General features: G+C 38.6%; 3 protein-coding genes across 3 annotated transcripts; 1 reads left to right on the forward strand and 2 right to left on the reverse strand.

Annotated features, from left to right (window-relative positions):
• Nucleotides 1–19,276: 19,276 nt before the first annotated feature.
• Nucleotides 19,277–189,992, reverse strand: LOC146560997 (protocadherin-15-like). The gene is made up of 38 exons (XM_085296662.1): nucleotides 189,816–189,992; nucleotides 167,627–167,745; nucleotides 150,327–150,341; nucleotides 148,506–148,571; nucleotides 124,050–124,210; nucleotides 122,937–123,092; nucleotides 121,981–122,100; nucleotides 121,781–121,891; nucleotides 119,634–119,804; nucleotides 116,884–116,992; nucleotides 116,640–116,752; nucleotides 113,639–113,845; nucleotides 111,567–111,701; nucleotides 103,186–103,335; nucleotides 101,078–101,271; nucleotides 99,313–99,445; nucleotides 99,019–99,098; nucleotides 92,454–92,547; nucleotides 86,620–86,748; nucleotides 81,908–82,213; nucleotides 79,924–80,136; nucleotides 76,860–76,976; nucleotides 73,328–73,468; nucleotides 71,887–71,999; nucleotides 51,396–51,505; nucleotides 50,753–50,893; nucleotides 46,698–46,825; nucleotides 41,447–41,662; nucleotides 38,931–39,019; nucleotides 37,608–37,784; nucleotides 35,185–35,403; nucleotides 34,018–34,026; nucleotides 33,030–33,149; nucleotides 24,785–24,806; nucleotides 24,102–24,140; nucleotides 23,878–23,951; nucleotides 21,906–22,020; nucleotides 19,277–21,719 (listed from the first exon to the last, which is right to left on the reverse strand). The coding sequence occupies exons 2-38, from the start codon at nucleotides 167,715–167,717 to the stop codon at nucleotides 19,842–19,844; spliced, it is 6,462 nt and encodes a 2,153-aa protein (XP_085152788.1). The 5' UTR covers nucleotides 167,718–167,745; nucleotides 189,816–189,992; the 3' UTR covers nucleotides 19,277–19,841.
• On the reverse strand, nucleotides 23,939–32,731 carry LOC146560998 (protocadherin-15-like). Its single transcript, XM_085243154.1, has 3 exons — nucleotides 32,715–32,731; nucleotides 31,820–31,894; nucleotides 23,939–31,061 (listed from the first exon to the last, which is right to left on the reverse strand). The coding sequence occupies exons 1-3, from the start codon at nucleotides 32,729–32,731 to the stop codon at nucleotides 29,540–29,542; spliced, it is 1,614 nt and encodes a 537-aa protein (XP_085099280.1). The 3' UTR covers nucleotides 23,939–29,539.
• Nucleotides 189,993–251,333: 61,341 nt separating the features above from the next.
• On the forward strand, nucleotides 251,334–257,054 carry plek (pleckstrin). The gene is made up of 9 exons (XM_085296663.1): nucleotides 251,334–251,468; nucleotides 253,651–253,806; nucleotides 254,340–254,521; nucleotides 254,813–254,904; nucleotides 255,007–255,191; nucleotides 255,318–255,422; nucleotides 255,690–255,773; nucleotides 256,301–256,370; nucleotides 256,475–257,054. The coding sequence occupies exons 1-9, from the start codon at nucleotides 251,427–251,429 to the stop codon at nucleotides 256,612–256,614; spliced, it is 1,056 nt and encodes a 351-aa protein (XP_085152789.1). The 5' UTR covers nucleotides 251,334–251,426; the 3' UTR covers nucleotides 256,615–257,054.
• Nucleotides 257,055–272,946: the final 15,892 nt, after the last annotated feature.

A 272,946-nucleotide genomic window follows, 5' to 3' on the forward strand; every position in this document is an offset into this window, starting at 1 on the left:
TAGTAAATTTTCATTTTCATTTTCATGCCTTGCCTTGGTGCTTACTAAACCGTTCTTTTGCACATGTTAATGTGTCTTTTGTAGTTGACTGTGACTCCATAAAGGACGGCCAGTTCTCTCTTTTTTTTTTCCCACCACAAATTAGTTTCATGCTGCGTCATGATTTACTGTCTCCGTTATAGTAATCACAACCAGATCTGCGCTCACCGTAGACTTCTGCAAACTGCTGGAAACGTTGACAGCCAGCCAGTCATACCGTTGTCGCCTGAGCCGCCAGTGCTCTGAGCGTGCAAGGAACACTAGACATACTTCAGGGACTGGGCTGATGGTGGACTGTAGTGTTCGAGTGTATCCACCCACTGGATTTTCTTTTGTTGTTGTTTTATTTAGTATACTATGTGGTTAGCAATTATAATACTATCCCCTATAAAATGCAGATACAAAAATAAATTCTGTTGAAGAAAAAAACGGAGAAATACAAGCAGTATGCTAGAACATTCGACTGAATGTTGAGTGCATGTCATAGGAAAAATGCCTTGATTATATCCTTAAAATGCACGACATTTTAAATGCATACGTAGCTCACATACTGGATCAGGAACCAGGAAACCAACAGGAGTCTACATCCAATTACAAAAGAAAAAAGACTTAGTTGTTCTCACAAGGGCTTCTTGCATGTGATAAAGTGTTTATATATGCAGCACGACGACTTCACATACAGTAAACTATTGAAGAAGACAGTGTGTCTCGCTCCTACATCCTGAACTTGGTCTGCTGTGGTTGGATCTTGATGACAACATGATAAGACCAAAAGCATTCCAGCGTTCATCAACTGCTATCTGAACAAAGCCTGTCTCTACTTTAGACAGCATGCATCTCTTTAAAGGGACGTCGAACTTAAATGCAGCGTCTGATGATGGTCGCAGCCTGGAGATACAGATACTAATGTAAGTCTCAGGATAAGAGTGAGCAGCACTAATACTGTCTAGATAAAAGCACTTCACTTGTTTGACATTTTATGAAAAGCACATTCCAATAAAAAAAGAATGGCACATTAAAGTGTCATCGTATTTTCACCAGCAGAAGCTTTGTGTCTTTCATGACAGAAAGATACGGCATGCTGCACCAAGCTTTCACCGCAGCCGCATGTGGAATCACTCCCTCTTCATCTGGTTTTCAGCGAGTCCTAGGGTAAGGTGACTGACTTAACCTGTCAAAAATATTTTCATCTAGTTACTTTCCTGTTTTATCATCGTCCTGCTGGTCATTGAAGTGTCCTGTGTCTTTTTGACAAAACTGACTGAATCTCAGCACACGCTCACATCTCTCCATTCACTGTGTTGCTTCTGTCCGCAATGAGGTCTTCATTAAATGCCAGCGTTCCACACACATAAGCATCACCACTATATTTGACAGATGAGGCGGTGCTCAGGGTCTCAAACTGCAGTCCTTTTCACATATTTTGTTCTTTCCATCATTTCTATTTTCATAAGTTGGTGGCAGAACCCCACCTGTTTCTTTTATGTTTGTTTGTTTTGGGGTTTTTTGCAAACTGCTGTGTGGCCTTTCTGTTTTTTGGGCTTATCACTGGTTTGCAGCTTGTTCTGTATAATCCAAGGTTCTGTTAAGTCTGTTTTTCTTCTTCTTCTTCTTAACAGTGCCAGTTAATTCATTTTGGTTCGGTCATCATATGACTCATTTTCTTCAATCTATAAAGTGGTTTGCCCTTTCCAAGCTGTGTTTTACTATGAACCTCATTATTATCTTGTTCTCTTACATGGTCACCTTTTACCTCATCATAATGACAGCCAGGCACAGTCAAATCTAAACAGAAACTCTCACTACACGGCGAGCCACATGTGACCTCTTTTTGAACAAAATCACTAACCTAGCATATTTTAATTTGCAATTTGACCACTGTGTGTAAAAATGCTAATATGTTTCAGGCAATTCTATCAGTACTGATATTAACTTACTCCTATTAAAGCCTTTCAAACTGAATTTACTGAAGCACATGCCCAAAACAACAAAAAGTTAAGTAAATAAATAAATAAAAAAGTGCAAATATCCATACACTTGCAGTCTGGACTGGACTGCTCAGTGAAGTGAAATTAAGTGGGAAGCAATATCTTGTCTCTGAATGGTTCAGAGAACGCGGATATGAGGCATGTGGTGCACAGCTGTGTTTAGCCTGAAGCAAGTCCAAACTTTCCTAGAAATATATATTACTGCAACAAAGGTGCTCCTCGAGCTCTTCTATCAGGATGTACTCACATTCAGCTGTATAAATTTAGCAAAATCTACACAACAGACGCTTACGATGAATATAGCTACTGCATGATATGTAACATTTAAAAAAAATAAACAACTTTGTCAGAGATTCAAATGCGAGATAAACTAAAACATTTTGTAAACACATTCTATATTTTATAGAAAAATTGCTCCTCCAAGCTTCCATATGTTATGCTTTATTCCCAAACCCACACATCCAAACAATGTCTGGCACGAGCCTCGCACATTACTGGGTCAGACAGTGCGCTTGTCCTTACTTATCTATGCAAGCATGTCATTGGTCACATGTGCATGGCATTAACAAAGACATAAACAAGGCAGGGGTGTACCACAGCCCTATGATTAAGCTGATTTATGAAGATGTCAAAATGCACTCCGCAAAAAATTTGATCCACTTTCCCTAAAAAGCAGAATGGATGAGCATTTAATGTAGCGGCCTTTCTTGGTGACATCAAATTGCAAAATGCTCTGAATTATGGCCGCCACAACATTCTTTAATAAGTAGGAAAGCTTAAATTTGAGAGGAACTCATATTTAAATATACACTTTACAAACAACAAATCACAAAGGCCACTGAGGTTGTAAAACTTTGCGAATCATCATCACCGCTGGAGTTCCCTAACAATGACATCCCAGCTCTGAAAAACAGGCCTGACTACAGCATCTCCGTCTCAGGAGCAATCAGTGAATTCTGAACAGACACTGTACAAAATGCACTGTGGGCAACATTTCTGCAACGTCCTACTGTATCATAAATTACTTGTTAGACCACCATGCTACCAAACCATAAGCAACTCCTAAAGGGATCAAACTTATGTTCAAACTCCTTTAACTGATAAAGAGCTGAAGCCATGAGTGACATTATACTTGTTTCTACCCCACTGTCAGCGATTTCTTGTAAAATTACTTTCTCGAAGACGTCCAGAATAAATTTTTACCTGCCCAACACTTTGAAATCTCACTTTTATTTCCAGAAAAACTACAGCTCAGAAATGTACAGTTTGGTTTCCTATCATTAACCATAATTTCAAGATAATATTTATAATATAAATCCTAATCCTGCACGCCTCTGCTGTTCCTGCCTGTACACTTGGAGAGGGTGATTGGTCAAATTTAGCTGCTGTACTCCACGGGAAAATGGACCATACAGGTTGCAAAACTCTCCCTCTTGAGAGGTCTCTCTCCATTTCTTTTTCTCCCTTGTCCTCCTTTCAGTAAACACCTCTACTTTGAGACGAGTGGCAATTTTCATCTCACTGATTGAAGAGTAAAGCTGCTGCTGGTCCGCCACACAGACTCCTGTCCTGCCCTGCCTTGCTCGCTCTCTCTGTGCTATCAGTCATTTGAAGTACCTCCCCCATAATCTTAATCCTTCAAGTCTCAAGGCCCCTTAGGGACTGAGTCTGAGCCCTCGGTGTCTGGTTTGTTTTCATTTGCTCTTCAGACACTAAGCTGCAAAAGTGACGAAATTTTAACTTCGAAAAAAAAAAAACTCTTTTTTTTCAGTATTGTGGCTTTGTGCATACATTTACATGTGCAAGCTTTTAAGTATGTTAAGACGCACGGACAACAAACAAAACTTCCCTAACTCCCAGCCATTAATGAGTCAACTGCTTATAATAACACAAAAAGCCACTTCATTTCTCCTGCCTTAATCTGCCAGTAGCCTGTCCCATTAATAGCGCTGCTTAATTGTAATGACTGTGTTTGTCTTGGGATGAACGAAGCTCTTGGATGGAAGGGAGGCGGCAGCCCTAGACCACATCAGCAAGGCTGGGCAGTGGTGACGACTAACAGCTCATCAGTATTGGAGACGGAGGCCACCTCATCAAAGACTAAATCAACTAAAGTGTCCCCCCACAGATTAGAACCACGAGCGGCTGAAGCCTCAAAGCAATAGGATAATCTGAACCTCAACTAATAAGAAGAGAAAACACTAAACTAACCACAGATTGTGTCTAGACAGAGCCTTAATCAACTCTGATGACTTATTCTAAGGACTTGCAAACGAGTGTACTGACATCACTGGGTGTAGTTTCATAAGTATATAATGCCGAGAGGCACACATATGTTTGAATGGGGAAAAAACTGTTTATTTGGATCGCAAAGTTAAAAATATTAGACAAGTAGGGAAAAAACACTATCTGACAACAAAAACAAATGTTGACAATAAAAATGAACAGTTTTCAGAAGAAAACGGTTGTTTGTTTGTTTTTACACACGTTCAGCTTTGAGCTCTGCAAGCAGTTAATTTAAAAGACGTGCAGCAGAGATTATATGTTGTTTTAAATCTAGTGGCTATTAAAGGTGTGCCTCAGGACCCTCAAGCTTTTTGATATGGCATGTGTCAGAACTACACAGACCTCAAAGCTGATTCTCAAGTTCTCAACTGAGCCGACTGCGCAGTGATTTTCCATAAATGACATCTGCTTTCAAACAATTACAAATTTCTAGGTCATGTTGGATAATTAATTCTTTTTTTCTTCTTTTATTAAAACAATTTGTACCTCAAAATCAGCAAGGGCCTGCATCAAAGTGGTTACATTTAATAAGTCACAAAAGTATAGAAGATATTAATATTAATTCTTATTATTAAAATATATTATTATTAATATAAGATTGTTATTAACTCATTTGACTTTAATGTGTCACTTAAATAATTAATCTAAGCAAAAGTAAATTGTTAATAGACTGACATATGGTAAGGGTGATAAAAACTGTAATGAAAAAACAAACTAAAAAACTACTCAGCATTTCTCCACCCCTGCACGCTGGAATCCCACAAAATATTAGAAGTTATGTACAAACTTCAGTGAGGCCCGATTATTGAGATTATAATATTATTCCAGTATTTCACATTGAGCTGTTATAATACCATCTATTAGATGTACATATACTGGCCCTTGAGTCATATGTTGTGTGCAATATTTGCAATATTGAAGAAGTGGAATGAAAACCGCTTTCCTTTAAATACTGTACTTGTTTAGATGGACAGGAGAGCACCTGCAAAATAATAATTAGCTCCGAGGATAACTCCAGACTGCAGCATGTGATGATAACACTATGCTTGATGAGAGGCACAAAACAACATGCCTTCTTTGCATTTCTCTCACTGCCTCAGTTGATGTTCCTGCATGATGAAAGCATCCCATAATCCCGCTGGAATGGCAGTGGACAAAACACGGATAAGAGCAGGGAGGAAATTGCAGTACAAACAGCCTGATGAGTGCCAGAGACACGGCCCAATGAGTATGGTCTGGTCTATGTTTGCACAGGACCGAAACATGTAGATTGAAGCTCAAAGCCTCTCTCTCCCCCCTCTCTTTCTCTTTCCCTATGTGTGTGTATGCATTGAGCAACACACTGAGGTTGGTGTACTAACAGAGAGCCAGGGCAACAGGTGATTCAGTAGACACTTCTGCAGAAGTGGATTCCCATGGGATTTGTGGCCAATTTTTTTCCACTCTGCCTGTTTCCTCTCCCAGATCCCAGAGGTGTGATCAGAATGACTTTAGCTAAGATCTGTTGTGGATTATTGACAGGCAAAATCTGACTCACAATAAACATCTCTCCCTTTTTCACATGAATTGAGCAAGGCACAAGGTTTTGGATGATAATCTTTTCTTCCTCTCAGAAAGCATCTAATTGCATTGGCTGGTAAGCCCACACAGAATGGTATGCAGTTATGAATGGTGTGTTTACGCAGGTCGTTTTCATGTGAAGTGTATGTTTGCTCTCATATTGCATATAATTTGCCCAATAACACTCACATCTGCTATTAACTTACCACAGAGTTACTTCAGGCAAAAACACAAGGGCTTGATGCTTTGTGTTGTAGTCTGGACGGCAAAAACAACAACAACAACAGCAACACAGCGCTGCAGTTTTTGTGCCCGAAAATTTCAATTGTAGGTTTAGAATTATAAAATTCAGCTCCCGTGGAACGCAGACATCCAAAACATCATATTAAATAGTTGTTTTCGTTAACTCTATATATAACCAGCCGCGCAGTGGCGACATATGCAGATATTAAAAAGACATCAACATCCAAAATCATTGTTAGAGCAGCATGAAATAGGGGGATAGTGCCATATTCGCATTGTCCCTCCACACACAACCATAGCTAAATCAGTGGCGCCACAGCCACAGAAGCAGGTAGTAATAAGGCTCTGGATGGTGGCCCATAGATGTGTTAGCTGATGTGTTACTCAGAGGGCCCCTATGAAAAGACCCCAGGCGCCTATCCCAGTGCCTGTCTCCACAGCACTAAGCGACCATTAGGCTGGATTTAAAGGGCAAGACATTTAGGCTGCTGTCATCTTGTGTCAGTCCACCACAGGGACCGCGCCGTGGTTAAACGGGCTCGTAAATAAACACCACAGGCATACAGGCAGGGAGCTGAGCTGTGGTGCTGCTGCTGCTAGTAGTGGGGGAGTTGACCGCAGGTTTGGACCAGAACTCTTTTCAACGCCCCTCTCCCCCACCCCCGCCAGCATCTCCATGATTGCCAGACGTAACCTTCAACTTCATAAGTCATCGACTAGACTGACAGCTCCCCACACAGTCGCTTTGTCCCTGTCTTGCTTTCTCTTCTCCATCTTTCTTTCTCCTCTTCTCCCACGCACACATTTTGCATCTGCCTCACACTGTCCCCGGGCTCTGCTCAGAGACAACACCACCACCATGGTGGTGGCGACAGCAGTGATGGAAAAACTGAGGGCTTCTTTCTGAACAGCCCTGGGGTCCCACAACCCCTCCCCATCTCCTCTTCCTCTCCCTCTGTCTCTCCCCTGTCTGTCTTCTTCTGGAGTGAGGACCACACAGATGTTCCAAACCACATCCAAGCAGTCTGGCTGTGATGAGCACATTTGCACACATAGTGTAAGCTAACAATCTGCCAACAGCTAAAATGTGTCTGAATATGTCCTAGCACTAATCTTTGTCTAAGACAACGGCCACTGGAACTAAAATTGAAGCTGCTTACGTAATTCTGGTAGACTTACTGGGAGACACACACTTATAATGGCAAATTATCACATGGAATACAGGATGAGCTGTTGCTTTGGAAACAGGGCGAACAACTTAATACCTCATGGATGCCTGCTGAAGACTCTCAGCAGTAATGTTTTGATCATCAGAAATAAGACCAAGTATAACAATGTTTGCAGAAAGGCTTGTGGCTGAAATCACTCAAGAAATGAGTGTACTGAGCAAGAAAGCCATGGATTAAGAATGTATTACTGTCAGGAACAGCTTAAATGATGCGATTCAGTCAAACTCCACTGAATAAAAAGGAATATAACAAGAGTTACTGAATGCCACGTCCTCTTTGAGTAATCAGCCATCTTTACCAGCCTTGCAGACATCAATGCAAGTATGTCTCAGCCCCTGTCATTTAAGACAGCTACTGTTTTAATGCACCAAAAACTATTCAAACCCCTCAATTACTCTTCATGTGAATACTCGGTGTGTGTGTGTGTGTCTGTGTGTGTGTGTCTGTGTGTGTGCTGATCTGAAGTCTGTGGTTTGGTATGGTTTGGCGGGTGTGGGAAAGTGTGGTTAGAGCTACACTCACACAAATAGCGGTTTTCTGTGTGAGCAGACAGTGAAATTCTCATTTTAAGACAACAACACAGTGTGTACCTCGAGGCTCGCCAGTGGCCAAACCACACGATGTTTAAATCATTTTGGCTTAATTGCTTTTTAACAAGGCTCCCTCCTGCGTTGACATTATACATTAACACTGTGGGTGCTGAAAGCTCGCAGTCTGACAAGTTTAGCCACGTTCAAATACGTCTGATTCACAATAACAAAAGGGAGACTTTTTTTGTGAAAACTCCATTATGTGCCTTTTCCAGAAATACCAACAATAAAAGCAGAAAAAGCCTCCAAACTGCATTAGAATCCACTCCTGTGTCTCAAGATCTATCAAAAACACATTTAAATCGTTACTTTGTGTCCACGAATGATGTCCAAGTGTGGCATAGACATTGATCAGAGGTAGCTGGCATATATAGGATGTGATCTGACCTTGTATCCAGTGATAGAGCAGCGCATGATACATGGTACAAACACAGGACTGCCACTCATAAACCCCTTCATTAGTAGAGCCAGACAGTGTGGAGCATGTATTTTACTACACACCCAACATTTCAGAGAGAATATAACCTTTGGGCGGGATGTCATAGGACCGGACTCACTGAGCTGCACTGTGTGTATGTGTGTGTGTGACCTGTCTGTCAGTTAAACCTTACTTTGGGTTTTGAGTACATTTCCAAAATAACAATGTGCAGCACAGAAATTATAAAGCACTCAAGATGTACAATATATAGTTATGGAAACCAAAAAGCATTCGAGATGACTTCTGAAATGGCATTAAATCAGATGGCACACGCTTTGCGCACACAACGGCCGACCAAGGTATAGAAAAGTCAAAACAAAACGGAGACATCCTAATATCCTTGAATTATTTTGAAAGCACATCCCCAGATAGCTCTGACTGCGGTCATTGGGCACCTATTTTGGAGAGGCACAGTCTTAAATAGCTTCAGGAAATGAGGAGATGATGATGGACTTCTACTCTCTGCCTAAGCGCTGCTCGCTGAAAATAGGAGTGATGTGTTGTTTTCTACATGTCAGAAAGAAGGGAGCAGAAAATGATCAGTATAAAAGAAATGTTTACCAATTAGGTAGGCGCTGGAAGCAAAAAGCCACTGATCCACACAATAATAATATACCATATTTATACAGAGCAAAGCAAAAAAAAACAACTTAATTTTAATACACCAAAATGCAAGGACATTAAAAAACCATCAAAAGATGAGAAAAGATGTGACTTTGTCAAGTTAAACAACAACTTTCATTTCTATTTTGGTCAAATTTGCAGCACTTGTTCACTTAGTGAAATACTATCCCACACAAGATAAATAACCAGTCATGCTGCAGGGCCTCTAACGTCCAGAGACCATAACAGTGAATTGCATTATGTATAATTTCCACCCTATCAGCCACATTGGAAACATTTTTTATCACTTCATTTGCCTTGTCATTTCAAAGGCAGATGTCAAGCCCCAGCTGTGAGTTCCAGGCGCCATCTTGTGGCTATTTGCGTACAACATCTGGGATCACTTGAGGCCAAAAACACGCAATGAATTAAACATTTTCAGAGCACTTAGAGTTATTTAACGTTACAACAAAGAGCCAATCTTTCTTATGGTTTTATATAATATGAGGTTCAATAAAGGCTTAATATTTATGTGCATCGTCACATGACTTCTAAATGCATAGCTTTCATCCAAAATGAATTCTAGTCCATGAGATAATGACTAAGGTGTAAGGAAGTAAAAGGCATCATATTTATAAGTCATTACAATGTCACGTCTTTGTCTTGCTTCCATTTTTAATATAATATTTTACAGTATTTGATTTATTGTGAAAATCAAATATTATGTGTGTATGAGTGTCAACAACAATTAACATTTAATAACGTTGGCATGTATTAAAATTTAATAACTTGCACAATCTAAAAGAAGAGAAATGATGAAAGAAAAAAATACTGGTGAATCCTTGGAAATTTTGCAGCGCTGAACTCTGGCAGATTAACTTCGAGTACATTCAGATAAATTATCAGACACTTACAAGCTTTCCATACCTTTTATCCATCAGACTGATAATAAAGTTATTTATTGATTGTGATCCCTTGTCAGAGACACTTACAGCTCTGACTACTCCTACGACTGCTACTTGTCTGCTTGTATAACCTGCCTCTGTATTTCACGAGTTTACAAACATGATATATTTTGCGCAGTTGCATGACTGATACAATCTATTCATAGGTAGGCACCTGCCAAACTACTCAAAACTGCCTCAGTGGTAATTCCCAAGTCTCAGACATAGAAGTTAATTATTAATTTTGAGTAGTTTTGTAAACTTTGATGGGTCACAGATGGATTCCAAAAGTTATTATCAGCTGAGTTCTTTTAAAATCTCTCCAATCAGTTTTGACTTTACTCCACTCCACAGGAAATATAAACAGTAAGCAGTAATGTGCTGAAATGTGAAGAGGTCAGTGTTATCTTAACAGGCAGATGAGCTGCAAGGCATAACTGAAAAGGTGAGAGCCAATTTGATCAGCAGGAAAATGACCGGCTTCTGTGTTGCCCTGCAGGGAGTTTACAGGATGTTTATGAATTGCGCTTAAGTGCTGTTAATCAAGTTATAGCCGATGGGAAAGCTTTGATGAATTTAGCATTGATCAGGAAAGGCCAGAGCTTCTACAATACCATCACTTGTCAGCTGGAGTAATGAAAGCAAGGAGAGCTGCACCAACATCAGAACTCGATAAGTGTTTCAGCTGTGTAAGCAATATAGAAAAGGGCAGGAGAAAAACACAGCGGAATAACTTCAACTGCTACAAAAGAAGCAAATAGAAATATAGTGAGATGCATTTTCGTTCCTGCTGTGTGCAACTAGTTTAATGTTTCTTTTCAAATAAAAAGGTACACCAACAGGAGCAGCTGCCTCTGAATTCTTGTTGGCATAGGAAATCTAGATGTTAGGTTTTGCATTTTGAATGTACCAAAGTAAACCTGTTAGCAATCAACACCTGCTGCATGCTATATATGTATTCATCGCTAGCACCAAGAGTTATGTACATTACTTTGCAAAAGTCTTGAGCCATTCTTTATTTCTTCATGTTTTGCTTCCAAGGAGCCAGACTTGTAATATTTTAAAGTGGTTTGAGCAACAGTGCTCCAAGGATTTCCAAAGTGTGTCAATGTTTCTCTTTGGACATTGGCTACTTTTTCACTCATTTTTAGTACCTGACCATTTTTAGAGGGATATTTTCTGTTTTTTAAGCTGCTTAACTCTAACCTATGACTCATCGAAGCATAGAAAAACACGAAACTCAAGGGATAAACCAGTGTTATTTATAGACATAACTGATAACTTTGCAAAGCACCAATTTCTTTAGTTGAATGTTTGAAAAATGCCAACAATAACACAGTGTGACAGAAGTTTGGTAGTTTGGTACCAAGGTTATGTGCCAAGGCTTTATACAGAGCTATTGTGTCCTTAAAAAATTGAGGAAACTGGGCAGGAGAAGGACAAAAGAAGAAGCGACAGACCTAGAAAACTATCTACAGCAGATGAAGAGTATCTGAAAGTAATTTCCTTAAAAAATAGAAAAAAATCCAGCAAGACCCAACACAGGATCTGAGAGAGGCATCTGGACCTTCAGATGATGAATCTACTGTTAACTAAAGCCTCATCAAAAATGATCTTAGGGGAGGGATGGCTGTCAAAAAGCCATTCATAAAGAAGGAAAACGGAGAGAAAATGCTGAGGTATGCCAAATTACTGGAACTGGACTGAAAATCAGTAGCAAGAGTGTGGTGTGATGTGAGTGATGAGTCTAGATTTGAAAAAATCTGGTTCAAATCATTCACGCACACTATACTTAAGGACGAGGTCAGCAGAGAGGCATGACAGTGAGTGTTTACAGCCATCTATAAAACACAGTGGAAGCTCTGTCATGTTTTGGTGCTGAATTTCAGCCACTGGTGTTGGGATCTGGTCAAAATTATGTTTTCCAGATGTAACACCATCTGGACAGCATCTGATTGGAAATGGCTTTAATTTTCCAGCATGGCAGTGATGCCAAAAACACACACATACTTGCCTTCACAGAGCCTAGACCCCAGTGGTAAGCAGTTTATGATCATCTTAAAACAAAGGGCAACTGACATTGAACAAAAGAGCTTTGAAGGTTCTTCAAGAAGCCTGAAGAATTATTACTCACTAAATTACTAAAATCTTACCTAAGAGAGTTCAGGCTGTGTTGAAAAATAAAGGTGGTAATACTGAATATTAACTTTTAAGCTTATAAACTTATGAATTTAGATTTTGCCATATAAATCGTATTTTTATGTATGTTTCCACATTAATTGCTAATTTCCATTTTTTCCAGCAAAATATAAAGAAATGAGCGTTAGTTCAAGACTTTTGCACAATACCATATATAAAAAGTGAAGACTGGAAAAAAGTCTAAAATATAATTTTATGTGATATTTTCATTCCTTATCCTCTTAAACCCTTAGATAACACTTTAAAATGACTTTTTAAGCTCCTTTGGAGAGAGCCTGGGATAATTCTTATATAACCAATGATGGTTGTTGGGCTATCTATATTTTAAATGTAATCAATTCAGTCATTATTCTACTATATAAAAATAATTTAGGGCACTATGAATAGCCAAGCATTTGCAAATTATAACTGATGGCAGCACTGGGTGAGCTAGACTCTCCAGGAACACCACGCCATCAAACTTGTTTACCCGAGTAAAAAACGAATTCAAGCTATAAACCAAAACAAACAAAAACAGCAGCAATAACAGCAGTTTCGGTGTTTATCAAAGAAATGACCCTTACACCAGATGGTGTATGCTTGGTATAAACACCATTGCACAGCACCATCTAATGTGACTTCACTGAACCAACATTCAACCAGCCCCAATCTGCCCTGCAGCTTGCAACAGGGACAGATGGGAATAGTTTAGTGCTGCAGGGCAGACATGATCTAGTTTAATGAGTAAAAATGCCAGAGTTCACAGAATAACAAAAATAATGACAACGGATTCTTGGCATATGATGTAATTGCTCCAGTACCTGTGATATGTGGTCACCGCCTCTGCATTTTGTTTCGGGATTACAGAATATGTGGTAACGTGACCCTTTTGTTGTAACATTAGTCATGAAATAAATCATTATATTTTGGCGTCAGGATCTGGAGGAAATGCAGAGTCCCACCCTCCAGGTCTGAGCATGCAATAAGCAATGGTGACGGATAGGTATTATGAGGAGTTTCCTCCTGCCTCCGTTAGGGATTTGCAATAATCTCCTTTAGAATGAGTCACTGGTAGATTACCATATTGCCTGCTGTAGGCCAGGATATCCTATATAGGCTATGCTAATAGGTGAAACAGGAGGTTCACTGGTGGACTTGGAATAGCTACAGTGCTAACCTGTGCCTGGGAAGCACTTTCCTCTGCACTATTAATGTATTAGATACTCCTGCTGTGCACACAGAAAGCCATACCTGCATGCTTATGAAATGGCTGCTGTTAAAAAAAAAGGACAGAAAATCTCTTTATGCATTTATGACAAGCAGTATTTACTGTGACGATCAGGATGATCTTTTTCACACACACTCGGGAGCAAAGATCAGCAAATATACCCATAGAGATTTATACAGCAATTTGAATACCATGTCTTCTCTGTGCACAGACCATGCATTCTTTATGGGGACCATTGTTTCATATTGTACAATTATCAGTGCGTGTTTCACTATACATAGATAGCGTTAGCTAAGTTTGGAAGCTTTTTTGATCATCGGTGTTTTTGAAATTGAAGCCTCGTTATAACTGGTGTGCTGATTCTATTTTTCCAGAGCAGATTGTCTGTGCAGCAAATAAAATGATCCACAACCCCGAGAGCGTCTTAGTTCCTCATGTGGATTATGTTATTATACATTAGTCATATATGTTATAGTCATTGTCATGATTGTGTAAGGGTTTGTTTTTAATTACGCTTATATATCTCAATCATTTGTAAACAAGATTGGCTAGTGAAATATGCACTAAAAATCTAAATCCAATTTATGAATTATAAATATAGAGTTTCTACTCCTATTTTTCCATTTACTATGGATATTTGATTACAGGGTAATTTCAAGTAGAATCTTTTCTGTGAAGTTTCCTCCGCTTCTTTCAGTAAGACTGAATGCTAAAAAAATCTGCAGCTATGTGGCACTACCTACTCTGCAGTGACACTACATTCTCAGCAAGCTAATGCATTTACTACACTTGCTTAAGAGGCGTCAGGAGTGTCTGAAGCTCTTTGCACTGATTAAACTAAAGGCCAGAAACAAGGCCTCAAAAGGGCAATTAGAATAAGCATGCTGCCACAAGCTAGCATACAGACAGAGCATGACCCTGTACATTTGTTTGGCGCATACATAGCACTTCTAGCTTTGCAGACTCCCTGGTGTATGAATAATTACCATGCATAAAACCTTTAAAGATTTATGAATCTCTGTGAAGCACAGCAGTATTTCTGTATCATGATTCACATCCGCAGGTCTATTACAGAATTACTGCTGCAGAAAATGACTTCACATAAACACAGACTTTGGCAGAACCTGTTTTGGAGGATATATAAATACATTTAAATGAACCCTGAGGTTAAGATTATACGATGCAGGTCTATAGAAATACTGCTTACAACTTCTGTGATCCTTTCTGTAACTGAATTTCTACATATCTGGTTTACTGAGAAGGCAGTAACATTTACAGAAATAAACATTTAGGAAATTGTAAATTATAGTAAAATTGTGCATTGTAGTACTGCAACCTTAAGTGTTCACGAAAGGTCACAAGAACATGAATTAAAACAAGACTGAAAGACTACAGGCGTGAAGGTTTAAGTTAAACCTGCCGCAGGTACACTCACCAGATGGTTTATTAACACCTGTTGTGTCAGGAACTGATTGTCTGTCAAAAAGCGATTAAATATGGCCTGTATAGCGCTTTACTAGTCCCTAAGGACCCCAAAGCGCTTTACACAACCAGTCATCCACCCATTCACACACACATTCACACACAGGTGATGGCAAGCTACATTGTAGCCACAGCCACTCTGGGGCGCACTGACAGAGGCGAGGCTGCCGGACACTGGCGCCACCGGGTCCTCTGACCACCACCAGTAGGCAACGGGTGAAGTGTCTCGCCCAAGGACACAACGACTGAGACTGTCCAAGCCAGGGCTCGAACCGACAACCTTCCAATTACAAGGCGAACTCCCAACTCTTGAGCCACAATCGCCACAATAACATTAAGATTCATGATTTATTGGCTTGTAATATGTGAAACATATGCCAAATGTATCCATCATGGATGACATCAAGCCATCTACAGCAGCAAACAATATTCCTGTCACAAGGTAGAAGCTGTTTTATATATCCAATATTTATCCAGTTAAAGAGTATCAGTGACATTAAAAATGTCTTCTTTAAGAGGGATTTTGTCAAGAGGGTAGGAGAAATTGGAATAAATATAACATAACAGTTCTATAGAGGTTTTTAAAGTCTGGTTGGTTATAGTGTTGGTACTGTATTACAGAGTCATAAAGATACTAGCAAAACATGTAATTTATTTTGTAATTTTATATATAACCCCTTTGTAAATCCTGCTGAGTACAGTCTATTTACCAATATCAACAAAGACATTACACATAAAAAAAAACACTAGATGCACATCTGTGATGCGACTCTCCCGGCAACTCAAAGTTTGGGATGATCTCAAAGAGCGTTGCTATATGGTACGTCCTGATCTTTTGATACAAGGAAAGGTGGATCAATGATCAGGCAACATTTTTCCAATATTCTGTTGTCTAGTGAGCTGGTGTGAATTATAGCCTCAGTTTCCTGTTCATGGCTGACAGGAGTGGCACCCAGTGTAGTCCTCCGTTGTTGCAGCCCATCTGCTTCAAGGTTTAATGTATTTTGCATTTGTCTTTTGAGCTGCTCAAGAGAAACTAGCTTGCTACTTATTGAATATTTTCTCATTTTCAGACAATTCTTTTAAACGGTCCCTAGATACGGTTGTGCAAGAAATCAGCAGCAGTTATGGCGGCATGATTACCAGAGTCACAAAGACTCATCCTCTTTTTGCCGTTACTTTACAAAACCTTCCAATTGATTAATCTATCAGCTCACTGATGAGAAACTTCAGTAATGGTAAATGGCCTGCATTTGTATAGCGCTTTTCTAGTCCCTAAGGACCCCAAAGCGCTTCACACTACATTCAGTCATTCACCCATTCACACACACATTCACACACTGGTGATGGCAAGCTACATTGTAGCCACAGCTGCCCTGGGGCGCACTGACAGAGGCGAGGCTGCCGGACACTGGCGCCACCGGGCCCTCTGACCACCACCAGTAATAATCATGGTGGCAAACTAGCATGAATCATTGCTTTCCCCCCCCTTTTTTTTTTTTGCAAATGCTACAAATGTCTGCCATTTTTTCAAACCTTTACACATTTTTGTACTTTAAATAATAAATATAAATGGCAAGTAAATCCCGTTTGAGACTGAATTGCGGGTATGCTCAAGCTTAACCTTCTTTTAAAGAGAATTGTCTATTCTTAATGCTGTAATTTAATCTACTAAGTGAAATGATCAGGGTGAGGAGTGAAGCAAAAAAAGGTTTTGGACATAATCCTGTGACAAACGGAAACGCTTAGTAGAAATGCTTCCATTATTCATTGGGCCAGCTTTAATCCAATTCATTAGGAGAATTTCACAAAAGGTGATCGGTGAAGTCCTCTTATGTCCTTTTTTTTTTCTTTTCTTGTTAAGATGAAATGCATCTGTGCCCCCCTCATATCCAAAGAAAATTAATTTGCATTCTTGTTAGGAATGCTCCTGTTTCATATTAGTACGGTATACACATAGAATAAAATTTTATACAAGAATTGGCAAAAAACAGTGCATAATATTGTACCCAAGAGCAGCACTGTGCACTGAGCTGACAGGAGTGCTGTTCTCCTGTCAGCTGTGAAGGTTCCTGTGAATGTGCATGCAGAGTGGACTAGCAAAGAAACCAGGTGGCTGTTGAGACACAGTAAACACAACATACACGTGAAAATTAAACAACCTCATCTTTATGCTTTTGGGTTGGTCTTGCTTCTATGTATGCATTTTTTTCTTTTTCCCAGTGCAGAGATCAGTTTGGATCCTTAAATACACCGGGCTTGTTGTTGTAGGAACAAGGTTTCCTCCTGACCTATTTATGGAGCATCTTTTCAAGCCGTTTCACTCGCATTCAGCTGCTGCTCTTTCTGAACATGAGCCGATGTAAAGAATTTGACTGACATTCTCATGGTGTGAATGAGTGCAAAACACTTATTGTTAATGCTATTCTGGATGTGGTAGATGTGCAACGCTATGATAAACCAACAATCAAACCAAGGATGTTATTAAGATTTCCATTTACAATTTTCATTTTGCCTTTTTTTCCCCTCTAAGCAGGTTGTGCTGATAGTTGAGAAAGTAGGCTCAGTGCTGTCAGTTTCTTGCAGTTCCAGTCATACTTCCCACAGCTTTTCAGAAATACAGTAGCTATCCACAACCCCATATTTGGTGACCTGTCATTGCTCTCCTTTAAAGTGAAAGCCCACTCGACAGAGAAAGCATCATTCTGAAAGCCCTCTTTCTGCAGATGCTATATTGTTTTGAGATTACTGCAGAGTTCTGCTACTTTCCTCCTCATTATACAATTGAAGGCTGTCTTTATAACCTCAAACAGTATCATAAAGGCATGCAATGATGTAGTTTCATGTTTGAATAAGACCCAGCTGCTATTAACATAATCCTTGTTGCTAAAAAATCTTCATGTTGAGCATAGGGCAACGTGGCAGAAACGATAAATGCCAGAAATTATGCTTCACAAACCAATAAAATAGGCAGAGCTTTATTGTTGAATGTGATACATGTTTTTGGTTTTCCTTCCACTGTCACGACATGATCAGACTGAACCTGCATCATGTAAAGGGACTGAAAATATCACATTCTGTAGGTACAAATGTCCATATAAAAACACTATGATCACACCGTCATATTCCACTGTTGAAATACAGCAATGACAGTCATGTGGCTATTATGTCTTTAATGTCATATGTTAGACTCTTCATATCTGTTAGATAGAAAATAGACAAAAATAATTTCATATATTTTTCATAAATTCTCAAAAACATCACCGAGTGATCACAACATAAAATAATCAGTAACAATTTGAATTATTCGCAAGTACAACCCCATTAGCAAAATAACTTTCTTTTCCCACATCACAAACTACATTACCACCATTTCTTCATATTTCTTTAAAGTACCTTTTTAACAGCATAGTGTAATGGACAATTTGTTTCAGAAAAAAAAGATAAACGGATGCAAAAAAAGGATTCACTCCATAAAATAAGTCCATCTTCTGTGCTGAATAAAATTAAAAGTACACTCAAGCACTCAATCACATATAATTTCATATTTCTTTGAGGCACTCATTGCCTTTCAGCTCAATGTTCCCACCTGTAACGGCCCTGTTGGTGATAAAAACTTGTTACAATAAGCTTTAACATATTAGGACTAAATAAAATGTGACTATAAGGGCAATCACCCATCTGTGATTGAAGCTTATCCAGCTTAGGCACACATTTTTATGACCAAGAAAAAAAACACTTGATAGAGAATGGAAAACAACCAAAAAAGGGGGATCAATTTTTCAGCATGGCCAGTCAGAGTTTTGTCATTGGTATGTGCAGGTTGTTCCAAGGTCCCATCCACAATTCCTCCTCATCTGATAATGTGTGGTCACTGTGGGACTCCAGTGTCTCCCTACTGTTCTTGTGGTTGTCAACTGAAGTCTCTTGCTGCTCAGTGACACACGGGCCACTGCTGTTTCTGTCAATTGTGGCCTTAGCAATATTGGTTTTGGACCCAAAACTTTTAAGCTCTTTAATGGTGGAACCCAGGGAACTACAAGAGGACCGAGTGTTGAGGTTGATGTCCATGTTGGAGGGAACACTCGTACCTCTTTCATTTTCTGCTTCGTTTCCCATGTCCTCAACACTAATAACCGGAGGCGGTTCTTCATGTGTTACGCCCAGCTTTTCTAGTTTTTTAAAATGCTTACCCAGCCGACATGGAGAACCCATCTTTAGGTTGTTTAGATGAGGCGGTCGCCTAGTTCGCACAATAGTGCCATTCTGTGCGAGGTAGATATTCCCGTTTATGTTGCTGTGGCTGTTTGGGAGTCTGTTCCGTTGCGTCTCTGTGCTGCTGTCCTCTGCAGTGGAGCTGGTCTCGTTTTCCCGATCTACAATCAACTTAATCCGCTTCTTTCTCCCAGGCTGAGGAGAAAGTGGAGGGTTATTGTTATTATATTTACTTTTTTAAAGAGGGTGCAGTAAGTGAAAAATCTTTTTTTTAAAAACCCACACACAGAAACAAGTACTGTATAATTAAAAAAAACTGGGAAACAAAGCTGTTTTGAAAAGAATTTGCAGTAACTGTTTAAATCAGAACCTGGCTAAAAACCTGTTTTATCATTTTTTTAAAGTTTCTGTTCTGTGCTAGACTTGCATTTTAGTGAGAAATCTCGTGTTTCCATAGAAAATGACAACCACACAGTAATAATCTGAACATCACAAGAAACACAACCTCCCAAAAAACACACTGAGCAATAAGTTAGTGTTTTGACATGCAAATTTCCACTCTAGAAACACGGCATGAAAACATCAAAGAGAACAGAAAGCCAAAGATGTGAGAAAGAGAGATTCCAATATTGCAGCAGGAAAATCAGGTCCTTTCTTGCTAAGGGGGAATGAGGAAAAAGTGAATGTGAACTCTCTAGAGGCAAGCAATATTTCTTCACTCCCATGCAAGGGTAATTGATTTTATTCACTCTTACTTCACAGTGGACAATATATCTCTCTAGAAGGCAGTTGACTTTCCCTCAGAATCTGAATCAGCATCAGATGTTTCTTCAGTTTCTTCTGAGCTCTTTGATGCACTGCGGGTCCCTGATCCAGAGCCCCTGACTGAGGATCTGTCAGAGGAGATGGCATCCTCGTCCACCTCTGTGATAGGAGACAGTCCTCCATATGTCTCTTCCGAGGTGTCACCAATGCTTCTGATCTCAGAGCGGGCAGGAGGACCAGTGTAGGACGTAGAAGGCCCAGGGTCTCCAGATGCCACACTGGATCTCCTAGATGATCCTGCATCACTGAGTTCGCTGGTGGACTCTTTGCTCTCGTCATCAGCCTCAGAGTCGTCTTCATCCTCCTCTTCACTTTCCTCTGTGATTGTGTCCTCAGATCCACGGCTCACAATAGACTTTTGGGAACTTCGGCTGCCACTAGTTGACTTGGAACCAGCTGAGCTCATGCTGCCCAAAGAACTCACGTCTGAACCAGACATTTTTCTCTGGCTGGACCGAGATAATGAGCCTTCACTTCCTGAACCTGATTCTGGCTCACTGGCTGTCCCTGTCCCCGACTCGGCTTCACTGAGGTCCCCGCTGGACTTCTCTGAGGTTACTGCTGATGATCTAACACTTGAGCCAGATAAAGATGCAGCAGTACCACCACTACCACTGCCACTCTCACTTGTACTTTCACTTCTGCTACCACTGACACTGGAACTCCCACTGACACTCTTTCCAGAAGCACCACTCCCCTTGCTGGCTTCAGTCGCAGAGGATCTCGTGGAAGAACGAACAGAAGAGCCACTTTCTCTAGTGCTGCCTGAAGCTTCCTCAGACTCGTCTTCAGAGTCTTTCTCTGTTTCTGAATCCTTTTCTGTGCTTGTTCCCCCCTCTGTTGCTGAGCCTGTTTGTGATTCTGTTTCTTCCTCAGACTGTGACTCTTTCTCGGTTTCTGACTCTTTCTCGGTTTCTGACTCTTTCTCAGTTTCTGACTCTTTCTCGGTTTCTGACTCTTTCTCGGTTTCTGACTCTTTTTCTGTAGCTGACTCCTTCTCTGAGTCTGACTCCTTCTCTGACTCAGATTCTTTCTCACTGGCAGATTCCTTATCCGTCTCTTCTCCTTCAGACTTGGACTTGCTTTCCTCATCGGAATCTCCTGGCTCTTCATCAGGCTCTTCCTCTGAGTCCACGGTGCTTTCATTGGCATCATCCCGGTCTAAATCAACTTTGAGATAATCTCTGTCAACACTGCTTTTCTCTGAGGTTTCATCGTCAGAGCCCTTCTCTTTACTGCTTCCACTAGCACCTGCTTCTGGCTCACTTTCTGTCACACTAATGGACACTTTAGACTTTCTTTCATCCTCACTAGCTGCTTGTGAGGCTTCCTCATCTAGTTCACTGCCAGTGGCTGAGCCACGACTCACACTACTCTGTGACTTTCTTCGGACCTGCAACTTTGTGCCCAAGTTGATTTTCCTCAAGACTTTCCCAAGCTTGCTACGGGCATCAGACTTGCTGTCTATTGGTCCCATAACTGCTGGTCCATCAGCTAGACTTTCCTGGCTGTCAATACGGCGAGCAGACATCAGTTTGGCATAATCCTTGTCCGTCTTCCCGGCGCCAAACATCTTGAACATCCTGGCTTTTTTCCATGGAGATGTGCCAGAAGCACTGGCATCAGATGGCTGCTCTCCTCCCTTGCTGGCAGCCAGAAGTTTGCTGAGTTTCATGACAGACTTCAGTTTCTTGGCAGCCTTAGAAGGTTCACCCTCCTCTGCTGGCTCAGCTTGTTCAATTTCATCCTCTGGTGGCAAATCCCTAAACGCAACTCTCTTCTGCGGACCTCTACCTCGCATGCCACCACGGCCCCTGCCTCTGCCCCGGCCCTAAGATAATCACATTTCATTTAGCAACCATGAATTTGTGAATATAAAGCCATCGTGCTGCATAGGTTTCACACACATTACTGTTCAGTAATACCTTGAACACACAACTTATTAAAACAAATATTTGAGATAATACTCAAGATAATCAGTGAAAGTCTGAAATTCACATTCAAGCAAGGGTAATACCTCAGGGCCATGTGGACTGTAGTAATACCCATCATCCTCCACAATAACCTCTCCATATTCATCATACATGGGTGATATCAGCCTCCGCCGACTGCCGTACTGAGGAAAGTCGTACCTATAGTTGTTCACAGAAAAGGGATTCGAATTAGTTTAGGCTGATGATTAGTTGAAAACACCAAAGTTGACACACTGCAATATTAAAAAAATAAATCTCAACCAGATTTATTACTTTAATATCAAAGACCCACTGTATCATGTAAGGGACCTGTTATTATTAGTGATAGTAAATATTCTGCATTGCAAAGGAAGATTATCAATCTCCTATGGGAACAGGAATTATAGCAATATCAATATACTCACAAAGAATCAAGCAAGCTAGAAGGTTATTTACCCCATATCAGTGTTTTAAAACCTGCATTGTATTTACAGTACAGTGTGATTTGCCCAGTAGCTAATAAAGGGGCTTAGTTTTGCTGTCTGGAATTCTTTCCATTATTATTTTTCAAGTCCTTTCTCTAAATTGCCCTCAATTATATCAGGCTGATCCCATTAATTACTGCTTTTGGTTGTTGTTAATATAACTGAGAACGTCTTTGGTCAGACAGACAGTAATTGCTGTGGTGATTTACTGCACTTTTTGAAATTACTTTTCAATTTAGTGAGAAAGCAAACAAGAGGGGGAAAGCATGCAGGCTAAAAGGCTAAAAGAGTGTTCCTCCAAAAGAAAGGAAGACAAAACAAATATTTCAGTATATTTGCCTGTGTTTGTCAAAATCCTCTATTGAATTACAAGAATGCAACCACATGTGGAAATGGAGACTGTAACAAGCAATAACTAAAAGCCCATTAAAAGCACGTGAATTTAATTAGCTTGTTTAAAGACCACACACTATGTATGCAGAATGCTAACAAAGAAACACAAGAGAGAAGAAAAAAGTGTTAACGGTCAAATTACATAACATCGTATGGTAGCCGCAAACTTTTAAATATATAAATCAAATTTTGCTTTACTATATAATATGAGGCTGTACGCGTTAATGCGGTTGTTTAATGCCTCACCTAGGATGTGAGTTAATATTTACTTTAAAATACTAAATTAGAGAGGTGGCTACACTTTACGTCTGCTGTAAGGCCCGTGCAGTCTGGTGACTGCAGCATTAAAAGCTTAACCGCTAATAAAGTTTGCCCCTCATCTCAAATAGGAGCAGATCAAAGTCTTCACATAGTGATGGTACACTCACTGGCAGTGGCAGCTTTTACAAAAAAAAAAAGTGACATGTCATTAAAATATAAGTTCAGCTTGTTAGAAATGAAGGTGTGATTCAGACAATAATTAAGCTGGCTGGTGAGAAACTACAGAGGCAATTAGAACACTTGATTTCACTACGCACAGTTTTTTCCCCCTAGTTTGTTAGATTTTCGTTCAGCGATTTAAGGCTGGAAGATATAAAAGCTTCTTCCCGTTTTGATAAAAGTTGCAGCATAATTCCCCACAGCAGCGCAAGTCACCTGCAACAGAGCAGGAGCGTTTAATGAATAACAATTTCTCAGCAGCTGTTACAGCTTTGAGTTCCATGTTTTTCCTTTTTAGACCATATGGGCAAAGTAACCGGGCAGCCAAAACAGCCTTTATCCATTAAGCTATGGGAAGAACATTCAGACTCTCAGGTGCCTGACTGAAGGGAGCATAACTGATCTCATTTTGGCAGGAGTAAAGAGGGCAAATGCTTGGATGGTACTGAAGGGGCAGCTTAAGTTATGTGCATCATTTTATTCTGAGCTTCTTTGAAAATCTCATAATTCTCCAAGGATCTCGGCTCTCAAAGAGAGCTAGAAGGCAAGGTCAGGATGAAGAGGTCCTAATGATGTAACTTAAGAAAAAAAAATTTTCTAAATGAACCAAGGGAGATCAGGTCCATGGATTAAAGTACAACTGATTAGAGATAAAACAGTCAGTCGGCTGCATGCTCACCCCTGGTCATAATTATAGTAGTCCTGTGTGTAGTAGTCCTGGCCTGGGTCGATACCTGACTCCATGGAGAGTTCCTGCGTTTCAGAGGGGCAGAGAGGGAAATTACTCAGCACTCCTCACAATAAGACATCAGAAGATGAGCAGCAGCAGCACAAAGGGCGGGGGGCATGCACAGCAGAATGACCACAATTGCTTTAAATTTAGAAAAGCAGGTGTGTTTCTACCTCAGGTCTCAGAAGAGATGGCCTCAGCAGTTGCTGTTGCTGCCAGAAGTTAGTAGAGAAGAAGGATAAGGTAAAGGAAGGGACAGGCCGCAGAGAAACAAACATGCGACAGACCTCAATCTACTTCAGATTTAAAGCCAGACAAAGCTGGACTCACTGAAACATCTACGGAGAAGGAAGGTGAAAAGATTGATGGAAACAAAGCAAGGAAGGAGAGTGAAAATCCCAGCCAAGCAATGGAGATGAAAGAAACTGCGCTCAATAAAAAGGAAGGAAGAAAGAAAGAAAACATCCCGTGCTTATCTGACACTGACAGTTCAGATGATTTAAAAGATTATTCGAAAGGAAAAAAAGACTTTAATGTCAAACTGACAAAAAGAGTCACACTGTTTGGTTCCTGATTAGTTATTTTTCCACCAGAGGAGAAAAACTCATCCAACTGCTTATCTGCTATTTGACGGGAACATTGGAGAATACAAAAGACTCTCAAAAATCAAACCTAAACTGTAATGTCAGTGTTAGAACTTCTATCACCGCGATCTCATCTTAATCTCATTCACTGTTTTCCATAAAGTGAATCGCAGATAAGAATAATGGGATATAAGCTTCCTCATGCTTCCTCTAGTGTCAAAATGTCTGAGCACAACAATAAGGTGTAAAAACATCACGATGGGAATCCTTACCTGTCGGCCGTACCCTCGCCTCCTGCGTGTCACAGAAAGGAGAAAATAAGATAAATAATGAATATGGACTGATAACAACATTTCAAGTGCTTATAGATAAATTAAATGTTAAGTCTAGTGTGCCTACGTTCTGCTGACCAGAGAAGAAATAACAGCTTTACTTACTCTGCATTTTCAAGTGTTAAATTACAGCGTTGCAGATATTGTTCTGTTTTAAAAAAGGGTGCCTTAGGCTGCAATGTTATCACGCTGGTGTGGGCTGTTTTTTTCTCTCTCCCTCTGTTATCTCATCCAAACAGGAACAATAAAAAAATACAATAAATGCAAATATGGAAAGGGCTGGGAAAATTTGAAAGTCAGTGTTTATAAAGTCATATCTAATGAATCTACCAGCAGATATGAAAAGGACATTGTGATAAAGGGCAGAATTTCTGACTCAAAGAATTTTAATAAAAATCTCTTTGGTTATCACGTCATAATATGCCTACAGAAAGTAATGGATTTCTTTTCTAATGAATTGGGGAAAATCTTAGAAATGTCACTATATTAACCACATGAAAAACAACTCAGAACTCCTCCTGAGGATAAAAGTGCGCCTGCATTGTCTTCAGTACGAGTGAATGAAACGGCAAGTAATGGAGCAGCTCGGCTGAAAGCTCCAGCTTCACGGGCGTACAACTGTAACCTGTCTGGGCCCATAAATGATGATGACTCTCACACACTCAGATATATGGCCAAGCAATGATGTGAGATTCCTCTGGAGAGTTGTAATCTGTTATTATGGGCAAGGATCAGGGGACAGGGCAGAGCCATATGCCACACCTCCCAGGCAGAGTGGACGATGGGACTGGGATCTGATGGATGACCTGTTGGCTTGGCTGCTGGCTACTTCTGTTTCATGCAACATGAAGAAAAATGGCCCAGTGGACAATAGCCATAGGAAGTTTGCACAAGAGAGGAGTTGGCAGAAGATGTGTGATGAAGAAATGTTATAGAAAAAGAGGTAAGAGTGGTGAACTCAAAATTACAGCAAGACTGGAATATTGAACAGCCTTGTATCGTATCTATAACAGGAGGGTGATGTTGGCTCTGTTAATAAGTAGCTTTACTATCTGGCGGTGCAGATATTTACATGGAGACTAAAAATAGAATCTTTATCACCCTGCTGGTACAACAACATGTAGTAAAGCAAAGATAAACATGAAAAGGTTGAAAAATATAAAGATGAGGAGCTTGTTTTACCACATTTTTTAAAATTAGATATGTAACTGGAGTGAGCACCCTTTTATCTTAGCAAACAAACAGAAAAACAAAAAGAAACGGGGAAATATAATCACATTACCACCATCTTTGTGCAGAGATAACAAAGCTATCTATCAAAGCTCACAAATTAGCAGGATGCTATATTACTAGCGATCCATAACTGTCTAGCCAGGACAGGAAATGGCCAATTTTCATCATTCACAGGCACAACTGGTTACTGGCTGGTCAGTCTCATATACGTCTGTTATAAGCCACTCTATTTCATGCGTCACAACATGCAGACAAATACAACTATTTGTGCTGTGAGTGTGCACAAACTTCTACAGAGTGAAGACACCGGGTTTCCCAAAGTAAACCATCGAAGGTTGACCACGGTCATCCTTTGATGGTTTACTTGGTTTTAGTGCACTAAAACATTTGTCACAACGAACCTAATCAGACACCTAAATAGCCTCACACAGCTGAGCATGGACATTTTAAAGAAGCTAACAAAGACAAAGTGGCTACAGCTAAAGCTATTCAGGGCTCACAGCCAGCAGCCTCGGTAAGAGCCTCGGTATTAGTGAAGGATCGAAGAAGTCAATCTCCTCTTAGTTGGTAAATTTCTAAACATAATAGAAAGTCTACTAGGTGTATGAAATTTGTTTTGTTACATAAATCTGTTGTACCTGCTTTTGCCAGTAAGGTAACATATGTCAAATAAAGGTGGGTGTACAGCAACACATTTTCAGTTAAATATTAGTACGTCTAGTAGAAAACCACTTTATTTTCAGTTTTTTAAGAGGGAGAGAAGATCTTACAACCTACTCATGCTTGAGGAAAATTGTGAAGTTGAATCATTTCTTCTTATTATTTTTTTCTTATTGTGAAAATTATATTTTGCATTGAAAAAAGCTGATTTTTGTTTGCAAATGCTGCCAGTTATAGTTCTTAGAAAAAAATCAAAACGGCCAAAATCTAGTATTAATCTGAATCTGCCAAGGATATTGAGGTTGATGCATATCTATTTATCAAATGCTACCTTGTTTGTTTTAGCTGTAACCCTGATATTATAGCTAATTTATTGTGGCTTTCGGGTGTGTTTGTTTCCTTTGGACAGAGCTGTTTCTTTATAACAGGATTTAGTTAAATATCTATTATGTGGACCAGAATAGAAGGATTATTTTCTAATGTAACTCACAGAAAGACAGCTGCAAATCACCAAATGTTTAACTTTTCTTAACAAACAATAAATCTGGTATAAAGCTGCTTACTAATCGGCATTTTTTGTGCACACACCCGCTGTTTTCTATAGGATACTGTATAATGATTGGTTTGTATTTTCTCAGTTGCAGCTTAGATAATTCTACTAAAAACATAGTAATAATAATGGATTGGATTTATATAGCGCTTTTCAAGGCACCCAAAGCGCTTTACAATACCACTATTCATTCACTCTCACATTCATACACTGGTGGAGGCAGCTACAGTTGTAGCCACAGCTGCCCTGGGGCAGACTGACAGAAGCGAGGCTGCCATATCGCGCCATCGGCCTCTCTGGCCAACACCAGTAGGCAAGTAGGGTAAAATGTCTTGCCCAGGGACACAACGACCAGGACAGAGAGCCCAGGGATCGAACCGGCGACCTTCCGGTTACAGATGCGATTCCCAACCCCCTGAGCCACGGTCGCCCAAACATAGCACGTTATGTGTATGTTACTCTTGACTTTGACTGGTTTTTTTTTGCATTCCCAATCAAAACTTTTTCTGAGAATAATTCTCTAGAAATAAACTGTTTAGCTTTCCTTTCTTTATTTTTTTTTGATATTACTGCATTGAACTGTCAGCTGGAATACAAAACAATATTGATAAAACCAACTGTAAAAAAAGAATATAAAGAAGACAATCCATTAAGACGGCTCTTTGGGTTGAAAGAAACAGCGTGTGATCACCTAGCCTCTTTGCAAAAGAGATTACCCCATGCAGTGAACATGGAATACAGAATTAGAGGACCTTCGATCAGCCCATCAGGGGAACATGTGATGAATCAAACATTACATTGCTCTGGAATTGAGGTATGCTAAGACCATTTGCCTTAGGGCATGGAAGGTGAAACAAACACATAAAGGGTATATAGCAGAAAGACAGAGCGGAGAGAAAGTGAGAAACATGAACACAAGAAGAAGAAAAAAAAGAAGAGAACGGGAGCAGAGGCTGCATTGCAATGAGTCTAAAGAAGGTAATAGAATCTCCAGAGGACCAAAAGGAAAGATTAACAAGAAGAGGCCAAGGATTGGAAAGTATCAGAACTAACTGCAGGGAGAGGGGCGGTGTAAGAGACAGAGAAACGCAGGCAGGGAGAAGGTCAGAGGAATAGAAAAGGAAAGGAGAGAGTAACAGTAGTTGACAGTCCCACAGGCAGCAACCCTGGTTAACGATTGATTGCTTCTCTAATTAGCCTTTTCCAGAGTGCAGACGAACATCACAGTGACTACTTTATCATGCTGAGAGGATCTTTGCAGACATGTGAATAGACAGGTCCCCCAGCGGTTGGCTCTCTTAATTCAACATGAGCCTCCTGGGATCAGCCGATGTATATCTTTTTATAGCTTCAACCAACATAAGAGGCTTTCAAATAACCGTAGCTGGTACAGGCATTCACTTGTTTGAATAAAGACACTGTGTACAGCTTGTCATATTATATTATCCCGTATTTTTCGTTTGCTTCAGTATACATATTTTTGATTCTTTATGTACATATTTCACAGAATCCCACATCTCTTAAGGTTAGATTTCATTTTCAGTCACCATGTTATGTACTTAAATACACCTACAAGTAACAACTTTCTGAATATGGGATTACCCTCACTGAAAACTGAGAAGCTTATTCCATAGATTTACATACCTTTGGGAAATTGGTGAAAACAGATATTGAGAAAGAAAAAAAAAGGTCTAATATTATGTTGTTCTTCTTGCCTGATTTGGATTCTGGATGAAGCAATTGCATGCTAAATTTTCATGCTCTTATCTCAGAGAAGAAGTAAAAGAACAAATTCAAAATCCCCAATATGAAGCCAGCCAGTGGTTGAAGAAACAGACCCCAGGGCTGTGGGACTTGAAAAAATGCTATTTAGTATAATTTAATTAAAATAGTTTTGGCTATGAAATGTTAATGTTAAGATTAAGATGGTGCATATGTATAACATGCTGAACCGACTAATCCGTGAACTCAGGGGCATACTTAATGCTATCACAGTCCTCATACCAGTTCACATAATTAAAATATGAAAAAAAAAGCCAAACCCATACTAAATATGCAAGCCTCTTTTTTATACTGCTAAGAAAGGATCTGAGGACATTCCTTGGCTGATGGCTCTAGAATTTGAAAAAAAAAAATGACATGACTAAAGCATACACTAACTGTATACAACATAAAATGCAGAAACAACAGGAAAAAAACAGGCATGGAAATGTAGAAATGAACATAATGAGAATATGGAGACAAAGGAAAAGTCAGAACACAGTGGACTGAGAAGTAACCTGCTCACTGAGCTCAGCAGTGTTTGGACTGTTTGAGTTCAGTTGGCTTGTCTGCTGAATGTCTGCTGCTACGTTCGGTTTACTTGCAGCATTTCCAGCACAATTCATACTTGTTGAGTTGATTTGGACTTCAGAGCTGGAGTTGTTTGCTTTTGGCATGCTCTGCTCCTCACTGGTGTCAGAGCTTTGCAGTTTGTTAGTACACTCTGATTCCTCAGTCACTTGTGGTTTCGTGCTAAACTTGGGCATCTTACAATTTTTGTCTACTTGGCTGTACAGGTTGGCAACAGACCTTTCTATGTCAGCTAGATTCTGGATGTTTTTCAGGATCCCTTTAAGCTCCTTCCTCCCACCGTCAGCTTGTGATGGTGAAAGCGGAGGAGGGTGTTTTCGTTCGGAAACAGGGCGAAGGGAAGACACGGGCGGCAAAGAGGTTGGGATAAACTGAACGACTGGGCGTGGCTGATTGCTAGCAGGTGATAGAGAGGGAGGCAGAGGTGGTGGGGGCGGAAGAGTGATGTGTTTATTGACAGGAGGAGGAGAAGAGGACTGAGAAGTACATTCAGGTTTATGAAGGGAGGAAAGTGGAGGTGGAGGTGGAGGAGGAGGGCTCGAGGGAGGAGGTGTGGGCGGGGAAGTTGGACGTGGCTGCTGCTGCAGTGGAGGAGAAGGCGGTGGATTTTCTGGTGGGTCAGGTATGATCTCCACAGTGATATGGCATGGCTCCTCTGTCAAATATTTGGAGATGCCAGAGCTAAACGTCTTGAGAATAGGCGCAGTTGATTTCTGGCTAGCCAGGGGGAGTGGCTCATCTCCCCGGGTAATGCTAAAGCTGGGGGGCACATCTCTGCCCACAGACATTGGACTGTAGGGGTAATCGATGATGGATAGCAGAGCCTCTGAGGTCAGCTCCAGCATGTCATCACTGTCTCTATCCCTGACAAGGATGGAAGAGAGGGAGCCTGCGGGTGCTCTATTTTGCTTGAGGGTTTGCTCCTGGAAGCCCCGATGCCCAAACTGGCTGGCCTGCTCACGGAATGACAACTTGGTCTCTGTGCTGCCACTCGCGTGAAGTATGTCTGAACTCGCTGGCCTTTGCTCGCCACTCATGCCTGCCTGGAGTATCTGCAGCTCCCATTTGGCTGGGTCTATAAGAGCCTGTCTCCTTGGTACCTCATAACCATGCTGTCCTCCATGAATGCGACCAGGCATTGACCAGACGAACCCTGACCCTGCTGTGTGGGGAGGAGAAAAGGAGAACCGCTTTTCAGATGGGCTCTCCCCACGTGCGTCAGGACTGCAGAGAGGAGTGTTATCATCATAGACAGGGTTGTGGGTGGTGAGTGGGTTGTGGTCAGAGAGGAAGGTCACGTTGCTCTCTGACTTGGGTAAGTTGACACGGAGTGCTCCGTTGCTGCGGGCTGCAATGGCACGACAGGCAAAGGTGCTAAGAATCCTCTGGTGGTCAGCCTCCTCAATGACAGAGTTTTTAGCCCTGCCCCGGCAAAAGATGGAGGTGAAGAAGAAAAAGACTTGAAACAGATAAAGACTGATAGGTTTGAGCTGAATAAAGCAAAGAAACAAAGGGTGAAGCAAAAGCAACTGTGTGAAAATATCTTGACAGACAGTCTCTCGTAGTACTGTGACTCAGAAATTTGTTTTGGGTTTTGGATGATTAAATATCTGCACAGTATAAAGTAACTAAAGCGCATCTGCGTTCTTAAGAAATCAAAATAACAATGATTTGAATAAACTTTGCAAACTTAAAGAAATTACAAATCAAATATTGAAATTGTGAAATTATTACACTGAAATATATGAGCTCAGTAGCCATCATGAACCTATGCAGGATGCATTAGTGCCATCGGTCACAGCACAGAGAGATGTAGAGAGCAGTGAAACTAAGAGCAGCACAGTACAAAAGAACACAACAGTCTAATGGGACGCAAGAGAGGAGACATCTACGGCGATATCTTATGAAATGCACTACCTCTAACCAAACTAAGCCTTCTCTTTTTTCTCACAAGAATGAAGTACGTGCATGAAAACCCACTAGGTCTTTCCACCCTTCATCAAGATCAATTACCAAACAAACTATGCCACTTAAATTCCAGAATTTAAGTATATTAATTATGTGCATATGTTTAAAAAAAACAACTAAGCAGGCAGGGCAACAAGGACATTTTTCTTGCAAAATTTACGCACAATATTGTTCATATTTATTGACCTCTGTCATGTTTTGGCATTACTTACTGCAGTCTGAATCCAGAGAGACAAGGGAATTGAAAATGAATGAGAAGATATAAACACAGACAGATGGTAAGAAGACTAAAGGAGAAATATCAGAGGTGTTAATGGAAAATGAAAACATGGATGAAGCGTCGACACGAGGGTACGGCAGGTTTCTGCATTTTAAACTCAAATACCAGACTGATTAACTTCTGTCTACATTTGACACCATGCTGCGTGCATACAGTATAACTTTGAGAGCTTTTGTTTTTCACAGATGGAAATGTATAATTTTAACAATATGATTGTTTTTAAGAGAAACTCTTCTTCTTCCTGGTGAAAACTGGGAAATAAGCTCCGTGTACACAATTCTTAGCTACAATACAATAATGCCCATAAAAATTCTACTTATGCTACAGAATCAAATGTTTCTGCCTACATTTAAAAACTGCGGTGGGCATATTGTGGACGCTCTTCGTAGCTTAATGTTAGGTTTACATTTTTTTTTTAAATGCAAAAGTGACATTAGAAGCAGTATTCCTTGAACGAGCTGAAAATCAAAATTGCTAAGCCCATTACCTCAGCAGTTTAAATGTAGTCTCATTTAATCTGCAAACATTAACATTTCATCACACATTTAGGGCAGGATTTAATATTAAAGCTGAAATTCGATTGTGCTGATGGCAAAACACTTTGGACCAAAGTTAGGGAAGCACTTAATGTAGGCTACCGCAGGTTACATTTTTAAAGGTAACTCGTGACAATCCTTGAACTTGGACATTATTCTGTATTTGTTTCTATTTCTAGGAAACCATGTGCTTTTTTATTAACCTAAACACACTCTTACCTTAAGAGAGGTTCTTGCTAAAATGCATAGGCACTCAACTAGAAACACATAGATACGCTAAAATCTAGTCACCTGCTGTGCTGCACCATACGGTACAATTTGCAGACATCAAAAGTGGATCATAGTTACAGAGACAACAAGCAGAGAGATCCTTTGATGCAACTATTAATGTGTCTCAAGCAGTGTGGAGACTCCTGAGGTCAACATCCAGAGCAGCCAGTGGCCATTTCAGAAAAGAGGATTGATAGAGGGGTAATATTTTTTCCTGAGCTTGAATAAAACACTCACAGGGAGAAACCTGCGAGGCCAGATGCAGCAGCATTTGATCATGGGGACTAGAAGAAATGCGTGGGATGGGAAAATACTTAGAGGACAAGCTTGACTCACATGCTGCTGTCGCCCAACTCTTCATAGAGGTTAGCAGTGGGAGCAGCTGCCGGAGCTGCTTTCCCTCCCGGTGGTAAAGCCATCTGAATCCTGGCAGTTTTGGCACACTCTGCTTGTCGCCTGCACAAAGTGTTAATGTGGTTAAGAATAAACCAGACACATGACTTATGCATCAAGTCTCTACTATGAATTACCCATGTGTTTTGAGAAGTCATTCTCACCCCAGAAAGAGGAACACGAAGAGATATTCTAGATGCAAAATTCAGTTTTAGCAACATCAAGCTTTTAAACTAAAAAAAACCCTCCAAAACCATTTTGCAGCAATTAGCTGTGGTATTCTTTTTTATTTAATTTATTCACTAATGTTAGTCAAACAATTTTATTAAAATGTATCAAAACAAATAGCCCTTGTCTCACACTGCATTTTAGGCTGATTTGTTTTGTCAATTGCAGAGTAATAATATAATAATCAGCTTCTTTTGGCTTGCAAGGAAACAGTCAATGCTGCTGCAGTTGTGCAAGTAAGATTTGAAAAGCATTTTCATGGTTTTCAGCTATGTGCTAGATCATTCAAGCTTATTTCTTTTGAAATACAGACTAAAAATTATGCAAATGCAGTATACTGTATGTGTAGCAAAAGACATGATGAATGTGCCAACTCAACTGTATCCAGCAGAGTGACAAGTGTAACTATAATTTTTCTTTTGAATCTAATCAAATTTTCCACATTAAGAGAAACTTTTCAGCCAAAAATGCACATTCAGTATGTGACCTAGAAGATGAATCAGCCTTGCTCTGTGCCCTTAATGCTAGAGACACCTCAAAAGGTTGGCATTAGCTGGCAAGCATTCTGTTAATCACATTTTCACAATATTCAACTCGACTTTAAATAACTAATAATAAAGATGAAAGAAAGTAGTGTCACAACCACACAGACACACACATCGAGCAATGAGCAGCCACTTGTAAAACATGAGAAATTACTTACTCTTTGAACCTGATCACAGCGTTTTTGATGCAGAGCAAAGGAGATGAAACAAGAAGAGAGAGAGATGGGGGACAAAAAAAGACATGAAATTACATAACTATAATTACATAATTTGGCACGAGTGCAACCTCACAATTTCGATGCTTTGAGGTATTTATCTAAACGCAAAATAAGTAACATTTTTATACTTCAAATTGCCGTTACGTATTCACAACTACATTCAGGTGCTCGACGTGAATGTGCAAATTGATGTCTTAAATAATATATTCATCATATATTCAAATTTAGACAACAATGAATTATGTTGACAAACACAACTGAGAAAATTAACTTTACCAGAGTAATGTCGCCACCAACAAAGCACCATCTGCTACGACAGTTTGTGTGTTAGGTCTACTGTCACCATCAATAGTTTTCTGCTGTGTGTCTGATCTGTGCATTTGAATAAGTACAACCGCTCTACCCATCTGCCATGAATAAATATTTCTCAAATATTACCGTTTACGGTACACTTGCAGCATACCAACATTTAGATAAGAACCTGGCTTTTGCCAAATGAGAGTTCAATTATCACACCAGTCTGAATGATGCTTCAAAGCAAAAAGTGTCATATTTTTTTGAGGATTGCACTGCGCGCATCTAAGGGAGAGAGGGCACCGTCTGTTGTGTGTGTCGGGCAGAGATGATTAAGTAGCATGAAGACGCACTGTGACGGTCACAATTGGCTGTAGATGTTTGTCACAAATGAGTGTTAATTAATCTGCTTTCACACAGCATGAGCAGGGAGATTAGCCCAGCAGAGTGCGCAGTCAGCATGTCTGATGAGAGCGAGAGATACCGAGGAAGAGAGTTGGAAGTGAGAGAGAGATAGAGAGACGCACACACAAAAAGCTAAAACTAACGCAAGAAGTGCTCTTATTTTATCTTAAATACACTTTTCAGTGATGCTGTTTGCGGTTTCGCTGCTTTGCTCTTACAAGCCACAGGAAACACGATATTAACATTAAGCTACATTCCTACAATAACTATCTGATTCGTCTGTGCAGAGCAAACCTTTCAATAAAACCCAGAGTGACATGCAATATCTCCTAAGACGATGACCTGCTAAATTAAAATTTATTCGCTGACATCCAGTTAAAGCCTAGTGATTATTATAGTAATACTGACTGTTTGTAGGTGACCATGACGATGAGAATGGCAGGGATGCAGCAAAGGATAATGATGATCGCCAGGGCCAGGAGGGCACCCTCTGTGTAGCCGACAGCCTGGGCAGCCTTTTTCACACTGGCTACAATATCTGGGGAGCGAATCTCAAGAATGCGGCCACCTTCACCCAGGTATGGCTGAAACTCCTTATTGATTTCCAGCACGTTCCCATCAAGAAATCTGTATTCCACATACAAAAAAGACACTTACTTTGTAATCAATGTCAAGAGAACATAATAAATGTTTTTTATTAAATATTATTAAAAATGTGTCAAAAGGCAATATATTACAGTTCCTCAACATGAAGCATGATGATGAATCATCTAAATCTGCAGCTGTTTTACTTCTTAACAGGCTTTGTAACAAGTTTATACTCTTTTACACATTATGTTTTGCCACAGCAGTCTCCTGCTTACAGAGGACAGCTCTAATTACTCACTGTAGGTAGTTTACAGCTAAAGGAACCTATTTTCTAAAGAATGTGTAAATAGAGAGAGTAAATACTGAACACAAGACATGAATCATACTGATCATAATAATTAGCATTAAGTGCAAATGAAAAGCAATTATAATACTTACACTTTTCTACAAGTGTCAATTTACACTTGTTTTTCTGCATAAACCAATGGCAGTATATGCGTCAATATTTTCAAAAAAACATACATGCATACAAAGCAATTCATTTAGAGAGGATGCAATGTTACTATGCAAAACAAACCATTCCAAAAGGACAAGCGTACATACATATGTAACCACCATCACTTTTGTTTTTCTGTAAGGTGATGTGGCAATCTGTACTCTAGACTGTGACAAGTGGGAATAGGTGGAATACGACTTAATGCACTGATCCACTTACAATGTTGTATTTCTCCCTCTCCTCCTGTGATCTGGCTATATGACATACAATTACCCCACAACATTGTCAGACATGCGCTGCATGCATAAAAAGCCCATCTCCGCTAATCTAAATTACTTTTTCTGACAGTATCTGTATCTAAGGAAGTAGATCTTATTAAATCAAGGATGTAGCAGACCTCTTTTAAAATTAGCTTGTTAGTCTTAAAAGCTAGAAGTACGAAGATGTCAAATAACTTAGGTAAAAAAATAATAATAATAATAATCTGATTTTATTGGATGTGCCACCTTACGTGAAATGATGTGGTGCTCCTCCTGATAGTGGAGGGCATAAAGGTGTTTGTAGATTAATTTACTACCACGCTGCTTAAAGAAATGCAGAAATGCTTTGCAAAATATAAAATCATACTTTGCAAACAGTGAATACCACTTTTTAAATTAAATATAGTGCCAAAACATCATGTTAAATGTTTAAAACTGTTACTTTTTTTAATGCATGATTATTTCAAATTTAATGCCATAGACAGCCTTTTAAAAGTCGGTGCAGGATCGTGTTTGCCACTGTGTTACATCAATTCTCCTTTTAAGAATTTGTGACCAGAGCAAACCAATTAAGTTTTCCCATTCTTGCTTAATATATTTCTATTGCCCAATAGTCTGGGCGTCCATAGCCACAATTTCCCTTTCAGAATTTAGGGCAGTCTGGATTGCATGAAAGTACTATTTTCAATTATATATTGTGTTTAAATAACTTACAAATTATTGAACTCTGTTTTTGCAGAGGACAGTTCCAGGCTGCTAAGCATAAAGTACACGGATGCAATTTAATCAAGAGTGGAAGCCGGAACTCAGAATGGGCATGCTCTCATATGCTGGTCAAGTTTATTAAGATCTGGTGCTGATCAGTTCAACAGAAGGGATGGGAAACATCAAAACAGTGAGTGAAACACTTTCCTGAGGTGCCAGGAAAGAAGGCCAAGGTCTTCTTTCCTCTGATAGGATGACAAAGTATCTTGTACTTATTTCTACTGTGGTGCTGTGCGCCTCTTTGGTGTTTAAGCACACTCTCTGGCAGACTGTGGGCACTCTCTTCAGCTTTATGTCCGGAAATAAAAGGAATAAAAATGTATTGCTGGCATATCTCCCAGCCCTCAGAACAGTCTTTGAGGTACTGCAATGATGGGTGGATGGACTGATTGAAATATTCCCTGCTCCAGTCTCACTTTGTCCCTCCATGACCTCATTGCTTCTTTTCTCCCTTGTATCTTCCACTTTCCTATGACATATTTCAGTTGCAGTGCACCAGCAGCATAATCAAAGTCTTTTAAAGAAAATAGAGGCAGTGAAGTGGAGATGCTGTAGAGGAGGAAGCTAAAGGGAGTCTGAAAAAGACATATTTGCTGACTCACTGCTTGAACAGAGGGTAAAAAGAGGCAGCAGGGAAAACATGCAGCACAGCGGGGACATTAGGACATCAATTTAAACCAAATGGTGGACTGAACTTCTTGTAACACAATTCACCCACTCACTTGAAAAGCTCCTGACGTGAAATGGCCCTGTTCGTGAGTGGGTCAATGGCGTATACCATCAGGTCCGACTTAGAGTAGTCTTCTAACTCAAAGCCATCACCATGGCGACGTGGCCCGATAGCCTCTACAATCACCTTGGCACCTGGAATCTGGTCCTGGACGTGGCGCTCCAGAATACTGAGATACACACAGATGAAACTTTGTATCCTATACTTTACATTGTATAAATACTATATGTGCAAATACATACACAAACATTTTATACACTTAAAGAAAAAAACTGAGAAAGATGAACTATAGAAGGTAAAATCCAGGTTCAAACAATTTCTAATGCCCAAAAGCAATATGACAGCCACCAAGATTAAGTACTCCAATCTGGCAGTGATTATCCCATTGGGCAGCAGTTTGTCTCTCCACATTGGGCTCTGGCAAAGTAAGGCTCTGATAATCCTTTTCAGGAAGGGAAAAATCCACACCTCAAATTACAGCCAATAAAGGAAAGCCTTGCCGTCTGCCTTTGCCAAGGTGGATAAACAGTTTGAGCACTCAGGTAAAATGGCCCTGGATCATCATCAGCGCTGTGCAAAATCTCAAATGGCATCACTGTAAAGAGCGTAACACAACTAATGTCTCTGTTTTTCAGCCTAAAGAGCTGTGTCACTTCTGTGAGAAAGACACAGTAAGCTCTTAAAAAACAGCTATTAACACCCATTTGCCTTTCAGATTGACTAATTAAGCTAAACACTGTGCCCTAAGAGCGGTAAAAAGATGCTTCATGAATCTCTATCATTAATTAATCTAAACTGGGAGAACCGACTCTAGAGGACAGACTCATCTGTCTAATTGGCCCATCCATGATCTTAATTGATCAGTCAATGTTTACTGTACACAAAAAAGCTGCCCAAAAAAAACCCTACACAGGTTTTTATGAAATATCCATCTTTACTAATGCATATTTGCTTTTATTAATTGTTCAACCAGCTGACTCATATGCATCACTCTAGTCCTTACATTTTTAATGGAAATTAAAGTTCGGCCTTGAGCCTTATGTCGCAATAGACAAAACTCAAGCTGAATTTTCTTTTCTGTGCCAGTTTTAGCTGGGAAATCTTTTAAAGAAAATAATTTCAGATGAGAAAATAATAGGTTGCATAGCTGAGATTAAAAGAAAAAATATTGCAAAGGACATTTGATGAAAGGAATACTTCATCTTACACATGATCTTGCATGAAAAAAAAACTGTGTTAGTAATACATACCGCTTCTTTTCATTAAAATTTGTTTTTTTTAACTTATGTTTAATGAAATGTGAGCTGTGTCCTACCTAATGAGCTCTTCCCTCTTCTCTTCCACTAAAGTGGGTGGGACAGTGGACACAACAACCTGCATGTCCAATGCGTTGACCACAGAAACCTGGGAGAAAGTGTGAGATAGCGGGAAAGACAGAAAAGAAAGATAAAGTTTAAAAATACACCGTGTAAGCCAGTTATTGACACATCCTACCTAATGTTAAATCATTGAAATGCTTCTTTAGGTGGACCCACTAGTCGCCAGCTTGTATCTGTGCCATGCAGCAAACTTAAGAGCACCTAATTCCAGTGCCAGAGTTAAGTGCATAGGCAACAGCCTCTGTGCTCTGAAGCCAAATTTCCCATGTGGCTCCTGTGAAATTAGGTTTCCCCTTGAAAATTAACAAGCACCTTAGTTAAGCACTCACTGGTCTCTCATATACAGCCAATGTCCCACACCCTCCTTCTGTCTCGTTAGAGGCTTGTTAGCTAGACATATTTCACTGCAGTAAAAAATAAGCTTGGCCACAGTCAGGAAAGATAAGCATTGAACTGGGGGCAAAGCTGAGCCCAAACACAGCGGGTGCATGCGTAAATGAGTGGGAAACAGACATGCACTCAGAAAAAGACACAGACATATATTTAGATGAACGCGCACGCAGGGAGAAGTGCATAATGTTTGCAGAGCTAATACTCATGGATAAAAGAAAGACTTTAATTGGATCATCAGCTAGTGGCAGAGGCCACATATCGGGGTGTGTTGTACATCCTGTGAATAATTCAATAGACTGGAACCAAAACATTTAATACTCAACAGAAATAAAAACAAAGCAAAACAAAACAAAAGGCAGGGATCATCATGTAAGATCATAAACCACAAGGTATTATGAAGAGAAGCTTTGCACGAAACAAATCAAACTCGCTCTCACGTATTAACATCATTTCTGAGGTTGTTTCTTAACGCAAGATCTTTTTTTTAGAAACTGTCTCAGGTTATACACATTTATATACTGACATGGACATTAACAACACAGAAGTATAATATTCCAAATAACTCAAATAACAGGTCACACTGATATCAAACCAGAAAAAAAAACACATCTGAAAAGAATTTTTTTTTTAATATCACAAAAGAAACTCTTTTACTGAATATGTTTCTGCATCTTTTTATTTGAAGATGACATTACAGCCTCTTACAGCAACACATATTTACCAGAATTTCTTTTATGTATTCTTCATGGGTTCTCAATTGGGCTGATGTCAGGAGATGATGGAGGCCCACGCAATGATTTTTCTTCCTTTTGTGTGCCTCCCTCGGTGGTTTGGCATTAGGCTCAGTCCGATACTGTATCAAGTTTTTTCGAGTTTTGTGGGACTTGATCCCTCGCTTGTAATACTGATAACTCATTTGACCTCAACTTTCCTTAATATGCTCTTAGCACTACTTGTCAGTGCTCTAAATCCCCCACAAATCTTTTCATGGTTCAGTCATCTTTCTTCACCTTTCAAAAAATATCAATGTTCTCATGCAAAACACAGCACTCGTGCTTTTTTCGTTAGAAAGATTTCCCTTTCTTCAAATACTGCATGACAGATGTGACTCGCTTATTAATCTGATACAACCTCTTTAAGTAGTCTTAATGAAGACCCTCTAATGCAGTGAAGTAATTAACAATGCCGAGATTCATACAGTGATGCAAAAGAGATGAGAAACAGAACAGGCAGATAAATGAAAACCTTATTATGCTAAAATCCTACTTAAATGTCTAATTTGGACCATGATATGAAACAAAGTACACACTCAAGGCATACTCCAGTATTGTACTTTGATATAGTCCCAGGACTTTAGTTTAAAATCTGTGTAGCTCTTATGGGTCTTGCTCCTAAAAATAGAGATCATACTTCCTCTAATGAACCTGCAAATCTCATGCATTTTCAGTTTGGCACATAACCCACTGTGGAAGACAAACTGCAACTTTTTACACTGTGGTTTTTAAACAGATTCAACAAATAAATTCTAAAGTGTTCAATTAACAAGCCTGAGACATGGTAAATATGGTAATAAGCCAATTCGTCCTGATTTTTACAGTTTTTTTTGCTTGTTGTAGTTTAATATTCTACATATGATACACAGACAAAAGTAGTTTTTTTAAAATTGAAATCCTGCCCACAGCCTACATGGATCTTTCTCAAACTGTTAAACATTTGAGCTCACAAAGCCAACATCTAAGATTACAATAATTCTGAAAAGAAAAAACCAAAAAAAAAAACCAAAACAAAGAAATTCCACAACAGTTTGCTAAAGGCAGTGCTGCACTTCCTTGTGACTACTCAATGCACTGGCACAGCCATTCACCTAGGCTTTCCTGTATAAATGAATTGTGGACAGTTGATGCCTTCGCTGCATAAATATGATGCTGTGGAAGCCAAAAAAATCCACAACCAATAAGCCTCTGCCATGCCAGCGGCATGCAAGTCAAAGATTAGCAGGGAATCCTATATTTATCTCTACATCCCTGCATCACATGGAAAGCATCATATGGATACTTACCACCACTTCAGCGCTGTTGCTAAGACCTTTTCCATAGTCATCAGTAGCAATAACCTCGAACTTGAAGTAGGATCTGCGCATGTTCCGAAACATGATGGCCGACTTGACGATACCAGTGTAGGTCTCAATGACAAAACTGTCCTGGCCCTCTGGGGTGGGTGGGATGATGAGGCGGTATGCCATGGCACTGTAATTCCCAGTGTCCTTATCGGTGGCCTGTAATACAAAACACCAAATAATCTCAGAAATATTAAAAGTTTAAGGTCATCAAAAAGAGAATATATTAATCAAGTCTTTCAAAAAAAAAAATGGTGATTGTGCATTCCATGACAGAAACCAACTAGTGAAGGAAAATTTGAAGTTTACTTGTTGGTTGGATTGCAGGTTGGGAGAGGCTGCCAATCTAGGTCTCTAGACCTGTATGAAAGTGGTATTAGGCTAGAGTCACACTAGGGAAAGTTATTGTGACCATGTGAGATCAACTTGCAATCTATGTCTTCAAAGACAGGAAGCAGGTCTGAGACCACTCGCAGTCAAGTTGCCATCTTCGAACAGACTTAAAACAAGGACAGATGGCAATAACACAGAGTCACCCCACTATCAGCTTGCACGTAAGCATCAAGTTGGCACTTGCATGCAATCTGTTTCCGATTAACTGTGATAACTCTCAAATCTGTTCTCTCTTTCAAATCTTTTGCCGTCTACATCAGAAGTGTAGCACTGTACTGGAACCAGGGGAAAACTTGTCACCTGTGAATCGCACAGAATCAATCACAACTCTCTCAGCTACAGATTGGGTCAGATCCAAGTGGAGCAAATTTATAATTTTCCCATTTACAAATAAAACAGGCAGGTAGTTCATTTAATCAATGACCAGCATGCTACCAAGACCAGAGCGAATAGGACACCCTCCAATAATTTAGTTCTATAAGCGCCGATTTAACCTAAAAAGCGGGCTGAGGTGCATTCGTTTTACTGTTATTCCTCAGCTATTCTGCAGCCCTGTGACAAATCAAAACACAAACAGATCTTTTTATTCCCTTTGTTCAGTAAGTTATTAAAATATGTTTGGACAGCATTCATAGATAGCCATTTTACTGCTATTGGTAGAGTCTATTAATAATTCAGTGAACACACCAAAAGAAAAAAGGAAACAAATGGTATAAGAGTGGAGCTCTTCATTTATGTTGATCTACTGGGGGATTTGTTTATAATTTTATTCCAAGCAGGTGTTCTCTAAAGTAGCTGACAAGAGAGAAAAGAAGTGCAGCTGGAGGCTCGTAAGTTATCTCCCCCTCATGTGGTTTGTTTCAAGCTGCCACAGCTTTACCCATTGTTATCCACTGTAAAAGGCTAAAGAGATGGCGAGGGTTGCTGCCAAATCTGAGTATTCTTAACAGTTTTTGAATGATTTCTGTAAAACACCAGCAACTACATTTATGAGCTTTTACATCACATTATTACCTGTAAGCTGACATGTAAAGCTTATTAGAAAAGGCTTGCTTATTCACACATCCAGCAGCTACAGATAAAAAATTACTGTTGATTTGGTGCAGCGCTTCTGGCCAATCCCAGTCGCAACTTTCTTTTTGAAAAAATAAAACAAAAAACAAAACAAAACAAAAAAATGCTCACTGATGGAAATATCTGGCTCTTCAGCTGCTAAGCAATAGGTTACACTACGTTTACCAGCTTGTGGCTAACACTCCGTCTGCCATTTGGTGCTGTATACAGTGATGTTTTTTGCTCAACAGCTGCCTGCTTTGGTCAGAATGATCCTGCGAGAGTAGTTAGATTGAATCAAACCACTAAGCCAGACAGCGAAACAGTGACCTGGAACGCACTATAAAGCTCCATAAAGCAGTGGGGAGCTGCAGAGGCAGGTGGTAATTCATCACTATGAGCAATACCTAACATCAGTTTTGATACATCATATTGATCCTTAAGTCAAAATTCTGAAGTGCATTACATTTTAGTAATGACTGTTTCCTGTTTGAGTGATTTTAGGGGTAACTGTTCTAAAATCAAAACCAAACCAAAAAGATAATTGATGATTCTCACAATCATCCAATGCATAGAGATTTTAATATATGAATCTTGTCAAAGCATTTTATCGAAAAGCAACAACAGAATTCACCCATCAACCTCTGAGGCATATGCTCTGATTGGCGACTGAGCTTACCGGGCAGGGATAGCTCAGTAGGTAGAGTGGCGGCCCCATGATCGGAAGGTCGGGGGTTCGATTCCCCTGAACAGCTATCCTGAGGTACCCCTGAGCAAGGTACCGTCCCTACACACTGCTCCCTGGGCGCCAATGGCTGCCCACTGCTTCACTGAGTGAATGGGTTAAATGCAGAGAGGGATTTTCCCCACGGGGACCAATAAAGTACTCTTTCTTTCTTACAGGCAGGCATCAATTTTCACAGTACTTGTCTTGGGAAAGTGACACTGATAAATAGGAGCAATCTCTTTTTTTCTGCAGCGGTTCGCACAGGAGAGGGTTGGAGCTAAGGGGGGGTGCAAGGTCCCAATGGAAGGACTGCATAAATCAACAGAGTGAGATATCCTCGCTGGACAAAATTTGGCCGAATATATTTTATCTGAGCATCATTTATGCATGCTAAAGGTTTTATGGACACCGGGGAAAAACTGTCACTTAGAGATGTTTGTTTCCAAGCTGCCATGAGACAGCAAAGGGAAAATATATGGACCCTAAAAGCTAGGTCAATATTAAAAACCTGTCATATTACCAAATATGGACTTATAAAGTAGCCTTGAGAGCTTGAGGCATTTCTTTCTTCTTTCCCCCTCATTTGCTTTCAGTCTAGGAGGGAGTGAGTGTCACTTTTTTTGGCAACCTCTGAGTCCTAAATAGTAAATACTATTACTACCACTACTACTATCTACTCTGTAACATTTACATACTCCTAAAATTACACTGCACAAATAAAGCAAACATGTCTGATATTGGAAAATTCATCTACTTACATAAAAATGTCTGCCAGTTAGTTGGTGTAACTCTTTTTTTAGTATTATATTATGTTACTGTTTCTGGAAAGAGTCTATCAGCAGAAGGTCAGTAGTGTCATAAATTTGTTATTACTTTTAAATATTATCCCGAGGGAGAGCAAGCGGCAATGAACTTTCTGAAATAATGTTTCACACCAGCAATATTCCAAAGAATCATGGGCCTCTGGGGGAATCTGTTGTGGTCCAAGAAAGTTTGAGAAACATTTAAACTATATTTCTTTTTCCATTCCTTTCTCGTTTTAGTAGTAGATGAAGATAATCCAATTAAGAAATGGGACTAAAATATAACACTAAGCCATTTTTCAATAAAGAGAAATATCAAATATTAAGGAAAAATGTATGTGAGCCTCTCAGACTGCCAATTATTTTCAAGATGAAGTCAGAACCATGTGTTCAGTCAATGGAATGAGAACCAGGTATCAGTGGGCACCCTCTTGCTTTTATTTAGGCAACAAACCCACACATCTGAGCAAGTGAATAATAAGATGGATGATATTCATGAGGAGGAAAAGAATTGCTAATGTTCACAAGGTTGGAAAAGGTCTCAGGGTCTTTCTTACATTGGCTAATTTTCATGTTTGTCAGCCCACCATCAGGAGAACCCTAAACAACAAAGGTGTGCATGGCAGGGCTACAATGCAAAAACAATGCTCCCTGTCGGTCTGCAGTTTGTACATCATATGGAGAAAGCCAAAAGGCTGTTAGAATAATGTTTTGTGTAGGCATGAAACCAAAATAGAAGTTTTTGGTTTAAATGACACGCGTTGTGTTTGGAGAAAAGAAAATGCTGCATTCCAGCATTTCATGCTATGAAACAGGGTGGCCCTGTTTGGCTGCAAACTGGCTGGGACGACTTCACTGTCACTGGAAAATAAAGAATATGTTAGGCCATGTGGTGGAATGGGTAAAAACTCCATGTCAGGTTGGAGGAGTAACTACCAGAAACATAGCTACAGTTACTAGCGTCCAAGGGGATTTTGACAGTAGCAGATATAGAATATTAGATGACCTTTTACAAGATATAATTAACCACGTGTAATGTTTAATTTTAGGTTTGTTTCAACTCAGTTCTCCAAGTATATTATTAAAGGGCTTGTGTATTGATGTGCTAATGTTTTAGGTCATGTTTATGTTTATGTTTATGTTACATAGTGTCGAGAATTCTAAAGAGTTCACAAACTTGCATGTTGGTGTCAATTACAAGTTAATCAAGAGGCAGAAAAGATGGAGACAAAGCTGTACTGATCATGTGTTTTATGGAAATCCACAGTTTTTGAAATTTGAAAGCTGCAATAATTCCCATCCCTGCCTGAGGTCTCAGTTTGTACTTTACTACCTGCCTACATCTAGCTATTATAGTGTATTTTGCAAGATTTCCTTTTTTCTTTTCACTCCCTCAGTCTTCTATGGGCTTTAGTTTGGTACCTTTTTTACATCAGAAGGAGAGCCCGAAAAAGCTCTTCCTGCAAGGCAATTATCAATATAAAACCCTGGGAGCACAGCAGAGTGCAGACCTTGTCTTTTTCTCGCTATGAAGATTTCTCACTTTTGGTCCAGCACCTGCAAAAAAAAGTCTTTAGATGTGCATAGCTTTTCTGCTTGTACCCACAAGTACAAGTGCACAGACTGTATAACATTCAGGATTATACAGGCTACTGAAAAATAGGTTATGTCTTAAAGGACATAAGTCATTTAAGGGCATTTATGCCTTTTTTATGAGATCACAGATATAATATTACTACTACTACTACTATAACTATTACTACTAGTACTCCTAATGTTGATACATTTTTGCAGGTAATGCATGAAGTAGCTCTTTAAAAACTCTGTGGACAAACACGATCCTAAATGCACAATCATACCCATAATGCAGAGTGTAAAGAGTATTGTACACAATGAAAAAGTGAAATCTTCTTGGTGCAACAGGCTGACATTCAGCGGGATGTCCAGCCATGCATCTGAGAACACACTGAGATTACACTGCTCAGCTTACTCTGATCCCAGCTGTCTGTGGAAAGGCAAGCAGTGGGGGGAGTGAAACTGACAAAGAGATGTTACAAGCAACAGGGGAGGAGACCAAACTGTGTTGCACAGAGCAAAAACTGTCACACCATGGCTGAAGGGTAAGTGTAACAAAAAAGATCAGAGTCTTTACTTTTTATACAAAAGCAGAAAAAACAACAACGACAACAAAAAAAACCCCAGTTAATTGTTTTCTTACCACTATCTTGAGCACTGAGCTGAAGATCTTAGTGTCTTCTGCCACACCGCCTATGTAGAGCTTCCTGGAGAAGACAGGAGGGTGGTCGTTCTCATCCAGAACCTCAATGAACACCTTGGCTGTGTTAGCTGCAATAAATGACACCAGAAGGATTTCAAATCCTGTTTAAGCTTTTATTTGTTAGTTCTTAGTTTCTTTCTTAGTTTATGCAGGGCTCAGCTTGCATACTTAAGTGCACCTACTTTATTCATGCTTCCCCTGACCCGGGTTAGCACCACGCTTACAAAAGTAGAGTCGGGACATGCAAGCTTAGAAAATGTATGTCATCGAAATAAAGTAAACATAGCTCATTTGATTATTGGAACTGGAGTTGTCCAATTTGTCTTCAAAACTGGCATGTCATAATAATTTTTCATGGACATCAGCCGGTCTACAACTTCAAAAGAAGGCCTGAAATAATTTCCCAGAATATTTTGAAAGTTATTTATCACTGAAACCATCACACAGTGTCAACAAAGTTGTTTTTTTCTCGTTCCTTCTCCGTAATCGACACCTCTGGATAGCTCTCACAGATTGTAAATAAAGTCAGGTGGGCAAACAGGTGTGTGTTTTTCCCTTATTTGAGGAACGCATCTTTGACCCCTTTTGTTTTACTTTAAAATTGATGCACCCACCTTTTGCCTGACTGAAAATAGTTTTCTGCGGGTATATTCCCCTTCTTCTTTGGAAAAGCCCTCTTTATTTAGTAGTAATTTCAAGCTGCACTGCAATAACCTTTTGAAGTGGATTTGAATTGCATGCTGAAAAGAGAAACGTGTTCCCTTATTACTGTCTCAGCCCCTTCCAACAAAACTGCGCGAGAAGCTATTTTGGCAAAGCCGACAACTTTGGGCCAGTAATGAGGAGGTTAATTTTGTTTTGATTGCAGCAAATATTCAGCATGGGGAAAAACTGAGTCTGAAGGATGTTGATGACTTCTCTCTCACTGCCCCCATAAGCAGATCAGGAAAACAACTGAGCCATTTTGCATTCTGTTTACCAACCAATAAGCAATAACACTCACACACTGAGCGGAAAATTGCTCTGTTAAATAATAAAAATTGATGATGAAATCTTAACTTCGAAACCATTATTTTTAAATGGGGTCTACCTTGTTGAGAGGTTTATTCTTCCTACAACTTGGTGCATAAAAATGCCATCAATAAAAGCCAGTGGAAGCTTAAGAGGCAAGCATTTTGCACATTATTGGGAATAATAATTTGAAGGGCAGCCAATAATCAAGCTGCAAGAGGGTCCCTGGAGTTACAGGAAACACTGCGAGAGGCAAGGAGGCATAAAATTGCGCATAATACTAAATTTGCTGGTTAAGTGGCCTTTTTGTGAAGCTTCTGAAATATTCATTCTGTCCCTTTAAAAAGAAACACATGTACAGAGTATTTCATCTGCCTAATTTGTCATAGTTACACCAATGCAATGTACAGCATAAATATGAAGAGCGGAAAAAAATCAAGACTGCAATTTAGGTAAAAAAAAAATTGCAGTGTCAAGGACCATTTTTCTCCTAGCGAGATAAAAAAAAAAAAAAAGTAAAGCCATGTGGCATTGGCGCTAAGGATGCACCAGGGGAATTGGACAAACAAAACACAGCACATCAAAATTATAGGGACAAAAGCTGTAGTGTGAGACATCGCGGGAGGACTCGAGGGAACGGGGAAAGAGGTCTGCAGAGTGTCTCTCTCCTCCCGCTCTTTGCAGAAAGTGGCCATCCTCCATCAGCACATAAAAACATAAATATAGTCTCTCCGGCTCACACTCTGGACACTCATAAAGATGCATGAACAAAACAAACCTATTATGAGAAGAGGAGTGCTTCTAAGCCCGTCTAGGTTTGAGTGCATTATTATTTAGAAAACATGAAAGTAAATATTGTCTTAGTCTGGGTTATTATATTGTATGCATGCATGTGTGGATCCTGAACATTTGCATACATATGTAAGGTACTGGACCCTAAGAGGGTCACTGGTCCACTAATTGATAAAAACACGTTAATGAGAAGGAAGATGCTGTGCCTCACGGGGCCCTGATCATTATAACGAGAGAAGTATGACGAGTGAGTGCACTCATTCAAAACGGGGTGCCTGCTTACAGCGTACTTGTTAGAGAAGCTCTCTTCTTTGTGGGTATACAAGTGTTGATTACTTTTAATTATGGTCATAAGTATGTGAGAGACACAGTATGACAAAAAAAAAAGAGCAGCAAACCATCTACTAAACCTTATTTATTGTTAGAACACTACCCATCATTATACAAAACATGAATGTCAGTAAACAGAACCATAAACGAGCCTAATGATATTCCAGCTAGGGCATGGCTATCAAAGAGAGAGCAGTCTCAAGTCTCCGGAGTTATTTCAAACCTCCACTGTGACAGTGGAAGCATCCAGCAATTTATGCATATTTCTCAAACAGGCAATCAAACAATCATGCCCACTTCACACAGCAATGGTATGCTGGAAGTATTTTTAAAGTTTTAACTTTTCTCTCAAGCAACTTCTGTCACTTTTCATGAGTTATGTCAAGAACAATAACATGAATGCCTTAAAGGAGAGACTACCTAAACTCACCATGTACGCAGAATTCCTGGACAGAAAGAAAAGACACTGGGATAGAAAAGGAAGAAACTGTGACAATCGGTTTTTGCCATGCTTCAAGAATCACCCTTGCCAACCAACATATTCTGCAGTTTATTTTTTTTCTAGTACACCGAGGCCTTAAGAATGGGAACACGCACAAATTCCATTAAGTGAGAATTTGCCATGATTAATGTTTTCTCACCCACCCTCGTTATGTGGTGATTTGTCTAAATTAAGAGAAATGGCCTATTTTTTCCATTGCTAGATCTTTTTGAGGAATTTTGACAAAGCATTTTTAACAATTTGTGATATTACCGGACACTGAAGCTTTTATTTCTCATACTTTGAACATTTTTATTAAATCACCATAACTACAAGATGGACATCAAATCTGTTGACACTGTTGAATAGTATTTAGTATTTAAATAGGCATAAAATGGTATTTCTTCAACAATAAGGTGATTTGCAAATAGATATTAGCTGAAAACTTGGCATATCTATGCGTGGTGTGCAGCATGTTTTGAGGAAATATGAGGAAATTAGACAAATGGAGGACAAAAGAAAAAGTGGTCTTCAGAAATGTTCTCAGCAGAAGGGTGGCTGTCAGAAGCCATTCTTAAAGAAGTGAAATGGTGTATGCTAAATTACACAAAACTGGTCTGAAAAATCAGTGGCAACAGGTCTTATGAAGTGATGAATCCAAATTTCACATTTTTTGATCAAATCATCATCAATGTGTACGGAGAAGTTCAGGAGAAAGGTACAACAGTGAGTATCCACAGCCATCTGTAAAATATGGTGGAAGCTGTTTCATGGTTTGGTAATGCATTTCAGCCAGTGGTGTTGGGGATCTTGTCAAAATTATGAAATATAAGTACAGAAAAGCTGCATCTCGCCCTTAATTAAACATTGTGGAATCATCTTGACACAGAAAGGAACAAAAGGCATCCGATTTCCAAGGAAGAGCTTTGAATTTCAATAAAGCTTGCCTAAGAGTTCAGGTTGTTTTGAAGAATAAAGGAAAACCAAATACTGACTTTCAAACTTGTCAGAACTGTACAAACCCTATTTTTACCTTATATACTGCATTTCCATCTATTTTTTGCACACGTTTCAGTTTACTGCTTTCATTTTCCTACCAAAATAAAAAGAGAGATGTTGGCTCAAGTCTTCTACATAGCAATGTAAAGATAAAGGATGAAAGCAAGTGATTATAAACTTTCTAATAATATAACCATAAATGGTCAAAGTGAGGAATTTACAGTAATATCTAAGATAATGGATGAGTTGGTCCCTAAATTGGATAAGCAGGTGTGAAAATGGATGGATGGACCTTGAATACCATAATTTCTGTCCTGAGTTTAAACATAAACAATCCAACAAAACTTCCACTGTGAGTGGCTTACATGCTAACATTTCTTACTTTTAGAAGGCACACGGAGGTTGGACATGACAACCACCATTGAGTCGGCCTGGACCCTGAGGACATAGCTGGTCACGTTTTCATAATCCAGTGGTTTTGCCGTGGAGATGACGCCTGTCCTGTTGTTCACCTGAAAATGACCTGGAAACAAACAAGTGGCGTTTATGAAAAAGAGGAAAAATTGCACACATATAACACAGTAAACAGATTCACTGGTGAGTTCTATAGTTTTTAATTTCTTGCAACCAAATGGTGATATGACCAGAACTATAGGACTTCTTTTTTTACACAATTAACTACAAGAACTCTTGAGGTGCATGTGGACAAGCAACTATTGACTGAGGGTTCCTTCTATATACGTCTTCTATTTTTGGCTGACTGACCTGAGTCAGCCTCACACCTCTGCTCTTCTTTGCCAACAAGTATGAAAAGTGATGCACAGTTCCAAGTACATCAATACTGTCCTCTCTGACTCTACATAGACTTCTAAACAAACATCTAGATGTTTTTCACTGAGAATTTTAAGATCTAAATCTCATTTTCACGTTACATAAACTGTTTGGGTTTTTTTGCACCTAAAGTGGAATTTAGCACTTAGGGTCAAAATGACTGCATTGTATACTGTATAATCTGCAGGCCATACCTCGTTCATTTCCTGCAACAATGGAGTAGAAGATGGTTTGATTGATAGCAGCAGCAAGAATAATCCCTACTGAAGTGCCAATAGGAGCCAGCTCACTAACTGGAGGGAACCTGAGGAGACATCAAACACAATCATAAACCAAACAGTCTGCCAAAACATAGTGGACCTAAATTCAGTATCACACCAAAAGCATAAAAACAGGATATAAAAGCAGCTACACAAAAGGTACAAAAGGTGTGTATTTTGTCCATTTTACAGACTTTCATAACATTGTTGCAAGAGTTATTCCATCCATGATGCGTCCAACAACCCACCTGCCAAATATCTTAAAAACCTAGTGTACCTGATGTGGGGTACTTAAGTCAGATATATTTAAGAACCTTGCATTTTTAAACATAGATTTATTTTGCACTGCTAAGGTAGTGGGAGGGTAAATCTGTGAGTGGATTCTTTTACGCTCGATCGTTTATTCATTAATTCCTCACATTCTTTGATATGTTGTTTCTTGAGCAAGCTTCACCAAAGCCCTTTAACCTTTAACTACAAAGAAACTGGATGGTTATCATGTAATAAGGCTCTTTTTTTTTTTTGGTCGATATGCTACTCTTTTAACAGTTATGCGTGACTATCAGCCACACAAGTGTGTAATCATATCCAGCAGATATGATTGTCACCACTCTCCACAGAAATTACAGCTGCCTTAAATAGCAGGGAACCCTGTCGTAGCAGTGTGACGGTGAGGGATGATTGAAGACGATAATGTCATCACACTGCAACACCCTCTTGTGATACTGTGTGTGCTTTCTCGTTTTTACTCTCATCTCTACATGTATGGTGTGTATGTGTTGCAGTTTTTATTCAAAGTTAGACTATTACTCACAGCAGCGGTAGGAAATCAGTGACAGCGTTTGTGGGAGTAATGCTCACAATAATCTCTGACTGTCATATTCTATTAAACAGAATATGTTCAGTCTGACTGAACAACATGGACTGCCGACTATCCATGTTTATGACATGTAATTAAACACTTTTATTGCTTTACTCTTTGCTGACACACACAAAAAAAACAACAACAACAAAATGCAGCACATTTAAGAATCTGTTATTGTAATTTCATAAAGCAACTCTCCCATTTTAGATGGCAGTTGTGAAATGAGAAAGATTGAATCCATTTATCAACGTGAAGAAGAAGAGCAAGAAAAACTATATTCAAACAGAAACAGAGGAGTGTATTGTCAGAAAAGATGTGCAGGTTTTGAGACGATAAATTACACTAGCCTTACTGCTCAATGAAGTAAAACAGCATGCAGAATCATCTTGGACAGTTTGCAGGTGTAACAGTTCATAGAGCAAGTTTTAGAAGAAAAACAAAGGTTCAAATAATACAGTGTTGAAGGACAAAAAGTTGTTATTTTAAAATGGTCTATTCATACTATTGGCTATAGTTACTGTTTCTGAAGACAACCAATCCTCAAGGACATTTTAGATTAAAAATAAATCTGTAAAATAGGAGCTGTTCTCTTTTACAAAGAATGACACGCTATTCATCCTCGGAGATATTATTGTGGCCTGCACTGGAATGACTGCCTGCATTAATAACACTTTCATCAAAAATACAGCCACGTTACTGACACATCAATAACGTGTTGTTTGGATGATACTAAAAGACTTCTGTTCGGTTTCCCTTCGGGTATGCTATTGTGCTGTCGCTGAATAATTGCTCTGTCTCTGTGGCACCCGGGAGCAGGAATCCACGCCATGCTTCACAGTGATGGGAACCAATTTATTAATGTGGTCTTCACGTAAGTAGATTACCTGGCTCGGGAACAACCGGTTGACAAAAACACAGAGGCAGTGTGAGCACAATGTGAGAACAGTGCTGTGCAAAACAGCCCAAAATGTCAGTCTCATAACTGTGCCATTCATCGGAATCCAGGATCCAACACAATGGCTATCCTCAATTTTAAAGTAACCTTCACTTCACTGCTAGTACACTTACAATCCACTGTCTTGTATTATATACTGTACATATTAATATAGAACGCAGATTAATACCACAAAAATTGAAATATATATTCTTTAAATACAAAACTGTAAAAAAGTCTTGTGCCACCCACCTTTTCTTTACATTTTGCTTCTAAGCAGCCAGACTTTTTCTTTTGTTTTTGTTTTTTTTAAACGTGGTGTTGAAAAATAGATATCCTGGCTTTTATGAAGGAAACTTTTCTTAACAGTCCAGTCCTTTGTACATGACCATCATTTTCCATTTTCAGAGGATTTATGTTTTTGTTAGTTAAGCCAATCAGCACAGACCTATGCATCAATCAAGCACAAGCATGGTTTGAATCCATCATCTGTTTGCTTGCATCTTCTGCTGCATTTGCATTGGTTTTCTTCAAATATTCTGGCTTCCTCCCACAGTCCAAAGACATATTACTTATTGGTATTGTAATTGTAAATGTACCCCCTACTAATTTTCCAGTGATTCAAGATCTAAAGGAGGATTAATTGGTGTTTCTAGGCTAATAAATAAATTAAATAAACTGACAGTGATAAGACAATACCCCAAGGTTGAAATTGTATCTGCACACCCTTTATTGTTTATATATTGTTAAGTAAGTAAGTAAATAAGTTTAGTTAATGGTGTTTGGTCTACAGATCACAAAAATCTAATTAAATGCTAAATCTATATATGCATATGTCTTTATGTTGTCAGTATATGAAACTGATACCCAAGAACTCATATTGTCTTTGCTGTTCATACATACATCCTGCTAAAAATGTGTCCCGTCTGTAAAAGACAACTTGTGTCAGCCTCATATGTATCATTCTTGAGGCCTTAAGCTGGATTTTTTGCTCTTCCTACTGCAGCAACCGCATCCAAAAAATAACACATTTGGGCCTCGGCGTGAAGACCGAGATAAGCTGAGGTGGTGGTAAGCGTGAACCACCTCAGGTGAGCTTTATAGGCAGCAGGCCCTCCAATCTAGGCAAGCAACACAATCACACCAGACCATGGAAAACATTATCTACCCAAAAGCAATGGACCTCATGTGATGACCTTTTCCCTTTGATATTTAAAACCCCTCTGTTGTAATTCCATGCCAGATTCACCAAATTTGAGCAGATCCTCAAATTTGGTGAATCGTAAAAACCTCCTTTACGTTGTCGTTCTTGGTGACTTATTATTAGAAACATGCTGTATCCCAAATTGCTCCACTGGAACCTTTAATGGGAACATTTTATTCCCAAGAGTTAAAATACATGAATAATATTTATAAACCCACAACAGGAAGAAAGAAAAACAAAAATGAAAAATCCTTACCCTTCTAGTTAAATTTTACCTCACTTATTTAAGATGATTTCTTTAGCATACTGGACTCCCAAAGTCATTCTTCACAACTCTGAAGTCATATTTATTTTTCTGTAGTGAAAAAAACGAAGGTTATTTGTAAGAGAAATGTTTCAGCTTTGGCGATCGTGGCTTTGGTAAAACTTTGGAATGGAGCAGGAGAGGATAACATGCGCTGACCTATTCAAAGGTTTTTCTCAGTTGGTCTTTAAGTCTGAGTGGGGTATGAAAGACTGTGCACAGCTTGCAACAAGCTGCATGGTGTGATTGCCAGGAAGAGGCAGAGCTGACATGTTATCACTTCCCTACATAGTGGGTCTGCCTGAGGGTTGTGAGCTGCTGCGAAATGACAAAGAGGGTGTGAAGGCATCTGAAGTGTGCAGATTAGTATAAAGGTACATCCACATGTAGACAGGAAGAATGACAGAAGGGTTTGTAGAAACAATACATAGTGATAGCTAGGCATGATAAGAATTAGAGATTCCAATTCCATTGTCGAAGAAAACCGAGATTATGATTTTTGGTAGTAATGCCCTTCGTGCCAAACTCCGCGATGCCTTTGGTTTTCTTAGTTGTTCTCTCTCTGATACTGTCAGGAATCTGGGTGTCTTATTTGACAGCTCCTTTTCACTTGACAAACAAGTGTCTGCTGTTGTCAGATCTAGTTTTTACCAGCTTCGTCTTATCTCTAAGGCTAGGCGCTATATCCCGCATAAAGACCTCGAAAAGCTCATCCACGCCTTTGTAACGTCGAGGCTAGACTATTGTAATTCACTTTATTGTGGTCTCCACTCTTCCCTTTTACAGAGATTACAGACAGTTCAGAATGCTGCAGCTCGCATTCTAACTAAAAGCAGCAAGTTTGCCCACATTACTCCTGTCCTTGCCGATCTGCACTGGTTGCCTGTCAAATATCGTATTCAATTTAAAATTTTGTTGTTTACTTTTAAAATTACTAACAACACTGCACCCAGCTACCTTAAGGACCTTTTAAACCCTTATGCTCCTGCCAGGGCTTTAAGGTCATCGTCACAGTTACTGCTGGCTCAGCCCAGATCTCGACTTAAGACTAGAGGTGATCGATCGTTTGCTCTTGTCGCACCTGTGCTGTGGAACAATCTCCCGATTGGCATCCGGGCATCTGATTCTATTCATTCTTTTAAATCACAGCTTAAAACATATCTTTTTAAACTTGCCTTCTCCACCTTTTAATTGCTGGTTTGTTTGTTTGTTTGTTTGGTTGCTGTGACCTATTGACCTCTTGTATTAATTCCCTCCTATCTTTCTATTGGTGTCTTTTATTATGGTGGTACAGCTTTTATCTTGCTATTACCCATGTGCTGTAGTCATTCTTATTGGTAGCTTTTATCTATGAACATAACTCGTTATTTTTATTTATCCGTTATCAATGTTTGAACCTTTTATTGTTTTATGTAAAGCACTTTGGTATGCCCAAGGCTTTTAAATGTGCTCTATAAATAAAGATTGTTGTTGTTGTTGTTGTTGTCGATATCACTTATCAATTTGATTCTTCATTGGCTCTGTTTTGAAAGTCACCACCAGCATGCAGCAATAAAGAAATTACATTCATGCAAATATATTGTATGCTGTGGAAACGTTTATGCATGTTTGTTGAGGTATTTCCCCTCTTTGTTGTGATCAGTGTTGGAGTCGTTACTCAAAAAAAGGTCATTATTACACATATTACACACAACACTTAAAAGTAATGTGGTACATTACTTAATTACTCCCGGCAAAAAGTAATTCGTTATAGCCTACTACTCGTTACATTACTTTCACATTGCTCTGTAAAATAACTCTGTAAAACAGTTGAAACACACGCTCTCATAATCACCATTTAACAATAGAAATCTGAGACTACAACACCGCACACAATTCCTAATGAGGATACACATATCTAAGATCTTTGTCTTCGTAGAATACAAAGATGCCCGCACAAAACAAAGATAAAAACCAGCATAAAAAGGCGACTGTGAACAGGTAGAAACGGAAGTTGCAGCCTGGCTGCTGATTGATTGTTATGTGTTGAAGTCGAGGGTCTGGCTGCTGAGGTTGGCATTCACTCCGGGTTCTTGGCTAGCTTAGCGTTAGCTTGGCAGATGCTTGCGAACCAAAGTTGTGTTAGTAGCATGTTGCGTTAGTTTCTGTCCTTGATGCAGTTTTCCACTTTGCCACTTACGTTTCCTTTTACGCAAAAAAATAAAAAATAAAAGTCAATATCCATGCAGTAGACTGTGTTGCTATTTTCCTCCACAAACACTAGAACTGAAATCAGTTTAGGAAGTGGACTACTAGCAACTGGTTTTCTACATGAACTGGTTCTCAATTCCCATTCCTACTGATAGTTTCAAAGAGTCAATTATGCATAATGCAATATCATATAGTGAACAGGGCCAAATTCACTTTTCATTTCTTTCGTATTCAGATGAGCAAAGATGCCATCAAGAGAGAGAGTGGGAGAGCGAGAGAAAGTAAACGAGAGAAAGAAAAATAAAGAGAGGAGGAAGATGCTGGCACATCTACAGGCAGCAGAGAATCCTGGTGTCAACATTAGGGAGGGTGAATGACATGCTGCTGAGAAGCGTGGGCAGCACACAGGTGTCAGCGAGCACTTTGCCCCAGGGCCAATGGAGAAGTGATGCTTACGAGACAAGGCAGAGGCGTATAATCCTTGTCGAGCACCACAGGGGCCTCTGTTACAGTGTCTACTATCCTTCTACCTCGCCTTCCCTTTTCTTTCATGCACTGCATCACAGCCAGAACAAGAGGTGAGGGATGGTGACCTTGCTGAGTCTCTGCTACGGTCCGTGCTCCTTTGGTGGATATGCAGATTTAGTGCCACGGAAGGTCTGGATCAACCTCAAATCCTAGACATGAGTCATTTAACTGTAAAGTGTTCACAAGCAAATTGCATAAACAGTGTGCAAATGTCCATAAATACATACTCGGGAAACTGTTGCAATACATTTCCTACCTGAATGTTGATGTTGGCAGTACGCTTCAGTTTTGGTTCAACAATTATAAATCAGTCTAACTCAATAACTGTTGAGGTGGATTTGTGCTCGAGAGTTTGTTAGTTAGCTCTTGTGTCACCCTGGTGTGAACTTGTTTGTTCCTGCCTGGAAGCAAATTCTACGAATGACAAACATTGACTCATCTGACTTGCACTAAATTATATATAGGGAATGTATTTAAGCTCCTGCTTGAACACAAGTTGGCACAGAGGAAAAACACTCAATGTTCATGCTCTCCATTAAGGCGGCAAATTTAAGGAATTTTGACAGCCCAGGCAAAGTCAGCTCAGTCACAGCATGATTTACACAGTGAGTAGCCTGTTCGGGTGAATCTTATCACGGGATATTAAAATTAATTAGTTGGCAACATAAAAAAAAGAAAAAAAAATGTGGAGGACTTCTATAGTGTTGCATGTATTTATGAGAGCCTTGTTCTAGATATTGGGAACTGTACAGCAGTGTAGTTAGCCAATTTATTTTAAAAATGAACAGTCCTTCAAATTTTCAGAACACCATCCAGGTTCACCCCATAGCTGCACTATAACCATTTTGCTTTTTTAATGTTTATGAATATTTTGCTTGATTAATTTCTGACTTCTCAGAGGTCCAGTCTGTTGGCTCAAATTTGAGTATAAAAGCCTGTATTCAGTTCATTTGCCCAACAAATAACCATATGATTTTAAGTTTTAAACAAGTTTTTGACACTTTTCTAAAATATTCACGTTTTATTGTTTTTATGGAAGGTGATGATAAGAATCAATTTAATAAAAATGAATGTATCAACATATACAGTATAATGTATTCAAGGCCAAAAGTATTCCTCTTTTTTTAAGCATGTCAACATAAAAAGCTAACAACTCTTTCATATAATGTAATATCACTGCACTGAGAGTTTATAGTCTTGTGTGCTATTGACTGAAGGTCAGACTTTAAAGATTACATGCTATGTTTGGCAAGACCAAAGAGGGGTGGAGAAACAAAGTGGGAATAGGCAAGTGAGAAACAGAGATAAAGGTATTATAGGGTCCCTGGACCACTCAAGATATTCGAAAGGTTTTGAAAACTAGTGCCATGATAGCTTAGATATTTCAAAGTTATCTTTTTTGGCAAGACTCAATTCTCTTCCTAGAATACACAATATAATACAACCAATGTGAAGAAAAAAAAAGATCCAAAAAGCCCACAATAAAAGCACAGCATAAGCTGTAATTCTGTCTGTTGAAAGTACACATTAAGTAGCATTAACAAATCAAATAGATACAGAATACATCTACTCCTTAAGAGCCCTCTACACTCAACAAAAATATAAAATTGACATTTCAACTGCTTTACTGCCTTCTGCTGTTACATATACAGAAAATGGAAATCACAAAATATGATGCATGAGTTTGCTTTGAGCAAAGTAGGAGTGCGGAAACTTATATGTGTAAGCGAGAGCCTATTTTCAAGCAATATAGAGCTAGAAACCCCCCCCCAATATATTATTAGATTAACCAGAGAGTCAAAGGCATTATTTCAACCGAGAAACAACACTGTGCAATGATTCAGACATACTGTGGCAGCTCGAATCTGAAGGCAGATAATAGATATTACTATAACCAGATAGCATCAGATAGCATTAGAGACAAATGGAAATACCTTATAGCTAAAAACCTTTAGAAGTTTAAAAAATAGCAGGTGGTAAAGACAGCAGATATTACAGCTATGCTTATGAAAATGGAAGTGCACATTTACATCAAGACTAGAGTGGTGAAATGCAACAGCCTGATCATTTTTAGCACCTGCTGTAAGATCATTGCTGTATCTCATGCTCCTAATCATTCCTTTCTTCTTCTTGCACTATTTATTGTGGCGACCCTTTCATAAATGTGAATTGATTGAGCTAATAAAAGAAAACACTCATTTAAAGTAACATAAAGCAAGTTCTGACTGCTTAGAGGGTGAAGTGTAGATTCCAGAAAGAAAAAAAAACCTTATTGTGTAAGCTGTCTGCTGGAAATGACTGCCTTTGGAGTTGTATAGGCTACTTTACAAGTAAGCAAACAGAAGAACAAAGAACATACTGATTGCCACTTTAAATGTACAATCATGCCATCTTTATATTATGATGGTAAAAGTAGATTGTAACCATCTAATGATGTTGCTGCAATCTGTGTTATTAACAATTAATTTTACAATAACAATCAGTTTTGACAAGAAAACACTTTCTTCATTTTTTTGAGAAAGACGAGGCCAACACAGTTGTAATGTGAGAAAATGTCTGGGTCACGTCCTTCTGCAAATTGCATCTGAATAAAATAAAGTGCCTCTGTTAATGTACAGCACTCTAGTTTAAACTCTTAACAGCTGAAGTGCAATAACCTTTTGCCAAGTATTGTTCAACTTCTATACTGTGGCAACATATTATGTTTTTGTTTTAATTATACATCTTATTTAGCAATCACTATAGTTCAAGCTATTTCACCATTTTTGAGACAATATTGTTACATTACATGTTCATCTAAAAGTGTAATTTGGCACTTTTCAATTTATGGCTCGAGTGCAAATATCTCCCTCGAGGTTGCCAGCACTGCACAGGCAATGTGACATACTTGCAAGCTTTCAAATACAATATTATCATTAATGTAGAGCAGTTCAAAAAGACACATGTTTTTCTTGAAACGATCAAGGCTTCCCCATATTCCTAAGTTTGTGTACAATTGAAAAATCCATTACCCACGCCAGCAAAGTCTCTCTCAGCTGTATACCAAATGTAATGCAGGCAGATATTAACAAGCAATGTTTATGAACGTGTGACTCACAGTTACCACTAGGTTCTTGGAAAAAAGAGAATCTAACAAACAACTAATAAACTTCTTAGAAATCTGACACTCCTGGCATGAAGTGATGCTTAACTATGTGTTTTCAAATTATAGCATCCTGTTCTATAAAATGAGAGAACAATGTTTACAGCTTTTTCTGATCATGCTCCTCCCTGTGCTGTACTACGAGGGACTTATCCACCAGACGAAGAATTTCATTTGTATTCACAGCAGCCTTTTTTTCTTCGTTCCACAAGAAAGAAAAGCGGCTTTAATATGAAAAATATGAAAATACGAAAAACACTGGCAAAGCTGGCAAATTAACATTTACTGTGCAGCCAGACGCTGTTTGCCAGGTTAGCCATGTCAGCCCACAGGACATCACTTCACATATCATCCACCGGGTTATTTCGCATACAAGAGGAGCAAGCAATGTTTGGATGCTGGCGGATGACTGTGTTGTCCAAACTAAGGCCAGCTTTTTGAGGCTTGCAATGTGATACCACAAGGTGCCATGAGGGCACTGCTGCCCTTCTGCATGTTTTACACTCAAATTAGCCACTCTACTACATCAACACCTGGAGGTTTTACTCACAGAAAGAGATTAGTACTACTCTACCTAGCAGAATAGAGAAAAGGCAGCATACAAACTCTGTTGGGCTGGTCAGCACAAACTATAAAGACCCCTTTTTAATGTTGTGTGTGAGGGTCCAGTCACATGTCTGAAGTCGGCACATGAGAAGATAAAAATACTTTGCTTTAATACTGGACACCATGACCTGATGTGGTATTGAAAAGGAGACAGCCAGCTGGGATTTACTTGCCTAAAAAACTGTAAAAACTGAACTGAGTTCGTATTGGTTGGAAGCATTATGGGAATCTTGTGAGCCCAAATTCACTCAAGCAAGAAGGACACAGATGTCTTTTTCAGAAATACTTTATATAGCAATGAAGATATAAAGAAGAACAATGTGAGTTCTTATTTCTTTATACTGAATTAGCATGTCCTAAAATATTGTGATACATGGGGGGAGCTCAAAACTAAAGTCAGATATGATATTAAATATGAATTCTGTTCATATTTGATATGTGAGTCATGGCATAAACTAAGAGACTATTATAGTTCATGTTCTGCCAAACTGCAAAACACTTTCTTCCCCCAAGCCGTCAGACTCCTGAACACTCAGTGACTGGACTGAGACACACACACACACACACACCTTCATACACATCACTGCCTCAAGCACTTATCTACACAATCTCATACACAGACACACATGCATACCTTCATACATCAAGTTACTTTTTGCACAACTCACTGTCATTGTTGCACTTTTCTATTGCACTGTTGTGTCTGTATTGTTCTGTTCTGTCTGGTGTTGCACTTTGTTTTTTGCAATTTTTGCACACTTGCACTTTATGTAGTCCTGTGTTGATTGACTGTTATATGTTATATGTACTGTAGCACCATTTTAGGAACATTGTCTTGCTTCACTGTGTACTGTACCACTTCACGCGATTGAAATGACAATAAAGCCACTTGACTTGATTTATCATTGGGCTGCACATGGCCGACTGAAAACTTCATCTATCAAACGCAAACAACGTTTCTACACATAATTGCTCTATATTGTTATTGAGTCTTATTTGGAAAGTTAGTGTGAGCCTATAATAGTTATCATACTGCTGTCTTTCCCAGCTCTCAGCATGGACCTTTATGTGATATTTGGGATTTGTGTGGTGAATGAGACGTGTCTGTTAGACAGCCAAGTGATGCCTGCCTGTTTAGCAGAGACAAGTGAAAGGTCAGTGTGTTTCTAGTGTTTAGATGTTTAAGGCTCAGGGCACCAGACTCAAACTTGTGGCTAAAAATCAATCATGCCCTTCAGCAGCATGAAAGAGCTCCCCAACTTACAGCTGTGATTCAGGAGGAGGAAGAAAGGATAGCAGAAAAGCATGACAAATAGATGGAAAAAGAGAGGGCTTTTTCCCCTTCTTTAAATGTAGGTTTTCAGAGAGGCATAGTGGCGGTTGTGTGGGTGAGCATGCTGTACGGTTTACAACTAACCCTTTAAATGCTTGGCAATAACGATAGCTGAGTAGGCTGTGAACACCTCTATCACTTGTATAAATGTCTGGCAAAACAACAGTCCCAAGAAGGCTGCCAATAAAAGTGATGTATGCTATGAAAGCCTGTCATCTGACTAATTATTTAAGAATTACAACCTTGTCTGAAATGAAAATGTGATTTGGATTGGTTCTGTCTAAAAATGATAAAAGCAGTTTTCCACCTGATGTCAGGAACAGTTGATGGAGGATATGTAGTTGAGTAGCATCTTCCTGTTTAGTTATCTAAAATGAGCAGTAATAGTTTTGTGGAGTACATCCTTATATAGGCTAACTCAGTGTTTTTTGATTAGTAGCAAATGGCTGTGGAGTCCAGCATGACTGGTATTTCAAACTACAGGGTATCTTGCAAGTTGAGGCATAGTGTAGCCATTTATGAATCAGATTACTGAGAACATTAAATGAGTCACTGTGGTCAGAGGGCATCTATAGGGAATTTATGCAGTGCTGTGGTCTATAAATATAACAAAACTGCAGACTAAAATACTACAGTATTACACGCTATAAACTATTACCACTGACATTCACATTAAGGACCAGAGTAACAACGTCTAATGAAGAAACAGGGAAAAGTTATGTTTCAAAGCTGTACAAAGTTGTTTGTAAAGGACTGTGCTTAAGCCTTGAGCCATAGCTAAATTCTTTATATTTTGCTAGAAAAATGGAAAATAGGTGTAGTGAATTATTGAAATCTGTTCAAACATACATGAGAATACTGTATATAAAAGAAAGACAGGGTTTGAAGAACTAATGAGCTTGAAAGTCAATATTTGGTATGAACACCATCATTGTTCGACACACCCTGAATTCTCTTAGGTGGGCTTTCTTTTTATTTCTTAGATAAGTCTTCAGAAATAGTTCTCCGGGTTTCTTGAAAAACACATTCAAAGCTCTTCTTTGGATGCTGGAGGCGTTTTATTCTGTTCTCTCTCAAGACTGGTTCAATAATCTTGAGGTCCATGGTCTGACGGGAGGCAATCCATGACTGATAGTGTTCCATTATGTGTTTTTCTATCCAGGTATGCTTTTACTACATGGGCAGTGTGTTTCAAATCATTGTCATTGTGAAAAATGAAGCCGTTGCCAATCAGAGGTTTTCCAGATTGTATGATACGGTGGATTCAACGCTAAAGATAGTTTTCTGCATTAAAAATTCCAGCAATTTTGACAAGACCCCCCACATTACTAGGGATGGGTACTGGTATCCGGTGCCATGATGGCACCGGTTCTGACATAAATGGTAGTAACCAGACCAAAAAGCAGCGCACATTTCGGTGCTTTATTTCGGTGCTTTTTTTTCCTGAGATGTGATACGTATCACATGTGATACGTATCACATCTCAGCTAGATTCTAGCCAATCATTTTACGTTTCCGAGGATAGTAGGCGGGCCCAGGTTCTTTTAGAGCAGAGCTACAGATTAAAAATGCCCAAGGCGAAGCGGTCAAAAGTCTGGCTGTACTTCATAGCAAAATACGCAAACTCAGCAGCCTGCAACAAGTGCTTTAACAGTAGCACCCCCAGGCTTCTACCTTTCTACCTTTAAAACCCGGAGAGCAGCCAAATGGCTGGTAGGCTTTTAGCTAAGCTTTAGCTTCAGCCAAGTGGAAGCTAAATTGGCTAGTCATTCATATGTATATTAGGTTGTTACCTGGGAATTCTGGAGGGAGGGGAGTGGGGGTTTGAGTGGATTGAGGAATTTCCCTGCGAATCTTGTTGACTGTGCCGAGGATGGTGGTTTTCCGTCTAAGAAGTTTTTGCGCAAGTGAAAGCGATGTGAAAAAATTGTCCGTGGTAACATTTCTGCCCTTGTCTAGGAATGGTTCCATCAGCCTCATTACTACATTTTCAGAAAGTCTCTCCCCAGTGGGACGATTGGGGTCCTTGCCAAGATATGGGAAGACATTGCAAATGTACTTGGATTTTAGGTCGCAAGCCACCCAAAACTTGATCCCAAACTTGTCAGGTTTACTTGCAATATACTGCAGGAAACAGCACCGAGTCTTTGATGGGAAAAGCTGTTCATCAACGGTCATATGTAGACCAGGGTTGTAGCACGTGATGCAGTTGGTGACAAATGATCCCCACACACTGGAAATTGCAGCGAACTTATCAGTCTTTGCTCGATCACTGTGGGTGGACTTGTCATCAAAGCGTAGGTGTTGCATGATGTCTTGGAAGCGGTTTCGTGCCATAGTTCCAATTATCTGTGGGTTTCCCAGGTTTGCTGACCAGCAGTCATTTAGAGATGGAACCCTGTTAACCCCCCGCAAGATGACAATTGCAATAAATGCCATTAGTTCAGGGAGGTCCATGAACCAATGAACATGCTCCATGCACCACTCAGCAGGCCATTTGTAAATATGTGTACAAATGGTTGGTTTTTTGTACTGTTTTTATCAATAAATCTCAGCAACAAAGGACATACACCCATGTGTGTTGATTTCTCCCTAAGATGGCAAACTGAAACACTCCAAGTTGGTGACTTTTGGAGATTTATTTCCCTGGATGATTGAGAATGCATCAAGATGAAACACAAAAGGAAGTTCACAGCTTTTAGCAGCTCCCCCACCCCCTCAATCACACACCCCCACTCCCCTCCCTCCAGAATTCCCAGGTAACAACCTAATATACATATGAATGACTAGCCAATTTAGCTTCCACTTGGCTGAAGCTAAAGCTTAGCTAAAAGCCTACCAGCCATTTGGCTGCTCTCCGGGTTTTAAAGGTAGAAAAGCCAAATGGCTGCTCTCCGGGAGTTTAAGTTAAGCTGATACTGGAGGTAACACCTCGAATCTGATGAAACACTTGGCGACGCATAGCGTTTTTTTAAAAGCCGAGAAATGCGCCGTATTTGATAGCTTGCTGCGAGACCTCACACCGAGCACATGTACTGCGGGTGTGGTGCCTGTTATCGGACCTGGAGTTAGCAACATCCCCCAAAAACCCGAAGAGTAGAGTCCTGGCCCGTAGCCCTGCCAGAAATGATGACGGATGATGATGGCAGCAGCAGCCGTTCTTCTCTGCGTGAGTAGCTTAATGTTGTTCGTGTGTAATTTACGTTGAGTAGGTTAACCGCGTTATTACATTAATGCATGTAAGGTGAACTAGCAAACACCATCATAGCTACATGCAGCTGTCTTCTTGTTTGATGGCAGATACTCCCTTCACCCTGGCCAAAAAGGCTAAAATGACCAAAGAAAAAGTGGAAAACAGTTAAACATGAGAGGTTTTAGGACACAGTTTGCGTTTTTTCCATTGTTTAAGCACTGCTTCCATCCAAGAGTGATACCATATATGCCCTATAGCTGCAGAAAAGGCTAACATTGATATCTTTTTACAAAAAAAACAGCTGAACATTAGAGGTTTTTGGACCAATTTTGTGTTCTCCATTCTTTAAGCACCGGTTTGAGCACCGTTTAAGCACCGGCACCGTTTCAAAAGTATCAGTTTGGTACTGGTATCGGATAAAACCTAAACGATACCCATCCCTACACATTACTGGCATAAATTCAGCCCCAGGTAACAACAGAGCTTCCACTATGTTTTACAGACAGCTGTAGACATTCACTGTTGTATCTCTCTCCTGAACTCCTGTGTGTATGCTGATGACACTGAACTAGAAATTACAAATTTAGATTCATCACTGCATAAGAACTGCTGCCTCTGACTATCTCTCTAAGGGCTTATGTTATTTGGCACCCTGTTTTGTTTCCTTGACAGTAGATGGATCAACCGAAGGACCAGTCTCAGGTGTCTCAGGTCCAGTAGTACAGTAACAATCAATGTTTCCCTTTATTTCTTAAAGACACGGCGTTCATCTGCTGTTGTTAGTTCCTTTTAGGCCTAATGCTGCTTCTTGTCCTCTACAACGCACAGCATGCTGAGATATGCCAAGTTGTCAGCTAACAGCTCTTTGACAGTCACCTAGTATAGGTACTTGGTATTTGGGAAATACCTAGTATAGCATTTTATGCCAGTTTGACAGGCATAAAGAACTATTTAATTCCTGCCAAACTAGGTAGTCTTTGCCATTTTCACGGGTTCAACTAGAGAAATAGGAGCATATTGTGTGGTTTTGTGACAAGCTGCTGGTGACAATGTGCCTAAAATTTCTTTTCCTACATTCCCTGGGTCAGCCCTTAACTTTGGTGCCTTTAGTCAGCTTGAATGATTCACAGGTCAGTGTTTAGTAGCTTAAATAACAAAAATTCCCTGAAAATATTCAGGTACTGGACTGAAACTTTTTGAAAATCAACTATAAAAGGAAAAGTACAACAACAGTAACTTTATATAAGGTTGAGTGTTTAAAAGTGTTTTTACGTTCATTTACATTATGCAAATAAAGGATATGCACACATGTAAATTTAGCATACTGCCACTTTGTGTAATGGTTTAATTACTTGAGGTGGGAATGTGGGTGCAAGCACAAGCAGTGACACTATGTTGTTTATTGTGATAATGTTGACACTCTTCATTGTGCTAGCATTAAAAATAAGAGCATTGCTTGATGATGTGCTGTAGTGCTCTCACCAAGATTACTAAACTATTTATTGACAGGTATTGCATAACGGCCACATGATATTCTTTCCATTTAGTAAAAAAGGCCAACTATTGCAATCTCCTGGAAAGTGTGCAGGTAGAATGAAATGTATATCATTTATGATAGTTATTTTTCTGAAACAACACAAAGTAGAAGGAAAATACTCTGTATAAAACTGAATATTTGCTAGAAAAACACAATTATTTCCAGAGACATGTGCTTAAAATAACACCTGGAAACAAATAGCATTACATGTTTAGTAATGCAACATATATGCAATGAGCATTTAGTTATAATGAGCACATAACTTACACCAAAGTGACAGCTGACATTTACAGAAATACATCCCTTTGCTGAGGAGAAAATGAAGAACTATAAAATGAGGAGAGACGCAAAGGGAAGAGAAAGTGAGAAAGAAACGGACAGAGATATAAGCTGAGAAGAAAAATTCGGGGGATGTGCGAGCTCGGCAAGGTAGGGGGGAGGGAGGAGGATGAAGTGGAGGAGAGCAAAATGACATACTCAGAAGCAGTGAGGCAAAAGTCTCATGTGATCTAGAGTAGATTTAGAAGGTGAAGTGCCGTGGGGGAGATAAGCAGCACGGGAAACTGCTCAGATCACAGGTTTGTAACATAGGGCCAGAGATGTAGCCTCAGTACAAGAAGGAGGATTCACATAGTGGGTCCATGTTAGATAGCAGCTTAGCCCTCCTCTCTAGTCACACACACAGAGAGAGAAAAAATATATTCAGTAAATATTCAGTTGCTTCCCATATGCCCAGTGCTAAAGACTTCCCTAAAGGGTTGTGTGCGTGAGTTCCATTTAAAGGAGCCATTCACTCTGATTTAATGATAGAGCTCCAGAAAAATCTTTATCACCCAAAAAACCTGAGCAAAATCATTGTCTGCTCATTCACATTGATATAATTAATCTCTTCACAATCTTTCACATAAAAACACACTGGAAAGCCTTAAATGAATAGAGAATTAGTTCAAGCATATAATATATTTAAACAGTGTCAAATACTCATCCTGTTGCCTTGAAAAACTAAAGCATAGTAATTACATCATTCCAGTTGCTGAATCAACATGTCAGCAAGGAACTGATGTCTGACAGTTCAGAAGGCAAAAAGAAGAGAAAATCTGCTGTGTGTGATTGAGAAGAGAAAGTGAGGATGAGAAGGGAAAAAGATAAAGTTTAATATACAATCTCAGTTCCAATAACTTTGAGATTCTGTGTAGAATGTCAAAATCTTATAAAAACCATATTTTAAAAATAGCCATTTGACACGTTTTACTATTTTATGAAAAATATTGACTCATTTTTAAATTGATGGCAAGCAATATGTCTCAAAAAGGAGCAAAAAAAAAGCCTGAAAAAGTCAGTTGTACTAATGAAAACAGGTGGAGGAACATTTTTGAACCAAACAGGTTAATTAGCACAAGATCAGTAACATGACTGGGTAGAAAAAGAACATCCTAAAGAGGCAGAGTTTCTCTAATATGAAGATGGACAGAGGTTCATCATCTGCAAAGAACTTCATACACAAATTGTGGAGAATAATGTTTCTCAACATGACATTGTGAAAACTAGAATATCTCATCATCTACAGGGCATAATATGATCATTTAAAATGAAAACAAATCATTGAAAACGTACAATTTTGTCACAGAAATCACTGCATGGGATCAGGAAAACTTCCACAAATTCTTATTTGTGAACTCCATTTATCATGCTATTCCCAGTTACAGGTTAAAGCTCTCTCATGAAAAGAAGAAGCCATGTGTAAACATGGTCCAGAAACATCATCCTCTCTGGGCCAAAGCTCATTTAAATGGGAATGAGGCAAAATGGAAACTGGTCTCTGGTCAAACGAATCACAACTTTTTTTTTTTTTTTTTAAAACACTGATGCCGAAGGAACCATGTGGCTTGTTATTAGCTCTCAGATCAAAAGCCCACAACTCTATGTGGGTGGACCAGTGCTTATGGAATTGGCAGCTTGCACATCTGGAAAGGCATGATCAGTGCTGAAAGGTACACACAAGTTATAGAGCAGCACATGTTCCCACTCAGCATCCAGCAAGACCTTCGGGGATAGTCTTACATATTTCAATAAGAAAACACTAAACTGCGTACTGCGTCGAGAAAATGGCTTCATAGTAGATATAGGTTTAAGTAAATATTGAGATAATGCTTTTATCTACATTTCAGACAGACAAAAACAACAAGATGTTTATCTAAACTCTTCTGAAAAGCAAGTGGTAACATGCCGCTAAAGCAGCAACTACGGCATAAGCCATTTATTTTATCCAGCATTGACTGGGAGCTTCTCATTTCCCTCTGACAGATGGAGGAGACCAACCATAAAGCAGTAGAAAAAAATCATTAAGTCAGCCAAAGCCCTGCAGAGTTGTTTTAATTGTGTGCTTTGGTGCTGTAGGCATAGCTCACCTGATTGCTGCTATAACTAACTGCCTTCACAGAGACAGACGAGATCTTCAGTGGACATCTAGAAAGTGATTTGTGTTCAGAAGGTTCCTTGGGGGGGGAGGACAATGTGGAGAGACAGAGTGACTGGGAATGAGGAGACAGATCATTGCGAGTGAGCAGATTGGATACTCTTCACTGGAGAGAACCTTGTCCAGCAGGAGAGGCTCAAGCACCTGGCTAATGCTTTCACGGCTCATAATTTACAGCAGGCCTTCCACTGCGTTTGGTTAGCATTGTTAATGTGAAACCCTACAGAGGTCTATGCCTGTGGTCTCAACCTTCTGAGTGTGCTTCAGACATACCACTTATTCAAAGCATTAATCAATAGCCTTTTAACAGCTATGTTGCTGTGCCTGTGTATCAATCATTGAATAAAGCTGAGCAACGGAGGAACGTGAGCACACACACAAAGTGCTGGATTATAAACCATCAGGGAATTATTTATTTGGTGTGCACACACTGAACCATATGAGGAATGCACATATACACACACTCTACCAGGTACAAATTACCAAAGGTGAGATAGGCTGAAAGACAAAGCCAGGCACAAACAATGAAATAAAACCTAAAGTGCTGCGTTGACAGGTTGGTGAGGACTTACTTTTCCCTGTCTTATGCATAAAGGCCTACCGAACTCTGTTGCAGAAGACAGTCTTGCCAACACTCCCTAGTCTAACTGACATAGAAGCTAGTAAATCAATCCACTTAAAACAAGCTTTACTTTAAGCTCCTAATGACCGCAATGTGCCACGTAACTATGCCATCAGACCTTAACGCTTCACAGTCTGAATGCTGCAGAACTTGACCTACAGCGGCAAAAAAATAAATAAATAAAAAAAAACAAAAAAAACAACCGTTAACACTAGTTTGCCCTCATCAAAGAATACTTTTCTCAGCAGTGTCAGCTGGCAGGTTAATAATCCATGTTTATTTTGAATTATAGTTTAATTCTAATTACATTTATATAATTCAATTATGTATGACTTCTTGGCCTCCTTCTGAGTCAGAGTATTATCAGCCCACCCAACCTTGTAGATGAGCATGTCTATAGAGGGTATATTGTATGCGAATCCACTAGTCATCTTAGGCCACTGTAGATTATGTCTTCTCATCTTGCATCTTCCTCTGCAAGTTTAACAGTCTAAGTGGTTGATCTTGTCAAAAGAGACTCTTAATAAACTCAGAGGAAAGCCCTGTTTCTCCCACAGACAGACACAAATGTGATTTACAGCAGCGATGATATGCAGCATCTGCCCTGCAGCTCTAATATATATTGATACATAAAACTCAGTGATCAGTCAAGCACAGAGAAGAGCATCATGGAGCTGGGAGATGCCGTATTAGAAATGATACCTCTTTGCAGAATATTCATGACATGAGAACAATAACGCAAACGGATCTCCTTAGCTTTTATATCCCCGGGAGAGCGCTTAGATCAGCGGGCCAAATGCTCCTGGTGCGACCTAGATCTCGGCTCAAGACCAGAGGTGACCAGGCATTCACCGCTGTCGCACCCTACCTCTGGAATAACCTCCCTCTAGCTATTCGGGCGTCTGATTCAATTCAATCTTTTAAATCTCGATTAAAAACGTATTTGTTTAGCCTTGCTTTCCCCGCCTCCTAGAGCCCGCATTTTTGGTGTACTGTAAGTTATCTTTTTCGCTTTATTAATATTTATAATGTTTTAACTTTCAGCCTTTCGGGTTGTGCCTACTATGCCTGGTGTATTATTGGTTAGTTATGTGACCCGCCTGTTAGTATATTTTATTTGTATTTGTATTTATTATTGCTCTAACTCGTTCTGTGAAGCACTTTGGCATACCTGTGGTTTTTTAAATGTGCTATATAAATAAAATTGTCATGTATTGTAAAGCCATCATTAACACAGTTATAAATGTTCATGAAATTGTGACCTCAAACCCTTTGTGCATATCACCAACTGCTTAAATATTGATCAGAATATTGGGGAAGATGAATGTGATGTGACCACAGACACAAATGTGTCTTCAGGTGTTCTTGTCCACTTTCTCCAGCGTTTTACACCTATTGCCCCTGTCTGGCACTACAGCCTAAACTGCTCTTTGGTGTGTGAAGTTACAGGTTGGAGGCAGCTACATCAACAGCCGTGTCAAGGAGACTTACGTGTACTCTTCCTGGGTGAAGATTGGGATGCGAGAAGGCTGAAGGACTGTGATCTCCACCAAAGTGCTGTTAGACATCACTGGCTCCCCATTGTCATAGGCTATCACAAAGAGCTGCAGTGGAGCAAGAGAAAACATGTGAACAAAAGACACATGCAAATGCAAGCACTAAATTAATACATTTTTTTAGCCTCAACGTCTGCTCTCTGCACAAATAATTCCTTTTTTGGGGATTGCCAGTCATTTTTGCAAACATGTTCGGCATCCTAATAAAGACACAACGGCAAATCTGCTGTGGCGAGCAGGCTGCAAAGCTCCCAGAGAGTGAGAATGAACGTATTGATCTACATTCATAGACTGTGGAGAAAGGAGCTCGGGGAAGGGGGGGAAGGGAGGGTGGGGCTGAAAGAGAATGAACATAAAAATGTTGTTTCTTTTAAAAAAAAAAAAAAGAAAAAAAAAGAGTGTAAGTAAAAGAAAAAAAAGACAGATTAGGGCACAATATGCTGCAGCGCATGCTCAAGTGTTCACACCCACAAGCCTATGTAAAGTCACTGGAAATTGTTAAAAATAGCTCTATGTAAAATGCCTGGGAGGGGATTTGTTTTATCTAGAAAACTCTATATTATTTGTCACAGAGACAAGTTAGTTAAAATCAAAACGTTATTTGATTTTAAAGTATCATTTTAAAAAAAGACTACACACATTTCTAACCCACTAAAATTTAGTGGAACTTGTATCACTTTAAAACAAGTCAGACAGACAAAAGACAGCACTATGACTATGATGATTTTATCATTATACCATTATAATCAATTGTCAGTTCCACTGCTGCAATCACGTCATGATTACATGTTATATCACGTCATTACTAACTCGACGTGTCAAATTATTGTGAATTTTTTAAGCCAATAAATATCTTTTTAAATAGATTTTATGGCTTTTTTATCAGCCAAATAAAGTGCTACTTTATTGAGTAGAGTATTAAAGCAGAATTATGTCAGTCATGAATTACAATCACTGGCTATTTCCCCAGTTATATACTGTCCTGTAATAATCAGGCTTTCAGCACCGCCACTGTATCTTATATCATATTTCTCACAATCACTCAGCTGATAATCATAACTAAACACCGTTTACTGCCACTAGCACACCGGTTGTCTTATGTGCTATAAACTACTCAACCACAACATTTAAGGCACTGACAGGTAAGGTAAATAGCAGTGGTCATCCTGTTAAAATGAAACCTTGGGTCCAGGCATTCATACAGATGTCACAATAACACATACCACCCACCCAAACATAATTCAGCTTTAACTCCTTTAAAAGCTTAAACAGCACATCTTTTTTTCTGCCTCATCTCTGCAACCATTAAGTGACACTGACACTTTAAGCAAAGGGACCTCATCACCACCTCTGCTGACATAATGGCTGTCACTCACGTTAAAGGTGACACTGGGCTCTTCATTGAGGTTGACCTTAGTGATAATTCTTCCCGTTTCTGCTTCCACATCAAAAATACTCCCACTGTATGGCGATCTGTTCAGATCCACTCTGTAGCGAACCAAACTGGCCGGAGTACCCTGGAGGAAGGAGAAAGAAGAGCACGAACAATATCAATGCAATAACAATCCACTTATCTGGACCCCACATTTTACATATTCAAATGAAAAGAAAGATGATGAAAACAGAGTACTTCAGGGTAATCTGATACAAAATGCAGTCAGGTCATAAAGGACTAGTAAAAGTACTTGCTTAGCAACACGACTCATAAATGTTATATTTTGTTATTTTATTATGCAACAGAACTGCAGTGGCTTATGTTTAAAAAAAATTGCTATAATAGTTCTAATATAATAGTTCTTGTCAATTTTAAGAACTGAGAGCTTTTCCTCATAATTTGGTTCTCATCAGATACTCCTAAATAAAATCATTGTTATTCATTGGCTCAAATCTAGTAATCTAATTGGAAATAATATTAAGAAAAATTCATAAATTCATCTTTTTAGTCTCCAAGGTAACACACTTTGCATTCATTAATGCCAGCCTGGACTTTAATATGAACCTCTGATTAACATTAACCACGGTTGCTGATTACTAATCATCTCTATAGCTTATCTTATTCTAGTTCCCTCCCTGTGGACCTAAAACTGAGTCTGATTTTTAATAATCTTCTTGAAGCTTTCCTTCTTTGGCTGAACAGCTTTTGCTCCTCGAGGACTGGGTAAAACCTGGAACTAGAGAGAGGTAAAGCTTGTAGTAGCAGTGTATCTCTTGGGAGGCTTACTAACAAAAATGTGTCTCCTAGAGGTTACAAAACCATCTGAGTGAATTCACTAAGGGGATAAAACAAAATCCAATCTCTAAAAGCTCTTCAGATTGTTTTCTGACATTTAATTGAAAAGATGTCAGACCAGGACCACCAATTACGGAAAAAAATATCCCCCACTAACTTCAGTAGTAAGACCTCTGCAGTGATGGCAGCAGCTTTGCTCTGGTATTGCCAATATCTGTTTTTTGTGCCCATAATTTCTCATTTGAAGTGTCTAAGTTAATATCAAGACCATATTGTTATAAATAAACAGAAATAAAAAAAAATAAGACCATAATGCTAAATAAAGAAATAAATAGGAATAAAAATAAAAACCCAGACAGCAAAACTATTCACTGGAAAAGAGTGCTTTTCTTTATATCCTCATATTCCTCGAGAAACTAGAAATTAAAAGCAATTGGTGCTCCACATAACTCAGGAGAGATGTACAAAAATATGTAAGCTGTTGAGTGTTGTTACAGGAATATTTGTCCTTGTCTGCCGTGTCCACAGAAACGTTCAGCTGCACAACCACTTGGTCTTGTATGACATTCTACACATGGGATATGAATTTTTTATAGACACCGCCTGAGTGAACTCACTGTCGTTAACATTGCAAACAGGCGCCCAAAATGTCATGCATGACAAGCAATGCTCAAATGCAGTAAGAGAGGGGGGGGGGAAAACAAAGATCACCCTCACTGTTTAACAAGTGAAGAAAATGCAATTAAAAATAAGATGTGTGGGTGTTTATTTCTAATTCTCTTCAACATAAAAATAGCAAATTCATTAAAACTGATCAATCTCAGAAGCCCTGAGAGGCACTGAACAATGCTTCAGAGACAGCCAACACAAAAGCAAGCCTTGATCCGAGAGTGTAATAAAGTCAACACGTCAATACGACTTATTTTGTTGGTTTTGGGAAATTACAAATGACTCATTTGACTTGTAAGTGACTAGAAGGTTACTGAGGAAATGGGAATCGCTAAAAGAAGAAAACTGCCTCTGCCGTGATCAACCCAATCACAGAAGAAAAAAAACAACAGACTCAAAAATAACAGACTGTTTAAATCTTCCCCTGAAGAATAAAAGGTTTATACTGGAACATTTGTCTCCATGGTGATCTCCTCTCTCGTTCAGGGTGATATTAACATTGACGTTATGGGGTTGAGTGGTGTGCAGAAAATGCAGTTACTTTTTAAAACCCATTAGTATCACTTCTGCTAAGGTGCAGGTGGACAGGTATTATGCTAGCTTTACAACAAAGTACAAAATGTCCTCTACAAAAATAATTAAAAAAAGAAAACCTCATTCAGGAGAAATGCATTAAAACCTTCACAAAACACACTCATTACTTACATGTGTCAGATTGACATGACAATTCTGTTTCTTTATTATGCTGGCAGGGTTTTGCTAGCCTGCTTAACAGAGAGGGACATTTGTTGGCATGTTTAGAAATCACTAGACTCTTTCCACCTAACAGGTGTGTCCATGACAGAAACTGGGTTAGTCAGCCCTTGTTAGTAAACCAACACTTCTTTCTGTTAAAATATTTTCCCATGTCACTCCATGACTTTGTGGGAAGATATGGATGATTTCCAAACTGTGTTTTAGTGCTGCTAGATCTTTGTCAGTTAAAATAGTGACCATGAAAGAAAAAAACAAGACTTCATTTTACAAATGATGATACACAGGGTTTGGATTTTAGGAGTTCACTATCAACTATCTGATGGACAGGTGTACCTCCTGAGAGACAGAAACCCAGGATGTGGGAGTGTTTTCTCTGGGAGGAAAGGTAAGATGTGCAATCTGTGACATTCTTGAGATGCTCAACCACCTACAGCTGGCACTGACAGGAATCAGTATCTCTGTGCTTACATGCTGCAGAGAGAATGCAAGATTCTTCAGACCTGGTGAGATCCGACCAGCGGCTGTGCTATTAATAAGAAGCATCAAGTTTGCTTTCCAAAAAACATCCAGAGCTGGACACGACTAGCACATGGCGAGGAGGTCGCTAGGAAATTCAGATTTCTATTTTTGACTCTGAAAGTTTTTAAAGATAAATCAATAATCAAATTTGATCACTGAAGTAATTTGATAATGTTGCTTTAAATATAAAAATCACACATAAAAGCCAAGAGGAATAAACCAGTGCAGTCGAGAACACTGCTGGGTGACCAAGTCCAATAAAATATGAAGATTTTCTCAGCTAAATAATACTAAGACAAGAATTCATAAAAACTGTACTATCTACACATTTCCAGTCTCCCCCGGTTGTCACAATTTCTTTTCTGCATGGAGTAATGTTCCTTGGATTTCAGACTATATTAAGACAGCTCCCAACAGATCCTGCTCAGATAGTGAGGCAAAGAAGTTTGAGGAAATCTGACACTCTGAGGCGAGTGAATGACTCATACAAATGGAGATGCACACCTTGCAGTTAGAGTTGGTTTGGAATAAACTTTCACACAGCACTGCAATTCTAATAAGAGCACTGAGGTCCTGAAAACATCTTTTAAATGCATCATGTGAAATGACATTCTGACAGACACATGTAGGTCTGAAATCATCAATCAAAGCCCCCCACCCCCCTTTCATCTCTTTCTCCACTGTTGCATATCTTAATCATAACATGTGCACAGCATTTTTCAAACAGTACTCACTGGTGGGTCTTGGTCCTCAGCATAAACTGTGGTAATGACTGTTCCTTTCTCTGCATTGGGTGCCACCATGCCTTTATACAGGTCTTGCTTAAAAATGGGGGAGAAATTATTCATGTCCTGAAATGAAACACAGATCAGTTAATATCTTAGTGCCATTGTTTACCTAAACATTGCAGTTCATATGTTCATATGTCCACTCTTGAGGGAAACCTCATAGAAGTGGTGCATACGTATAAATATCTTGGCTTTTTAATTGATGATTCTCTGACCTTTAAACCTCACATAGACAATCTTGTGAAAAAACTCAAACTAAAATTGGGATTTTTCTTTCGAAACAAATTTTGCTTTTCTTTTGAGACAAAAAAGCGTCTTGTAAATGCTACATTTTTATCTGTTTTAGATTATGGTGATCTGCTGTACATGAATGCTTCCGCCCAGTGTCTTCATAAGATTGACTCAGTTTATCATGCCTCCTTACGGTTTATTACAAACTGTAGGGCCTTGACCCATTGTTGTGATCTGTACGCTCGAGTGGGATGGCCTTCGTTGTCCTCCAGGAGGTTTGCTCACTGGTGCATCTTTATTTATAAGGCCCTGCTTGGACAAATGCCCACCTACATTTGCGATCTGCTCACACGGAGAAGTACTGTTTCTTACAGCCTGCGTTCAAGCGATCTTTTATTGCTCAATGTTCCATTTGCCAGAACTGAACTGGGAAAGAGGGCTTTTACTTATGCTGCCCCTTTCACATGGAACATGATGCAAAAAGACTGGAAGATAGCAGATCTTATTTCATTAAATGCTTTTAAGTCCAGATTGAGAGAGCCAGAGAAAAATGTTTTTAAAATGTAATTGTTATTTATAATATGTATGTAACTTTGTAATTTCAACGTGTTGTCGCCTCTTGGCCAGGACTCCCTTGCAAAAGAGGTTTTTAATCTCAATGGGACTTTTCCTGGTTAAATAAAGGTTAATAATAAAAAAGCACATCAGGTATCAGTAAAAAAAAACAAAAAACGTATTTTTACTTCATGTATTAATAGAGTAAGGCAGAAGGGAATAGAAAGGGTCAAATGAATTCAGCAATATTCTATCACCACTATGTTTTCTAATGCTGTTTGCATGGTGAATTAATAATATGTTTGGAAGCAGTTTGGAAGGCAAAAGAAACTAACTCTAACTAATTAATGAAATAGCCACTACCTTTGTTAGATAACATTACAGGACCTGCTAACAGTGGATAGGTACAAAACATTTACTGTCACTAGCAAATGATGAGAATAACAGATGATGGCAAAATTTAGTTTAATAACAATAATATTTAATCAGATCATTATGTAAATGTGTATGTGTATGCTGAGCTTTCAGGCTAGTATCTGTGTTCCAACATTTAGAAATTTTAAAAAAAGAAAACTGTTTTATCAGCATTCAGTTATTAATTGCTCCCTAGAACACGTGAGAGTGTCATCATAACAGCACAGCTTTAATCACCTTCTCCTAGTTAACAATGCACAGCAAAGCTCTACTATGTTTGAGTCTGCAAAGAAAGAAAATCTTGTCAACTATGCAAACCTTGCTTTGCTGTGTGAAAATGAAAAACTCAGTAAGCCATTCACATTTCTCTCAGGAATAGCTTAACTCTATTATAACTACTGGAGCCTGATGTTTCCTTCTCCTGAATTTTCTCTTTACTTTCCTCTGTTTTGGCTGAGCCATGGGCAACAGTATGTGTTCTATAAGCTCAGTGGTGGAGAGCAGTCTCCCTTTGATCTATACACAGGTTTAGTGTTTCCTAGCAGAAAATCTATGATACAGCCCTTGCTTTGAACAACAAAGTCTGATCCTTGTGCTGCAAGTGTTCACAAGGAAGCCGTGTCTGCACATATGTATGTGCTACATGTACGTGTAGAGTACATGCGACACTTTTGCCACACACACGCATACAAACACGTGCATTTATGAAGTTAAAAACAAAAGGAAAAACTTTGGGAGACTCAAAACAGCAGCACAAGGAAAGCAGTTAATCCATCACAGCAAAGTATATGATAAAGGAGGCAATAACAAAACAATACAAGGGAAAAAATCAAACATAGATGACTTCAAATAACTCTCCGGGTGTGTTACACGGGGAAGGAAGTAAAATCAGTGGAATCAACTCTATCTCCATCCCTAGTTCCCTGGAAGCCTGTATGAATCCATTAGACTCATTCTAACTCATATCCGCCATTTGAAATAGCAGTCGCTGCTTTGATATCAGTAGCTGTGCAATGTTTATCCTATCAAACACCATTCCTGGGTGACAGCAAAAAGAATGCAACAAAGCTTTTCCTTATCAGAGGACAAAGTCACTCTACAGGTTGGCAGACCATGTGGTGAGCCTGCTGGATAGGCACTTGCTTTCATTCTGTGGAATATCAAAAGCTTAACTCTACAGACTTGGAGACAGTCACTGTGGGTGGACCGAATTCATACACAGAGATAAATGTGAACACATTTTGAAGAATACCTCAGAGTTAAAACGCACGACCATTAACACACGCATACACACATGAACAGTATCACAATACAAGGTGTCTAATCCTTTCGTTGGGATTCAGCTGTTAATCTCTTGAAAGGCTGGGAAGGGAACACAAGCTCCTGAAAAACCTGACATAATTGCTGTCACAAAGTTAATGAGTCATTCAAGTCAGGGATAGCACTGTGTGCCAGACAGAAACACATATCCATCAATTCTTTTTTTTCCCCTTCCGGTGATGCTGAGAGGACGAGCAGGTCAGGAGGCCAAAACGTGGTTTACAAAGGGAATACAGTCGCGTTTGCAATAAATGGCATTAAATTGAATTTAACATCACAAAGCAGTGCAGGTACAATACTGTAATGTGTCTCTATTCTCCAATCCCCTTTTGAATTGTGGCTTATGCAAGCTATTACTAATGTAAAACTATGCTAACAATTCACTACATATTCACTGCCAGTGCTGCACATCCGGAGGGACAGTGCGGGAAGATGAAAGGAGAATAACACACAGGAGGGTTTAGTAGACAAGTTATCTGGAGGCTCCTACCATGATGTGGACTGTGACAGTAGCTTGCCCAGGAGGCATGACCCCTCCTTGGTTTACAGCTTCTACCTGGAATGTGTAAGAAGCCAGGGAATCGAAGTCCAGGGTCTGCAGTACAGCTAACACCCCTGTTACAGGGTTCAGGGAAAACAGCTGCCTGGCTGATTCAGTCTTGATCCGATAAGTGACATTGGAGAAGAGATCTAAGTCTACCGCCTAGGAGGAGAAGGAGGAAAGGAAAGCATTAACACTGGAGAAAGTAAGGTGATGAAAGAGGAGAGAGGACGAGCCTAACATTATAATTTCAAAATCAGAACCTTTCATATAAGCTGGTAAGCATAGGCCATAGACAACGAATGGTGATGCCCCTTTTTTTTTTACAGTGTAGGAGCTACTTGGATCAGTCATTAATCAGACACTGATTAAATTAAATCACTATGGAGAACTCATTGCATTAAATCACAAATTGCAAAGTAGAGCGATGGCTGCTTCAATAGGAGATATATTAGATGCAGCATAATGCAGGACATGTTTTTGGGGGATTCATTAGCCACTTACGCAGTATTTCACTCATAAGCAAAAAGAAGACTTAAGAGTTATTACATTTGTTAAGTAAGAGTAAACACAAAGCGCAGCTGAGGCGAACGGAAATCTTTGAGTATTAAGACCATGAATGTTTGTGACCTTGTTTCTCCTGTGCTTCCTGTTTTTCACAAAAGCAACAAAATGCCAACGCTGAGAGGAAGAGAAGAGTTGACATAAGGACACATTTTGCATTTAATGTTAAGGAAAAACTTTACACTTTATATTTATTATTTCTAGCATAACCTTATGATATTTAGTCAACTAAAACTAATACAATTCAGATGCCATATATTATGACTAAAACTAAATCAAAATTTGCCGTGAAATGAACTCTTGTTACTCTCATAGCATTGCTAACACCCTCAGAGCTGACAGAATTGAGAGTCCCAAGTGTGGTCTGCACTTAAACATGCTCATCTGCACGAAAACACTAACACACACACACACACACACACACACACACTAAAGTAAGTTTAACTGTGGAAATACAACATTTAAGATTATTGCTAAAGGGCCAATGTCTTGAAAATCTGAAAAACAAAAATTCCTTTATGAACACCTTCAAAGTTGATAGGTTGCATCCTCAGGGGAAGACAGACATATGCACTGAGGAACCCACATACATAGCTATCTGATACAATATAGTTTATCTTAGTCACTTTTTCTTTCTTTTTGTGTGAGATTAAAAAAAAAACTAAGACAGACTCTGTTCTGTTCTATCTCACCTGTGCTATTTAGGTATTTTGCCAACCACCCTGGTGCGCTCAGAGTTAATGTGTCGTCTAGGAGATTAATGGTGTCACAGTGCCACTGTCACTCACACCCTTCGACCTCGGCCCCCACCTGCCCTTCTTCTCCCCCTCCCCCTCAAGCTTTATCCCCGTCTGGGAGATGTCACTCACAATATCCCAGCAATTACTCGCCCCTCTGCTCGCGTTTGCTCCTCGTGCACCGGGTTTTTCGACACTACACTTCGGCGCAAACAAATGCACTGCTGTTTGACAGGGTTGAAGCGATGCCAAAGACAGATTACACCAATTGAAAAAAAAAAAAAGAAAACGTTTTTCTCAATTTCTTTCACAACAAACAATAAACATTCTATTAACATTGGTTGTGAAGGATCAAAAAACAATTCTCTTCTGAAGCCAACGATTTGAGGATGTTTTCAGTTTTATTCTAAAAAAAAAAAAGCGCAGAGAGCTGTCACCGCACTGCATAAAAGATTATGTATGTTGCTGGCTGCATAATTGCCTCTGTCTGGAAGCATTTGACATTTTAAACTGCTAAATTGCGAGCTCTTGAAGTTAAAAGATTCCAAAAGCCTTTTTAACACAAACACCTGTACCATACATCAGGGGAAAGGAGACATTTAGTGAAAATCGCTTGGACATCAAGTTCTTACACTTAGCTGCAGGACTACAGTTCCCACAGGGCTGTTCTCAGGCACATTCACCACATAAGTCTGCTGGGAGAACACCGGGCTGTTGTCATCGATATCCGTGACCTGGACTGAGACAGTGAAAGAGGTCCGTCGCGGGTCTACTGCCTCATCCGAGGCTTCAACCACCAAGTCATACTGACTTCTTGACTCCCGATCAAGTGGCACTCGTGTGTAGATGCTTCCATTAGCGCTTATTGTAAACAAGTCGGGATGATTCACGATCCGGTAGCGCACCTGGCCATTAGCGCCTGCATCTGGATCTGTGGCCTGGGAAAAAAATAAAATGATCAGAGGGCTCAGTTATGGGAAGATTAATGCTTATCTTTGTTTATTCAGTGCAGAAATGCAGAGAATCATAATATCTAGGCGGCTCGCCCACATAAATTGAAGTCTTTTCTTTGACCTCGCATGGGTTATTTGATCTCTGACACTTGCAGCCTTTGTTCTTGCTGATTTCAAACAATTAACATTAAACGCCGCAAAACCCAAAGCGAGTTACCACATTTTAATGGTGGAAGCAGTTAATATTATGCTAAATGAGCCATCAATGAAATGCAATCAATACACTTCTTTTCATTCCTGAAGCTGCTTTAGAAAAACCTGTGGGAAACAACGAGAAACCATTTACATATATCAATACTCCAAGAGAGAAATATTCATCAAATACATCATGTAAAGAGCTGATTATATAACTGAGATGCAGAGGTTTTCCTTTAAAAAAAAAAAAAATTATTATTATTACAATAATTATCAGAGAACTAAAGACCCAAAGGAATGCTACTGTGATGCCATTATGATCATGCAGGGTTCAAATAAATACCACAGAGCCAATCATGGGTCATTACATATGCCCGTGTCTATAAAAGCAGCGGCTATATTTAAAAAACAAGAACAAAAACCCAACTAAGTAAAGTATCTGAAATATTTACAGTCTGTGGAAATTGAGGGAGGAAACAGCTTTTTTCAGGGAACTGCAGAGTTGCATATGTATATTTAAAGTTACAGATGACAAAACATTACATTAAATTAGCATTTGGGATATTAATGGCTATGTATCTGTTTTCAAGACCCACTCCAACCTCAGCATTACATTATATGATCCAGATGATGAGTTTTCTTCACACTGAAGCAGTTTCTGTGGGGACACATTTGGACAGCATTTCTTAGTAATCTAACTTGCGAGTTTTAAATTGTGAGCTCGTGGGCAGGCTCTATATAGTGACTCTGAGAGCAATAGATGATCCTGCAGGTACAGGTGGCTTCAGCACAAAAACAGCTTGAGTAGGTGGGTTTTAAAGAACAGACCCACGCAGACCTCTAATATAGTACAAGGGAAATGAGTCTACTTTGTGCTCTGCTGGTGTGGGTCTAGTAGATTTATTTATTTTTTGTTTTTGTTCTGGATCATTAATGTTGAAACCTAAAATTCATTCTGAATTGCCCCCTTCTATTGCACTTATTTTTTTCTGTTCTCTGTCCTCTACAGTATTTTTAAAAATAAATTCAAGCACTGATGTCTTCATCTCAACAAAATCTTAAGGGGTGTTTTTGAGGAGAGTAAAGAGCTGCGTAGCATCTCTTTCAGATGTCTCGAACAATCAGACTCACTTTATCAAGGAATCTGTGTGGTAAAAAATCTTCAACAGCTTGTCCAATTAGCAACAATTTCTCATGATGCCTCCATGATGTGTGCGACACAAGCGCTAATCTATCTGTCCTCCAGTCATTTGCGTGCTCAGATTATGACTCCCTGCTAAGAGCAAATAGAATGGGCTTATATGGTTAGGATTTGTAAGTCACAGAACAAACGGCTCTATTAGCATAACCGGCAAAGCTGTCAGTTGTGATAACCTGGTAAATCATCTGCAGTCTATATGAGTGTGTACAAAATAAGAACAGGTGGGAACCAGCTCCAATTACTCTAACGATAATCCAAAATGCTTTAAGGCTAGCAATAAGATACTTAACAGCATTATGCATTTCCACTGCAATCATCTCCACTGTTGGCAATTGCCTAAAGCTTTGTGGCTGGCTGGATTGTAACTTTCTTCCTACAGGTGAATTCAAAGTAGTACAGGAAAACCGAACCAATTTTATTGGTGGAAATCAGATTTGAATGTGAAATACTTCAGTTGAAACAAATAAGCCTTATGCCAGCAGTCAGCATCCCACCCTTCCCTCCTCTATCACTTAGCACATTATGTGACAGTAAGCTGTGGGTTACTGATTTGATAGGAGAGCATTTGTTCCGCAAGACAGTTATAGACATGCACACAGTACAAGGCTTCTACAAAATCTCCACATCACAAGATGTTTTCTAGGTTTTCTGAAAGAAAGCTGCAAGTTACTAAACATTGGTTGGTGTGTCAGGATAGATGATGAAACATAGAGAAATGTTTAAGCGATGTATGTTAAGTGACAATGCCCTGGATGGTAAGATTTGTTTTGCCCTTCTTTTCCATTTTCTTTGCCAAGATGTCATGTGTCATCGCAGTGTATGAACTCAATGCAGCAGAGGTATCGAACTGCCAGAAGCTAAATTCATTTTCATCTAAGATAAACTCTATTATTAAACACCAAGCCACCTATTATTTTTGTTCAATTTCTTTTGACCTCACACAGTTAAACAATGTTCTCCTGCATATTTCTATCTAATGTATTCATGCTTGCTGCTGTACATTACTGATGATTCCAAGTGGCTAAAAAGGTTAATATCAAATGTGATGAAGGTATCTATTATTGCACCTCTTGTCAACTGGAATGCAAATGGCACATGTCATTTTGCTGAAATGTGGTGATTTATATTTTAAGCTAAAAGCCCACAGTTATCATTATATACGCATTTGCACTTTTCCTGCAATAACAAATACTACTTTAGACACGACTCCTAATGTAATACAAAAAAGAGAAGAAAATTAACAATTGCGCTATCTGCGTTACAGACAGAGTTTATTTAGGCCCCTCATCCTGAAGGGCATGTTCGCTCAAATAATGTTCAGTGAGCAAGATCTCCAAAAATGCAAATACATGCTCCTTCCACAGAAAATAAGTAAAATGTCACTCCTCCGTGACGGGATTAAACCAAGGAGATAAACGAGAAAAAGCAAAGGGATTTCCTACACACAGGCTTAAGGTGGACATAGAAATAATACTTTAGGACTAACATTTTAGCCAATATTTAGACAACTATCTTAGGACTAAATTATAAATATCTGGAAGCTTTAATCCTTAAGCAGACATTTCTCAATCAGAGAACTATCAGTTGTCAATCCAGAAATGTATTTATGTAGTTTGCCATTAACAAACTGGAGCAGCACTATATCATCTGTTCTATATCATCTAGCAGTGCAAGCCTGCAGAATTTAAAAGTGGTATTGGATTTCGAAGAATGTTGAAAAATGATTTAAGAATTGTATTTCAGCATACACTTGTTTAAAAATTTCACCTAAATTCCAAGTCTATGTTTTTATTTTTGGACTGCTATAGCAAAAAGATTTTTTATTTATTTGTTTTTCATACAAGACCTTGATGGAGCCCCTCAATTTGTCAACTATATGGACCATTTTAAGTCACTTCCTCTTTCCTTTTATTCAGGCTTCTTGTAATTGGTTGCCAGTTGTTAAAAAATAGATTTTCAGGACTTTGTAATATAAGATACTACACTATTGTGAGTAAGTACGTATAAAAGAACAGCAGGTCTCCTTTAATGATGAATCTTACTGACTTTTCAGGATTTTGCCTGATGGAGTGTAACATATGAGAAATGTGACCAAATATCACCAAAATGACTAACATTAAAAACATCACATTATATAAGAATGACTATTCTTTTTTTCCCTGCAATTTCTGCAGCTTTAACAGTGTTGCACTCAACAAAATGCCCCAATACGCTCTCGATCAGTTGCTATGGGCTAGTACAAGGGAAATCTGTGGTGTCTCTGCGTGCATGCGCATGGAGAGCAGGATTTTGTAGCGCTAAGTACTTTAATGTACTTTTCTTTTCAGTCACAAAGGCGCAGCCTCAACTCAAACTGGCATGCAGCCAGCTGAGGAAAAGTCAGTGTGGTGGACTAAGCTTTAATCTAGCTGCTGGCTGCATTTGTGAGGAAATACTTGGGAGTAAGACTGAAGGGAGCTCTACTGCATCCAGACACCAAACTTCGTTCATATGTCCTTTTGTCGCATTTCACACGTCATAAACTCCAAACATTTAGCAGCAGCCCATTTCCACACGCACTAAAAATGTGAAGGGTTGCTTGATATGAAATGTGAATATCCTGACAAATGACAAATGTCACTGATCTGGTTATGCCTATTTACCTTTGGAGGCAAGATTCTTTTTTTGTATGAGCAATTACAAAAAAACTGATATAACAAATTTTATGTACGTGGAGATTTTCTAAAGTGGTTGCTGGGTAAATCTGTAAACCTTTTTCTATCCATATGAGGCCATTGTTTAGAAACTGTTTAGAAATTGTCCATCTAGTTCAAATTTAGTCAAAAAACAAAACATGTAGAAGGCAGTGACTGAGAAAACCTCGGAATCTTTCATCTGTCAAGCAGACGTGTTAACCAGTGTCTTGTATCAGTGTTCCTTTAAAATATGAGGACATGCAACAATGAACAGAACACATCAGATTTACAAGGCAAGAACAGAGGGACATTACACTTACCCTTACTCGTCCTACAAACAAGTTGGCCTCTTCTTCTCGCACAGAAAAATTTGAAGGTATGGTGAGGTCAAACTTTGGGTCATTATCATTGACATCAGTAACAACTATGTTCACAGTAGTTGTGGTTGTCTAAAGGAAAAACAGTCAAACAGAGAGCACAATAAAACTAATGTTATTCACTTCACAGTGAGTGTTCCCTTTTCATAAACAAAGATGACAAGCACAACTAAAAAGGCATCAAATGTGATATAATGTAATTTGAGTAAATACACTTTGACATGAATAATTCATAGGGTGACTGTTAAAAGCTGTGTCATGCTCAAGTAGACATTTTAAAAAGGATTAGGATTATAATCAGACAACTTTTTTGGAGACCTGACAATTAAAAATAATAATTATAGTTGGAAATACTTTCAAAATACATTTTGTTGGAGATAAATGGAACCATTTAGCATTTATGAGTGAATCCATGAGCTCTCATTTAGATAAAAATGAAATACTTTGTACAATTCTAACAAGCTTATAATTATTTATGTATGTGTTTGGAATCAGCCACCTTTATTTTTCAGCATAGCCTGAAATCCCTTAACCAAGCTGTCTTGTCACTTTAAAAAAACAAAAACAAAAACAAAACAAAAACAGTATCCAGGAATAGTTCTCCAAGCTTCTTAAAGGACATTCAAAGCTCTTCTTTAAATGTTGGCTAACTAAATACTGATTTTACCCAAAGATTTCAAATTTGGATGAATTACTCCATAGGAACTCTTATCATTGATTTTCAGTCCAGCTCTTATTACCTCAGCCTTTTCTTCTTTATTCCCCTTCCTGAAGGATGGCTCCTTGCTACCCAGACAATTTCTGACTAAAAATTTCAGCTAAAAACGATGTGAACAAAGAGCCTAAAGACACCATTTAAAATTCTCAGTTTTATGCTTGAAAGAGTCATAGGTCAGTGGGAAGTTGCCCAAAAAAACAAAACAAAAAGACAAACATTCCTCTGAAAATGACCAGGTAAGAAAAAGTTTGAATGACCTTTAGAAAGCCTGGAAAATTAATTTACCATTTAAAAAAAAAAAAAAATACAAGAAAGCCTGGTCCTTGGAAGCCAAATGTCAAGAAATGAGAGGTGGCTCAAGACTTTTGCACAGTACTGTATGTTTCAGAAGCAGCTAAAATAAAATGACTTTCAACCAAGTCCAGCAAAAACACTAATTCACTCGAAAATTATTCCTAGTGTAGGGAAAATGTTAAAAGCCAACCATAAAAAATGATTCTGCATAAAAAGCACAATCATTTGGAACAACTACTGTAAATGCTAAAGTGTTTCAAAATATCAACTTTTGGTCAAACTATTATAATGCTTTGTAGCTGTGACAAAGAAACTCACATGCACCAAGTAAATGTGTTGGAATTAAAAAAAATTCTATTATATAAATGCCTTTAAACACTTTGGGTGCATACTGCATGTGCATACTGATAACGGGATTCTCAGTAATATTCAGTAACGTAAAGGCAGTCATACATGCCAGCTTTCCATACTGTAAGTGATGAGGGACCATAATTAAACTCAGTACACCATTGTGTACAAATGTACATAAGCAACTTGTCTGTATACAACACATAGAGAACTTCTTCATTCCTTCTTGGGAAAGATGCCCTGTTAGTAGTTATTAAGAGAAAATTGTACAAGGTTGGGGGCTAAAAGCATGAAACTAGATCCATCACATCATTCTTCCTCACTCATTTACAAGGCCAGTGTGGGCCACTGTGCTGCTGTTAACCTTCAAACAATGACACAGCACACACACCTTTAGCACTTCTATAAATCAACATAGAAAATTGGCTGGATATGCACAATCTATAATCTCTCAGTGCCCTGGGAGGAGCATGTATGCAAATAATGGTGTAAATGGTCTCCTTTGGGGGGAAGAAGGATAGGAAGGCTGTGGGAGGAGTTGGGCCTTGCAAAAGAAAAACTTCCTGGGAGACAGCTGTTTGGAGCTGCCCCGACAGATGAGACATTCAGCGGCACATTTCACAAAGAAAATGACCTACTTAATGTCACCTTCATCTCACCGTCCTTTGGGAAAACCTCCACCATTGTTGTTTCTTTGTACTACCTTCTGAGACATACATAATCGGCCTTTTCATGGAATTTCACACTGCAACTTATCACGAAAACCTGCCTCTGTTGCTATATCACTACTGAAAGTAGGAAGTTAAAGGAGGCAGTGTTGTGATAGGCTGTGCGTAGTTTTCATTTCGCAAAAGACCTGAAGCCAATTAGTGTCTTCATCCTGGCGTGGGTGTCCTTATCAAAGCCAAAACCCCCTACCACCATGGACACGAGTATGATTAATGAGCAGCTATTATAGATGGAGCTCTGTGATGCCTTGTGTTATGTCCTCACAGTCTAAAAGATCCAGAGGTGGGTGATGTTCCTTTTTTTGTTTTTTTAAATGACCATCCAAGCCAAAAGCCATGTTGCAGGGACTGATATGATAAGCTTGTTAGGAGTCATGTACTCTTTCCTTTTTTTTCCCTTCCCAGCATACCATTTTTTGGGACACATGTCTGTCTGGCAGTGTTTGATCTAAGCCTGTCCAGTCGAGATCACTTTTAAATTTACCACAAAGATGGGCACAATTTTTTTCATCCACGAGTACAAGAAAGAGTTAATACCGTGAAGGAAAATGCATGCGTGCATGTGTGTGTCCAGATTTGACTGCACTCAAAGGGAAGTAGCACCAGGGGGAAGTTGGCTTGCTAGCTCCTTGTGGCAGGTTTCCATGGATACCAAAGTTCTGGACTAATTACACATCCAAATCCCTGGTGTCCCCATCCTTTTCTCTATCGCTCTCCATCTCTTTTCTGTCCCCCTCCTCCTGTGCTTATTTTGATCCTTTCCTGTATCTAGCTGTCTAGGCAGCACTCTCTTGCACTGAATGACTTCCTCGCCTCTATTCTCCTACAAACCTTTACCCCGTCTTCCTCAATCAACTTTTCTTCCTGTTGTGACAACATTTCTTCCAAGTTGTGACATTTAGCCCACACAAGTCAGCCAACAATTTACTGTGTTTTCCCCCACACACATAAACACACACAATTTATAGGTGAAGGGTGTTGGCTTGTACAAACTGTCCATCAGTAGGTAGGACAAAGAGCATCAGCTTGTGTTTACCTCATTCTGAGAGGTGAAATCTCATCTTACATGCTCTTTATTTATTTGCTCTTTCCTCTCTGACCCCACCACTGTCCATCTGCCCCTCCCTCTCTAACTGCTGCATGATGTTCTCCCTTTGCACTGCTCTCACAATTACTGGGAAATACTACAAATTCTTTGTCATGTATTACTCCACAACACCAACACATTATATTTGCCAGCAGATACAAATTAGCTGTAGATCTCAGTTGTCATGAGTGTGCAGGTGAGAGGGGGTGGAAATCAACATCACCCTATTGACAGCTCATCAGCTAATGTTCACGGACTATCAGACACAGCATCTTAAAAAGGAAACCACATTTCACCTCTGCCTGGAACAGATACAGCTGCAAAAAAGAAAAAAAAGTGCCAAGTGAGCTGAAGTGTAATTAAATTAAGACAGTTTATGTGATTATCTGCTCTTCGTGGAAGACACAGAAGCCAGCATTCAATTTTTGTCATAATGCCTGAAGTTTTTCCAGCCAAAATGACAAAAAACAGCTCTGTGAATATAAGGACTCAACTACCTGTGATACCTCTAAATGGAAGACACTTTTTAAAAGATGCACTCGGTGCTGAGAAAACTATACAATGGTGAGATCATTGATGTTATCCAAGCTATGGTTTGGACATGTGGAAATTAGGAAGTTTACTATATGGGGGTGGTTATAATTAAAACTTTGCATAACGGGACATGTAGCAATTCCAAGCGTTTGGATGCATTTTAGAAGCTCAAAGTATGTCAGTTTCACAGTTATGTGGCAGTACTCATTTAAATATCCATCTGTCCAAGATTTTTTTTTTGTGCTTTTCTGTCATTCTATATTAACAGACTGAGTATTACATAAGTCATGATGCTTTTATTACCACACAACTCACGTATTTAACACAAATACAGTAACTGTACAATATATGCAGAGCAATCTAAAAGGTAAAAGTAGCTGTAGGTAAAATTGATTTGATCCATTTGCTCTACAAAGAGCTATGCTCGAAATGGCATTGTGTAAGCTGCATATTAGTAACAGGCAATAACAATATGCTGGTTAAGGTACTTCTGTCTTAGCATTTGGTATTTGCCATTTGTCAGTTAAAAACTATCATTTTATTCCAGGTGAATTATTTCAGGCTTTTTAAAACACTTTTTGGCCAAAAATGTACTGCCTGGCCAACAAAGTCTTACCTATTTGCTTCAATTTAACCAAGCAAATAGGTATATGAGTCATTAATTACTACAGTGGCTGGCAACAGGTTACTTACTGTAACCCCAGTTGATGCACTGAATAGCTTTTCATTTCTTAAACAACTGATCTGTGTTCTCTGATCACGGAAAAGATGTCACTCTATTTCATGAGGGTCAAACTATCGGCCTGCTTCAAGGAAAGGAAATAACTAAAAACACTGCTGATATTGCTAGAAGGATTATGATGAACCATCATCATTCAAGGAAGAAATGTGTTTGGGGGAAAAAGAAGAACTCACAAATATATATAAAAGAGCATTTCCACACACAATATGATGAGAACTCAACAGGTTCAGACTGAACAGCAGTGTAGCCTTAAGAGAAGCACTTATCAAAAAGGGTAATCAGGGAAAAAAGCCTTCAATTTTCTAGGGAGCATAAAGATTGGACTCTGTAGCAATGGAAAAAGTCAGGTTGTCTGATGAGTCTAGATTTATCCTGTTTTAGAGTGATGGGTGCATCAGGATAGGATGACAGGTGGATAAAGTATTGCACCCATCATGCTTAGTGTCTACTATACAAGCCTGTGGGATGGTGTTCTGATCTGGGGTTGCTTCAGCTGGTCAGGTTTAGGTTTAACAACATTATGTGCCCAGAAAATGAGGTCAGCTGACTACCTGAACATTCCACCATGAGCAGGTTTTTTCCATCAATGGATTTTTTCTTGATGATGTCAGGAATCATCAGGCTCAAACTGTAAATGAGTGGCTATCTTCGCACATGGATTGGCTATCACAGAGTCCAGAACTTAATCCCACTGAGAATCCTTGTTATATGCTAGAGAAGACTTTACTCAGCAACTCTCCCAGCATCAATACAAACAAATTGGCACAACAAAGTTCTGGACAGAACTATATGTTGTGACACTGCATACGTGTACACAAACAATGCCAATGGAAATTTGTGCTGTAAGTTAAGCTAAAGGCAGACCAACAAAATATTAGTGAGAGTGTTTTTTTGGCCGGTGACACTCACTCTAATTTGAATGAAGGGGAATGAGTAATAGACAGACCTGGAATCGATTTCAGATGAACACAAGTGGGGAAAAATAATCACACAGACAACTGCTACCAGAGAAGTTATTAATGAAATTCACTGTAAAAAAAATAAGTGAAAAGCTCAAGCCGAGAAGCCAAATTCAAACAATTCTAACTTCACTGCATGGGCTAAAATGACAGTCTGTCACAAAAATCACAGCATGATACTCTCAGAGCTCAAACACACAAGTGGATTTTACCAGAATAAGTAGCATGTGGAGTCATGAAGCCAAATGCACAAATTAATAAGCTTGTTTGAGAATATTTTGCTTGTGATTAATGTTTTCAAAAGGTTTGAAGACCATCAACCCTGAGGAATCAGGTCATCAGTTTAGATAGTTTAGATGTCCGTTACCCCTCCAGGGTGACCATCTGAGGCTGTGACAATCAGACGGTACTGGTCAGTTGTCTCTCTGTCCAGAGGCTTGTCCAGAAGTAGAAGGCCAATCCTGTGGAGAGGGGTCAGAGAAAAAACTTGTATTACTTTTATAAAGGAGGACACTTTGATTGTAATTATTCCTTTACTTTCTTTTTGTGTCAGGTCATTAATTTAGGGAAATATGTTGGATATATCACTTAACAACATGATGTATGTCTGCATTTCATTATTTGCATTCATTTCAGAAAAATTAGGAAAAAAGAATGTTGGCAATGATCAAAAAGAATGAGTCTGGGATGAAGAGCAGGTGTGAGCTTAAATGCTCCCACTCTGTCTTTCTCTCTGTAGCCAGTCTCTTGCTCCCAAAGCACACGGACAGGCAAAGATTCATGTTCCCCTTCTAATGACTGCAGCAGACACCGAGACCCTCCTGCTCGTTCACATGGTATAATTTGGCACTCTGGCATTCCAAACACAAAGTGTGGATGCATTCCCATGCAGAGCACTGAATTATCTTTGTTTGCACACAGGCACACAAGACATGAGTAAGTGCAGCCATACAAAAACACACAGCATGCACAAAACAATTCCAGTGACACACTCAGGAGAGGTTCTGCCAGAACTGCAAAAAGGAAGGAAAGAGGAATGCATCTGAACGCACTATTAGATTAATGCCCGTTGCAATTCCCTGCTGTCCCCATGGTCCTTCACATTTCTAATTTAAAGCTCCTGTGGCCAAGCAGTCCAAGCAGAACCTGGCCGCTACTTTTCTACTGCCTCTGCAGCCCATAACTGTGAAACTATAGACCCTCATTTAACAATCTGACAGGCAAGTACTGACACCTCCATCAACACTGTCTATTTTTCTAAGTACTTGCCCCAAGGTTATAGTGAACACACTGCTTTGAATCCACCACACCTGATGATCGGTGGTTCAAAAGGCCAAACGCAGTTTTCTAAAACCACCATAAAAATGCAGAACAGCTTCCTTTGCTGGCTGCTGTGCTCATGTTTATTTATACATAAGCTGGAGAGGAGTAAATAGCATTCTATTCTGAATGAAAGCACAAGAAACCATGATGTGTGACAGTGAAGATATACATTGATAACTGTCATTATTATAGTGATAATGATGATGATCTTGATGGTTATTAAGACAAAGATTAAAATGATTAATTCTGCTAGTCTGGGGGTTTTTAATTTTCCTCACAGCAGCTAAAGTATTGAACTACACTTGAGCGGCTGGGTCTGAGGGGTTCACTGATCATGTGCGATAGAGCCCTCCCTCCTCTCCCCAGCCAACACAAATGAAACAATGCTGTCAGATCTATGGGACACTGTTAACAGCATCATCTAGAGTGTCAGCGCTGCACTTTAGCAGCTATCTAAATAATAACACTAACATCTTTCATTTTGCTCTTATCATGACTCTTTATGGTAAACTGTACTTGATGTATAGTGTCTATCTGGCTAGGCAAGGAGCGGAAAGGCATAGCAGAGATTATCATCTAAGCCAAGATGAAGTTCATTCATGCCACAAGGAGAAAGTTAAGCTACAGCTGCTGCATTGTTATGTTTGTTGTTTGCACAGTGCTGTGCAAAAGTCTTGAGCCACCCCTCATTTCTTTACATTTTGCTTCAAGAAGCCAGACTCAAGTGGCCTTAGTTCTCTTTCAACCTATTTTCAGTCCAGTTCTTGTACCTGACCATTTTCAGAGAAATGTTTTCACCTAACACTGACCTTTGAATCATTCAAGTGTTCAAAAAGGCATCAAGTCGAAGGAAGATGAAGCTGTGTTGTTTCTACACAGACAGCTGAGCAAAGAACCAATTTTAAATCGTATCTTTAGGCACCTTGTTAGAAGTAAACTGTCACAAAAAACACAATAACGGTTCTCATGTCTTTAGTTGAATCTATAAAAATATCAATGACAACTCAGTTTGACAGGCATAAAAAAGTATTTTTACACCACAAATCATATCTCAGCATGGTGTTCTTAAACAGTTTGAGGAAACTGGACAAAAGAAGTGACAGACTTGCAAGACTATGTAAAGTACACTGAAAGTCATGTGTTTGACACAGGCATGACACAGACCTGACAGATGGATTTTGTACATCAATTGAAGCGAGCTCATTGGAAAGGTGGCTGTCAGGAAGCTATTACAGTGGGGCAAAAAAGTATTTAGTCAGCCACCGATTGTGCAAGTTCCCCCACTTAAAATGATGACAGAGGTCAGTAATTTGCACCAGAGGTACACTTCAACTGTGAGAGACAGAATGTGAAAAAAAAAATCCATGAATCCACATGGTAGGATTTATAAAGAATTTATTCGTAAATTAGGGTGGAAAATAAGTATTTGGTCACCTCAAACAAGGAAAATCTCTGGCTCTCACAGACCTGTAACGTCTTCTGTAAGAAGCTTTTCTGTCCCCCACTCGTTACCTGTATGAATGGCACCTGTTTGAACTCATCATCTGTATAAAAGACACCTGTCCACAGCCTCAAACAGTCAGACTCCAAACTCCGCCATGGCCAAGACCAAAGAGCTTTCGAAGGACACCAGGAAAAGTATTGTAGACCTGCACCAGACTGGGAAGAGTGAATCTACAATAGGCAAGCAGCTTGGTGTGAAAAAATCAACTGTGGGAGCAATCATCAGAAAATGGAAGACATACAAGACCACTGATAATCTCCCTCGATCTGGGGCTCCACGCAAGATCTCATCCCGTGGGGTCAAAATGATCATGAGAACGGTGAGCAAAGATCCCAGAACCACACGGGGGGACCTGGTGCATGACCTGCAGAGAGCTGGGACCAAAGTAACAAAGGTCACCATCAGTAACACACTACAACGGCAGGGAATCAAATCCCGCAGTGCCAGACGTGTTCCGCTGCTGAAGCCAGTGCATGTCCAGGCCCGTCTGAAGTTTGCCAGAGAGCACATGGATGATACAGCAGAGGATTGGGAGAATGTCATGTGGTCAGATGAAACCAAAGTAGAACTTTTTGGTATAAACTCAACTCGTCGTGTTTGGAGGAAGAAGAATACTGAGTTGCATCCCAAGAACACCATACCTACTGTGAAGCATGGGGGTGGAAACATCATGCTATGGGGCTGTTTTTCTGCCAAGGGGACAGGACGACTGATCCGTGTTAAGGACAGAATGAATGGGGCCATGTATCGTGAGATTTTGAGCCAAAACCTCCTTCCATCAGTGAGAACTTTGAAGATGAAACGAGGCTGGGTCTTCCAACATGACAATGATCCAAAACATACCGCCCGGACAACAAAGGAGTGGCTCCGTAAGAAGCATTTGAAAGTCCTGGAGTGGCCTAGCCAGTCTCCAGACCTCAACCCCATAGAAAATCTGTGGCGGGAGTTGAAAGTCCGTGTTGCTCGGCGACAGCCCCAAAACATCACTGCTCTCGAGAAGATCTGCATGGAGGAATGGGCCAAAATACCAGCTACTGTGTGTGCAAACCTGGTAAAGACCTATAGTAAATGTTTGACCTCTGTTATTGCCAACAAAGGTTATGTTACAAAGTATTGAGTTGTATTTTTGTTATTGACCAAATACTTATTTTCCACCCTGATTTACGAATAAATTCTTTACAAATCCTACCATGTGGATTCATGGATTTTTTTTTTTCACATTCTGTCTCTCACAGTTGAAGTGTACCTCTGGTGCAAATTACTGACCTCTGTCATCATTTTAAGTGGGGGAACTTGCACAATCGGTGGCTGACTAAATACTTTTTTGCCCCACTGGATTAAGAAAGGGTGACAGGAGAAAAGACTGAGGAAAGCCAAATTAAACAAGTACTGGACTGAAAATCAGTAGCAAAGGGTCTTATTAAGCGATGAATCCAAATTTAAATTTTTTGGTTTATATGTACAGAAGTTGTCAGGAAAGTTGTACAACAGTGAGTGCTTGCAGCTATCTGTAAAACATGGCGGAGGCTCAGTTATGGTTTAGGGCTACATTTCAGGTAGTGATGTTGGGGATCTTGCTAAAATCAATAGAATGATGAACACAGAAAAATACCTTATAGCTAACACAAACCCTGGAACACTGTCAGGCATGGACTGGCATCTCCAGAGCCCGGACCTCAATGTTATTGAAGCAGCGCAGCATCATTTTGATAGAATTTTTGCCTAAGTTGAGCTGAGGACAGTTCAGGCTTTGTTTAGGAGTAAAGATTGGTCATGCCAATATTAACTGAACAAGCTAGTTAGGATTTGATAAAACTGTATGTTTTTTAAATAAATTACTGCTAAAACTTTCCAATTTTTCCGACAAACTATGATGAATGAGAGGTGGCTCAAAACTTGCACAATGTTGTATTTAAAACTGAGTCTGATTACCATATTGTGCCCAATGTTAGTTTCACTGGACAGTAAAAAAAGAAAAAGAAAAAAAGAGTAATTTCACTTGAACCCCTTTTAATTTTGGTTTCAATTTCACTTTGAAGCAACACACTGAGCTGCCAACTAGAACACACTGCAAGTATCAAAGCTGGCATAGCCTCCAGGTTAGGTTTTTATGACTCTGAGAAACTACAAAAAGAGAACTGACTTCAAAGACGATGCTGTAATCAAACAAAAGTAGGCAGGGTCAGAGTACTCAAAGTAGCATCAAGATCTGCAGACTGAAAACCCACGATAAAATTTATATGACGAATATTGTTGTAGCTAATTAAATACTGATATTTGAGTTTTTGTGCATGTTATTTGACAGCGATATACTGGCCCAAATGTAAGACAATCTCAAACACTGATGCTTAAAGGATTTATGATCAAAGCAATATGCACCGAGACAGAAATTTTACATTTGAAATCAACTCGTCCGTTCTTTCTAGTGGAAAATCTAGACATAACAGTAAGTGAATATGAAGCATTTCCACCTCCTTTAGGGGTCTCTGCCCCATTTATAAGAAAGTTCTTACTGGAGGGCTCATTATTCATACAAGCTGGATTGAGCCAGCCTCCTATGTAGCCTGTTATCTGAACATGCAGCAATGCAAAAATCTCTTCACTGAATCAAATCTGAGTTCTGAGGGTTGAAAAATTAGAGTGTGCAATACGCTCTGTACTGTAAATTGCACACTCGTCAGTTGTACTAATAATTTTTTTGATTCATCATGTGCTATATCAGCACTTGCTTGCATTTATTATACTGATAGCCTGGTGAAAGCCTGTGATGTGACTGTAACATTTTTAACACACAAAGAATGAGCTAAATGAAGATGTGTCTATTTATTTTAGCATGATTTCTGTCATATCTGGTTTAGGAGATTACAGTGCCAGTGGCAAAAATAGCGATCCCCTGCTATTTTGATTGTGTCACCATGTTTTTGCTTACCGTGACTAAACCACACAGCAAACGACTCTCTATAAAAACATACAATTTTAACACCGTGGAGCAAATTAAGAGTGGAGAAAAGGTGGCAATACAGTACTGCAACACACCTTGTCCTTACCTAGCTGGGAGGTTGAAAACGCAGACAAAATAAGCTTTAATCAATTAGTGAGACACATGTCTGGCAAGGCCCTGCATTTTCAGTCTCCCCATGTCTCGTCACTCCATATTTCTTGTTCGTTTATAGATGAGAAAAGCACTCAGCGCCCACAATATTTTATGCTTTTTGCTTGCTCCGTAGAAGTAGGTGAGTGAGTTTTTTGTATGCTAATGTTGAGATCTCTCCAAAACATGTTTGCTGTTTTATGATAATTTATTAGGAAACTGATTCTTGTGGACTGCGGCCTGATGGCTGAGCCATTGCCACCACACCAGCTCGCTGCTCCTTCAGTCAGATGAGCTAAAAACCTTTTCTAATTATTTTAGCCGACCTTGCTCTGCAAATTATGGAAGAAATATGCTGGCAAGGTGAGAACATGTGATCGCAGCCTTTGTGGGGTTCAAAATGTCCAAAAACAACACTCTGAAGCTAGCAGTGACGTGTTTTCCAATTCAAAATCTTCTAAACTAAAGATTGCATTCCTCAGTACAAATGCTAAACCAAGCAAGGTCTAAAGTATATAAGCAGAGTCTCTGGTTGAGAAATAGTCACCTCACTGAGCCTCAACTGGTAGCTTGAGCCAAACTGTGCTTCAGGCTGTCCTATTAGCACTTAATTTGTTTGCAGTTTTCTTCTGTATGGAATTGCCTTCATATCTTAAAATAACAAAACTCCAACAAACTCTTTGAAAAAAGTTCTCTCTCTATGAGAACATTTGACAGTATAATTAAAACCAATGAATGCCAAGTGAGCTTCTATATTCCTCCATCACAAGTGCACATCTGTCACTTCACTTTATCTTCCCATCCAAGTCATTTGCTGTGTCCATTGTTATTGTGAAAGCCGTCTTCAACGGTTGTCATACTATTTACAGTATGTATAGCCTTTGCACTCACAAAGCAATTAAAGCCTTCCATTAAGTTGCCATTTTTCTTGCAGATCACTGAGTAAATATATCCTCTAATATCAGCCTTATTGCTAAAAATCAAAAAGTCTGACACAATCCCATCTGGACTTACGTTTCAGTGAGGTTAAAGACCTTCTGGGAATCCCCGCTCAAAATGCGATACCTGATCGGATCGTTCTCTCTGTCTATGGCCTAGAGGGGAAAAAAGACAACAGGAGTCTGAAGGCCATATGCTGAAGGGTGCAAAACAGGACAGCTGAGCTAAAAGGATACTGCACTGGAGTGAAAACAAGCATAGTGCAGGATGTGAAATGTCAGTTAAAAAAAAAAAATCTGTTGTCTAAAGTACAACATATACTGACACAGCAAAAGTCACAACGATGCCTTGTGTGAATTTGTGACTCACCTGCAGATTGAGCAGAATAGCTCCTATCCTCATAGCTTCACTGACTTCTAGGCTGTATGTCAGGAGAGGAAAGCGTGGTGGACTCTGATTGTTGGGTGGCAAAACCTCGATGTTGACTGTTGTGATGGAGCTCCTGGCAGAAATACAGACACCAACTGACTTTCAGCATTAGTTTCTACTTGACCAACTGTTGAGCTGTAATGACCTCTTGCCCATAGGGCAGTCAAATAGGTTAAATAAACACTGTATTTACTTTTTCTAAATACTTTGATTTAATTCTTAAAATGGATTAAACTTTTTTTTAGTATACTCATTACTCATCAATGACAAAGCAAAACAAAACATTTTTTTTATTAATGTAATAAAATAAATACAATTTAATTTTATACTTGGTTGAAATACTTTTTTCCAAACTTGCTAGGAATTTCTCACATTATTATTGGCAAAACTGCTCAAACTCAACTAGGTTGGATCAGTTTTATTTTATTTTATTTTTTACTGTATTAGATTTAGATCCAGACTCTGGCTGCCTATACTGTGTTGACTTGATGGCCTTAGGGGATGAAATTGAGGCCCAATTATTCCTTGACCTGTGGTGGCTGTATCTAGGAAAACTGTTGGTGGTTCCAAACTTTTTCCATTTGATATTGACAGAGAATACCATGGCCCTGGGCAATTTCAATTTTTCATGTATCCTTCCTACATTTGTTCCTATACACAATCTTGTCTCAGGTTTACAGTCATATCTCTGTATTGGTTTTGTCTCTCACATCAGGTGTCAGACTATATATAGATATGTGAATGTCTTCTTTTAATTACAGCAAATACAGTCAATTCAAACTCAAGACATAGTCAATCATCAGTTAACAAATTAGCTAAAGAAAGAGTTGAAAGCAACTCAAACACAATGTAATGACACATCAAAGTTCACTTGTATTGAGCCTTTACTGCAGAAATGTAGAAAAGGAGTTTTGGTTGCACTGGTTTTTCTTTGTGGTTGACAATCTTATAATGAAAAGTGCATTAAGTCTCAAGATCAAGGCTCTAATGATTGCTTAAGTTCGTCCGCCTTCTTAGTTTTCATAGAAACAAAAGTGTAACTGATTTTAATTGTTTTTTTGTTTTTTTCCAACATGTCTTGTTGAACTGGTACTTAACTTTTACTTACTTTTACTAAGTAAAAGCCTAACTGTACTGAACATGAAGTCCTACGAGGAGTAATTTTGTCACCATGTTAACCAGTTGGTGAAATATCTCTATGACAACCTTTCTTTGACTTAATGAAATCAAAACAGAAACACATTACAGCCTCTTTCACAACATTGTGCAAATTGAGTGGCGCACTGAAACACTGAAATTCTTTCCCTTTGACAGCTCCAAGCACACATTTTAAAAAAAAGAAAAAAAAAGAAAAGGAAAAACTAAAAAGATAGTTTAACCACAATGAAGAAAAAGGATACATTCACTCAAAGTAGCTAGGCCAAATAATTATTTTTTCCATATTTCAGCCCCCAAAAAACTTTCTGGGTCATTTCAAGCAATGTTGTGAATTACAATGAGTTCATATTCAATTAGATAACACTGGCAAATCTATTCATCCAGATGGCTTCGGCTCTATGAAACTGCTTTTCATTCTGAAAGGAGAAACAAATCTGCCTTCTTTAAAAAAAACTAAGAAAAAGAAAAAAAAAAGGTACAGAACATTAATCACAATAGCAAAACTGCTTCCATCAATGTAGAACTCTTCAATGTTCAAATAAATCACCTTCTCTGGGTCTCTGGTGCATTGTCTGAGGCCCTGACAGTGAGTGTGTAAGATCGCCCGACAGTTAAAGTGACACCAGGTGCCACGGTGATGCGTCCAGTGCGATTACTGATGATGAAATCTCCTTGGGCGCCAGCCAGTATCTCATAGGTCACCAAACCATTCAGCCCTTCATCTGCATCCGATGCTGTCAGCTGAGAGAAATTAGGGAGATAAAAAAAAAAAGCTACACATTATACACACAGTGCCTTTACATTTTCCTCTTTTTCCCTTTGCTTTACACCTCCCAGAAATATGTTTACTAAACCAGTCAAGCAGAAACTATTTCTCAGTGGGTGGGGATTGTGGGTTAGGACCTGTTTAGCAAATAAGTTGCAGAGGTATTCCCAAATATAAATATTTGCTGGACAATATCATCTGCATTATGCTTATTTTATTTTATTTTATTAACCTTTATCTATACAAGTAGTCCCACTGAGGCTAAATGTCTCACAAGAGACACCCGTTTCAGATGTTAAATGTTAAAATTACAACAATAAAAGAGAAATTGTCTATTGTTTACAGTACAGCCATATCAAAAAACAGTGATGATTTCACAAAATGATTTGTATGTGTTAAAGTCTGTGAAATGACAAATGCATAGAAAAGGGTCTGCATTTAAGTGAAATCAAATCTAAAGGATTTTGGTTTGTTTAACTTAATGATGAGCAAAGTTGCAAACTACTTTCACTACATTCAGCCTTTCGTATAAAATATGGGGGGCTGTTGACAGACAGCTGACAAACATAGTTCTTTTGGCAAGTGTGATGGAAAAAATGATACGTAAATATATCATTTATTTCATGCTCCCATATCAAACAAATTAAGGAACCACCCTTTCCTTCAAGGAAAATTATTTAGGACATCCCGCTGCTTGTAAATACGAGCCCTCATAGTGTAGTTGGCTTCATATCTTTAGGGCCTTGAAACTTTAATCCAAGTTACCATGACCTCCTTTTCCATGCTCCTGTCGTTGGAGTAAGAGCTGTAGCATCAAATAAGCAGCAGAATCCTCAGGGGGCTTCAGCTCTCATAAATGGCTTATAAAAATCGGTTAAGCGGTCATACCAGGCACTCTGTGACCCCTGGCCTCATTTCAGGGAGGGTGAAACGGCTGTTTTTTAAAACCGATTAAACTTGACCTTTTCAATGTCTGACTTTTTTTTTTCTCTTTTGAGGAGAGGCCTTGCTGAGAGGACAGATCAGCTAAAAGATGAAAGAATCATGCTCCGACTATCAAATGAGACAATACAATGATAGAACTCTTACTCCTCTGTTGTAGCAAAATGAAGTTATGGTTCATGTTTTGAACAAGTCCTCTCCTATGGCATAAGTTTGAGCAAGCTGTAATTATGACCTCTAGTTAGCTTTTGAAGTTAAGCGACCTTCAGCGTCCTTTTAAATAAGCGCATGTAAATTATGAGCTGGTGTTGTCACCTTCACTGGAATCACAGTAATTTCCACAGGCTAACTAAATATTGCCTGAGCACTTTCTAACCAAGCTGTGTTTGTTCCTACCCAGAATGAAACAATGAATGAAAAATGTCCCTTTCAGTAATGCCTACACGAGTCTGCTCACCGTTTATCGTTTTCATGCACAGATGTTAGATTTGGTTAACTTAAGCATACACGCATAACAGAAAAGAGGGAAGTATATCATGACCTTTAAAACCACTACACTAATGAAATCAAAAACGAACAATGTTCCTAATCCATAAAGATAATCAAAATGGACTAAACAAACAAGGAGAAAATTGTGTTTTATAAGCAAAATACGTAAGCAGGGGGGTTAATTCACGGTCATCACGAGTGCCTTCCACTACGAATGAACCAAGCTTGTGCACTGAAGATATAGATAAAAGCATTGTCTGTGACTTGTCTGACAGGACTACAGATGAGATGAAGGGCACTATTCCAGCACAATGCACTGGATTGTTGTGGTTATTTGTTTTGAGCATGAAAGAACGTGCGTGAGAGGGATTCTGTGTGATGAGGAAAAAGATGGAGACGTAGCGCGGCGTGCTGGTGCAAGAGGAAAGAAGCAAAAGAATGATTGTTGGATTGATTACCTGTAGCACCGTCTCCCCCGGCTGCATGTTGGTGAAGACTTCAACACTGTAGGAGACCTCTCCAAATGTGGGGGTATTGTCATTGGCATCAATGACCAGGATGTTGACAGTTACTGGCCTGCTCTGCTGGACGCCATCTGACGCCACCATCTATAAACACAAGAAAGAGAAATACCTAATAAAGCGTACACAAGTGAAGTCCATTTTCCTCAGATAAATCATAGATAATTGATTATTTTATTCAACCTTAGGCTTTCACTATTTGATAAGCCTAAGTGACAAATAACGTTTTTACGACCTCAACACCAGTGCTTACAGTTTTCCTTTGTATACATTCATTTTTCTTTCCCTTGACATTAGAAAAGTGCTTAGAGAAGAAAAGGGAGTGCTCGTCTGAAGCTGCCTAAAGGACAGATTGCAAACTGAACAAACCACATGTTTATTTGTCCCTGGCAGCTCTGATCTCCAGTACTTGGCGAGGTAGAAAGAAAATGGACTGAGCAGAGCAACAAGTGCAGTGTAGGAGAGGGTAGATCTAAACAACAACTGTTGCAGCAGCAAGAAATACATGTTTTGACGCTTTGCACTAAGCGTCAAAATTGAAATGACAAATCCTGCTGGTTATACTGTATATCAGGAGATTGCTTTTAGTAGCAGCTAAACACTCACAGTGAAGGTGTTGAACAGAAACAAATGATAACATATAGAAACGTGCTTTTCCATCCTATCAAACTGTGTTTCTGTTCTTGAGCCAGAACTGAGATGCCAAGAAGTTTTAGGGAGACAAGAAGGAAAGCAGATTTGGATTTACTGAGACAATCCATACTTATACATACTTATATAAATGTGTAAGTACTGACTTATGTAAACCATGTCATGCCTGACTAATATGTTTACTATGAGAAGTGGATTAAACTGATTCCAACTGAGGGGACCCATTTCCGAATGCAGAGGCCAGTAAAATAGACAAAAAAAACCTTAATGGGTTGATTGAAAAAAAACCAAAAAAACCAAAAAAACCCAAATTTAAATATATAAAAATAAGAATCCAAAAAGAAGAATGAGGACTAAGGTATAAAAATGAAGGGCAAATAACAACAAGAAAGACATGAATATATATTCGGTGTTGATTGTAAATGAAACACAGATGGGTTCCCAATAAAACTCATTGGAAATCTAACCTTCAAAGCAAACAAAGCAAACAAAAAGAAATAGCTTAAAAATTAATCAAATCTATCACAAAAGCTAAACATGAATAGAGCTTGCTTATTGCAAGAGAAACGAACTAGATAAACACACATTCATATAATACTTTACAAAAATATGCACAAAAAGGTTTTTTTCCCTAAAATCTTGGATACTATCTATACCCTACATCTAGAGTACAGTTTAATATAAATTAGAGTAATAAATTTGTTAAATAAATTATCCCTGAGAAATACAAACACACACACATTAGTCAAAGAAGTGAATCAATATGTTTTTCAAGGTTAGGTAGAACGTTTTATAGATTCTGATAAACTCACATCCCCAAAAAAGTTTTAAAAGTGAAAAATGTAAAGCCTGTTGTGAGATCAGCCTGAGACATATCTACAAAGCTGAAAACCAAATACTCAAATACTACATAAATATTTAGCATTATCAATTTCAAACACGATAGAGGCAGACTCTATCAGATACTCTATGTTCAGATATTAAGGAGGAGGATCCTGATGGTAAGCAACAGTCCATTTGTTTCATCTTGGTTTCTCTTCCCAGGTCCCTGTTGGGGGCAGGGACTGGAACTGGATAATGAGAGGTCTGGAGTCATGTGTTCTTGGCTTGCACTATCCTCATTGCTGCTCAGAGACCGCACTGGTGGCACTCTCCTTGTCCACATAATTTTGATAGCTATTCGCCCACTTCTAAGAAGGCGGAAGATCTGAGAGGCACGGTAATGCTGGAAGAACACTGTGTTCCTGCCTGCGGTCTCTTAGGTGGTGCCAGGAGATACCAGCCATACGGTTCCTGTTGACTTGCTTCACAGAGCTTTGGCCTAATTTTTCAAACCCCCCCAAAATTAAGAATACCAATATCCCACTATGAACCTTTCACTAAAGTCCACAGGGATAGAAAACAGGGCTGTCCTGTGGTGCTCCTACTAGTCCATGACTACGTTTTCATCCCATGCCTTAGTCTGATCCAGAGGACTGGGTATAACCAACATTTCAAGGTATGTAGATGAATATCTACTGTATAGCTCTGTCAATAATTAAGCTTTATGGCATGTCAGAAAGTAAATCAAATTTTTTTCAAGAATATTTCCCTAAAGTAATGGTTTTTTTTAGTCTTATATAAGAGTGAGTTCCTTATTTGTGTTATCAGGCACAAAATTATGTTGTACTATGAGGGAAGACAGGAGCAAGGTTAATATAGCAAAATCTTTCTTCTGAACCTACAGTAAGAACAAAGCATTGAACAAAAGCAGTGTCTCGTGTGAGCTCTGGCTCATAATGTCTTTTGCACAACTAACATTAGGCAACAATTTGTCCACCACGGAGGACAATCCCAGGGTAGGTTGCTGTCAAAACAGCATTTATCTCACTGGTTGTGTGATGCAATCACACAGGCCTAGAGGCCACAGCCGTCCTTCATACTTCACATCTGCCTTATTCTCACCAACAACTCCTCAGACAAATGGGTGGTGCAAATATCTGCACAGTAGAATATTGGGCATCTTTGTGCATGGAGTTCTATCAGTGCACTACATCTGAGTCCTTCTGACTCCGTTTTAAGCATAATACACTGTGTTGACAAATCTGGCACCTTTCTGCATGTGTGAAGAGCTGTTCCTCTAATCTAATCTAATCATGGATTAGTCAGGTACATGGTGTGTAAAGTACTGCTGTCCTGCTGTAGCAGGTGTGTTGTCTAAATTTCATTCAGTTTTTTTTCCACATCACAGGCCTGACTTATCCAAATGACAGCTTATACAGGGGTTAGCTAAGATGAAACAAGACTTATTAAGAGGTCTAAACCCAGATTCTGCTGTGGCAGATCGCCAAACCAAGAAGGTGCTGGATGCATTTTTTGACCCCAGACAGCCAGAAGAAGGGACATTATGGTACCTCTTATTAGAAATTCAATTCAATTCAAAGACACATTCCTGCCATACTGAATGTCTGAACTCATTAACAATTTAACAATTACAACACCACATAGAACAATAGTAGACAAAACTCTTAGCACCCTGTCACCTAAACTAAAATGTGTGTAACATGCATACCGTCCAGGTGGCAATAACAACTCCTCACGCATTCAAAAGCCACAATCTAACATGTTAATGTAACAGCTCAGACATGTTGCCACGTGATAAACCTTTGGATCAACAAAGACTAGACAAAGAAAAGTTAAAAAGACTTTTCCTTGGAGCACAAACCTCGCTTTCATTCTAAAGACTGAATTAAATCTTACTTCAAGTAAAAAAAAAGTTGCCAACAAAAAAAAAAAAAGGGGTTGACTTTTAGTGATTTTCTTTCATGGACCTTCCTATCAGTGTTATACAGACACAGGTGGACACTTCTATTCACCCCCCTCCTCTATTTCAGTCTTCTTATTTTCCCACTGTTTGTGTTCCTTGGATATATTCATTGTACCTCGATCAGCTCTTAAATACAAACTTGTAATATTTACACATATATATTTAATTTTTTTAATCTATTTTTTATAAGGCACCCAGGCACAATAGTGACAACATCACAGTAGTGGTTAACAGTGTATCTGTATAGTTAATTTTATTTATATAGTGCCAAATCACAACAAAGGTCGCCTCAATGCACTTTAAACTTATAATAGTCTTAATTTCATGATATGAATACTTCATGTACTACTCTACTATATCAGTGAGCAGATAAAAAACAGCTTTTCAGGAGCTTAAGTGAATTATATCTTTGGACATTCAGTGTACTGAATAGTGTACTGAGAGGAGACTTGTATTAACTTCATTTGTGAAACATAGAGCTTTAATTAACTACGCCACTGAAATGCATGCTGGGTAATGCTAGCTAGCCAAGCAGATCTAATGCTACCCGAGTAAAGACTGATAGAGGATGGAGAAAAAAAGACACAAAGATGGTCCAGAATATTTTGCTGCCAAAAGATGAGCTGTGTTTTCTAACCACAGAATCATTTGTGCCACAAACTTTAGAAAAATAAGTCCAAATGGAGTTCGTTATAAAGTTGCACTACAAAGCTCTGCTGTGGAAACATTAACACCAGTGAACCATATACTAAGTCTACAGCAGAAAAACTGGCATTGAGCAAAACTGAAAAGCATAACAAGCAGCCTGTTACGTACTGATCTTACATTAAAGTTTGTATTTTATGTAGTCCTGACAGAAAAACAAATATAAGCCATTATAAATCTAAAATGAAATAACCACTTATGGAAATTATTACTATTAGTAATAATACTACAATTCATAAAGTGAACAAGAAAAAATATAAACAAAAGAAAACAAACCAAAAAAAACAAAAAACTAACAAACCCCAAAACCCAGCATGATACAAAGTTTTATTCATACCATCCAGCATCACATCATAATATCTAAATTTAGCTCTAACAAGCCACTAGCATCGAATGCTTCCCTGAACCTCATCTATGTGGTAGTCGACATGGCAAGTCATGGCTCAAGTAGCTAGAGCCTCGAAGACTGGTTGGGCTGTCGACTTACCCCGTGGGTGTAGTGAACATGCTTGCCTTCTACTGACTCACACAGCCCTAGACTTAACGTGTGCTGCAGGTGTAACGAGTAAAAAGACAAACTGTGGTGCACACACGCTGCCAGTAGCCAGTGGCACATCCTACCTTTTTAATATAGCAAAGCAGTAGAAAAGGTGTGTCCATTAGAGTTACAGCAGCATCACTGTATCACTGTGCTACAGAATTGATTTTATTTGATATAGTTTATTATTATATTATTTAGAGTTTGGACAATTCGTACAAGCTTAATGTCTTGTCATTTTTCTCGTAATTCTTTTTAGGTAGTCTAATTCTCCAGACTTCTTCAAGGATATCCTAAAGTTCTTCTTTGGTGCTGACTGCCTTTTGTTTTATTTTCAGTTTCAATAATGTCGAGGTCCAAGCTCTGGAGAGGCCAAGCCATGATTGACGATGTTCCACTGTGTGTTTTTCTATCCAGGTATTCTTTTACTGCATTGGCAATGTGTTTGGGATCATTGTCATGCTGAAAAATGAAGCTGTTGCCAGTCAGATGCTTTTGGTATTGCACGATGGATGAAAATCCAACAATACTTTTCTGCATTCATAATTCCATCAATTTTGAAAAACTCCCAATGCCACTGAATGAAATGCAGCTCACAACTGTGACAGAGTCTCCCCTGTCTTTTATAGATAGCTGCAGACACTCTCTGCTGACATTCTCCATATATTTTGACAACAATGAACAAAAAATTTGAAATTTGGATTTGTCACTCCATAAGACTAGTGGCCTCTGATTTTCAGTCAACTTTGTGTGTTCTCCTCTGTTTTCTGTCTTTAAGAATGCCTTCTTGACAGCCACCCTTCCACTAAGACCATTTCTGATGAGGCTTCGGCAAACAGTAGATGGACCAATTGAAGGGCCAGAAGTATCACTCAGGTCACGTGTCAGGTCTTTGCTGAATTTGTTCCTATTTTTCAAAGACATGACTTTGAGATACTACTCATCTGCTGTGGATAGTTTTTATGCCTGCCACTTCTCTTATCCTCCACTCGTCCAGTGCTCTTAAATTTTTAAGGGCACACTGCACACCATGCTGAGTTTCTGACTAATGGTCCTTCAGGAACTTGTTCATTCAAAAATGGTGTCACCTTTACTCTATTTCATAGATTCAAGAGAAGAAATGGGAACTTGAAGCGTTTTTGTGAGATGCTGCTAGTAACAAAGTGGTTAAACATGTAATTTAAAATACATTTTTATTAAGTTGTCTGTTATATGTAGATCTTTTTAAAAGAAAAGTATCTCTTTAAGTATTTTATTGTTGTTTTTAAATTACTGAGTGATTTATTGTCAAAATGGTCTAAAAATGGTCAGGTATAAGGACTTGGACTGAAAGAGACTGAAAAGCAGCCAATGTTAAAATAAAAACTTTCAAAAGACCCTCAGAAACCCTGGAGAACTACTGCTCAAGACCACTAAAAATACCAGCACCTGCCTGTGCAGTAGATGAACCTATGGTATAAATGTGATAATCCTAGGAGATTTTCAGAAACCCTGACCTCTGACCTTGAGGTGGAGATCAATGGGACTCAAACTTGTCTGAGATTTCAGTGGCAGCACCTATGGTATGAGTTTGAAAATTCCAGGTGATTTCTTGAGTTATCCCATCATAAGATTTTCAGAAAACTTGGCCACTGTCCTTGAGGTCAGAGATCACTGAGATTTGAATTACCGCATTAACAAACTTGGGTGTCTACGCCTGCTGGCCAGCCTTTGATGGCTGAGGGATAAAAAGCACAAGAAAGTCTGGCTCCTTAGAAGCAAAACATAATGAAAAGATTGGTGGTTCAAGACATTTGCACGGTACTGAATATTGTAATAACAGTACAACATAGCGCCCCGATAATCAGTGACATACATTATAATGTAATAAAAAAACATTAATTAAAAAATCAAACAGAAAATGAATAAATGAAGCTCACTAAAAAATATATCTCTAGAATTTATTCAAAACCTTTATAGCATTTAATATGCAACTTGTCTGTTCAAGTGAAGCGACATGAAGAGGATGTTACCAAAAGATAGCAGAACAACTGCTTCTAATGATCCGAGAAGGGAATTTCTCTCTTTTACATGTGATACTGAATAAAGACCTTTCTACAAAGCTGTGCCAAACATGGCTATCTAAAAAACGCAACACAATCAACCCACAACTGACAGCTTCTCAGCTTCTCTGTAAAGTGTTGTCAGAATGGATCTTGAGCTCAAAAGCATTCTTAGCACTTACCAGCTTTTAAGCTTCTCATATATCCAAACCAGAGAGAAACCAAAGAGGATAAATAAAGCTGAGCACACACAGCACAAAAGGGTCAACAACGCACACACATAATAAATAAAACATTCCTTCATATACCGCTGGTGCTGATGTCCAAAGCACTTTCACCAACTCAACCAAATCCAGCACTACACCAAAATCAACGGCACACAAAAGCATCCGAGTTCAAACTTCTGCGGTCCCCGGGGAAACATTTCCAGCAAGCTTGCTGTAGTATCACTGCTGGTTTGCTAATACCCCTGGATAAACAAGTTGCTACCTCTCTAAGCCAAAACACTTAAAATTGGTGAACCAGACTGCTAATGTGAAATTAATAACAATGAAAACATCAGATAAAACATAGCTGTGGAGCTCAGTGAGACTGAACCATTTCATATGATATACAAATTACAGGGTTCCAATAAATTTGAATGACTTGTATTGTGAGTCAAAGTCAAAAAGAAGAAAAGAAGAAACAAGAAAGCCAACATGGACAGTGCAAACAATATTTTGATTATGATCTGAGAGCCAGAAGTATTTTGTCTTGTTTTTACAGATTTAGGAAGTGGTGTGCAAGAAGGCCAAGAAAGACAAGAAAATAATTCAAACGCAAGTAACTTAAGGAGCTTATTCGTATACCATATACCTGACTACATTCAAGAGTAATAGAGAAATCTATAGCAAATAAAGAAGAACAAAGGTAATAGAGAAATAGCAAGAAGAGTACAGTTCTAGTACAATTCAACTTTTGGTGAAATACTAATAGTTAATGGGCAGATCATTACTTAATAACAGGATAATTCTACATGTATAGTTAATAACACTAAGCACACAAAAGATTAAAGATAATATACGAATGAATCATCAGTTTAACATTTCATGGCTATTTTCAAGTTTCAGAGTACAACTCTCTGTTAGAGTTTTCTGTATTTGCAGGATGTTTTTCTTGCTTCATGGATGATGTTAACCAATAAGCTACTTGATTTTGTTTCTGATTTATCTGGGATTTGCCACCCCTACAATGTTTCTCACATTACAGTTTCTGTGTATAGTATTAAAATCTATGCATTGTTACATAACATTAAAATAAACATGCACCACAAATCTTACTGAGCATACAAAACCGATATGCCTCTGGTCCACTGTTGGATGGAAATGTATAAGTGGACAAACTGCCTCACTTCACTGCTATGGGTCCACTAATAAAGGTCATATTGCTCTGGAAGTGTCAGGTCAGCTTTGTATCTCCAAGTGCCTCTTGGTACATGGCTAATCTTGAACTTCTATTTAAATACACAAAATGGAAGATGTGGGTCACAGTACTCGAGTGCAGTTGTGCAGATAGCTACACTGAGTTGTGGGCCTACCGTGAAAGTATAGACCATCTGCGTCTCCCGGTCCACAGGTTTGAGGAGCCTCAGGTAGCGGATTATCCCAGTTGGGGTCAGGCTGAAGATCATGGTGTAGTCATCCAGGGTAATCGTCACCATGGGGTCTTTTGTCTTCCGAAAGAAAGATATACAAAAAAAGAAACATGTTGCCATGGTGACATGACTGTTTCATAATTTATTTTTCGAAGGCCGCAGCTGTGGAGCTGAGAAACCTATCAAATGGTACATTTTGATCTGCCAAAGAGTTGGAAAAAGTAATCTGTTGGCAGGTCACCCATCTTTCTAGAGAAAATAGAGAAGAAGGCAATGAGCCCTAAACCAATGTCTTTTTAACATTAATGAAACACTCAAAGAACCCCACATCTTTATGAATGTGACTGTATCATGAAAGCAATAGAAAGGCGTCTTTACTAATTACTACACCTGTTCCTTTAGGGGGAAAAATTAAGCAGGCAGGATATGGGGTTTTCAGCTTTTGGTTTAAGGTTTCCAGATGAAAACAAAAAGCTTGAGAAACATTTTGAAAAAGAGTCATTTTGATAACGATCACTGCTGTGTTAATACAACTGTGGTCCACTGCTGCAAGTCGGCTTCGATTCACATCCATCAATGAGTCCTCTTAAGAGAGTTTGGTAAACATCGGGACTGGGTGGCTTATTGATTTTGTTATCTCTGTTTCCACTTTGATGTGTTAATCTTCTGCAAAGACTTGCTATGTATTGAAAGATGAACTAAAGGTAGTAATCATTTGTTTTAGCTGCGTGTCACTGTGCGAGTCTAACAGTGCAGTGAGTGAGTTAGAGTTCTCCACTGAGGTGGATGCACACATGCACGCACACTTTGTAAGCTGTCAAAGAAATGGTTAACACCCCACACGGAAGAATCAATTTGTAAAGTTTTGATTTTAGAAATGCAGAAACAGCAATCTGCACATTACAAAAGACACTCCAATCAAAGCAAAACACTCCAAACACACACTCCAATTCCAGTACAAAAGTCAGTACACAGCTTGATTGATGTACAACACACCAATCATTACAGGAGACCCGATTACCATTTAATTGATCATTTGTGCAATTCTGCAGTAAAAAGAGGAGGAATTCTGCAGGAAATAGAGTTTTTTTTTTCCAAATACAAAGCAGGATTATGAAGTTGGTAATTAGACGCTGAGAATGTCTCCAGCAGTGATCAGTGCTCTGAATGTATTCTTACTTTTCACACCATGATGCATGCATTAAAAGTAGGTATGTCCCAAATCAGTTTTGGTAAAAGGGAAACAGCAGTACTGATCTGTATCGGCTACATGAAGTGAAGTTTAAATGAATGAGATTCGCATTGACATTGTGCCAGATCAGGTAAAGCGAGTGGGCAAAATAAATACAACTAAAAGGAATGCATTTAACCTTTTGTTTGAAGTGGAAATCAAGCAAGGAAATGTCTCGTTCCAAAGACTTATACATGTATTTTTAAATCTTTGGCCATCATATCACATTAGAAAGAAACCAGCTGAAGCCATGTTGCAAGTTTAAAGCAAAACTATTAAGCCAAATCTCTGAATTCAATTTCCTTTACTAATAACAGAGGCCCAGCACAGGCCCACTTTAAGTTATTAAGTGTACACACTGCAGCTGCATAATGCAGGAAAACATGAATATTGGATTAAACTCAGCATCAAAAGCTAGTCAATCTTTAAAATGATTTGCATCAAAGATTAGAGCACAAAACTGGATCAGGACATCCCTTTATAACATTGTGTGGGTTTGAGTGCGTGTGTGAGTTTGTGCGTGCCACAGCATTTAAAATCAGCCCTTTTACCTACAGGTGTAACACCGGGAGCCAGCTGTAACAACAAAACAAATATAGCGGGACAATGACTCATGCACATGTTATTTTCTGTGAGTACGCGATACAAGCACATGAATAAATGTGGCTCTGTCCTCAATATTTAATCAATGCACTACAAGTACTTTGTGCTTGCATGGATGGGCATCTTTAAAGAGTAAGCGACAGCAAGCTTAGGCTGATAAAGCCTCTCTTTCTCTCTGTACCTCCTCAATGTCATTATCCAAAGCGACGATTCCCAGGGGGGCGGTAAGGTTGGCACTGGCTGAGATAGTCGTACCAACTGGGGAGGACTCACTCACATAGCCCTGATAGGTAGCAAACTGGAAATACGGTGCCTGGTTGTTCTGATCCAAGATTTCAACGATGACTTTAGCATATGCTGGGAGGGGATGACCATTATCCTGTTCAGCCTTGGGAGAGGGAAAAGAAAGAACAAGGGTGAAAGTCACTCTGTGGAAAATACCATATCAACAAGACTACTCTGCTGGAAAGTTATGCTGTTCCAACTCTCATGCAGGCACAGAAATAGAAAGGCATAATTTCTCTGAGTGTCATTTCAATTTTAAAAAAGCTATATTGACTAAATTTAATCAGGGGTCCATTTAGGATTAGAACTTAGTAATTACCGGGGCATTTAACAGAAATACCATCCTTTGTAGGAGAGGGACTGCAATTAGTGGCACTCCTTTGCTGTCAAATCAGTGACCAGTGATAGAAGGAGGCTCTTGGGAATATTACGAGCTGATTCAATGCCAAAATTAACCACTTCACTATTAAAAAGGCTCACACCAAATCTGTCTGCATTGCTGAAGGTGAAAAATCCCTGTTTTTCTGTAAAGGTTCTCTGTCTTCTGAATCAACCACAGAGCAGTCTGATATAATAAAATCCCCATGTACAGCTCATCTATTCAGCATGTCAATATCCTCAACCAAAAACAGACATGCAGCACTCAGCTATGGAACAGAGCTTAGAGAAATGTTCTGTTACAAGACCACTGAAAGAGTGAAAATTACATTGCTCAATCAGGTATCAGTCCATTTGTGAAAAAAAAACAAGTTTCTTGAAAAATCTAGCTCCCATTACATAAAATCAATATGTCCTCTTAAGCTATTAAAATGTTTACAAACTAAATCTGGAAAGATAAATCCAGAGCTGTAAAATCTCCAAGAAATGCACAAGTGAAACATGAACCTGCATCCAAAATCAGTTTGCATTTGTGCCATGTACAGAGAAACACACAGCAAACTAGAGGAATCCATAACAATCACAACAATGTAAACAATCCTTCCACTTCATTTTGCTGCACGGCTGGTGGGTGACATGGCCACTTTAGTAACATAGTACATTTCCATAAATCAGTATGTTGTCTCAGCCATTCAAACTGCACAAAACCTAATGAAGCTGAACTTACACTAGAGTCGAATCTGACACTGCCATGTCCCAGTAAGAGGAAACTTAATGAATGCGGTCTGGTCAGGCTGTCACTACAATCTTTCGCCTCCTAAGTACATATGTCACTTTTGCCACCCACACTGGGATGCTTCAGAAACATTAAGGCTTTGAAAATACAGAAGGAGTGGGGGACTAAGGGAACATCAGTTCAGGCCATGACCTGGAACTAATTCAGCACATTAGCTCAATTTCACTGGGCTTGTGTTGTAGAGTGCCAATTATAAGAAATGTAAGCGCTTGTACTGCAAAATTGTAAACAGCAGGTTCCCCATGACTTCATGTTTACTGCCTTATGTGTATAGCTTACTATGGGGAAAAGAAAAAAAACCCACTTGTAGCATATTCAGTTGAGCTTCCCTCCAGCTGAGATTCATACCTGTTATTATTTCAATCACAATCTCATGTCAGATTCTCTTCCCCAAACATCTTCTACTTATCCCCTTATCAAAGTGATAATAAGAACACCAGCACTATACTGACCCAGAGATCCAATCTGCTCACACAAACGCCTGAGGGAAAAAACAAAAATGCTGTCATTGACAGCCATAACATACACTTCACATACAGTGTTCCCTCATGATTTAGAGTGCCATTTCTTCATTCTCTTACTTTCACCAAGCCGTCACGTCTGCCTTTGACATTTGGCTTAATCTCACCGCAGTCACCTTAGTAGATGTACCTAAGTCAACATCAGTGATGACTTTTAAAACATAAAGCACATGTTGTCTAAAATAGGCTCCTGATTATTTAACTGTTACCTTACCTAAAGCATTAACTATGCAGAACCTTCAAGGCACAAAAGTCTAATTCTTACTCACCTGCTCCTTTGAATCCTAGAATAATCATTCCTTGCCCTGTACATGAATCAGGTAGATGAGGCTCCATCTACCATCTTCCAGACACGTCTCTCTCTCTCTATCTCTCTTGGTCTTTTCCTCCTTCTCCTCTGAACCGTCTCCTTTCCTCAAGCTATGCACAATCATCCCAAAGACATGCAGAAAGCTTCTCATATGATCAGCCTCCCTTCTTCTTGTGGAAATCTTCCTCTCATCTCTTTGCTCCCCAGCTATCCCAGTAAATAGCACGTTACACACTGCTCAGAGGTGTCTAGAGGTTAGTGATGGGTAGATGGAAAGTTCATCTGCACTGCTGCACCAGCAGCACATAGGCAATTCCTGACTATGCTCTAAATTAAGATTCATGAAGGCACAGCAGCCTGTCCTGCTAAGTCCATAAATCATAACAGATTTTTCACCCCCAGCTCCTAAGGAGCTAAAGATAAGGTTAATGGCCTTCAGGACAGAGGTTATCTGGGTAGAACAGGTAAGGGTGCACGCTAAAGTTTTTAAGAGATGAGTCAAACTTAATCTCGCAAAAGCCCATTAAAAATAGAAGAGAATTGAAATCTTGAATAAAGTAGTGTTGTTTGCCTAATGTGAAGGAAGGAGAGAAATCAATATTTTACCTTTAGCTGATGAAACAGACAATGAGGCTCTATCACGGTAAATGTTTTAACAATCCTTGTAGGACTGCGCATGTCTAATAGTTGACACTAATTTACTGCAAATTTTTGCAAATGCAATTTGTCGTAATTACTAACATTACACTGCACTGTTACATAAATGTAGTGAACAGGCTTTGTATTGAGGTTAAGTTTAATGAGATTTCTCAAGAACTGTGTCTGTGTAGGGCAGATTGAAACAATTCAACTTTCGAGGAATGAATAAGTCAAATATACTTTTATACTTTACCTTGATGACTAATGTAAACTTTTGATACAAGTCCCGGCTGATTGGCTGCAGGACGCGCATTTCTGCAGTGGTTTTGTTCAAAGAGAAATATGCTGCATATGTGTTTGGTTCACCTGCAATATAAAATAAGAACATTTATGGTAGAATCAACCCCAGAAGAAATATTAAAAAGGAAAATCATGGCATCAGCTCAGCCAAAGACATTAAAAGTGTAAAAATCAATGAAAATACGTGATGAACCTACCAACTAGGATGTAGTAGAGAATGTTTGGTCTGGCACTTGGGGGCTGTATATTTCTGTCCATGTCCACAGCACGGATCGGAGGGGTAACATTCAGTGGGTTCAGTTTGCTCTGCAACAAGGGGTGGCTGAGTCAACAATACAGCAACATAATCAAAATGCAGATTGATTAATTTCCTCTAGATCTCACTGTTGCATGGATCACCTAAAATAACTCTGACTGCATTTTTATGCAGAGCAAAAAAAACCCCGGAAACTGTTCTGCAATAGAAAATTCCTCTTTAAAAAAAAAGATCTGCCCCAGAAAGTTTTCTGTGTGCTCTATATCAATATTTTGGTTGCTGTATAATCTTATGTGATGTTTTGCACAGTCCTCGCAACTCTGCTCTTCCACATAAAAACAGCATTCTCCAGAGAAGCTACTCTACGCTTTCAGCCCAGCCCATTAAAGTGCTTTCTGCCTTAAAGTAGAGCCGCTGTGATTAGACGTCGCCTCAGTTCCACCTGCTTATACACTATAGCACTTATTAATATTAACTGATAGGAGAACTGCTGTTATTGTGCAGTGCTGTGCCTTGCTGGCTTTTCTTTTGCGCCTCTAGTGAATAACACTAGAAATGTAGAAAGCTACAGCCATGTGTTCCTTCCCCACATTTTGATAGTATCAACTCTTCTTCTCACCTTTAGAAAAAAATATATAACCTGCTGGCTATATACTTCAGTAAGCTTGTTGGTAAGCACCATAACATAATGATAAGAATAAGGAAAACAATGAACCGAAGCTTATAGATTTCTTATTTCCATGCATGTAAATGTACCTGATAGTGTTGGACATAAAAGATAATCTGCTAGTGGTGCTTTAGGATAATTTCCCCCGCTTATGCACACTCATACATCATCAGCACTAACTACCTTGGCTTTACCTTTATGCATTTGCATCAACATATGGTTAAGTGGGAATATGTTTAGCACATCACATTTAAGAATACCTTTCCTCATGCAAAACGCCTCCATATGGCTGACACAGTATGTGCGTGTATGCTAAGGGGCCACTGCTAAACTTCCTTAGTGTAGATAGGCACATGGCTAACAGCTCATTGGAAGAAGAATCCCTCCCTGAGGGGGTATATTTATATCCATCAGCTCTGGAGTAATCCTTACACCCCTCCCCAACCAACCCTCTCGCTTTTACAATGTCTGGAGGTGCGCTAAATCAAATCCCCCTAGCTCTGCACAATGATGATTAGCTATAATACCCTCCCTCAGCAGTCATTATCCAGGGGACTCCAGAGCCCACATTATATCCCCCCAGGGCAGAAAATAAATACAAATCAACTTAATAATGTCTGTCTAGCTATTGTGATTAATTACAATACACTCATCAATTATGAGAAGACAATTCTCCCAGTGGACAGACATGTTAGTGTTACACTGCAAAATTCCCCCCAAAAAATAAAAAAAAGAAAGAGAAAAAAACCCCCAAACAATCAGAGACCAAATCAGAAGTCGTATAAGCATGTATATCGACAGTAAAGGGTAAGGAGGTATGGTGAACCCATGCTGTGTTCACAGGAGGAAAAACAAACAAACTGCTAAACAGATGATGAAAAGCTTTGGTTTGTGTAGCTGGTGCTGCCGTGTCTTGCATAACAGTCTGAAAACCTTTTATCATAAATAATAAATTACAAACTATCAATGGAAGGTCTGGACAAACAACTGTGACTCACTATGCCACCCTAAATAAAAACCGCAACTTTAGGGTTTTGTTTTTTTTTAAATACCCATCTATATATATCCCACTGTGTCTTTATTGCAGGATTTTGTGTTATTTAGTGTCACACTCTGGCTCCATTCAATATAATTTGATTCCATTTATCTCTCATGTTCGGAACATGTCACCACAGTACACTTAAGCCATACTTGATGAAACCGTTTCCTCACAACTGCCTGAGCTGAGCTAAATGAATCCGATAATTCCTCACAATGCAGCTGGTCCAACTATAAGTGTGTTGGTTAGGAAAATTATACTTAAAATAACAAGAAAAACATTAACCATATACAGGAATAAGAGTAGGCTACTGGAAAGCAGATTCACATTCATGGCCATATAAATGGGGGGATATTTAAGCTAACCACAACACAAAAAGGTCCAAAATAAAAGGAGCGCTTCTACCTTCCTCTGAGGTAACCGCAGCTTGATTCACTTTTGTTCATTCTAATGACTATTACATGCATGGAGATACACAGCAAATATAAAATATGTTTTATAAATAAACAACTAATCGTGTATAGACTAACATAAATTCTGTTGGTGCACTAGTTGCTCTCGCCACCTCGGATCTATATGAATTTCCCTCTCTTTTTCCCCTCAATGGTTTTTAGATGTGATCCCAAGTCATCTCATGCTTCAGTTTAATTTGTGAGTACAATGGAAAACAAAATGCAGTAATAAACTGCAAATTGTACTCTGTCTTCAGGTGAGGAGGCAAAGACAAGGTATAATGAGGCAATTAGGGTATTTAAAAGGCGTGACATAGATTAACATATAACAAGAATGTGAACATATGGCACAAATGTCTCACAAATCTGAATAGCATGTATACTGTGCATATGCACACATACAGAATGACAGGTAAAAATCCAGCCTCCATGCATGAAAACATAAACATGCATATATTAGCAGGAGGAAATCTGTTAAAATGACCTTGTGGAATAGCAGTGTGTTCACACTTGCCTGTCTGCCTGGGTCTTACCGGTTCAGTGAATTCAGGGATAGCAGCATGGTAGGTGAGGGGGTTGCAGTCACGAGTGTTGTTCACTAAAACACAAGGCAGGAACATGGGACCCAGGTCGTCTCCATCCTCGACATCCACAGTCAAAGTTGCGGTAGCTGTTAGTCGGTTAGGGGGGAATGGAGCGCGGTCCTGGAAGACAAGCAAATGGCTACAGATTGAGCAACTTTCTGAAGCAGTCGAAAAATCCAAAACTACTTCATGATTTGGTCTCATGTGTCTATACTGAAATCTCCTGAAATATACCTGAACACCCTGACAAGCTTTAGTCATGCATTTACGCAAATTCTTTAGGACCGAGTCTTTACAACTTGAATCGAGACATACATCATCTCCAGCTATGTTTTAAAATGATAGCCTCACTGCTGTTTGGCAACGGCAGAAAGCATTTCAGCTTCCACCTTCATATTTCTTCCACTTTCTACAACTGTGGCAATTTTTAAAGGGCTGATATCTCACTGTACAAGAAAAAGCTTCATCACTTCGGGGTGTCTCATGAGTATCCAACCATATACTAAAGGTGGTGTGTGTCATTTTTTTTCTCCAAACATCTGCACAACTTTAAATAACCATCTTTAAATCACTCAGGGAACACTGGCAGGATGAATTGGGCACTGAAATTACAGAAAGTATGGAAGACTGTCGTACTTCTTTGCATATTTCAATACAACTCAACTCACAAGTTTCATAGATGGCTTTTCTCATACCTAAACCCTCTGAGTGAAATATCAATTAACACTATCTCGCCGTTTATAAAGTTAGATGCCTGACCTGCTTAATGTTTTGTTTCATAGCAACTTTACAGACTTTAAATGAGACTGAAGAGCACTTATCAACATTCATTAAGAATCTTTTCTTACACAAAAATACAGCTCTGTACAATAAAACACCGACAGCGGCGCAGCTACTCTTAAAGATTCCCCCGTAGTATTGTTGCTTCCTTGAGTGGTATCCAGAGAAGTGAGCAGCACAGCACTTCAAAGATTTACGTTCTCAGTATAATTGAACTCTTGACACAAGCAGTGCAGAGTTCTAGTAAATACCATGTCTTCTTCCTTTTCTTTACCCTGACATCCTTTTGCAAGAGAAAATGAAATCCCCCTGGAGGACCTCTCGCCAGTTCAAAGAGTTGAGTCTTTTGCTCTTTCATGCAGGAAATGTAGAGAATAGAGGACGAGTTGAGTGTTAAATGATTATCTGTCCTGCAACACTTCACCTCACAGTATAGGGTGTTATATTTGACCGCTGCTTGTTAGGGAAAGCGGCTCTGTAATGGGTAATTAGGAAAAGATACTATGATATGAATCATGGTACATGTTGCCAGGGGAGAGGTTCGATATTTTAAGATCTGGATGTTGGCCGAGAAGGCTTTGAATCATTCAGCTTGGGTGTTTCTTTGATTGATGTGATTGGCTACCACCTGTGCTGGAACACTTGAATCAACACAAATCAGCTCGTGCCTACGCTGCCACCTGAAAAGTTAAACTTTTCATAACACTTCACCAGTAACTAGTAAGTAACTCAACTAAATCAAAGCAACAGCCCATCATTATGAGACTAGCAACACACAGCATCAAACATTCAGAGTGAATGGCGAGGAAGCTTCAGTGCAAGTCATACTGAATTAAGAATTATCCCCCCCCCCCCCCCCCCCCTTCACTTGTCCAAAAATCCATAATTAAATAAATTATAAATCAAACCTGTTCTGGTATACCAACTATGTCGAAGGCAGCTTAAAGCAAAACAAAATAAAACAAAAAAAAGCTGCAATGAAACCCTGGAGGGTTCATTTTTCTCAACACTGCATCACAATCAACCTGAATATACTCTATTAAATACAAAATGTGCGTACACTGACTTCATCAAAGCAGCAAGCTACTGGCTTCATATTTAGTTTGATCTAATTCAAATAAAATATCACAACATTTAGAGAAATGGTTTTAGTGACAACAATAGTTCTTTAACCTCAAGTGCACTGTGGAGGCAGACACACTCAAAAGCATCTATAAATCATGGCCTATTTATACGTGATGACCCCATTCGTCAATCTGAACTCATGCAACTCAACTCAGTATTGGCTGTTTGTGTATGCAGATGCGTTTGCTTACATTGGCTTGGACCAAAACCAGGTACCGTGTTCTGTCCTCGTAGTTTAGTCTCTCTGCCAAAATAATGTTTCCTGAAAGGCTGTTGCTGACTGCTACTGTTCTGTTAGATGCCTGAAAGAGAAAGCCATGGACTGTGATTAATAAAGAAATCTGCATTTGTGTAGAAGATGCTTATTATGATGTGCGATCTGTCCATATACCGGGTCTCCGGGGTTGTAAATGATGCTGTATTCTATATGTCCATTAGGTCCATCATCAATGTCTATAGCACCATTATTTCCCGAGAAGCCAGTGAAAATTGTTGTTCCAGGTGGTGTGAGCTAGACAAAAATATGCAAGGGAAAAAGAAAAGTCAACAGCTCTAACAGCCCCCTGTGAGTACAACGTCAACTTACAGCAGAAAGAACATTCATATGGCTATTACTGCTGCCGCTCCATCCCATTAATATCCCCAAAAAATGGGGAAAAAAGGGAAAATGTTGGAGTCAGCAGCAGTCTGAAAGCTTACGTGCACTGCTGACAGAATAACAAAAAGTATGTATGAGAACCACTGCTGTTCCCAAGAGCCCTTAGCAAAGTCCACAGAACCAGGCAGTGGGCAGGAGATCTTGTTCAGGGAAGTTGACAGCAATGTAGACTGACTCACTGTACTGTTAGGGCAGTTGCACGTGGCTATGATAACACACTGTGACAGGAATTTTGAACATGCAGAGCACACAAAGGGTGAACAGCAAAGAACAGAAGTTGTGGTTGCTTAGAACTCAGCGGGGAGCTCTCATTTAATCTCAAAAACATATGACTAGAAAGTCTGAAGATTTGATGCATTATCTTGAATCACTGCAGGTGTTGCAGGTGTATTTGAATAGATGTATGCGAGTTGCAGATGGTGTAAATATCAAAGCCTAAACATAAATACTAAATATAGGCAATGAATAATACGCTGTTAACAACAAACAATTAACTAACAGCCATTTGAGTCGTACCATTATTTTAAATGTCTGACAAATTGTCTCAGATGTAAAGGAAAGAGGCATTAGATTTAAAAATCTGCCCCACTCTGCCTCACAGTTATCAAACATTTCTGGCAAACAGCAACGCATGACAGTACACTGTGTTTAAGATTCGTGCATAGGGGCACAGGGAATTGCTCCCTTACCTCGTTTACTGCGACATAGTAGCGTGGCTGCTGAAAGCGAGGGGCGTTGTCATTCCTGTCCCTCACAACAATCCGTACCTCATGCAAGATGATAGTACCAACCAGCTGATTTGTGCACTGCACCTGAACCACGATGGTACTGATGGAGTTGGGGGGCTGAAAAACAAATAACAAGAAAGAAAAAAAATGCTATATAACACTGTGGAAATTGTAGAGTTCTAATTCCCATGTTTCTTATATAATGGAGTCATAATAACCTACAGCGTATTGTATCTGACAGTTTGTAAAGAGCAATAGGCATACTTAATAACAACAGTGGAAAGCGACACAGTTCCAGTATGAAATCTGCTTGTTAGCTATCATGCTTGCATAGCATTGGTAAAACCTAATGAGGGCGATTGTTTGTTAGGCTACCAGGGGCAGCCCAATATTTATTTGTGAATATGCAGTGTAAGAAAACTATTATAAAGGATGAAAGTGCAAATACACTATACTGAAAGGCAGCATCTCATCATACTGCCATTACTACGTTCATCTCAGTTTAGCAGCAAGGGTCAACTTTCCACATAGTGTAATTTGGCTAACTAGCTCCCTCCATCACTTCTCTTCTTTTCAGCTGCAGAGCTTTGTCCCACACATGTACTTCCATTATTATTTATTCTATATGCATTCATGGCATATTCCTGTTAATAGCTCCACATTCACCTCCTCCTCTTTAGTCCGTATGATCTGAACACATGCTTTAAAACACCTTTTCACTATGACAGCAATACTATGCACCCTGCATCATGGATCCTTTACTGCACCATTTACACAGGTGTGTATGTACTTAGGACCTGTAATGTGTTGCACAGACACATGGACATTTTTGTTTTTTTGTCATTGAATCACTTTAAGGCTAAGAGTGAATTACCATGGCCTATTGACACAAATTACAAGCAACTCTGTTGCTACACCATATCTTGTGTTATTCTAAATCCATCTATCCATACATCTGTTTCCCAGCTGCATATTTGTTGGAATGGCTAAGGGTTTATTTTCTTACTGTATTAATGATTTGGCATAACTAAGGCAAGAGGAAGCTGAGAAATAAACCCTCAGTACTGTACTCACATCTCTGTCCAGAACACGCCCAGTGCTGTTGAGGTAGAGTCTCTGCCGTGCTGGTTCCAATATCACCCAGTAGTCAAAATTATCCAACAACGTCAGTGAGATGGTTCTGCCTGGGTCTTGGGCACGGCCATTTATCTGCATGTTTTCCACCAAAACTGTACCTATAAATGAAGAGCAGTCATAAATAAATCAATGACTAAGACGTAAAAGGATTTTAATAATATTTTATTATACTATGCGGTAAACTGGTTTGTCAAAAAAATGCAATTAAATTGCTTTTTAAAGGACTCATTCTACATACTGGTCAAATATTTTGCTTTAAAAATATTTAAAAGCAAATAGGCTGGAACGTGAAGTCATAAAACTTTAAATGGCCATCATTAGGCAACCAGCAACCAACATTAACAGCAGCAGTCTGTACAAATTTTGTTTTTATTATGGGTGATGTGCTTAATATTGGGTATCCTTTCTCAAATAACTTTGCAAAGAAAAACATAAAATGACTTTTAAGTTTCACTCTTATATGAACATTCAAAGTCTGCCTTAGATAACTGAAAATACTGCCTCAGATCTCTGTGGACTATTCCACATATTATGTAGGCAAATCTCTAAAATTGATAATTATCATCCCTGGGAGCACAGTCACCTTCTGGTTTATATTTTACGGCTTTTAATCAGCAAGTAATTAAACTTTGCTACAGCCTCTGGGACAAATCCTGTAAAGCCAGTTAAATCTGAGGATTGGTCGACTCCTAAGTGGCCAAATTAGATTTTTGAAAAAAAAAAAATACTGGAAGCTTAATAATGCAGGAACTAGCAGCCAACCCTACGTCCTACTGCCCCAGCACCTCCTAGATGCTCAAGCCCTGAGCAGTTTTATTTAGAGCAACATGTACACAACACAGCTTTATTGAAAACACCAAATATGGAAAAATGGCACTTTACTGACGGAAATTGGGTAAACTTTTTTTTTTTTTTTTTTTAAGAAAATGTCATTGCACTGGCCATGACAGTTACACCGGTTATGTTCATTTCTTTTTGGGTTCTTGAGAGATACACACATATTGTGACATAGTGAGAGTATTCTTTGTGGCAGCCATCACAAACAACCAGAACCAAACACGAGTCACTGCTTTACCTGAAAAAGCTTTGAAATGAGATCCTGCTACGACTTTTACTAGTTTTAGCCACAAAAATATTAACACCCAGAAGATCTGTCCATGTTGTAACAACATTTGGGATTCAAAAAAGTCGATTTTTTTTTATTTACTTTTCTAAACCAACACATTTGATGTATCATATCTTTAAAACATTACAACAATAGGCACTCAGTGGCACTCTCCTTGTTATGGCTAGCTGTCTAAACTAAACCTGCCATTGCCTTTATCTGCTTTATGGCTGCTATTGTGACATAATTTTGGAGAAATTTATTTTTTACGCATTGTGATTAAAAATATTAAATGACTGACATGAATTGTATTTAAGACAATCAGTTTGTCTTTATACATATACAATACAAGATTAATTGTTTATAAGTAGAGTACTGTGCAAACGTTTGTTTTTTCCTTATGTTTGCACATTTCAATAAATCCCTGCACCTATTTCACATGTTGTATTGTCCCTAGCAAAACACAAAGAAATGAGTTGTTGGCTCAAGATTTTAGCACAGTACCGCAGCTCAGCTAATGACCAAACATACCTTACATCTGACAGTGTGTTCATGCATTATCATTTACTGACATTTCAACCACTACCTTAATTCCAACCCTTTTCCATTCAGTACATTTTACATGTACCTAACATCATGGATCACGTAATCCAGTGATTTTCAAATGTGACAAAGTGTGAAAAAGTGACTAAAGTTTAGAGCTAACAAACTTACAAGTATACATAGAAATTCTGCAGAGACTAAAAGCCCTTGACATGCCTTGCTAATCTACCAGCTGTAAAACGTAAGAGGGTGGTGGTATTTTAATGGGCTTTTTAATTGGTGCCCCCAACATCTTGTACTTTATCATTTCATAAAACCGGTTTAGTCATTTAGTCATTAGTCACTCAGACTCGAAGATCCTCAAGAAGGAGCACAGATGGAGTTACGATGGAAGCTTTTGCATTATAATTACAATACCCGCTGCTGCATTTTCATGCTCATATTAATGACTGCGATCCTCGTCTGTAGTAGTCAAGGTTTGATGCATCCGTGTGTTGTGATCACAAGGACCAAAAATTATGTGTCTCCGTTAGGCCAAACTCAGCCTGAAAAATGGTTCTTCTAAGAATTTAATTTAAAAGTCAAAAGAGCCCCCTGTTGCTGGTTCATTAATCTAAAACACAGCTTTTCATAATATCTGCCTCAGTAACTTGAGTGGTGAGCAACATTTTTTTTTGAAACTCTCGGGTTGTAAATTACGCAGCTGATAATATTACAAAGGAGGCCACAGAGAGTCTTCTTTCTTTCTCAAGTTAATTGAACTTCAGTTTTTCTGCTGTGACAGCCAAAACTCCTAGTTTTTTGAGCACACCCTCCCTCAATCTCTGTCACGCAGCAAAAAGTTGTCCTCCTCATCAATCGAGAAGATGCCAGAGTCTGTCAGACCTGTGCAGACCTAGCCATGTGTTATATACGGTATGTACTAAATAAATAAAACAAGTCTCTTTAGTAGCCTGTGACTCAGTCAGTGTCATCTCTGGGCAGAAGCGCCTCTGATCTGGGCTTCACAGCAGACCAACTCCACAGAGACAACACAGAGAGCTCACTTTTATCCCAAATATCAATAATGCTGGCATCCATAGATGATGGCAGCAAATAAGTGTGGAGGCCCATTTCTGATAGGTTTCCAAGCTTGGTATGAAAAAAAAAGTCAGTTTCATTGGTAGTTTCACTCATTGGTATTAGCATGGAGTCCAGTCCTTTGAGTTGAGGCCACAATTTTCATTTTTAAAATGAGTTCATGGTGCCACAAGAAACCACATAAAAATATTAACAAGTTGCTAAACAGGAAGTTAGCTCACTGCAAATGTTGCCAGAGACTAGAACTTGCCAAGTACTTTTTTTATTTAAAAAAAAAACGTGGTTAGCACAAAGACCTCCAGTAAGAAAAGATTTTTTTCCCCATTTTAATAGGAGTAGACAGTAAGCACACGCATAGAAATGGTGGCATACTGTTGAAGAAAGGAGTTTGAGTGGAAATAGCTGCAGTCATTATGCACAGCTCTCTTCTGAAATTAGCGGGATAAAACACTAACAACAAATTCACATAAAAAGTCAGCTAGTATAAAAGCTAAACCAGATCAGGTGTTTGAAGGTTTGCATTAGAAACTCTGAACAGTCCCAGAAATGTTTTGTGACCAAACATTGCTAAATTGTATGTATGAAAATGCCTATTTATCTATGTAGTTACTGGCTTTTTACAACACTAAAACGCAATACTGCAACATCTCTGGAAAGAAGTATATCCATTTCATTTGCATATATTTTAATATTTGATATGCAGTTACATGTATTTTCTCCTTTGTGTGGGAGGCAAGGTTTTACTTTCCTCAACCATGACTTTGGTCAGACCTGTCTCCAGGAAATGCATTGCTACTGCAGTTTAAGCCCAAGCAATATCAATACCATCATAATAAACTAAAATAACAAAAAAGTGCTAATTTCTGACCTAGTTTGCTACTTGGCATCTGATAAACAAGACACAAACAAGTAGCTATCCTGCCTTTTTTTTTTTTTTTTTTTTACAAAAAAAAAAGACAAAAAAAAAAAAAAGACAAAAAAGGAAATTTAAGGGGAAAGAAAATCCCCCCAGTACAAACCTTGGGAGTCTGAATGCATAATTATATCGTTAATCCATCTTTGTTTGCATAATTAACAAATAAAAAAAATACATATGATATTCATTTTAAATTTTTCATTTTTGGGGATTAAAATGAGGTAAGAAATCTATACTGACATAACTTCATCAGTTACTTATTAATTGAATTGATTTTGGTATCTTACTGATTGCTTTTAAAACAAAACACGGCCTTAATATATGCCTGCTTCCTGGGTGAGGTCCAGAGAGGCTCCAATTTTGGATGTTACAGAACAGTCTAAAGACTAAATGAGGCACGTGCCTCCATATTTCACATTCAATTCAATTATTAATATGAGACTTTTGGTGCTCTCTATTCCACAGAGCAATGCAACCTCTGAAACTCCTTAATGTTTATGAACTCCTTTAATTGTGTTGTATGTATGTACGCATGTTTATGTACTAAATATAGTAATAGCTGCAGTATTCTGTTACATTGTTCTCTATCAAATAATCTGTGTACTAAAAATGGTCAAGCACCATTAGGGAAGCATGTCTGACAAGATTTCTTGTTCTGTGCACTTGCCATTGTTTATGAATACATGACAATTTAAAGAAGAAAAAAATAATACAAACTTATATAAACAGACAAAGGTTTCATTTTGTCAAATATATTCACCCTTTTGCAGGATGGTTTACCTGCATGTTAAATGTAAAATAAAAACTAAAAGCTATCTATTTACAGTACATCTATTTACAAAAAGTCTGATTTTACACTTAAAATCTGCTAAGCTTTAAAATAAGGCATTTCTTTTAGAAAACCCACACTGTTTGACTTTCTTTAAAACTTCCTAATCTCTAAAATATCAAGGTAACTTCTCTGCCACGTCTCGCTGTTATGCCCACATACTGACTCCTGATCTCACTCAGGCACAGACTCATTAACACATACAGCACAGACATGATCACCACCTGTCAAGAGACCTACTGTGCAGCATACATTGCCAAAATTAAAACAGTGTATGTGTATTGCAGCCATCACTGATTGAGGAGGGATATAACATCACTACTAACTTAGCACTCCACAATTACTCATGATAGACTCTGACATGAAAAACATCTGTCGTTATGCATTTTGGTAGAAAACTGGGGTCAAAGTAGCAGCAGCTGTTTGCTTCAGTAAACAGTGATTCTAAGTGTTCTGTGAAACAATCTCATCCTCTGGGGAAATGTCAAGTGTTTTTTTTCTTTTCTTCCATTTTTTTGTTTTTTTCCCCCTATTGTGTGCAATAGGTCACATGGAGTCCTGGGCATATTTTTTAAAGTTACAAAATTGGTCTTCCTTGCCAATATCACCACTTGTCATCTGTGTGTACAAATGTGAAATACATACACAATATCCCTTTCTGTTACTGAGTTATGATCTTGAATGATGGTCAGAAATATAGTTTTGCATAATATTGCGATTTACATTGTACAACCTCATCCAATTGCAAAATTTGCAATTGTAAAAAGGCTTTCAGTGGACCAACTGGTTAAACTGGTTTGACTGAATTGTGGTTTATGCCCAATAAAATCCTACACTAAATGGACCTTGTACTGGTTTACCACAAGGTTGCTTCAGTTTGAATGCTTACTGACAGTCAATACCAGTGCAAGCCGCTCACTACTGGCTCACAGTGACAGCACTAACATGCTGATGTTAAAATTGCTCTTATCAATCAGTCAATCAATTTATTTATAAGCACATTTAAAAACAACAGGTTGAAAAAAATGCTGTACATAGTAAAAATGCAAAAGGTAAAAAGTAGAACAAATACACACAAAGAACAAAACAAAAACTCGAGTTTTCAGACGGGTTTTAAAGATGTCAAGTGTTGGAGAGATCCTAATTTGAAGAGGCAGACTGTTGCAAAGTTTGGGCACAGCAATCAGAAGCCCTGGGGCCTGTTCTTCGTACCGCGCTAAGTGAGTTAGCTGGATGAGATTGTTGACGATTTCGCGTGATCCTGGATCGTTCGGTTCCCCGAAGCCCATCCGGGACTTGCTGTCATAGCAACAGAGCCGTAAGCGTAAACCTGCTGGGGAGCAGGTTTACTTTATGTAAACAGGATTAGATCGCGGCCACGCAGGTATGTCCGCGTCATTCATACGAAAGCAACAGCGATATTCCACCACTGTTTCACCATAAATAAATAACATCAATGTAACTAAAGATAATGCAGCACTTGATCCTTTTATTGATTTCACACAGATACATACAGGTCATTCCCTAAAAAAGGGAAATGTACTATTAACATTCTATTACATGTATGTGATTATTACAGATGTAATTCATATTTCAGAGTAGTAATTGTAAATTACTTCGTGTAATCAAGATGAGAGACCACGGCTATAAAAGCGAAGGTGGATTTGGGAAGTCTGTCGCAGTCATATCCTGTCCGTTTACGCGAGCAACCCATTGCGGAAGGTGCAAGATTGATAAGGAGAGTCCTCAGAATTCAGCGTATATTGCGGGACAGACAGGATCCTTTAGCTCAGCGCGACAGTGTGCTCATAGAGAGATATCGATTTTCCCGTGAGGGTATTATTCACTTAACCAACTTGTTGACGAGGGGGTGCAGGACCACCACCTGTCTTTTTTTTTGCTCTGCCCTTTTCTTGGTTGCTGTTATGAACAAACAAACAGAGTATTCCAGGGTCTCTTTCCAAGAGACGACAAGCAATATAAGTGATAAATATTACCATTCTGTAGAATATTCTTATATTTCACTTTTACTTGTTCCCATGTTCTAGTGGGTCCTGTTGTGGCTCTAATGTGAAAGGGGATATAATATAACATATTATAATATAATATAATGTAATATAATATTGGATAATATGGTGTGATATGATAAATCTACCCTACCGCCTACTGGTGTTGGCCAGAGGGGCCGATGGCGCGATATGGCAGCCTCGCTTCTGTCAGTCTGCCCCAGGGCAGCTGTGGCTACAACCGTAGCTGCCTCCACCAGTGTGTGAATGTGAGAGTGAATGAATAGTGGCATTGTAAAGCGCTTTGGGTGCCTTGAAAAGCGCTATATAAATCCACTCCATTATTATTGTTATTATTGAATTACTTACGAGTTTGATTTGTCAGCAACTTTCTGCCAGCCCTCTCTCCTTGCTTTTGCAGCCTTTGCAGTGTTCCCTTGCGTTTTAATTAAACTCTGAAACTCCTGAAATCCCTCACTCAAGAGTTCTTGCTCTGCTGCCGAAAAATACCGAGCGCGCTCCTTCGACATTTTCGCCGACCAATCAAAGGGTTGCCGATCAATGTTTCTACTATCGATGCGTAGCCCCTGTTGGGCCACCCAGTGATCTCACATTACTTCATCCAGCTATACTAATCGTCAACAACAGGTGTGTTCGGGGAACCGGAATAGCGAGCTCAGAGTTAGCGCGATGATTTGGTCTTGGATGTTTCATTTGATCTTGGATGTAGTAAGCGACGTACGAAGCACAGGGCCCTGGTCTCCACTGTGTTTTAGCCAGCTTCTAGGGACAATCAGAACAATTTATCAGCTGACCGGAGCAATCTATTTGGAGTATTTTTAGTTAAAAGAGAGGTATGATGGAGCTAATCCATTTAGAGGCTTAAAACAAGCAATAAAATCTTAAAATCAATTCTATAACATACTGGAAGCCAGTGTAAACAAGCGAAGACAGGGGAAATGTGGTCGTGTTTACGTGTGCCTGTCAAGAGTCGGGCTTCAGCATTCTGAAGAAGCTGAAGACGAGAGAACAGAGCCTGGCTGATACCAAAATAAAGACTATTACAGTAGTCAAGCCTGAATGAAATGAATGCATTAATCACTTTGTTGAAGTCAGCAGATGACAAAATGTTCTTAGTTTTTGCAAGGGCCCTAAATTGGAAGAAGCTGGCTTTTACAACAGAATTCATGTGTTTCTCAAAAAAACTGCTATCAAAGAACACTCCCAGATTTTTTGCGACGGGAGTTCTGGAATTTTCCAGAGGGCCAAGGTCACCCTTAAGAGAAAAACAAGGGTCGGAAGGTCCAAATAATACAATCTCAGTTTTTTGATCATTTACATTCAAAGAATTGAATGCAAACCATGATTTAATGTCATCGAGGAAGTCTAGCAAAACTTTTAGAGAGCCTGTAGAATTCGTTTTAAGAGGAAAGTCGATTTGAAAATCATCTGCATAACAGTGAAATGAGATGGGAGCATGTAAAGGAAAAAAGGTACAGGGCCAAGGATAGATCCTTGAGGGACCCCACACGTAAGGGAGTTGGATGTGGATGTGCCACCTATCCTGACAGAAAAGCATCTGTCAGTTAAATAAGATCTAAACTATTCAAGTGCAACCATTCAAGTTCTTATGACATGACAGTTTACTATGTTAACATATTAGTTAGCACTAGATAACTGAGGACCTACAGTACAGGACAATCTCAATTTCTGACATAATAATGGTGACAGACTGGATGAAAAGTCAGGACAGAGACCACAGTACTTTAATATTTCACCATTATAGAGGCACTACACAAAAAGTCAAGGGGCCACTGAATCTGGACGTTATGTGTACAAAACTTCAGGTAATTAATCCAGTGGTTCAGATCAAAGTGGCCAGTCAACCAACTGACAAAGACACATACCTGGACCTTAACAGAGCAACGTCATTAGCAGACTATGACTAGCCATTCAAATATTTACAAAAAATACTTTCATATTTTCAGAGCAACTTCAAATATTTTCAGAGGATAACCAAATGACCTTCACCAAGTTGCAGAGTACAGCCCAGTTTATTCTCCTGAATGATGTAAGATAGAAATGATGCAGTAACATCATTCAGTTTGCAAGTTTGAAGTAGAAACTATAATGTTTTGCACAGGTTGAGAACTAGAAACTGGGATGAGTACCGTAAATGTCGGGCTATAAGCCGCTACTTTTTGCACAAGCTTTGAACCCTGCGGCTTTTAGTCAGGTGCGGGTTTTCTATGGAATTACCGTGATTTTTGTCATATCGTAAGACGATTTGTTTTGTGTGTTGTACGGCACTACGTTGCCTGGCGGAAGGATCGGGGTTCAAGAGTGGTATGTTAGTCACATGTCCGTCCGCCAGGCAACGTAGTGCCGTACGAAGTAGCGCGAAAAACAAACTTCAAAGTAGCGGTACGCGTTCAGCGGGAGTCGTGGATGATGAGCGGCGATAAACTTGCAAGTTATGCCCAAAAAGCAAGTTATGCCCAACTCCACCGGTGGATTCTGACAGCGTGGAAAAGTGTGAAAACATCCACGATCACCAACGGATTTTGAAGGGCTGGACTGCTGCATGATGGAGAGGAGGACACCGCCACGGCCCTTCTGAGGGTGTTCGACTCTGACACTGACAATGAGGATTTCTTTGGTTTTGAAAGTGACAACGAAGGAGAGAAGAAGAGTGGATGACGAAGCCATCCTGAGCCTGTTTGTATCCGACACTGGAGAAGAGGACTTTGGTGGTTTTAGTGCGCAGGAAGAAGAGAAAGATGGTGGTGAATGACTGACTTTTCTTCTTGTTAAAGCTGTGTCACTGCACCTGAGCCTAAAAGGTAGTCCGAATCTATTTTTCTGGTGTGCTGTAGGCTACTGTTATGTACTACATGTGCAAATATGTACCCATAACTTGTTTTTCAAAATATTAATAAAAGTGATGTCTCCAAACAGCCATCTCTTTCCTGACAATTCCCTTTGTGCATATTCTCTTACATATGATAAGTCAACATTGAAACACCTGCGGCTTTTGGTCAGGTGCGGCTAATGTATGTACAAAACAGGATTTTCCCCTGATTTTAGCTTGTGCGGCTAATATTTAGGTGCGCTTTGTAGTCCGGGAAATACGGTAATTCCTGATTGCAGTAATCAGGCCAAAATACTTGTTCAATCAAATATAATAAATGAATCCATAAACACACACACACACACACACACACACACACACACACTTGTTTGACTGCATCAAGCACTGAAATTTACTGTGTGCCTACATCCCCTGATAACACTGCAGTGTAAAATATGGCTTGTGCACTGGTTACAGAATACACCTCACCGCTGCATGCTGGCTTGTTTGCAAATAATGGTCATAGAAAAAAGGTCGGGAAAACTGAATCTTTTGGGCCAGCTGCCAAATATGGCTACTGAATCCCATGCTGCACAGATTTGTCACTCTACTTTTTTGCAGTGATGCATTGCTACTTGTTAAAGACTCTTGGTTTTATTAAAACAAGTATTCCCAGCATCTTACAATTTGTTGGCACCACAATATTTTCTGTTTCCAGAACTTTCTGGGCTGCAAGAGAAGCGTGTTCACTTTCTATTAATTCCACTGTATTGAAATGAGCTGCAATTAAGTGCACTGACAGTTTAGCCCTTAATGAACAAAGCGGGTGAGTTTAGGAGTTAGACAGCTTCTATACTTTCAGTCTTATAACTTTCCTGTTTGATTAAGCTTATAGTTAAGGGTTGGGTCAGGTGATGTTGAATTACCCTTCATTTATGTTGCTGTAGGTTCAGGCTGCTGTCGGACTTCCTGTGATCCAGTGAGCATTTCTTTCCCACGCGCATTTTGCACTGCTGTTGCACTGATATGCTCCATTGCATGGCATTAACTTTTGTTTTCTCTCCCATATTCTGTGTTCTGTTCTCGCCTCTTTATGCTCTTCTACTTTCTTCTTGCTTGCTTGCCATCATCACCAGACCTTTAAGTAACAGGATTTCATTTGACTGTAACATTGAAGGGCTTTAACCAGTAATAATAAAATAAAATAATAAAAAATAACACTTCACTGTGATAAACTGCTAAAATAATTATTTGAACATAATAGTTTTTTTTTCTTTTCCTTTCATACATAAAATCAAACAGTATTACCCTAATGAATGACAGTAACTGACAGTTGCTAAATATTTCAATTAAAATAACATAAGTGTGAGTACAAATATAACTTGTCAATTTGTTTTAATAATCTTATGTCAAGTGCTGCAATTAGATATATAAATGAATAAATAAGCTGACTTTTGACAGCGCTGAGTATGCTACAGTCAGTCTCAACTGTTATAAAATTAGAAAAATACAACTGTTACAACAGCAGCAGCAGATGCCACAATGTAATTAAATTATAGTAATGAACTGACAAATGTGTGCATTCCTAATTAATTTAGAGTCTCACCCATATCTGCCAAATTGTTCAGATGATTTCCCTTGGTGTAATATTGCTATTCATTTTGAAACAAATGGGTCCAGCAAGAATTTTGACAGTACAATTTGCATAAATTCATGAATGTAAATGTTCTTTCTTGGAAATCATGGATATCACGTCTTCCAGAAAAGCTACTAAAGGGCCATTGATTTGATGAACTCACAGTTCAACCTAACAGGGGGTGCATTAGGGCACACAGCATTGGCATTGCAGAACCATGATGCCATATATAATAAGGTTAACAAGATCACATAAATATGCTGGATGATTGTTCCTCATCCATGTGGCTTGTATCCTGAGCTACTTACAATTACTTTCTTACAATGCATAGCAGGGGAGTCAACACTTACATCTGCTCCCTCAAAGCCCTATAAACAGGTCAGAGCCTGTAAACAAGAAACCTGTTGCCAGGAACTGCTGAGCAATGTCCATTTGCTTCCTTGGGTAATCAGGATTGGAATGTGAGACCAAGCTCTTTTCAAAAGAGAGTGGACGGCCTTGATATTTGACTCAGGCCCAATCAATGCTGAAATATCAGACAGCCTGGAATATATCTATGCTGCTATGGCGATCTATCAATGACATAAAGTCCAACATTTGAGTCAAAGGTGGGATGCTTAAGATGACATCCTCGTTGTTAAGAATGGAAAGTTTCATATGACTCTTTATGACTAATACAATACTTAAGATCAAAAGTGAAACACACAATGTTGCAGAGGTTTTAATTGTTTTCATTTTAAAGTTCAAAGTGTGCATTAAACTTATGATGTGAATGTGTGACTCACTTATTTATATATTATCTTAATCAGTTATGCATACTGTAGTGGGCTCAGTTAGTATCTCTACATTTGAAAAGCAGCCTCTCTGAAGCTCACCGTTCAAGAACCAAGCTTTTTATCTGCAATGACATTCTGATTTACGGCCCGGAGCCGCTTCATTGATCATGAATGGAGGACTGACTTGATGCATTCCTTGAAATATGTCATATTATTGGAACTGCCATCACTTTAAAGCAATTCTATATCTAACTGTACATTGGCATGACATGAGAGATGGGGCAAGTGGATCTCTCAATTTTTTAAGCTTTGGGAAAGATTGATGCATATTCACCAACACAGCCAAAACTGTTATAGGACAGAAAAACAAGTTTTTTGATGCTGACAGCTACGTTTAACCCAGACACTGTTTCCTGTTCTCGTTAAATGACATCCAAACATATTTTTGAAATAACAGTCCTTAAAATTCCCGATTAACGTTCTAAGATAAACACACTAACAAAAGTGCTTCGTTACAACTATGCCCATTTATTCAACAGCTGAAGTGAAACATTTTAAAAAACACATTTTCTAAACCTAACAATGTGGTTTGGGTGTCAACAAACAATCACCCTAATACTCTGCAGTTTTATCACAGCTATTGCGAATTTGATTATTGCAAGGCCTTAATAAACAAGCCAATTAAAATGCTTTACAGAAAATAAAAACATTAGCAGTTTTATCCAATAAAACAAGTTTCTACACATTGTATTAGAAATACAAGAACCCTTTAGGCCAACTAAGAAAATGTTTAAAGATAAAATTTGGCTATTAGTCGCATGAAAGAAAACAATACATATGCAATCATTAATACAGCTTTAAGTATTCAGTTATATATATAAAAAACATGAGTTTGTTGTGTGCATGTTACCACAGTCATAATGTCTATACAACAATAATTTTAATAATAATGCATATCAACACAAGCCAATAATAATCATCATGTCTTCCAGTCAACCGGTTTCTCTCATCTTTTCTGATTTGCAACAAATAAAATGCAGAAAAGATGAAAAGAAAAGTCGACATCTTGTCGATAACAATGAGCAAGTTAATATTGCAAAACTTTGTCTATTTTTGACTCTACAGTCTCAACAGTTAAGTAGGTGAGACAGCTTTCTTTATTTTGGAGCAAATAACTTCTCAAGAACTCATAAAAACTTGATTTTTACCCTAACCCTAACCCGACTATAGGCACTCAATAATCCATATAATGATATTCTTAGATGCAGTGCTTTCTGTGTGAATTCAATTTTATGGCAAGTTATCCAACATAACAGAAGATGATGAAAGATACAAAAAAGATATACACAATGAAAATATATATATATATATATATTTACTAATAAACAAAAGTGAAAGGTTTGACCTTTTAGAAATGTGGGTTTTGTGGTACTGGCTTCTACAAAATTCAATCCATCCAGTGTTTGTTCAGATTTTTCTGAATCTCAGACTGGCTAAAGCATCGTTGTCATCCCTTGAACAAAAAGTTAGAAATCGATTCTCTTTAGGAATTAGAGCTGGCAGTGGTGTGATTTAGTAGAATAAAACCTAAGAGGTGTTTTTTTGTCAATCTGCCACCACAATGACCCAGCCAGCCTCCAGGTGGTGAAACAAGAGATGTTACTGGATGTGAGGAGTCTGACTAGGGTAGCCAGTTTAAGCGCACTGGATTGAGCAAGTGAGTCAAAGGCTAGCAGAGGGGCCTGGGTTCAAATCTGCCCTCAGGCCATTAAGTGCATGCCTTCTTCCTGGTCTTTCTCTTAGCTACCCTGTCGTCCTTCCATTGTCAAAAAGTAAATAAATCAATAATAAATAAAAGCTAAAAAAAAAAAGTCTGAATAATTAGAAAAGGCAAATTGCATAAAATGCTTTATCCAACAAGTAGGATTCTGGTCATCTTATATAAAAAAAAACAAAACAGATTAGCCTAAGTGGTCATCTTTCTATTGTTGCACAACACTGCACACTCTGCTTTTCAGATTGTATTGCTTGCTCCAAACATGAAACATGAATGGCCAATCATTTTAATGTCTGTTCAAACTGATGTGAGGATTAAACTAATCCTTGATCTCATTATATGTGTTTGAAAATGAATGACGAATCCTCTATATCTAATCAAAAGATGAATGTGAATTACCAGCTGACAAACACAAATATATCCAATAATACAGGCAGCACATATTTATGCTAAAGAGCATACTTAACTAAGTTTAAGGAGAAACAACCTATGCTAGTTCCCACACATATCTATAATATGTGTGGGATATAATGATATAATTCCACCAAAACCTTTGGATATTACTGTATATACAATGAATAACTAAAACCATGATTCCTTTTTGCTGATAATAAGCAAAACCATTCAAAAGAGTCAAGGCTGCTATTAACAGGGCTGAAGAACAATGCACCCACAGATACTTTCATTTGCTCCAAAAGCTCCCAAATCTTGTATTGCTCCAAGGACAAGCACTATGTTAATGCAGTGTTAAGTCATGAAGACGAAGAATTACAACGATATTTTTATTCTGACAATAACAAACGGTAAAGACAAACCAGTATGTAAACCAGCTCCCAGTTAAATCCTGGAGCCCAAGAGAAAAGCACAAACGGGCTGATGGTGTGCATGGACAATCGGTGCAGAGCCAACAGCAGGGACTAGTGAGTGCAGACTTTACCGATCATAATTTCTCAGGGGTACTGTTCCCATTGTTCCCAAATGACACATTCTGCTGACCCTGACTGTGTGATATTGGGTTTTTTTGTGCTGTATTGAGATGTGACAAAACAACAACAACAAACAAAAACAAAAAAAACATTATCATAACGCAACATCATTGGCCAGTTAGCTAAATATGTTATAGCTAAGACAATTCAAACGAATCAGCCACAAGCTATAAAAACACCCATGAATAAAAGCACACATTACAGATGAACTAGCAGGAGCTGACAGCACCCAGAGAGGAACAGAGAAATACCCAAATACAAGTGCTACACAGTTCAGGTTGGTCAGGAGTCACTGGAACATGGTTGGTTATAGCAGCTGAAGCTTTAGTTGAAACTTAAAACACATGTGTTCCAGTAACTGTTTCAGCAAAATATCATTTATATAATAACGAAATATTCCATGTATGTGGAATCAACCTGACATGTTTTCTGCATTTCCTTTCTGCAAATGATGCCATTAACAATGCTGGGTAACATTGTTAACGCTGCAGCTTTAAAAAAAAAAAAAAAAAACACACACACAAAAAAAACCCACTTCTATTCTCCCGTGAGTTCTACATCTAAAAAGATAAAAGTAGGTTGAAAAGCTTATTTATATATGTAAACCGCCTGGACAGAATGTCTAAACAATTTTCACACTTATTTGTTGACCAGGTTTTTCTGTGGCGCTGCTTATGTAGAGGCCAAACTTTTATAGATTTAAGTTTCCAGGCTGCCTGTGTGCACAATACAGTGTGGAAAATAATCATTCTGCTCTATAGTCTCTTCATGTATAGGCTACTACTGTGGGATTCCCTTAGAGAGATGTGAATAATAAAAAAACCCCACATATTCCATGATGACACTATTAATCTAAGGTGACAATCCCATCATATTCTTGGGAAAACCAGCTGAATAATGTAGTGAGGGATGTATGCTAACATCAGCCAGCCTCGGGACTGATAAAACAGACTTTTTTTTTTCTGCTGCCTTAAAAAAAAAATGTAGTGAGAGAAAACAAAATTGTTTGGGTGAGTTAAGTATGGAACGTTTAATTAACATGTTGTGATTTTCCCTGATCGTGCATAAAGTAAACACATTATCTTAGATTAGGCAATTTGACTCAGGGATTATTTGCATCTCAGAGGCTGAGCATTTTTCATTGATATTTAAAACCCCAAAGAATTCAAGTATTTTCATGCAAATAATAACACAGTGCAGCACACAAAAAAATGAATGGCCTGCTTCTATGGTGTAATGAGGATAAGCACAAAGCGATTTACAACAAGAACAGATGTAATTATGCTGACCGTTTATCTCAACAATATACTGTAATTGGTGTCTTTATTTGCACATCAAACACTAAAACATGTACTCCACTTCTGAACAAAAAAATAAAAAATAGAATTATCACACACACTAGTCTAATTAGATGCAAGTAGACAGTGAGGTACAGGCTGTTGCAGGCCACTGTCAATCTGATTAACAAAGACTTTCGGTGCCTGGAAAGCAGAGAGTTTATAATAAATTGAACCAAATTAAAAACAGCTTGTTAGGCACAAAATATACAGAAATATATAAATGTATTACTGAGGTATTCATTGTGTCCTGCATGGAGTGTGTAAGTGAGGCTCACTGAATGCCCTCCCCTCCCCTCCTGTTTTGCTCTCTAATCCACAAGGAACAGGTGTTGTGCACTAATCCGGGCCTTTTAGCTACGCTCTAATTATATGTTGATGACCTAGCAATCATGACAACTGGCCGTGATCATAGAACTGAGACCAATCTTTGTTTGTGTCTGTGTATGTGCACACGTCTAACACAGAACGGGGAACATAGCCTTTATATTGAATCCTTAATCAAACATCTACAGAAAATCATTTTCAAAAATACATAAATGTTCACAGACTATAACGTTACTACAACAAGCTATATGCACTCATTTCACTAATGCCCACATGCATGTGAACAGAAGCCAGCAGGACTCCTTTTGTTTGAGCAACAGATGTACAGATGTACAAAAATAAATTGGCCACTTAGGTGTCTCGGCCTTAGTTTGTCCAGATGTTTCCTCTTCTGTACCACCACCATGTTTGATTGACATGTTTGCTGTGACGTAAGGTTTACATCAGATATAACAGAGCTCAAAAAAATTCCGCTTTTGTCTCTTTAGTCCACAGAATATTTTCACAAAGGTTTTTTTGATCATCAAGATATTTTCTGGCAAATTTGAGATGAGTCCTCGAGACTCCCTTGATGAGTCGTCTTGTACTGTTGCTGTATTTTTCCTAGGAAGTTCACTGTGATTCACTGGACTCCCAAAGCCTGAGAATTGGACTTTCCAGACTGACTGACGTCAATAACTTTGCTTCTCACATGTACTTGAGTTGCTTTAGATCGTGGCATGATATATCCTTTGTTGAAATCTTTTATCTTTTACTGTTTCTCTGCACAGGTAGGTTTGGATAGCTTTGTCATCATTTAAAAACTGCATTTTCTATTTACTCAGTCACCTTTGTGTAATATTAAAATGTATTTGTATAAGACAAATATACAAAAGAGAAGACAGAAATCAGGAGGAAAATGCTTTTTTCTGCACCCTTGAATCTGGTGAATTTCAAAACTAAGAAAAGGTTAAATTCTTATCAGTCTTTTAGGTTTGAACTTCTCTGTTCTGAAATGTACTGCTAAGCCAGATGGTTTGCAGTCTTTAGCTATGTGTTCTACGGTAGGTTCTACTAGACTCAGGTAATATACTGTAAAATCTGTCAATAATCTCTCATCGCTTTGTGCCTGTTTTTCGTAGGTATAGAATGGATTTCACAGCAGTAGTATGGTAGTGCATATATTCCTTTATAATGAAAAAAGGTGGAATAACAAGTATTTGACTACATAAATGAGCCTTTATGCCCAACTAAGTGTGCGTGGAATATAAAATAAAACTGAAGTTGTTAAAGTCAGGAGAAAACTGATTTAATAAAAGCATGCTCTGCACAACAACAATCATAATGCTATTATGAAAAGCACATTATAATCTTATTTGTTTGCTTTTTTCATCGTATTTGTGAATTTAATGACAGCCCCTGCCAAAATATAGCACCATTCTGCATCTGAATAGCAGTAGTTTGATATATCTTCTTGTCACTTAAGTGATGAAACCATAAGTAACTCTTTTTTGTTTTCCATTTATTTCCACGTTGAAATGCAAGCATAACAATTATATTTCCAGAGTACTGATCTCAAAGGCAGCTCCAGCATTGCAAGGACAGTTTCAGTTCAGGGCAATAGTGGAACGCAGGATCTCATCTTTCTCTTGGGATCAATAAGTTTTCAACACACTTGGAGCAAGACTTACAAATTATACCTGTGCTATTTGTACAGGGTGGTACTGAAAGTCCCACACATCAATTTGCTCCCTTCCAGACAGCTACTATTGTTTGAGTCCAGTCACATTCAGGACTAAAAGGTGTTTGAAGATTCGTCTTAGTGAAGCAAAAGAAAGTGTTACATGCCTGGGGGTGTTTCACCAGACACCTACCCCACTGTTGGGCAAACCTTGGACGAATGTTACTGCCTTCCAGGTGCAATTAATTGAATAAAATTACATTTTTTTTCAGCTACAACCAAATGTGGCTCAATTTTAATTGAAAAAACTGATCCCTAATCTGAAGTACACGTTTAATTCCCAGCCAGTGCAAGCATCTTTAGTCACTGTGTCATAAAAAGAAAAAGAAAAGAAATAAGTCGACATAAAGAAAGGGAAAGCCTTGAAACAGACCAACTATGCAACATGTTGATATAAAGGAATGAAGCAACTTGAGAGGATGATTGAACTAATGACAACCCTGGTGGAGACACACAGTCTGAGGGATTGAGTTCACTTTAAGGAGAGAAATTAATGAGTCCTTGGTGGCTGAGAAAAACACACACGTACGCTGGATCTCATTAATTGTTTAAACATAACACATTTAACACTTACTAAAAAATGCCTACAAGCCCTTTGAATACCAGATAACCAGAATACTCCTGGTATTTTACACACGTGGAAACCCTTCACCACTCAGCACTCACTGAAGTAGTCATCACGGATGAGCTGAGAGACCTTTAAAAAGACATTCAGCAATGACACATATTGTGTTTGCCATTTGTTCAGCTCTCTCAAATCTTTTAATTCCATGTCAAGGTTACGCTGTGCTAGTTATCGTGGGTCTTAAAACCCAACACACCAATGAAGCAGCGAGGGGAAGGACTTGACAACAAACCAGAGAAAACAGCTGAAGTGCTCCACAAGTTTTAAGTGACTCACTCATCTTCATACAGACTCTAGTGCTGTATTCACTCAATGTGATGCAAGTTCAGAGACAAGCGTGAAGAAGCGGAGGAAGGAACATTTTATGAATTGTCTTATTAAAATAACATGAACCTCATGAAACTAAAGAAAGTTAGTTATTCAGTTTGCATGGCATTATATATTATATTGTTAACAGTTTGTTAATAAGACGGCCTTGTCATAACAATAAGTGTAAGTCAAGGTATATCTCAGTGGCTACAAATTTAAGCTAGACCTCTCCCCAGGATTTGCAATACACTCACCACAATGCAAGCCCCTTGGCCCTCTGGGTCAGAACATAATATTTTTTTCTTTTAAATATAATTAGAGTAGAAATAAAGAGGTTAAAAAAAGTGTATCTATAACAACAAAAAGTGAAAGAAAACCAGGCAATTTTTTAGACTTAATAACATCTACATGTAGTTGATCAGCTAATATTAGTACTCTTTGTATTGAATAATTACAGTAGGTTAGCTCATTCAGCAACATATACAGACAAAATTAACCATAACTTGGTGTTTTCCCAGCAACATATGGTGTCTATCCCAATATACTAGGAAGTAAACGCCCCAGTCTCTCTCTCTCTCTCTTAACAGTATGGCAGCACAGAAGTAATAGTGCCAGATGCACCTGTGGAATTTCTCTGTCATTTAGTGTATCCTAACCCTCATCCTGTCAACTGGCTAATTCAGTTTGTTCCCAATTATGTCACCGTTTTAAATTTTGCCTTCATTGGTCCTATGCGGGCGGCACGGTGGTTAGCACTGTTGCCGCACAGCAAGAAGGTCCTGAGTTCAATTCCACCATCAGGCCGGGGTCTTTCTGTGTGGAGTTTGCATGTTCTCCCCGTGTCTGCGTGGGTTCCCTCCGGGTACTCCGGCTTCCTCCCACCGTCCAAAGACATGCAGTTTGTGGGGATAGGTTAATTGGATAATCCAAATTGCCACTAGGTGTGAATGTGCCAGTGAATGTGAGTGTGAATGGTTGTCTGTCCCTGTGTTTTAGCCCTGCGACAGACTGGCGACCTGTCCAGGGTGCACCCCGCCTCTCGCCCTATGACAGCTGGGATTGGCTCCAGCACCCCCCGCGACCCTGAAAAGGATAAACGGTAGTGAATGGATGGATGGTCCTATGCAAAAAATATTTTGGCGTCCCACGGGACGAAAAAACCAAAAATAAAAGGAAATATATATATGCAATTACTGTTTACCAAAACCTTTTGGGTCAAACATTAAATTATACAGTATCAATGAAAATAAGATAACAGTATCAATGACACTTCATTCATTCATGTTGAAGGGAAAAGCCTCTGTTATCATCTACATGGGCAAATTCCCAGACTGGAACATTAGAGACATCGCTGTTTTTACCTGAAAGAGTGGAGACATTTCCAGATTGTGCCACACATGAAACGGGAACTAGAGTTCCTACACCTCAAGCCCCAATCCAAGCAGCAATAACCCTCCTGGGAGTGAGGAAAACACTATCTGTTGATGTGACTGCCCAATGATCGGCCGGAAAATCTACTCCAAAAAGATGTTACCTTTGGTCCCGAAAACAAAGGTGGGAGGTAGAAACTGTTTGCTTCTCCTGTCACATTACAACATGCCGTGAGCATAGCACGTATAGTGCATATAGTGTGTCTGTAGCTTTTTGTTGCTTTTTGTTGTTTCAGGTAAAGGCAAGTCACATTGTCAGGCACAAGTCAGACTCATTCTTATTGGGTGCCAGTCTCCACCAGGGCTGCCCTTTGTCAAAGATTCTAGTCATAATATTTATGGACAGAATTTTTAGGTGCCGCCTAAAAATGTGACGATGTCAAATTTGAGGATCTCAGAATCTCATCTCTGCTTTTTGCAGCTTGTACTGGGATGGTGTCTGGAATAAGAATTAGCAACTCCAAGGTTGAGGCCATGGTTCTCAGCCAGGTCAGGTCGGGAACAAGTTGCTGCCCCAGGTGAAGGAGTATGTTGGGGTGCTGTTCATGAGTGAGGGAAGAATGGAGGTTAAAGACATATTGGAGCAGCGTCTGCTGTAATATGGACACTGTACGCTGTCTGTTGTGGTGAATACACAGCTGGACGTGAAAGTGAAGGTGTCTAGTTACAGGTCTAGCTTTGTACCTACTCTCTCCTATGACCACGAGCTGTGGGCAGTGACCAGAATAATAAGACTGAAGATACAAGCGGCAGAAATAAACTTCCTCCAAAATGTATTGGGCTCTCCTTCAGACAGCGTGAGGAGCATGGTCGTTCAGGAGTTCTGGGCATGTCCTGGAGGAGGCCCCAGGGATGACCCAGCACATGCTGGAGAGATTATATCTCTGCACTGGTTGATTTTGTGCTCATTTTAGCTATCTTAGAATGGGGTGAAATTCAATTCAATGAATTGAAGCACCAAATCACAACAACAGTTGCTTCAAGGCAGTTTATATTGCAAGGTAAAGAACCTGCGATATTACAGACGATTGCTGATTTCATCATAAAAATATGTTTAACTTGAAATTACTGAAAAATTAAGCGATGCCAAAAATCAAACACCAGTAAATAAGCTTTTAAGTAATAGCGTGGAGCATAGTTTATATATATAGGTATAGATTTTCTTTTGACAAAATATGCAAATTAACAATAACTTGCAATAAAAAATAAATAAAAATCTTTACATGACAACCAAATAAGTAACAACTTGAAGTATCTGTGGAGGATTTTTACTTTGATTGTGTTAGTGCCTGTCAGCACTGATCAAAATGCAACTACTTATCACAGTTCAGACTGGATCTACCTTAGCAGCACACTGCATTTCATTTTGCTAGATTGACTTCCCTTTATGAAAGCCCTTCAGTAACACTCATTTATGATTTCCTAAACTACGTAAACTGCTCGATAAACAGGGGGGTTAACGGGATATTCACACGCTTCAGGCAACAGTTGATACAAATCGCGAATTTACAGAGCCAAGTTCAGAGAGAGCATACTTATTTATGGATACTCCGATTCCTCGCTGCTGTTGCAGGAAGCTCTCTCTCTACTCGATTCTTTTCTCTCTCCACATATGCAGCTGCCCCTAAACAATGAGATAGAAATCTCTCCAATCTGATTAAATGCTTTTGGATTAAGCTCATGGGCTGAATAAGCAAAGGAGCCTATAGAAAACAAGCTTTGTCTTCCCAATTGTGATCGACTCATGGAGTGAGTGAGACTTTATGTGTCGCGCCTGGCACCTGTCAGTGGATCTGCAGAAGCAACAGCTCAGATAAATTAAACATGTTATGCTTCATTTGAGCAACTGTGCTGCTATCCGCTCCTGATTTCTCTCCTTTTTCTAAAATAAGAACCTCCAAGAACAAAAAGGAAAGAAAAAAAAAAAAAAAGCAAACCAAAATGAAAAAGGACAAGAAAATGTACTTCTTTCACAACGTCCATACCAAGTACTATCCTCTTAGCTGAGTCAAATATAAATCTTCACAGACAATCAATAAATGAACAACTCCTGATACAGCGCTTTGACAGTTGCAAATGTTATTATGTTTCTGAGCAGCACACCTCCTCCACGGGGAACCGTATACTTTTTTTGGCTCTTCTGCCTCAGATCAAATTTGTTCTTCTGAGAAGGCAGGGGGAAGAGGATTATATATTTATTTGTTTGTCTATCTTTTCTGACCCTGACCAAACAAAGCCAGACAGAAGAGTGATTATGTTGTTTGCTTTCCCATTCACACACATGAATGAATGTAAAGGCAAATGCTCCGAAGAGATGGGATCTTATTATGTGCCATTTGTATGGTTTCTGTGTGACAGAAGAGAAGAAATGAAACACATTTAGATGGATAATTGCTTTGGTCAATAACGGCAGGTTTCCTGTTTTACATTCCATTATGGTGAGGATGGGCTCTGCCTGTTTCATCACAGAGAGATAAATAAAAGGATGGTGGAGCCAGAAGAGACCCATATCCCAGGTAAATGAGAGCTTTATGAGGAAGATTAGTGCAAATCCCTCACACAGTGCATAGGCACATGTGGGGCGAGAGAGGCTTTCGGATACAGGCTTGGCTACCTCCATCTCACAAATTCCCCCAGCAATCGATCAAAGCCCCAAATCACAGCTGCATACACACACACACACACACACACACACACACACACACACACAGGAAGGAGTAGGTGAGACACTATGACGGCCTGAATTGTTTTTTTATTGCACTGATGAATAGGTGACCTGATCTGACACAGAGACAGTCATTTGTACTCTCGGGATACAAATATTCACATAATGTGCATGCATTTATGAACATATGATTCCTCTCTGTAAGATACACAGGCAACAAAAAACAAACAAAAACAAAAACAGTGCCCAGAGTGCATACAGTGTACTCTGTAAGTGGAGCATCTGTGAAATTGTATTTTGACTGTATAAATAAGCTCTGGATGCCATCTGTACTGAGAGCTGCTCATTAAACTCTGTTAACCTGCAGTACTAATATCTGCAGGGAGAGATGAGTGAGACAAAGACACACCTGCTCCATTTAGGGAAAAGCATTTCTCATTCCCTCAGTGAACATATAGCACCTCCCAAGTAACAGTTATCACATGCAGGCACATATTTACATGTAAAGACATACTCATCATGAGCAAAATCCAGACGGCAAACACTCACAAAAAATAGAGACTGCTATAACGTAGAAACAGTTAACGGAGAGGCCAGAGAGAAGATGAAGGGAGAAAAGAAGGGGAGGAGCTGAACAGTTTCACCTGACCCACTCAAACGCTGCATGTCTGATCTATGGTTCAGTGATTTGTGTACTGCTGAAGCACAGCTATACAAAATACAACCTGTGCAGGGAGCAGACAACTCATTAATGGAGCCCCACATCACGTCTGTATGCCAAACACCATCTGTATTCATTCAGATGCACACACACAGGCATATTTCTGATTCACCCTGGGAGAACAGTAGCAAAGTACACATCGAAAACGCAGGGAACCGATCTTTAATTTAAAGCACAATAAAAATTATGACATCTTAGACATAACATCTCTTATAACCAACTATCAGTATCAAGTGCCTTCAACTGTGGCTGTAGCTCATGTGGTAGAGCAGGCCACCTACTAACTGGAAAGTTGGCAGTTCGATCCCAGTCTGCTCCAGTCTACGTGCCAAATGTCCTTGGGAAAGCTACTAACCCTGCGTATGAATGCGTGTGTGAATTTTAGATAGGAAGTGCTTGGGTCAATGTACAAGTTGTGTAAAGCACTGCTCAGCAGCAGTGCTCAGATTAAGTAGAAAAGCACTATATAAGAACCATTTACCATAAACTACAAGTCCACACTAGATGAAAAATTATATTATAATAAAAGCACTTTGGCATAGAAAATAGTGCTTGAGTGTATGACTGGCTGAATGAGGCTTATTTAGCTTGCGCTATATAAGTACCAATCTATGTATTCATGACAAAAAACACTCTGTACCAAATCCCAACAGTGCAATACACAACGTTTAAGTGCAGTAGCAATTACCATACATTGGAATACATTGTGACGTGGGAATACAGACAGAAACATAGGCGTGAAACTGGCACGTACCATTTGGGCTCTCCTCGTCAACAGTGACTATGGTTGCAGGGGGACCAGGCCGGGACAGCTTACACTCTGCGTATGCAAGAAAAAAAAATTAAAAACTATGTCTGCATATGATATTCATTTAATTCTGGTTACATCACCAGAATGACACAATGATAAAGAACAATAGTGAACACCTAAAGCAGAGATAGCAGTCTTACCAAACTGGGAATATAATCATTTCATATATACACTGCTCAAAAGAACAAACAAACAAAAAAAACATTCAAGGAACACTTAATCAGTTTAATTTACTTCATCATCACCAGTGTGTGAATGTGTGTATGAATGGGTGGATGACTGGATGTGTAAAGCGCTTTGGGGTCCTTAGGGACTAGTAAAGCGCTATACAAATACAGGCCATTTACCATCATCAACTCAATCAGTTAACTTAATCAGTTAAGTAGCAGAGGGGGTTGTTAATCAGTTTCAGCAGCTTTAGTGTTAATGGCATTAACAACAGGTGCACTAGAGGGGCAACAATGAGACAAACCCCAAAATGGGAATGGTTTTAAAGGGGGAGGCATTTTCCCCTCCTCATCTTTTAACTGTATTTTAACTAATTTTCAATTTGGCTAGGGTCAGTGTCACTACTGTTAGCATGAGGCAATACCTGGACCCTATAGAGGTTGCACAGGTAGTCCAACTCCAACAAGAGATTCTAAGAGACAGGAGAGGTGGACAGGCCCTAGAAGGTCCTTAACCCTTCTGCATGACCAGTATCTGCTCCTTTGCAGAGGATGAGCACTACAAAATTAGCACTCCAGCAGGCCACTGGTATGAATCTCTCTGAGGGCCTCACATCCTCTAGTGAGCGCTGTGCTCGAACCCTGCAGTTCTATATAGAATAGGGGGACATGTTTAAGTTAATCCAATTAAATTTTGACAGAACACCATTTTTTTCACTTTGATTTTCGAGGTCTCTTTGAATTTAGCCCTGTGAGGTTGATCAGTTTCATGACAGCACACATTACCCAGTGCATATCAGTACAGATATCCAGCATGATTTGTTTTGCCTACTGTAATTTGATGTGTTTTCAAAGTGTTCCTTTAACTTTTTTTGAGCAGTGTATTATATTTTCAAATAATGTCTAAAGATTTAGATTTCATGAAGAAAAATAAATGCTGAAATTACAGTGGTATCATCACTCCTAGTGACAGCAATACATTTACATGTACAGTAGTCACAGTAGTAATCATAAATAAAGTGCTCATATATGGTATGTCACAGAATTATGCTAAAATTGCAAATTAATTGATAAAAAAAAAACCCTGACACTGTTCATATTTCGCAGCTGTAAGGAAATGAATGTCAACATTTTCTCTCAGTGTCACACAGATGCTGTCATGCTGATGTATCATTTTACAACAGGTGGCATCAATGACTGCTGCCACAGAACCATCAGCAGCAATGGACTGTGCGATAGTGACACCAGACAAGCAGGGTGGTGAAAGCATGTGGCAACATCATAAGCAGAGCACTGACGAGAATGGCTTCACAGATGGAGGTCACAGCAGCTAGATGGTACGAGCACATGGGACACAGGTAATGGCAGCTTGACAGACAACAGCAGATGGGGCAGCAGGAGAGGTGGAGACAGGAGAAAGGAAAACGTCTAGCCAAGATGAATAGGTGCTGCAAGGCAACGCTCTCCACAGCCAATGTAAGGAAAGTTCAGGATTAAATGTCATTCATAGAAGAGGTAGAGAGAAATGGCAAAAAGGGAGAATATGGGAATGTTAAAATACAAAAGGAAAACAGACAACAGATGATTGCCCTCTTACCCTCATAGTGCCAGTCTGAAGGAGTCAGAGGTTAGAAATAGAAGAAATAGAAAAAAATATCATCATAAAATAGGAAGAGATATTAGAAAACAGGGCTGAAGAGAGGCAGTTTAATGGAATATAAACTCAAGAGACCTCTCAAAATTGTGGGTATTAGCAAACCCCACACAGTTTTTGGAGAAATGGCCAGTCGATCTATTCTTTCTGCCAGCAGCTGACTGTTTTGAGAAATGTTGTATGCAGGAAAAATGAAATTAAGTTAAAGTATAAATTCTGTGCTTGTGAAAGAGAAAAAGAAGGTCAGCAGAAGCCTTTTACTAGTTACTCAAAACATCTTTCTATCCTTCTTTTAAATGGCCTCCATCTTGTTATTCATTGAATCTGAAGCAGCTTGCTTTCAGGTGGTGTCGTCTGACATTACATGTAATCAGAGATGGAAATAATGACACCACATCAACAGTCAGCACTCTAATGTTTCACACCCACCTTCTGCTTGACTTCAGTTGTGCAACTATGCACCTGTTGCCAGGATAGTTTTCTTATTAAATATGCATACCCATGAGCCTTTACTAATGTCGTATTTGAAAGTGCACATTAATCAGTGATAAAAACCTGAATGTGATGTTGTTGCATTTTTAAACTGTAGATACACACAATAATTAGCAATTAAATAGCAATGAAAACCTGAGGCTAGAAGAGGGGATATTTTATGCAAATAACCGCATTTTCAGTTTCTTGTGCTCTCTAATCTAAATTTTATTAACGTTTTATCTGGGGCTAGAATTTGCATCCATGTAAAACATCTTTGCTTTGGTCCTTTACTGTCAAAGTGAAGATCTATTGTCAGTAAGAGACACTATGTTAAAAGGCATAGACTACATTTTCTAATCTAAAATTCTTCACAGTTATTAAACCATCCCGATGTTGCACAGCTAATTCACGAGATGTACTGACGAGTAAATTTTAAAGTTCCATGAGTTTATAGCAATTAGGAAACCTGCACCTTTCGGCTGAAAAAATAGGATTTCCTTTAATAGCGACAAAATGAACAGAGCAACTGGGTCACACCACGCAATCTGAGACATAAACAACAAGCAACATCAAAATCAGTATGCAAATCTGCTCTGAGAGAATATACTCTGTGTGAAGTAGAAGTAGAAGAGTGTGACCGCGTGCATGCGTGTGTATGCATGTGTATGCATGTGTGTGCAAGCGTGCATAATAAAAGTTACTTGCACTCATTTTGAGAAGCTCTTTAAGGGATCATAGGCAGTCTGTTTTGTTAGTTTTGCATATGTGTGTTCGAGCAGTGTTTAGCCGGGTGCACGGCCGTGTGAGCGCGCGCATGTGTAGCTTTAAGTGGTAGTTGCGGCAGTGGGAGAGAAAAGATGTGAAGAGTCTGGTTTGAAGACAAAAGGCAGAACCAAGCAGAGATAAAGAATAGCACCTCCATTTGCAGTGATAACTTTCCTATGTTGCGATCAAAGCACAACCGTAATGCTGCACTCAAATGGATACGAATACAAACACACACAAACCCAAAGCAGCAAAGTGTGCTCACTGTCGTGTTCACTACAAAATGGAAATGATCCCAACTTCTTGCCACATTTACACCTTTTAGCAGCGGGTGATATTTTCTAATGACGCTTTACGTCAGGCTTTCCTCCCATCGAAAAATCCTCCCAGCAGAATGAAAGAATATAAAAGACATTTTCTGGCCAATTCACTTTACTGTGGCTCTTTGGATTTGTAAAAGAATATGCTAAAAGGCATCACCAAAAATCCCCAGTCTGTGCTTTCCTGCGGCATTCAAAATAATAATGCAGGGTAAAATGGGCAGACCATAACAAACACAAATATAGAAAATAAGTAAACACCATCAGAAAACTACTTATCCATTCATCTAACAATCTGACCTGCCCCCATCCTAAAAGTAGAATAGAAAAGATTTTTGTGTGTGTGTGTGTGTGTGTGTGTGTGTTTGTGTGTGCAGAAGGAAGTCTGTTTTACACTGCAAGGAAAGGGCAAGTTTTTATGCAATGCTATGGGGGAAAAAAACAATAGGATTGTATACAGGAGCGAAATGACGCTACACATATGTGACGTGTACAGCTATAGGGAAGAAAACAGATAAGGATCAAAGTGTAAATATTCTGCGAGCAGTGAATGTTGTCTTATGAAGACCATTCAAGCAATAAAAATAGGAAACAATTCAAAAGCAAAACAGAGCAGAAAAGTTGGAGCAAACGATACAGTTGATTGCAAAGCTGAAAAAGAGCGATAGGCAGCAGCATGAGATCTGATATCTGAAGTCAGTTAACGCTCTTAGGCAGTCTTTGTGTATTTTTAACCAGATTTAATAATAGAAAGCCTATGCACACACATTGAAAAGAGCTGTAGGCAACGGCCAATACAAATCGAAAGTGAATGAGGAAGTCAGTGATGTAGTGTCATACGTCAGTAGATGAAAGGACTGTTTTTTTTTTTTTAGCTCCACTTCTGTTTATCAGCTTCACTTCTCTATGTACAGGTAAAGTAAAGAAAGTGGGATATTTGAGTCACACCATCAGGAATAGTTGTGAGAAAATTTCAAGAGAATGTCCAGTAACGATGTCATGCTGTATGCACAACCACACATGCTGGCATGGAAATTTCATGTGTAAAGATTGTGTGAAAACAGCATACTCCACTTCATTCACTTGATTTGTAAAGAAAGACTGAAAAGTGCTTTAAGCAGCACTGAATAATGCAATCAGAATCAGCTTAAGCTCCCGAGATGGACAAAGTGCAGACATATTTGTTCCCACCTCTCTTGCTGTGTTGAAAAATTTTATGTACAAAAGGCATAATGGCCTACGCTGAAGCTACGCCAAGAGACACAAAGTATTCATTTTGTTTCTAAAGTTAATTCACAGATTTACTGATATGATGATTTACATCTATTTTGAATATAATAAGTATTCACTGGCAATTCAGCAGACCAACAGTCAAAAACAGGATTAGGTAGGTTTGGCTGGTTGACATACCGATGTAGTACTGCAAATGTTTATTTCGATGAAAGAACTGTACATTTTAATTTGTGTTATTGCTCTCATCATCATTTTTTATTAACAGGTAACAGTAAGAGGTTATATCAGTAAATCTAACAAGAAAAAAAATCATGACTCAAAAATCTGCTTTCCAAATGAAATGATTATTGGGTGGCTATGGAGTTTTAAGATTCATAAAGATGAGACAAATGCAGCAAACAGCATTCAATCACTGAAGGAAACTGGGGCACTGTACACTTCAGAAGTGTAATCCACAGACAATCAAAATCTTCTAATTTTGACCTTGGGGTAATTTGCTCTCACCTAAAGAGATCTTCTCACTAATCAACCTAACAATGTTGACTCAAAGCCGTAAAACGTCAATTACGAAATGATTACTGCTCGTCTTAAAGAAAGTCAGTTGGAAAAAAATGATTGCAAGCAAGCCTCAATCAACTTGCAAAATGCTTGAAATTGAACAAAAAAGTCCTTTCCCAGCTAGAAGATAACATTTAACAAAGGAGCAGAGAGTTGAGAATTCTTCAGACAATGTAAATGAAAACATTAAGTGCTTTGAGCCTGACATTTTTGTATTTTAAAACCAGGACCACCAGCACTTTAAATCACCTAGATTTTAATGCCATCCTGCAACAGCAGCAGTGAGAGCAAAGAAGTCATTTTTTAAATAACTATTTTTTGTAAGCTTTGACAGAAATCAATGTTCAACATTAGGTTTTAGAGATTTTAGTTTTACAATTGTTTTATATTGTTTTGATTACATATCATAAAGGTCACAGCAACACTACTACTGTAAAAGAAGAATGTTATGGAAAAGTTAAAAGTGGATGTAATTTTTGGACAGGGCACCAATTTGTCAAGGGACAACCATCCGTGTTTAAATCCACACCTATAGTTAATTTAGAATCACCACTAAGATTGGTGGTAGACCGGGGGAGAACCGCATAGTCATGGGGAAAACATGCAGACTCTAACCAGAAAGGCCTCTGACTGGATTTGAACTCAGGACCTTCTTGCTGTGAGGCGACAGCGCTCACCACTGCACCACCCTGCTAATTTTTTTTGTTAAGTAGAAGAGTTCAAGTTTGTCTTCTCATCCACATCTGCCTCCTCTACACTGGACTTGCAGCCTCTCTCTCATTGAGTGTCCACACTGGCCCGCCCCAGTTTGCAGCCACATTTCACTCTTTATTTGCTTGGATTAGTACACTACACTGGGCTCTCCACTCAGTTCAGCTATGGTTCCTCCGCTAGCAACCTGCCTGGTTCTCCACTCGACCTGTCACACACTCTGCCCTGCTCTTCACTGTCACAACATCCCATCAGCGACCCCTTCAGCCCTGCAGTAATTATTTAAATCTAACTACAATCCCCGATATATTCACTTATCAGCTCTGGCTTATGCAGTCTTTAAACCAAGATGTGTGTAAACAATATCTGTTACTAGGCAACCAGGTATGCTGCAAATGCTGAGCATAGTATTTTATACAGATTTCAATAAGGGTCATAAAAGACTCCAAAAAGACAGTTACAGATATAAGTGGTAACCCCCCCACTACCCAAAATTCACTATATGATAAATAAAGCCATGCTATGAAAAGTCATGAAATATGAGATTATAGGTTTTATCTGAACAAACACCATCCGCTTAACTTTTCAGGATTTTTAAATAGTCATAATGGTTAAATAAATCAAAGTTAAAATTCGTGATGGCACACTGGATTATTTAGGGCTTGTTAAGGGAATGTCTGCACTCCTCGTACTACAAGTAGATAATACTAGACATAGTATATACGTAGTATGTTTTTCTCCTGTACACATTTCTTTCAATGTTATTTTAATAATCAGACGGTCTTCTGACAATCTTTTAAGCAATTCAAGCCTTTTTAAGGCAGCTTACTACATTGCTGGAGCACCATATCTATAATGATATGAATTTTGCTCACTGACATATAGTTTCAGAAGGCATTTTTTACCTGCCACCCCTCCAACAGCCTGTGCTTTCCCGTGGCTTCATCTCCAAATGCAGCTTTTTAGCAACCAATAAATCAAACTGCTGCTCCAAGGGAGTGGATATCTCAGAAAACAGACTTTAAAGGACAACTAACCTAACAAGCATGTGGTCCAGGAGGGCCGTGCTGTCTCAATCAATACCGTAGACATTTGTAACAAACATACAAAGGATAAGAAGTATCTTATTTAAATAACTAAGAAATGCAAATGGTTTCACAAACTGGAGTGAACTGTATTTGCCCTCTCTAGATGTTGGCACTCATTAAAAACTGTCAAAATAAGCATGGGATCAAAAAAAGGGACGGGGGGAGGGGGGGGGTGAATGAGAAAGGGCAAAAGCAAAAGAGAGGAAAGTTGGAACTCATCTCTCATCCTGTAGATGGATGGCAAACAGCCAACTCAACACAAAGCTTCTCTTATCATAAAATGACTTGTACCATATGTCCGTACATAATCATGAACGCTTCCCCACTTTCATATAAATATCAGGCTCTGTGTGATAAGAAAATGTCTAACACAGCCTATGGAAAGTTATTCTAACAGGAAAATCTTGATGACATAATTTCTTGTATTTTCCTTTTTTTTTTTCCCCCCTCATCTTTCAGACACAACACCAGTAGGCTCTCTGAGGGAGGAATGTCGGCTGATCTCCGGTTTGACCAAAATCCATTTAGAAAAACTTCAAGGTTGGAGGTTAGAGTCATGACTAATCCCTGGGGTGGCAGAGAGCCCAGGGCAGGGATGAGTAGAGACAGAGCAAACATGGACACGGTTTTAATTTCCCAGTTGGATTGGCGGAGTTTATTTTGCACAGATCCATGTCCAGTGGGGAATTCTGAAACAGGTCCAGTTGGGCTTCGAAAAAGATGGTCAGAGGGCAGAGGGTAGCTATCCAGTTCCTTACATGTCTGCCAGGAAATGGCTGCATATGCAGATGAGAATTCTGTGTTATATCTTAAAGGGTTAAGGACAGTTGTCCACAAAGGCTCGCTATCAAAGCCTAAATTGGCTCTTGATGCTAAACGGTAATCTATAAGATCAATTAATATTTTACGATCAATGCCTTGATTCGAATTGTGTGCTGTTATATTTGTTAATAGTCAAATAGTCAAAAAGCCCTGAGTTTAGAACCAACATTTAGCTTTAAAAACACACATCAGTTGTAACAAGATAAAGCTTTACACCACTGCACAATGCACTGTTTTCAGGTAGATATGCTTCATTTTACATACAGAAAATTCTGACTTGCCATCTGCTCTTCAGTGCAGTTTTTAATGAGCAAACACCATCAGTGGGAAACTGATTTCAGATGTATTCACTAATGCTCTTAGCATGGTTGTCTTGCTTTTTCACGCATATATACTCCAGTTCAACAAGTCTTTACAGAGAAGCTCAACATATTTTTCATGCTGTTTTTATTATAACTACGTGGTGTCATTTAGAGCAACTGCAGACTTTTATTTCCTGAAGCTTCTTTTTTCTAATCATGCATTATGCAAACGAATGGGGTGTGGTTATAGTTCGGGCAGTGTCTCTGTGCGAATTTGGCACAGCAGTGCATCCCAGATTGCATTTCACACCAACCAACAGCAGCGGCAGAAAGTAAAACTAACAGTTCTAAAGATTTATTTCCCAGACATTTATTTATGTGTTTACTCATGTAATTAATATTTATTCATGTATTTAAGGATTACAAAACAACAGTTGAGAATCTGTGAATCCAGGGAATCCTGTGTGCTCCATATACATTTATCCATTCACTATCCGGTTGTTCAGTGATGACGCAACGAATCCTACTTCCGGGCCTAAAGTAGTCTGCGTTTAATATGGCGTTTGTGTTGTTGACATGCTTAATGTTATGTATTTTCTTCTATTTGATCTCAAAAAGCTCCTAAAACAGTCAGTGATCACTGTTGACCTCCCTCGGCTTTTATTACCGCTAACAGTGTTGGGAAGGTTACTTTTAAAATGTATTCCATTACAGAATACAGAATACATGCCCCAAAATGTATTCTGTAACCTATTCCGTTACGTTACTCAATGACAGTAACGTATTCTGAATACTTTGGATTACTTAATATATTGTGGCGAGTTCAGACAAGGAGGAGACAGAGGTATCGTTTGGTCTTGCTTCCCGTGAGCTAGCCAGGGAGCACAGCCGTTTATTACATTTGCAGAAGAACACACTGCCACTAGCTAACTGCTCAGCGTGGCAACCACAACACACATAGGGCGCCCTCTGACCCCGGAAGGACACACCGTCGCAACGAGAGGGCGTCACCCGTCACCATGGCAACATACACAAAACATAACTGTACAAGCAGAACCCCGAACAGCCCTGACCCGCTACAATATTATCATGCTTTTTACAACAACGTGAATGTACTATTGCTGTGTGATTTATTACTATTACTGAAGGTCCGCGACTCCGAACTGTAGTAAAGGGACCTCTGACTAATGCTGGGCTCACACTGTGCGATTTTTGGCCCATTTTGAGCCGATTTTGAGTCGTGCGATCGTTTTGGCGATCGGCCCGATTTTGGCCTTCATCGTGCGTCGTGCATCGTATAGTATACGTGGGGTAACGAGAAGCGATTGACACCTCACGACCAGCTCCCGATCATCAATCGCTTGGTCGTGAGGGTGTCACCGCAGTTTGCCACACTGCGCACGCGCAAACACAAATGTCAGCGAAAAAGACGGCGTAGCACGGCAGTGCAGCGTGTGATCTGGACACAAGCGATGGAGGCACAACCTGTAGAACCATCCGAGCCCTTTCGATGTGGCCTCACAAAATTATCACGACCACAACAACCGTGAAAATAGTTGGATCGACACTGCTGCTCAATCACAGCTGCCTGACCAATGTTTTTCATTAGCAATTTAGCAAAGTTGATGGTGGTGGTGTGTCTGTGTGAGTGAAAGACGGAGAGGGAGAGCGAGCGACAGAATTTCTGTTATAACCTTCATTTTTATGGACGCACAGTGTGAGCACTCAGGTCGCATCAGAGCATCAGGCCGTATAGTGTGAGACCCTGCATCGTGACCTATGAACTTCTAACCCCTGCGAGTCAATCGTACAGTTTGAGCAGGAGCTGAATCGCGCGACTGAAAAAAATCGCACAGTGTAAGCCCAGCATAATACGGCGGGGTCCCTGTCGGCTGGTAGCCGAAAAATAGCTCTACTTTGTTGTGTGGGTCAACTTTTCTTGCGACAGACAGAGAGAGGCGTTGAAAGGTTGCTCCAACGGAACTTGTTGTTTTCGGAGGAAAACACGAACACAGTGTACAGTCGAGTCTTAATAGCTTACTTACAACTGGGCTCGTCAGGCACTCTTCTTATGGAACGCCAGGACTGCCATAATGAATTAATTAAATACACCATTAAATAATTAATTAAATGTGGCAATAATTAATTAAAATTGGAATTAATTAATTAAATAAATAGTTATGACACATGTAATTAATTAATTATTGACACATTTAATTAATTATTTATGTATTTCACATTTTAATTAATTATTGACACATTTAATTAATTAATTATTGACACATTTAATTAATTATTTATGTATTTCACATTTTAATTAATTATTGACACATTTCATTAATTATTGACACATTTAATTAATTATTTAATGATATATTTATTTATTTCATTTTGGCAGTCCTGACGCCTGGCTCTCGTCATGAAATAATTTTATCTGTCAGCCTCACCCATCAAACTCAGGGGGCGGGGTTAACGCTGCCCATGCAGCTTCTCTAACATTTGATTGGTTGCCGTGCAAAGTAAGTCAAAACAGGTCGATCCTAGAAAATCGATTGCTTGTGTAGACTTGGGGCAGCCAGTTATCCCAGAATGCAGATCAAATCACAAGCAGCAATGGTGGTGGTGTAGTTTTAAAATACCCCGTTTTTCTGTCACCAGCTACACTTTTAACAGTGTTTTAGCCGCGAATGTCGCGACGTATGTCTGGTCAGGTTGTCAACATAGAACATGTTTGCAAAAGTGCTCAGATGTTTTCAGAGATTTCACTAGCTCTGCTAACAGTTAGCATGCAGAGTGCACCGAGGGGGTTACGTTAACCGGTTTGTTTACATATTCCACTCTCCGTGTTCCACATGTTGCATTCGCAGATTCTCATTTTCACCGAACGATCGTCTCTTCCCGCCTGGTCTTGTGTCTCTGTGCTTCTGTAACATAAAGAACGAGCTGACATTTTTCTCACGAAACCAGCGATCAGCTCAGCAGACCCTCAGTTTACCTGCATGCATCCTCCTCCTCATCTGTCAGCTGTTTAACACCTGCTGCTAATTCAAGAAACACGCCTAGTTACCTGGTGATAGTCACAGTTTAACTGGGCAGCCGGTGCTCGATATAACGCAATGTCAGCGCATTTTTCTGCACAAGATAAGTAAATATAGTGTTTTCCCCGAGCGCAGAGCTGCTGGAGCTCGTTTCCTTACAGAGCACTTTATAGGCGAACAGCTTTATCAGCGGCTGATGTCCAATCACCGGCACACAGCTTTGAAACCTCAGCTGAGTTTTAGCTCTCAGTGGTTAAACGCTGGACTTCATTCACTCAGGTTCTGTCTGTCGGGTCACGTTTACTTCGCTGTTTTATTTACAACTGAGCAAATCGGTTTGGCTGAGGTTAAAGTTACGTTTCATAACTGCATAGTTTCACAGACGTTTAATGGTTCACTGGCACATGTGTTAGACTGAACTATCATCTAAATATCATCTGTTTTTTAATAGTTATTCAACTGTATTCTAAGCACCAGCTGTCTGTTAGAATGTGATTTTTTTTCTCTCTCTGTTGGCAGAGGTATAAAAATGCGCAGGAAAATCTGACGTGCATGGCGAACTTCACCGACGATATTTAGGGAGGAATAAACACACATCAAACATAAATGAACCATTTGTCTGTCTCCATAATTGAGAGAATTTTCTCTTCTTATGTCAACACTCTCTCTCTTTTTTTTTGCTTTTTTTTTTGCTTTTTCGGTCATGTTATGTTTACCTGTCAAAGGCTTGTTACAAACTATGAAACACATTGTGCAGACTTCTGGATGTTAGAAGAAAACTAATACTGCTCATGAATGAGACTAAAGGCAGGAAGGTGTCCTTTAAAACTAAACATGTTAATAGGACCTCCCTGTTTATATCATAGTTTATGATATAGCACGTGTATTTCAGTAATAGCCTGCTGAGGCCACTATACGTGCTGGCCTCATATCAAATGTGAAGGCAGACTGAGTCTATGTTTGACGTTTTTTATATCTAATCTTCCTTTTCAAACATTTAAACAGCAGCGAGTCTGCAGCTGAGGGAATACAAATTCAAATTGTCGGAACAGGTTTGCTCGTTTCTTGGATTCATTTGGTGATTTATTAAATGTATAACTGTTATTCTAATCTGCTGCTGAGTCTCTTACACTTTTCTTTATGCTGTATATTTTCACGTCTCTGGAATAGTTGGCAGTTAGTCAGCTGGGAAACTTTGTGTTAACTCATGGAGCTGAGGATATCGTGGATATGCTGACCTCGCTGCGTGGTGTACAGAGCGAGGTCAGCATGATTAATATTCACAATAAAAATATTAGCCGAACATCATGAAGTCTGTATGTGTTTCATAGTGTCGAACAACCTTTGTACAGTTAAAGCCAGCAGTTACTACATGACGGAAACACCAACGTTATCTCTTTTATGTGTTTATACACAGGTCACGCTGATTACTGAACAAAAACCCAAAGATCAGATGTTAAACAGATTTATTTGCTCTCTTAAACATGTTTTTAATGTTAGTTATAATTCAGAATTGGCGACTGAAACACGTAGGACACATAAGAACATCAGGAAATAAAACATCGATAAATATAACCTCAGTAAAAGAAGTCAGCGGGGGTTACTACAGCTGTGTACCGGGGCCTGCGCTTTGTCGGTGGGATTGCTTGCGAGGCGAGCGGGTCTATCCCACGCTTTGCCGTGAGACTGGGCAGACATCTCCGAAATCATCGAAACACTTTTGCAAAGAGGCTGTATCTTGACAAACCGACCAGACACATGAAGATTAAACCACTACATTCTCGGCTAAAAAAATATTAAAACGGTATTTGGTAACACACAAACAGGGTTTTTCAAAGCTCAGTTCTGTTAGCTTCCACATGCCGGTTGTTGTGTGCTAGAAACAATGGCCACCAGGCCAAAGCAATGGTTTTGACTCGATCAGCGTTAACCCCGCCCCCTGAGTTTGATGGGTGAGGCTGACAGATAAAATTATTTCATGATGAGAGCCAGGCGTCAGGACTGCCAAAATGAAATAAATAAATATATCATTAAATAATTAATTAAATGTGTCAATAATTAATGAAATGTGTCAATAATTAATTAAAATGTGAAATACATAAATAATTAATTAAATGTGTCAATAATTAATTAATTAAATGTGTCAATAATTAATTAAAATGTGAAATACATAAATAATTAATTAAATGTGTCAATAATTAATTAATTACATGTGTCATAACTATTTAATTAATTAATTAATTCCAATTTTAATTAATTATTGCCACATTTAATTAATTATTTAATGGTGTATTTAATTAATTCATTATGGCAGTCCTGGCATTCCATATCTTCTTGGCTGCAGTGGTTATTATTATATTTACATGCTTCCAGCTCCCGTTTTTGCTCGATGACTGCTCGTACCTTTCCACTCCCCTTTTTCTCCCTCCTAGCGCTCACAGACACATAACGTGTATGGCAGTCCATTCTCCCAGCAGCACGGACTACACTGAACATGATGCTACATTCTTTAGAGCTATGCTTGTAGCATTCTGCCTGTTAGCTTAGCACAACAACAACAACAACAACGAAAAGGCGCTCTCTCACCCAGGAAACACACAGTCGCAGAGAGAGAGAGCGTCGCCCTGTAACCATGGCAACCGTAACGCTGCCGCCTGGAACAAAAGAAGTTAGCTGTCAAACAAAACCCAAACAGTCCTGACCCGCGACAAAATGAAACAGGAAAGTACCCCAGTGTATTCCATTTATTTCAACAAAGTAACTGTATTCTGAATACCACCTTTTTAAACGGTAACTGTAACGGAATACAGTTACTCATATTTTGTATTCTAAATACGTAACGGCGGTACATGTATTCCGTTACTCCCCAACACTGACCGCTAATCATTTATTTAAGCTCAGTTTTTAAAACCTTAGGATGTAGCTACAGCCCAGCCTATGCAGCAGTATATGAATGACTAACCTCGTATTATGGATGGATTATCTCAGTTGTTCTCCTGGCTGAAGTTTGGTCCTTTTACAGCATCCTGCCATGCGATTACATTTGTTCCTGACCACCGAGAACACTCACGTTAACTTTTATCGAGTGGAAAAAAAAGTTAGCTTTTTTATATTATGCTAACATAGCTGTGTCGCTAGCGGTCACGTAGCACATCATTATATACCAGCTAGCCAAACTTCAGTAACCCTACAAACGTCACTGCTGTTTAGTTTTCTGTCTTCATTTATGTTGGAAGTGATAACAGAGCTGTACGTTTTAATTTGTTTCCAAAACCCCGCAGTCAGGACATGCTATATTGTATTTAGATAGAAGCTAGCGAGCTAACTCCCTGCTAACTTCTAACTCCGTTAAATGTCATAAATTCCGTTTTCATGGATGCCTGGATGTTAAACTCAATTGTTACACCTGGTAGAGCAGAACGCTGATCATTTTATTAAAGATGAAAGACTTTAGACAGTTTTTCAACTCTCAGTAATGCCATAGTGATCGTTTGATATATGGACCTGCAGCGGAGTTTAGGTCCAGACACGGCTAGTGACATCAGACTGAACAATCGGATTGTCATACATGAGAGGGGGGGAAGGGGACACATACACACACGCACACACAGCTAAGTTTATAGTATGTTGAGACAGACTGTGCTATTTGCATTGTTCCCATTCTGGTTCAATCATTGTCAATCTCAATTTCAGTCTCTTTTTTTCCTTAAAAATCATTAGTGGTGTGTCTCTGTGGGTCTCTCTGTTTAATTAATTTGATGTTCTAACTTTAAACGATCACATGTGGAAAGATGTGGTAAAAAAAAAAATTGACTGTAGTAGTTATTGTAAATGTGAAGATGAAACTCAGAAACTGAAATGAATTCCTGCAGCATCATCAAATTCATTAGTGGCTTACAATGTAAGAGAGAAGGGGATTACTTTACTGATGTGTAATCCCTTTCAGAGACTTCCTCCCCTACTCTTCTTTAGTTTCTCCCCCACCCCCTTGCTGCCCCTCTGTGTCTGTGTGAGGTTAACCACACAGACAGCACGGTAAAGGTTGCAATCACGCTCCCAGTGAACAGTTCACCAGACACACGTGTTCACATACTGAGCTTTAGGATGAGCCTGTCCTGGGCAGCGCAGGAGCCATCTTAACAAGAGGGCCCCCACTCCCCCCCAATCACGCTTCTTGTCCTACCCGGAGCCTGATTACAACCTACTGGCAAGCAGATTATAACCCCTCCCCCCCGTTCAGTCCAACGCTTCCCCATTCCACAATCCTCTGCCGCAGCCAGTCACAGTCTGCACATCTGGGTCCTAATCAGACAATTCCAAAAATAGACAAACAATTGTGGGTCAAAATGGATGTGCAGATGGGAAGAGAAGGAAAGAGAGGCTAACAGGCATAAAGATGCAAACTGTAGGAGTGAAGAATGTAGGCTGATGTCACATAGCACATATTAAGTAGTCCAAACTTCACCACACATATTCTGACATGGTACTCAACATCTGGATTTAGTGACAGAGGGATTTGTTTGTATGACTGGACAGTCTGGCCACTGTGGTAGGACTAAAGTTTGACCTTTCATTATCATTAACCTGCTGCAAGGGAACAATTGACATACATGAGGAGCACTGCATGGTTTACCTGCATATAAATAGTGAAGAGATTTTCTGCCAGGAGAAAACATTGAACCAAAAGCACGGCAAAGTGAGAGCCTGATGCTGCAAGGTAAGGAGGAGAACATGAAGGGATGGTACATGGGAGAGAGGATTATTAATTAAAAATGAAAACAGCAAATCTGTTAAGGACAGGAATTAAGGGACAGAATACAGAGGGAAAAAACAAAACAGAAATTCAGTTCTCCATTAACTGAAACTAAAAGGCAATTACAGATTTGGCAGAGTTTGAAATTATTAGCACAACAGTTATTTTTTTCCACAGAGAATGAGCTATAAGTTAATTAGAGGAAAATGACACAATAACAAATAAGTTAATGTTTTTTGTTGTTGAATAAACTGTATACTTTAACAGGTCCCTGCATGAATGCATTCATTAAATCAATTAATTCATTAGAGAAGAAAAGCATTTTTTTAAAGCCAGACTTATTTTCTCTCACAAAGTCCTCATTCATATTACTTAAAAGACTAAGTATTATAATATCTCTTTGCTTGAAAGCCAGTGTGGCATCCACAGGAAGTGCACACATCTCCTTACAGCTTGATGCCATTAAAAAAAAAAAAGCTCTGGTTGCTGTTTTCATTTGATAGAGAACAAACACACTGACAGAGTCAAATACCAAGGGCGCCTTGAGGTGGGCAGAGTAAGAAGATTTATGAGTGAGAAGATGAGAGATGTGCTGTTGAGGGAGGTGGAAATCCCTGCTCAAATCAAGAGCATCCCTGGATGACAGTGAGTGGCAAAGGGAGGAAACAACAGCACCCACGTTTACCCTTACCCTTCAAAACCACAACAGTTCGTAAACATTCAGTCTCACCGGCTGTTTCAACTATGACACAGTGGATAATTCAGTTCACAGACTATGGTCTAATCAGAGATCGTTTTTGAGCCTCATAATTATTTCTGTCTGCTGCCACTCAAATTACAGGCTGCAACCACATCGATAATCAGCATAAAAAGTCTGACATGGTCAGTCTTCATATTCAGCGCAGATCATTGTAATGTGTCAGGTTTATGCTTGCTGTAGCTTGCTTCTAAGCCCTTCTAGCCCTGAAAGTTGGACAAACATTGCAAAATTTTGCTGCTTTAACACACATTACATATTTCCATCGACTTTCCTGTATGGCCCTAACCTGCAGCTTTCCAGCTCACACCGTATGGGGTCGATCAACATGTGGAGCTCAGACAGAATGCAAGCACAAATCCTCTGTGAGGGCTGTGTCCTCAGTATTGATGCAAACAGAGTAAGGTATCATTACTCTGTGCAAATCCGGAGCTGCAATTGAAGGCCTGGCTTTAATGATTAATTAAACAATCATGACTGTCCTGCACTTGTCTCAGTGGACATGTTTTAACTTATGAGTAAACAATTTAGAGCTTTACTATAGAACATTACTGACAACTGTTTTTATTGTATAATATTGTTTTCTAATTGATAATATGTTAGCACCAACTTAACTATTTAAGTAGCAGCTATGGACAATAAGTTTGTAGGTGGACATCAAAGACCGTGTTGAATCATACAGAGATTCCACTGGTTACTGGAAGTAGTGGCATATCCCTTCTTTACCTTAACACACCTGGAGTTCATAGACAAAACTTTTAAGCACACAAGGTCTGACACAATGAGATGTGATGGGTATATGGGTTGATTTCTCTGAAACTCACAAATGCACAGCCTAACGTTTAGAACCAGAGCATTAAATCCTGAGAAATTCTAATAACCAGAAAGGGCAAACTATTTTAGCATTAATATATACACTCAGCAGTTGCTTTGTTAGTTAGACCTGTTCATATATATATATATATATCAGGAAGTGGCATACACAAAACTTAACCACAGTAAAATTAAGAGTTATGCCACAAATATGTTCAATTTTATATAGAAATCAGAATTTACATTGTCTTTCGATATGCCAGAATGTGCAGTTTGAGAAACAAAAGATCACTCTGCACAGCGAAGGGTTCCTGCTGCAGAGCTCTGTGTTTATAGAAGAAAGAGTAAGGGGTGGGCAACTTTGCAGGGAGGTTCTAAGCTGCCCAACTAAAACAGTACTGGTATTTTCTGTGCTATTTTTCATTGGCTGAACATTTAATTTTATTGCTTTACTACTTTACTGGGTTGGCATGACGAAAAAATTTGGCTGGGCTAAGCAGTGTATTTCTTTAAAATAACTCCACCAATAACTAACCTCACTGCAGCACACTGTAATGTTTGAATACTGGGAGGGATAAAAGAGCATCATAGAGCAAATGTCCTCAAGCAAACATGTTTCCTGAAGCATAGTTTAATTTACCTCAAGGTCACTGAACCTAAAGCACTATTTGTACCGTATGTTCACCAACACTGTATGAGATGTTTATAAATCAATACGGTTTAAATCAATAGTATGTTTGTGTACAATAGCCAATATAATAAAAGAAATTATCCACAAAACCATATCCCACAAGGATATTCCCCAGCTGTTATGCTTTGGGTCAACAGTTTCATCACTACACATACCAACACCGATCTATTAAATGCGGTTGAAGCCTCAGTGTGAACTCATCCAACAAGGAAACCACAAGGTTCACCTTCAAAGGTTCAGCGAGTCATAAAGGATGTCATCTCTCTTCTCTTCTGTGCTAAAAAGATATCACATAAATCCAAGAAAATCTGAATTCAAATATACTCTTATATGAAATGCTTTTATATTAATAAAAATTTCTTGTCAAGAAAGCCTGGGAAGCAGGTACAGGATGAAACGAAGAAGGAAACGGAGTTGGGGAAAAAGGGAATTTGCTTCAAGTACAGCACCTTAAAGTTGACCTGAATTGCAATATTGCAACACAGTCGGGATTTGAAGCATGTCTGTATGTGCTGCTTCCTTTAACCGTTATGTTTAAAGACATGCCGATTTTATACAGCTGGAAATCACTTTTGACTAGCACCTGCTACAAACTCAGTGAGTAGAAACTACAAAAACCACCTTTCTAATAAACCTGAGCATTTAACTACAAGGCAAAAAATGTTAGCATGATCAGTGAACTTAATGAGCATCCTCTTTCTAAATAATAACCTTTGAAAACAATTAACGCCTCAGGTTACCACATACTTTATAATAATTAGCGTGATGTAGCTGTGGAAATTTTTTTCTAACAATGCAGGTCTGTTGTAGCAAAAAAACCCAAAACATTGCCTTTCACACATTACAAGTGTCCACTGACGAGTCAGCTACAGTTAACTGAAAAGGAGGAGTGATGGCCTTAGTGCTGGCTGCTCATACCTTCTGTGTTCTGGCCCCAGCTGTGGGTTAGCAAAGAGAGGATTGCCATTCCTGTCCCCAGCCATCTGACGAGCCACCACCCCCGTCGCATCTTCCGTCAAGCCTTATTGCTTGCCCACCTGCACAAAACAAATCACCAGAAATAGTTTTTCATTCATTTGGTCAGTCAGTCTCTAAGTTACTTAAATGCACAGCTGAGACCGACCCATAGCCTAACATACATATGTATATCAATATATGTACAAACACAGGGCACTCCTTTCCCAAGCAGTTGATCTTGTTACCCAATACAGCATCCACGTAAAACATTACTGAAGTAGAGGCAAACTGCTATGACTAACATAAGAATTTCAAGGAAAACTAAATACAAACATGCTTTTAATGTACTTAGAATACTGTGTCACTATAAGAGTGGTGTTTTAAAAGCTTGCCTCATTTCATCTTCAGCTTTTACAACTTTCATTTAATGGAATTTATTCCCTCTCCTATCGCTTTAAGCTGACCTTCTTCCTTCATTCTACTTCATGGAGCAAACCACCAACCTTTTAAAGCACCTTACTCTACAGAGAGTGAATACTTTTTACACATGAAGAAGAAAAAGAAAATCATGTAGCATCTAATAGCCTAACACTGCACACTGGATGAAAAAGAAGCCCCCGTGTTGTATCACAAATATTACAAACTGCAGTACAGACAACATGAGCTCAATATATTATGATGGTGCGTGGACTACTGGGGGATTTAAAGTAAATACACATATTCTGGATCTAGTGGAAATTACAAGCAAAGCAGTGCCTACAGATTATATGTTGAGCCTTGTTGTGCCACTCGCGCACCGTACCACAGCAAACAGCATTCACTCCGAGCTAAAGCAAGGTAAAGTGTCAGTATGAGGAATAGAAGGGTTCTATCTGTCTGTGCTATTTGATGTCACACCTCACTCACAAGGCTTATTCTCATTGCAGCTGATAAGCTGTGAAATCAGCTTTCATAGCATATGCTAAGGGGACAAGAGGGGGGTCACAAGCATCAACACTCTCATATCAAAGCACGCTTGACAAAGTCAAACCTCTAACTCACACTATCAGCACCTCTTTATTTGTAATGTTGATTTCCCTTTATTTTCACTCATTTTTGTCTTTCACTCACATTGGGAAGCACACCTTTACCTCTCACTTTCACACGAACCTGTGCAGACACGTATCTAAACACATTTTAAACAAACGCACCTGAACAATAGTTGTCTCCCACGAACACTCTCTGGACAGCCGGAGACTACTGTGGTCTCGTCTCTAATGGTGCAACAACAGGGGTGATTTCACACTGGTTTCCTATTCACTCACTGCTTTCTCATCTCTCTTGCTCCCAGTGGTGCTCCCTTTTGAAGCAGATTTGATTTCCCACATTCGTACATCTTTCTTTCTTAAGAGGGCTGAGTAAGATTGCTTTGATCCCTTTCACATGAGAAAACCCAGACCTGCACAACCAGCCACCCTGAGGAGAGAAGTCATTTCTTTCGCAGCTTCTTCTTGGTTGACATGGGAACACAGTATCTAATTTACATATGCTAACAAGGATTCTCCAACTTTAATGAACAGGGAACCTGGAGAGATGCTGACCAAGTGGCGTAAAATGCCTCCAATACTCTGTTTACGCAGCAGTACTTTCATAGTGGTCCACAAGTGACATCATCAAAGTCAAGTCAAAGTCAAAGTCACCTTTATTGTCAATTCTGCCACATGTACAGGACATACAGAGAATAGAAACTACGTTACTCTCAATCCCTAGATAAAATAGCAAATGAAATGATCATCAAGAGATTTCAAGGTTTTCAGCAACAACGCAACAAAAAAAAGCTCAAACAGAAACAGTTTATTTCCACTCTGCTCCACCTTGATGCATATCATGTCCCAGTAATTCAATCACAACTACCCCCGCAAGTTGCTGTAGAAATTTTTTAGATGTTTATACAGCATCTCTGCCATCTTCTCTCTTTGATGAAAAGTGATTAAACTTTTGGGGGAGGACAATAATGAGAAGATTACAATAGCGTGGGCAGAGTTGAATGAAGCAATCAGAGTTATGGATTACATAGATAGTGAAGATGTAGTTCTCTACTCCTCAGTGCAGGGGCTTTGCACTTCCTGAAAGGAAGAAAATGTGCTCGTCTCTGTTTTCTCCTCTGTTTGTGTTACTTTGATCGCCTCTCATCCAGAATAGAGTTGTTCCACCTCTTCCTGTTCATGTGCTTTGGTGCAGATCAGCTGCCAGAGATGTCAGTACTGAACAAGTCCTAAACACAACCCAGCATTGCTTCATCAAACTACAACAAATATAAACCAGTTTCAAAGTTACCCTTTATAGCAAAATGTTTAAAAACATTATATTAGAAAAATGGAAGTGTTCAATCAGGTTTTACTACTGAGACAGTCTGTATTAGAATCCCAGATGACATTTAAATTTTTTTTAAGTGGTTCAGGTAATGTTTTGGTTTCTGCTGGTGACCTTATCTCCCCTTACTGTGTAATAAAGTGCGGGTGCTTTTTTTTTTTTTTTTTGCTCTGTAAAGTTGGCTCCATGCATTTTTGGGGAGAATTAAACAAGATTGTTTACCTATTTAAGCATTTTCTTCTTTAAACCATCATGGTAGATTTGAAATACAACAATCAAGATTCATTAATGATTCAATAATGATGATGATGCAGACCATCATCATCATCATTAACCCAGAGACAGAAAAAAACTTTAGTACTGGCCAAATTGTCTGGTACCTTCTTGAAATGCACTGCCTAGCACAGAAATGCTAGAATGCTAGGAAGACCATTACTTTTGAGTCTCTAAAAATAAAAATAATGAATCAAAGTGTCTGTAGTTTTAATTTCCATTTTATATCATTCTAAACTGTCCAAACCTTTGTTCTGCATGAGCTGTTAAATTAAAGCAAAAGTCTGCCCTTAAATCACATCTTGACTGATTGACTGTAACGCCACCACAATGGATTTTAAAAGGCAAAATTACAAAACAAAAGAAGAAATTCAAACCTTTATAGACTCACTGTAGATTATTGTTGTTAATATGTATTTCTCTTTGTAGATACAAAAGGAAAGATAACACTTCTGTTCAATTTATTCTACATAAGCACATTTTGTAACAAACAAAATGATTTGATTATAGGTTGGTCACCAGTGGCAAAAAACAAATCATTGCCAATTTATATTCATTGTCTACTGTTTGCAGCAGAAAATACAAAAAAAAAAAAAAATTGTTCTTCCCTTTCACAATATACTGTCATGGAAAAAACATTTTGCTTCTGTCAAGAACAATTTTACAGTGCCATTGCAGTCTCTATAGCCTTTCCTATTATTATTTTTCAGTCTGACTAGGAAAGATGTGTGAAAGCTACACAAAAGCGAAAATTATAAGGAGAGGCTCCTCAGTCTGGTGTTACTGAGGTGCATAATCACAATGGAGAAAGCTATATGAAAAGTAGATTACCATAACTTAGAGTTCTGGCCCTATGCCCATTATCTTCCTAAAAGCTGTGCTTTTACCCGCATGATAAATGAACAAAGTGACAGCACAATTAAAGTTGTCCTCAAGCATAGTGTAATGGACTGGGTTACAACTTCTGTTGGAGGGATGCTACACTGGTGTCAGAAGTGAAAGTGAAGCTTTCGCCTCCAGAGTTATCTGTGCTCGTGCCGCCCTGACTCACGGCATCGGCTGTGGACGCTGGAGATTTTTGCGGGACTGTGCGGAATGCTTCCAATGGATTACTCCAAGATCAAGGGAGAACCTACAGCGGACACTCACGGACACGGCTACTCCGCCGGGGAACGGAGGTTCACGGAGCACAGAGAGCGGGTGAGCCAAATATGGCGACAGAAGCCAGCTTTGCATCCTCTCACCATTCGGGTGGCCGACAGAGCTCTTTGGGGACTCCTACAGCGACTGGGGGGGGGGGTGTGGAGAGAGACATGTCGATGTATAGAGGCACTTTCCACGCTTCCATGAAGACCCCCAGGTATGATGGCATGGCTGACTGGGAAGCTTTTCATGCACAATTTGAACTGTTTGCCAGGGCCGGTGGGTGGTCTGCTGAAGAGAAATCCCTGCAGCTACCTATGTGCCTTACTGGCGATGCCGTGTCTAGCTTGCTGCTTTTGAGCCCAGAGGGAGGGGGGATTATGATGCTTTGGTTTGGGCTCTGAAGAGGCGGTTCGGTTCTTGCTCTGCTCCAAGCCTGCTGCGCTCCGAACTGTGCAGCCGGGGGAGTCCATTAGGGACCTAGCTAATGACATTGAGGGGCTGGTCCACCGCACCTATGCCCCCCACCATCCAGGGCGAATTAGCTTGTGACCACTTCCTCCAGGCCCTGCTTCTGGATGAGCTGCGGATCCAGACATTGTTAGCTCATCCTAAATCCCTTCAGGAGTCCCTGGAGCTGGCTACAGAGAGAGAGTTACTGTGTGATGGGGCTGGCCCTTGAATAAGGTGACAAAGAAGGACCCATATCCTCTACCGCGTATAGATAAGACCCTTGACCCTGTGGCGGGATCCTCATGGTTCTCCTCCCTAGACCTACACAGCGGGTACTGGCAGATACCCCTCGCACCAAATGCCAGACCAAAGACTGCATTTATTACCAGCGGAGGCTTATGGCAATTTAAAGTTCTTCCTTTCAGTCTCTGCAATGCCCCTGCCACATTTGAGAGACTCATGGATAAGGTGCTCACTGGAATTCCCCACGGAGAATGCGTGGTGTACCTGGACAACATCTTGGTCCATGGTGCTTCTTTCCACGCTGCCCTTGGGGCCCTCAGACAGGTCCTGGAGAGGGTATTGGCAGCAGGACTAAAACTCAACCCAAAGAAATGCTGCTTAATGCGACGTGAGGTCACGTTCCTGGGCCACCGACTGGGGGGCGGGGGGGGGGGCGGCACCATGGATGATAAGATCCAAGCTGTGAAGGACTGGCCCACCCCAAAATCTGTGCACAAGTTAAAGAGCTTCCTGGGCTTGGCATCGTACCACAGACGGTTTGTAAGGGGTTTTTCCTGCATAGCCGCGCCACTGTTCCACCTGTTCCATAAGAGTGTGACCTTCAAGTGGACAGCAGGCTGCCAGGGATCTTTCACCTCATTGCAGAAAGCCCTACCGGGGGCCCCAGTGCTCTCTTCACCTGACCCCCCTCTGCCCTTTGTCCTTGACACAGATGCCAGCAGTGTCGGATCTGGTGCAGTGCTTGCCCAGGTGACACCCGGCGGGGAGAAAGTGGTGGCATACCATAGTCAGGCCTTCAACAAAGCTGAACGCCAGTATTGTGTCACAAGGTGGGAGCTGCTCGCAGTGGTATGTGCCATACGCCACTTTAAGTACTACCTCGGGGGTCTCCACTTTATTGTCAGAACTGACCATGCTGCCTTGCAGTGGCTCGTGTCTTTTAAGGAGCCAGAGGAGCAGCTAGCACGCTGGATTGAGGAGCTGCAGGCTTATGATTTTGAGGTTGTACACAGACCTGGGGCCCAGCACAGAAATGCAGATGCGCTTTCCCGCAGACCCTGTGCCCAAGATGGATGCCACTACTGTGAGAGGAAGGAAGCTCAGGAGGATCAATTGGTGCCCGATGTAAAGTGTGCTGTGACGGGGGTAGAGGAACGGCCATCCAGTCAGAGGCTGGTTGCTGTGGATGTAACAGAGTGGAGACATAAACAGGAAGAGGATGCTGACATCAAACCAGTGCCTGGGTGGATTGAGGATCAGCGACAGTTTCCGGCAGGGTACCCTATTTAGAGGGTGGGGATGGACATCCTGGGTGTTTGAGTCCCGTGTGTTTGCGGCCATGTGCGAGAAACTAGGCTCCCATAAGACCCGTACAACACCCCTCCACCCACAGAGTGATGGACTCGTTGAGAGATTTCACCATACACTGGCAGAGCAACTAGCGCTAGTGACGGCTAAACATTAACGTGACTGGGACACTCATGTTCCCCTGGTCCTCATGGCATATCGTTTGGCGGTCCAAGACTCCACTTCGTGCTCCCCTGCCCTCTTGATGTTGGCCAGGGAGATCCGGACTCCAGCGGAGATGATGATGGGCCAACCCCCTGATGCTGATGGGGATCAACCGGGTCCTGACTATGCGAGGAAGCTCCAGGATTACATGGAGTCTGCTCATGACTTTGCTAGGAGGAAACTGATAAGTGCGGGGGTGCGGCAGAAGAGGAACTATGACGTCCATTCCAGAGGCCGACATTTTGACATCGGGGAACTAGTCTGGGTGTAAAACCCCCAGAGGAAAAAGGGCAGATGCCCTAAGCTGGACAGTGACTGGGTTGGACCCTGTAAGGTTCTGGAACGCTTGGGGGAAGTGGTGTATAGGGTACTACTGCCCACAAGGTGATGGAGGGTCGCCCTGCACCGGGACAGACTGGCCCCCTATCGCGGCCACTTCACTGGGACAACAGGGTGGGCCACGGACAGACCTGGACTCCACCCCTACAGACTCTTCCACCACTATTGTGACAGATGACAGAGAGTCTGTAAAATTGAACGGACTAAAACATTTTTTCTGCACAGACCTTTGTGATCTGCAAGTATAGTGCCATGTTTTATAGTCCTTCTCTGTTTCTTTGAACTGCTTTGCTTGTTTTTGCATAAAAAACAACTCACTTTTAAAATAATGCTCAAATTGTCAAAGAATGTGCATCTGAAATGGTGACAAGTCAAATACTGTAGTAATGACACTTCATTGTTGATTTCCAGCTGCTAAGTGGAAGTGTTGATGCTGTTCCCCTTTGATTGCTGCCAGAGGAAGATTTTTAGAGTGAAAAGAATGTAAGACTAGTGTCTGATAAATATGTAACAGAACAGTCAACCACTGCAGCAGAACAAAACAGACTAGAGGCAAAAAAAAAAAGCCAAGATTCACTGATAAAATGTGACTGATACGACACTCAGAAATTACTCTTACATAAGCTGGATGACAAATTAAAGGAAAAGGAAAAAAGAACTTGCCCCTTATATCGTTTGGGTCCACTTGTCTCCTTAGAGGGAAAGCTCACTGCAAATCAATGTAACAAAATCCCCAGACTGCACCTTAAACACCTCCTTCTCATATCCAATTACAGTACAAAGCTACAGCATTCATTAAGTGACCACATGAGAAATCACGCTCTTAAAATTATGCAAACATCTAAGTCATAAAACCTGGGGCATGCTGCCAGCATGCTTTTTTAGAACAGACATCATTTTAATAAACAGTGCCAGACAAACTGGAGCACAGGAAGTTTTTCTTTCAGTCGTGTTTCATGTTAAACAGCCATGTTTACAACCTTAATGCATCCCAATTAGCAGTAGCAGATTGTCCTGACACATTCAAACTGATTCAGCTGATTATTTCTATTTAAATTCTGTGAAATATGTTTATATTATATGTTGTTTGCTGCTGTTTATATATTGGAAAATCAATAAATAAAACGGAGCATACAGTTCATAGTGTTGGTAGATAAATGCACCTAAAGAGAAAATAAATATTAAAGGTGTCTACAATGCCTCACTGCTTGGCTTTCAATCGGTTTTCAGAACAGTTGCAGTTACAAAGAAGTGGACTTAAAAATAAAAAAGCTTCAACTTATGTCAGACTTTTGTAACTAGAGACTGCAAACTGATCTCAACTTGCCAACTATCTGAAAATCAAGCTCAAGGGTCACAGTAATGTGATACCCACTCCTCGATTCTAGCGTGCAACTCAAAGCGTCTAAAGTCTAGAGTCTAAAAGAAGCTGACGCCACTTCAAGCAAGGTCCCAGATAAACACAGGCGTGCATGCACTCTCAGAAAGTCCACAAAAAAAAAAAAAAGAAGGAAGAAGAAAAATAACTAACTGTAGCTGCTGGTAGTGATGCATGTACCAAAAAGCTAACCATGATATGGTTGTCATGGCAACCTGACATGATTATGCTCTAAGCACTAATAAACAAAAACAAAACTTTTTCCAGCATCCCTCAGTAGTAAAATATACTATTTTATATATTTACACACATATATACATATATACACACATATATACACATACATATACACACACACACACGCACACACACGCACGCACACACACACACACACACACACACACACGCACACACACACACACACACACACACACACACACACACACACACACACACATCTAGACTTTAGACACTTTGAGTTGCACACTGGAATATATATATAATATAGCAAACTCTCTGGAATACGTATATCAAATCCATAGATTAATATAAGGTTAGTTTAAGAAGCACTTCCTGTTTTGTGGCTTCAAAACCTGAACCACGTGGCTATCACATTTTATAAGCTTTTCAGAATCCTAAATCCATATCCTGACTTTTGTGGTCCTTGAGCTAAAGATCACCAGTGGCATTTTTGGTGAAGAATGTGGAAAAAAATAAAGATTTATTTAAGGTGAGTCCCTTGTGTGCATAAATGCACATCCAAGATATAAAATTTGGATTAAAGAATCAGGGGGCTGTTCTCAGCCACTGTGAGGGAAAAAAAAAAGTTGTTTTATTCTGTAATTCTAGGTGATGCCATAGATTCGTGTGGCAAGAAGAGAAAGAAAATGAATTAGTCTAAAAAAGTGCCTCTGCAGCTTCATTGCTTGGCTCCCAAATTTAACAAATGTTAGTTTGTGTGATTAGGCGTGCTAGACCAGTTCGAAGCTATTCATTACCTAAAAGATGAAATCAGAGGCAGCAAGGGAGCTCCAGTGTTCTAACGATGGAAGTGATTAGCCTTGGCTAACAGACTCATCTGCACATGGCTCGCACCCAAGTAGAAATACACCAGGCTAAACATCGAGACAAGCAGCCCGTATTAAAACCACATCTTTCTCATGTATCTGTAAATTGTAATTCTATAATTCCAGCTCCTACAAACTGCAATACATTAACCAGTTACATTGTATTTGATCACTGAGACAAACATATTATAATCCACTGCACTGCCAGGCCAGATACTCCCATCCCATTTTTTCCCCCCAAATTGATTAAACAGGAGAATAGGTATGTACTAATCAATCATTTTAAAATAAATAGAACAGACTAAAGGAAGTACAGTTTACCTGACAAGGTTAAATAATGTATGAATAGAGTATTTATTAGTCATTTGACACATTTTTCAGTGACTAAATCAAATTTTAAAGAATATTAAAAAATTCCACATTTTCATTTGCTGAGAGTGGCTTAGGTTAGCAGTGCAAACACCAGAACCCTTTTTTGATTGTGGGTTGTCGTCCGGTACTAAATTCTCATTACTTTGTTGAGCAGGGTTTTTTCCAACTTATTTTGTCAAAGAATGATATTTTCATTTTCTAGATCAAATCTGCAAAACTGCACCACTCTTTCGAGTTCACAAAATCAGGGGGCGAAAAGGGGGTGGCTGCATAACTAAGAACTTACACATAAATAAAATATGAAAAATTTACTTGGCCAACTAACATTTCTGTTGACAAAAAAAAGAAGAAAAAAAAAGCTGAAAAATGTGTTGGTTTCACATCTCACCAGAATTTCAATATCATTACAAAAATATTTGTGTGTTATGAAAAATATTTGTTTAAATATTGACTTGCCATGAATAATGTGCATAACCGAATCATATCATACAAATTCAGCTGAGTCAGTGTTGGTTCAACCAATGACAAGAATACAAAGGAAAATGTTTCAGGTCCATTTGAATGCTTTTTATTTCTGTTCTTAGTCACAGTAAAATGAAAAAATAGCCTTTTATGCCTTGCTAGGTTTTCAGTTTTCTGTACTATAATCATGGCCATTTAAGTATATATATATATATATATATATATATATATATATATATATACATATATATATATATATACATATATATATATATATATATTAAAAAAAATCATTTCTCATACATTTTCCAACTGTATTTCAGTTTTACTTTCTACAAAAGGCAGCTCTTTGTCAATCTTATGGCATAAAAGTAGAGCCAGAAAAGGAAAGAAAATCACTTCAAGGACCCTATTCAAACAGTCATTTTAAGCTTCTGATTGATCACTCACTGCGCTACAACATACCCCCATCCTTTATTACGAGACTTTAGAATGTCCTCAAAGGCATGAGATGTCATGTGACCATGGAGCCACAGACTGTAATACCATCATAATCAGATATTACGTAGGTAACACATTTATGGTTGTCACTTCCAGAACTAATAACCCATCCTTGCTGCATTTCATTAATATCCAGCTACGCACTAAAGAGCAAGTAAAACATGACTTAACACGAATCGGACAAGTTTGTTTATGCATTCTAGAGATAAAATGGAATCCCTCTTGCATGCAGCTGTAGCCTATTTATACAAGCTCCTGTTCTTTGGTCTGGATTAATAGGTACCACACAGGGTTGTAGCAGGTAAAAGGTTCCATAGCACTCAATTAGATACACCTAATCAAGCTTAATAAATTGTGTACAACTCGAACTGTGTGTAAACAGCCGATGCAGCTCTTATATTTAGATGGCTGCACAATTTCTGGGACAGTGACTAAGTGAAATTATTTATAACTACCATAAGCTTTTGTGCAGTAAAATCCTTGTTAAAGTAATCAGCATTCATATTATCAGCATCTATAGCATTTACATGAGACATTTTCTTAACAAGCTGGTAGTAGTAAACCTCTACTGCATTGCTCTAAAATGTAATATACCATCTTGTCTTTAGTCACTAACACTGCAGGTGCTTCCCTCTGCAGGATGATGTAACTGCTATTATCAGATGAGTGTTTCCTAAGTGACTGTTCATCGTATGTATGTGGCTGTGCGAGAGAGTAGCGCTTACTGCGAGTAGTGATCTCAGTGTGCACTTGACACAGAAATGAAAAGCTGTTATGCAGTAAATTTTCATTCAGGTTCCCTAATTATGCAACTTTTTTCCCCCATCCCACCTGTGTCAGAGGTGCGTTTTATCAATTTCCCTGTGAAGAAGCCTGCTGGTTCAGATGCATAAAGGCTGAGTTGTTTAGCATGGGTAGTTTGGCTGGGAAGACTGACCCTAATGGGAAAATGTATAAACACCATTATGTGCTTTTGTGCTGCTGCTAGCATCAAATGAAAGATTTGATGTGGGCCTCAAGTGCTCTCATAATTATTGTGATGGGCTGGGATGGTTTAAACAACCCTATGCACCTGTTTATGCAGAGTACTTTCAGAGATAAAAATATACTTGAGCAAAGTAAGTTGAACGAAAGAAATCAGGGCTGCTTGTAGTAATGATTTAAAACTCACAAGCTGAAAAACATAGCATGTCTACATCCATTTTTAGTAATCATCAGCACCACTAACAAATCTCTTCTATATAATAATATATTAAATGTAAAAGTTTTGTTTTATAATAGTAGAAAAAAAATAACATTTGTTTCTAGGTTTTATAATATAGAAAAAATAAACTAATTTGTCAAGTTTAATCAAAGATCACAGTTAGAAAATGATTAAAAAAAGAAAGCATATAAATCATATAAAATGATTAAATATAGCAAAAAAAATACCCTGAGGAGAAATTTAATTTGATTAACCAAAAGTACTTTGGAAAATTTGTTTAAACTGTTAAAAAAATGTATGGCCAAAATCAATATTCTGTGACATTTATTCAGGATAACGTTGGTTTGTGAGCACTGAGGAAAAGAGAACTTTGATAAATGCTTTCACTAAAGCAACAATGAAAATCCATCAAAATTCAGAGATTATAATTTATGAGCTGCAGAAAGAAATGTTTAGATTTTCTTGTTTACTGGCTGGCTGTATTGTACAAACTAATGACAATTAATATCCACCGAGGACAAATTCTTCCTGTTTCACTAAAACTGGATCAATATTCTGGGAGGAGTAGCAATACTTCTGAAAATGGAAGAGAGTTTTCAACACGAACAATACAATCTTGACCAAGTTGAGCACAATTTCGATAAAGATCCTTTAGGTGATCGGGGTGTTCCTCTATGAGGAACGCATGTCCCACTTGTGGGGGGGACGCACAGATGACTGATAAGCTCACTGATCAATCATCCATATGAGTCAGGCAGGACAAAGGGTGTTTGACAACAGTACAGTAATCAAAATAAAAAAGAAAGTCTTTTTAAAATTTATGCAGTTTGTTTTGCATATGTTTGTCATTGCACCAGGACTGTGTTATGCAAATGTTATTGCACAAGGAAACAAGGCAAACCAAAACTAGGAGGTAGATTCAGAAAGAAGCTATAATCATCCATTATTCTTTATTGTCATACAAACTATTACACATTCTAAAGCATACAAGGATAACATATAATTAGTAGTAATGAGTTCTTGATGTTTATGCCTTAATCTGTAATTTAGTGTCAGGAGAAAGTGATGGCAGCAAGATGGCTGTGTCTGTGGTGTGCTTGTTTGTGTGTGCATGTGCATGTGTGTTTGTAGTAGTCATAGAAGTACCGTGCACAAGTCTAGGCACGTTTATATTCTTCCTCATTGTGCACATTAAAGTAATCTGAAATGTTCATATACAGCATAATTCCACATAACATGATGTCTGATGTTTTGGTTTTGTTTGTTTTTTAACAATACTACTGAATATTGAATAGGAATTTCAAAAAGTAGAACAAAATGCAAAGCAATAAGTATGAATTCAGCTGCATTTAATGTCAGAGCCTGGTGGTCCACACTAAAACCAATTTTCTCTAATTCAGTGCGAGCGAGCCACAGACCTCAGAGGTTCTAATCCTTTTTAGTTTAGTCATCTCATGACCACGTTTTAAATCTCTAAACCCTCTCTGAGGTCAGTCCATGCGGGTGCTGCTGACCGCACTGCATCTGTTTAGCATCAACAATGTCCTATCCATGTCACATGAAACTACTTAGCCACATGACTTGAACACATGCAGCTAATGTATGATAAAAGAGGGCTTTTTGATTTTGGTAATTATTTCACCTCAGTGGGCGACTTTTAACCCTGCAAATCGCACAATGACTTTTATTGTCACAGGGTTTGTCTCAGAGCTTTTACACATAAAGGAATGACTAATCCTTAGATAGCAAAAAAAGAGAAAGTCTAAATAATTAAATTAACAAAGGAGAGGTAAGTGAAAATCCATAAGCTTAAGCATTAAACTGGTAACAAGAGAATTTTGCTAGAGAAGTCCTTGTATTTCAGTGAAATACATCCCCAGACATGATTTGGCGAAAAGCCAGTGTAAGTGGAATGACCAAGAGGACAGAGGGTGAGGCCCACTCTCAGTAGGGGCCCTCCACTGAGTTCCTGTTTGGCTGTACCAACAGCTGTCTTATCCTGAAGATGAAGGATGAGGTTTCATTAACAAGTGCGTTTTTTTTTACTCTAATTAAATTTTAAAGCCTAGCAAAAGTGGCTATAAAATAAATGTATTTAAATTAAAAATATAACATGTGATATATAACAGATAAACATACGTTTTGATGGTCATTATACATGCAGTGTTACTGCTGTTATTTTTAACTTCAAAGTACATCGCCCTGAGCAGCATGGACAACAATAGTTGCGTGAAATGTAAGTAGTCTTAAATTCTTTGTTATGAAGAAATCAGTCAAAACCTTACTAAACAACAGTGAGGTAATGTTTTTTTAATTCATGCTTACTGCAGTCCAGCAAATTTCTGTGTCAATGTCTGTGCTATTGTAGGCTGTATTATGTTTGAAAACCCCCTTGTATAGTTTTGCACTGTTGTGTATTTTATGCTTTTGTTATTCCTATGCAAGAAAGACATGGTACTGCGACAGTGCACCTGCTAGTTGCTGTCTACGTGGTGATGTTAAAGCATTCACTAATAAATGCAGAGCGCTGCATGCTTTCCTCAACGCTGAAACATTTGAACGCAACTGACAACCGGTTTTATTTTATGTTCTTCAAAACAAAACAAAAACAAAACAAGTCTGTCTGACAAAGGGACTTCACTGTATGGGTCTCTTGGTTGCATCAGCAGTAACCAAGTAACCTACTTATATGCTGCGCTGTGAGATAAATTTGGGTTCTTTATTAACTTGAGTGCCTGGTATTTTTACCATTTTCTAAACTTAATACTTATTTTCACTTTTAATTTTAGAAGCTATGTTTTAATAAATATCAATTATCTGATATTATGGAAAGCTTCAATAGTTGCGGGAGAGGTCAAATACTTAGTTTACAAAACCACTAACTACTTATATAATTGCTTAGAACTTGTTTTTTCTGTCTAACTATACCAACATCTGAACATTACTGCTTTTGCAAATGTATGAAAAAAAAAAAATCTTAATTTTTATCATTTTAACAATTTACATATTTAAAGTGTCTGTTGGATATAATGCCTGTAGGCATACATTCAACATGATTCCTCTGGTATTTTGGTTCACATTGGCAGGATTGTATCCTGCTGTTGCTTTAGATTTGTCATCTGCACATCCATGTTGTGGATCTCCATTCCACCACATCCCAAAGGATTGAGATTTGGTGACTGTGGAGGCCATATAATGAACTCAATGTCATGTTCAAGAAATCAGCTTGAGATGATCTGAACTTTGTGACATGGCACATTAACCTGCTGGAAGCAGCCATCAGAAGATATCTTCCTTTCTGATGGCAATGTACCTAACACAGTGCCTAAAGTGTACCAAGAAAATATGTCCCAAACCACTGCACCGGGAAAACTGTTGATATAAGTCAAGATGAATCCTTGTTTCCATGTTATTTACACCAGGTTCTGACCCCACCATCCAAATTATGCAGCAGAAAATGTGATTCATCACACCAAGTATCATTTTTTTCAATACTGTATTGTCCAACCTGTTGAGCCTATGTAAATTATAGCCTCAGGTTCCTCTTCTAAGCTCACAGATGTGGCACCTATAACTGATGTGCTCCAAGGTTGACATGTTGCGTGCACAGAGATGCTCTTCTGCATACTTTGGTTGCAACGAGCAGTTGCTTGAATTACTGTTGTCGTCTTATCACCTCAAAGTCTGGATATTCTGCTCTGCTCTCTGACTTCAATGCATACTCTCTCACAAAACTGCCACTCAGTGGAACTGCTATCTAAATTGGGACCTCCTTGTAAACCCTAGAGATGGTTGTGAATAAAAATCCCAGTAGATCAACGGTTTCTGAAAACTCAGCCCATCACGCACCATGTCCAAATTCACTTAAATCACCTTTCTTCCACATTCTGATTATAAAACTAAAGCAGCCATGCTGCCATGTCATTGGTTGGTTGTTCGTTAACAAGGAGTTTAACAGCTGCACCTAGCAAAATAGCTGTGTGCATTTTCAAAACATCATCATTTATATTTGCGAGGTGACTTCGGAGTTCTAATGTCTAAATTCTTTTTTTTTAAGATGTTTCATTGTAAAAAAAACAAAAACCTACATTTCCTCTCCTAAAAGGCTGCTTAAGTGACAAGTCAGCCAACGCACAAAGAAATCCACTCACCTCTGTCACTTCCTCTGACTGCTTCCAATGCTTCAAAGGATTCTGTAATGGCCGCTTTAAAATACAGAGTGCACTCACTTGTACTGAAATAGGTCTTTCATGTGCCAACACAGCTCTGTGGGTAACATTCATGTGACTAAAGGTACTCTTAGGAATTATCAGGATTTCTATAAAGATCTGTCTTAAACTTTAGCCAAATCTTCACCGAGGTTACAAGCAGGAACAAAGAATCTGCTTAAACTAACTGCACATCAATCATTGTATTGTTCTTGCCTAAAGAAAATACACATTTCAAAAATCACCATGTAGGCTGTAGAGAGTAAGCTAACGGACCAGCAAACCTAGAGTCCAATCAGTTGAACAAAATGTGGTGATGTGGTTTGATGCACTCTGCCTTAGAAAGTTAAAATATTATGTTTGTTATCCTCAAGAGGAATCTGCTGACCCAAGCCTTGCATAAAATATAGATGTCAGCACAATTATGAATGTATTGATTTGCATAAAGCAGGATAAGATTACAAGGTAGTCCTAATCTTAAAATGCTAAGCCGACTCCAAAAACATGACACAGACGATAAGTAGGCTAAAATGAGTCAACAAATGAGTAACAGCTATACAAATCCTGTGAGACATTTATGTGTTTATTTTGTGCAAATTATGCAACATACTTACACAGAACGAAAAGCTAACGAACTAATGATACCAATACTGAATTGAAGGGAATACAACTTTGATATGAAACACAGCATGGTGTAAAAATGGCATTTTGTGACAACAGACACTGAGCTGATCAGCGTCCCACCTGCCGATATTACAAAAACTTCAAAAACAGAACTAAATGAACTTATGGACAAAAGAATTATTGAAGAATGAAGGCCCTAATGGGACAGATAGTCTAAGTAATACATTGATTTTTGAAATGTAAATGCCAACAGGTAAGCCTACTATTTTTAGATTTTTAGACTTAACTACTTTATACTTAAATGCAGTCAAACTAGTGGCTTCTTTTTGTGTAATTAATTATGCTCCAGGATATTGAGCAAAGACTCAATAAATTAAGTTGATTAATAAGATAATAAGTTAGCTCTAGCAGTCTCTGTCAGGACTGTGTGAGTCCAAAGTGTGAAAACAGCTAAAAATAATGACTTAATTATGGAAGGCTATTAATTCAGCTTTTTTCCCCCCTTATTAAAGTATCACCAACAGTTGCCTGACCTATGAAAAGTGGGCCTGGTAAGAAAAAAAAAAATTGCATATGCCTTGCAAAACAATGGTGACAAACTCACAGCAGTGGAGTGCCATTAGTTTGTCACCATTTTAGCTTTAGACTCAGAGAATGTAACAGGTACATTGATGATGTATGACCTGGTGCTTTCCCACATTAATAACTAATAAGTAAACGATAAGTGAATCCATAAAAATCAGAACTATGAACAATAGCGCTTGCAGCTAAAATGATTTCTTTGGATTATTGATGGATACTGTTAGAATTTTAGAGTTAATAATGCTGTACCTTTGAAAATATTTATCCTCCATAACTGGGAAACTGGATGAAGTTGAACTCTAGGACGAACTGTAACCCTTAATTACCACCATAATAAGCTAGATAGCAACATTTAACTATTAAATAAAAAATGAATTCAAAAGAATTTTTCACCATTTCAAATTTATGTATCAAAATAATCATTTAATGAACAAATATACAAATATTGCATGCTAGCATGTATTTAATGGTATGTTGAGAAAGAAAAGTCAACAAGAACTACAGAAATATTGAGAGCTAGAGCAATACATCTGTGATGTGATGCAGATGCAGATCTTTTCCTAGCTCACTGACAATTTTCCTTTTGGGGGAGAGCACTTGTTAATTTGTAATGTAATGTTGTACTACCTTTGTTAAAGCTGTCACTCTGTAGAGTGGACAGAGAATTGACATGTTGTACTGATGGACAAAATGTAGATAGATCATGCTCCAAGATCAATATACCAATATTTAAGTAATTCTCTAATGTAAATGGCCAGCATTTATATAGCGCTTTTCTAGTCCATAGGACCCCAAAGCGCTTTACGCTACATTCAGTCATTCACCCATTCACACATGTAAAGAAGAACAAGTGAACTGGCATATAGAACTTGGGGCAAATGTGTAGTTAAATGTATTGGGGATGGTTGTCGCAGTGCTAAAACAGTAAAATGAGGAAAGGCAGATGATATGGAACTTTGATGAGAGAAAAAATATATATCAGCACTCAGGAATTTCATGATTTTATTAAAATATATCCTGTCAAATTACATTGCTACCTCTTGGTGCAGAAATCAGATTACCTGCCAATCACCTGTACTGCACCTGTGTCTTTTGCTCATTTCCATGCTCACTCCAGCGTGTCATACTTCTTCAATGCTAATGGTTTCCATCCACACTCTCTACTCATTTCATTACACCGCAGGTGGTGAAGATGAAATGAAGAGTTTACTACCTCTGATACCTGACACTGAGCTGATGATCTGATAATGGTAGTCTGGCTGTGCCATGCCCACCGTTCCTCACATGGAAATGGAGAAGTTGACAGTAAATCATAACAAAAGCATACAACCCACATTATTTCTTCTTAATCTGCAAAATAACACTGGAAGGCGAAAACACCAGCACAAAGATGAAAAGGAAGAGGAAGGCATGCTACAGTTGCTCCTGTTTCCTCTTCCTCTCCCTCTGCACTCGGACTCAAATCATTTCAGGCATCACTACCCACAGGTCTCTTATCAAATAATATTGAAATGGTTGCCCCGAGGTGTCCATTGTGCATATGAATAAAGTCATATTTGTTGAATGATAAGTAAGTTTATGACAGTAATGCACTGTGGGGAAGATATTCTTTATCCTATGATGAAATCCCATTTTAATAACTCGTGGTGTATTTTCACTTTGTGAAATCTGAGACACAAAAAAAGAGGTTCAGATGTTTTAAAGTGTCACGATTATATCTAGCTACACTTGAATGTGTTCTAACAAATACTCTTTTATAAAAATGGATCACATGACTGCTATATGTAAAAGCTCATATGAAGCCCCATGATCACCTATGTTGCAGTCTCACTGAGCTCAGTAGAGGGCTTTATCACCCCTACAGCTCATTCACTGTTTTGTTTTTCCCCCTTTGGCATACAATTTTACAGTTTCGGTAGATTCTCAAATATGTCATCAGTGTTGCTTCAAACGGCGGTATGCAGCTAATGTTCATGTCAGTTTGACGTGCAGCCCGTAACTTTTTTGCTCACACATTTCCCACAAGACTTTATGAGGTGGTAATATGTCAGTGTTGCGGCTTGATATGTGGAGAGCAATTAATTAAACTTTTAAACAGTTTGAGTCTTTGTAGTTATTAAAATCATTTGTACAAACAGACAGATATGAGTCAATGTCACAGCTTTGGTCCTGCTGCTGGAAATACCCACTTGAGCATGGCATGCCTGGTCATATATATATGTGTGTGTGTGTGTGTGTGTGTGTGATTTATCATCCCCCTAACAGGTTTGAACTTCTCTTTTCAGTAACATTTGCAGAAAATGACTTACATAGCTGCCTTCTGTCAAATAAAGCACATAAGCCTAGGTTTTTGTGACCTATTTTCCAAGATTTACTTCTTCAATAAGAACAAATGGCTATGAGGACCGCAGGCATTAAGACAGTGTTGGCAATGCTCGTCATTAAAAAAAAGACTAAAATTTAAAGTGGTAACAGCATCAACATATAACTAGCATTATATTACATTACACAATTTACAATAAGAAAACACATTAACCCTAAAATTACAGCCGTGACTAAAGGCCCAATATTGTTTCATATGTTAATTTCTCAAGAGCTGCAAAACTGGTGCAGTCTTATTAGTTTCAGCACCGAACACACATTTTTTTTTCTGATGCAACCAACAAGATTAGATCATTAGTCAGTCATGGGAGTATGGCAGCGCTTGTTAATTACTGTTTTATCACACACATACACATACCAATCTGCCTGGTGTGAGCATAATTATAAAAAGGTGAAGTCTAATTGAATTCAAAAAGCTCATACAAAGTGATCTGAGCACAAAGTGCCTTAAGCTGTGTAACTGTGGAATGCTGAGTATTATAATTTAATATTGAATGAGAATGATGAGACAAAGTAAAATGGAAAGCCACCCAGCTGTCTTAAAATTCTTCATTCTTGGAAAAAACAAAGAAGCTACACCAAGTTAAGAGTGACCATGCAGTGGCGGTCTCATTTCGACTGCCACCTGTATGCACTATACCCTACGGGTTCCCCTCATTCTTCATCCTTTGTTATGAACAAGACACTTCATTACTTCTAAGGATAATTCACCACTGCCTAATTTTTCCCCTCTGGTTCACTTCAGTTACCAGAGTATTTTATAACCTCTTTACTTCTTCCTATTAATACTTAAAGAGAAGCTGCCCGGAGCTACCTGTCCTTTATCCTAACAATAAAAATGGTATATACAGTCCTGAAGTCCAAACCAGAGTAAAAGAACTCATTTCTAGCAGTATCCACCAAAGCTTCAGTGCAGAACGAGCTTAATATGTAATTTGTCCATTGAAACTACACGCAGGTTTAATGAAAACCTCGAATACAGTTCAGGGGCTTTATGGGAATTCTACAGCATCTCGTCTTAGTGGCCATTCTGAAAATTGCTGAAATCTAGACAAACTTACAGCTGTTACAGGTACTGCTCCCAACTTTTATACTGCCTGAAACAAATAATGCTTTATGTCGTCTTCTGAAAAAAGGTTTAAAAATTAGAGAAAACTAATCAGCAGTGATGTTGATAATATCAAAGACACTGATAAATGAGACTGTTTCATCAGTTCACTGACTTAAATGGAATATATGATGCAACACATCTTACATATACCACAGAAACAGTTTTACAATACATGAAATATGCAATAAATGCACAACGATATCTATGAAATTACACATTTTTCCTACTCTATGATTGGTTAAGTATACAAAACCGTGTCTAGGGTGCTGGATCTTTCCATTTGCTTTTATACTACTTTCTTTATGGAGCATAACTTGCCTCTCAGGCACCTGATAAACTAATATTTTATAGATCTCCGTCATCCAATCATATATTGTTTGTTAGACATCTTATTGAAAAACAACAGAACAATTGACTTCTGCTGAAAGAAGAGATACAGAGCAAATCAAAAACACATGACCACAAGTTTGCAAGCTCACATAAAGACACTGCATGTCAAAAATGCAGGGCCAGATGTTTCATTATGCATCTGCAGTCCATTGCCTGCCTCAATTTAAACTACCAGTGGATTACAAATAAAACAACAATGCAAAGGCTAGTCTGTGGCATGCACATTTAAAGCAATGAGTACTATAGTTTAAAGCAAACATCTTAACTCAAAGGCCACTTGCTAGCCTTTTCTGGACATTTTAAAAGATTTAATAATAAGACAGTAAACTGTATTGGACAGCACTGCGTCTTCACAGGGAACTTGACTTGTCATAGCAAGAACAGCTCAGGTGTTACTAATAGCAGCAATGAAGTTCACTCCATTTAAGCATCAAAGTAAGCCAAGCCACTGAAGTCACTAAAGGGAGTACAGCTGTCATTTATGTTATCAGTGACAGCTGTTTGTTTGCTGCTGTGAGAGAGGAAGAAGTCCATTTCTAGTCTGAGCAACAAAAATCAACATGAATATAGTTTTAGCACCGAATGTGTTCAAGAATGATCAAAATCAGGGTCTTAAATAATAATTTAATTCAAACTGGCTGAGCAGGCTGTGATGATGCTTTGTGAGAATGGAGTGATTAGGTCTCACAAGTAACTGGACTACAGCCTACAGCCATTTACAATAACATGGACTTGCACTGCTTTATACTTCTACTGTCGTTCATGCATTTTGAAAATTAGCCCTTAAAATGAATAAGTTCTGATAAAAACTGGGATTTTCAAAAAAAGGTTTCTACACTCTTGCATGAGTAGATGCTGGGATCAAGTCAGTGTCTTGTTACATTTCTGTAAAAGACTCGTGTGAGTCACTGAATAGACTGAATGAGTGAATCACGTTTTGAAGCATTATCTCCTGCAGCGCGATAGGCTCCCTCTCACACACTCAGGGGGAAGTTACTGTATGAATATTCATGTAGAATACCGTTATTGATATGCATATGAGGCGAGATTAAAAAAGAAAGAACGGGGGGGAAGTCAGCTAATAGAAAACTGCAGCTGTCCAATTGAGAAACTCCGCGCAATTTAAGTGATTACGGTAATCATACTCATCAACAACTGGATCACTGAAATATTTTTAAAAACACAGCCGCAGTCAGCCAAACTACAGGTCATACCTAACCACAGGCATTAGCTAATGATATATTAGTGAGAGATGCTGCTTTCAGTCAGTGTTTGAAAACTTCACCCTCCGGAGATTAGCGGTACACATCAATGGGCAGTTAAGGTAAACGACTGCGCCTTTCTAATCGATTACTCGCGTCACGTTGGGGAACATCTATAATACAGTTTTAAAAAGAAAGAAATACTAGCAGTGACATAAACACGCTCCTATTTCATGGTAAAAGAAGACCAATGCGCAGTGAAGACACTGTTCTACGCGTGGGGTGCTCCGAGGCAGTGTGGAAATTTAAAATCACAATGACAGTCATCCAAAACATAAAGAGGACGGCTTACCATGTTTCGGCTTAAGAAGTACTCAACAAAAATCCTTCCAGTGCCCGGAAAGGAGCCACCAATGCCGGCTGTCAGTGCAGCTACAGCCTCCCCCTCGCGCGGGCACATCAGCACTGCTGCCCCGATCTCTTTAACCAGTCACAGCAAGGCACAGCAACACTCCACCCGGACCCTAGCCTGGCTCCACCGCGAGATAACTGCCCCCTTTCTGTCTCTCTCTAGTCATGACGTGTGAACCAGGTAATCTTATTACAAGAGGTCATGAAAGGTGAGACCGGCTAAAGCACAGTTGCCCCTCCTCCCACCATATTTACTGGATATGCACCTGGCCAGCTTGGGTCAGTACTCTCTGAAAAAGACTCATCTTCAACAGGATGATAAAGGATGATGCGGAAAAACCTAACTAATTAACAAGCAACAGCAACAAAAAAAAGTCCCCTTATCTTCTCATTAAGGTCAAACTAATCCATAACTTATTACATTGTGAAATGCACAGCCATTCTCTCACATAGCTAACCTGCACTTTCTGAAGGTCAACAAAAGCCATTTACTGTCAGCTGTCGATTATTTCTGAGCGAAATCTATTATTCTGCTCTGTCTGCACCAATTGGTGCTGAGAAATGACACCACTGACTGGAGGCAGTCAGCTATGATTCACCTGTCACTTTGCAACAGTCGCTGGACTTTTCTTCCCTACAGCTTAACCAACAACAAAAAGCCTTCCATCAATATACTCTAATTAGCTACTGTGCCGAATAAGTCACAACTAAAGGTTGCACAGATATTCAATAAAACAGTTTCTACACAAGAGACACTGCTGTGGAGGGGGCGGGGGTCTTGTTCGCAAAGATAATGTCAACAGCGATGAAATTTTAGACAATTCTTCTAAAAATGTGAAATTATCTTTCTCAGACAGCAGATGTAATTTGGTGAGAACAGCTTGTCTCCATTTAGCAGGCGCAGAGAGGCACAATAGAGTCATAACAAAGTCAAATTACATGACAGAAACGAGTATCACAACCATCTAATTAATGAAAATTAAATTTAATACTTTTTAGTCCATGCATGATCACAGTCAAGACAGATGCTCTAAACATTTGAACAGACTGATGAAAATAGTGGACCCTCTAACCTCACAGTCCCATCCATGAGAGAAATAAAAAAAAAAAAGATCAAACCTACACCTGGACACCTGCATCATGTTATCCACTAAAAAAGTGTTGCCACAGTTTTGAAACATCACCAGTATTGTCAGTGAAATTATGTCAAAAATAGGGCTTTAAGAGCTTCCACATTATGAGTTTTACAGAACAGAAAGCATATCCATGCTTGACCTGTGAGAACAGAAAAAAAACTCTCAGCAAACAGGCTCATTTACTAGTATTTTGAAATTGAAACAACTTTAAACTGCATCCTTAATAAATAAATGGAATCAGATGTTCTTCAACCTTTCACAATCACAAGCCTCATTATAATGTTTCTCCTGTAATTTTGTGTGAAACTCATAAGTACCAACCACCTTTTCAAAAGAATGCAGCTTCAGTTCTGCGTTTCATGTTTTCTGATTTTAATCTAAAAGACCCATTTTTAAATGGCACATCAGACCCATTATTAGGATTTAAGATGTGATAAGATTATTACACATGTAGTCAGCTTTTGAAATTCAAAACTGAGTTTAAAAAGCTCTAACTGGCATGTTTCCGTATCAGCATGAAGAGATAATTTGAGTTAAGTCATGACTACCAGCACTCGGCAAATGGACTAAAGTTATGTAGCGCTTTTCTACTCAATTTGGGCACTAAGCGCTTTCTTACTACATGCCTGCATCAGGGGCAACTCAGGGTTCAGCAGCTTGCCCAAGGACACTTTGATATATAGACTAAGAGTAGGGCCAAGGATCTAAACCACAGACCTTCCTATTAGCAGAGGACCTACTTTAGCTCTTGAGCCACAGCCACCTAAAGAAAAGCTTTGAGCAAAAGCTCTCTTATAATCAGGGCCTGCCACAATAACTCCCCTTCTCATCTTTTCTCTGTTGCACCAAAGAAAACAAGGGGGCAGAGTTCAGGCAGGACTGTAGACACTCCTCAGAGAAGCATGATTAAGGGATATTCTGCTCTTGGGAAACGCTCTCGTCTCAACACCCCAGTGAAGTTTTCTTAGTGAGAAATCCCCAAACTGACATCATACATATCCAGGTTTGTGTTTCTATGTGTGTTGTATGTATCATAAATGTGTATGCTTAAGTGGTTATAGTACGTCAGATAATGAGTAAATATCATGCTAACAATGTTTTTATATCTATCTATGAAGGGGCTTGAGTTGGACAAGTAATGCATAATTCATATAATAGTTCCAAAGGTTTCACCATTTGAAACTAATTATGCAGTCCCCCCCCCCCAAAAAAAAGTAAATATATAAATAAATAAATAACCAACCAGGAGCAGTTGAGTTGACTTTGAGGTGTCATGTATTCTTCTGGGAATGCTCAGAGTTGTATCAATGTTTGTGGCTTTTGCCTGTATAGCCGGGGAAGCCTGAGGGTTCCTTTATGAATGGTGCACACTGCTTATTTGTATTCAGTTGAAGTTTCAATCACTAAGCAGGCAAGCCTTCTACAGGGTAATTCCTTTTAGTGATGTTGCATTAATACAACACCTTTAGTCATTTCTTTCAAGCTGAAGAAACTGATTTTGCCAAGCAGATATAGACTGCATAAAATGACAGACAGCGGCGCTTTAATTATTCTCAATGAATGCCTTCTTTTCTCACATAGAGGAGATGCAAGAAAATACTCACTCATTCTTTTTTCCCCTTGTTTTGGGTTGAAGGTGCATTGTTTCCATACTGAATTTTGCCAACATATTAAAATGGATGTTTCCAAACTTGGATAGTTGGTGGGCAAACAATTACCCAAACACCATCTGCAGGATTATTCAGCGCTATCAATTTTGATATTCAAACAGCCATTCGGTTAACATGGAAACATGGAAAGTGCAAGAACTGATGCTTCCTTCGTACTGAGGAGTCAGCTGGTGGGGTGTGTACTTCTTTTCAAGTTATTGAATCACTTGCACAATAAATCATTTAGATAGCAGGCTCAGAGAGTGTGGTCATACTCAAATAAGCAGAAAATGAACACTATTCCTTGGAAGCCCTCTCTCAAAAATCTGTTTGATATTGCCTTACCTATTTAAGTCGTGCTCTTATAGCGTTTTCTGAATAATCTTGTTAAAGAAGCAGCTCCAGTAATGCTATGCACCTTGTAAAAGACAAGAGCATGAAGATATGTGCAGTAGAACAATCCAAGTTTCATCTCGAGTTTTTTTTTTTTTTTTTTTTGTAAACTTGGGACAAATTGAGCAATTCTTCTTGGTAAAGCATCATTTCCCTGGTCTGTGCGTATGCACTCAGCTGTTCAGTCCCTAAATCCTCTCTGCCTGTGAGCTCCCTTTAGGCAATCCCGTGGGAGTTTTTACATGTGCATAGATGTGCACGTGCATCTACAATTCCAGACAGAAACTCCCAAGTGTAAAACAACCGAGGAGCTCAAAATCTTAGTTCTGCATTTTAACAGCAAGTTCACATAAGCAGTGTACATGTTGTTGATTTTAGAGGCTGATGTTACCACTACAATGAGATTGCCAATAAATGAATATTTTCACTTCTTCTTATTTGTAGTGCCTGTACTGCACCAAGTTCCACAGGTGAAAAAGATGAGAAGCCTGTGGTGATGTGTGAAACCATGCGTGAAGAAAGTCTAGGGTATGATAGGGATGGCTCGCTTTTTGAGCACAGGACGGAACACTGACAAATTCTGTCTCTTCCTCTCTCAGTACATTTTCTGGAGCTATGTGAACTGGACTTCATAATGCAGTTCCCAAAAGAGCATCGACCTGCATTTACTAAGCCGCCACCCACACAACTTCAGACACTTTTTTTTTTCCTTGAAACTTTTTAAGTTTTGGGACTTTTCTCTGCACAAGGCCTTCAACCGTGAGTGAGAAGAGTCCTATGCTAGCAATTATTTAGGGGGAAAAAAATAGCACAGTTGAATTTTGAATTAGTGTGCAAGGTTGTTAGCTACACTGTAGTGCCACTGTAGTTGAATCATTGTGGAAATTGTTGGCGCTGTCCATGGTGCTGAAAGAAAGCCTTTAACTATAAGTGTAAAGGAACAAAGCACTTCCACTGTTGAGCTTTCTGCAAACACCTTCATGAGCACATGAATTCGATTGTGAATAGTTTATTATTATGACATAAACTTTTACAGTTAAGGAAGAATTACAGTACAGTTGCAGAATCCATTTAGCAAGTTCTTACTTATACTTGCCAGTCAGCTGAAAGGATCGTGGGTAGTTAGTACAATAGCAGAAATTGCTACAAGATGGAGATACAAACAAACAAACAAACAAACAAACAAACAAACAAAACAAAAAAAAAACAGACAAAGGCACATACTGGCAAACTCACATAATTCAGCTTTGGGCACTTGTTACTATTACTTCTACTCTGGCTTATTTGGACTGCAGGGTTTACACTAGCTGCCACCCAGCCCTCTATAAAAACTGAAATTGGCTGTGTGCAAATGGAAACGCTGAAGGGTGTCTGAGTCAAATAAGTGTCGAGGGACATTCATAGTTTGGCACTGACAGCTTGTGTGATATTGAGAGGTCAGAGCAACTGAGACAGCAGACAAGAAAGAGGGAGGGAGCCACAGGGAGATTGAGAGGTCAGAGAAAGCCAACAGGACATTCTCATTCTCTCTCTCTCTCTCTCTCTCTCCCCGTGTGTGTGTGTGTGTGTGTGTGTGTGTGTGTGTGTGTGTGTGTATATAAAATAAAGAGGTGGGTCAAAAAGCAAGTGAACAAGAAATATATAAAAAAAAAAAGAAAGAAAGAAAGAAACATTATGAGCAAGTGAAAGCAGAAGAGCATGAATATAAATAATACTGCCAAATCTAATACACAAATAATGAAGTGAGGCCAATACTGACACCTCAACTATCTGAAAAAAATGTAATTGCTGTTTCTTTTGTTCTTATTAAGTATATCATTCAGATGTGATTTTAATCAAATTATAAGAGTGGGGGTCGAGCTCAGAGCAAGACAACTAACTCATCAGTGCGGCACAGAATATCCACAGGCTTAACTCTGCACAGGGGGTGGATTTAAAAATAACTGTCACTACTTTGTTCAAAATACCACAGTGGGGCATCTGCTTGCTCTTCACTAAGGTGGGAAATATGCTAAGTCTAAGAATGTAAATTCAAGCTCAAAGTCTGATAAAATTAAACATTTATATGAATTTCCAATAAGTAAATACACTAAAACATATCCACAGTTAGAGGTTCTGAACATACCTGGAATCAGGTAACATTTTGTTGCCTTTTTTCTGAAACGGCTCAGAAATACTTCTTTCCATTGCAAGAAATAATTGTTGGTGTAAAAAAGGCTTTTAGCTGCCTACACTGGATGACACTAAGGAAAACAAAGTCAACCTGTCGAATGCAGCAGTTTGCTTATATAAGGCCGTATGTCTTAGAATGTAAACTTGCATTAATTCATATTTTGCTAGCTTGGGAAGACATGATATGAAGACAGCACTGAAACATCAAATGTTATACAAAATAATATTTCCATTACAAAAATCTGCATTTTAGATACACCCAGCAGGTTCAGTGTAATATTGACATTTATTAATTTTAGTTGATCTTCACCTCCACCTACTCAAGCAGGAAATCAGCTGTCGCTTACCTGCTGTATGCTTAAAAATGTGGTGTCCCATTAAAATTTTAAAAAGAAAAAACAAACAACTATGCTACAGTATGAACACTCAGAGAAGCCTTTTTAGAATAGCAGAGTTGGTCTCTTCACATAAGAACAATTCTGCTAGGAGTGTATTAACTGGTTGCACCTGCAATGAAAACAATTGCAAAGTTATTTATGTAGTACTTGTAATTCTTTCTTTTAGTTGCCCTGCAGCTGTGTGGGAGCAGATACTAGTAAAATATGTCTCAGATGGGTGGAAAAGCTATAGGGGTTTGATAATTGGATCACATGGGGACTATAGCACCACAACCCAATCTGTTACCAGCAATCCCAAAAGCTTTAGAAACCAACAGAGGCATGTAATGAAAATGTTCGCCCTTACTGATTTTTTTCTTCTGTTTGTTTCGTCTCGTCTTTAGAGTAAATCTTGGCAACCAAGGGGAAAAGAACTTTGACAGCTACCAGAGTTTATTACTGTTATGACCAGAGGCAATCATACCTCTAGAGAGTCCATTAGCACCTAAATGAACAGTTGATCTCTTCAAGAGACTGGCATACGCTTTCAACTTTTAAACTGGACAGAATCATATCTAGTGTTTATTATCCATCAAAACTTAACAAGTTTGGAAACTTGGATCAATTAAGTGCCAAAGTAAGCAGTTTCTGTGGACACTAATTGGTGTCAGAGCTCATCTTTTAGATGTCACGGTGTTCTTTTATCACTCCGTGAAATCAATACACGATTCAGGATGTTTTGAAGGAATATAGATAAAGGGGAGAGTAGAAACCATTATAAAAATGATTAAACAATAAATTCATTTTAAAATTCAGATTTACTGCTTTGTAAAATTACACCTTTGTTAAGCAGGATGACTGACAGATGAAAACTTTTTTCTTTTCTCCCCCCCCCATTTTAAACACACAGTGTGCATGTACTGAGCTCTATTGTAAATGCAGAAAAGACTTAATATTTTGTTCCTCACTCATGTGCACAGCTTATTTTCCATTTCTTCACCTCTATGAAATTGGGAGTCTTGTTCTGCCTTTATCTCAGTTTTGTGGATTTCGATTCCTTGTGTCTGGCACTACAGATAAGATGCCTGAGATAAGGGACGTAGATGCTATCGAGAGGTAAGACTAAGATGGGGAGATGGGGCCAAGATAAAGAAGTTTGAGCCAATACAGAGAGGACGGAAGAGACAACAACAGCTCTAAAACTTTCCCTGAACAAGGCTCCTAACCTCTGCCCAGTAGGCAGAGAGCTAATTATAAATTGGATTTCTTGTATGAAATTGAATGTCTAGCAAACAGTTTCTGGCAAAAACCAGATTCAATTAAAAATTGAATCTTTTTTAAAAATCTAGACTTTATTCCAATCATCCACCAACATAGAAGCAAGATAACCCTTTTATTTCCACCTGCAAACACACCAACCATGGTGTGTTTGCAGCAGTCGCATTTTGATGCCCGCTTTTGCCATGAGTGTGGATGTCCAGTACATGTCTGTACAAGATAGGTAATACATAATTTATAAGATACACATAAATGCTTCTGACACTTGAAATCAGATATGGGTGACGCGGCAAGGACCCAAACTGAAGGCACAACAGAATAGTTTCAGACCAAGAGCAAACTATTTCTTCATTCATTTCTTGGGCTTCACTGAAATGAACATTACTTGAAAATTATATTGAGTAAAAGAAAATTATAAATGCATATCCATTAAATCTTTGTGATCTTGTTTTGTTAAGATTCCAGACAATATGGATTGACAAAACCTAAAAACCGAGTTGGAGATAACACGTATCACCACAGTGGCTGTCAGCTTTCTCTGTCAGTCTAGGCTTTCTGCTTCAAGCTCTGAGCGTGCTCACATAAAAAAAAACAAAGAAAAAAAAACAGTGTATAACACTGTATAACAGTGAAACACCATACTGTTGCAAATAAGATAAAAGATTAATGCTGCAGAAAATCCATTTTGGGATTTATCACATAGACTGATAAAAATAACATTTTAATTCAAGCTATTTTATTGATGAGTGTGCTCTCAGTGGTGCTGTTTATTACTCAGGTCCAGCTGCACATTGGAGCTCCGAAACTTTGAACTCAATCTATTTAGACATCAAATGTCTCGTAGCCCAAGAAAAGAGGCATGGACATCACTTTATTTTATTAGCAGATCAAATTGAATTTAATCTTATTGATTGAACAGGTATTCTTGGTGTGTGCTCTGGATTCTAGTAGCTCAAATTTCAACAGTGGAAAAAGAGACTTAGCAGCAGTACACCACACACTGATACATTCCCGTTACAATGTGACACTTCATTAAGTGGTTTTAGCAAGGTATAGCTTACCAAGTTGTACATATAAAATGCATTCCCCCAGAAGAGAATGTATGTTACGCTTAAAACATGCTGTAAATAAAAAAAATCAGTGAAACGTGATGCTGCCAGACGATTTTAAAACAAAACTCAGAACATAAACTACTCTCGACCACGTTATGTGTTCAACATTAAGTCATTGGGATGATTTAGCTGGGTAAAAAGACAGTTCTTTCATTTCACAGAAAACTCTGACTTTAAGCTCAACATAGCCCATTAAATAAATAATATCACTTTACTGCATGAATCAGGTCACTGACTAAACAGTTAGATTCTTTAAGACAATAATAATAATAACAATAATAATAATAATAATAATAATGTCAATACTCAAGAATGACAAAAGCCTAATAATAGACAAATATATTGGCCAATATGGCTAGGCGATATGAGTGTCACATTGGGTAACACAGTAGCTCAAGTTTTTGTTAACATTTTTCTGTAGTCATTTTGTAGCTTATCTCATTAGCACTCCTAATGTATTAGTGTGCAGCAGTGCAAACATTAGCACATGTGCTGCTGCCGGCTGCTCCTCCTACTTTGTATGGGTCAACCTACCCTGACATGACTCTAAACCTATTGACTGTTTTGGCTCAGCTATTTTCATTGTCAATGGCCTTAGGGTTGTCTGTAAAAAAAAAAGGTGGCAAGAGCTCTCTCGACTTTATGTTGGCCATGTTTGCCAATTTTTCTCAATATTACTGTGAAGGAAAGTTTTTGCATGCTGAATATTTTTCATCATTTTATGAGCAGATAAGGACTGAGCATATAACACCACCACATTTGGTATATAACTTGGCATTTATGGTAAATCTGTTCCCCATGAACTAGTTACTGTTTAAAAATAAAAAAAAAATAAAAAAATAATTCACTTAAATATTCATCCAATATTTGGGAAATTAAGTTGTACCATATTAACGTGTATATAAATAGCATATTGGTGATTTATTTACCATTGACATATTATTCATGATCATATTCTACAACTACTGGACCATAAACTAGGCATTTTTAAGATGCATTTTTCATTCTAGTACTAAATAAACAACGAAAAACTAAACTATAATAAAATGTTATTTATATCTTTCTAACACTGAAAATGTTTTCATTTTAATGTGAGGTGCTGCTCATAAATAATTAAAATGCTTTGCAGTTGTAGAACGATATCTTTGCAGTTTATGGAGCCATGTGCTTTTTAGGACCAAGACAAATGAAGACCTAGTATGCTACTAATATGCATACATCATACATAAGCAACTACAGTGACTTGCAAAAGTATTTGGCCCCCTTGAACACATTTTGTCACATTGCAGCCAAAAACATGAATCAATTTTATTGGAATTAAATAGTGGTAAATACTTGACTATCTCCACTATATCTATATATATATAATATATCTCCAATATAATATATTATACAATACTTGACTATCTCCACTCATATTTCATACAGTGGCCTTTGTCATGGATGCGTGCACCATGGTGGTTTAAATGTACAGTAAGATAAAATGTTCACACACAATGACCATGAACTAAGAAATAGAATAAAATAACTGCAATCACTCAGTGACCTTCACTTCTAAATAAGAAAATGATAATTTCATTGCAAATTGGTTCAAAACTGCTGTGTGCCATGCACCCACGCACCACTTGGGTTGTATGTTTTCTGAACTTGTTAAAAATTAACTCTCCGGTAAAAGTGTAAGTCAATCTGGCAAGTGTTACAATGTGCTAATACACATACACACACAGCGAGAAAAGGCTAGGTTGTCAGATGGCACAGCCTCCCTCAATCCCCATTTGTGCTCTGCATGGTGGAACCAAAATTAAATTGACGAGTGAAACAACAGTCATAAACACGCTGCAGTTTTTAACATCCCACTAAGGGATCCAAGGCAGAGGAAACTATTTACTGATGGATGTTGTTTAAGAGAGATGAATTCGGGGTTTGAGGATTGAGATTATATTAGTGTTACAGTAAAGCTGGAGAGGAGCACTAAATTGGATTGTCTCAAAGGCACACTTTTTTCCCTCTCCTCTATTTAGATGGAAATCCCATGAAGCAAGAGGGACTGTTTTGACAGACAACAATAGCAAATATGATTAATCATAAAATGAAATGAATGAAGGCAGTGGCTTTGGCTCAGCTGTGGCCTTACAACACATAGCACCTTTACTGGCTTTTCTCATTTAGGGCAAGCTTTTAAATGTGCAAGTTTCCGAAATGGTGCAAAAAGTCATCCAGACACCATAAGATCCTGAGGTCTCTGGCTTTACCTGTCCAAGCATGCTACTTGGAGCATAACCACCTAAACCTATATGGTGGTACATGCTCCACTTCCTGCACCACTGCCTCTTTATTTATCCCATCTTGCTTCTCCTTCTTACTTGTTCTTCAGTTCACACACACACACACACACACACACACACACACACACACACACACACACACACACACACACACACACACACACACACACACACACACACACACACACACACACACACACACACACACACAACCTGCTACTCTGTAAGAAGATTGCAAATTTGTGTGCAAAATTGATGTGTGTGTGTTTGTGTGCAGAAGTTACTGGGCCTGTTACCTTCTGAAGTGCTGGAAAACTAAATTCAACACTAGAATTGTCCTATTTACACAACAAAGACATGGCAGAAACTGAGAGAGGAGGAGACCGTTAAAAACAGAAAGTGAGCTACACAGAGAGAAATTCAATTTCTCAACACGTGGGTTGTAATTTGCATTTGGTAAAAAAGGCGCATACATCTGGTACCTGTGAAAGACTTTCAGGTGACAGTGAAGGAACTTGCATCAATTACAGTAGTAGAGAGTTTTTCACAACACAAATATCAACTGAATTTTGTTATGTGGTTTGAAAGTTCATTTTATAACATATTTAATGACAACAATCTCTGTTTTTCATATGCTCAACTAGATTTGTACTTTATATAGCTGATGTTATTAAGCAGATAAACTAATATGAATATTCACAATGATCTAAAATCAGTTTTATCTGACTGTTAGGATATCCCTCTTGCCCAGTTAAGATACAAATATTAATTATCAAGCTGTACAGCTGTTTCTTTCATTTACAAACTAACTGATTTTTAATGAAAAATCTACTATCAGGACAGTAACAGTAATGAACCACACTCTTTAACCTATCACATGTCTGACAAATTCTTAATCCTGAAGCTAAACACACAGGTAGAGCTTCATTTTTTATATTTTTGCCGCTGAATATAACAGTTTGTTTTGATGAAGCCACTGACATAGTTGATTCCGACTTATATAGAAAATGTGGTTTAGGTGATTTTTTTTAAAAAACAATGTCTTTTTATTAAGAGTTTTTCCTTTATACATATAAAGAAAAAGAGAAGAAAGGGATTACAGATTATCTGTACATTTGGGGTAATTCGCCCATAATGTGAAATATAAAAGAAAAGAAAGTGAAATAAAGAAAAAGAAGGAAATATAAATATAAGTATAATATGATAACAGAATGATAACACCTGTCTTTTAGAGGCCAGTAGAAGCACCTTATTCCCACTGATGCCAAACAGGGCAAGAAGGGTGTTAGGGGCCAGCATCACACTGAGAATCCTGGACAGGGTATGGAAAACCTCTGTCCAGAACTGAACGAGACTGGGACGAGACCAGTACATGTTCGGTTTCAGTAAGGCTTCAGCAGTTTTGCATCTGTCACAATAGGATAGATACAAGATAATCTGGATTTTGAGAAATGGGCTCTATGCATCACTTTGACCTGAATTAAGCAGTAGCGGGCACATAATGACGTTGAGCTGACATGTTTGAGTATGGAGGCCCATGTTTTGTCAGAGATTGTCATGTCTAAGTCTTCTTCCCACAGTGCCTTGAGTTTGGATGAAGAGGTATGTTTCAAGTATAACATTTTATTGTAAAGCAGGGAGATCAGCCCTCTATTGTTTGGACTGAGTTGTAGGATAGTTTCTAATATTGTAGGCTTTGGTGGAGGGCTTGAGCCTGCAGTCTGGGAACAAATAAAGTGCCTGGCTTGTAAGTATCTGAAAAAGTGTGATGGTGGCAGACTGTATTTGTTAGCAAGTTGTTTAAATGATGCTAGTTTGCTGGCTATGAATAGGTCCTTAAAGCAAGTTATTCCACTTCTGTGCCACTCCACAAATCCACCATCCTGGATAGAAGGTTTAAAGAGATGGTTAGATGCATCACTCTCTAAAATTAAAGCTATGCAAAACTTATATTAGTAAGCTGAGGGAATGTATCACTCTCGCCGTCTCTCTGTTCCTCTGTCTTTCTCCCAAGGCTTGAGATGGCTCCTCTACCATCTGTTACCCAAAGCACAGTTAGAATCATGTGTTAGTACATCATGTAGCTAACTGTTTCTCTGTAAGTGTCACATACATATCTGTTCCCAGGATAATGTTAGAAGAAGTGTTTAAATAAAACTCGCTGGATTGCCCCGGCGAGCACTCAGCAAGAAGTTCACTGTGTATGCTATTGTTTCCTTGCAAGTAAATAAATGCATGTGTCTCACTTCATAAGATAATTTTTCTAACATTTCCTTTAGTAGTTGACTTCTTTTCAAACATTAGAGAGAAGATAGAACTTCATAATCCATAAAATTGTTATGGTCCAGGCAACTCAGTCGGGGCATTGGACACAAATTATCTAGGGAATGGTCAACACTGACAGAGAGCCTCTTAAATATTTACCAAGTGCACCCTAGACAAGCAGCTTTATGATGGCAGGAGATTTGCTTGAGACAGAGAGCATCAGCAAATGTCAGGGTGAATCATCTTAGGGACATAAATAAAATATGGCAAAGCAATGCTTTAAAAACCTCAGTGGTCCATCCTGTCGGATTCAGTCTGTCTCTGAGATGACCCACTCTAGGTCAGCAGACCAAAATCACAGTGTAACCGATTAGCTAAGTAGAACATAGAAAGTAGAGCCCAATAATCCAATAATTTTTAGGTTTTTACAGAATTTTAGGGATTAAAAACAAGCAAACAAGCAAACAAAAACAATGTTCTGCTGACACCAAGTCACTCCGTAATTTGTATTTCATGTTAGAATTACATAAAAAGTGCAGATTACAGGGTAACTGTTTATTGTATTTCCAGCAATGGATTTCACAAGCTAGTTAGCAACTTACTGTGGAGATACTACTGGTCTTTGGACTACTTGTCTGTTTAGCTGTGGCATATGTTTTGCAGACAGTAAGACCAATGGAGTTTGTGGCCTGACTGAACAAGCTGAGAAATAATTCCTAAAATATAATTTCTACATTAATTTTGGAGAATGTGTACAGCGACACATCTGCAAAATAGCCTGTGGCAGCCTAATTTGAGCCAGTAATAACAGTAGTACATGCCACAAAACACGGCAACATAAATGCAACATAAAGTAAAAAAAACAAACAAAAAAAACACAACCCTGAAAACTTCAGTCTTAGAGAGAAATACCTGATGATTGTTTCTTTGATCACACCACATCTCGTCAAATTCAGAGCTATAAACCAAAAGCAAGAAATACTGTGCAGTATTATAAATCACAAGTAGGCAAATGCTGAATAAACAGCGGTAGCACCTACTTCAGTGTAATACAATCTTCCTATGACAATCTGTGTGAATTCAGTGATGCATACAGTAACATGCTTGCAAACACCTGAGGTTGTCATGTGCAAATACAGAGAACAGCCTTGTACCATACTAGGCTATGTTTTGGGTGCTTCTTGGGTGATTTTTCTTTTATGTGATTGAAATCTAATTTTCTGAACCAAAGCTGAACCCATTTCGACAAAACACACTGTGACAGAAACTTCATGCTGTTGTGTAAATGTAAAGGTCAATGAAACGTGCTAAAATTGCATTTTACAGCACTGTGCCTCATGAGATTGAAATTTGAAAAAAGTTAAATTTTAAATAACTGAGCCATGCACCCTCATAGCTTTTTATATCAGTACGCTTATGTCTGAAATGTAGAGAAACAGACATAAAGATTACTATTTCTTTGTAGATTTTAGTGACCACATTCGATTGACCATGATGTGTAAGTAAAATGGAATGCAGTTAATTTTGTTTGTAATTTCATTAAAGTTTCTCCAGCCTAGTTTTGAGGGAGGAAAAGCAACAAAATAAGCAGTTACTCAAAGCACCAGCAAAACACACTACAACTTTAAAGCACCCACAGCTTTCGTTCTTTGTGTATATCTTAATTTTCACAATAACTTTAAATTTGCCTAGCTATGGAGCTGTGGTTAGGCTAATGTAAAGGCATTACCAATAGGAAACAATATGATAAGGGTTAAATTACTCAAGAAAAAGTTCACATTGAAGGTTTCTGATGGGCAGACCACAAATCATAAGCCAGAAGGGAGATGCTGAAAACAGACCAAACGTCACTAGAGACCATCTTAGATGATCCATCCACAACACATTGTTGCTACTCACCAAGTACTCCCCATAGACCGATTAATCTTTTCTGAGCACATGAGTGGTGGTAATAATGATTAGTCGAATAAGCTGAGAATGACTAATTACTGTGTGGGTGCTTGTTTATATTATATAAAATAAGCATTCAAAAAAAGCATTAGAGCACTAAAGCCTCAACTAACACTTTAGAAACTTGTACATGGAGAAAGTGTTCATATATCACTGAAACTGAGTCCAAGGTAGAAAAGGTGATGGCACACAGTACCATAATTACACCCCTTTACACATCCTCTACAGTGAAAAACAACAAATAGCAAAGTTTTACAGTTTAGAGTAAAATGTCAATCACATATATTTAATCTCTGTAATATCTGCAATTTGTATATATTAGAGCTATTTCTTATAGGTCCTCTTATAGGTCTGTTACTATCCTTATAGTCTTGAAGCAACTGTAACCACATAATTTCTTCAGGGATTATTAACCTCCTAGGACCTGGCGTCCACATATGTGGACATCACATTTTGGGTTGTCTAGACCAAAATACTAATTTTCTAAATTTGCTCTTACAAGGGATTGATATCCACTTACAGGGGCATTATACTGCCACTGTTCTATTGAAATTTTAAACAAATATCCTCATATGTGCATCCCATTTTTCTCAGAAACAAAAATCAGGTAAAAAAAAAAAAAAATAAATCTGGTACTTCTTTGTTTTTACACTCATCAGGTCCCAAAAAGCCCAAATATCAAAGGGAAATAAAAAATGCATGCCATGGAGGAGTTCGGGTCTTAGGAGGTTAAAGTATTCTGATTCTGATTGATAAAGCAGATTTGAGTAAATGCTTAATGCTTTTATATTCATCAAAAATATATCTACATGGACAAGAAAAAGGGCATTATACTGTTTAAAAACAAAACAAAACAAAAAACAAAAACAACCAGATCAGTTTGATCAGTTTATTATCAGAAGTAATAAAACAAGAAACAGCAGCAGGAACAGTTATTAGATGTAGAGCTGCAGGGAATAAGTTCCACACCTTCAACTTCTCAGCAAGGTAACCAACTCCTTTCCCTGTGCCCTGCCATTGGCAGGCCCATGCAGAGTGCAGCATAAAATCAGATCATGGTTACTCACAGAATGATAGAAAAAGCCAATTATAGCCAGCCCCCAGAATTCTGTGATTTGTAGTAGAAAGCCACAGTTGCTGTTACCGTCACTGATTACAGGTGCGGCCAAATCAATCAAGAGACTGTCACTGGAACCCCGAATACACCGAGAAGAAATCTGATTTAAGAGCCAACCCTACAGTAATAATTTGTGCTGGTTATAATGATGTTTCGAGAGCTGATCATTGGATACACTTCAGCACTTTCCTTCAGACTGAACCATGTCCAGAACTACTGGGTGGACTTGCAAAAAATTTGGTTTTTGGTACATTCATTGTTTCAGTAGCATACATTTTTATAAAATTCTTGCAATCCCATGATTTGTCGTCTCATACAGTACCACCAGAATGTCAAAGTAATATATGTGACACATTTGTGGATAATATGGAAGAAACAACCACCAATAACTGTGTCTTTAAGATTCTCATATGCCTCTAATGTTTATCAGACAACAACTAACAGAGGTATGTTAAAAAACAAACAAACAAACAAACAAACAAACAAACAAACACCTCAAGTCAATGACTAGTCACTTAAGCATCTGGTTGCATAACTAACTAAAGGTAGCATTAGATTTTGCAACCCATTACTTGATAGTTTAGCTAATGCGCTTGAGTGTAAATCTCTTGTAAGCTGCTTTGCAACCCACCTCAAACAATTCAATTTCATGCTATTCATTATGTTTATGATTTAATTAACATCACACCCAATGTCAGTCAGTTTGCTCTTTTCTGTGAGTTCTTCCTGCTGCTGCCCTTGCCTTTTTGCTTTTCATGTATGTGCATGGAAGCGCAAAGATGTGGGTCCCAGAGAGCCATAGCAGTCCTATTTTGACTAAAGCTGTTCTGACAGAAGTACATTTCTGACTGACATGTCATGCAAGACCAGTGTCATCCCAAATCAATACTCGGATACATGCTGGATAACACCTGTGCTTGACAGAGTAGAAGACATTATTCCCCATATCTGACTGACGTGTTATATTGCACCAGCAGACAACAGGTTTAGTGAAATTTAGATGTTCTTCATTCTGACTAATATTACTTATCACATGCCATGACAAGAACGACAGAAAATTATTACCTAATAAAATAATAATAAATTCTCAAGTCAATGCCTTTGAGCCGTTGTCAGTGACCTGTACTGTGACACCACTCTCCCTTACTTAGTTGTGCTTCCAAATGGAATAAAATGAACAGCAAAAAGCTTTAAAAAACTGGTCAGCATGGAAAGACCTTAACACTTCACCTCAGAGTAGTCAAACAGATTAAATAGCTGTTAGATGAAAATACAGGATACACTAAGAATCAAACAATGCACTTGCTACAACTGTCATGGTTGTCAAATCAACTGCAGATATTCTTTAGAGGCAAAGGAAAAGAAAATGTAATACAGGCATTATACATGTGAACTAAAACAATATTACTATAATGAAATACAGGACGATATAAATTGATATAATTATAAGTTCCCTGTGTACAATGTGTCACATTTTTCGGAAGAAATTTCTTCCACTGGATAGTTTTTTATATATTATATATTAAATTATAGCTCTCCTCCTGAGAAAAGACAAAATTAAAAGCATAAAGGGCCTCAAAAGAACATAATTCAGAGATGGCATAGTGTCTATGAAAAAATGAAACAGACAGACAGAAAGGAAGAAATTGGAAAGGAAAGAGGATGTATCAGATTGCAGAGTGAGGTGCGAACAGCATAATGTGAGTAACTGTGAGATATTGCTTCAAGAAACATGTGGGAGTGGATAAACACATGTCCCAGATGCCTCAGCAGCCAATGGTATATGCCCCAGTCATGGAACGCTTCCCAGAGCACTAATTTTGCTTCATTTCCCGTTCCATCCTTTGGTAATGAATAGCATTTATCACTGCAAGGATGTGTCTGTGGCTGCATACAAGAAAAAGAGGCAGAAGGGGTAAGACGGAGACAATGGAAGGACAAGTAATTTTCCTCATGCTCAACGGTGACAAGCTGGACTAATTAAATCTTTTATCTCAATCATTATAATCAATAAGGTCCTGACATGCAAATCTTTTGGTCTCCATAATTACACCCTTAAAGTCTCTTATACATTGTGTCAAGAAATGTCAAGGTTCAACATTCAGAGCAACAGAGGCAGAAAGAAACAGTCTCTGGAAATGAGTGCTCATCAACTATGCTGTGCGGATGTAGTCTGAGTTTCGGCTAGGGGGATCAATGCTCTGTGCAGCCATTGTCACCGCATGCTGACTATACTTCTGATGCTGCCTCCTCCCTTCTCATCCACATGTGGTCCAGAGGACAAGATTCAGCTGTGGTGCACTGTGCCAAGCAGTTTCAGCCTGGACTTCTCTATGAGCTTAACAGGGAGTGCAGCCCTCTCATTGTTTAGCACTTCAAAGGAAACGAGAAAAAAGAAAAAGAAAAAGAGGGAAGCAAAAGGAGGAGAGAGACAAAAGGGGAGTGAGAGAGAGAGCGAGAGGAACTGACAAACGCAGTGTGAGAAAGTGTAAAAAAAGAGGGATACAGAGTAGAAAGTGGCTGCAAAAAATATGTAATAAACATGAACCTAGCAGACACATGAGGTAATATACCGTGAGTCCAATTGAAAAAGAAAGACACTGTCCTATGGTCAAACAGTTCAGATTCATAAGGTCCCAAATATATTATATTCACTATTCACTACATATGATATTTTGGTTTTAACCATCTTGCGGATAAACTTTCAAAATCAAAGTACAGCACATTTCTTCAAATGTTTTACAGCTTTGACAGTGATATATTCAGCATGTGAGCCATACTTTTGCTTTTAGCAAGAGCCTACAAGTCTTCATTCCTAAAAAACAAAAGGAATGGTTTAACAGTACTTCCCAAAAACAAAGCAAAATTAACATACCTCTCATGTGGTTAAGTTTGAGAGATTTGCGACATAAAAAGAAACAGTGCCATGGTTGGAACTGGTGTTTTACAGGGTTTCGAGTTTGCATGTCTCTTGGTATCTGAGTTTTTTCTTGCTACTCTAGTTTTCTTCCCTCTGTCCAAAGACATCCATGTTAATTGGTGATTCTAAATCGGCCACAGGCGGCTGTGTAATAGACTGGCCAGGGTGTTCAAACCAGTTGCTTAACATCAGCTTTATCTGTCAATCCTGTCACTCTACTTGGATGAATTTAAGAAAACTACTGTGAGAAAATTGTTAGCATTGGGATTTTTATTTAAATTGTTTTTCCTTGTTTCTTGGAAAGCCATAGGAGAAAACAGACACCCCTTAAGCATAGAAAACTAGAGATTTGCAGAGCAAGAAAAAACAAAAAAAACAAAACAACCGCCCCCCCCGTCAAAAAAAAAAAGCAGCCGTTTTGCTGGGATAAAAAGAGGACATGCAGAAGCACAAAAGCCACTCCGAAAAGACAGCCATCCCGTACATCTGTGCCAGCAGGACTACCACTCCGATGTGCGATTTTACAGTTACAAGAGGAACCATAATGGAGCGCCGATCCAATGGTCCCACAGGATCTCTGCTAGTAGGGGTGAGTAGACAGCGTAGTCTACTGCCTGAAATCAAAGTAGTAAAATAAGGAAAGTGTCTTTAGTCTTTTTAGAGTTTTTGTTAGTCACCTGTTCTCACTGCAAATAAAATACTTGAGGTGATGAGTGCACCTTACCAAGAAATGGAAAAAACACATTAGTCATCGTAAACCAACAACTTGTCATTTTTAGATTTTCATTTTTCAGATTGTCGAGATTACTGATAATGAGACATATTTTTGTAAGTGTTGAAGAAAGCTGGTTACAGTATTTCCCTCACAATCTGCCAATTTAAACTGTCTCTGTGTAACCTCTAACACACATTATAGTGTAGATCTATACGACATGACTATTTACTTTTTTTTTTACGATTTATATAAAAGTCTCTATTTAGTGTTTTAGAAAGGACCACTTCATGTTGGCAAGTGAACAAATACAACGTTAAATCACCAGCCTACTTTTCAGGTTAAAAAACATTAAATTAAAAACTGCAGAAAGCTCTTTCCTTGTTAATAATGAAGCGGTAGGACTTCAGTTCACCCCTTTTGCTCCATCACATACTTGATTATGTGTCTCAGTCAGTCTGGCTGTTAGGGGGAGAGAGTGTCCGTTAATAGAAGAATAGAATAGAAAGCCTTTATTGTCACTATACAGTTGTACAATGAGATACAGAATCCATGTAATATAAAGACACAGCATTCAATTCCAATGTGAAGCTGTTTTCTCTCTCACTCTGCAGTACAGTGAGGTCCATAAACATTTGAAAGCTACTATTTTTATAGTTCTGACTCTGTACACCATCGCTGTGGATTTATAATCAAATAATGTGCAACTGACGTGCAGACTTTCAGCTTTAACTCAAGAGTCCTGCATGCACCGTTTAAAATTCCAGCATTTATATACATAATCCCCAATTTTCAAACGCTGCAAACTAACTGAAAAAACAAAACAATTTTACATAAGTTGTTAAAAGGTGTAAATTAATCTTTATTCAATAATCTCTGAAATATATTAATGAGCCAAAATTAGTTAGAAAGCATTTTGTGACAGTTCCCTTCATTAAATATTTAAAATGTTGCCAGGTTTTCTGTGCAACTGAGAACTAATGAGCAAGATTTCAGTGGCAGTCAGGGAGTTCCTGCACTAAATGAATGGTACTATAGGAATAGACTTTATCGCAGTGAAAAGTAAAGAAAAAAAACCCCCCATCAAACCAAAGTAATATGACACCTAGCCTCATGAGATCATTCATTAGCACAGTAAGCCCTGGGTGCTGATGCAGCTACCTTTATGTTATGATTTCATTCAGCATGTGACATTCAGTCTGACAGCCCTGGACCTGTGGTGGTGGCCATCAAGCTTGGATATTGCTTATTATTAACACGTGTCATAGCTGATGTGCTTTAATGGACAGTAAAAGCCATTGAGACACTCTCTAGTGAGAAAAGGAGTCAGAGTCAAACTGCCACTTGGAAAAAAAAAAGTTTGGAAAGCCTCAGTAAGTCAGAGGCAAGTCAGAGTGATAAAAAGAGACAGATCTTTCCATTTAGTCCTGGAAATTACAGGAGATGCCATTAAACTCAACAGACTAAGTAAAAAACACTAATGCAATCTATTGAGGTTTATCTTATCTTTCTCAACACAGCGATGATCAATGATGGCTGTTTTCCAGAGTCCAGAGCACATGTAGTTGAACGTCTAAAGCACTTGCTACCTTCAAGATTACATCAAACTGTTCAGCGAGTGTCCACAAAGGTTGAAGGAAACAAATTTCCCCATCTAGCAGCATGTCACATCTTTCAATTCCTATAGAAAAAAAAAAAGAAAAAAACTACAGTGAACCCCCACCTATTTTAATTTCTTTTTCACTAAAAGAAATTGTGAGGTGTGCACACAAACTAAGTAGACACTTGAGGAAAGCAGTGTTTTTTCAGAGACGATTAGCCCTTTTACTTCAAGTCTCTCTGCATACAGTGTGTGAGGAGAAACAGAGTAAACCAAGGTCCTGATCTATAAATGATGTGTATGCAAACAAACCAATGAAATAATATGCAGGGAGAATACTTGGACCTCATGCATAGTTCAGAGAGCACGTACACACATTTTTGAGAGCCAAATAAGGTGAAATGGAGATCAAGGACAGAATAAGGTGAGTCAGAATTTCATCAATCTTGTTGTATTAACATAATATGGGAGTTTTTTCCTGTTTATATAAGAAGAACTACCAATATTAATATGCACCCTTTACCTTTCACAAATGCCATTGAAAATAATTTACTGTGCCCAAAATGTTAACCGGTCTCTTAGTAGCAGTGACATTGTAATTATGGGTGCAATAAAGAGCTATAGCCAAGCAAAATGGGCTGTTACTCTTTTGTAAACAGATGTGCTTTTTTGTCTCTTCCTTGTAAGTTTAGAGAAGAAATACTTGGGCTTCAGAGTGATTAATTTTTCAGAACTGAGAAAACCAAATAGATGTTTCCTTTTTTTATTCACTTCTACAGTGAGTGTCTCAGTTTCACAGTTGGTAAAACTGCAGTTTATTTTGTTGTTTTCTTATGCTGAACTAGAAACAGCAATTTTCCATGTAAACACCAAGTTACAAGACTGTCTGTCCACAGTCAGTGATATGTTTCTGTAATTCTGCCCCCTTACACCACACTAAATTTTAAACAATCAAGATGTGATTGAAGTGTAGACTTCAAGTCAATGACCGCCCGATCCCATGGACATCACCATATGCCACGTTTCCTCACTTGAGATGGTCTATCAGGCCTTTACTTCAGCCATGTTTAGCATCTTCTTGTTTGAGGGTCCCTCTGGATCCATTTTGTCTTTAGTAACTAAAAAGCATTATCTACTGGGCTTAGATTAGGTGGCTATTTTTGTATCCAATTTCTTTGCATTGAGAAACTCTTGGGTTGCCTTTATTCATTTGCACTGTGAACTTCTGTTCGATCAGTTTTGCAGCTGAAGCTGAGCACAGAGTATAGCCCTGTATGCTTCAGAGTTCATCTAATAGCACTCATATCATCGATAAACACTAGTGACAGTTCCACAGGCAGCAGCTCATGCCTGCACCATGTTTGACAACTCATGATCCGAATGCTTTTGATCAGGAGCCAATTCCCTACGTCTCCATACTTTTCTCTTAGCATCAAGCGGTACAAGCGTCACCTCTTGATATGGTTTGCACCTTGTTGTGACCCCTCTGTTTTTCCATTCATGAAGATGACTCTTGATTGCAGGCTTTGACAATAATACTCTTACCTCAAAAGTGTTCTTGACCAGATGTTACGAAAGGCTTTTTCTCATCCAAGGAACAAATACTGTCATCATCCACTTTAACTTTGTTGAGCGGTCTTTCAGGTCTCTTATAGTTGCTGAGCAAGCAAGCATTGTTTCGAGCAGATACAATCATCTTCACCATATAAGAGCCAGAACATAACAATTCTTTCCAAAGTATTTACAGAGTTATTTCCATGGCCTTGTTTCTAAGGGAGAAGATTTTCTTCCAGTTTGCTTCCCGGCTTGAAAAAAAGTTGTAAAATCTTTTATCCATCTCTGATTGTTTCCCCCCCTTTTACTCAGAGCAAACGAACCTTAACATGGCAGTAAATAATTGTACCATCAGAATGAGCTGTGGTTTTGAAACAATTAGCTATTATGTCCTTAAAATTTCAATGAGATCACCTGGTGACGATATTACCATGACAGCTACAATAGTTACTATAAGCATCACCTTAGATTGGGTATAATTGAATTATTCGAGTGCACTGTCTCTTTCACGAAGAGATGAATGGTCATTTGAATTTCACATGGGCCCATTTAAAATGTGTAATAAGGATCTTTGAATAACCAGAACACCAAGATTATCACTTACTGGACAGTGATTATATTAGCAGCAATTATCGTTGACCTGAATTTGCAGGAAATGAAAGACCATGGCTGTGCCAAAAAAGCCTAATACTCTATTTCAAAGTAGTCCGAGAAGACTTTACTCAGTGGGTTCTTGCCAAAACTTGACCTCAGACTGACCGGCTACCAAAATAAACACAGACATCAATTAGGTGTGCATGTAGAATTGGTATAACTTCAGGTCAGCGTTTGCTGAGTACTTCATTCTGTAAAACTCACAAGATTTTCCTGAAAATGTCTTAGATGGAGCTTTTTCTCTCTTTTTCATTTTTCTTTTCTTAAAAAACAAAAAGGGGAAAAAGAAAGAAAAACAGGAATGCTGGTCATTGATTGTTGAGGTACTGGTGGCCTTTTCAAAGGTAGTCCAGATTTTCTCCAGGTTCTGCAAATTAAAATCGATTACAAGAAAACCATAAACATAAATAGACCACAGCAATTTTTCTTGTTTTGTGTTCTACTGTATGAACTTAAGGTCACACAGGAAAACATCTATAAGGCAGGGTGACATGTCCAATTTAGTCGTATAACCTATCATGCTCAGCAGTAAGGTAAGAAACAAAGGCTGCTAAATGGGAACACATTTGAGGGCACACAGGCACAGAATAGACTGTGTCGGATACAAATAATTTATATTGTATATTTAATGGACTTGCAGCCTTACAGCAACCCCAAAGAAGGCTGACAGGAGCAGAGAATGTGATTGAAAGTGTTTGTGTTGTCTCTGGCATGATCTATGACTGTCTTTTTTAATTTTAGTATTGTGTCATGCTCTATTTATTAATGTAGAAAAAAAAAAACGAGATGAGGGCTTCAATTAAAATTGGACATCAGCAGTACTCTATATTTTACAGCCAATTTGCTTAGATCACAAGGTGTATGGCTACTCTACAATCCCGCTGAGTGCCAATAATAAAATAAATAAATAAAAATCTGGCCCTCATTTCACTTTCAGAAATCCTTCAGTGAGTCCTCCAGCAGTGAGAAAATCATTACGCTGAGCTTTACAAGTGCAAAGTGGTGCTTTCTTAAATGTCGCTCTCACATGTTGCTTTTTTGTGTGTTCATTGTCTTCCCTCAGAGGAGGCCAAGCACGGAAGTGTTCTTATTTTATTTGTGACATTATTAAGTAAAATAGTTTTTTTTATTAATACTGAAAATAATTTTCAAAGCCAAGTGGAATACATTTGTGAGCTTTCTTTCTCAACAACTGTGGGATTAGCTGATAGAGACTGCATCAGACTGGTTTGATGCAAACCATGCAATTTCCACCAGCATGTGTGGTGCTTGTATTGCGCTTGTGTGATAAAGTCTGTATGCAATCACTTGAGGTTTCAGCTGCATGCTGGCAGGTTGACAGTCTCAGAGCACGAGGACCGTACCAGCTCCAGAAACTATTTTGCCACCCCATCCATCAGCATGGACCTTTTCTGGCAATTTCCTTCTAAATATACACCACAAAACCAGCAGTCATCAATAATGCTCTATGTCAGAAACATTCACTACCAGATCCAGACATGGAATTGTTCAATGGCATTTTATTAGACTGTACCTTTGGGTCAGTTTAGTTTGATTTAACGTAATAAGGATAAGGTAGCAAAGTTCAGCTCTAACAGGAGTGAAATTCTTAACTTTAGGGAGGGCAACATTGTCAAGCAACGACGAGTGAGAAAGAGAGTAATTGGTCGTGAAATTGTCATCACACCGGCAGACATTCTGAGACTGCTCAGAAAGTGATAACCTTCACGATGGGATGCAAGGTTATGGATCCATTTGCTCCCCATGGCCTCCCCGCTGAATAAATGCACTGTCAAACTTGAGGAAATATTTGTAAAGGGGCCCCTGTTGGGGGTGTTATGAGAATAGTGCCAGCCAGGTTTTGAATGCAAATGACAATTATAGTGTATAAACAGCTCTCAAGCATTGGCTTTTGCCAAAGTTGTTTGAATTCATAAGCAAGGCGCATGGACCAATGGTTTAGACAGGAGCACATTCTGGCCATAGGTTGGAGTCTTCTCTAATGAATTTCTTCCTCAAAGTAAAACATAATTATTTTTAATTTAGTTCTATACAGTAATTTATGTATACCAGCCCAAACAACATCATCATCTGCAGCTGGCTTGGAAAAGTCCCTACATCCCCTCTTACACTGAGTCATAAATGCCATGTAACTTTTAATAGTTACAGAAGTTTAATTTCTCTGAAAGTTATTTTGTAACAGTTGGTCTCAAAAAAAAAAAAGTAGCAGGAAGAGATGTTTTTACTGGATGACCACAGGAATTAAACACATCCTGTGATGTTCAATGGAGCATTTAATAATTATTAGTCTTCGGTTGAGTGCTCCTCTGGCTAGCAAGAAGTATGAGTGTGGGAGGCATTATCCATGATGAAGAAGAGTTTTGACAATATCCTTCTCTCTAGTACTGCATGCAGATTGTCCAGATCCACCTCCAGGACTGACTCAGACAGCCTTCTGAATATGTTTGAGGTGTCATCAAGCCCCCAGTCTTTTTGTCCCAGCACAGGGGAGGGAAAAAAAGAGAAATAGCACTGGCCACCACAGATTCATAATACATGTAAAATAATGCCACACACACTGGACCAGAATCCTTTCAGGAAAGAACAGATTCCAGACCTTAATGTAGAGAGCTGCACAGTTTCCGATCCAGTTTGCTTTCTCTCACCAACTGAACTTCTAAGTTTCCAACATTGTAACAGCAGTGGGAATCCTGGATCTCCTTTTATTTCCTGGTGGTGGGCCTGCACATGACACAAAACCACCCTATACTACTGTCCTTGTGTTGCACTTGAAATCTGAAGTGTACAAGGACAGGATGGTCCATTTTGGTGGGAATCATTACGATATTATAACCTTTGAGTTATTTGCCAGGAAGTATTGGTCGAGATTTCCCCACCTTTGCATCCTTATCTCATTTCTGTCCATAGATTTTAAATCCCATCAAGCACTGTTGTTTCAACATAAAACAAACTACAACTAGCTGAATGAAAAATAAATAAATAAATAAATAAAAATGAAAGGATTCAGCAGATCATCATATTTTGCAAGACCCTCACAAAAACCCTTGAAATATTAGCACTCAGTGTGAAACTCATACCTAATCATCTACATCAGAATTTCCTACAAAGGTGAGATCTGAAACTTCTTTCAACTTGTTGAAATGAATTCATGTACTGGGGCTGCTTTATGCGACATCCTGCTAAAAAGCCTTCATATGCAAAGCATCTCTGAAGAAATGCTGGAGCTGCTATGAGGGGCAGATACAGAGGACCAGCCATACAATTACGTGACAAGATGTCAAAACATGTAATGTGATTAAACTCCTGAGAGATTTAACCGAAACCAGTCCCCACAGAGAACAAATGTTGATTTGCTATAGCTTATTTTATATGTGCAGACCTGAGACCTTTTGTACGAAAAAAATCTGTTTTCTAACTTGCAGTATATTTTCTTGCATGATTAAATTATAATTTGATCTAATGAAATTAATCTCAAGTACTTTAATTCCCTCTCTTCCTCACTCCCTCAGTATAAGTACACTATAACATTTCCCAGTTTATCTGTTTTCAGTCTTAGCACAAGCGCTACAAGTTTAGGTAATTGTGACTGAAACACAGCTTCTGTTTAACAAGATTCTCTCTTAATATTGGTATTCAACGGCATCAAAAAATATGTATTCATCTTAGTCACTTGAATGTGGGTGCATAATTTTTTTTAATACATATACATACACACATACATACGTACAGTGTCACCTCTAAGCAAAATAATGTGGTCCTTGAAAAAGCTTGTGTGTCATTTGTTGTAAACTTTTATCAACGCAGGAGTTCAGATTACAGCAGGGTACCCATTTTATGCAAATAAGATCCTACTTTTCATTTTTGTGTATGTGCCTTTTGTGGAGTGACAGAAACTGACTGTTTTGCCAGCTGTATTTCCAATCCCCAATGGCAGGAAAAGTGTTTATCCTCATAAACAGAAAAAAAAAATCACTTATTTCACTGAACCAAAAAGTCATTTTCCCTACTGAATGTACTACCACTCACTGGTGAGGTAATGTGCCTTGACCATAAGCATTTACACGCTGCTGTCAACCAAGAGTGTCATATCCCACATGGAGTAAAAAACACAGAATTCCTCATCTTGTCGAGTGTGAGACAAGATACATAAGCACTGACGTCAAAGGCATGTGAGAGGAGTCTTTATGCAAAAAGGTTAAGGATTTCTGCTAAGCAGAACAACGTGCAGGACAAAAAAAGGGGACTTTTTTCAATTTAATTGAGGCTCTCACATTAACTTCAAAGTGACAGAGAAGTAATTCCCACTCTTTGCTGGTGTTCATTTTCCCAAGCTAAAACCTTATCCTCTTCATTAAAGGCCCATCCTTCCTCATTCCCTTAAGCCTGTCATGTTCAAACAGTGTTCTCAGCTCCTTGCTAGGCTGGATTAATGAAATATTTGATCTAAAATGTCAAAATAAGAAGAAAGCAGCATGGACTAGGGACCACAGCAGTTATCACTAAGAGAGAAAAATATAATGAGGTACAGTATTTTTTTAGTCTTCCTTTGCCTTGTACAGTGCAGCTTAAAAGTTCAAACAGATTGTGCCAAGAGGAAACCTTGCAGCATGCCTTGGAATGACAATTACAGGTTGAAAACAAATCTTCCCCTTAGGTTGACATAGCCTGGTATTCTCAGATCGTTCTCTCTTCATTTTTATTGCATTCTTAAATGTTAAGATTACAATTCTGCAATATTAACTATGATTAGCAGTTATGGGGAAAACCCAAATGTAAGATAATTAGTGTGCAGTAAGGAGAGGTCCAGACTATGGCTAAAGAGACACTCGGTAAATCAAACAGCATAATATTCATTACCATTGTTATGCAGCTGCATACACGGCTATATGTTTCTCCAGTTGGAAAAAAATTAATTAAAAAAATAATACCACCACTCTACAGTACCACCTAGTGAGTTCAACCACATTTAGGAGTCTTTTAATGGTCTATACAGATCATCTTCTTTCTTAGTATCATACTGGTCTCCTTCTGGTACATCTAAGACTTTGTTTTGCACATTCATCTGTGATTTTTTTTTTAGGATCTGTGGTTTATTTTAGGTATGATTAATATTTATTTCTGTGATTATTTATACGTCTGTGCATACAGGTATACATATATGGGTTGCCTGTTTATTTAAATCTGTCCCCCAATCTTTTTTGAGTGTATTCTTATTATATAAATGTGAAGCTCTTTGAATCTCAAAGTGTGATATTGGCTATACCAATAAAAACTGAATTAAACTCAACTTAAATGAGGCTACACAGCTGGACCCCACCTGTCAGAAAATTGCAGTCCATCGACTAAGATGGTCACATCATTGCAAGTAAGTCAGAAAATTCTGTAAACAGCAGCAAGGCTGCTATATGCTCCCTCTGCTCCATTTTCTGTTGCAAATCCCACAACAACACTAGACTAGTTCCTCTCTTGGGAATAAGTATCTAATTTCTTTTTCAGCAGAAGTTTCTATATACAGTATCATGCCCTTTTCAAGGTGGTGATGGTCAATTTGTTACCAGAAATCTCAAAATTCCCACAGACATGAGTCTTTTGCTTGTGGGAATAAGTAACTAATTTTATGTTTCTATTCAGGAGTTGTCTTTGTGCACAGTATGTTAGCCTTTTCAAGTTGAAAGGCCTGTACTGGACCCTCATTATTCAGTAGCTTGACACGAACTTTAACATTTGAGTCTACAGGCTTTGCAACAAGCATCTACTGTTACAGAAAGAGGTTAATTCGATGAAGGTGCCTCTAATTGACTGGCTTGATTACGCATGACTCCCTCACTTCCCTTAAAACACTCCACAAAGAAAAGCTCAAGGAATCTTAGAGACGAATTGAAAAGGTTCAGTTTAACTTCGACTTCTAGACTCCTTAATCTTCAGTGACTCTAGTAACTACTTTAAGCTATAACATCCGTAAATCAGGGCGAGGGTGGGGCACTAGCCACACCCCCTAAAATTTGCTGCTACCCCCGCCTGGCAAGACTGTCCTATGGTTTCTAATAAACATGAGCACAAGAGAGAGGAAGTCACCCTACAATTAGTTGAAACACTAACTTGTTATTTACTCCTGCTTAAAACAGATTATTTTGGATTTCAAAATTTTATTTGGTTTTCATATGGACCCATTTTCCACTTTAATTGCAGGAAATTAACTAGGCATATAATTCTCTCTCTCTCTCGCCGGGCACATTTTTCAAGTAATAATAATAATAATAATAATAATAATAATAATGGATTGCATTTATACAGCGCTTTTCGGGACCCCTCAAAAGCGCTTTACAATGCCACTATTCATTCACTCTCACATTCACACACTGGTGGAGGCAAGCTACAGTTGTAGCCACAGCTGCCCTGGGGCAGACTGACAGAGGCGAGGCCGCCATATCGCACCATCGGCCCCTCTGGCCATCACCAGTAGGCGGTAGGTGAAGTGTCTTGCCCAAGGACACAACAACCAAAACTGTCCGAGCCAGGGATCGAACCGGCAACCTTCCGATTACAAGACGAACACACAACTCTTGAGCCACGATCGCCCCGTAATCTATATATTTGACAACAAGATAAAACTGAAAATTCTGTTTTTTGTGTCCCACCACAATATTTTTAGAGGCCCCCAAATGGCCACCCCTATGAGAAAATTCTGGAGGGTCCACTGTTGACAAGCATAGAGAAGTTGTGTGGTTTATACTGGCTAAAAAAATAAGATAACCACAAGTTTTGGCTATTCCTAGTCTAGAACACTTTACTACCAAGAGACATTAATTGATTAATTAACAAGCTGTGCTGAGCCTGAAGACAGATTTTCAGTGTCATTAAAAATACTGTGGCACTGTTTTTACCCGATTCATTATTACAATAAATTATTCTCAACACCAAACCTCATCCAGAGCAAGTTCTGTAGAGTTTCAGTTTAAAAATCGTCTGGAAGCAGCACATTTTCACTAATTCTTTTCCAAACAACATTCAATCAGTGCAATAAAGATTTTCCACTGAAGAAGTGCAGAGTGTTTTATAAAATACTACCAAATGCTATCAAAAGAAGCTATGCAGGTGGTTATGAAGAAGTGTTTTTATGCTTGATGTTTTTATGCTTGATTCCAATATACTGAAAATAAAACTGAGTTTTTTGGCACAACTTGACCTACGTCCAAAGGTGCACGGAGGAAAAATAATGGTCTAAAGAAGACAAAGCTCCAGCAAAATGTATCGTATAAGGAACAGATTTATAACTTGACTAATGTGTTTCAACCTGTAGCCGTCATCAAAGTCATAGAGAAATGGATTGCAGACAGGATTGTAAACACCATAAATACCCGAGTAGAAAAAAATGAATCCTAATGAGAAAATTTAAAACAACCAATCATACAGGTCCAGTACATCTGTTCACCAATCCACTCAAGTGTGTGATTACACAGAAAAAACTAAGTAAATAAAATAAACAATAAAAATTACATCCAGTATATTTATCCACGAATGGAGCACCAGCAAGGATGTGCTGGACATATGGTCATGTGATATAAGGCTAGCTGGTTTTTCTTTCTGCAATATAGTTCTTGGTGATCCTGCTGAAGGCTATAGCCCCATTGGTCAAGTTTAGCTGTATGTTAGCATTAAAAGACAAGTTTCCCATTCTTTTTTAAAATACTGTTGGAACAGCAGCTAATAGAAGACAGATTTGAAAGCTGATCAGTATATTTGCCGACTATTCACCACCAAAATTAATTTTCACTTTGGTGCTGCCAAAAACCTGATGTGATCTTCACATGTCCATCATTAGACAACGGGGGCAGAGACACCTCACCTGAATGCACTGATGAGTCAACCGATCATGCCTTGGGATTGTACAGATGGGAAAGCAACTGATTAAAAAAATAAAAACAAAAATACAGCACTGCAACCTTATGAGTCTCTGATCATGACATCAGAGCAAATCAGAAGAAAGTCATCAGTTAAGTTTATCAAAATTACAACACCTTTAAGGAGTGCTTATTGCAGGGCAAATATATATTTTTTAGTCCCACATTGGTTTCAATCAAGTCAAACTACTTCATTTTGACCCAATTAGCTGTAGACATCAAAACAATGACATCCCCTTTTATGATGAGTGGGTTTAGTTTTAGATGTTTTAGATCTTAGATATAAAGACATTAGTTGTCTTAATAGTAGTATTAACTTAGAATTTGTGTTTAAAAATAAAATTCTTAATTTTTTGATGTCCAAGTTCTGAATTGTTTTTTTTTGTTACATACTAAAAAAACAAAAACAAACAAAACAACTTTTAAAGGCTTATTTAGCTGAAACTTGAGAGAAAAGCGACGCGCTAACAAGCCCTTTTCTGCATGCAGCTAACAGCTGGATATTGTTTTCATGCAGAGAAATAGACTGAGGCCCTCTAGCAAGATTATCTTTTGAGACAGCTTAAGACAATATTTGCATACAGCACCAGAGCAATGAAAGTAAACTTTTATTTTTTGTCAAGAAAGGTCTGACAGCTAGTACTCTCATCTGAATATGTGGCATTGTTACTGTATGAATATTTGTACTTCAATTTAAGTTGTCAATCACACAAACCAACAACACAAAAAAAAAAACAAAAAAGAAAAAAAAACATTGTTTTGGTAATCAAATTGTGACACAAGTTTGACTTTTACACCTTTATCCCCAGCTTAACGATATGTGCCTCGTAAACATTTCTGTTATACAAAATGTTCCTTTTATGATACATCTTTTCATTTTAAACACATTTGGTAACTTAGAATAATTTTGAGGAAATCTACAAAAGAAAATACACATTAATGCGCATCACCACATCTGTATGTGACATGTAAATGTGATATGTAAAGGTATTGCTGGAGGTGACAGAGTTGAAGATGTTAAGACTTTCTCTGGGTGTGACTAGGAGGGACAGGATTAGAAATGATTATGTCAGAAGGACAGCTCAGATTGAATAGCTTGGACACATTCAGAGAGGTGAGGCTGAGATGGTTTGAACATATGCAGCGGAGGAAGAGTGGATACCTTGGACAAAAGATACTGACGATGGAGTTGCCAGGCAGGAGGAAAAGAGGAAGACAATTGAGAGGGATCGGGGATGTAGTGAAGGACGAAACGCTAGGTATAGGGTGAGATGGAGAGAGATGATCTACCGTGGCCACCCCTAAAGTAGGCAGCCAAAAGAAGGAGGATAACATCTACTGTATGTCTGTCATGTATACAGTCAAAGCTGGTTCTTGGTCAATGCAACTTTTCCTCCCCACTCAAGCATCATTTTTTTGGGTGGGTTTCCTTTCATTCCTCTTACTTTATCCAACTCCCTCCTTCTCTCCCGCTCCTTTTACACAAATTCAAAGCACACATAAAAGGAGGGAGGTGGAAATACATCATTTACTGCTCCGCCTTCATTGATGGCATACAACATCAAGTGTTCAGAGCTCCAGCGGAAGAGACCTTAACATTACCTGTAAATGCTGAAGCTTTAGTTCTTGCGTTGTTCATGTTTTCTCTTTTAGTACTTTGTCTGACTTTATTTGTGTGAGGATTTATACTTAAGGGCTATGAATTTAATTTGACCGCCACATAATTCCCTCACAGGGGTATTGTATTACAGCTTCGGACTTTTATAAACTTTGCTATTGAGTAACTCTGCATTGCAATGCACATTAATGTACTAAAATCAACTGATTGAACTATTTTCACCTCTTTGTCGGCTAGTAAGGGACCTGCTCAATCTACCACTGTGGAAGACTGTACGCCCCACATATGTAACTTGAGAATTACTTTAAACTACTGTATGCATTTTGTTTTCACATTAACAACCACTTCAATATTTATTCCAGATTCAATATTTAATGTGTGTTCCAGCTCATTGTTTTACAGTCATAGATCAGAGACCTCAAGGAGTTATTTTTATAATGCTGAATGAGTAAACACTGAGTGTGCACAGCATAGCATGCTTGAACTAACCTTTCAATAAAAAAGAAAAAAGTTAACAAAAAAGTGCCCATATATATACACACATATATATATATATATATATATATATATATATATATACATATATATATACATATATATATATACATACATATATATACACACACACATATACACACATATATATATATATATACATATATATATATATATATATATATATATATATATATATATATATATATATATATATATATATATATATATATATATTCACAAACTAATTCTAAGCTAAAGCTACACTGTCTGTTTCTTTCCTTTAATTGCTATATATCCTATAACTTTCGAAATCAACTGATGTTGATACAAAACGTCTAAGATTTCAGTACACACAAATATTCTCTGAGTAGTTTTGACTTTTGTGAATCTTACTAAATGTGTCTTCAAAACAGAAAACCACTCACTCACTTGGAAAGAAGAAAAATATCAGACCATTTCATTCTTGTCCACAGAAACACTGAATGGATTCTCACTGCTTTTAGAAGACAGTATGAGTGTCTTCTGGTTAAAAAAAAATGCTCCTAATGGCACTGCTCTGTTCGTTTCACTCGTGTTTTTGCTATATAAATAAAGCAGACATCTCAGGTCAGAAGCCACTAATCTATCACCAATCTGCCTCATGATCTTTGACTTTCACCAACAATATGTGCACTTAAGCACATTTAAACAACATTTAAAGGTTGCTGCTTTGCCATCATTCTCCTTGAGGAATTTACTTGGGTCCAGCATTACTTTTTCACAAGCTATTCAAGAACTTTAGAAGAATCAATGGTCTTTTTTGCTCTGCTGTGAGCTTAACTGAATGCTTTGTATGCAGACAAGGTTTTCATAATTGTCTCATCTGGGGCGACCTTATAAACAATCAAATTAAAAGACGAGGCTATAATCAGATATAACTGATGTTGACAACTCAGAATAAAATATAAATAGATGCTTGCCTCAACAGCAAAGAGGATTTTCCTCTGTGCCCAGCAGTGCTCCAGTTTACAGAGTGGCATTACTCCTTTTTCCTGCAAGATGCTACTGAATGCAAACAAAGCACTGAATTTTAAGCCAGTCAAATAGTACAGTGCACATTTTTGCGTCGTTGCTTTTGAATAAGTTACCGATGTCTATCTCTGAAATAAATGTAGATTTGGTCTTCAGAATATACCGCAGTTTACATGCAACTATTTTAAATCCTAAACATATAAATAATCAATAATAATGTAATGTAAGAGTAATTTTTCATTTCAACACATAGATAAAACATCACTGACTGACAATTATTCAACTGGACTGAGAATAAGAATAAATTTAAATTAAGCAGCTGAGCTTATGTGGAGAGGTTGGTGATGTTTAACACGATCTGCTGCTTAAATGCAATAAGTATATGGGTATTTTTAGCAAATTTTTCATGTAGACTGGTGAGAAAATTTTAAATTGAAGTATATTAGTCTCTAATTTATACCATGTCAATTACCATAATCTGTGATTAAACCTTCATTCGATGGAATTACATGCATTTACAGACCTGAAATAGACATTCAAGAAAAGATATCTATGCATCTGTGTCTTCAAAAAGGCATAAAATACTTAACTGGCTTTAACATGTTGTCTTGTGTGTGTGTGTGTGTGTGTGTGTGTGTGTGTGTGTGTGTGTGTGTGTGTGTGTGTGTGTGTGTGTGTGTTGGACATTTCCAGTCTAGATGTTTCAAATTGTGTATATTCTGAAAGAAAGATCAGGCATAAAATTCTGACCACTGACAGATGAAGTTAATGACACTTTTTATCTCCTCAGTGTGACACCTGTTAGTGGGTGGGATATATTTAGGGAGCAAAGGAGTATTTTGTTGCTGTGTTAGAATGAGTAAATAGGTAAGCACAAGGATTTGTGAGAGTCTGACAAGAGCCAATTTGTGATGGCTGGATGACTGGGTGAGAGATCTCCAAAACTGCAGCTCTTGTGGGGTGTTCCTGGTTTGCAGTGATATCTGTCAAAGTAGTCCAAGGAAGGAACACTGGTGAACCAGTGACAGGATCATGAGTGGTCACTGATACATGAGGGGAGTAAAGGCTGTTAGTGCTGGTTCTGATAAAATGGTGTAGGAATACAGAGTGCGTCACAGTTTTATGAGTATTAGACTCTATAGTGTCAGATCAGTGAGGTTGCCCATGCTGACCCCTGCCCACTGCTGAAAGTGCCAACAACGGGCATGTGAGCATCAAAACTATACAACAGAGCAATGGAAAAAGGTGGCCTGGTCTGATGAATCATGTATTCTATTACATCACGTGGATGTCTGGGTGTGCATAGTGCTTACCTGGGGAACACCCAGCACCAGGATGGAAAGAAGGCAAGAAGAGGCAGTGATGCTTTGGACAACCTTCTGCTGGGAAACCTTGGGTCCTACCTTCCATGTGGTTGTTACTTTGAGAAGTACTACCTATCCAAGCACTGTTGAAGACCACGTACAGCAGTGGTGCCCAACTCCAGTCCTCAAGGGCCGGTGTCCTGCAGGTTTTAGATATCACCCTCTGTCAATACACCTAAATCAAATGATTAGCTCATTACAAGGCCTCTGGAGAACTTCAAGACGTGGTGAGGAGGTAATTTAGCCATTTAAATCAGCTGTGTTGGATCAAGGACATCTAAAACCTGCAAGACACCGACCCTTGAGGCCTGGAGCAGGACACCCCTGATGTACAGCCTTTTTATTGATGGCTGCGGCCTCTTTTAGCTGGATAATGTTCCCTGCCAAAGCAAAAATGGCTCAGGAATTGCTTGAGGGGTACAACAATGAGTTTTGGTTGTTGACTTGGCCTTCAAATTCCCCAGACCTCAATCCAATTGAGTATCTGAGGGATGTGCTGGACAAACAAGTCCGCCTGATGCAGGCCCCACCTCCCAACTTACAGGACTTAAAGCATCTGTTACTAACACCTTGGTGCTAGATACCACACCTTCAAAGGTTTAAGGAAGTGCATGCCTCGATGAGTCAGGGCTGAGTTAGCAGCAAAAGGGGGACCAACACAATATTAGGCAGGTGGTCATGATCGGTGTATTTATACTTGATCTGAACCGATGCTTCTCCTAGAATAGTTTGTTTACATTACCAATTACAATTGCCAACAGAACCAATGGAAGCAGGTAGAGTTGTTTTATTGGCTTTTCACCAAAAGTCATGTAACCCTGGCAACAAACCACACAAAGACGGATACAGAAACAAGCAGCCAAGACCCAAGTATGTTCCTCATTAGGACATGCTAGAGAGTGCACATTTGCCATAACGACTGCACTTTACAGTATGATGTTAAAGTACAGTCATTTTCTATTTATGGATGTTGCCACTTTGCACCTAAATGGGCAGGTCTTTAAAAAGAAGTAAAAAAATTGACCAAAGTGAGTATTTTTATCATGTCAATTACATTAGCTGTTTTTCTACTGTGATTTGAACCATTGCGACCGACAACATTATGTGTTTACATAGTATAGAATAGATTAAAATAGCTCTTTTGTTTTTTTGTTTTTTTTTTGAAATTCATTGAACTGAATCTCTTCCCATAGTACAGAGAGAAGAATAGGTGATGTCAAGGGTGGGCGTGGTCAATATAACAATCTTTCCTATGGAATCAGCTATTGTGAATATCAATGAGAGAGGGAGTCACACTGATAATATGCTGTTCTGCCCTCACCACCTGTTGCAGGTCATTTCTTAGGCCTGGGCACCATGTACAGTTAGTTAACCATTCAGGAGGTAAATAAAGGGGGGGGGGGGGGGGTGTTACTTTAAATTTACAACGGGCCCACCAGCAGGCCCATTTTACAAGCACTCTTTAAATGACTGTAATTCTGTTACTGTTCCTCTTTTTTAAGTTACAGAACTAGTTATTCCAGATGGAGTAGATGATGGGCCTAAGGAAGCTCCCCTGTGGTGTGCCAGTGTTCAAGATGAGAATAGAATGATGGGTGATCTCCCATCCTGGGATCTGTTACTCAGGAGGTAAAGTATCCATATGCACAGTGAACTGCCCTTAGTGTAGGGGGTTAACAGTGCATTCACCTCACAACAAACGGTCCCTGATTTGTGACTGGGATGAATCGTAAAGTCAACTTTATACAGAGTGTCACAAGCTAGTGCGCAATCCCTGCTGGTCCCAAACTCAGAGAAACAAGCAGGTTGCATTTCATGAAAAAGTTGTAATTGTAAATGCAAAATTTGATGTTACTGACACTAGAATGTATTTCTAGAACCTGTTTCTACTGTAACTGGGAACACTAAACAAAGATAAATACTATTACTGAAGTGTGATATGAAAACATAGTGACAATATTATCTGTCTACACCTACAAATGCTGAAACAAATGTTTAGTCAAACTATTGTGATTGTACGGTAATCTGCTTCCTTCCTGTCTATTTGCCTTTTCACAAAAACATTTATTTTGAGCTGAGGTAAATATTGATTTATGCTAATAGAATTTCAGTCAGCAAGCATACGGACACTTGCAAACACCCTCACAAAAATCAAGAAAATAATTTGCATATCTGCCTCTGTCAAACGTCCCCCCTCAAAACTCAGGCTGACAGGGTTTTCATGAGAGAAATGAAAATATATATATTTCTTCTATTTATATGTTTCTTCCAAGGGTAAATGCTGAAGAGAAATGTTGCTTAAAGATAACCTAAGGTTAATAAGTTAAACCAATAGTGGAATATGCTAATTAGACTGGCATCAAGTGAATAGGAAAGTAATCCATCTTTCATCCTGTCAGGCTGGGACATCAACAGCATTATAAACATTCAGTTTTAGCTTCTCAAAGTTGCCATTAAAGTTTTGTACTGGTGGTACAATTGCCAATTCAATAAGGAGAGGAGACCATTATTCAGATTCCTTATTACTCACAGACACAACTGATGAGGGTTTCTTATGGAGGAAAAGTTCCACATGGCTTACACTCAAACAATCAGACTGGGGAGCTAATCAGCACAACTCTTATTCCTCTGTTGATCAGTATACTTCTCAAAGGCACTGAGGTCATTATTTTTGAAGGGACGGACTTCATTTCAACACCAATATATTCTCAGTGATTCCAATCAAAAGTTTGGTATTCCTAAACATACCGGTACTTATCTGACCTTCCATCCATCCTCATGAGGCCAGTTCCTGGAAGTAGTTACTGTACTCTATACATTCACAGATTTTACAAGGTGAAAGCACTAGAGCTTAGAAATCAAAATGCCCCTCAGCACTGGGTTAGATTTTACTATACATAATCTGACTGCACTCGCAACTGCTATGAGGTCTGTCTGTTAAACATTTTTAAAAAGAGATACAACACATTTACAATTAACCAACCTGCTACCAAACAAACTGTTCTTATCTGAGAGACAGAAATCCATGAACAGAACAGGTCTCTGTGTTCCCCGTGTTTGAGATAAGAGGACTGAAAGAACATGAGATGGAAAATAACTGAATAGATGTGCAGGGAGTTTTTCATATTCATATCGAATATGAGGTTATTAATTTGGAAACTATTGGTGCTGCAACATGGAGATAACTTATATGCAATCATCTTCTCCCTTCATGCTCCAATGGGGTTCTGGACACGGCTTTCCACTCCAGCTGCTGGCCACAACAGTTAGTCAAACCCTACAACGACCTAATGCAGCTATGAAATTGTCTCTATGAATTTTCATCACTTTAAGATTTAGATAATGAAAAGTTATATTCTAAATGTGTAGATCACAGTCCCCCTGGTCCTATTCAAAATGAACAGAAAAATCTCTTCCAGATTTGACCAGTGTAAACTTTTATAGATATGCAGATATAAGTCCTATACATTCAGGCCACTGAGTCTCACAGCATAAACATAAATATATTTATTGTGAGTATGCATGTAGATAAATTAACATTTCAGCAACAAATCTGAAAGATGCAATAGTTAAACCAAAAGGGGAAAAAAATCAAAAGGGGAATCTGTGCTGTGCTCAGAGTGGAGTCCTCCTACTGCAGCAACTCGTAAGCTATTGCACCTCTGTGTGTCAACTTCCATGGCAGTCTTCAAAAATTACCCTTATTTGTTCATCTCCTCAGATAAATTTCTTTGTTACTCCCCTGTGGTTGTTTGTTTGTACTCATCCCCCACATCATTTCTACCTGACACTGACTACCGGCAGGCATTACTTGCTGCTTTGTTGAGCTCTGTTACTTCTTTATTTCCCAAAGCCGTGGATGACTTGTCTCTCTCTCACCAGCCTGGACAGAAAGCTGCAGAGCATTGCAATTTCATGCACCCATAACAGATATGACCCATGTGTGTCCATGTATGATCCACATGCACATAGTATTGTTGTATCTGATGAGAAGTTGTATCATTTCAAAGCTGACACGCAGTTCTCTTGTTCAAGATTTTTATTTTATATTTTGGGCCTGCTAAGACAGAATTAAAGGAAATGAAAGACTTTTGGATCTATCAAATTACATCTGTTAACTATTAAATTCCTGCGTAATACAAGTAATACTATACAAGATAAACTGTCAATCAAAAAAAATAGTCTAAGCTATTTTTCTGATTTCCATGCAACTCTCGTGCAGTGGATAGAAATACATAGACTGTTTGCCTTTACTGTGAGATCACACCTTTAACGTTCAATAAATGGACATTTAGTGTCTTTTTCAAACCAGCTTTCAACCCTCTTCCATACACCTCAATCATCAGATGCTATCCCACTGAGCGAGCCATGACAATGGGCTGCCTATGGAGCAGGGCATGGGCAGAATATCAATAGCATCTGGCTGGCCTGAGCCACGCTACTCTTCATCTCTCATTTCCCAAATGTGCGCCTCTGGAAAGAACAGGCCAAACCCCAGACTAATGAAGATATCCTGCAGCAGTATTTTTTTAAAGTGTTCCCTACACACTTCTAGGGCATTACTATCTATACCTGTAGATACTAGAAGCTGGAATACACAGGGAGGAGAAGATAATCATTTTCTTGACATTCAAAGTAAGGAGGATTATGTACACACACTACCAATACATTTTTATCTCACCGAATCATTCCTTCCAGAGGAATATCCCTAAATCACCAACAAGCCTTCGCACAATCAAATAAAGAAATGTATCAGACTTGGGCATTAAGTTTTTGCAAATGGTACTCTGACTAAATACAGAAATAGTCCCAGTCATACTACAGAACCCTATACACTGCCCCTAAGAACACACTTTGCTGCATCCATTTTATTAAGTTATAGAGTAAACTAATTACAATATTTAAGCTCTCATACGACGGTATCTATTGACTCTATGCAGCTCAAGAAGTGCCCGTCTGATGATACAGAGGTTTTCAGCTCTACAAGCCAGACTCATGACATGCACGTTTTCTTGTTTTATGGTGATCCCAAGACCAAACACACCTCCTTTTAGCTCCTGGGAGGAAAAATGTCACGATCCAACTCGCACGTGTTACGTGTACCGTACATTAGTGGTACTCGGAAGAAATAACCCCGCAATCTTTGATGTTCCTTTCAGAGTAGGTAGAGGCATCTTTAGTAATGATACCAAGAATGTACTAATGCAGACTAAAATGCGAATCCCTTAACTATTGATCCTCTCCTCGGGTGCACGTTCTGCAAATTACATTTAGCCTTATGCTTTGAGCTTTGGATATACAGAGCGTTTGAGTAATCTGACGTGATAAGCTTGTAAAATGCCGTGCCTGGTGCCTGGGTAAAGCTGTGCAACATACAATATGAGTAATAATCCTTCACCATTAATTTAATTGTTTTCGACAAAAAATATTCAAAACGAATCTGATTGCGTCTACACGTAACAAGCTATAACGGAGGATCAGACAAAAACTGTATGTGTGGAGACTGATTTTTTTACATCTTGTACAACTTCACATACTGAATCCAAACAGCCTGAAGAAAACTCAAAAGTGACCAAAATTGATCCCCTTACCTCACGGGCGCAGCCGCTGTATTCCAAGTGCACCAAAGGTCATTGCGCAAATTTTCAGAGGACAAGATGCAGGAGTGGTGAGAAGTAGGTTACACTGCACAATACCTAATCCGGTTGTTAGTGTCCTTCAGACGTGGTCAACCCACTAATCTTCAAAAAAGCGAAGGGGGTCGGAGGGTTCCGGGTGCAGACGCTCCGCTTATAATCTTGCCACTTATGCGTGTGGCTCACTTTCTCTTGCGCCGATGTCAGTTAAAGTTGTCCGTATTTCTTTCACGAACACAGATGCACATGAACAAAAGCTGCGAACGTTTCCCTGTGCAAAAGAAGAAAGGGTCAACGAGGTCTTCAGCGAAGCCTGTTTACCATTCCTGACAGGTGGCAAGTCCTGCCACCCCCTGAAAAGATCCACACATCACCTAACGGAATGTGGAGACGGCTGAAGCCATAAAGCGAATATCCGGGCAGATTACCCGATGAGTTGTGTTGGTTTTTACCCATTTCCTCGTTTCTTGCGCTCTGGCGCCACCCAAAGTTGGAGTCCAAGTGTCCAGGATTCCCAAATGTGCTGCCCTTTAACAAATTTAGGCCACGCAATTGGAGCTGAAAAGATGAAGATTTTGAGACACAGTACCAGTGATGATGTTTTTTGTTTTATTCGGTGCAGGTTTTGACATTTGGATTCATTCTAACATCAGGTATCAAATCAGAGCATCTGCATATCGGTAACATTAAATTAATCGAAAACTTCCTTCATCCCTACTAAACGTCCTCACTATAGTTAAAGCTGTGCACCCCAGGATGCTTCTGTCACAACTAGTTTTCCCAGCTGGATATCCCGCACTGCAGGGCTGCTGCTTTTTCTTCCGTTTGCTCTCACTTTACTGCCTCACCGTTTGCGCCGGTTCCCAATTAACCCAATTAGCTTCCGAGATAAAAGGCAATACTTCCCTTTGTTTTTAAGGCCAGCTCTCAATTTCTGATTTCCATTTCCTCTTTGTTTTCTTCATTTATTTTTCATGGTTATGTCTGAAATTTTTACCTCCTGATAAACAAAACATCCAACACTTTGCTTTCTTTTCACTTGTGGCATCTGAATCTTAAATTCAAACCTAATCCCAATCAGACACAATTTAAAAGCTAAAAAATTCCTTATTTATTTCGTTGTAAATTGTACATAAAGCCGAACTGGAATTATTCTAGTCTCCTACAGAAATCGACTTCTGTCTTGGGATCTCAGAAATCCCAGCTACAAAACGTGCTGGCAGTTTTTATGCAAAGCTGAATCTACAAATTTCAAAGCAGTCTATTTGTTTTCACTCTCTCCTTAACTATTATTATTTTTCTCTCACAGGTCATAATATCAATGCTTCTGGGTCATTTCTATTTATCACCTTCATTAAAATATGCAAAAATATGTGGAATGGAGAGCCTACTTCAAAATGATAATAGTAGCTTTTAATAGTGCCACTGAAAGGAAGAGTATAGCTATTATTTATACTTATTTAAGACACCTAAAAAATGTTGTATTACAGCCAGAGTCAACAAAGCATGAGTTCAGTATCCTTAACACTGACCTTTTATTGTCTCTGGGCTTATATAAAAGGGATTAAATGAGACTTCACAGACTTGTGTAAATGTGCTTTTTAAAATTTTTCATTTTATGTTTGAAAAAGAAGGAATAAGAAGAGATATTTTTTAGCATGCACTGCCCCTAAGTCTTGACAATCTGCATAGTATGTCTCTATCTGGCAGGGCTGGATAGATAGATCAGTTGCAATTTGTTCCTGTCTTTTCCGTAAATCTCATAAGCAGAGTGAAAACACCCTCAGTATCAAGTGTATTAGATGTAAGTGCTGAATCTGCATGCGAGATTGCATAGTATAACAATGCCTACATGCCCAAGACTTTTCTCAGCTTATCTTACACTGATCCCATATAAGCCCTGATCTGGAAATCTGCATGCAGATTTCATCAGCATTTATAGTGTTTTCTTCACACAACTCTTGAATATCCTGCAAAGATAAAGAAGATTAGGCCTAAATAGAGAAGGAAAGCTGAGGTCAAAATTCACCTGCAAAAACGGGAGAAAATAAATACGACAAGCAGAAAAAACAACTCCTCCGTAAAAGACTATTTAAATTCAAAGTTAGCAAAACTACCACTGGTGTCTGCTATCAAAATTAGTAAGTGATATATTGTTGGCTAGTTAGTATTAGTCCAACCATAAACAGACCCAAAGCCAATCAAACAATTATACAAAAAAGTAAAGTGAATATCAACAGATCCATGAAAACCAGAAAGCAATGCAAAGGAAAAAAGGAACAAAGCAACACAAAAGCACTTGAAATACACTTGAAATTCATTCAGGGGCATAGAGGGTCTGGGGGGCAAGAGGTAAACTACAACTTGAACATGATGCCAGCAATGTTCCCTCTAAGTGTTAGGCTGCGCGCGTGCGCAATTGTGCACTGCTGGCACGGTCTCTGCGCACAGAAAATCTGCGTTGCGCACAAAAAAAATCTAACCTGAATTGAAATTAAAATTAAAACTTCAACAATTCTGTTTTGCAGTGTTAGTCAGTAAGTGACTGGCTGCTCCCATATGGGATTAGAACGATGCCAGCTTATCCCATAGTCCAGTCAATCACCGGTGTTTTAGCTAGCAAAGCGGCGTGGCTGATGTGGAGTGAAGCCACTTTAATGACAACGTGTAGAACCGTTGGAGATGTGAGCAGGACAGACGGAACAATTGATGGAAAAAGTGTGGACTTTATACCAGTTTTTAAATTGTGTTGATATGCCACGTTATGATAAAAATATATGCAATGTGTGATTTTCTTCCTGAATACTATCGTTGTTTATATTTACTGCAGGAAGAAACGGTAAAAACGGCGTTTTATAAGGAAAACGCTCGAAAGCACTCTCCGCGTGTGAGCAAAACCAAAACCAAAACACCCCCACCCTTTCCGATATGAAAAAAATGGTCGATATGGAAAAATGTACCATATCGACCAATCCAAAAAAATGATATGGCAACATGGTATTTAGTTGTTAAGAAACGGGAGTTTTAGGAGTGACGGCGGTGTTTTGAGATGTGAGAGATTTGCAACGTTTAGGGCAAATTTTGTGTAGTTAGTGTGTAGTGTAGTCAATAGTTTAGTTGTGTGTGTCAGAACAATGAGGTGACTGCTGAATGTTACAGGTGTTACAGGAGTGATACATCTCCTGTTGTCAGGCCTGCAGGTATCAGGCTGTTGTTCTCCTTTATCTCATAGTGGACAGAATTTATTTTTTGGAGTGGCACAAATAATTTGTGCGGCATCAAGTTTGATGAAGAACAGCTGATTGTTCAGTTAATATTTTTGAAATGTTTGTTAAAAAAAATGCCATGGCAGCATTTTTAGGTAAACAGCTGCAAAAAACTTTGTTTTCAAAACTCAGTAACTTTTTTTTAAGAAGTAACTATATAATTAATTGCCCAACACTGGTCATTATAAACTATATTTTGCAGACAGAGTTACAGGACTCTCTTCCAGACCACAGACTCATACTCATAATACAAATCAGAGCTTTATAATAAATAAATGAATAAAAAGTTTTGTTTTCAAAACTGGAGTTGGAGAGGTCATGAACAAGATTTTTTTTTAAATTTTCACTTACAATTTTCATTGTAAGTGGGCTAAAGCAGTTAATTAAAAGTTGTCTAACATAAATGTAAATGCTGTAATTTTCTTATTTTAATAAACCATGTAACTTGGATGGATTCGATGCTGGCGTGACTACAGTGCACACGTCTGTTGTTGCTCACAGTGGTCCAAGGGACCGCTCAGGGAGTTTGTGTGTTCGCTCAGACACATGAAAAATTAGAGGGAACATTGGCTGCCAGTTTATCATAGAGCCAACACATAGGTACGGAAACCATTCATGCTTCCATTCACAGTCAATTTTAAAATCCCCAATTAATCTGATTCCATGCATCTTTTTAGAATGTGGGAGAAGTAGCTGCACAGCTAAAGAAAACACATGCAGACATGGCATGAAAGGTCCCAGATGGGATTTGAACCCAGGCCCCTTAGCGTGAACACTTAAAATGACCAAAAGAAACAGAAAATGAATGGAAAACATGCTTTGAACAACAAGAACAGCACCCATGATTGCTTTTTACTGGGCTTTTCTTGTGTTACTGATCACTAAAATGCTTTTAAAAATAACTACAAAGACCACCAACAGTTTTACATAATACCAAATCCAACAAATGCTTGCAATGTTTTGTCTTGTATTGTGTTTGCATAAGTGTTGGTGTGCAAATCTCTGTATCTAGATTATTTAGAGTTGTAAATAGTGATCCACAAACCTGGGCTATAAATTTGAGTTTGAACATATTTTTACTCAAAGCTAAACAACCATGAAAGCAAAGAATTTGTTTAATGTCAATTTAACTTCTGCTTATCATTACCCATAAAAGTTTTCTTCACCCTATTATGGTTTTATGTTACAACTATTAGTTACAATGCATGTAATTATTATACAGCCCATAAACAGCAACTCTGTTAATAAATGTCTCACTGTGTGATTTAAAGCACAAGTGTGAAAAGGATAGTGCTAAAGAGAACTTCTCTTATAACAGTTATTTTTAGTACACTAGATCTTTATTATAAGTTTATTTTTTAAATAGATTGATTTTAATTTCTGGCCTTTTTTTTTTAAACAAACAAACTATTTGTAGTTTTTTGTTAAAAAATCATATGACATACTTATATTTGTTACTATGTTTCTGAAAAGACTGAAAAGACTGAACAGAGAAATTGCTTTCAATTATTTCCAGTGACTTCTCAGGTTTCAGTCTAAATTGTAAACAAGTCTATGAAATTGATTCATAACTCTATCCAATTGGGTTTATGATCTCAATCTCCAATTTTAAGTCATATTCATTAAATCCTGATATTCATTTTATAGATTAATGTCCCATTTAGAGTACAATAGAATTTGTGACTAAGTAACTGCTCACAGTACTTGAGGGCTGTAAAATTTCAACTGAAACGTATAATCAATTGAAAAAAGTTTATTTTCTTGAAATGCAAGACTTACAGGCTCTAACTGCCTGAGTCCCTAGGTTGGGCTCACAGTGAAAGTAAAAGTCACCTGGGAGATCTTCAGCTCCCACCTCCAGCAGAACTTCAACAACATTCACACAAAGGCTGGGGACACTGAGTCCAAATAAAGCTGCTCTTCACTTCTGTTGTTGTGGTTGTTGCATGGAGCTGTTATAATGGTAACCCCCAAAACAGATGGTAGACACCAGAGGTGAAGGGAGCCATCAAGCTGAAGATAGAGTTTTCTCAAGCTTGGCCCAGCTTGTGGGATTTCTGCAAAGGAAACAGAGTCTGAGGGCGACTTGCCCATTACCAGGGCAGTGTTTAAAAAAGTGCTGCCTGTGTCAAAGCCCCTGGGGTGGGTGAGATTTAGCCTGAGATTCTCGATGTTGTTTTCCTGGCTGAGAAGCATCTGCAACATGGCTGAAGGTCCAGAGCCTGGATTAGCAGACTGGGGTGGTGGTCCCACCTCTTTTTAGGATTTTTTTGTTGTTGTTTTATTGTCATTTTTGCCTTTATTAGATAGTGTAAAAGTGAAGGTAGACAGGAAATAGGGGAGAAAGAGAGGGAGAAGACACGCAGCAAAGAGCTGCAGATCAGACTGAAACCTGGGCTGCTGTATTCTAACCATGTGGAAGATGGTCACCCACTGAGTTAAAGTAGTGCCTGGTGGTAGGGGATAGTGAATATGAGGGAGGGGTGGGTACTTATGTAAAACCAAATGAGCATGGTTCTCATTTCTTGTAACGAGATATACATTTTATAGACACAGTTTTGTAGGCTACACCAGAAAATGTATGAATGGAAGGATAGCTGGCTGAACAGATAGATGGGTGGATGGATGAATTAATGGCTTTGAGTATTTATAATTAGCATACTATTTTGCTATTTGTAACAAGAACCACAAACATAATTTGTCAGTGGAATAGGCGATCGTGGGGCGATCGTGGCTCAAGAGTTGGCAGTTCGTCTTGTAATTGGAAGGTTGCCGGTTCGAGCCCCGGCTCAATGTAGCTTGCCATCACTAGTGTGTGAATGGGTGGATGAATGAATGTAGTATAAAGCGCTTTGGGGTCCATAGGGACTAAGTAAAGTGCTATACAAATACAGGCCAAAACGCAAGAATTCCTGTACAAAATAAAAGAAGCATTGTAGCACTGACATAGAGTCAAATAATGAAGTAATGTGACATGTCAGGTGTTTTCCCTCCATGATTCCTTGCATACCAAAAGATTGTCTCTCAAAATAGCACAAGGGGGAAGCTGTGGAATCCTTCAGCAAAGGCTCTATACTGACTGTGTGACTAAAACTGTTTAATCAATGAGGTGCTTCATGTTATACTACAGCCGCAAGATTTGTGATGTGCAGGTGGGAATGTTATTGGGGATTAAAAAACATATTTGACTCTGAGACAGGAATTAAAGCAGCTTATGCTTCTCTACACAAACTAAATGACTGAGCTCAACAGCAGTATTGAACATAATTAATCACCACGTAGATGCTGGAGAAACCTTATTATGCAATACAAGCTACTTCTCGTGAAAATGGTCCTTGAGGTGTCCTTTATTGATTTTTAGGTAGGCTGGAATCATTTGTCCATAAACACCAAGCTTAATCATAATAACTCAATCTGTCAGGTTCAATCAGTAGTCTGGCCATGACTGCGAAGAGATGTTTAATCTAATTAAAATCCATTTGTGTAGTCTGACAGATCCATTAGCCAACGGATTTAAATAATCTGGTATCGTTGTTAAAGCACAAACAATAACAGATATTTCAGGGAGAATTAGTGCTAAATGGCTCAACATGGAGCCAATCCACAAATCTCACAGTAAGCTCCCCAATGAATAAAACATGTGGATTATATCACAGTGATGTTGAGATTTTGTATGTAACAAGTCACTGTCCTTACTTGTCATGCAAATAAAGATGTCAGACTGTGGTCTCTTTTTTGCCATGCAGTAGCATTTCTTGACCTCTTAAATGATTCATAACACAGTGTTATACAGATATCTGACACTGTATCAAGACTAAGCTTCGCCTCATCTTTGATTTAGTAAATAAGCCAGGTTCTCTCTGTCTTTGCTGAAATACTGTACAGTTACATATGATAATTATTTTAAATCCAGTTTTACTAAAAAAAAAAAAAAAACTATAATTTTAAATGCTGTGCAAATTGTAAGTACAACACATGCTATCAGTCTGTCTGCCTGCCTGCCTGTAAAAATATAGAATCATATGATTTAGTACTTTCAATGGACAGTTATTAGTATTAATTTGTTCATGTTTTATGTGATGTGTGTATAGTGAGAAAAAGTTGAGCTACTGCAAAATTATATGTAATGGTATCATAGACACCTGCAGTGACTTAAGTGGGTCATGTGTCAAAGTAATATCTTCATGAATGACAGGACACAAAATGTTCTAGTAAAACAAGACAGTTTTAGAAGTCATAGAAGTCAGTCCGTTTTTGATTAGGGTGGTGCAACTTCCCCCAGAATCTGGAGCTTTTAAAAATTAATTTATTATATCATTGACCCTTTAGAGTCAGGGTCATCAAAATCCGTAAAAAATGATAGAAAAAAAGTTCCTTTATTTAAAAACATCAGTGGATGTTGGATTCTCTAAATTAGCAAGCAAAGATTTTTAATGGCCAATATAAAGATTACATATGATATATCAAGATATATAAAATATATATTTATGTATACATTTAATAATGTTTTAATTAAACTACATGTGTGTTTGTGTGTAACATGTGTGAGTGCATGTGTGATACTTATAGTATACACTGGCTGTGGCTCAGGTGGCAGAGCTGGTCAGCCGCTAATCAGAAGGTCGGTGGTTTGATCCCAGGCTGCCTCCTGGCTGCATGCCAAATGTCCTTGGGCAAGATACTAACCCCATGTTTGCCTACTGGTGGTGGTCAGAGGGCCTGGTGGCGCCAGTGTCCGGCAGCCTCGCCTCTGTCAGTGCGCCCCAGGGCAGCTGTGGCTACAATGTAGCTTGCCATCAACAGTGTGTGAATGGGTGAATGACTGAATGTAGTATAAAGCGCTTTGGGGTCCTTAGGGACTGAGTAAAGCGCTATACAAATGCAGGCCATTTACCATTACCATTTACACTGTTTTAGCTAATATTATTGCAATCATTTATTATTACTGGGCAATTATATATAATTGCACTAGTAAAATACACTTAGGTTGTGAGAGATGCACAAGTGTGAGGATAAAATAAGTATTCATAGTGTATCAATGCATTTTCCCATGTAGAGGAGGTGTAATAATGGTCCTAATCCATATTCAGAAGTCCTAAGTATTGCATGAGGTCTTTATTTGATGAACCAGTTCAGCGTTACATAATGAAAGGTGAACTCATCTTTGATTCCACTGCTCTTGTATTCATCTTGTAGCATTTCTGAATTATGCAGCACAAGACATAAGATGTGTCAAAAACATGTAATCCATAATTAAAGACTTTTCAATTATTAATGTAATGCAAATTATGAATAACAGTCAATACATTTATCATTGCTGAATGAAACTCCATGAAAGCAAGAGTTTTCCAAAGGAAATATAGATTTACATGGAGTAGAAATGTGAAATTTATGCGCTTTTTCTTTTTAAATGGCATGCTGGAGATATGAATCATTTAAACCACATGAGAAAACTGACAAGGAACATCAATATGAAGTAAGCATTTCTCACTATTATATGAGATTATCTGTGAAATCTCTATAGAGGCAAAAATACAGATGCTGGGGGAAGGAGAGGCTGGATAAAACCAGTGGCATTTGATTCCTAATGGTATGTCATATTAAAATTGACTGTGTTTACTAAAAAAGTGTTTCCCCTTAGACCGTGCACATGAGCTGGAATAAAATAAAACCAGAGGCTCAGTGTAATATTTAAGGCTCAGTTTTTGTTTGTTTGTTTTGTCGTCTTCTTTTTAAAATTTTGAGCACTTCAGAAGTTTGACAAGCATGTAACTTACCTTTGAACACAACATGCTTGCAGGCTTTGGGAAAATACAATAATTTACCTTATGTTCAGTTTACCTTATGTTCAAGAATTGCACAAAGTGATCTATGACGCTCACATGTTTAAACAGTAATCATGAAGTTACCATCTGTAGCTTTGTTGTTTAACAAATAGACTAGAAACAAGGGAATAAGCTTGTCTTGGGGTTAAAGTAACCAGTTGTTCTCACTGACTAGCCTGTCATACCCTGCGTGTTTAATATGAGCAAACGAAAGGTTTCTAAAAAAAGAAATTACATTTTGCTAGGGGTCATATATGGGACAATTTTATGCGACTTTTGTATTTAAGTGTTGTTATAAGATCATCTGCAACTTTTTGCAAAAGTTCCATTCATATCTAGTACAGTCTCTATAGAGGATGTGCTTTCCCAGAATATTCATCTGTGCTAGAACAAATCATGCAACTCCAATTATAAGTACCCAATCAGGTAGCACTTGCAAAAACATTCAGAAAAAGCTGACAAATTACAAGCTCGCCAATTTGTTCAGGCCATATAATCAAAAATGCAAACGTTATGGCCTTATGGGCTTTATCAGGGGATTGAGACAAAATAGAGGTATATCATTATACATCTTCATACAGCAGCAACTTTTTTGCTGTTTTCGTCATTTGCTTTGGTTTTGGTTTTGTTTTGAGCCGATCGATTCTTGTTTTATAAAGAACTTGAATCACAGCCTGAGGGAGGATGTAAACCTTGGAGTTCGGCATACATTGCCCATCTTTCACATATCCCTGTAGTAACCAGGTGACTAATGCACCAGACTGACTGTGGCATAGCTCCACATGAGCTGAAAGATAAACAGCGTCACTATTTCACTCGATTAGAAAGACGTTTTTTTCATGAAATACCCAGCAGTACTCCTTAATGAGTCTTAATGATTAGCTTTTTGGTGATAAACTTAAAATGTTTATTTACCACTTGCTAAAGGCTACTCAGAATGGACCATTGAGTTTTGCATCTTAACCTTCTGGCTGTTTTATGTCAGCATCCATCCCTGATATCCCCACAGTCTACCACAAAGAAACCAAGACTAAGAGCCAAAAAAGAAGATACATGTGAAAGACAAAACTTACCCAAAATGAACCGTTAGAAAGACTGCTCTGCCTTGTGGCTCCTGAATCGAACAGCCAAATCACATGCAGAAGGACAGCAGACAGACAAAGGATTGTCACATAATCCAATGCCTGAATTTAGCCAAGGCTTTAATCATCATCATATGCAATTACAACCAGCCTTTTTTATCAGATCGTCCTGGTTCTGTTTTTATTAAAGGTAAAATATAACAGCGACACTTCTCTAACCACATAAGATAAAGAAAACCAGACTGAATTAATTTATTATGCCTTCATATTTTCCTAAAAATCATCTCTAATGCTTTCCATCTCAATTACATTTCTATTCTTGTAATCATCTTTGCATGCTTCAGTTCCCAATTAGGTCTGATGTCATTAACCTGGAGACTTGGGTGCCAAAGTTCCAGCACACCCCAGAAAACCCAGTGCATGTGTGTGTTTTGTGTGTCCTATTATCTCCAGAGAGATTTGATTTATATCCTCCCTCAGTCTGTTGTTCGGTATCTTTTGCTCCCTGCTACCCTCTGTCCCCCAGAGCAGGAGCAACCCAGCCCTTCCCATCAAAGCACATTATATCCATGCCAGTGCTCACACAGCCACATATAAGCCTTTTTAATTAGAACTAGACAATTCACAGGAGTAGAAGGGTCATAAGGCATTTTGCAGATTTCAGAGTTATTGTCTGTAGAGAACATGGATATGGCCACTATGGTCTAGCTTTCAAGTAGCATTGTTATGTATCACAATGTGGAAGGAGAAAATAAAATACTAGCATGTTGTCCAAGTTGTCAAAGTGCCTCACTGGGTGCAAAGACAGACTGATCTGTTTTTGTGTCTCAAACAAATAGAGCTCGAGGCCTGGGGCAAATTATTACACAGCTGGAACAATAGTTCATCTCAGCTTTAAAGAGAGAAAAAAAAAGACAATTTAACATTTGTACACTAACGATGCTGGCCAAATGGCACAGCTTGCAGCCATGAGTATAAATGTCAGCATTTAGGAGCTAAAGGGGCATAACCAGGCAATATCTTCCACAGGTGTCATCAAACCACTAGATGTCAAATAGAATTTATGTAAAAGCTGAAGAAATAAAAGAAAGCTTTGGGGCAGTAAGACAGACAGACATATGGATAGACCCCATCAGTGCTCTGGTCCAGCGATGAGAAGAAATCACCTCAGTGGCTCCAGGCTGTTACTCAAATCAATACCTTTTAAAAGGTTTAGACAAGGCATATGAAAGCACTCGATATCTTCCAGCTGCTGCATTTTGTGTTGCTACAGTGTTGCTGATACATTAGTTATTGGTCCAATGTAGTCATATGTGCAGATTTTGAAAGGCATAACCAGGTGTGTGAAGAAACTCTTCAAGCTATACCAATGTCTATAATCCAAAATAATGAGTAGAAATAGCCATAAAAAATCAGCCGTCTGGCAACTGATATTTACTATATAGGGCAAACATACAATTAAAAACATCACATAGCATAACTTTCTTTTAGAACTAACTTCTTGAAGGAAGTTGTCGGCAGCAGCATAGAAAAATGAGACAAAAATATGAGCACCAATAAATTTGTTTCTTTCTTTAAGAAGACAAAGTTGGTGGCAGTTATGATGTAAATGCAGTAAAATTCCCTGTGGCGCTCACAGCTTCATCACTCTTTTCTGATCCTCAATGAAACTGTTTTTCCATCAGTTTCCTCTTCATTTAATTGGCAGATGGAGGAACCTCCTATGCCTTCTGAACTTGCCTGTAGGTTTATTAGTCCCACTGCAGTAGGCCATCTTCTCCAGCAGCTCATTCATTTCACTTTGCTGTCAATTTAAACTGTGATCTTAATGTCTTTGCCCTTTATTTTATATTTGATACCATAACAGATGAGGGAATAAAGAGGTAATTATAGAATATACGTTAGAGATCGGAGACGCTCACATCTGTTTCCTGAGATTGTGGAAGTTTAGTCTTAACATGTGCCAGCTTAATGGAGTTTGTATGATAAAATGACATTATGCTTGTAATTGTGTACATTTTTGAATAATGCTGTCATTAAATCGTAGGAATCTTGCAAGGTCACATTCATTTTAGATCAGTGATTCCTAAAGTGTGGGCAGGGGCCCCATGGTGGGGCACAAAAAATTTGAAAGAAAGAGGAGAAGAAAGTTTGAAATTACTTTCAATTATGTACAGTTACATAATTATATAAATGTATTTATTTATATATAGCGTGAATTAAACTGGGAATAGGAGGTGGTTACTTTTTGATATTACTCATCACTCTGACTTAAATTTACTGCTTTGTATTAAAGCTTGTGTCCCAGTGGCAGGTAGATCATACATTGACCTTAACCCTTTGCACTGGGTAACACAAGCCATTTATAGCAAACAGCCTGTGACGTTTATGTTTTTGAATAAAATAAAAAAAAATTCCAGGAACTAAATCACTTTCTCTTGTATTTTGATTACACTTAAAATTGGGTGGGTTTTGTGGGATTTTTTTTTTTTTTTTATGTGGGCTGCAGCTCTCGTGTCTTTGGGAATGTTCTAGATAATAACAGTGTTTATTTACACATTTGCTTTACAATGAAAAGATTGTTTGTTCAAGTACACTCAGAGACACAAATCCTCTTTGGGGTTGCATCAGGAATTGCATCTGAACAAAAAAAAAAACAACCCCACTTCTGAACACTGTCCTGTTAAAATATGATAAAATTAGATTAAAATGAAACAGATGAGAGTAATACATTTGTGAATCTTTAATTTGATTTCTTATATCATCATGCTAATTTTCTTATATGTTGCTCAGAAGGTACAACAGATATTGTGTGTAGCATATCTGAAATTGTATTCTTACCATGCTTAAAAAAAGCCACTTTCAGCTGCTCCCTTAGTCACAAGAGGTCGCCACAGTGTCTAATGCTGCATAGTTGATTTGCCAGATGCTGACATTTGTTAATAAAAGTCCAACATTACAAAGGGAAAGGAGATGTTTAGAGAAGGTTTGGTGGAAAGGACAGTTGCAAAAGCAGAACAAAACAAAAACTAAATCACAACTCCATACGAAAATCTAAAATAGTCACGTTGTTATTAAATGTTGCTTGTTTGCTTAAAATGACCACGTATCAATAAGATGGGCTTCCAATATGCAAAAGATCTCTTTAAAAAAATGCACAGCGAAAAAAAAAAAGCATATTGAAGACCAGTTAGAGAGGCCTTATTACATTTCTCAGCATGATAGGAGTAGATAGTTTTCTGCTGCAAAAAATTCATCTGATTCATCTGGTATCATAAGATCCGAGTTTCAAACGAGGAATTGGCTCAGTGGAATGTGTGGCGGCAGACAAATGTTCTAACACCCAGAGGGAAGGCCACTGCCATCTATTAGCAACAGTCTCAGCCTAAAAGGTTGATTTCCATTTGTGTGCGAGCCATGAAAACATTTATGAGGCAGCAGACTCTTGTTTATTTGAGAAATGAAGAAAAACATTTCAGACTGTTTCTCATAAACAAGCTGAAAATACCACGTGTGAACAAACGGAGCAAAGCTTATGTTCTGTGGCATAAAGAGGTTTTATACACAGCGCCTGACAAAATTTAATAAAGCCTCAGAAACTGCTTTGTGGACATATCTATTGTCAAACATCAAGGTTAAATTCCAACCAAATGAAAAAGGTATGCTTTTCAAGTGCCTTAATGTTAGATTCCATTATCTGTCATAATGCGCTTATTGTAACATTCAGACCCTTTCCCCCGATTGATAATGACCTCTTCTCATGGCTTCTCATGGCGGTGTAAAAAGACAAATAAAAGCTCCCCTGAGAGCCTACTTCAGCTTTTTATGGTGCCTCTTCTCTGCTTCTCAAAGGGCTAAAGGCTGTGTGCCTGTGTTTGTGTTCCTGCTGTCCATACGGCACAAAATGATAAACAACATTGCAGAAGGTCATGTTAGGAAATGTGGGAGCACAACGGGAATAGAAGGAGGTAGAGAGAGATTGAGTGTGCCATGGAAAAGCCATCAAGTGTCACCTCACCCCCCCACATCCCTACTAGCCCCCCCCCCCCCATTTTCAGCTCAGTGCACTCTTTAGCAGAATTATTGATGGTGCTTGTGAGGTACAGAGGACTGGAATGAAGATGCCTCAATCCCAGGGCTGCAAAACAAGAGCTATGGCAAAGGGCGGGGCAGAGCAAAGAACAACACATGCAGTATTTATTGCTGTGTTCAATATGAGGAGGGACAGGGTGAAAAATGGAGCGACATACATCTCACCCTATACCGCTCTGACTGTATTAGCAGCGATGGATGAAGTAAATGTGGCAATTACATGCCATAAATACGCTGAATTCCAAGGAGAACATAGTCAATGCATCATGAAATTCCCCAGAGCAAAAGCAGAGTCATAATGCACATACTGAAAATGAAAGTATAATTTTGCATTATGGGTACTTTGATGTTATTGCAGATAATAGTTGATCCATTTATTTTATTACTAAAAGCTCACTGTTTAATCATTGTAGCTTGTGCATGCGGAGCTAATTTCAAAATGCAAAAAGCATTAATTATGTGCTCACATATTTTTTTGTTTGTAAATTCTGAATTTGCTGAGTTGCCACAGCTGTCAGATACTGTAGGCTGATAGTTGATGCTGAATTGTACGGGGACCAAGTGAAAACTATGCAAAATGACAAGCACCTTAAAAATAACCTATAACTATAAGCAGTTTTGTCAGTTAGCTATACAAAGTGTTATAAGAAGTACAAGCTTTCACTTTAATTTGTGGAAGTGTAACTTTAAAAAAAAAAGTGTGTGAGAAATGTAGTGAAAAAACCAACCCACCCACCTAAACCCAAACTGACTCACTGGAAAGCTGTATTGCATTTTCAATTTTCCTGTATTACACAGAAACTTGCAGCACCTTATCATGCGTGGTCACATCACATTATGTGTGTGAGCCTTCTTGGCAGTGTAGGTGTTTAACAATGGATGACCACAAGTAGTTTCAGGTATGAACAGTGGGTGTGTGATTTGAAGTGAGTGGGGGTGGTACTGTTTCCTTGATTTCATCATACTTACAGTGCCTTACATGTCTCCTCCAGACTCTTAGTGCTGACAGATGTTTTGTCTCCTTACCCCCGAGACATACAGTGCATCATCAAATCAAATCAAATCAAATCACTTTTATTGTCACATCACATGTGCAGGTACATTGGTACAGCACATGCGAGTGAAATTCTTGTGTGCGAGCTTCACAAGCAACAGAGTTGTGCAAAATACAATAACATAAACAGGCAAAATATACGAATGGCTAAATCTGAAACTAATAAATATATGTACAATATATAATAGTATATGCAAAAAAAAAAAAAAAATTCTGGATGTGTATACTAAATGTTTTTCTACGTGTGTGTGTGTGTGTGTGTACACATATTTTACAAATTAAATAGAGTCAATAAATAAAATATATAAAAATATAAAAATATACATAATACAGTTTTTTTTTTTATGTGGCACTTTTATATCTCATAGAAGAAGAAGCAAGGTTACATCTCTTTGTTTGCTTTGAAAAAATTAATATTCCACACTGTAACCCCTTTTCAATCACCAACACAGAGAGATGGCTCTCATGTTGATGGTTAATGATACACACTGCTCCAGGATTTATTAATAAAACTTATAAATACCATCCCCCTTGATCTTTATTCATAGCATGGGCAAGAGGAAAGCATGACTCAAGCCAGACAGACAACAGTATGGCTGGTGTCCTTTTTGATAAATGCCACGGTCATCGGGAACGTTCCTGTGATCCGTGTTTATAGGAATGAGATCATCATAGCCTCACAAGAAAAGAAGAAGAAGAAAGAAACTGGATGATTAAAGAAAGGCAGTTGCATTTTAATCTCTTAAACATCACTGGGGAGATTTCTGGACATGTGAAAGCTTGTAACAGTTGAGCTAGTAAATTAATTAGTTATTTAGCCATCTTTAGCATGACTTTCTCAGGATCATTCACACTTTTGAGCTAAATCAAGTGAGTGTTCCTGGATTCATGTGTTGCGTTTAGTTTTAAATGTAGTTATTATGCCCTCTAGAGGTGCATTAAAAACATCACAAAAAAACAAAAGAAAACGAAATTAAATTAAAAGGTTTGAACAAAAGGAGGAGGTGTTTGCTTAGGCAAAGCTATGATGTCACATTATCTCAAAACAACATCACTCATTTTACAATTCACTTTAGATATACCGTTGAGCTCAATCAAGGTTGCAGAACAGAAAATCAACATGACTAAATTTATATTTTAGTTCTCAAGAAATAATATTAAAACTCTAACTAAAATAAATTAAAAGAAGAAAAGTGTGAAAGTAAAAACTACTTGCAATCTTGCGTTACACTCAATGTGACTAAGTCTGGTGAAACAGACAGCTGAATCATCATGTTGAAACCTGAAACAACAGATAAGCAGACTTCCTTTCATGCCAACAAATGACAGCTGGTTGTGAAACGTTGTGGCAGGCACGTTCTTGATAACAAGTTGATGAACAAGGTGGGACTGTAAATTCTTTTTAATGGTTAATGAAAAGATCATATTTAATGTTTCTCAGAACTGCAATTTGTAATTATAAAATATTTTATCATCTGTCTCAGGAGGTAGAGTGGGTCATCCACTGCTAGGAAGGTCAGCGCTTCTCCAGTTTGCATGTTGAGATGTCCGTGGCCATGGCCAAAAGCCCTCCACAATGTTGTGAGAGACTGATTACTTTTAAAAACAGCTAAAAACACATCTTTTTAAAATTGCATTTTGTTAACTTTTGACTGTACTTTGTCTTTTTAATCTGTTCCTATACCTTGTAAAGCACTTTGTGATCTTTTATCTAGAAATGTGCTATATAAATAAAATTTTACTTACTTACTTACTAATGTCATGCAGAAAACAGTTACTTCAAATAATTACCACTAAGGATGCTTCTACATACCCCTGAATCATGGGATTAACTGGTTTTTCACAAGAGCGCAAAGGGCAACTGTAGTTGCAAGCATATTATATATATGAAGCTGTTATCGCTTTTTAAAATTTAATCTGCATACTTTGCTAAAATACATTTAAAAGAAATTGTGCAATTATGAAAAAAAGTAATTTTTTTTTAGGGCAGAGAACGTCTACCTTAGCTCAGCTTTAGGTGCAACGCATCAGTTAGGGAGTGTTTTTAGAATAGAGAATCACATTTATGTGAGGTTGCTGAAAACATTCATAGCATCATGAAATCATCCTACAGATTATAAAAACTGCAGCACAAAACATACAGAAGAAAGATGCAATAAGAATATGCAAATCAGAAGCTTCAGTTAAGTTTGAAAACACGTATGATTGAAAGTGTTATATGAACACTTTCAATCATACATTTTTAGATGAAGTCATACACAGAATTTCTGATTATACATACTTAATCTGCTTTGTAGTGTAGTGTAGTGGAGAATAAACTTTGACATTTATTTCTGACTTATACTGAACACAGTGTATGTAAAGTGATAATATTCCAAAGTAAAAAAAAAAACAAAAAAAAACAAAAACATGTTTGTTTAGACATATTTTCAGTGCATATGAAAAGGGAAAGTGGAACCTTTGGCTTGAAACTGGGAAAGTATTGATTTTCATAAACATACAGCAAAAGAGGATTTGGGAGTTTTATGTCAGAAACTAAGTGAAAACCAAGAAGCTAAGCACAGCTTCTGAGGAGCAAGGTCAAATTACATTATGTCTGTGAAGGTTCTCAGTCATCCAGGTCATAGTAGTCAAAGGAGCTTGCAAAGAAAAGCGTCTGGACTTCTTTAAGTTACTTGAAGACGTTTCACCTCTCATCCGAGAAGCTTCTTCAGTTCTAAGGTCAAATGGTGGAGAGTCCCAGATGGATGGTGGAGAGTCAAATTACATTAAGTTCATGTACCTTAGATGCTTACTAATGAATATTCCTATTACGCTGACATATCTCCTATGTTTCCAATTCATGCTTAGTGCTAACAAATCTGTTTCTTCTTTCTGTTCGCAGGCAAAAATAGGTTTTTTTGTGCCTTATGTAAGATGTACAAATGTATCTGTTATGGGTCTTTGACCAAGAGTTTGTGTTTTAGACTCAGCACCAACCAAGTGTGTTTGCTCTCAGAACTGTGTCTTCATACTGACCCTCACATATAACGGTCAGTACTACAGGCAGAAACATGGCTGTGCCGTGGGTTCCCCAGTTTCACCCATTGAGGCCAACTTTTACTTGGAAGAAGTGGAAAAGAGGGCCCTGTTATCCTGGAACACCACGAAGTCATTGGTTCAGGTATGTGGATGACAACTGGGTGAAAATCAGAGATCAGGATGTACCAAATTCACTGATCACATTAAACCAGAGAACAAATACATCAAGTTCACCAGGGAGGATATGAGAAATGACAGACTAGCCTTCTTAAGAGATTTCAGTCAGTAATGGGGGACATTTAAAAGTTAATGTGTACTGTAAGCAACGCATACAGATCAGTATTTAAGGTTTGACTCTCATCATCTTTCAAACTGGGTGTCATCAGGACGCTACAACACAGACCAAACACCATCCCCACAGATACAGCGGCCAGCGAAGAGCAAAAACACTTCAAAAAGGCCCTGAGTAGACGTGATGATCCCAGCTTGACATTTGTCAAAGCCGGGAAGCCACCTAAAGAAAGCTCCAGCCGATCCAGGAAAGAAGGACAACTGCTGTCTAAGCGAAAACCCTTAGTGATCCCTTATGTGTCAGGAGTATCAGAACAGTTGAGAAGTATTTTTTCTAAACATTCTGTAGCTTTCAACTCCCAAAACACACTGCGCCAAAAATTGGTCCACCCCAAGGATTGGGTTCCCCGACACAAACAGAGTAATTGCCAGGAGGATTGAAATGATTTATATGTCGAGAAAACCAAACAGCCTCTGCCTAAGCGGATGGCACAACACAGGTCTAACTTGTCAGGCCTCCCACTGAAAATGTTATGTCCAGATGAACAAAATCAACTTTTTGTGTTCCCATGTGTTTCCACTTCCCTGATCACCCCGCAGTGTGTACATTGTCCTTCTGTTAAGACAGGTCTTCAACTGTCTGCATTTGGGTCGTCTCTCCGCTCCACTCGATTTGCTGCCAGAGATCATGACAGTATGCCCTGATCAGAATAGACCCAGCAGATTTTGTTTATGAAAATTTTGAGGCATGGGCGGTGGCTGCTGGTGGTTGCCGGAGGGCCTGCTGCCCAGCCCGCTGGAGGTTCCACTGTTTCCCAGGCCACATCAGCCGATGCTGGGTTCCTTATGATCCTTCCTGCCAAGACTGCCTCTTCCCTAGATGCTCTCCCCCAGCTGGAAAACTTTGTTTCTGAGCCATAAAATAGTAAAATTCTGTTCATTGTTCTTGAGTTGGCTGGTAATACGACTACTTTATCCCCTCATTTTGGTTTTGGCTTGTTTCATGGTTAGTTCCTCATTTAGTTTGTTTTTTTTTTTTTTGTAGTGTTTTGCCAACCAGCCTGAACAAACTGCTCACCTTCTGTTAACTCTGCTCTCCACGGGTCAGCAATTAGGTCCTCCCTCTGCTCCACTTGATCTGCTGCTGGACATCACGACAAATTCAACGCAGTGTTAAAAAGACAAAGAAGGAACACAGTGGGGAAAGAACACAACAACAAAAAAAGACAGAAATACAGTAGGGGAAATACAAGTTGACTAACACAGCAAAAATGGCTTAAAATTTTGGTTTGAAGGTTTCTAAATGCAGCAGATTTACAGTAAGCTGAATACAAATACTTTTACCAGTACAAGCTTCTCTGTTGAAATGGATAGAAACAGAAATTTACCATAATGACACGCAAACAAGGGCATCTATTATTAGAGCTCCAATGCTATCTCTTTAAATTTAACACTATAAAATTTAGACACTTCAGCAGAGCAGCACAAACTAATTATATCGCAGAGAAGAGGAAGCTAGCTGACCAGTCTTTATTGGCAGACACCCAAGAGCACAACTTCCTGCTCATGGTACGCTGTTCTTTGTGGTTTGACAGTGACACACAGAGAGAGAGAGAGAGAGAGAGAGCTGACATGGATAAGAGGGTGTTTTTTTGACAGTTACTGACAAGAGTCACATTTGCAGCAGACAGCAGCGTGATGGAGCCACAAGAGATCAGAGAGGGATACTTAGTAAAAAAGGTAAGAATAACTACATGAAAACTACCAGAAAGTTCTTACCATTGTCTTTGTGAACACAGAGCTTCTTTAAAGTATTGATAAAGTAAGTATAAAATACTATTGTTACTTCCTGTAATACTATTGTTTTTGTTTCATTATTTTTTGATAATGAAACAAAAACAAAATTGAGGGAATGACAAGACTAGATTTTTTTTATCCATTGTCAATTCAGTGTAATAACTAAATTTAAGTAAAAAATAATTTTCAAAGAAAAATAAACCCACAACAACAATTTGAATAAAAAGGGTAGGGCAACTTCTGAGGTTTCAAACTAAGATGAAAGAACAGCCACTTGAAAAGGAAATCAGGAAACCTGCAGAAAAAGCTTTACTTCACAAAAAGACAATGAATATGTCATTCAGGAATAGCAAAAAACTAACATTGTTTTACTCAATCGGGAACAGCGATACAAGTTTCTTGAAAGGTACTTCATGACAGTCAACTGCACATTTCTGTTCTGTAGTCGCAACAGTGACTCAAGTTCCTACTTCTGTTTACAACACGAAGTAAAACATGAATGTGTTGTGGCCTTGTTCTACTTATAAACTGTCGCTCAAAGAGAACATTTGAATATATGACCTGAAACAATGTCATTTGCAATGCGCTGTCATCAAACAGTGCTGTGAAAACCAGTGAAAAGATGTAACGACTAGACAAATTCCAATGTACTACACAATCACTATGAAGAATATTCACACACTTAGATGACAAGCCATTTCCTGCATGCACAATGGAATTTATTATGAATGTCAACGTTCATACATTTGGTAGGTACATCAGCACACTGTTCTTTTTGTGTCTAGGTGTGACTTTTTTCTTTCCACACACTTGAAATGCTGATCAAAGGCCATTCAGGAAGTGTTTTAAGTTTTGTGACACTGGTTTTCTTTTCAGCGTGCATGACAACAGCTATGTAGAAATGATGACCTTTCGCTTGTTCAATTATGAAAGATGTATGACAGTGCGAGTGGTGTTAGTCATAGCCATGTCTCATGGATGACATATCTAAATTTAGACTATATGGACAAAAATACTGGGCCGCCAACATATCATGCCTCAGCAATGGAAACTCACTGCATTGTATTCTGGCCCACAATGTGGGTGCTGATGTTAAATCTGGAAAGGTTTTTTATGGCCTTTTTATTTTTCAATAAAACATTTTCTTTTACATTTTTGATGGCCAGAGCACATAATTCCAAAAGGCGTTGTTATTGCCACGAGTCAAATGTGTGCAGTCTTTTCCTGTGATGAAATTCTAGAGCTACTCAAAGGCTTATTTTGCATTGAACTTCATCATCTGGCCCCACGGACAAAAGGCCACTTGATTGAAAACTATACCACTTTAGGATGATATTCATTAATTTAACTATTTTGTTAAATAATTTAAATAGTTAATTATAATTTGTTAAATAATAATTAAATAAGTCTTTTGAAAAGGTCTTCAGATCTTGGCATGATGAAATCACACGTTAAAAGTTTAGTTCCCTAAGGAGTGAATGGAGCAGAGAACACTGCGAGCTTGACAGATATAATGGTTTGTCTTAACCCAAACAGGTGAAATTAAACATCTATAAGCACAAACCCAAAGTGAAAGCAGTCTACTAACAGATTCCCCAAGCTGCAGATTCATTTCTGCATTTACATGTCACAAACAAGGGGCCAAGAAAGTATACCCTGCTTTCCTTTTTAAGCGTGCTTGTTAATGTTGCACTTTAGATCAGAGTCCGCATGGGACATATGATTATTTGTTTATTTAAGGGAATTCATTCAAAATCAAAACATAATTAAATTTCTTCTTGCTACATTATTTAAACGAAAAGGTGACACTTTGGTTTGTTTTATATAAGTGACCAGTGGCCTTTAAGGCATGGTGTTTTACATTTAAAAAATAAATGTATACAAAGTATTACATAGCTGTTACCACATGTAATTCTAAGCAGGATGGTGTGTGGAAGAATACGTTTATTTTGTATATATATATACATATATATATATATATATATATATATATACACACACACACACACACACACACACACACACACACACACACACACACACACATATATATATATATATAATTTTTTTTTTTTTTGCATTTTGCATTTTGGCTTAAAGCAGCTTATTTCTTATTGATCCTCAGGGTACATTGCTAAACTCCTGGAGTGCAGTGTGGGTGGTGTTGTCAGAAGATGGAGTGGACTTCTATAAAAAGAAAACAGACCGTTCACCTAAAGGGATGATCCCATTGAAGGGAGCAACACTGAGCAGCCCTTGTCAGGATTTTGTCAAGAGGATGGTAAGAAAATGTTGCTATATGGAAAAAAAGAGGGTGGGAACTACTGACTCAAAAACTGCAGTTATTGAGTCATTGGCACATTGGTGACTTTTGCACACTTAGTGACCCCACCCTGCAGCTTTATGTGGTCTCCCACTTTGTGGTTGAGCTGTCGTGACTCCTAAATGCTTCCATTTTACAATAAGGCCACTCACAGCTGACCGGGGAAAAGAAGAAGAAGAAGGAAAGTTTCACTGACTGACTTGTTGCAATCAGGCATCCTGTTTCAGTGAGCTCTTCAAACCTTGTAGAGGCCTACTGCATGGCTAAGTGCTTGATTTCATACACTGTGGCAGTGGGAATAAAAACAGCTGAATTCAAACATTACAAGGAGTAGCTTTTGTCCATATAATGTATTAAGAACTAGTTCTAAAGAGTTAGATGTAGAGATTATTCATTATTCACACTCCACAGTAAAAGTACTAAAAGGTAGATTCAAATTGAGACCATCAATGCCATCTAAATGTTAGACTGACTAAATATGCTTGTTTTAGCTGGTTTTCAAGATAACCACTGAGAAGAAGCAAGATCACTTTTTTCAAGCCTCATACGTGGAGGAGAGAGAGCTTTGGGTCAAGGACATCAAGAGAGCCATAACCTGCATCCAAGGGGGAAAAAAGTTTGCCAGAAAGTCTACCAGACGCTCCATTCGCCTGCCTGAAACAGTCAACCTAGCGTATGTTGTGTTAAATTGTGTTAATATTTTATTCATTATACTTTAAGAACTACAGCAGCAGCTAACAGTAATTGTCTGTCTATTATATAAACACTTGCTATCAGATTACAGTACCTATTTTAAGGGTACAGCATATATACAAAATGTGAAATCTGATATCCCAGCATGCCTAGCTACAACGGCTAAATTACTGGAACATCATTACTTCAGTGAGGTTCAGTGAGCTGTAAAGTGCTTGTACTTCAATAGAATGAAGAAGCAACACTGACAGCACTCTCATTATTTCCCCAGTGCGCTGTACACAGAGATGAAAAACCAGGATGAAGGCGTGAAAGAGTTAAAACTGGAACAGGAGAATCGAGTCTTCAACCACTGCTTCACCGGTACACCTGGCTCAGTTTTGTTGATGTAACAGGTGTGCAAGAATTTCTTTTTTAACTTCAAATGTTCTCACCATTTTTCTTCGTTTCCCCATTTTTGCAAAGGTGCAACGGTGATAGACTGGCTGATTTCAAAGGAAAAGGCGAGAAATAGACCTGAGGCACTCATGTTGGCAACAGGGCTCATGAATGAGGGTTTTCTCCAGCCTGCAGGTGACTTATCAAAAGAGGGAGCAGAAAGCGGAGAGCAAGCAGCCTTCTTAGATGAGACAAAAGCTCTCTATTATTTTGTAAGTTAACCTGAGCAAACACTGCCGTTTAACAATATGTTAACTGTATTATACATAGACTTTATGGACTCGGCAAAAGCATTGTATATTATAAATATATATACATTTGTTTTGTTGTGCTTGCAGGCAGACAGTGGCTTCTTTTGTGAAGGCTACTCCAGTGATGAAGATGTTCTTCTAAAGGAAGAATTCAGAGGAAACATCATAAAACAGGGCTGTTTGGTTAAACAGGTGAATCAGAAAACAAGAAAAATGTTCCCAGCATCTTTGTTGCAACTTATACTCTTAGAAAGTTGACCTACAAAGTCTGCAGACGTCTCCCGATTTGAAGCCACTGTTGTCATTTGTCTTGCTGCAAAACATCCTTCAAAACAGAGATAAAGATAGCAGTAACCTCCAGCAGTCGTGTCACTCTCTCAAAGAGGAAACCTGTGTTCGCTGCTGAGTGATACAATCAAATAAAAAATCTGATAACTCAAACTGTGTTATTTGTCACAGGGACATAGACGGAAGAACTGGAAGGTGCGAAAATTCATACTCAGAGATGACCCTGCCTATATACATTACTACGATCCTGCAAAGGTAAATACTGATTTTGGAGATATGCAATCTAATCCAATTTTATTTATAAAGCACTTTAAAATACCCTGCACAGGACCAAAGTGCTGTACAGAAAATAAGTTAAAAACAATAGAATAACAGAAATCAGCAAAAAATAGATAAATAAAATACATAATACATAAAAAATTAAAACAGCCCTATATTATAAAAGAAAACAAGATAAAACAGCATAGAATCAACTAAAAACAACAAAAATAAAACTGAAAACTAAAAACCAACAAAGGCCATAAAGAGGTGGGCTTTCAGGAGTGACTTAAAAACAGGTAGGGAAGTGGCCTGTCTAATCTCTAAAGGGAGATAGTTCCACAGTTTGGGAGCTGCTACAGCAAAAGCACGCTCTCCTCTAAGTTTACGCTCAAAATAATAACGGTAAAAATAATTTAAAGAACTGAAACAATAAGGGGTAATCGTTTAGAAACAACCCCTCCCTAGTTACACAAGTTGTCTTCCTTCTGTTATATTCCTCTAATTTCTTTTCTTCTTGTCAGGCTGATGACCCTCTGGGCTCAATCCACCTCCGTGGGGCGGTGGTCACAGCTGTGGACTATGTGCCTGATGGTGTGTGAGACTGCCGCCATGCAATAAACATGTAGCTTTTCTTCTAATAGTTTGTCTTCACGTCATCCCCTTTAACTCATCACCTTGTCTTTCAATGCTTTCAGCCAAAAAAAAAGATATTGATGGCAACCTATTTGAGATCATCACTGCAGACGAGACTCACTACTTCCTCCAAGCTGCTACAGACCAAGAAAGAAAGGAGTGGATCAAAGCAATACAGATGGTGTCAAAAAGCGGAAAATAACAAATAGCATGGAGCAGCAGGGGAATATGTAACAGCTGCAGCGGCATATCGAATGCAAAAGTTTGGTAGTTCTGTAATTATATTCTGTCACCCACGTTTTTGTATAGTTTTTAATTGTTTTAGAGGAACTTGAAATATAAAGTTCTCTACACACTATCAAACTGCAAACATCACTTCTGCTGTAACTAAAGACAGTCAAATTTAATATAAAGTGTCATAACCAATGTTTACTCTATTTTAGTGAACACGAAGATATGATAGCAAAGTAAAAATGAGCTGAGGAATAAATAGAATGAATTATAATTAGATAACATTGCAAATATCTATTTATTTTAAATATGCTATTCTGTAAAACTACGATACAGCTGAGTCTCACCAAATGACAAAAGATAAAGGCTAAGATAGTATGAAAGATAAACTGGGTTTTTTTCTCCTCCTGAGTCTTATTATTCACTCCACTGTGGTTTTTTGATTTCCTCCTTCTTAACCTGCCCTTCAAAAGCCGGAGACAGTTCTTGCTATCACACGAGCACAGTTGGTTCCTGAGCGTGAACTAACTCCGAATCACTTTCAACCTTCACAGTTTCACACGTTGTGGCTTACAGGCCTGCTGCATACATGAGACACTTTATCAGTGACAGAAACGACAAGCGTACACTATTATGTGTATTCAGAAATGTAATTTTAGTGCTAACGGCTAAACTGATGAGTTCATGAAGGCTTTTTTAGTTTTTCGTTGTTTTTTTTTAGTTTTGTCTATATTAGCTGGACTAATGCTTATTTATTTCAGACCTATTTGAAAGTGAGAACATTGCCATTCTATTTTAAAATCCCTGTCATATAAGTCAAATTTAGCAGCATACGCCACTACAGACCATCTAGCATTTTATTTTCAGGAGTGATTAGTGGTATTTGAGATGGCCCTTTATCTGGCACCTTGATACTTGGGTTTATATCATTTATGTAAACTACAAATATGTTAATAACCTATCTGATTGTGGTTTCATTTTTCTGTGTTACACGGGACATAGCATTCTCTCTTTTGACACAATGCTTTCTGAGGTGTCACTTAGAGACAACGTTACCATAACGGAAAGGAACAATGGCAAAAACTATGAAGCTGCAGGTCTTTGATATAAATTTGACTCAATAAAATATGTTACTTTGGCCATTTAGGCTCTTTTTTTTAAATGAACAATTTACTCTTAATTTTAATTCTATAGCGCAGGACTGCACAGCTTTGACAACTTTTTCTCCTTTCTACCAAGAGTCACTGCTTCTTAATTTTCTTTCTGTCTTCATGTCTTTTTAGTACAGTACAGTGAAGCATTGCCATACTAGAGGGTTAGGTACAATCTTTGGCTTCAACTGTTCCCCTTTCAAGTCATTACTATATCCTTGTTTTGACACAGAGCCTGGTGCTTCTTTAAGTACTTGAGCATGTTTCTCTTCTTAATATTTCTAAGAGAGGGTGAGAGGATAAATCAGCAAAAGCAACATTTCATAATAAAAACAGAATGTCTAACTGTAGCTTCCTGCATATGTTTGTTTTACAATTTTAACACAAGAGGGCGCTATATATCAACTTTATATTTTTGTTATCAGTCAGTTGTGGGAGCTTGTGTTCGGTGTAAAATGGTCATATCACTATGCTTTGAAATCACGTTAGTCTACATACACTTAAACTTTTAATACTGTCCCCATAAGAAATAACCAGGCGCTTCTATGAAGGAAAGATGGAAGACTGAAGCTCAGCTGTTTAATAAAGCGCACTTATGCACCTTGTAGTAAATGGAACTATGTATAAAGCAATAGTATACTAACAACCCTTAGACTATATTTTAAATGCAATTATAGTAAACACTGTATTTAAACAATCAAGTGTAATATCTATAAGACTGGCGTGATTAATTGGAAATCAGTGGAAGTTTTTGAGTCGCATATGTTGACTTGGAGCAGTAAGCATATTGAGTATAGTAAAATGACTCAGAACGCTTTCCACAGAAAGTCAGTGTTTTAAGAGCAGTAAAGAGCCATGAATTCGTTAGGGAAAACACCTCAACACAAACATTTTACAATACACTGCCAGTTCAAACCTCTCATCCTCACTAGATTTTCAAAAAAGAACAAAAAAAACCCCACAAACAATTCAATAAAGGCATCATTCTAAATCCCCCACTGTTAGTCTCTTTTAAGAAGCAAACAGTGGTGGTCAAAACAAAACACTAAAACACAAGCATCCTTTCAGTTCTAGTGGAAGGTAGTGATCACTGAGAAGAGGCAGCATGCCATTTATGTGAATGTTCTTTCATCATGAAATTCTTATGTACAGATACAAAGTCCAACAATCGATGTGGTTATAATGAAGCAATTTCACTGTAGAAGCTGGATATACAATACATTAACACTGACTTCGGATGTTTTTGGTCCATTCAATGGGCATTATCAACGTTAATCATCCCATTGAATGGAGTGACAACATCTGAAGCGGGTGCATATAAATAGCTGAAAATACTCAACAGGGTAAAGTAAAGTTATATAACACGTACATCATATGTAATCATATGGTAAATGTTTCATTTACTAACTCATTTAAGGGATTTTAATGCCTCCCTCTCCACTAAGAAACAAAGTGTGACAATGTGAAAAGCTCAAGGAAAAGAACATCAGGATCACTAACGACTCCAGCCATCCCGCTTACAAACTGTTCAGGCCACTGAGGTCAGGGAAACGCCTCTGTAGCCTGAAAACAAGAACTGAAAGGTTCAGGAGGAGTTTTTACCCACAAACAGTGAGACTCCTCAATCAAAACACAAATCGGACAACATGATGGACAATTCCATACACAGTATATAATTTTCTTTTGAGTTTTATCCTTATTTTTATTTGTATTTTATCATTTACATCTGTATTTACGTAAATACGTACACTATAGCTCTTAACTATTACAGCGTAATATTTTGCACGATATTATACATTTTTATACTTTTATATAGATATTTTTTTATTATAAGTTTAGTAAGATGCACAGTCGGGGGGGGAGTACTTTTTAGCCGGAAAAAACATTTCACTGTGTGTTGTACTAGTTATAACTACATGTGACAAATAAATAAAGAATTGAATTGAAAAATCTATAAAGCTTTCATAAAATGTGAAATGGGAGCAATAAATCAACAAAAAGACAAACCCATAAGAAAACACAATTTCCTCAAATCCCATCCTATCTAATATGGATGTACTTGAAAACTCTCTTTGGGCATTATGTCAGCAATGAACCCGAGGGTATGGAAAGTTTTAACCTGGCATGCTGTAATGTGAGAGGGGAGACAGGCTTTTTACTTCTACTGTATGTATCAGCATGATTAAAGAGCCAAACTTTGTGTTTTAATGCAAGTAATTCCACATCTTTTCAAATCACACCTTTGTTTGTCTGGTGTCAAATAGTGACTGATTTTCACATCGTTTTTCTGTGTGACAGAAAAGTTAGACACATTTAATCGTTGGACAACAAAACCATGAAGATATATTACAGAGCATACATCTAAGGGTACTAGAGTATTAAAGTTCAACTACACGAATGACCACACAGACTTTGAGCTTTGCCTGGCTGAGACAAAGCACTGTACAGTAATGCGTTTCAAAGCACTCCTGAACCTGTAGTCTTTCCAGAGACTGTTTTCCAACTGCCATCAAACTAACCTGGAGGAACTAGACCACTTTCATTGTTTAATGTCAAATGGGAAATGAAAAGTCTTACTCTGGCTCATGAATAGTATTTTTAAGTTCATCTCCATCCACATTTATGAGGTGTTAGGCACATCAAGCTTATGACTCATCCCTGAGTTTGGCCAAACAGACTTTTTAAGTGCCTCTTTTTGACCAGTGTGAAAGAAAGTTTACCCCATCATTTACTAGTGACTCCCCAAGAGGAGTCTTTTATATGAGTCTGCTCTCAAATAACATGGGTTTTTAGATTGGATCTGTACCCTGCTGTTAAATCGTGGATAAGCCTCTGCCCAGGTGGAGTACTTCAAAGCTCCTCAGAATAAAAGCCCATCTTCCATCAACCGTTCAACAGACTCTGTGTGCAAGATTGGATCTGTTCCTTATTAACAGCATTTAAAATGAGTATGTGCCTTCTTTGTACTAACTTCAAAGGCTCTGATGTCTGAATCACCACATTTTGTACTGTAAATGATATGTTTTGTTCTTTGTGGAACGATATCTTCAAGGAACAAGACAACTCAAATTGGAAATTGACACATACTTGATGAAATAGAAATTTGACACTTGTTGCAGTTCAGCGTCAAAAATGTCAAACTGTCCAACAAGTCATAAAAGCCTCAACAGAAAATTCCTACGAAAGACTTTCAGCAGGGCCAGAATGGTTGTACTTCAAAGGCAGCACTATCGCCTTACTGACTATACACGTAAGCAATGTATGCATGTTGATTCTAGGAGTATTTAGCTTATTAATCATGTCAGGTAAGCAAGACTAGAGCAACACTAGAGCACTATAAGTGCACTCTACTTTTATGAAGAAATAACAACAGAACAGAAATACTGAATAATTGCTCACAGAAGACTCACCCCCGCGTATGCATACTACAGATGACTGAATTTCCCTAAAGGCGGGATCCATTAACTGCTAATGAAAAGAGCATGACAGCTTCATTTAAACTCCCTCACATTCACTGCATGGTTGACACTAAGTATAATACTCACCATGCCATTCATTCATCTCAATTTTTTTCTGTAAATACTGTAAACAAACAGATGAATGAATGAAATGTTGAAATCAATTTTTGTTCACTATTCCTTTCTAAGCTGTAATTTCACCCAAATAAAAAAATAGCCATCAAAGCTCTTGTTAAATCTAAAATGTCTGCATAAAATCCTGAAATGAGTTTCCTAGCTTCATAAATCATTTATTAGTGTATCCTCGACAATATTTGGTGCATCTTACTAAAAATTGAAGTTAGAGTATCATTACTGTGTAGGGAGTGTAAAATGATTTTAACACCCTTTATTTGGATAATTTTCAGTGAAGAGGAACAGTGCACGGGTGTGCAGTGTCTCATAGTGGCATTTCTGCTTTTTGCCTGTGCTCTTGTTTGGAGCTTAGGGTGAGAAAGGAAACCAAGGAATTGAGGCAAGCCACTTATGCCTGGGGATATAGGGAGGGCTCACAAGTATTAAAAAAACAAGTGGTAAACAAACAGGTTTTCTTTTAATGTTTGGATTGCAAAATCCTTTATCACCTATTTCTTTATACTTATTGTTTACTTTTTTAAAATTAAAAATTTAATTATTTTAAAATCATTTAATTCAGTTTTTATCACAGCATCCCAACTCTATTTGAAATTAGGTTAAAGATGAGATGCTGAGAGAAATGAATGTTATACTAACCACAAGTGGACAGATTTAAGGTTCCCACCATATAACAGTTTATAGGTGAACCATCATCTAGACTCAGGAAAAATGTTTGAAAAATAAAATAGATAAATAAAAATTACATGAAAAATTAACACTGTCAGTGGCTGTATAATTTATTAATTTTTTTGTAGTTATTCATGAGCGTCTAAAACCACCTTCCAACTTGAAAAACTTAAGTTAAAAATATTCATTTAACTATTTATTTGCTTAATTATTGATCCTGGGGTCCTCTGCAGTTATCTCAGTAGTGTATTATGTATCTTAATAAAAAGGCAGCATGGTGGTGCTGTGTGTCTGTGTTTATGCGATTTGGCTTTTGATTTTGGGTTATTGCATATTCGGGGGTTTAGATTTTGATCGAGTTGTTTGGACTGTTATTTATTCTTTTGAATTATAAAATACTTTTGTTCAGTTTTTGAGAGCCTCGGAGTTTTGTTACTCATGTTTCTAGTTTTTGGTTCTTGTTTGATTTCCCTTCTTCGTGTCCAGTCTGTCTTTGTCTCATCGAGTCTCCTTGGTAGTCAGTCTTTTCTCCATGTTTTTTGTTATTCCTCTCTGTCTCATTTGTCAGTCATGTGTCTTAGTCTGTGTCTCTGTGTTTGTTACTTGCTGTTTCATTTTAATAGTCTCTCATTCTGTGTGAATTGTTTTCAGTTTTACTTCCTCTGTCTCTTTGGTCTGTTATTACTTCCAGGTGTGTTCCCACCTGTTGCACTTCCTGTTTTTCTCCTGTATGTGTATTTAAGTCCTTGGTTTTCCTCTATTTATTTTTTGCGTTGTCCTATTTTGCCTTGCGTTCACCTATTTTCTGTGACTTCCATGTTTCCCTTGTAGCTTTCAAGTTTCCTAGTTTCCACCTCTTGTGAGTTTTTGGTATTTTTTAGTTTTCAAGCTACAGAAATAAAACTGCCTTGTTTAGTTCATTTTCATTATCTCAGAGTCCTACCTTGCCTGTCAAACAGCACATCATCGCACTTTAGCACCGTTGAGTCATGGCAAGCAGGTTTTGGGTTTGAATTAATAACCTGACTGGGACCTTTTGTGTGGAGTTTGCATGCTCTCTCCATGGCTTCTCTCTGGGTACTCTGGCTTCCTCCCACAGTCCAAAGACTGGTGACCTGTCCAGAGTGTACCCTGCCTCCTACGCTATGGCAGCTGGAACAGGCTTCACCCTCAGTGCAATCCTGAATTGGCTAAGAGGAAAAAATGAATAGATGGCTAAAAAAATATATATATTTTTAATTTTTTAAATCTGTCACTAGTTGAATTTATTGGGATATGCAGTGCTGTACAGAAATAAATCTATCGGCTTTTTCGGTAAGACACCTTTGTGAAAAAGGAGCGAGGTCTGTAACTATATTTTCCTTTTACCCCCGGGGTGAAGAAGAGGCTATTTCCAAAGCCTGAAAAGCAATACACTTAATTTTCCATTACTCTGGGGTCTTGTCTGTGATTCCAGAGAGGCTCATCTAATTTGTACTGCATCTGTCCTGGTCACAGTAAATGACTGATGCTGATTCTTAGTACAAAGAAACCAGGTTTGCCATGACACAAAGCTGATGTCATAAAGTTAGACTTCTCTATCTACGAAAACTATGTCCACACTTCATAAGTAATTCATCTAATATATAAGCAGATTGTTTCCATGGTTAACAACAAGACTTCGCTCTAGCACAGTGATTGCAATTGATTTAAGACTGACAAAGAATTTGGACCTACTAGTAGCCTATTTTAACTGTTGAGATTGTTATTGATGGGATGAATTAATCAGTATCTCAGTAACGAGAATCTGTACGTGTTTTGTTTTGTGTACTCATCCTCCTCATAGTCTCTCATGCTCCGGAGTGACTAATTCTTGACCTTGACAGGCTGTCATCATTATTGCAGTCCTGTGGGATGGAAGAGCCACAATAACAACTAATGACACAGAAGGATGGATGAGTTCCTGCCCGAGATTGTGCCTGGTGGGGCTGAAGTCAACAGTGATATATTGATCTGCAAGATGTAATCCTGTCATGTAATGAAATGCTTATTAGAGTTATATTGTGTTAACTTAAGACTCATTACTCCATTGTACAGTTGCTTCAGACCAGTTCACTTTGTGCACACATGTATGTTTAATTTAAATTGATAAAATTCACGGTTTACTCATCAATCCACATCTAGTTAGCTACAGTAACATAGTCACAAAACCTTCAAAAAAATCATAACTAAAAATCAAAAGCTGTAATTTCTCATTGAAGGATTCAGATCCTTAATTCAGTAATTTGCAGAAGTTCTACTGGCAATAACAACAGTTTCAAGTCGTGTTAGGTGGGTTTCTTTGAGCTTTACATACTTTTGGTAGAGTGTCCCATTCTTCCAGGCACACCCTGTCAAGCCTGTTGAAATTTGATGGTAAGCTTCTGTGAATAGCCATCTTCAAGAATTAGTCACTCTGAAGAGAACTATCAGTAATGTGTCCTGAAGCCATTGAGTATTATCTTGACTGTAAACTCATTGCTGTGCTGAAAGATAAACTCCTGACATGATCTCAAACGGTGTCCCTCATGAAACAGGTACATGGATGTTTTTGACCTCGTTCTTTGTTCACTATTCTCTTTTTTCTTGCAGTTGAGAAGCAACACCCACATGATGATGCTACCACAGCTATCCTTCACTGTACGGATGGCATTAGCCAGGGAATGAGCTATATAACCGCCTGTACAATTTAAATGGAAGTTACCAAAGTTCATGTAAAAGTGAAACACACACACACAGACGCACACACAACCAACGAACAGCAACTGTTCTTAAAAATAAATATTTCTCATTTCACACAGCCCTCTTAAGAGACCATGCTCTTTAGAGACACCTCCAAGCCTGTATTTTAAAGACGGGTGGACAAATAGACAGATCCTCATTTAAGCTCTTAAAGGAACCCTGCTGATGAAATTGTTCTCAAGTGAGCACAAAATCAGAATCATTATTCATGACTAGCCAAAGATTTGCTGTCCCAGGATGTCTGCCTGCAAAGCTGTGGGTCATTTGAGGATAAGGAAGCAGACATCCAGACAAACGTTGCATTAATCTGCTATCCAAAAGACGTGAGGTTAACAGGCCAGGTTTGACATCGAATGGTCATTTGTCAATTGAACATGCAGCTCCTGTCAAGACGTTCTTACCTGTTAATCTAAAGATGAAACCTTTATGTTTCCATATGAAATGAAGAAGTGTAGTGAATTAATAGAAAAAAATATACATGCAGAGGATTACCTATTAAAAAAAAAACAGAGGCAATATACTGCCTGAAAGATAAAAAGAAACGGATACATTTTTTAAGGTTTTGCGAATCGCATTTTTCTCAATGTAATACAAAATGTGTTTATATACAGGATTTGATTTAATGATAATTGTTTTGAAAGGTTTTTGTTTTTCATTTGGATTACCAGTGATGCAAGCCAAGATGACTGCACTTGATACGTTCGATTAAAAAGGAAGCTAAAGGCTTTTTGACACAGCTCTCAAGTAGGTTGTCAATTTTTGATGTTAGACGACGTCATTAGCATCAAGTTTGTATAAAAGTAATGATGTTTTTCTGGTTTCATTTTCCTTGAAAAGGACAGCATTTTAGGTATAAATTGATGGGGACATGAATTGTGATCTTAAAAAAAAAAGTAAGTGAAAGTGTAATTTTTCATAAAACAACATGAAGTAGTAGCCAGTACACAGAAAAATGTAATTAACTACCAGAAAATATTGTGCAAACTCATTGCTTTAGAAAAACTACAGAAGTACAGCTTACCTAAGAAGATAAAGTTAGTACAGTGTATTCATTGTGAATATGAACTATAGGGAGATTTAGCAAAGACATGAATAAAGGAAAAGAAAAGAAAAGAAGTTCTTGTTAATGCCAAATGTATAGCTTCCTGAACATTAATAATGTTAGGTGTGCTTCTAATCGTGATCAAATTACGCAGGCATTTAAGGAAAGCTTTTACTACACCTGCCTGCACTCTGTGAGGTCTAGAGGTCAACATGTTCAGTGAAACTCAAGTGTTTCACATTTAGGAGGAGGAAAAGCGAATGCTGGAAAGAGCTTTTTAACAAAGTTAGCTGTGTCTTTCTTAAAATCCCCTGCCAGATTTTCTTGTGATGGCAGGTAAAGCCGAGAGCCAGGTGAGAAGCAGAGAGAACTGACACATTTATTAAACAAATATTTTGCAGGATGCCTTTGCTACTTTAGAAATATCTATACCTTTTCAAATGCATTAAGTTCTTTGTAACATATAAGTTTGTCAAATTAATAACAAAATAACAATAGATAGAAAATTAGTTGCCATGAATGTCACGATCCTGGGTCTTTTGACCCAGTGTTTTGAGTTTTAGTTCTTTTGATGTTTATAGTGTATGTTTAAGCTTATTAGGTGTCCTATGTTCATTTGCTCATTAGCTCCCCCTTGTGTTTTCAACCCCTGTGAAGTCTCCCTTGCCCTTCGTGTGTTTCATGTCTGTGGCTGTATCCCAATTCAGGGTCTGCAGCCTTAAAGGCCGCATTTCAAGGCCGATTACGTCACAGCGGCGCGCCGAAGGCTGTCCCAATTCAAAGGCTGCTCGAAATGCGGCCCTGAAATGCGTCCTTCATGTCCCTGAATTTTAAGGCTGTGGCAGTGTAGACTTCGTGGCCCAACATATCCCAGAATGCATAGCGTGGCGGTGCGTGTGGATAATTTTACCGAAAAAAAACGGCGGATGAGGGGCGCCCGAAGAGTAAACTTTAAGTAAGTACTGAATATTATGTCACTTATTTATGTGCAAATGTTTAATAACAAAGAACATGAAAACATTACTGTTGGCCACATGTCGGCAAAGTTATGTGACATTAGTGACGTTTGTACAAACTTGGTTTTAAAGCCTTTACTTTAAAATATACGCCGTTCAATAGCTGAGCTTAATCCTACAGAGAATGATCAAAGCTCATGTAGAAACAAACAAATGAACAAAAGATTTTCTCCTTCATTTCTGTCAAACAAAGCTGTATGACACGTTTCCAGCTGTTAGTATCATGGTTGCTAGGCAACCTGGGCAGCGCAACGGAGGCTAGACCGTCCCATTTCACAAGCCCCGCACTTCCGGCCTTAGCGGTCTTTGAGTACGCGGCCCTTGAGGATCGTTGAGGCTGCGTACTTTAAGGCTGCAGACCCTGAATTGGGATACAGCCTGTGTGTCTTATGTTGTCATGTCTGCCTCTCATGTTTCCTGTTTTATTTTGAAGAGATCTCGTGTTTTTATATTATGGATTATGTTTTGAGTCCTTTGTTGTACTGTTTCTTGTTTCCCTAGATTTCAGTTATGGATATCATAGGTTTAGTTCTTTGGCTTTGTAATATGGCTTCCCTGTGTTCAATGTTGTGTCTACTGTGACCTTTTTGTACCATGTTTCTGGTCCCTATGTTCTGTCTTCTCAGTTGCTGTTAAGTTTGCATGTTTAGAGTTCAGTCAGTGTGTTTCCTGTTTTACTTTGAAGGTCCATGTCTCATGTGAGTATTTCTAGTTTTGCTTCCCTTGTCTCGTCCAGCCTGATTACTCCCAGCTGTGCTCTCCTTCTGTGTCTCATTCCCTCGTTATCCCTCTGTGTATTTAAGCCCTGTGTTTCTCTTTGTCAGTGTTGTAGTCTCCCTCATGGCTGTGTTTCCTTGCGTTTTAGTTTGCCCATGTCCCAGTTTAGTTTTCCATGCCATTCTGCAATAAAGCAGCTTTTTGAGTTTAATTTCGTTGTCGTGAGTTTTGCTATTGGGTCCTTCTCCTGCCTGTACACAGCCAAAACATGACAATGAATACGGAAAGAAAGAAAGACAGAAATGAAACACAAAGACATAAATGAATGCTAAATCAAAACCCTCACAAAGGACAGTGAAATGTTGAACGCACAATATTTAAAGGCACTTACATTTCACAGCAGTTTCTCTAACTCCACCTTGAGTCATTCTGGAAATTGCACAATTACCGTATTACCGTACTAAATAAGGGCATGGCTTCTAGCCTGCACTGCTAATACAGGTCATTAACCCCAACTCCAACTACTTTACACAGCAGTTTCACATCACCATCCATTTTGTTCTGGTTTCAAAATAAACAACCTAAAACAACCCTGAAATATAAAACAGACAAAGGTGGCTTACCAAAGTCTTGAGGGAGTAACTGCCATCTTTCACAATCATACCACCTTGTGACCAAAGTCTGTAATGTGATCTGTAATAATCTGACAGCACACCCGGAATACAGCTAACAACGCAGAATTCAGTCGGTGTGTAAACATGATCATTTTTATTTCATTAATGACGGTTGCTGGACACACACAGCTGCCAGCTCAACATAAAAACAACGTTAACTCAAAATCCAGACTTTTAAGCCAGCGAGGCGTGATTGCAGATGCCACGCTGGTGCGTCCATTGCACCTGCCGCAGCATCGCGAACCACGCCGCGCCACACAGTGTTATCCAAAGGAGATCAACAAATAACACATTTATATGCATCCCAACATCCTGATGGAATATTACAACTGTACTGACAGACAGGTTTCAGTCTAACAGAAAACGAGAAGCTGACTGAGAGATGTAAAAGGGAAAGAAAGAAAACAAAATGTTGTAACTTTTCAAAAGCAATGTTGATTGAACTGATGAAACTTTGTTATATGTTATAATGCAAGTAAGCTAGTTGAGAGGATGGCAACTTGCAGGAGTAGAAAGTGCTCAGTTATGGTATCAACCACTGGGCTTTATAAAGAAACGACCATCTCTTGTTATATAAGCAAAATTTTGGTTCAGTAAATGTATAAATAAATGTATGCCATTCAAGATTACTACAGTAAAGAAAAAAAGAAAAAAGAAAAAATGACTGCTGTAAATTTCCTGACTCACTCAACCATGATTTTTATCACATTTAAAGTTGTTGCTGTAAGTAGGACAAACGTAGGCTACCTAGGAGTATATTACCAGTGCTGTCAATAATAATAATTCAATTCAATTCATGATATATAGCACCAGTTCAAAACAATTCACAAGAACAAATTTCCTCTAGGTGCTTTATATTGTAAAACCAACAATATTAGAAAGAAACCCTAACAATCACACAACCCCCTATGATGAGCAAGGGCCTGGTGACAGTGGGAAGTAGAAACTTCCTTTTAACAGGAAGAAACCAGGAAGCTATCTACCACAATAAGCTGAGGGTAAGGAGACAGAGAAGAGAGCAGAGGGTGGCGGGATAAAAGACAAACTATGGGAGAAAGAGCCAGATTACGATGATAACTAATGATTCAATACAGTGGTGATGTATAAACAAACAGAGTTTAATAAGAAACACTGAATGCATTATGGGAAGTCCCCCAGCTGCCTAAGCCTATTGCAGCATAACTGAGGGATGGTTCAGGGTCACGTGATCAAAGGGTTACGCCTAGAGAAGATGTCTGTCTTTTGAATCCAAACTGGGAGCTATAAGGCTCTGACTCCCATTCTACTTTAAAAGAACTCTAGAAGTCACAAGTGAGTCCAAGAGTGAAGTGATCTGTTAGGCTAATAAGGTAAATGCATTTATTCATTTCATAACATTCATTTTAAAAGGATGAATGTTATCTTATTAAAACACTGGGGGCTCTATCAGAGGACAACACCATTTCATGGTCTGAAAAATTCTGAGGACCCTGCTGTTATAATAGATGGGAAGAAGAAAAAAAAACAATAAAAAGACAACTCTGCAGTTCATTCCAGATGAATCCCAGGGATAAAAACCAAGCAACACCTGAATGCTACATGATGTCTGAACAACAGCTGTGTTCATGCACGTCCCGTAAAGGTGAAAATACTTGTATAATGAAAAAATAAAGGTGGAGATTTATTTTATTGTATTTCTGTTATCAGAACCATGGTTTTCCATCCAACCCCAATGATGCTTGCTGAGCCCAACAAGTACGTCATCAATAACTTGATAACAAGAAAAAAAGAGAGAGAGAAAGGCATCTCAATATTCTGGTGCAGAGGAGATGCAACATCCACAACCTTTCATCAGAAAAGGTCAGCACTAGCACACCCCCATATTTTAAACAAACCAATTTTTATTTGTGTGAATTTGTGACATAAATGGTTAGTTTTTAATTAAAGGGATTTTGCAAAACCAGTGGGTGTTTCTTCTTTTTTTTTAAATTTCAAACATTCTCATATTCTCTTTTCTGTACATATTTGTATTAGTTTTATATCAATAGTGCCTCATAGTGGGACAATCTCATGTAGAAAATTGCCACATCAGGTGACAATTTTAGATATCAGAATAATGTAACTATTATATTATTACTTTTTTTGAATAGAAAACACATAAATAGCTTTGGAAAGATGGAAAAGCAATGCCATGGGCAAATGTCATGTAAACACTGTACCACATTGGAAGCCAAACAATGAGAAGCTGAGCTGTCAGTCGGAGGATGAAATAATTTCTTTGAAAATGTTTATTTGTAAAGCCTAATAGCAGGTTCTCCAGGAAAGTGAGGTACTGAGGGGGGAAAAAATAACACATTTTCACTAAGTGAGACTTTGCCCACAGGGAAGCGAGCACAGAGACTGATGGAGACAATAAGCAAGGACCCTGATAATGGCAAAGTAAACATTTCCAAGCATCAACCAAGAGCCAGCAAGAAATTCAGCGCAAGTGAGCAATCTTCACATGATGTAAATAAGAAACTAATGGCCAAATGATGAAAATGAGCATGACTAAGCTCAGTGTAGACTAAGTGTGACACATGCTGTGGAGTGTGGTTAATAAAAAAGGTCAGTATTTGCGATTCAAATTAAATGTGTTCCAGAGATAGAACCTCTTCTTACCTCCGCTCCTGCTTTACAGGCTAATGATTTCGATACTGTTAAAATGTCTCCGTGCATTAGTATAGCCGGATGGCATTGTTGTGCCCACTGCCATGGGTTCATTTAAATTTGTTATGAGTAGCCATCTTACTAGCATGCATTTGGTAGAGAAAATGAGAAAAGGAATGATTTCCTCATTAGACGATTTTCAAGAAAACAATAGCAATTCCCTGCTTAACTGTTTATCAGGTGAGAAACCGTATTTGGGTACCTTCAGTGGACACCCAAGCTGGTCTCCCTCCCTGTCTCTGTGAGATTATCCACACTGATTTCTCCCAGCCAATCATCGAAAAGTCACCTATAAGTGACATCATTATCCAATTAAACTCTAAGATGTAAAATGTGAATTTCCAAGTATTTCAGTGAGTGCCTTGTTTTGGTTCATGCAGTTTGTTTTGTAGACTATTACACTTAGAGCATTTACTTATCTCTTATAACTGTGCAATTGACACTGCTGTCTCTTCCAAAGAGGAGCTTAAATGAAAGTGAATGATATTTAATAGATTTAACATGCACTAGCTTAATCTACAACGGACACTAAAGGTCCCCTAAAGGTCAACACTATAAAGATAGCTTGCTATTTAGAAGAGCAAATCCTTTAATGATTAACTGTCCTTGTAATGTTTAGCTGAAATTGCCCATATAGAGTGGCTCTTGTGACCACAGTGATTTTGACACAGACATTATCAACATTTAAAAAGCCTTTTAATCAGCGGCCATTTTTCCAGGTGCATTGCTGATGGTGACAACGGATACAAGGTTAGGTGGCCAACCGACCTTTGTCAATATTAACTTGGGAATCAGGTTTATATTGACAAATCCTTGTAGGTGCAAGAGGTACTGTGCCCAGTATGTAATAAAGTAGGACAAATGCCATTATGGAAATGCCAGAAAACATTAAATATGTCCTATAGTTATAATAGGTCCAGGCAGCACGACTATTTGTTTAGGTTGTATGTAAAACACCCATAGGCCTGAAAGGTGAAACTAATGTTGATATGCCTTAGACTTCTGTTCTTTGTAATGACCAGTATGAAAAAGATTTTTCTGGCTGAATGTGTATACAGCACTATGCAGCAGTTTTGAGTGACTACTAATTTCTTCATATTTTGCTAGGAAAATAGGGGAAAGGAAAATTTATTGAAATGTGCAAAGACATCTAAAAAAAAGACAAAAACAGAATCTGTACAATTCAAACAAGCTTGAAAATCAGGATTGAAAATGGCCACTTGATTCTTCAATATTACCTAAATTGGCTCAGGCAAGCTTTCTTATCATTTCTTTAAGAAGTCTTCAGAAATAATTCTCTGAGCTTACTGAATGACTTCTTTGGATGCTGACTTTTGTTCTGTTCTCTGTCAAGATGATCACACACTACTCCAATAATGTTGAGGTCAAAGCTCTGGGGGATACTATATTGTGTGTTTGTCTATCTAGGCATGCTTTTACTGCACTGGCTCCATGTGTCATATCATTGTTATACTAAAATTAAGCCTTTGCCTTTCAGAAGCTTTAAAAAAGGTATTGCATGGTGGATCAGTAGCTGATGGCACTTTCTGTGTTTGTAATTCCATCAGTTTTGACAAGCTCCCCAACCACTGGGTGAAAAACAGTTCCAAACCATGACAGAACATCCACTGTCTGTTTCTGGTGAGCAGTATATGTATCAATTGAAGAGTCAGATGCATCTCTCAGATCTTAGTCTGGTCTTTGTTGTTTTTTTCTTTTTCTTAAGGTCGTGGCTTTTAGTGGCTCTCCCTCTGCTGTAGATAGTCATTTTTAGATCGCCCACCTCTTCTATTGTCCTCCACTTGTCTGTTTTTCTCAATTTTTTAGGGACACTGCACACCATGCTGAGATATCCTGAGTGGTCACTTAATGGGACCTTCTTCTAAAAATAGTATTTCATGTCTGTCAAACTCTTTATCTTTGTTATCTTTGTTATTTTTCATATATTCTACTAATGAAATGGGAGAAAATGATGTGTTTTTAACACAGGCTGCTA

Source organism: Mchenga conophoros, linkage group LG13, assembly GCF_057382185.1.
Source record: "Mchenga conophoros isolate Kocher_MC1m ecotype Shallow Benthic linkage group LG13, M_conophoros_male_GT1.1, whole genome shotgun sequence".
Taxonomy (NCBI): Eukaryota; Metazoa; Chordata; class Actinopteri; order Cichliformes; family Cichlidae; genus Mchenga; species Mchenga conophoros.

Bases quoted from the DNA above. Each gene is read 5' to 3' on its own strand.
- LOC146560998 (XM_085243154.1), bottom strand. The intron at 31,062-31,819 runs GTAAGTAATGCC...TTGCCGGGGCAG, and splicing joins CTCTCTGGATTCAGACTGCA to GGCTAAAAACTCTGTCATTG.
- plek (XM_085296663.1), top strand. From the start codon at position 251,427: ATGGAGCCACAAGAGATCAGAGAGGGATACTTAGTAAAAAAG. The intron at 255,192-255,317 runs GTAAGTTAACCT...TTGTGCTTGCAG, and splicing joins CAAAAGCTCTCTATTATTTT to GCAGACAGTGGCTTCTTTTG. The intron at 255,423-255,689 runs GTGAATCAGAAA...TATTTGTCACAG, and splicing joins AGGGCTGTTTGGTTAAACAG to GGACATAGACGGAAGAACTG.
- LOC146560997 (XM_085296662.1), bottom strand. From the start codon at position 167,717: ATGCGACGGGGGTGGTGGCTCGTCAGATGGCTGGGGACAGGAATGGCA. The intron at 82,214-86,619 runs GTAAGTGTAATG...TTTTTTTCCCAG, and splicing joins TGTTTGTAGGACGAGTAAGG to GCCACAGATCCAGATGCAGG. The intron at 23,952-24,101 runs GTAGAAACACAC...TCTGAAACGCAG, and splicing joins CATCTCTTCTGAGACCTGAG to GAACTCTCCATGGAGTCAGG.